Source organism: Camarhynchus parvulus, chromosome 13, assembly GCF_901933205.1.
Source record: "Camarhynchus parvulus chromosome 13, STF_HiC, whole genome shotgun sequence".
Classification (NCBI taxonomy): domain Eukaryota; kingdom Metazoa; phylum Chordata; class Aves; order Passeriformes; family Thraupidae; genus Camarhynchus; species Camarhynchus parvulus.
This window is the reverse complement of record NC_044583.1, coordinates 15,895,515-16,154,922: the sequence shown is the minus strand read 5'-3', so window position 1 is coordinate 16,154,922 and position 259,408 is coordinate 15,895,515. Positions and strand designations below refer to the sequence as shown.

General features: G+C 47.1%; 7 protein-coding genes across 8 annotated transcripts; 5 read left to right on the top strand and 2 right to left on the bottom strand.

Annotated features, from left to right (window-relative positions):
- The first annotated feature begins 16,282 nt into the window (after positions 1 to 16,282).
- Positions 16,283 to 68,188, top strand: ERGIC1 (endoplasmic reticulum-golgi intermediate compartment 1). The gene is made up of 10 exons (XM_030957309.1): positions 16,283 to 16,399; positions 36,833 to 36,894; positions 43,301 to 43,373; positions 52,645 to 52,739; positions 53,379 to 53,503; positions 55,814 to 55,918; positions 58,999 to 59,059; positions 60,100 to 60,200; positions 62,795 to 62,917; positions 67,164 to 68,188. Exons 1-10 carry the CDS (start codon positions 16,380 to 16,382, stop codon positions 67,269 to 67,271), a joined length of 873 nt encoding a protein of 290 aa, XP_030813169.1. The 5' UTR covers positions 16,283 to 16,379; the 3' UTR covers positions 67,272 to 68,188.
- A 4,016-nt stretch (positions 68,189 to 72,204) lies between these two features.
- RPL26L1 (ribosomal protein L26 like 1) lies at positions 72,205 to 76,949 on the top strand. 2 transcript variants are annotated; one of them, XM_030957387.1, is made up of 4 exons: positions 72,205 to 72,223; positions 72,850 to 73,022; positions 74,451 to 74,591; positions 76,666 to 76,949. In XM_030957387.1, exons 2-4 carry the CDS (start codon positions 72,855 to 72,857, stop codon positions 76,792 to 76,794), a joined length of 438 nt encoding a protein of 145 aa, XP_030813247.1. In that variant the 5' UTR covers positions 72,205 to 72,223; positions 72,850 to 72,854; the 3' UTR covers positions 76,795 to 76,949. The 2 variants fall into 2 exon arrangements, with proteins under 2 accessions (XP_030813247.1, XP_030813248.1); XM_030957388.1 differs by lacking the exon at positions 72,205 to 72,223 and adding an exon at positions 72,267 to 72,283.
- A 1,078-nt stretch (positions 76,950 to 78,027) lies between these two features.
- ATP6V0E1 (ATPase H+ transporting V0 subunit e1) lies at positions 78,028 to 88,040 on the top strand. The gene is made up of 4 exons (XM_030957301.1): positions 78,028 to 78,166; positions 79,830 to 79,877; positions 84,857 to 84,983; positions 87,538 to 88,040. The coding sequence occupies exons 1-3, from the start codon at positions 78,063 to 78,065 to the stop codon at positions 84,948 to 84,950; spliced, it is 246 nt and encodes an 81-aa protein (XP_030813161.1). The 5' UTR covers positions 78,028 to 78,062; the 3' UTR covers positions 84,951 to 84,983; positions 87,538 to 88,040.
- Positions 88,041 to 90,431: 2,391 nt separating this feature from the next.
- On the top strand, positions 90,432 to 117,211 carry CREBRF (CREB3 regulatory factor). Its single transcript, XM_030957623.1, is given in 10 exon segments — positions 90,432 to 90,652; positions 99,832 to 100,009; positions 100,898 to 101,023; positions 101,884 to 102,967; positions 107,034 to 107,228; positions 108,909 to 108,979; positions 108,981 to 109,099; positions 109,572 to 109,645; positions 110,026 to 110,148; positions 111,226 to 117,211. Coding segments are annotated over 9 exon segments (1,917 nt in total). The 5' UTR covers positions 90,432 to 90,652; positions 99,832 to 100,000; the 3' UTR covers positions 111,342 to 117,211.
- Positions 117,212 to 118,048: 837 nt separating this feature from the next.
- On the top strand, positions 118,049 to 122,720 carry BNIP1 (BCL2 interacting protein 1). Its single transcript, XM_030957369.1, has 6 exons — positions 118,049 to 118,157; positions 118,238 to 118,330; positions 118,618 to 118,709; positions 119,489 to 119,590; positions 120,272 to 120,390; positions 122,103 to 122,720. The coding sequence occupies exons 1-6, from the start codon at positions 118,068 to 118,070 to the stop codon at positions 122,297 to 122,299; spliced, it is 693 nt and encodes a 230-aa protein (XP_030813229.1). The 5' UTR covers positions 118,049 to 118,067; the 3' UTR covers positions 122,300 to 122,720.
- A 17,812-nt stretch (positions 122,721 to 140,532) lies between these two features.
- On the bottom strand, positions 140,533 to 142,437 carry NKX2-5 (NK2 homeobox 5). Its single transcript, XM_030957538.1, has 2 exons — positions 142,027 to 142,437; positions 140,533 to 141,432 (listed from the first exon to the last, which is right to left on the bottom strand). Exons 1-2 carry the CDS (start codon positions 142,322 to 142,324, stop codon positions 140,825 to 140,827), a joined length of 906 nt encoding a protein of 301 aa, XP_030813398.1. The 5' UTR covers positions 142,325 to 142,437; the 3' UTR covers positions 140,533 to 140,824.
- A 26,249-nt stretch (positions 142,438 to 168,686) lies between these two features.
- Positions 168,687 to 180,086, bottom strand: STC2 (stanniocalcin 2). Its single transcript, XM_030957754.1, has 4 exons — positions 179,910 to 180,086; positions 177,582 to 177,724; positions 174,931 to 175,142; positions 168,687 to 171,463 (listed from the first exon to the last, which is right to left on the bottom strand). Exons 1-4 carry the CDS (start codon positions 180,073 to 180,075, stop codon positions 171,076 to 171,078), a joined length of 909 nt encoding a protein of 302 aa, XP_030813614.1. The 5' UTR covers positions 180,076 to 180,086; the 3' UTR covers positions 168,687 to 171,075.
- Between the last annotated feature and the right edge of the window lie 79,322 nt (positions 180,087 to 259,408).

Here is a 259,408-nt window from a genome sequence, read left to right as displayed (position 1 = left end):
TTTTTCTTGAGCCCAGCACTGAGCATTTCTTGAAATAACATCAGCCCCCTGTCCAGGGCTGTGCTCTGCTCAGCAGGGCTGTCAGCTTGGCAAGTGGGCGACCTTCTGTGTAATGTATAATTCAAGTATCCAATACACAAATGATTGCAGCAGAGGCAGAGAACATGCAAATTATGTCCCACATCCTGCTGTTAGTCATCCTCAGGGGGGGAGCTCACCCCTCCAGAGCCAGGATCCCAGAACACACTGTATGTTTGTTAATCCTCACTTTTTAAAGTGTTTCGACAGCGGCAGCAACCTCCCAGCCCTCCTCTTGAAAATGACTGTAACCTAAAACTCCTGGAGTAAAAGACTCAGTCCTCTCCCCAAAAATAGCAAAGAAATTATCCATACTTCATTTCACTGCTGCAGAACAGTTAGAGGTATTAATTTAAAAAAATGATAGCAAATTACACGGAATTTTTCATCAGAGGGGATCAAAGCACTTTGCATATTAATTACATTTCAGAATAAGTCTCTGAGCTAAGCTTTATTACAGGAGATAGTGAGTTCTAGGGATTCATCTGGGTGAGAGGAAATCAGGACACCTGGGATTTACTGCCTGTGACGTGCTGCCTAACCTTCCTTCAGATGCTCTGTGCCTCAGTTTCTCTGTCTGGAGGAGAAGAACGGTTATATTTAACTTTGTTTTCAAAGGCTGAGGAAGAAAATCCTCTGGCACAAGTCTGAGAGTTTACGTGGCAATTACAGCAGCAGAGCTGTAGCAATGGAGGTGGAGTGACACATGTGGAGTCCTACAGCTGCTCTGTCTGCCAGGAAATTTCCCACTGGGGCTTCCTTGGAGGTGCCAGGATCTCTCCTTCCCCCTTGCTCTGTCAAATATCCCGAAGGCACCACAGGGACCACCCGAGCAACCTGAGCCCCTCCTGGGCTTGGGAAGCTGCCACTTTCACTGTCACTTTCTAGGAGATAACCTTCTGCTTCTATCTGACAGCTCAGTGCAGCCCAAGGATGAGATCATGCAGGTTTTCAGGGGCTACCAGCAGGAAACAGGGAGCAAAGCTCCTCTAAAATTTCAAATTTCAGTTGAGAGGGATCTCCAAGCTTCATTGTTGCCCTGCTTGTGCTCCATGTGCTTGAGAAACCTTTTAGAAGAGACCAAAGACACAAATCCTGCTCATTTCTTAGAGCATCTGGGACAAAAGAATTCATGAGAATGAATCTAGAGTCACGTTCTAGCAATAATGACATGAAAAATCATCTCATTTTACAACACTGATAATCAGCAGCTTGTGAAAGAAGAATCAAGTGCAAATACCTTGAACAAAGGTTATTTTCCTCTGTACATACTTTAAATAGGTCATATGGAATGGTAGATGTGACTAAAGCTGAGTGGCTGCATGTCACGGGACCAAAGATAAAATGATGAGAATCAGCAACAATAAAGCAGCCCAAGAGTCAGAGGATGGGCCAGGCAGCATTTGGTTCCTCCTTATCAAACATGTCAAGAATAACCAAAACAAACATTGAGCCCAACCTGGGGTGAGTGCAGGATTAGATAGGAGGGTTCAGAAGGTTATTGTGGTCCCACATCATGGCAAATACCAACTTCCCTTTGGACTTTAGCAGAAAAGATGTTTTTGAGTGCTGCCTGTGTGCCCTGAGAGGTGCTGGGCTCTGTTTGCTCTCACACAAAGTCCAAGTGTGGGGTGAGCCCTGTCCTGCCACTGCCAAAGCCTGTTTGTCTTGCTTAATCATCGACTGGAATTCCAGTTGGTGCTGCCTGCAGTGGCAAAGGAGGGGATCCTGTGGGCAAGCCAGGGCACTGGGATGGGGTTTGTTCCCTTAGAAAGGAACTGGGATGGGGTTTGTTCTCTTACAAAGGCACTGGGATGGGGTTTGTTGCTTAGAAAGGAACTGGGATGGGGTTTGTTCTCTTACAAAGGCACTAGGATGGGGTTTGTTCTCTAGAAAGGCACTGGGATGGGGTTTGTTCCCTTAGAAAGGAACTGGGATGGGGTTTGTTCTCTTAGAAAGGCACTGGGATGGGGTTTGTTCCCTTAGAAAGGCTTTTTTTTTGTTTGTTTTTGTTCTTTCAGAAAGGCACTGGGATGGGGTTTGTTCTTTTAGACAGGCACTGGGATGGGGTTTGTTGCTTAGAAAGGAACTGGGATGGGGTTTGTTCTTTCAGAAAGGCACTGGGATGGGATTTGCTCCCTTAGAAAGGAACTGGGATGGGGTTTGTTCTTTTAGAAAGGCACTGGGATGGGGTTTGCTCCCTTAGAAAAGGATTGGGATGGGGTTTGTTCTTTCAGAAAGGCACTGGGATGGGGTTTGCTCCCTTAGAAAGGCACTGGGATGGGGTTTGATCTCTTAGAAGGGCACTGGGATGGGGTTTGTTCTTTTAGAAAGGCACTGGGATGGGGTTTGTTCTCCTAGAAAGGCACTGGGATGGGGTTTGATCTTAGAAGGGCACTGGGATGGGGTTTGCTCCCTTAGAAAGGCGCTGGGATGGGGTTTGATCTCTTAGAATGGCCTGTACAGCACCCAGGAGGAAGGAGACCACAGCAGGTCCCATTTTCCTGGGAAGAACAGAGCCAATGGAAGCTGAGGGACTGGAAGGAGAGTGTTCTGGGCTGAGCCCAGAGCTTTTGCCACCAATGCAGTGCTCCCCACGGGGCTGCCCTTCCTCTTTTCGACGTGGCACTGCCACAACAGGAAAGGCACCAACGTCAGCATGGATGTGCTCCTGTCCCATTCAGCACCTGGCACAGAGCTGCACAGCTGGGGCAGGTGATTGCTGCAAACTCACAGAGAAACCCTTGGCAAAGTGCTCTGGCAGAGTCCCAGTGCCCACTGGATGCAAACAGATCCATTCACTGACCCCCATTTCTTCCCTGTGCCCCCCTTGGCTCATCCCCATGCAAACAAAGCACAGCTGGAGCAGAAAAGGAAAAACCTGGAGGTTCCTGGGCTGCCACTGTCACCAGTGCCAGCACTTGACAGAGCTGTTCTAAGATTTGGCTTGCTAATGTCTGAGGAGTTGAGATGAGAACGATTATGGAAATGAGAGACAGAAGTCTGGGACAAATGCTGCTGGATTGCTTCTTATGGGGCATGTTCTCATCTGCAGTCCTTTGTAATTGCAAAAAATGGTGCCTTGCAGATACCTGGAAGGGACTGGAAACAGACAGATGCATCTCCTCATCAGGAAGTCTGTCTTGATAGGCAGCCAAGATCCGAGGGGAGCGTGCATTATTTGCTATTATCATCAGCATCACCATCCCTAACCTCATTTCCCTGGGGATTTGACTCCAGTGGAAATGCATGAAGGGCTGTCCTGGGGTTTGTGCTGTTTTTGTCAACCATGCTGCCACACAAGTCCTTCCACGGAACTTTGTGCCTAAGGAATGGGTCCCACACTGCCCACAGCCCCCTGAATGCTGCTGGTTTTTATTGCAAGCTGCACTTGAGAGCAATGAGAGAGCAAAAAACTGGGAGTGCTGTGAGACACCTGCAGAGGCTGCCTGGCTCCCCTGAGGCACCAGCTCCAGTGGAGGAAAGCAGGACAGCACAAAACCAGTAGCAACGAGCAGAAGTTGTTGTGTTTGTGCCAAAACAGAACGCTGAACCCTGAGCTCTCTGCATATTGCATGTGCAGGAACATGATGTCAACAACTCCGTGCTGCAACAGGAAACAGAAGATAAGACTTGGTGAAGCTTCAGCTCTTCCTGAGAACTGACCTGCCACTGTTTTCGTTTATGCTGTGCTTTACAAAGCCAAGGTTACCAACACAAATAATCTTTTTTGGCAACTTCAGCCTTACTTTTATTTCCCGAACAGTTTTAGGTGATTGCCAGTATGTCTTTATTTCTGAATACTGGCCTAATTTTGAGAAAGATGTGTGTATAAAAATGCTGCTCCATCTGCAGTTTGGGCTGTACAGCCACAGCGTGGAATTTCTTGACTGGATGACAAAGAGGAATAAAAAACAAAATGAAAAATGATGTGCTAGTCATAATTACCAGGCATTCCAGAATATATTTCTGGAGAAGTTATTTGTCCTAAAGATTCATATGCCTGCTTTATAATTGCCAGATGACTATGCAAATATTAGCAGTGACATGACAACAAATGACATCCCCCCACGTATGGAAATGAAGCAAAATCTAAATTTACGAGCCACTCATTTTCATTATTCATCTAAGCCTAATCACAAGCACTGGGAAATGTCACTGTAAAATCCAGTGAGGGGTTGGGTTTTTTGGTTTTTTTCTGAACTGAAAACCAGAGGGCTGTTTCTTTACTCTGACAGCTCACTGAATTTAGCACCCGCTGCCCCTGGTGTGCTCTCAGCCACGGCAGCTGAAATTCGTCTGAGTTTGTGGGGCACTGAGAGCACAGAGAGTGATGGTCCACGAGGAAAACTGCTCCTGAAGGGAACAGAAGCCGGCACAATGGAGCCACTGATTAAGGAGAACAATCCTGGAGGATTTCCTATTATGCCAAGCTTCAGGAGGAAACAGCGAAGCGACGCAAAGGAAATGAGTGCATTTGCTCAAAATGAAAAGGTCAGCCAGCCCCAACTTTTCAGCTTTGATATACATGTACCAGCCCAGCTCCCATTTTTATCGCAGATTATAGCTTCCCAAGGCCCTCAGGAAGCTGACAGGGAGATTGTGAGGTTATTGGGTGGTGTGAGAACGGAACTACCTATGATTTACAAACTTGTCATTGCAGCCCAGCCACTTCTGTGCAACGAAGAACAAAGAACCACCCAACAGCATCCCTTTGCATCCTCATCACACAGCTTTAAATAACAGCTGCAGTCAGCAGCAGAGACATTCAGACTTCCCCCTTAAAACCCTCTGCAAAGGGAGTTTGACAGAATGCAACCTGGACAGGCAAAAGCTGGTGAGCTGCAAATGTACAGATTCTCCCAGATCTCCTTCACATGGACATGGTTCAGAGTTAAACAGCACCTACTGTAAATACAGAAAAATCTTTGATGAAAAATATTGTTTCATTTGGGAAAAAAGCCATACAGGACTCCTGGGTTCCATCCACAATAATCCCATTGCCTCCCTATCACAACTTAATCTCCTCTAAATTCAATTCCCTTATTTATAAAATAGAAACAATAATATTTAACTTTCTATTGTGGGCCATTGTGAAGTGGTGAATGGTGAATCTTCACTGCTTGTCTGCTGGAAAACCAAATTATTACTGCCTGAACAAATGGACTATTTCTATTAATTCAATAGAGGCAGTGGGATTCATATTATTTCAGTCATGCCTCAGCTTTCTCAGCTTTTGTACAGCTTTGAAAACCAACTCTCAGCTCTTTATGTGTGTTGAAAGCAGATGCTGAACTTGTTGGTGCAGGTGTAAAAGGGTTTTATGGGATTTTAACTAAGGGAGGACACAGCACACAGAGTGAAACCATGGCACTGCTGAGGTTAATGGGAATACTCACAGCATATAATACAAACCAGCTCCTTGCACAGCATCTTTTGTATCTCAAGAGCCTCGCTGAGACATAACTAAAATACCAAATCTAAAAGGCTTCCAAACACTACCTCAAGACGAGACTGGTAGAACAAAATTTCAGCCCATGGTACTTGAATGTATAATGAAAAATCCATTAGTGACTCACTTTTCCTAAGGATAGAAGGCAGCATCCTTATGAGTCAGCTTTCTGCTGAGAAAAAACTCCTGCCTTCAATGGAGCAGGAGCCACACCATTGAAAAGAGCTCAATTATCAGCCATTACACGGTGGGACAGAGTGGGGAACAGGTAATGAAAAGAGCAAAAACACACGAAGGGCTTAGCTCATGGAGGACCTCTCAGCATTATAAGACTGACCTTTAAATTCAGTGAGAAATAAGAGTTGCATCAATCCATCACCTGCCTGGGAAATTTACTGCAGACCTCTCTGGAAGCCAAAGCACACGTGGGTGCTGTGGCTGCACTGCCAACAAGGGTAGGGTTAAAATGGGTAGGTGGCTGAATCAATTAAGGGAAAAATATGAAAAAAAGGTCATTAAATGTACGGAGCATTATCAAATTTGGATGACTGTAAGGGATAAGAAAACTTTTGTAGAGTGTGAAAGATAATATCTACAGACAAAGAAACAATCATATGTAAGAGGAAATGTGCTGAATACTGACAAAAACAGTGATATGGGTTTTGAAATTATTTAAAGAAAGTTTCTTGCATCTCTTGTAGAGCAAATGAAGGGAGTCACTTCTGTTAGCACTGCACCAGCAAGGTACATTTTATTTTCCATCTCTCACTTCAGCTCCTAAGTCCTAACTCGAGCAAAACTCCCTCTGGAGTCAATTAAATCGTCCTTCTGATTTGAAACAACATATCTAATGCAAGAGAAAGCCTTTCAGGCCTGTCAGCTTGTTCACACCTCTTGGCTGCCCGCAGTCGTCTGCAGCAGTGCAGTGTCCACATGAATCACAGCACTGAGAACCACGCAGCCACGGAGGCCAGCCTTTGGGAGGCCGGCATCTCCCTCAGATTTGTTCTACACCAGATGAATTCTGCTGTCTTCAGTACACTTCAACGTGATTTTTGTGGGGGTGAGTCAGAGAGTTTGGTCCCCCACCTGAAATAACATTATCTGTGGCTTTGGACAGACACGATTCCACTGCGCTGCTTTTTCAGGCTCCCACTCCTCCTCCTCCTCAGTGCTCCTGCCTGGGATGTGCTGCCCACACAAGGCCACCAGGACAGGGACTGCAGCATCGTGCCACTCAGCAGCAGGACCTTTCTTTATTTATTCCCAAACAGGCTTCTCAGCTGTGTCACAGATGGCCCATCAATCTTACCAAAACTGATTTTGCAGCGAGAGAACTCTCTGCCAAAATTCTTTACTTCCCCTTCTCTTGCTCCCCTCCACCATTTACCATCAGTGGCTCAATCACTTTTGCAATTAACAGCAAAAGGCAACAGAAAATTTTCTCCAGGCTGATGGGAAGGAACCTCCCATTCCAGGGGTTCACTTTCAGCTTCTCACCAGTTTTGACCAATTTTTGCCCTCTCTGGGGCAACCCCAGCCACCTTACCCCATTTCAGCGGGGACATGGGAACACAGCGTCACTTACTGAAGTTTTCGTGGCCCCACAGGCACCAGGGGAACACCAGAGGTTCCTCATTTACATAAAGCAGCTCCAGCCATGACTCATCTCTGCCTTGTCACTGTGACGAGGCTCCTGGTGGCGAGGGGACAGCTGCATCCTCCGTCACTGCTGTGTCCCCAACGTCCAAGCTCTTGCACAGCCTGCAAGTGGGGAAATAGCAAAATGTAAAATGTGCCCAGGAAATTTCCCTGCAGTGTGGGAAAGCTGAGCTTCTCCTACTTCATCTCCTACATCCCATCTGCAAGGCTTTGCTGGCTGTAGCTTGGTGTCCACCAAGTGTCCATCAAATCTCTGTCCTTCTGGAGAAAGGTCTTGTGTGAATTGACATCGTGGTTTACATCATTCCCCATCCATCAACCAAGGCCAGGGGACTGCTTAGAAGATTGGAAGAGGGCTGAGGATGTTGTCCTGCACCATAAACCAGTGGTTACTCAGCTGAGAACATCCTTCTCCATGTCAGGAACAGGTGCTCAACATTGGGATTGGGTACTGGTCTGCTGTGACTCCCCTGAACAAGAATGGGTTTCAATCTCTTTAAACTTTTAGGTTTAAGGAGTTAATCTCTGCGGACAGTTTCTGTCCTCCATGGAATGAGGTTACTGTTCTGACTTCCCTCTGGAGGAGACCTTTTCCTGCACATGAGCTTGAGGGGGAATCCAGGAAAATCAGTTTCATTAGGCTCATGTTAGCCTCTGTAATGAAGTTTTCTTCTTCCTGACACTGTCCACGCCATTGTCACCAGCAAAAAACATCCACTGATATGGAAAAAGGACATCAGGGAAATTCCACTGAAAAAAGTAGAAATTGGAAAGTGTTTTTTTTTTTTTTATAGGGTTGTTCCCACGATGATTTCAGGGAAGAGAGTGAGTGAGTAAGAAGATGAGGAAGGGGCAGGGAAATACCAAACACTTTCAGTTTACGCCCTCAAACAGTGAATGAAATTTGAAATCAGTAGAATGGAAACATTTGGGATGAAGAATGGAAGAAAGTGAAACACAAAGGATGAGAGACTCATGTTTCAGTGCTGGAAAAGTCATGATGAGCAGGACAGTCATTTTTACGTGTTTGTTATACCCATACAACGAAGCCAACCAAAACAGAAGGGGCTAACCATTGTAACAAATATTCCAAGGTTTATTGCCTAGAGCTCAGAACTGGGATAACCAAAATCTGTGGACGGATTTCAGAGTCAGCACAGGCCAAAGAATTTCCCTGGGCATCATAACTTTGGCAACCCATATTGCAGAATGATAAAACAGGAACTTCAAGAGGACACGATGGGGATGTTTTCTAGACCTTCTTCCTCTCAGAACCTCATCCAATGCCTCCAGATTGCATGCCAGGCAATCACAAACTGCCCAAAAGTCTGCCATGTTCCCCTCAGTGGCCTCTGACACCAGAGATGAAAGGCACAGACGTATTTACAGCATAGGATGCACGGAGCCAAGGTGCATTAGCATACGGCAGCGAAGATGAATGTTTGGAAGTAGCCCAGTCTCTGAGTCAGACTGATCCTTTCCGTTCATAAACTTTAAAGTGCCAGGAAAAAAGCAAAAAGTCCAATTAAAATAAATCCTGGCTAACTCCACTGCAGGCTTATCATCACAGCGTGAGGAGGACAGGGTTTTGTTCTTTCTCCTGTGAGAAGCTTGAGCAAGAAGCCATGAAGTGGCCTCAGCAGGAACAGGGGGAAAGGAGTGTTCTTTGGTGAGGGAGAAGTCTGGAGACTGCTGGGCCTGCCTTCCTCTGAAGGCTGGAGGAGTTTTCTGGCAGGGTTTATTTGTTGCTTTGGTTTAATGATTTCTGATTTTGCACACCATCATTTGAAAGGAACCTTTCACTTCATTTTTGGCCATTCAGCTCCCACAAGCACATCTCCTCTTATCTTCTGCCTTAAGATGGATTTATCCTCCTCAGGTTCCTGCACAGGCCTGCCTACATGCGTGGTCTGTTTGTTCCCAGCTCCCTTCTGCTGGGCATTCCCTTCTCCAGCAGTTTCTCTCTCCATTTATTCATAGCTTTCCACACTCCCTTGCATGTTCTGTGTCCTACAGCAGTCTCCTCACCCCCATCTCAAGCCAGCACCTTGAGACAGTTCAGAGTTTGTTTGCCCAAGTGGTGATTGCTGGAGCTGGCACCAAGGATGGATTGGCTCACGAGGCATCTGGAACTGGCCACCAAAACCAGCCCCACTCCACATCTGATCCCAGATACTGTTTACAAGGGCCTGTAGTGACAGGACAAGGGGCAATGGCTTCAAACTGAAAGAGAGCAGGTTTAGATGGGATTTTGGGAAGAAACTCTTCCCTGTGAGGGTGGCAGGCCCTGGCACAGGGTGCCCAGAGAAGCTGTGGCGGCCCCTGGATCCCTGGCAGTGCCCAAGGCCAGGCTGGACAGGGCTGGGAGCCACCTGGGACAGTGGAAGGTGTCCCTGCAGACAAAACAAGGCCAGAGCTAATGATTTCTGCCTTAATTCATTAGAGGGTTAATAAAACATCTTTATAAAATAATTTTTCTTTGGCCACACCCTGATTTCTGCAACATTCTTTATGACTGACAAAACCTCCCCAATCCACTGACCACCACAGCAGTGCCAAGAGACCGAGTGAGAACAAGGAAAACACAAGTCTCATTTGCAGCAGAGGCAGCAATTAAAAATCCATATCCTTACTACGAAAAAGATGAAAAAAAAAAAAAAGTATGTATTTCTTGTCTGCAATGTCCCATTGGGCTTACTCAGCTAGACAATATCTAGAGGAAATCACTGAGAAGGCTGATAAGGCAGCACAGAGGACATGCCAAAAGCAAGGCAGGGAAGTGCAATTCAACATCTCACGCACAGGGCTGGCTCCAGAGGGTCAGAGGACGGGAGAGAACCCACTAAGCTGCAGCAGCAGGACTGGCTGCCCACAGCAGGAGCTGGCAAATCTTCCAAGGAAACTTCCAGAGCCTTGCTTGAGAAATTCCTCCTTGTCAAGCTGTTGTTTGGGTTCAGTCCTTTACTGCCTGAGGGCCTTTGTGATGGCCTAGTGCTGCTGAATGCCCCCATACTCCTTCTTGTGCTGGTGTTCACAGGGGTCCCAGGACAAGGGAAGAGAGGAGAATCTTGACTCCATGTTTCAGAAGGCTGATTTATTATTTTATGATATATATTATATTAAAAGAAAAAGATATACTAAAACTATACTAAAAGAATAGAAGAAAGGATTTCATCAGAAGGCTTGAAAGGAATAGAAAGGAATGATAATAAAATCTTGTGACTGACCAGAGAGTCTGAGACAGCTGGGCTGTGATTGGCCATTAATTAAAAACAACCACATGAGACCAATCAAAGATGCACTTGTTGCATTCCACAGCAGCAGATAATTATTGCTTACATTTTGTTTCTGAGGCCTCTCAGCTTCTCAGGAGAAAAGATCCTAACGAAAGGATTTTTCATAAAATATGTCTGTGACACCTGTTGTAAAAAGTTGGTTTCCGTGCATTGCTGACCACAGCAGAGCTCGACAGAGACCTGACCCTGCACTTGGGTGCCTGAGCTGGCATGCACAGCTCCCACCTGGGAAGCAGCCACCCATTCAGAGAGGTCACTGTGGCACAGCATCCGCAGCCCTGCTGAGCCTGAGTGCCCACTGCAGCGGCTCTGGGAGACATCCAACACAGCACTCAGGCACCCAAGTGCAACTTGTGCAGACTGCTGGCGCCTGTGCTGGTGAGAGCAGCCCAGGAAAGCTCTGCCTGCCCTGCTCAGCCACGTCAGATGCTGGAAGTGCCCACAGCTCCTGGGGAATGCTCCCCGAGGCGCCGCAGGGTCTGGCGCCTTGTCCTGCCCCACTGCTCTGGGTGGGCTGCCTTCCCTCAGCTGCTCCTTCTCTCCTGGTCCAGGAATCAGCTGGGGATTTTGTCAGGAAGACCTTCAGGACCCAATTTCCCAGGCACGATGGAGGCAGCAGAAGGGAGGTCTCAGGAGTGCTTATAGGTATTTAACATCAGTGAGTCAGGGACCCCTCCTCCAGAGTCCAAGCACAGTCACTGTTTCCAAGGTAAAATCCCTAATTCAACCCCAGGAATTCTGCACTTCTGGTTGCACAGTGGCTCAGCCTTCAGAGGCTGGGCAGAGCACATTTTTCTCCCTTCATGCCCTTAAGTTTCTCACACATTCTGTGTCAAAGGGGCAGACCTGTCCTCCAGGGAAGGGCTCTCCAGCCCTCTGTGAGTAGTTAAAGCAGAGGGTGGCTCATCTCCCAGGTTTATTTTCCCTGACAAGACTAATTTAGATGTGGGTGCCAAATGTGTTCTCTAAGCCCAGAAGCAAACACTTTGTGGCCCTGTATGAGTTTCACAGTGAGGTATTCAGAGGTCCCCTTCTCCTGAGTATTTCTCACTGGCTGATGCAGGAATCTCACCATCAGTGTACAGGCTAAGGGCACTCGAGTCCTTCCAGGCCTGGTTCTGAACTATTCCTCTCCAGTGTAAAGGGAATTTAAGGCATTTAACTCACTACAGAGCAGTGAGAATCAGGTGTAATCCTCAACTCTCCTCTGATGCTAATCCCAAATCTCCTTGAGATCCAGCCCTCTTAGTGTTCAAAGTCCTCCACCCAGGATTTCACCCTAGTTAACTGTTAACTTGCATCTCCCTTTGGCCCATGACCTTTGCTCGGCTGTTTGCATTCTCCTGAACCACAGAGAACACTCACCACCACAGGGGTGCTGTACAAAGCATGAAGTAAGCCTGGGACAGGGGCTGCAACTTCCTTGTGGCATTCATTTCCACAGTGGAAAAAGAAATAAAATACAAAAATACAAAAAAAAAAATGTTCTGCTTGCTGTAACTTTCCCATAGTAAATTCCTGGCACCCAAAACGTGCCAGGAAACAGGCTTGAAAACAGGCAGTTTGTATTAAAAGCAGGGTAAATTGTCTAGGGGCTTTAAGAGTGGCAGATTCCCCTGAGCATTTGCCCACTGTCACAGGACAAGGGAGAGGCCATGTGGCTGCACAGACCCCCTTCTCCACACTCACACACATCAGCTGTGCCCATCCCTGGGACTGAAAAATAATCAGATTATTTCTTCTGCCTATTGAGCAGGAAGAACAGAGGTTGTTATGTCTTCTTAAGGAAAGAGTGTAGCTATTCAATAAAGAAGGAACTTACACGGTAAATTCTGTAGATATTCCTTTATTCTATTGTGTATTTTAAGTCCAATCTCGCAAAAATAGATGGACAGCATTACATGTGGTAATGATAAACAAACTACACTGCAACAAGGCTTTAAGAAAACATTCAAAGCTTGCTTTTTGTTCCCTGGAATTTGGGAAGTACTGCCAACACGTAGCTTATCCAAATCCTAAGAGGAAGGGCTGAGCTTTCATTACTGATTATACTTAGCACAGCACTTGTATTTGAATTCTTCACCTCCACGCGCATCCTGTTCCTGCAGCAAGATTTCCTCAAACGCTGGTATTTATATTTTGAAAACGCTTTATAGCATTTTTTTCTCTTCATTCTCTGCAATGTTTTTTCCTTTTCCTGAACGGCAGTTGTGCTCAGGGCTCCAGGCCACACCCTGCAGAACACAACACATAATCGGGGGCACACGCCCTGCAGAGCAATGCGCTCACTCCATTCCCAGCCCACCCCTGCAAACTGAGGAAAATCAAATCACCCAGGGAAGTGGCCTGGGGTTGGCCCTGCCTCACAGCATCCCCGACAAAAGCCACGGGGCAGCTTTTGGTTGTGTTTTCACACACCTCTGTGGCAGAAGGGGAATAAGTGAATAAGCACTGCACCTTCCTAAGAGTCACAGCGCATTCCCCATCGATGAAGGAAGCCCAGGTGACCCGGAGGATGAGTGTGTGTGCCCAGCTTTACCTTTGGCAAACAGTGCTGCTCATGACCCACACACAGCACCTACACCAAGCTCCCAGTGCAAGAGCTGTGGCAGGAGCCAGGGGCTAAAGCAAAACTCAGCCCTGTGTGAGGAATCACAAACAGAACAAGAAAGGAAATTGTATATGTGAGTGGTACAGGATGTTCGATCAGCCCAATCCGTGGTGAGCAGGTGAGGATTGAGGTTGTGCTTTTCTGGGGAAGAGAAAATTTCAAGAGTACAAAACTGAAGATTAGTAAAATTGAGAGAATCGTGGAACATGCTGAGTTGGAAGGGATGATCCAAGTCCAGCTCCTGTCCCTGCACAGCCCCAAAATCCCACCCTGGGATCCCTGGAGTGCTGTCCAAGTTCTCTTGGAGTTTTGGTAGCCTTGGGGCCGTGCCCATTCCCTGGGGAGCCTGGGCAGTGCCCAGCACCCTCTGGGGGAAGAACCTTTCCCAAAATCCAACCTGAACTCCCCTGGCCCAGCCCCAGCCCTTCCTTGGGTGCTGCTCCTCTCCCTGTCCCAGACATTGGAGCTGCCCCTCGGGAGGAGGTTCCAGGAGACCTCCCCCCAGTCTCCTCAAGGCTGAGTTATCAAGGATTAATGTAAACTCTGTAAATTAACATTTTAATAATGTTAATAATGATTCCTTGTGAAGTCAAAACTTAAAAATAGCATATCAATTGGAGATGAAAAATATCCCAGAAACCTGGACATGAATCATTTTACCTGCAAAACCAAATTTGTTAAATAAAAAACCAAGAAGATGATTCAAATAAAGCACTTTTTGGCCACTGTTTTTTTTCATAGGAAGGAGGTACCGGTTTTGTTGTTGGGAGACATTAGTCAGGAACTCAGATAGACTCATCCATGATCTGATTTATCTGTAACAAAGTGATCTGGAATGAGGAAAATGCTCTTTTTTGCAAGAGGAATTATGAACACGATTTAGGACTGAAAGGATTTGTTTGCTAATTTGGAACTGAAGCTGATCTTACTCTGGAGTCTTAGGTGAGTCAATTAATCCTCCTGCTGTGGTTTCTTGGTTGTTAAAGAGGTCTGAAAATATTGGTGTACTGGTTTCAGAGTAGCAATTTGGCTCAATGAACATTCCCAATACAATTTGAAGAGAAATGATAGTTTTAAGTCTTCTGTTGTCAGAAAAAGGTTGGTTTATTGCTCCCAAAATGAAAGTTAACTTTTCCATCAGTTGTCAGTATCAGTTCGCTCCTTGCAGCTCTAATGGTGGGACAAGCACCTCAGATGAACCCCTTGCTTTTGGTTCCCATTCTATCACACACCATGAGCTCAGCTGCCCCACCCAGCTGGACTGGGGACAAATTCCTGTTCTTATCTCCAGCTCGATGGAGCCCTTATGTAATTAAACAATATTGTGACGAGGGTCTTATCTCAGGGCATTAACTGCTTCTTCCCTTGGCAAGGATGTGAGCGAGCTGGACCCAGCTGCAAAGCTGCTCTGAGCCCACTGCTCTCTCTAGTTTGACCTTTCAGTGGAAAATCAAATCAAATCCCCACAAGGCGAGCTCTCACTGTGCTGTGCTCTTGAGACTCGAGCCTGCAGGAGGAGAACTCTTCAAGGCCACCTCCAGATTTATGTAGTGAACAAGTGAAGAGCTTTTGTAAAGCCTTCAGCACTCTCTTGGCTCCTGAGAGAGCTGATGCCTCTGCACAAGACAGTTAATAACAGCTAATGATGTGGGGGCCTTGCCAGGAGCCCTTGGTTGTGTAACCACCTCGTCAGGCACTGTTTGTTTTGGTTTTTTTCCACAACGATCGGCCCCCCCGGCTACGCCTGGGCAATGGCTTGACCTCATGAGAGATGAGAATTGTCTCATTAATTTCACTGGGCTGCTCAGTTCTGGAGCACAGTGTGAAGGGCAGCAGCATTTCGTGGCTGATCTGTTAGCAATCTGCTGAATGCGCTCGCACAATGCAGTCGGATAATTTAGGTGTCTGAGATCAAAAAAAACCCCCAAAACCAATTAGGTGTTTTTATCTATTCCCTGGGGGCTTCTGGGGGATAATGCTGTGTTATCTCATACTTGGGATTCCTCCAGTTCAGTTCTTCATATTCCTAGCATGAATTATTATCTCTTTCTTTGAATGAAAATGGTATTGATTAACAGCTCTGACTCTTCAGTAATTTTCCCCTGCTTGTTTCAATTTCTTTTTTTTTTACCAGGTACGGGCCTAGTTTCTGTGTGAAGGGGAAAAAATGGAAAGATGTGCATCTCTAAGTAAAGAAATGATGACAGCAGGAGGAGGAGGAAGAAAGGCACAGAATCAATTAGAAATGCAGTATATTGCATACTCAGACTGCTGTCATTTCACTCTTTCTCTTGCCCTGCTTTTAGACTTAAAGGCAAGGATAGCTGTATTTTGTTCCTGCAGTGCAGTGTAACCTGCACTGCATGTGAGTGACAGCAATTCTGAACACGGCAGCAGTCACAATAGCTGCACAAAGCATCCCTGAGGGACGCTGTCAGCTGGTGACAGAATTATGGCAAGGAACAGGGATGGTGCATGGAGCAGGACAGGATTAACCTTGTGTACTGCACTGAACCTGCCAGGGATGCATGGCAAATGCAGGCAAAATGGAAAGACTGGGGAAATGCCTCATCTAATGAATGGGGAGCTTTTTCTAACTTTAATCCCTTGTCTTCAGTAAAAGTGTGAAGAAAAAAAAAAAAAGAAAGCTTTCCAAGAGCAGGTGAAAGAGCTGTGCTGGCCCTTAAAGGAGCTTATCATAGACTCATGGAATGGTTTGGGTGGAAGGGAGCTTGAAGCTCATCCAGAGCCACCCCTTGCCAGGTGCAGGGACACCTTCCACTGTCCCAGGCTGTTCCAAGATCTGGAGGTGTCCAGGGAAGGGCTGGAGGTGGCACTGGGTGCTCTGGGCTGGGGACAAAGTGGGGATGGGGCACAGCTTGGACGTGATGATCCTAGAGCTCTTTTCCAACCGAAATAACCCCGCGATTCCGCGCTGCCGGCGCTCTGAGAGCCGGGGGGCTGAGCGGAGCACAGCGAGCGCCGAGCGGACCCTGCAAAGTGCGGGAGCCCCGGGGCCGCCCGTATCCCGCACCCCGTCACCCCTCACCCCCCATCCCGCATCCCTCACCCCGGATCCCGGATCCCCGAGCGCGGCGGGGCCGCTCCGTAACCCGGCGGCGGAAGCCCCGGCCGGCCCGGCCGCCCAATGGGCTGGGGCTGCGCGGCGCCGGGGCCGGGGCCGGGGCCGTCACTTCCTGGCCCTGCAGGCGCCGGCAGCGAGGCCACAGCCGGGGCCGGGGGCGCCCGCAGCCCGCCCGCCGCCACCACCGCCACCACCATGCCCTTTGACTTCAGGAGGTGAGTGTCGCCGAGAGTCGCGACAGAGCCCGCCCGCCCCGCGGGCAGCGCCCGCCGCCGCCCCGCGCCGCTCCCCGCCCGCGGGTGCGCGTGGGATGGGCGGGCGGATGGATGGATGCATGGATGCATGGATGCATGGATGGATGGATGGATGGACGGACGGACGGACTGTGAGTAGGGAGGCTGTGCCCAGCTCCATCGTGCGGTTCCATCCAGCCGAAGGGGGTGTGTGCAGTTTGGGTTGCCTGGGCAGGACGGAGGGAGCAGCAGGACGTGCGGGGTGATGGATGCGGGTGTTGGGGTGGAGGTGCTCCCTCACTTTTTGTGAGAGGGGTCACTGTTTGTGGTGGAGCTCCTGCAGCACCTTTCGAAGGTCATGGTGCGGCTCCCATGGCAGCTTTAGGGCATCATTCCTTCCAGTGGGTTTCCCACCTTCTGCAGCTTCAGAGGGTCATTCCTTACAGTGGGGCTCCCACAGCAGCTTCAGAGGGTCATTTCTCATGGTGGGGCTCCCACAGTAGCTTTAGGAGATCACAGTGGGGCTCCCACAGTGGCTTTAGGGGGTCACTGCTTAGGCTGGAGCTCCCAGAGCATCTCTAAGGGGTCACTCTTTGCAGCTGGCTCCATGTGCCAAAGCTGTGCCACGTGTCTGATGGCTGGGGACCAACATCAACATCTCCACCTCTGGTTTTGCCATTTTGAGCAGGTGCAAGTTGAAGGATTTGACTTTTCTGTGTGGCTCCTTCGTCTCCTGGGCCATTGGAGGCAGTGTCAGGTACCAAAGCAGAAGTGAAAAAGACACCTCTGACTTCACTGGAGCCAAAATAGCAACTGCAGGTTCATTTTCTTTTTTGAGCTGTTCTTGAACCGATAATTTGCATCTTTCCAAGTTCAGAGATGCCAAGAGGAAGATGCACAGATGAGTTTTCGAGTACAGATTTTACTACGACATTAATAGTACAATAAAAAATAGATACATTTTTGGGAATTTGCAGGTAACGATAGTCCTTTCCATGTAGGATCATCATGACCCCAACATGTGCACCCCTTTGAGATGGGAAATGGTGATAGTGCAGTGTTTTATTATATTTTTACTGTAATTCTAAACCAGGCCTCTCATTTATACAGGCTAACAGGATCTTGTGTGATCCATGGGGCATTGTTGAACACGGAGGCAGTTGCTTCTGAATGAAAACTTGCTGAAGCTGGAAACAGCATCTGCTGGATCATGTGGGATCCGGGGCCCAGAGCCTCGTTTCTTTCTGCTTTTGTGTAAAATTTGATAGAAAAACTCTTCTTTGAGACATTCTGCCAGCTGCGAATCCTATTGCCATCCATTTCCAGACTTGTAAAATACATGAACAATAAGAGATCCTGGGCTGTGGCTGTCACTTTGTAATAGCAGATAAAGAAAATGTTATTTCTGATGTCTTTGAAAATGTAATTTCTGTTGGGTCTCAGAATGGAAACACTGGCTCACCAAGAGCACAATCATCTTAAGAGACAGCACTAGTGCTTCACTTTGGAATGGAAAAAAGATGTTCAGTAAAAGCTGAATTGCAGGGTTTGTGTTAATGAGTTACAAAAACAGAGACATCAGTTCAGATCTGCATTTTAAAGATTCACAATTGCAAATAACTTCTTTGTCATTCAGAGTGGAGGATTAGAAATAGACACTTCAAAGCTCTTCCTCAAATAACATAAGCTCACTGAACTTCAGCTTTTCTGCAAGGATGAATTTTTCAAAAGCTGCCATTGATAACAGGAATTTCCTATCCAAAGTACAGAGGAGCTATTGTCACGTGCAGCAAACCACTTTCCTGTTTTAGAAGCATGAACAGAGTTCAGGACCAAAAGGTTTGCAAAGGTTAGAGCCCTTTTTAGCTGTTGTGGGTTTTGTTCATAGTGCAGGCAGTGGAACAAAATCTGCTGAGGCTGGAAAATTTTACTGTTGTAGGTAAAATATGATGCAAACATTAAAAAAACCACACAGGTACTTCCTGACAACTCTAGAAGGTGCAATACGAGGCTCTTAGAGAAATAAGGTCACCACCTTGAGTAAGTTTCTGAATGAAAATGACATTTTCACTGTGTAAATTTCAAGGATTTTCTCTCAGCGATTTCAGCAGGATGTTTTGGCAGGTACGGTTTGGTATCCTGCCTTTTACATTCCTGCATGTGACTAGGGGTTTGGATTGGTAAGAAACTTCTAGAATTGCCTCTGCATATCTTCTAGAGTCCAAAATTCCATGTGGAAAGGTGTTGTGTTCTTCTGGAGGCCACACATTTCACGTTGCATCTGAAGGAATTCTGGCCTTAGCTTCTCTTCCAAGGACATTTGGGAAGGCGAGGTTCTGTTGGTTTTATTGGTTTTGTATCCTCCCCTTTCTTGGAGCTTTATTTTTGGTATTTTAGGATGGCAGGATGTTGATACCAGGTGTAGAGAGGGGCGTTGTAGAGCAGCTGCAAGTTTAGGCTTTGAGCTGTTTCCACACTAAGTAGCTCTAGGAGGAATAGGTTGCCCAAATCTCATCTGGAGGTGATGGAGACACAAATGACAAGTAATTAAAACAGCCCAGGACCAGAAATGTCCCTGTTCTTCACCAACTAAAAGCCAAAGAAATAATTTACTTCCATGGGACTAAATCTCTTTGCTCGGTCTTAAACTTAGCTAGCTTGAAGAACCAAAATTGCTTAAAAATCTTTCTTGGGAGTTTTCTCCATCACTCTGATATGGAAGTAGCTTGGTTTGTTACTTGTACTTTTTTGTACAATTTTTTTTTCTGTAGGATTTCTGTTTTCTTGGCTTATCAGTGGTTCCCTTTCCTAATACAAACTTCATTTAATTCATAAATAAACCAATATTTTCACAGTAATCTGGCATGAATAATAATTATTTTGTGTCAAGTATCTTCAGGGTTTTAATAATACTCAGTATTTACCTAATGCTTTTCATTTTTCAAAGCATTTAATTCAGACTAATCCCCCCAGTCCTGCTGTGCTGTTGGTACAGAACCAAATTTTCAGCTTCCAGATTGGAGCCTTCAGTACAGGTCTGTTCAGTGCATGTCACAAGAACCCAGCCCTCCTACAGAACTACTAAATCAGTTTGTATTTCCAGAAGGCCTGGTTCTTTCCTATTTTTTAACACCCATTTGGCTGAAAGACAGACACAGATTTTTCCCTTCTTGCCCATCTCCTGGTTTTTAGAACTTGTGTCGGCAAAGCAGCTTTGGATGTGTTTGATGGGGGATTTTGAGTTCTCTCACTGGAGCTGAAAGGGTATTTCCCCTTGGAGCCCTTAAGATCCGGTGTCACCTGCACACTTGCAGCCTCTGAGGATGGTTCAGATCATAATTAGATTAAACTCTAAGCCTGGGTCATCTTGAGTGGGGATTGTGAGCCAGGCAGGAGGGATCCCACATGTTGTGTGATCCTGTTAGCAGGAGGCTGAGCTGGTGCTGGGACTTCACACTGCTCAGGTGTTGAGAATGGCACAAATAAAAATGAGAATTACAGATATAAGAATGAAGTGACTCCCCTGCAGTGGAGGAGGACGTGGTGGGGAGGAGCATTGTTGCAAATTCTCTTTATGCTGGTGGCTTTTCCTTGCACCTGCCTGTCTGCATGGAAGAGTTACTGATGGGTTTGTAAAATACTGAAACTTCTGAACCATCTTGGTCACTTTTAGTTGGTTACGCTGAGAAAAACTAAAATAGACCACTCTGAAATCAAGGTTTTGTTCTAATCCTGGGTAATTCACAGTTGTGCCCTGGCCAGGTGTTTCACACAGAGTGGCAAATGTCTGTGAATCCTTATTTTTATTTTTAACTGAGAGTTTCAGAATTTATTTCCCACAGTTAATCATTGTGATGTTTTCATTAGGGTTTTTTTTTTATTGTTCCTTGTTTGGTTTTGGGGTTTGGTTGTTTTTTTTTTCACAATGTGATAACTGTATGAAGTAACAACGTGCTGTACCCGGATTTTGGAGGTCATGGGAAAGGAGCCAGGCTTAGAAAGTATTTAGATTTAAATGCTGATCTAGAGTAGAAGGCAAAAACTTTTATTCCATCTGCACAGTGTGACAGGCTCTTGCTGTCAGCTGTTCTTTGGCATGTCTGTGATAAATGGTATTTTAGTGTGGGTGTGCTGATTCAGACCTATGGATCATTTTTATTGTTTTGGGACACAGGCAGGTCTTCGCTTTAGTTCCTGAAGGTTTTCTTTTAAATCAAATTGTTCAGTCTTAACCAAAGCTGACACACTCCAACCTTCCTACTCTTAGCAAAGGGAGTTTGTTTGGTTTTAAATTAGACCTAAGGGTTGTGATGGTGAATAGCAAACTGATGCTCACGCTTGTGACCAGGCACAGCTGTGAAATCGATTCCTGACCAAAAGAAAAATGAGGGGACCTTAAAAGACTGTTTTGTTCCTTCTTTTCTGAAAGAAGACTAAAATCAAGTTATTTGCCTTAACAAGTGAACGAGGAGGTGTCTGAGGGGTGCTTAATTTGGAAAAGATTTTTCTCTGTAGACTCAAAATCACCTAAAATTCCCTGGTTTGTGCTCATTAATCTGGGCAGGAATCGATTTCACAACTGTGCCAGGTCACAAGTCTGAGCATCACTCTGTCCGTTCCCCACCACAACTCTTAGGTCTAATTTAAACCCATACATACTCCCTTCAATAAGAGCAATAAGGTTGCAATGATTTTGTCCAAAATATTAATTCCTGTATGTGATTGAGCTGGTAGCCATCAGTTCCTAAATCAATGTCTAGGGGCTGTAGCACAGCTCTGGTTTGGGTAGTTCCAGATTTATAGAATTACAGAATGAGAGAATATTCTCTGTTGGAAGGATCATCGAGTCCAGCCCTGTGACCTTGGCATTATTGGCAGCAGGCTCTGACAAACTGAGCTCATTTCAGCAGTAGCTGCGTTTCCATCCCCACCTGCAGCCACGTCTGGAGCCTGTTCCAGTTCACATTGTGCAATGCCACTGGTAAACAACCCTGCCAAGTGGTATTGCTGCCACCTTACGTAATGACCAACGTGGATTTGGGTGCCAAGCAGTGCCATGACTAACTTTGGCTCAACAATAGCCCTTTGAGGGCACCTGAGAAATTATTCTGCAGTCACAGCAGTCAGATGGGCAGGCAGAGCTGTACAGACAGAGTCTATTGATGTTTGTGCCACAAATAACTGATTATACATGGTGTGCATGTATGTAAATATTTCTTTCTAAGTGTCCCTAGTGCATCGTTTCTCTCAAAATATCATCAGAGTAGAGATTTCTTTTCCTGAGTAAGTGGGGAAATATTAAAGTCTGGCTCTGTAGGAAAGCTTTGCATTGTTCCTTCTGAACTTTAACTGTCCTCCTTTGTTCACTCCTTGGTGACACAGATGCTTCCTTCATGCCATCATAGTTCATTGCTGTGAAAATGACTGAATCACACTGTAAACAGAGCTGAAGCAATGCCACCAGCCTGGACTGGGAACTGGGGACCTTGTTCAGCTTGTATTTTGAAGTGTGCTGGTGTATTTTTTAGGCATGTAGTTCAAATGGTGGAGGTGGTGAGGAAAGAATAGTCTTGCAATGAAGGAAGGAGGGGGGAATCATCTGTTTTTCTTGTCTTCTGTCCAAGTACAAGCCCTGAAGTGATGTCTAGGTATTCCTGTACAGAGCCAGCTGCTCTCGAAATGGAAAACTTGGTCTGCCAAAAAATTAACCACAGCCTTGCCACAATCTACAAAATTTTCCTTATGCTGAAATGCCTGAGTATCTTAGTAGTAAATCCTCTTTTTACTGAAATGACTGAGTATTTCAGTAATAATCATAGCAGACACACACAAGATGTAGTTGGCCAGTGCAGCTCACTAAATTGTGTATGTTTGGGTGTTTGCTTTTCTGTTCTTTTTTTTTTCTTTTTTGAAGGATGTTTCCAAATAAGATGTATTTAGTTTAATTCAGAGAAGCCAGAAAGATTGGCATGTAATAGAAGAGCCTTCAAAATGCTGTGTTAAAACGTGCAGGCTTGTATTACTGCTGACAGGATTTCAGGTCATGATTCCTTAGTGTTTATTTAATTATATCCTACAGCAGATCACTTGGCTTCCAGACTGTCCCTCTCTGCAGACCACTGTGTGCCCCCTAAAACATCAGTAATGTAAATGTGACCTTGTTTTCTGATAAAGGTGAAGTCTTTGAGCCTTGCTTGGATTCTCTGGCATTCTAAATGAAACGTGAAATCTGCACTGAAATCTGAATGGGGCTGCTGCATTATAACAGGTTATATCTGGACCAAAAACCAGTGATAAACCTGCAGAGTTGCAGCTCTTGAGTCTGTATCAGTTATGTTTTTTTAGTGGGCATCCAGACAGATATTTCTTGGAAATTGGTTCAAACCAGGGACTTGACTTGGAAGCCAGGCAATGCAGCAGAGTTGTACTTGCTTGTAGGTAACAGACTTAGATGAAAATAAAAACCAGGACTGAGATGTAGAAGGAATGTTGTACAGAAATTCTTGTATTCTTGGATTGGAATTTAAATAGGAGAACCTGAGCTGGTCACTGCAGAGTTACTGATATTCTGGAAGAGTACAATATATTTTAATCCCTTGTATGGGACAGGAGTTTCTCTTACTGATATGGAGAAATCACTCTCTGCAGTAGGTATGGATTGGCCTGTGTGCTTTTGAGGGAAACCTTATGGAGTTGTTTTCTTCACCTAGCCCTCTCTCCCCTTTTTTTTCTTGATTCCCCAGCTATTATATTTGTTCATGCTCTTTTGTACCAATCTCTGATTTTTGTGTTGAGCAAGCACAGCTGGGACTTAAACCAGAAAGCAGCTTCTCCAAATAAAACCTGCACATTTCTGATGCTAAAATAGTTCTTCCCAGATCTTGTTTCAAGGTGTTCAGCAGTGCAAGGCAGCAGCAGAGCCTTAGTGTTTTGTGATTCCTGGAAGCTGTGGCAAAGACTATGGTACAGCTCTTTTTTTCCATAGCTCTCTGGTTGTGTGCAGGTAAATTCTTGGAAATCACAGCCCAGCTTTGAACTTTGTTCAGTGTCTGCTGCAGATCAGGACTTTTGTTTGTTTGTGGGAAGGGGATGTGGCAGGAGGCTGAGGACCCTGAGCTGGCAGGTGTCCCATTGGGAAAAGGAGAAATGTTCAGGACCAAGGGGATCACCAAGGGTGGAAGTGCTGGGGAGCTGCAGGAACCAGAATCTCTGAGTTGAGGGCGGCTCTGGGCCAGGAAGGTTCCAGCCAGCTTGTGGCATTCAAGTATCTGAACAATCTGCTTGGCTTGGGGAGCAGCCATATATGTTTAATGCTCTTCCCCATTCTCTCTGTTCTCCAGAAAATGCTGCTCCCACTCAGGAGTACAATGCCTCTTACAGTCCAGCAAAGGGCTGGATCCCTTTAAATACCAGTCCCCTTCCTTGAGCATTTTTTCTTCATGACACTTTTCTCCCGTTTTGATGAAGCAAAGGGTAATTTGCTCACTTTATTAAAAATACATTTCTCTTCCATCCTTCATTTTGACACCTGCTTCGCTGCCTAAAAGGAAATAAAATGCTTGCTGGCAAGACTCCACCTTTGAGTATTTGAGATTATACTTTCCTCCTCCTCCTGATTGCCTTTGGAATGTGTTTGAGCCTCACATTTTATTTTGCAGGAAAAAGAAAAGTGATGTACTGCTTCCTGTCTTCCATCCTTCAGTGTCACCTAAAATAGTTGCACTTTTGGCATATTGCAGCAATACAATTGCTGAGTATGCTCCTGAGAGAACTCCTTGATATGCACTGGAAGAATAAAACCACAAAACTCGGCACATGGTTGGCAAAAAGGTGTTCTGCAGGACAGCATAACAGAACCACAGAGCAGGCAGAAGGGAGGAAAAAGGAGACTTGGAATCAGTCTAAGTGAGAGCAGAATGTATGAATTTTTGTGCCTTTTTTCAGCAGCTGCTGTGAGGATTGCAAGTGTTTTGTCCTAGAAATAAATGGGTTTGTTTTTCTGTCCCTATGCAGATCCTGTACCTGCTAAGTAACCAGCAGGCCAGATGACATAATGTGCTCGGGCTGGTGCCTCCAAGGTTCTCTCAGCCCCTTTCCCTAAATGTCCAGTTACCCAAAGGCTGGATTATATAATTAATGACAGTCCTCCTGGCCTAACCTTGTTTTCTTGTTCTCAGTACTCCTCCTTGTTTCAGACACTTCCTCTGTTGGTTTCATTATGTTCTTGGAACTGGAATTAAGAGGGAGGAGCTGGCTGGCAAGGAAATGTATTCCTACATTTCACTCCTGGGTTTGTAAGTGTGGAGAGCCAGCAGGTCAGAAAAAATCCTGTTTGCTTTGAAAACGGCTGTGGTGTTGGGAGGGAGAAGTCAGTCATACAGCATTTGAAAAATTGCAGTCTTCACCTGCCTGCAGTCCAGATCAACTGGTTTAAAACTCCATCAGCCCCTCCACCTCCCTGTCTGGTCCTGCTCATATCAGAGCTTGCTCAAAGGAATGGAGGATTAACCAGTTCCATGTAATTCTGAAGCCCTGAGAGTTTGTCCAGTAAAGCCCAGGTTCTGCAGTGTGTGTGTTAATGTCCCATTGTGTGTAAATGAGGACTGGCCCATTGCTTAATGAGGTGTGTAATTTATCTGCTGTTACGGGGGTGTAATCTTATAAAATGTGTTAATAACTTCTTGGTATTTACAAGTATCGGCTTCTTGGTCGGGCTTTGAATCTGTATTTGCATCTCCAGCTCACACTCGGGGCCCAGCTTTGCTGTTTGTGTATTCAGTGTTTATTTTCTGTGTGAAACTGCGATTACCAGGATCGCTTATCTTACTTTGCACACGCTCCAAAGTTTGTGTCCCAATTCCCAAAACCACCAGCGCTGTTCACAAACTGCTCTCCAGGCACAGCCCTGGTACTGAACCAAGCTGGGCTCTTGCAGAGCACAGCCAGTGTGTGTTCCTAAAGCCACCTTCCTGCTGCTTTCCTGCAAAGAATCAGAGAGTCACAAAATATTCTGAGCTGGAAGGGACCCACAAGGCTCATTGACCCAGCTCCTGGCTCTGCACAGACTCCCCAACAATCCCATCCTGTGCATCACTGGGAGTGTTGTCCAGACTCTCCTGGAGCTCTGGCAGCCTTGGTCAGTGCCCCACGACCCTCTGGGCAAAGAACCTTTTCCTGATATCCAACCTGAAAATCCCCCCAGCCATTCCTTCAGGTGGAACTTGGAGCTTTGCTAGTTTACCTTCAGATATTTGCATTTTCCCACCTGTGGATTGCCACGTGCTGGAGGAGAGGTGGGCAGATGTTGCCAGGTGCTGCTGTGCAGAATGAACGAGCTGAAGAAGGAGGGTTTAATTGAGTGGAACAGGAATTACACAGTGAGCAGAACAAACTCAGGTCTCTTGGCTCCCAGAGCTCATCCTGGGATCACAGCCTGGCTCTGCCCGAGCTGTCCTGAGCTGCTCCCTGCACATCATGTTCTCATCTGCCGGCAGACAGGAAACATAGAAATGTCATCTAAACAAAGAATTAGCAGAATGAAGTGCTCAAAAGTCAGTAGTTCCTATTTTCTGCCCCTGCTGCTGACTTCCTGCCATTGTTTTCCCATTCATTTAAACACATTTCACCTACTCGGTTGGACTGGGAGTGATTGATTTTATTGTCTGTGCTGGGTTGTAGGAGCTAAGTGTTCTTGTAGAGCTGTCAGAACATGCACTTGCCTTTGGGTGGGAAGAAAAACAGCTAGAGAAAGGATTTCAGAATTCAATCATGAGCTAATATTTCTCAATGAAAATAGAAAAATTAATGCTTTCTATACAGGTGTAGAGTAAGGTGTAGGAATAAGGCAACTCTACTTATTCACGTGTTTTAGAATGAATTTACTATGTGTAGAAATTCTTCTTTCTTTGCTAGGTTTGTGAAGCAAAATTGGAGATTTTTGCCCAGCACATGTACAGCAAGGAGCACAGGAACTAAAAATGCAGGGGGGTGTTGAAACTCACCACTTTTTTAGTGTCAAGTAAGGGAGGCTTTGCTTTAAAAGGACAAGCTTTTCTTGATGCTTCCCCAGTTAAAGCCCATCCTTTCCTAGCTCACAGTCTTGCTCCAAAATTCTGGTCACATCTGACTTTTTTTTTTTTCCCTGTAGCAGCTCTCAAGCACCTGGGGAACATAATCCAGCCCAGGGCATTGCTGAGCAGTGTTTGTCCCTTGCCAGGCTTCTTTTTATTCCTCTCCTCTCCTGGTGATGCCCAGCCCCTGGCAGGGTCACTAAGCAGAGGGGAGTTGTGTCCTGCTCATGCTTTCTCTGTGTCCCAGACCCCAGCTGTTCTCCAGGGCCATCTTTGCTGTTTTATTTATTTCACATATTCTGTCCTTGGGAACGGGGTAAGTGATCTTTCAGGCCTTCTCTGCACACCCCAGCTGTTACACTGCTGAATAAAATCAATTTAACAAGTAAAGAGGTTAATCTTTTTATCTCTGGTCCTGGGCACGGGAGTTCCAGGGATGGTTTCAACAACTGTGAGCAGTAAAACTCCCCCCAGCTACTTCAGACAGGCGTCTGGGATTTTATTTTTTAAGTAAATGGTATTTTGCTAATCAAAAGAGTGCCTTGTGTGCAAACCTGACGCAGCTGTGCTGTTTGTTCTACCTCTGTATTTCCCCTCAGCTTGAGCTGTCATGTTGAAAGCTAAATTGGTGGCTTTAGATTTATCCATTTTACAGAAGTAACAGCTTTGCTTTTTCAGGATCTTACTACGAGTGTCTGATGTGCTTTGTAGGAGGGAATGGAGCCAGAAAAGCGTGTTCTGATAGAAGTACCTGCCTGCCTTTGGTGGAGTGAGACTGTGCCTAAGCCTGCTTGGTTTTATTTAGAGCTAGATGGCCTCTGAAGAGCTTAAAAGCCACCTGATGGCTTGGGCTCCTGGTGCCCAGCAGCTCTGTTGACGAAGCAGGGATGGATTGTCCCAAAGTCATTGTCTGGGAGCAGTGACCCAAGGAAACAGAGCAACACTTGCCTCCTGTCAAACAGCTTGGAAGCTCTTAGCTAAGAGATCGGATTTTTATTTAAAATCTAATTTTTTTAGTAACCCCAGAGTATTCTCTATGCCAATTGGTTTCTCTTATTTTTTTTCTAGCCCCATCTATTTTTTTTTTTTTTTTTTTTGTCTCAAGAGATCAGGTCTGAGGGCAGCAGTTCCACAGGATGGGTCAGGCTGGAGGGGCCCCCAGAGGGTCCCTGGTGCCACCTCCCTGCTCCAGCAGGGCCATCCCCGAGCTCAGGTTTTCCCTTGGGCACTTGTAATGCTCAGGCTTTGCTGAGATGAGCAGAGAAGCTGCCTGAGAAGCCAGCAGAGCACGCAGCTAGAAATGCTCCCTGTCACTCAGCAGCATGCCTCTGGTGGGAAGGTTTCTCTAGAAATACCGCTGGGGATTAAAGCCGGGGCGTTTCCACTGGTGTCTCCAGCCTGAGTGATCCTGCTCTGACAGCAGGCACAGCTTCCTTCTGGTACCATGAATTCACATGGAAAATAACCAACATGGCCTGGGTGTTTAACTCCCCGTCTGCTTCCAAGGTTCATTGATTTGGGAAGGGGAGAAGGGAAGGTGCTGGGACAGGGTGGTTGAACTCTGACCTCCCCTTCGCAGCACCAACCTCCTCTGAAGTGTTCCTGGAGAGAGAAAATGGAGCCTGTTTGTGCACAGTCATCTTTGAATGTCAGGTGGACTTAATCCAAGTTATATTTACCATGACTGAGTTTCTCTCTGCCTCCCATGCCCTCCTTCAAAATGATGAAGTGTTTTATGCAAAGTGGATTCTCAGCTGTAATTGCTGTCTCTGCTAAGAGCCTTAATAGTAACAGCTACTGAATGAATCATAGTCCATAAACTCTTGTGCTGTCTCTAGGAAAGGGTCTTCCAGAGGTGGGAGCAGCAGGAATATGAGGAAACAAAGCTATGTGGTGGGATGGGGGAGACTCTCCAGAACCATTGTTCCAGCTCATTTCATGTGCACTCAGATGTGTTTCCTCAAGTGGGGCTGAGGTTTCTCATTCTCTTCTTGCTTCACACCTGCCTTGGTTTCCTGAATTGCCCCTGCAGCTCTTCTGTCGTGAAATCAAACTTCAAACTAGACCCAGTTATACAAATCTTGTGGGAAGAGCTGGTTGTCTCTGCACCAGGTCTGTGGGGAACCCAAATAAAGGGGATGGAACCAGCCATCTCTGCTCTCTGCTCAGTAAAACAACAAAAAGGTTCAAGGAGGCAGATAGGCAATGGGAAGAGGAAGAACAGAAGTGTTTCAAGTGACAAATCCCAAGGTTATGTCCTTGTCTCCAGGGAAGATTAATCCTCAGAGCTGAGGATGATTTGTCTCTTTAAAGGCACTTAAATAGAAATTGGAGTTGGCTGGATTCACTGATATCTACATGAAGTAATTAGAGAGGCTTGTGTAATTCTGAGGGATGTGGCCTAAAAATGAATTTGTTTAGAATGTCTGGATGACAGATGCTCTCAAAGAAAAGGCAGTGGATGTTTTCTAGCCTGTTATCAGACAGACCTGCCTCAAAGTGACTCTTATCAAAAACCAAATGTAAGCTGGCATAGGCTTAACTGTCCAGGGCTGTGTTTGGCACCTGCCTTGCTCTCTCTGTATCTTCCACAGTGCTGTAATTTTTTTGGTTTTTTTTTCACCAAAAGCCATCTGGGATTGTTGTTTTGAATGAATGTTCCCAGAAATGCACAGTGCAGCAGTTTTTCTGTCCACCTGAAGAAGAAAACCAGTGTAACAAATAGAGTACTTTATCTTCTTTTGACAAAAAACACCTTTTTTTTTTTTTCAAGACTGAGTTTTTTAAAACTTAATGTCTGCATGGGCTGCTTGTGTGTCATTTCTTGAACATGACAAGTACAGCGTGTGACAGTAAAAATTCTCTCTTCCACGTTGTAACTGGGTTTACTGGTGAGCATGTAATGAGTGGACTTTGTAAAGAACAGGCAAGCTCTTTGTTTAGTCAGGACTTGGTGTGTGTGGAGAAGTAGTGACCTCATTGGCTTCTTGGCTTCTTGAGGTTTGAGGTTTGCAGCCGTGCTCTGGTCCCCTTTGCAGGGAGGACTTGACAAATGGGGGAAACCAGCAGCAATATCTCACTGGGGTTTATCTGCAGTTTGCAGCTCCTTGCCGATCAATGGGGAGGGGCAGCGGACCAGCAAAAGGGTAAACAAGGTTTGGTAACTGCTTTAACCCACTTGTATTCCCTGTGCAGTGGCAAGGAAACAGTTCTGGCGTGAAAAAGCTTCTCAAAGGCCAGCTTAGCCTTCTTTCACTTTAGAGAACAGAGAAAATTGCCTAAAGATGCAGTGTTAGCTGCTGTGCAAGGTTCAGAGCAAAAAGAGGAGAGTGGTTTTGGTGTGACAGCCATGGTTTCAAAGGGGCTGTGAAAAGACAAACTCATTCCTGCCTTGGGAGTGGATTAATTGTACTGCAGACACATAAATTCTGTGTGAGAAGAGGGATCTCCACAGAAATCTGAGTGGCACTGCCCAAATCAGCCTCCCACTGAAGGGCTGAAGAGAGGAGTTGTTATTTCTTTGTGCTCTTTTCAACTGGAGCCCTTGAGTGAGGGTTTTTGTTGAGCAGGAAGCCATCTCAGCCTGGAAAGGTGTATTATTCTTTATTTCCACCCCGTGTCTACGTGCTGTTGTTGTCTTGCCTTTCTCTTTTTCAGCCTCTGCAGCCCATCTCTTTCTCAGGGAAGTCATGTTTCTTACCAAGAAGGAAACAATCAGGGATGGCATTTCTCCTGACCCTAAACCCCTTGTTTCAGAGTCACCAGGATGGGTCAGGTTGGAAGAGACCACAGTGGGTCACTGATCCAACCTTTTACATCCAAACAGTTCTGAAATATCCCCAGTGAGGGAGCCTCCACACCCTCAAAGTTGATTTTTCTCTCTGTATTTGATAATTCCCCCTTTGTGTAGCTCAGTCACTTCTGCTGTAGAATTGCCAGGTGTTTGTTTAACTTCATAGTGAATTCTGTTTCTGCTGGAAAATGCGTTGTCCCTGCAAGTCACTTCAAGTTTTTTGTCGGTGAAACAAATTGGTTCAGCAGCACCAGGCTGCCTCATTTATTCAAAGAGATCTCAAAGCTGCTGATGTGTAATGAAATTAAGGTAGTTGTTCACTCCACACTGGACTCGTTACTGAGAGTGAGTAATGTCACCAGGAATTAGTGACCTCAGCTCCAAATGTGGTATCTGCTGAAAAATAGATGTCACCTCTCCATGCTGGTGAGCATGGGAGGTGGAGAACCAAGTGTTGTTTCAACACCCACATTCTTCTGGGTGAATCACAGCCGTGGACCCTTTCTGCTGAGCCAAGATGACAACGGTGCATTTACACCACCACTGACCTGCTAAAAGTGGAATGTCAGCCATGATACTGGTTGGGTTTTTAGTTTTTCTTAATCATCTTTGACATGATAAATGTAATTTGTTGTAGTGAATGCTCACAGCCTCTGACTTTCAGGATGTGCTGAAGTACCCACAGTAGAGGCAGTGCGCTTCAAAAAGAAGATTGATGTTTAAATATTTGGTTCTCATGGGGAAAAACATAATCTGCCTGAAGAACAAAACCATTTTTCCTCTGTGAGCATTAATTTCTGGAAAGGGACAAAAATTAATCTTTTTGCTGCGGATTTATAGTGTCCAAATTCTGTTCTGTGACCAAGTGCCACATGAGAATGTGTTCCAGTTCTGCTTGATTAACTGGAATCCAAAATCCAGCCCAAGAGCTCCAGAACAGCCTTTCCCCTCAGGTAAATCAGTGCAACCAGACCTTGCAGAATGGTACATGAGAACATTCCACTGCTGCTCACTCCAGAGCTTCTGCTGGGTCTTTGCAGGGATTCCACATCAGTGATTTTGGGAGAAATTCAGCCTGGGTGCCGTGGCCAGGGCATCCCTCCTGCCTTTGTGCCAGGGAGGGATGGGCAAATACTGGAAACTGAAGGAGGAATTAATATTTTTCCTTCTCTGATATGAGCTCCTATGGGTATCAGGGTTTCCCTTTGCTAGAGGCCGTTTGAATTTAGCCATTGTCTAGTTAGTTCTCCTTAAAAGTTGTTGGGGTTTTTGATTGTCTCACATTCTTTGCTTCTTGTTCATGAAAAACTTAACAGCATCTTACAGAGTTGTTGAAAAAGCTCTTCTCAGATTCCAGAGATGTCAGAGAGGATTCTTCTGTTTGGAGGTGTGGAAATCTTCGGTGAAATAATGTATTTATTACTTCATTTCCTGAAATATTTCGGGTCCAAACTTGAAACTGTTCAAGTGTACATAAAGCCCTGGCAGGCAGCTCCTGCTGAGGGAGTGAGCTCATCCTCTGCTCAGGGGAGGCAGCTGAAGCATCAACTCTAGAACAAAACTGCAGTGTTTGGGTGCTGTGCCCTCCCTGCCACTCACCCAGCGCTGGCAGGGACAGCTCAGGTGAGACCCCACCTGCAGAGCTGCCCCAGCCCAGCAGGGACCTGGAGCTGCTGGAGAGAGCCCAGAGGAGGCACCAGGATGGGAGGAAAGGCTGGGAGAGCTGGGGTTGTTCACCTGGACAGGAGAAGCTTTGGGGTGACACAGTTGTGGCCTCACAGTGCCCGAAGGAGCTGCAGGAAAGATGCAGAGAGACTTTACAAGAGCCTGGAGTGACAGGACAGGGGGGAATGGCTTCAAATTGACAGAGAGCAGGGTTAGATGGGATATTAGGAAAAAAAAATTACTGTGAGGGTGGGCAGGCCCTGGCACAGGTGCCCAGAGCAGCTGTGGCTGCCCCTGGGTCCCTGGCAATGCCCAAGGCCAGGCTGGACAGGGCTGGGAGCACCTGGGACAGTGGGAGGTGTCCCTGCCATGGCAGGGGTGGAATGAGATGCTCTTTAAGCTCCCTTCCAGCCCAAACCATTGTGTGATTCTATGATATTCTGTTAATATTAGTGTAGGTACAGCTTTTGAAATCCTTCTGGCGCTTGCTGGCACTTGAAATGTGCCACCCTTTTGTTTGGTTCCTTTGGGGTCACCACTTCAATCTCACCTCCTTCTTTCCGAGAGGAATGTGGCACTCCTGTCCATCAGAGAGCTGCAGTTAGTTCTGCCCCAGACCTGCCTTAATCACACCAAGATTTGTGAATTCTCTCTTTGAGCCTTCTTAGGAATGACCCTGCTCATCTCTGTGATGCTGCTTTACCAGTTTGTTGACATTCCCACCGAGAGAGTTTTTTTGCCATGTCCTTTCAACTCTTGGATTGATAAAAAACCATTGTAGCTGATATTAGTTATTAGTTCGTTATTTGATGTTAGTTATTAGTTCGTTATTTGATGTTAGTTATTAGTTATTAGTTAGTTATTTGATGTTAGTTATGGATGTTGGTTCCTGCAAACCTCTGACATTGCCAAATGGGCTTTTTTTATTTCTCTGTTTGCAACCCTGCTCTCTATTGACAGAAAAGACATTCTGGATGTGTCAGGAAATTCCTTTGTTGTACTGATGACAGCCTAATTCTAACTTTAGCCTCAAATTCTGGAATTGCAAGGCCCAGCCTTCCCTTTATGAGAACAGGGGTGACCTGGAGGAAGAACTTTCCTAGCAGCAAGTTTGTTGTTTCCACTCTGAAACGCTGTTAATCCATCAGCTCAAAGATACAACTTCTCCTTACAAGTCTCGCCTTTCTGAGGGGAGGAAGAAACTTGCCAAAAGCTAAATATAAACAAGGTGCAGTGGAAAACGCACATGTGCCTGCTGTGGGAGTGTGAAGTGATGCGTCCCTTCCTAAAGCAGCACGAGCTGCAGGTTAAGGGAGTTCAGTGAGCAGTTGTAAATCTACACCCTGGTTCCTCCTGCTCATGAAAGATGAGTCCCAGGCTCTGCCAGTGGGTGCTCAGGATGGCACAGGGTGTGTGTGTGCCCTGTGAGCTGGCAGGTGCAGCCCCTTGTCACAGACATCTTTTATGACAAATCCTTTCCTTAGGATTATTCCTCCTGAGAAGCTGAGAGGCCTCAGGAACAAAATGTAAACATTGATTATCTGCTGCTGTGGAATGCAACAGGTGCGTCTGTGATTGGCCCATGTTGGTTGTTTCTAATTAATGGCCAATCACAGCCCAGCTGGCTCGGACAGAGAGTCCGAGCCACAAACCTTTGTTATCATTCTTTCCTATTCTGTTCTTAGCCAGCCTTCTGAGGAAATCCTCTCTTCTATTCTTTTAGTATAGTTTTAATATAATATATATCATAAAATAATAAATCAAGCCTTCTGAACCATGGAGCCATGTTTCCTCTTCTCTTCCCTCATCCTGGGACCCCTGTGAACACCATCACAGCCCCTCTGCACATCCAGGCTCCCTGCAGCCTTGCTCACACCTTCCACTGCTCGGGCTGCAGCAGGGAGGCAGCTCTTGCAACAGAGCACAAGGTTCCTCTCTGTTCCCAGGCTACAAATACTCCTCCAAGTGACCAATGCCTCAGGAACCTGGAGGCTTGTTGGAATTTTTACTGCAGGTGCTTGCAGGAACGTCTGGCCTGAGGGCAGGTAAAACCTGTTCCCCTCTGCCATGCACACAGCTCCTCCCTGAGCATTACAAATCATCTCTGCTGTCTAATCCTCGTTCTTTTCTCTTCCCAGCACAGTGTAAGTGCTCTCCTGGGATTGCTTTCTGTTCTGGGAGGTAGGCAAGGAGCCAGTGGCAAAAGGAGAAAGGTTTTTCTAGTGCAGGCAGATTTTTAACCCTTAGGTCTGATAGGAGCTGCCACAAATCTCTCATTTCTTGGGGTTTCAGGTCTCCTGTTACAATAACTCTTGTCAACTTCACAGATTTGTTTGAGGCATTTGCTTGATTTACTTATTTTTATAATATGTGTCATTAATGAAGCCTCTTTGGGCTTCTGTCCTCATTGCATTTGATCTCTCTGGTGTCTCACAAACATACTTTTCAAGCTGTCATTGAATCCTCTACATTTCATATCTTCTAACTTGGGGTTTAAATAGTGAAGAAGATGGCTCTTTGTCCTGACCATGCCATCTCCATCATTCTTCTCAAACTTTGATGCCATTTGGGCTTTCCCTTGCCCTTGTCTGAGTGCATAACCCCACTGCTGTTTTCACTAACAGGGATCAGACTGAGGAAATTGTATAAATTGGGTCCAGTATCAGATGAGAAGTTGCCTGAAACCCTGAGGAGTGTTGTTCCTGTGACAGACTGTGAGCCCTCCTAGCTCAGAATGTGTCTTTTCCAAGCAATTGATTGTTCTGCCAGGGGACTTGCACATAGCCAGTCCTTTTTCCTTTGGGCTGGTGATCACTTGGATTGACTGGTGTCACACATCACTGAGCAAAATCTAACTGGCAGTGTTTGCCTCTTATCCCAAACTTGTCTTTTTTGATAGTTTTGATCATTTCAGCATCCTTGTGCAAGCTTTAATACACCTTCCCTTCCCTTCTGCTTGACTCAGGTTCTGGATGTCATCCTTCAAGCTTCTGCTTTCACCCATAAACCTTAATCAAGCACTTCTTGTAGTGTCTCTGCCTAATCCAAGCTTACTTAGGCCGTGGAAAAGTTAATTTCTGGTATTGGGTGTTACTTATGTGATGAAATGACAATCTCAGAGGAGAGAACTCTGCCTCATATGACATCAGCTTTCCAGTGAGCTGTTTAAAAAGCCGGATTATGTTTTTCTTTTAAAGCTGTGATGGGCCATCATTTCAATACTAGTAAATATTTCTGATGGTGAGAACAAACTTCCTTTTATAGTATCCACACGCTGCTGTTTTTACTGAATCCAGCCTGGAGCTGTTTCCTATTTCTGTGTGTTGGCTCACACTCAGCAGCTCCTGGTGCTCACGTGCTCTGTCTCCCTCTGTTTCTCTCTCAGCTTTTTTAGCCTTGTTGATCTATTATTGTGACTTTGGCCAGACGACGCCAGCTTTCAGCATTTAATGGGCTGGGAGAACAACAGCTTCCTCTGCCTGTGAGAGAGACCATGATGTCATCAGCTACTTTGGGTTCTTTCACCATCCTGATGCTTCTGGTGGATGTGGAAAGAATGCAAACAGCACTTTCCAGATGTTCTCAGGGCAGCTGGAAAACCATACATGGATTGTTTGCTTGGGGAATATTGCTGGTCTGTTTAGGTTCAGCAGCGAGAAGGGCGATGAAAACACAGCTCCTGTGCTGTCAGGTGTCTCACAGAGGGTTGTTGGGGTGTTAAGTGATGGCACAGCTTATTCAGGGCTCCAGCTGGGCACCCGAAATATCTTTCTACCTGCTCCCCTTTCCCTCTCTTCCCTTCCTTCCTCCAGCTTCAGCTCCTGAGTGAAGCCCAGGATCCTTCTGACCTCCTGCAAGGCAAATGCTGTTTTGTTCGTGCAGTTCCTCAGAGTTCCCTCAGCAGTTGAAGACTAAAGAAAAGAGCAGTTATCTAGTTTTTCAACTCCCAGTAAAACATTTGATGTAGTAGGAGCTCCTGAATAAACACAGGGGAGTTTCATCTTGGTGGCAGTGCAGGCTGGGAATTTGGAAGCCCTCTCCAGGGCTGGAAAAAGCATCAGCTCTCACCCACTTGTGGCATATCCAAAAAAGTCTATTTTTAGGGAGAAGTGGTCACTTCCTTCTTTAGGGTGGGTGGGTGGGTGTTTTTAATGCATTAATTAATTTTTATTGAGTGATGGAAAAGCTGATGTCAGAGCTGCATTGCGGTTGGGCGTGCAGGAGCACAGGGTGGTAGGAAATAATACAGCTAACACATGAGGGCAGGGAGAGTTTAACCATGGGCAGTTTAAAATAGCCCAGCTGAGCCCTATGGATATTAAAAACTATGACTGAATCAAAACAACCATCTAATATTAAACTGGACTTTGCTGAGGGAGGAACAAACCTGTTGGGTTAATTTCTGTTGTTGTATCCAACGTCCAAGAGACGTTTTTTGGTCTCAACACCTGGATTTCTGACTTGGGGGTTATCTGTTTTTGATTTTGCAGGATGTAAATGACAAGGGGCAACACAGGTTGTGTTTTACTGGGTTTTTTGTTCAGGTGTCTGTAGAGTATCCTTTTCTTTTTACAGTGGTCTGTAAGCTTGTCCAGCATGACTTCTTGCCTGGCTGCTCTCACAGTTCAGATTGCACAGATCCACAGCAGGGAGGGGGAGGGAAATGCTTTGGAAATGGGAGCCAAGACAGAGCACAGTTACATAATTGTACAAAAGAAAAGTTGTTTCTTTTTTGTTTTGTTTTTCCTTCCCATATCCTCCTGCCTACTGAAAAAATGTTGTTGGAAAACTGGATGGAAAAAACTTCAGCATCGTTCATCCCTGTGGGGGCATGAAATGTATTGAAATGTTCCACCTGTTTTATGGCTGGTGCTTTTCCTCTTTCAGGTTTGACATCTACAGGAAGGTGCCAAAAGACCTTACACAGCCAACCTACACAGGGGCCATTAGTAAGTAACTTCTTTTTGATGTCCTTGCACAGCCCTGGTCTAAAATTAAAGATTGTTTGGCCTCTCTGTCTGCAGGGAATTCTTTTAAAGGGATGTTAAGCATTGGAAAGGGTGCCCTTTGTTGCTGAGGCAGCTTGTTCTGCCCATCAAACCCTGGAATGGTTTGTGTGAATTCAGAATTGTAGCATGGTTTGGGTTGGAAGGGGCCCTAAAGAGCCTCCAGCTCCAACCACTGATAGGGATCCACTCTCACTCCCATGTATCAATCCACAGACTCTGGCTGATACTCATCTCTTGCCTTGGGCCCCTTTTCCTTCCTTCCTGCTCCTGAGGGAGGCTGGAGGCTGAGTAATGCCATTTCACACAATGATGTGCAGCGAGCTGGCTGGGCAGAGGGCTTGGTAAACATTGATCAGGCTGATCCTGCCAGGCCTGTCATTACCCTGCTCATGCAGCTTTCCTGTCCCTCTGAGCTGGGACTTCCTTTGATCAGGGAGCTGTGCCCCACTCAGCCATGCTGGGAGATGGGTCAGTAGTCTTGTGTGTCATTGCTGACGTGAGTGATGTCACATCCCTTGGTGACAGCACGCAGGACTGAGTCAGTGCCAGTGAATCAGGACACAAAGGAAAGCCCTCTGTGAGCTGGAGAAACTCCTGGCTGGGAGCATGGTTGAAGAACAGGTTGGTGTGGAGTCTCTGTCCTTGGGGATGCTCCAAACAACCAGAGCTGGCCCTGAGCAACCTGCTCAGAGCAGGGGAGTTGGATGGGATGGGCTCCAGAGAGGTCCCTGCCAGCTTCGACTGTCCCGTGCTTCTGTGAAGATAACACATTTCCCTAAATATTTACACTCAGAGTCCTTGTCCCCTGAGTTCTCCTGGCCACTGAATTACTTGTATCCCAACTCCCATGTGGGTTTGCTGAAGTTGGGAACAAAGAGCTTGACTCAAACTGTTTGGGAATTCAGGGGCGGATGAGATTTGGTGTTTTGAAAGAACACTTTGAACTTGTGAGTGATCCTGCCTTTTCTGCTGTTTTGGAAACTCACAGTTCCCACACTGCCACTGGGCTCCCTTTGAGAATTTGTTATGAATCACCTGCAAAAGAGTATTTTAGAAGCAAAAAAAACCATCAAAGGCCACCAGAGTTTAGGCTCTCAGATCTGCAGTAAACAGCTCAAGTGATAAGTCTGTTGTGGGAAAGCTTCAAGGTTGTGACTCTTACTTAAAATTATTAGCTGACTTATTTCTCTCTATTGTTATTTACAGCTTCTCAGGCTTTGATTTTCTTCTCTAACTGGTTCTCCTTCTCTTTCTCACAGTGTTTTTAGGCAGCCTGATAGGAGCTTCTGAACCACACAGGCCGCCAACAAACTGGTGCCTTTGCCTGTGAGGATCTTGTGAGCAGCTTTTCTAATGGGCTTTTTTCTGTCTGACCAAGCCTGTGGCTTGTAATTTGAAAGCCACTAATCTCAGGTGTTGTAGGAGGCCTTGGATGAGACCAGCCCATTGCCAGGCCAGTTGGAAGCCTGGGAAGGTTGCATGACCTGGTGAAAAATTGCTTTGGGGAAATCAGCCTGTGTTAACACTGGGAGCTTGAGTGCAGGGGAAGGTTCTGCCTCTCAAAAAAGCTTTTAGGCTTTAGTGATCATGTGGAATTACTATGACTGCAACTTTATTTTGGCTTTCTTTAAGTCCTCCAAGTTTTACAGAGCAGATACAAAATAGTCCATGATATTCCAGCTATTAATTTAGGCCTTTTCCATATGATTTCTGCTGAAACCTTAGTTCAGTATCACTTCTGGTGCTGAAGGCTTTCTGGAACAGGAATGGACCTACTGCAGGGTTTCAGCAGTGACTTTTGGATTGTATAAAGGCCTATTTTCAAAAACAAAGGTTGAGCTTTATTAGGGAAGAAGGCACAGATCAGATTACAGAAGAAAAGAGATGGAAAAGAAAAGCTCAGCTCCTCATCAGGGCTGAAGGGGCCAAGGCTTTCAGGGAAGAAGCAGCTAAGGGAGAGTAAATTTTGGGGGATTTTGAGGGAGAAGAGCAGGTGGTCTCAAACATGAGCAAGCTCAGAAGCCAACTGGAGTTACTGAGGCTTTCTTGGGTATGGATTTTTAATTCCCAAATTTGCAGTGAACCCTGCATACAAGACACTTCAGATCTGTGTGGCAGCCGCTCAGCTACAAACAAGTTTTTTAGGAACGAAGGAACCAAGAATTTTCCTGGAGTGAGGTTTGTCCAGAACAACACAGCCACTGCTGTGGGCTTCTCTGGGAAGTGTGTAGAAGTCACTCATTCCTTTCCCTCAATGAAAGTCCCTTCTTCAGGCAGCATCGTGCTGTTGTCCCTCTGCCACCAGTTTTTCCAGGCACTCCCACCGTGTGTAGCATGTCTGTGGTGCCAGTGTGACAGACGTGGTGACAACCTGGCCATGTTTGGGTACAGAGGCAGCAGCAGCAGCACTCCTGGCTGCCTGACAGTTGGCATCTGGCTGGACAGGAGCTCTGGGGCTCTGGAGAGGAGCCTGCTGCCCAAGCCATCGCTGGGGATGCATAGTTTGCATGCGCATGTTGTATGCACACATGGAAACGTTGTCCAGAAATACCCTGTGCTGTTTGGGGGCTGGAGTTTTAAATACACATCAGGAAATATCCAAGTTATGATTCACATGGCGCCTGTAACAGGACCCGTTCCTTGTGCTTCATAACAGTTTGCTCCACTGAATAATAAATACTATTAATTTTATGCCTTAATATAGACATGGCTCCATGTTCTCAGTCTGTGTGATGTGTTAAACACTTTGCCTTTCTCTCATTTCTCCTGGGGTGGGGAGGCAGAGCCAGGAATGTACACGGATGGGGTTTGGAGTGGAAGGGATAAGTACAAAAAGGTTAGTGCAGGAATAAAAACCTTGGCAGAGTTTCCCATCCTTTTGGGATTGCAGATTAGCACTGTGTCTACACCAGCAACCTTTGATATATTGATCATGTTATCATATTAGAGCTTTAAAAAAACCTGTCTCAGATGTTGTTGGAGCTCTGTGGGAACGTCGCCGTGCTCTTGCAGCTAACGAAGCTTTATGCATGAATTGTTTGATTCTGTCTGATCCCAGCCTTTAATCTACTTTTCCAAATATAATACGCTTGTCAAATGCGGGTGGTAGGACTGCACATTTGCATGGAAGCAGGTAAAAGCCTTCACTGTGAAAGAAGCAGCTGAAGCACCCCGTGCATAAATTCCTGTGCTGGGAGCATCGTCTGTGCCTGCAGCTCCACGCTGAGAGAGGAGCTCCTGTTCTGCAGCTGAGGAAATGCTGCCTCTGGAGAGAGTAACTGATAATGCTGGCACACGAGTCTCATGCCAAAAACTCCCCCTGCCCTGGAAATGTGTGTGTATAGGAAGAGTTTAGCAGTGCAGTGTTCTCTTTCCCAGAGTGTGCTGCACCAGGTGCCTGAGAAAGGACAGGAGGGGCAGGTTAAACATTTCACCAGGCTTTGCTCAGTTGGCTCCTGAGCTTCCTAAGCTGGAGTTGGTTCCTTTGTGTTCAGTATCCCTCAGTGGATTTCCTCCTCAGGGCATGTGTGATTCCTTTTTGTAATCTAACAGGTTTTATTTCTTAAGCAACCTCAGCATCTGTAGTCAAGAATCCTCAGAATTTAGTTGTGTAAAGGAAAACCTTCCCTTGTTTTTAACGTCCCCTTTCCATGTAGTTCCCATACTGGAAGAGACAGTGAGTGATTGTTCCCCACTCACCTCCTTCAGGCTCCTCATGATTTTATATCCCACTCTCATGTCCACCTTCAGTATTCTCTTTTACAGCTTCAAAACTGACTCTGTGGTTTGAGGACTGGGAAAAGCATTGAGGAGCTTTGAAAGTCAGTCCCTGCCAGGCACTTGAGGATATTCTTGCAGGGTTTTTTAGATACAGGTTAGTGGAATTTTACTGTGCTGTGTTTGGTAAGTATTGTCACGAACCTTCACTGCAAGAGCTGAACTGAGAATGGACTTGAGGGAGCAAGTACTGGAAAAGAAGGTATTTAGATTATGTAAGTGGCAGAGAAGGAAGTTTAAAAATTGGAAGAGAGAGGAAGCTGTGGGAGAGAATTTAGTTAAGAGAGTTAGTAGTAGCGGGCTTTCCTAGAAGTGCTTGAGAGCAGAGAGGTCTGGCTGATGCTGTGGAAAGCCTTTATGGGATTATAACAAGCAGCAAGGAATATGGGAAGCAATTAAAGAAAAAAGGGTTGTCTGCGTCAAACACTCTCCCTGCAACTGCCAGAGATCAGAGATCTCGTGTCTCTGTCAGTGATCAGCACTACAAACACTGGATCTGCTCATGTGCTGCCTTGGTTTCTTTTTTTGGGCTCTTATGTAGGTGTGCATGTTCTCACAAGAATTTGCTGCTCTGCTTTGAGCAGACTTTTCTCCTGGTGCCCCGTGCCAGGGGCTCAGCTGGGTCACAGCCCTGGTGACCTTCTGTGTCCTGGCAGCCAAGGCTTGGGAGCAGCTGTGTGCCCATCTGAGGTTTCTCTTCAGGATTAGTACCCCTTCTTGCTTCCTGTTTTCATACTGGTCTTTTTTTCCTCTCTTTCCTCACCCTAGCTAGTGAATAATGAAGCACTGGAATGCTCTTCCCAGGGAGGTGGTGCAATCACCATCTCTGGATGTGTTTAAGAAAAGACTGGATATGGCACTTGGTGCTGTAGTCTGGGCGAGGTGTGAGGGCATAGGTTGGACTTGATGATCTTGGAGGTCTCTTCCAACCTCATGATTCTGTGATTCTATGATTTTTTGGCATCTGTTAATCCCTTGCACTTTAGAGTGGGTCAATAAATGAATCCACAGTTGAAATTACTCTGATGAGGAAGGGGAAACAACGCATTTCTCGTTCCTCAGAGCTGGAAGAATGAGGCACAAGGCTGCAGGTCACTCAAGGCTCTGCCCCAGTACTTGCCCTCAGCACCTCCTTCCTTCCCTTGCCTCTCACATTCTTTACCAAGGGAGTGATAAAATTGTTCCCAGCCTGTTGTTACTTGAGCTTCCCAAAGGAATGGGCAGTCAGGCTGTGCAGGTCATGTGGAATAAAGTTGAGGAACGTGGCTTTTTTAAAAAAAAATGTATTTCTCAACCCTAATTACTGGTCATTTCACAGAGGGCTGTGCTGGGATGGAGGGGTTGTGCTGGGACTGTGCTCTGGCTGTCACTCAGTTCCTGCTTTGCCTTTCTGTGAGTGATTCATGGTGAATTTGGGTATTGTATTTAACACAGGGACACGCTGCAGCCCTGTCCCCTTGAGCTGGCACATCCTTGCCTGCTCCAGTCATCCCTGATCCATAGGATTTACGTCTGTGCTTCCTTCCAGCCCCTCCTGTGTGGGTGACTGTCACTGCTGCTTCAGTGTCCCCGCTCAGGGGTTGGAATAATTTCCTGGTGAAGAGCAAACAGCAAAATTCCAGCTACTTTGGGTTCCCTCCATGCAATTCCAGGTTGGAATTCATCAGAATTGTTGTCTGGCTACCTCACAATTCCTTCAGTGGGGATTTTCCCTCTCTGCAGAGTCAGCAAGTGCAGAAATGAGAGAAGTCAGGCACTGGCTGCACAATTCCAGTATGGCCACGTCTCTGCTGTCCAGCTCTGAGGTGCCTTACACAGAGCTTTGGAACCTGACAGAGAGCCAAAATGTCTCCTCATCCCCAAAACACAGCGTAAGAGGACTGTGTCCTTTCAAAGCAAGGAGGTGCTGGTTTCTTTTTGCCTTCTGGACGTTTTAATAGTGATAAAATTGGGAGCCAAGGCTCCAAAGAAGTGATGTTGTCAAGAAGAGGAAGTGCTGGCAGACCAGCATTGTGTGCTGAAAAAGGAGAATGTGGGGAGATGGAAATCATGGCAGAAAAGGTGGCCCAAAAGCGGAAGATATCCCCATTCTGGGTCATTAATTATTAAGCCAAGGGATGCTCATATTTTCACTGCAAGAGACAAAGAAATTAAGATGAGGCTTTTCTAGATAATCTTGCCTGTGAGCAGAATTAAGACATGCCTTTGGTAAGTCCCAAGGTTGGGGATGCAGTGGTCAGGATTTTATGTGAATTTGAGAGCTTTTATTTCTTTTTCTTGTGTGCAGAATCTTTTGGTGTTTGCTCAGTGGGCAAGAAGCAAGTGTGATATTTATGCATTCATAAAATAATTGAATTTTTAATGGTTCCTCAGGATGTTTGGATATTGGCACGGCATTGAAGTCACTGCTCTGGTGGGCTCCTCTTGGCCATGGACTCTAAAAATTGTTAATTCTCAATTGTGTAAGGGTGGTATATCCATAGGGGCAGTGATGTGGCTGTGTGAGAACAATTTTTCTCTTTGTTACACACACAAAACTAACTTTTTCCTCTCCTTACCTCTGTTCCAGTCTCTGTCTGCTGCTGTCTCTTCATATTGTTTCTCTTCCTGTCTGAGCTCACCGGATTCATAGCCACTGAAATGTAAGTAAAAGTCACATTTTCCCCTGTTTGTGTGCATGTGAATCTTTACAGCTTTACTGTTATCTGAGAGAAATATTCCTGTAATTTCACTAGGTCATTTAGTTGCCTAATGGGTTTGGGATTCCTTTAGGTTGAGTCCAAATTCTCAGACAATCATTCAGCTTTTTAATTTGCTAAAATTAATAGGCAAACTTGGTTCTGAACTATTTTTGATAGAGGAAGCTGTTCCAGACTTGCTTGATCCTTTATTAGCTGCATGCTGGATTGCATAATTAGCAGCATGGAGAAATGGATTGCATAAAATAAGAATTATTAATTTAATATCAATAATTGCTTTTTTTTATGATGCCAGAGCTGAATCTCTGATTCATGCAGGTAGTTTTATTAATGTGTGAACTTTTTCTTCTTTTGTTGAGCCTTACTAGGAAACCTTATTCACAGGTTTTGTGTCTGAGGACAAGATGCCCCAGGTGGTGTCAGCTGTGAGAAAATGGAAATAATTTCTACTTTTAAAAATTATTCATTGAACAAGCATGAAGTACTTATTAACACAGACTTAATCAGAATTTTATTTTTTCCCCCCCGTTCTCATGTTCTTCCTGCCTCAAAGTAAACTTTTAGTAACTCTTAACACATCTACCTTTGTTTTGGGCTCTAGGAAACCTTCTCCATCACCCTGCTGATGTGGCAGTGAGCTCACTGAGTGTGAGGCACAGTTCCTGGATAGTTGGGAAGGGTGAAACTTCTGTCAGGCTCACATGATGGTCCTGATAGCAACAGATGTCAGTGCTGAGCTAAAAGGCTCTGAAACTTTGCTCAGATTGACCATTTTGATAACCAAGAGGCTCTTGCATTGTTTTTGTGCAGCTCTGTCTTGGATCAAGAGTATAATTTCAGGAATAATGTTAAGGTTGACTAATGTTTAACTGAAGGCAGGAGTGTAATCAAGCTCGAGATCATTTTTTGTGCCTGTTGCACGTTTACTTCAGAGATGGTATCTCACATTTCTTGCTTGCTCACAGTTTCTTTGACTTCAGTTCCGTGTGTTTGCTTGTGAAATCCGGGGTCACCTTATCAGCCACTTCACAGAGCTGAGTTTCCTTGGGTTTCTTGTTTTAAAAAACAGAAAAGCTAGACAGGCTGCTTCAAGTAAAGCACTGCTTTTTCTTGCTCTCCTCATAGATCTCATTCTCTTGCCTGGTTTTCCTTTTTCTTCCAGTTAATGCTTTGCGGGAGGAATTAGTAATATTTACCTAGTTTTGACCCAGTTATTGGAGAGCACATCTTGATGTAGTGGCAGTTTCCTGACTAGAAATTCCTTTTTGAACAGCACAATTGCCTAACTCTGAGGAATCTCCTTGCTTTTTCCTTAAGAGGATGATGCATTTTCCACAGAAATATTGGGAAGTGCTGTAAGCACGCTCAGCTGACAAGTTCCTCATTGAAACCTCAGAGAGATGGTGAAGTGCCTTTCCCAGCAGGAGCTGTGTGGGCTGGAGGTGTTTGCAGGCAATAAAGCAGCAAAGTTGGGGAGAGGGGATGTCACACAAGGGTCTGGGACAAATGACTGCAGGAACCTGATTCGTCATGGGCTGTCCGACACAAAAACTCACACAAAAGAGTGGGAAAACCTCCTTCTGGTGAGTTACAGGTCACCAGATTCTTACTGGGAATATTCACCCCCAGCAGTTGTGAAAAGGCTCTCCCAGAGCAGCGGAAATAGTTCAGAAAGTCACTTCAAGTCCTTCCCAGTTCAGCCACTTCGAAAGCGGGAGTAAACTTTTATTTTCCATTTCTTACTCATTGGTTTCCCTTCTGAGAAACCCAGTACAAGTTGTTGTGAGCCTCTTGTGGTTCCCTTTCAGTCAGGTATTACTGGCAGTGAGTTGTGAGGCAGCAGAGCCTCATCACTGGGAATAAGAATTGGGAGCTCTGCGTGGTCTGGAACTTGTGAGAGCTCTGTGCTGCCATTAAACTGGGTAATAGCAAATAACAGGGGAAATACTGCCTCAAAAAGGTTTCTGAGCCTTTCTGAGCTTGTTTTCCCATGATCCAAATACTTGCAGATACATGGAAGATTCCTTATGTGCAAACTGTTGAGCTCTCATCAACTTTTATTGCGAGCTTCAAGGTGTTTTTTTAATATTAAGAGTCTCCTACAACAGATACCTCACCCAGACTGAAGTTTCCCAATGCCAGCCAGGATCTGGATGATTACAGGTGTGCAGTTACATGGGATGAACTTCCCTGCTGTGTCACTGCCAGCTGTGCTGTGAGACTGCATCACTCTTTCTCCTTTTGTGTCGTATTTCCCTTAAAGCACTCGAGAGAGCCAGGCTGGGTGGGGAGAGCTGCACCATTCTGATGGCAAGGTGAGCACTTGGCCTGGTGCTATACATCAGAGACGTGGCAGGCTCCCTGCTGAGCCCTCAGAGCCTGTTCCACGGAGTTATTGTGAGTGGGGTGTGTGCAGGGACAGCTCCTTCAGGGCAGGGGTGCCCACAGGATTCCCTGTCTCACCCTCAGCACCGAGAGCTTCCCTCGGTGGCTGCACTTGAGGCAAGAGGTTGGTGTGGTTTGTTCAGCTCGTGCTGCAACATGAGAAAAGAAGAATCTGCTCTGCACCACACTGACCCCAAGCACTCACAGGCTCCTGCCCACTGCTGCACTTTCCTCCACGTTCTCAGGAGTGCAGCAGCCTCAGTGCCTGGCGTTACTCGAAATCTCCGTCTTGCCCAACTTCAAAGCTGTTTTTCCTTGAGCAGCCCATTGTGGTAGCGTTTACAGTCTCAGCTGCTGAAGGCTTGTCTGGGTGGCAGGGAGCCAAGAAATGACACCCTCATCTCGAGGATCACAGTCATAGCCCTAAACCCAAACATTACCTGTGTGGGGAGGATGGAGGCTGTGTCATGCCTCGTGTGGGCATTTCTAATGAGCATTGGGGCTGGGGCTGTGCTCAGGAGCTGGCTCCGGTTAGGAAGTCAAAGCAAGACGCTGCAGGAAGCTCATGGAAGAGGTAACACACTCCAAAGGCACGTCCTATTCTGCTGCTGACGGGTTTCCTGGGGAGACCAACCCTGAGGAGGGTAGAAAACTCCCAAGTTGCTCATCTTCCAGATTTATCCTATGACCCTAACAGGCCTGTGAGCAGCCATGAAGGAAATCCCAGCTTGGCACTTAGGTGGGGCTGCATCCTTCCCAGGAAAAGCACAGTGAAGGGCTGGTGAGGGGAAAGAGCTTTTTTCTTTTCTCAGTCACAACCCATCATTGCCATTAAGGGGATGGTGAGTTTAACTCTGGAAGTCAAGGGTCCTCTTGATTTTTAGGGTTTTTTTAGTCCAGACTAAGAGTGACTGAAGACTTCGTCCAAACTTCAGGCATTGGAATGTCCCCATCCCTGGAGGTGTCCAGGGAACACCTGGATGTTGCACTCAGTGACAAGGTGGGGATGGGTCACATGTTGGACTCGATGATCTTGGAGGTCTTTTCCAACCTAAGTGGAAACCAAGAACCTTGATGAATCTCCTCAATTCTGTAGATAAAGAAAAGGAGGTCTGTGCTCCACGTTTGAACCTCTGAAAGATGAACAGCATCAAACGCTCTTGTCCCACTGAGCCAATGATTCAAGTGGCTGAAGAAATTAAGCTGAAGGGTTAAATGTGTCTGCTTTTTCCTGGGCAAAACCAACAGTTGGCTGAGTTGGGAGTAATCTGAGGGCTGGAATTGGCTTGTTCTGCCTTTAGCAGCCTCCTTATTCCTCTGCTGCTGTGTTGCAAATCAGAAGCGTAGAAATCACCCCTCTCTTTTCTAATTAACTCAGATCAGTGCTAGACGTTAATAGCTGGCAAGATGATAATCTCACTGTTTTATCACCCTAATTAGGTCATGAATTATGTCCTGTAAGATCAATAATAGTTTTCCAAGTATTCCATCATTAAGAATTAAAGATGTAATTAACTAATCTAGTCTGCCTTGCATTGGCAGCCAGGGGAAGGGGTAGGAGGGTATGAATGTGGTGCTTGTGGTATGAATGTTTCTGCTCAACACTAATTCATCTGCCACAGCACACTGTAGGAAGCAACAGACTGTTCCTGGCAGTGTTTGCTTTTTTTTTTTTAATGTAATAGCAGACAAAAACCTGTCTGAAGTGACAAGTTTGTTAATTGGAAAGCTGAGCCCCCCGCAAGGCAATTAATTACTTAAGCAGAATATCTGCAGTAAAATTACTGCCTTTTCATGAAAGCATAAACCATGAATCATGGAATATCCTGAGCTGGAAGGGACCCACTAGGCTGATCAAAGCCCAATTCCTGGCCTGAAACAGGATAGGCCCAAGAAGGCTGTCAGGAGTGTGGGAGGAAGCAAAACTCCAGGAGTTTCAGGGAGCAGTGTTCCTTGTCCACACTGGATTCATTTGCATGCCCAGGACTGATCCTGCAGAGCAGCAGGATTGTCACCAGACCTGTCTTCAGAGGTTTTTTATCCCACAGCTCTCCAGAGTGTGTGGGGTGTGTTTTGTGGCTCTCAGCCCATGGAAATGGTACCAAGCAGCAGAGTGTGGTCCAGCTGCAGCAGGGGCTCCTTCTGCTGCAGACCCTAATCTGGGAGCACAAGCCCAGGGATGCCACAGTTCCTGTGTCCTGCCACTGAGCTGCAGATGCACCTCCAACCCTGCTGGCTCATCCACTTGAGGCAGATGAAATGCTGGAGCCAAGCAGCCCAAGCACAGCTTTGTAGGCAAAGGAATTGGAGTTGTAATCCTGCTCCTGCCACGGACTGACCTTGAGACAGAGACTTTCCTGCAGAAGGATGTAATCCTCAGCAGCCCTGAGAGAGGTAGGCAGGTAAGAAGCTTAATTGATGTTTGTGAGGCAAGGTGGGGATTACCTAAGAGGAGGTGCTGGAGCTTTGTGCAGGGTTGCTGTGCCCTGTGTGGGCTTGCAGGAAGCGGAAGGTCGTGTCATGATGTCACCTGCGATTCCTGACTCAAGTCTACATTGACGTCTTTCGAGCCCTTCTCCTTCTTCCTGTCTCCTGGAGAGCTGTAATTCCTTCCTTTGTAGGGCAGCGTGTTTGCCGTGCTCCACAGCTGATCTGGGACAGGCACCTTCACACTGAGGAGCTGATTGGGATGCAGGAGATGGCAAATGGCAGAGCAGCAGACGCATGACGCAGGAGAGAGTTTGCTGACCTGCTTCTTGTTGTTTCTTCACACAAATGGAAAAGAAGATTTGTCTAATGCTCTCTGTTCCGGCACCACTGAAAACGTGGTGATGCAGGAATCTCAGCATTGGAGGGTTGTGTTTCTGGAAGGTGTTTGATTAGAGCTGAAAGGGCAGGTGGAGCCAAGAGGGCTCACCTGAGAAAGTCTTTTGAGAAGCTTTGGGCTTCCTCAGGAAAGAATAATTATTTTCACTCTTAGGCATGGGGTCCTGGAGACCAGAGGGTGCCTCCTGGCAGTTGGAGGACAAGGTAAAGTGCAGCTTTCTGGAGGAAGTGGCTGCATTTTCTCTGTGGCTGATGACTGAGGAGGAGGCTGGCTGATTGTTTGCTGTGAAAGGGGGAGAAAAAAGGCTCAAACCTGAAGCAGGGCCTTGGGACAAGGAGGACATAGGACAAGGCAGATGTGTTTAGAGAGCACCCACACAGTGTGTGAAGCTCTGGAGGGTGAATGCAATGCTCACCCTCAGATCCAAAGGCTCTTCAGCTGTTGAAGTGCTGCAGTTAGTGGCCAGAGCTGCCAGGTGGAAAGAAATGACTGTGGAGTTTTTGTTTCTGGGGAAACGAAGCTGTTGTGTCATAAATCTGAGACCTAAAGCACAGGGAACAGGTCTGACTTTCTTTGGGTAAAACCCTGGAGCCGTGGCCTGCCCTCTGGCTGCTGTGGCCCCCTTGCCTGGGCCCTCACGTGCCATTGGCATGATCTGGCCAAAGGGTCCCTGCAGCTTTTTGCGTGGAACGCTGGAAGTTTGTAAGCAGACAGGGTAAGCAGCCCAGCAGCATCACTCAGGAATGTGAAATATTTCCAAGTGGCTCTTTCTAGAAGTGAAGCAGATTCCTGATGTGTGGATCATGGAGAAACTTCCCTGCTGTTCCTCGGGTCAGTGGTGGGAGGCTCTTCGGGGGTGGGAGGTCCAGCTCTCACCTTGTTGTACTTCCAGAGCTCTGCACCCTCACCCTCCTTCATGTGCTGCTTTTATTCAGATATTCCTTAGTAGCCGCCAGGAAAACACCAACTCCTCGTGTTTGGAGCGGGTACACCCTGCCTTTGGAGTCACAATATGACCAATATCACTGCCTCTCTCTGCCTGGCCTTGGGTTTTATTTCCTTTGTGACCATCCCAGATTTACTGGGACACTTTGTATTCCAGGACAGACACCTGTAAGTTAGAGTCAACTTCTTTTCTTCCACCAGAGATGTTAGTCCTTCAGGGAGAGTGGCTAGAGGGGGTAAAGAGTGCTTTTCCTGACATCCCAGGAGAGTGATTAAACAGTAGGAAGGCTGTGTGCAATTTGGCTTGGTGGCCCTGGGCAGGAGGATGGCAAGGGACATGTGAGTGCCAGCCCTTTGTCCCCCAAACCTGGGTGCCAGTGGTTCACTGCCAGGAATAGCCTTGACCATGGAAATTTGCATTACCTGTGAGATTTCCAGAATTCAAATACTTCAAATATTAGAGGAGAGAAATGTCCAGTTTGTTGAAAACAACATTTCTTGTGAGGTTTGCCCCGCTGAGTGCAGCCTGTGGTGTGTTGTCATTGTACCCTTGGTTCCCCATGCTGAGAGGGAATATCAGTGACACACAAAGGATGCACTTTGGAGCTGGATTTGTCAGCTTGGGCCCTCAGCAGGAGCTGACCATGCCATGAGGAGGCAGTGGCTGGGCTGGGAGGGAGAACAGGATCCAGCTGGCTGGGTGCTCCATGAAAGGTGAGGCTGTGGTTGAAATGTGGGGAAGGAAAGGAAGGATCACTGTACGAGCTGCCTGATGTCTGTGCAGTGATAGATTGGGTTGTGAAATTTGGAACATGAGCTGGAGAGGGGCAGAGGGCTACTGGGTGAAGAGGAGGAGGAGGAGGAGGAAGTGGCAGTGAGCCTTGCCCAAGGGACAGGCTGGGAGCCACTGGTCCAGTGACTGGGCTGTGGGACAGGAAACCAGTTTGCTTCTCCTGCAGCTCATGGGCTGTGTGACCTGCACAAGCTGCCCTACTTCCCTGTGCCTCAGTGATCCAGCCAGCAGCCAGGTGAGCTCAGCACTTGTCAGAGCTCCCACGGGCTCCCCCTGAACAGTTCATGCTCTGATTTCTGCCAGAGAAATCAGAAATTTCTTTCTCACTCTCTCATCACCGACGCGGCTGGAGCTGCACGATTCCTGACAGGTTCAGGGTTAGAAATCAGCAAATACAAACTCTGGCAGTGCTAGGGCTTTTCTCCAGAGAGCTGGGATGTTGGGCTGAGCTGCTGGAGCTGGCTGTGCTCTGCCAGCCCTGCTGTGAACGCTCCTTTAGCCAGGAACACCGAGGTGGCACTGCTGGGCATCCCTGGGCATCTCGGCCAGCACAGCCCTGGGATGGAGCCCGGGTTTCTGACGTGGGCTGGGGCTGGGAAATGGATGGGGGCACACTGGGGCAGCACTGAGAGGTGCCTTGCTCTGGGGGATTAGTGCCCGTCCTGGCTGGGGCTGCTCCTCCCAGGCCTTATTTGGATATATGACTTAATCCAATCTGCCCAATCTGGCAGTAATGAACACGTAGAGGAGAGAATGCATTCCACCCAGGAGGAGAGGGCTCAGCCAAAAAGCTGCTAACTAGGTCACTGATGAGCAATCTTTCCCCTCCCTCTGTGTCATTTTTATTAATCACTTGAAAAATAGGTTGAGTAATGATTGCAAGCAACCTGTCAAGCCAATTAAAACCAGAGAAAGGTAGGGCTGTGAAGCCGAAGACAAGTGCTGTGCTGGTTTTAAATGAGTGTCTGTAAACCCCACTGACCTGTGAGTAATGGCCTCCAAAAAACCTGGCAGCATGTGTGTTTCTCAGTGTGAAGGTTTGTTTCTTCTGCATCCACAGGGCAAACAGTTCGTCGTGGCCCAGAGATGTATCACCAGGGCAAAATCTCTCTGAATCTGTCTTGTAGCTGCCTTACTCTGCTTTGACTCTTAGCATGTGGACTCTCCATTGGGGCTTGTCAAAGAGTTTAGTGCACTTTGAATGTAAAATAAAAATGCTGCAGAGCACTTAACTCGTTTTATTTTATGTAATTTGCCTGAATCTAAGCTCCCATAGCTTTATAATCTGCCCAGCTGGAAGATAAATTGTCAAATCTTATTTGTTGAACAGGGAAAAGAGCTTCTAGGTAATCTCAGCATCGTCTCAGTTCAATGGGGTGAGTCTCCCCAGAGTGGATTCTCCAGGACCATTCAGCAAATCCAGCACTGGGGTTGTTTTGGTTTATTTTTACGTGTCGGATGGATCGTGTGTGCCAACAATAAATATTTATACTCCTGCATTCCTCTGCCTCTCTATCTGTGTTTTGTCTCCTGTGAGATGCGTGCCAGCACTGTGGGTGCTATGAGACAACATTACTCTTTGGGAGGCTGGTGCAGTGTGTGAGATCCTGCTGCCCAGGATGTTTCTGCCCATCTGTTCCTGGCTCAAATCCCCTTCTCCTCAATTTTAGTCACCACTTTTGCTTACCATTCATAGCCTGAAATGTGATATTAAGGAGAGGAATACAAATATGTCCTGCTGCCTTCCTTCTCTTGCTGCTGCTCTGTCAGCTGGGTGGCAATAACAAAAGGCAATTAGTGACACAAATAAGCTTTCCTGGGGGTAGCTGAGAGCAGCCTTTCTCTAGAACTATTTGTGGCACAAGTGGAAAAACACATGCTTCCCTCCTGCCTAAAAGGAGCAGCAGCCCAGGGCAGGGAGGGGTGGATCAATAACCTGCCATCTCTTCAGCATTAGGCTCTTGTTTTGTAGCACCTCTGAAACCTCAGGGTGGAGAAGAGTACAGGAAGCACAGAACAGAAGTTTTGTTTTTTACTAGTGCAGAACTTACTTAGAGTCTCCTGCACTTGCCGAGCAAGGAATCAAATTAAGCCGTGATTTGCCCCCGTTCCATCCTGGAGAGCTTTCCCTTCTCTCTGTAACTCTGCTGTAGCCATCACACAATCAAACCTCCTCTTTCCAGTCTCCTTTTCCCCCTCCCCATGCAAGCTGTTGGGTTTTCCCTGTGGGAAGCAGCCCTGAGCCCTGTGTTTCTGCCCTCCAGAGTTAATGAGCTCTACGTGGATGACCCAGACAAAGACAGTGGAGGGAAAATAGAAGTGAACCTGAACATCAGTTTGCCAAACCTGCACTGTGAATGTGAGTACCCTTTCACTTAGCAGCTTTTCTTTGTGCTTTAAGTAATACTTGAAATGAGCCCAGGCTGGTGCAGTGGCCCTTCTTCTGTAACAGGATGGAAATAAGTAGCTGCAGCCTCTGCCAATATCCCATTGCTTTCTGTTCCAGGCCAGGGCACCTGTTTTCTTGGACCATGTGTTAGTGGCTGATCTCCTTCACTGGCTTCTTTCTGAATCTCATTTCCTTGCTTTTTTTATTTTATTTATTGTTTAATAGCAACCTTTTGGTGTCTGGGAGCAAGAAACCTCCCAAGTTCCGTTTGGAGCTGTGAATGCACCAGCTGGTTGTTGGCTCTTCCCAGGTCTCCTGCCTTGTCTGCCTGAAGTTGTTCTGTTTGTGTGATTGGGAGTGCAGGCAGCTGCCAGGACATGGGAGGTGTATTTGTGTCAGATAGGCAGTGTGAAAAGTTTGGTTACAAAGCTTTTCTGGTATAACAATTTTTGACAAAGGGCATTATCACCTTAGTTTAGTCAAATGTCAGGAAAAAAGGTGTGGATTTTTTTTCAAGTGAAAGCAATACATACTTTTCCTGTGCAACCTTCCTGTTAGTTATTTTGTTTGATTTTTTTTTTAATTATCTTTTCCCTCCCACCCCTGCAGTGGTTGGACTGGACATCCAGGATGAAATGGGAAGGCATGAAGTGGGTCACATTGACAACTCGATGAAGATCCCTCTCAATAATGGGGATGGCTGCAGGTTTGAGGGCCATTTCAGCATCAACAAGGTCAGTGGCACTGACAGTGGGTGAGGGTGTGCTGGCTGGGGAGATGCTGGCAGGATCCATTTGTAAAAATGAAAGTTTGGAAATCTGTGTCTGTCCTGCCGTGTTGTGTGTGTTTATGACCCTGGTCAGACAGAAATTCAAGTCAGTGTGGGGAGAGGAGGCTGCATGGCCAGACCCACAGGGAATGTGTTAGATCAGGGGTTTGCTTCACTCTCCAAAGCAGGTAATGGAGACAGAACTGCTGATCAGGGAGAGCAGCTCTCTGCAGCAGCCCCATGTCCAGGGGATGTGTGAAAACCCTGCAGATGCCAACGGGCTCCTGTGTTTACTCCTCACGACTTCTGCACCTCCAAACCCCGACTCAGTGTGGAGAGGACTCTGGCAGTGGCTGCATCCCAGCTCTCCTTTGTTCTGAGAGCTGCAGAATGACAGGAATGTTCCCTGCTGGAGGGTGCCAGGCTCCTGCTGGGATGTTTGGAATACAGCACGTGGCCCCACGCATGCTTGCTGGGGATGCTCTGCTTCTGTCTCAAGGAATGAAAATCCAGGCCTGGAGGAGGCTCCTCTTTGGTCTGGGTGTGTTCAAGATTGAATAATCTTGCTATGTAATGCTGGAGATGACTTGCTGGGGTGGGGGAGGCACTGGTGGGACCCAGTGATGTCCTAAGAAGGGCACACCCTTTATTCACTCCTCTTGGTCTACCACAGGCTACAAAATCCTCCTTCCTTCTTTTCCTCCCAGGTCGTGTTAAAGCACATCTAAAAATAACAGACAGGACTTCTTGCTGATTCTGTGGCATGGAAAGGATTAGAGATTTAAAAAGAGGATTTTTTTCCTCATCTCCAAGCCACCAGGATGGCTGGCAGCTGGTAGTCCACAAAACTGGGAAAGGGCTTCTGGAAAGTTCTTGCCCAGACAATTCCCAGAGCACAGAGCTGAGGTGCCTGGGGGTTTGTGTGCTGGATGTGGTGTGTCCTGCTCACAGAGCAGCCCCAGAAGGGGGTGCAGAATGTGGCAGTGAGGAGCTTCCTCCACTGCTCATTTGTGTCTCATTTGGTGGCTGGGACAGCTGTCACAGGCAGGGGAGCTGAGCCAGGGCTTGTGGCTCTGGAAGCCCAAACCTCTTGTGTGTGACCTGGCAGTCTGCAGTGCCTTGGCAGGAACTGGACAGGCTGGGAGCTGGAGTGGGACCTGGCCAGCCTTGGGAACCTGACCGGGGCTTGCACTGGGGTGTTGCTGTCCCAGCTGCTGAGGGAGGACAGGGTGACAGTGAGATGCTGGTGTGAGCTGCTTGCTGCAGGGCCTGACGCCCTGTTTGCTCAGCTTGTTTATGACACAGCTGGTGTCCACACCTGAAAGTGCTCCCAGGAGTGCGCTGCTGTTCCTCAGGTCATTAAATCAGCTTTCCTGAAAGCACATGGAAGGGCATGTGGCCTCCCATGGCCCTGCTGGTGAGGTGTCTCTGCAGAGAGCAGCTGGGCAGCAGTTGTATAACCACCCTCCCACTCCTGCCTTGGGCTGTGCCACATTGCTCCTCAGGGTTGCTTCATTTCACAACCTTTTCTCAATGGGAAAATATTCTTGCACCCTCCATGGCAGTGATTGAGCTGAATCTGCTGAAGGACTTTAGGGCTAGTGACCTGAAAAGTGCATGCATGCAGAGTGGTGCCATCAGAGAGACACCAGGGCTCATTTTCTGTCTTGGAACTGAGCCTTTAGGTGAAACTTTTGCTTTTCAGTTCTTTGTATTTCCATCCACTAAAAAAAAATAAAAGGAAGGGCTCTTGCTGGCTCCTGCCAAGGGGAAGATCTAGGTTAGTTTGTATGGGATGCCCACATGGGTTTGGTGGTGGATTTTCTCTTTATATAAAAGTTATTCTTGCACACAATCTCGGAGGTAAAGTTGCTCATGACTGGTACCAGAAGAGAAATACATCCCCAGCTTCCTGGGCTGCTCTGCAGCAGTGGGCCCCTTTGCAAACGCCAGATGTGGGAGTAAGACATTGAGCAAGAGAGACAGGAATTTTATTTTAATAGGGATGAAAGACATAGCCTTAAGTGCTGGGGAATCCCTGGAGCTGGGAGTGACCCACTCCTCATCCCCTGGTCAGGACCATCAGCAGTGTGGGGTGCCAGACTCCGGGCTGCAGGACCCAAGTGCGGTGGTGTTGGTCAGCTGCAGGAAGGTATCAGGGATTCTCCCATCTTCCTGGATGGATCCAGGCATTCCCGTGTCACAGCACAGAGCCTGGCAATGCCTTGAGGGATAAAATGTGAAATCCTGTCTTCCCTGTCGTGGCTAATTTTAGGTCCCTGGTAACTTCCACGTGTCGACGCACAGCGCGACGGCGCAGCCCCAGAACCCCGACATGACTCACGTCATCCACAAGCTCTCATTTGGGGACAAGCTACAGGTGAGTCCTGAGACTTCCCTGGCTCCAGGGGAATGCAGTGAGAGTGGTTTAATGTTAGACTCTTTGGTTTTATGGAAGGCCTGGGTGTCCCTGCAACGTAAGCTCGAGGCTGGAAGAGTTCCCAGCTGCCACCAGCTGGGGCAGGAGCAGTGTCCAGTCACAGGGCAACTGTGCTGTGTTCTTCTGAAACTCAGAGTGCTTTTGAAAAACTCTGTGGAGAGAGTTAGAAATGAGGGTTTGTGGCTCAGCAAAATCCTGGTTTTAGCATGAACACAGCAAACAAACCTTTCTGCTTTTGTGGAGGAGCAGTGATGCACTCAGGGAAGATGTGCTGGCTACTGTGTTCACCACAGCAGCAGTCAAGCTCTTTTTAATTAATTCACTTCACTCTACCTGTATAGCAGACACCTATTAGTCAAATTTGCTCTGTGAAACACAAGTTAGACTTAGCACTGCCAATTCCCTGCTGGGAAGAAGCTGAATGCATGCACTTGCCCAGTGGATAGAATTTCACCAGGTGCTGCAAGTTATGTAATATTACCTGATTTCTCAATAAGGACAGATTACAGCACTAGCCTACTTCCAAGGAGCTGCCCTCGCAGGTGGGAGTTCCACATGTGCACACCCAGCTTGAGACTCACCCTAAACATTGCTTACCCTTAGTCTCTCTGTAATCTTCTTCCCTCAGCACAGACGTCTCATTAGTCTGCTCCTTGTCCACCCACTTCCAAAGCCCTTTTTCATGCTAACAAGTCTCAGTGTTGCTTTGTAGTCTTCTGGTTCTGCTCCCGGCTCCTTTTAGGAATTATCTTGTGTGGGAACGAGGAAATATTAGCGTATAAATAAGCTTGGCTTAATGTCTGTAAAGCACACTGAGATTATGAAAAATAGGAGGTGAGTGGTAATGGGGAGTTGTGCAGCCTGCGTGGGAAATGGGTGCTCTGAGGGAGCATTCCCATTGTTTTATCGTGGAGCGCTGGGGAAAGGCAGCTGGAGTGTGAATCAGCATGGAGGAGGAGCCTGGAGAGACAAGCAGCAAAGTGTCTTCAGTTCTTGTGGTGAGAAGCCTGTCTGGCAAACGTGGAGTTGGCTCCTGACTGGGGCAGGTTGAGTATGTTCAGAGTTGAGGATGACTGCTCGTGGTCTGAGGTGCTGCAGGCAAGCAGCAGTTCAGCAGCACAAATTAAAGAAGGATATCTTCACCAAACAGGTGCTACCACGACTCAGCAAGTGTGGGGAGCTTTCAGTCTGCCTAGGTGCACCTTTGAATATTTCAGGCTGTCTCCACCTGCTTTGATGTAATAAAAGCTTATATTCCTTACAGAGGGTGAGGAGCTCCTCATTCACTTGTGTCATGTGCTGGGAGTTTGTTCTTTGTGGGCTGGGGCTGACTCTGCCACAGTGATCCACTGAGGGACAGGCTGTGTTCTCCAGAAAAACCAGTCTCTTTGAAGCAGAGATTTAAATATCATCTGGCACTGAATGAGCTTTGAGTCTTCATCAGTAGTACTTTGTGCACAATTGTGGCAGACTTCCTGCAGATTTTTCATCCTCATTTAGATGAGATCAGCATGAAAACCTGCAGAATTAAAACTCACTGCATGATTTCCTGCATGTCAGGTGAGCCAGTAAGGAGAGGGATGAGGAGAGCAGGAGATGATGCCTTTGTACTGTCAGGGGTGGACAACTCTCCTGACAAGGTTAAAGCCAGGATTATTTAACACCATAATGTAGAAGTCAGTAGAAATTATGACTAAAAATGCAACATCTCCTATTTCCACATCTCTCTCTTTACTGGGTTACCTGATGGCCGGAGGTAAGAACTCATTGGTTTGAATTTTGGTCTTGATGAGGGGAAAATCCACCAGAATTTTGAAGCGGACCTTAAAGTCTCTGGTGCAGATATTCTGTAAGAGACTTCTTAGCTGTATCAAGAATGGAACACAACACTGTAGCCCACTCCAGGGGCCTCCTTTTCTTCTTATGCCTTTTACAGCAAGTAAAGAATGAACACATCCTGCAGATGTAGTATGGGAGTGGTGGAGGTTGTGCGTGGTTCCAGCAGAGCAGAAGGCCTTGCAGCAGGATCAGCTGTTGCTTTTGCTCTGCTCCTGTTCCCAGCACCTTCCAGTTGAGCTTGCTGCTGATTTTGTCTGTCCAGAATTTCCTTTCTGCTGAGCAGAACTGGTTCACTTGCTGCTTCCTCCCTCATCCACTCTGTAGTGTTTGGAACAGGGAAATGCCCATGAGGATGAGACAGACACGTGTTGAGGGGGTCTGGGAAGGAGATGGCAGTGCCCTGTTGGTGAGGTGAAACTGTCACACCCCTGACCAAATCCTCCCTCCAAACTCTTCTTCCCTGTTGTCTGACTTAAGGTCAGGAATTTCTGGGTTGTGGAGTTCTTTGTACCTTGTGAGCAGCACAACCCCTGACCTACAGCTGCTGCCATGGGCTTTTCCCTGCCTGGAGAGTTCACACGTGGATCATTCTGTTGCTGGAGATCAGACTCCAGGTCACAGTGTGTGCAGGGCATGGAAATGCTGTTATTGTGGGCAAACAGATACTCACAGGTCTGAAACCAGCTGCAGGAAAAGCTGAAGGGGTGTCAGTGTTGGGATGTGTCCTTCCATCAGCCATCTCCAAGGCTGATGAGTTGTACAGACCCAGCTGCCCTGACACCAGCCACCTTTAGAGGAGAAAACTGCTGAGTTCTAGCCCCAGTGTGACTCCCATCTATTTCCCTTTCAGCCTGATAAAATTAATTTCACAGTTACCTCTGCAAAGCTCTTAGGAAATACCTCACGGTGAAAATTTCACAACTGGCCTCTTCCAACTGCAATTCCTTTAGCTTTGGAGTGGTTTTGGAGTTTCATCTCGTAAGATGTTGTGAAATCAGCTTTTTCACTTGGAGCCAACCACTGTGATGATGGTCACTGAAAGATATTTGGGGTCATCTTTCACTGGGTCGAGGCTTTGTTTTTTTGGAAGGGTTGAATCAGGCTGGTTACAGGGTAGGGAAGCAAAGGTCAAGAGTATCAAGTCAGAGCAGAGTTTCTTCATCCTCCTTTTTGCTTTCCAGGTCCATAACGTCCACGGAGCATTCAATGCCTTGGAGGGAGCAGACAAGCTCAGCTCAAACCGTGGGTATTCCTGGGCACTGCAGCTCTCAGCCACCCTCTGCAGGAGGGAAAGCAGGGCCATTCATGCAACACTGCTGTACGCTGGTCTTTCATTTGCTTCTTTAGCCAAAATCATCCAGACATTGCTGGCTGACATTTCCATTTCCTCCAGTGCTTAGCCCAAAAGGTCCTTTGCAGTCCTTGTGGAGTTTTTTATCCATATCCTGTTCCTGTAGTGTCCCTTTGCTGCTGTTACTTCCGCCAGAACTTTGCCTTGTACTTGTGTTGCAAATTGCCTTGAAATTTCTGCTCTGTGGATGGCAAGAGGGACATTTTCATGGCCCAGCACAAAAAGGAAAATTCAATGCATGCTACAGTTCAGTGTGGAGAGTTGTCTCTTAAATGTTCAGGCTCCTCCAGGACATCAGTCCTGTCCATTCCTTGGAACAAAATTTCTGTGGCTGTTCCTGAAGCTATACAGTTGTGGTTTGGGGTTTTTTTACCTCCAGGAGCCAAATGTCATCGTGTTACACTTGGCTAGAGGATCCTTTAGAGATGTCGTTTAGAATTCTGTTTTAGAACTGCTTTAGCAGACACAAAAACTGGAATGAGCCATTTAAATAATGAAAAAAAAAAAAGTTAAGGAGCTGTAGGAGAAGGGAGATGAGAAAGCAAGAAAGAAATAGAAGTACACAGGTTGTGATAGCTCAGGTTTTTTAGTCAAAATGATCTCAGTGGGCTGCAGCCCTAACCTCAGCCAGTTCCTGCTTTAACCAGGCTGTTGGTGAGGTGATGAAAGTGTTACCATTTATAGTTGCAGGCAGTTAGGAAGGTTGGAGTAACCCAAACCTTGGGTGGGTTGTGGTCCTGCAGAAGTGGTGGGCGGCTCCTGGTGTCACCCAAGCACCCGCCAGAGTTCTGAGCAAAGGGCACAAATGTGGCACGTGGAGCTTTGTCCCTGAGATAAGGAGGAGGGAGTCACCCTTTTTTGTGACTTGTTCTGTGGGCTGGCTCCTTTCTCTCAGTGCTAACATGTCCTTCCCTTCCTTCCCTGAGCGCAGCCCTTGCCTCTCACGACTACATCCTGAAGATTGTGCCCACGGTGTACGAGGACATGAGCGGCAAGCAGCGCTACTCCTACCAGTACACCGTGGCCAACAAGGTAAAGCAGCAGCTGCCTCTCCACCCACAGGCTCCTCTCTGCACCCCAGGGGATGCTCAGCCACCGTTGCTCCCCTCCTGCTGCTCTCTGTGCCCTGTGGGTTTGTAGGTGAGCAGTAGCCTCTGCTGGGAGAAGGAGGAACTGAAGCTCCTCAGAGTGGGGCTTTTCCTGCTGCTGGAGTTTGCCAGGCTTGGGAGGGTTTGTGGTGGTGGTGGTGCTTTCATTCCTCTTCTTCCTCCTGGTGTGCTCACCTGTCAGTTTAGCTGATGAGGATTTCTGTAAATTGTGTGGGAGGTGTTTACAGGCTGCAGGAACTCCCGTTGTGCCTGGCAAGGTGCATCTCAATGGAAACTGTAATCCAGCTGAGCACATGAAACATCACTGACACCTGGTTTTAGTAACTAAACAGTCTCGCTTGTGATGGATGGACGAGACAAATAAATCAGCAGAGTTTTTAGCTTTTTACAAATGTTTATTTCAGACATTAAGTCACTGAACTGAAGCAGCAAATATGTGGTGGTTCAGTATTTCACAGTCCCTGCATTATGATAGTGAATTATCACAGAATCCATTAGTTTAGAAAAGATCCAAGATCACCAATCCTGATCAATTCCCACCTTGTCACCCAGCCCGGAGCACTGAGTGCCACATCCAGCATTTTAATAATTCAATGTATTGATTTTTTTTACAGAAAAAAAGGACCCCTGTTTATTCTTTACAGTAGAAAGCATCTTCCAGTTGAAAATTATTTGCTATTTGGATGCTAAATGAAAGTCCAAAATCTGTTTGTAATATCTACTTCTAGTTTGCCCTAAGTGATAATTAAGCACACACTCTCCTGGACTACGTCTCAGGTTAATGTTCCTGACTGGTGACTTTTGGGCTTGCTTGTGTTGTGTGTCCCAGGGATTTGGACATCTCCCTCTGTTCAGATTACAGTGTATTTGTTCTGCTTAATGTCACAACTGCTGTTCTGATAAGACTCCTGTGACAGGAGTTCTGAAAGTAATTTGGAAAATAGCAGGAGCTTTTGACACTTCTGTGAGCTTGGCTGCAAATTGGGGCGTTCAGCCAAGTCTGACTCATTAGGGCAGGAGTGCTGGTGGGGAGAAGGGGAGAGGAAGGCAAAAATGAGGTCAGTTCTGTCAAAACTGAGGTGCTGAGAAGCACAGCTGTGCTTTCTGCTCCTGGTGCTTCCATCCTTCACACTGAGCAGTGGGAAAGGGAAGTGGGAAGCCCCTGGACCAGTCTGGCACAGAGTGGCTGCTCTGAGGAGAGTCTGGAGGGTACAAACTCCGTCTCCTCTCTTAGCTCCTCTGTCTCCTTCCTTCCCACAGAACCACTGTCCCAAAGTGAGCTGCAGAACTCCAATAAAAGCCTGAAAATGTCATGACTGGGGTCTTCTGCTTCTCTTGTCATCATGGGATGAACCACCTAAAAATAGGGAAATTTGGGATTTATATAAGATTATTGAAGATAAATACTGCCTCACCATCACACAGAGAGCAAAAATAATTTTTCTTTTGTGTCTTTTTTTTGTGTCATGCTCACAAGTGTCCTGCTGCTTGCTCTTTTTTTTATTTTTCTGAAGTATTTGAGGCTGTCTTTGCCTCTTTGTGAAGTAGAATTGCACAGGAGAGGAGATGTGAGCTGGCACCTTGTCACAGGGCTGAGTGTGGCACTGGGCTCTCCTTGGACTCTGGGTCCCAGCCTGCTTTCCTGGGATTTCTCTTCACCCTGTGAATGTCTGAAAACTGATACCTATCTCCACTGACAGCTCAGACAAAATATTATCTCAGGAAGATGTGGCTTTAGTTAGCAATTTAGTGCTAGTACTGGGCAGTGTGCCCTGCTGGGTGCTGTCCTATGGCTGTGACTGGACCTCCTAGGAAACAAATGGATTAAAGGAGAGTGGCACTGGAAATCTGGAAGGTGTCTCTTCCAAACCAGCCTGGGATATATTTTGAACTTTTGCCAATATTTTTCTGTATAAAGTTTCATCCTGGCTTTCAGCAGGAGTTTTAAACGTGCCTTGAACATGGTTCCACATGATTCATACTAAGAGGGCAAAGCATTCCCGTTGCCAGTGGGGAGAGGGCCTGACAAAGGAATGCAAGGACAAGGAGGGATTTTCAGCTTCTTACAAACTAAATTCCATCTGTTTGGTGAATTATTTATGTACAAAATATAGACATACATGTCTATATGTTGTACATTATGTCTAGATTTACAGAACTAAAACTTCACCTGCAGCCAGGCTGTTTGTATTTAAATAGAGCAGATCTAGGATGGAGAATCAATGACAGCCTTTCTGTTTAGTCCTGTAACTCTGAATGAAGGTGAGAGTAATCACCATCACTGTCCCCAGCTCCTTCATTATCAGGCTGGAAGGAGATTGTTTTCCTCTCTGATAAGGATGGGAGGGGAGCACTCACACAGGAATTCACTGTTTGCTTCTTTCCATCTGGTCACTGCTACAAAACAGGGGGGTGAAGGCCAAACCCACAGAGGCAGTTTTCTGGCAGACACTCTCTGGAATGAGCTTGCTCACATTTTGTGCCATTTTCCCCTGTTTTTGCCCTGTTTTTCCCCAGGAGTACGTGGCCTACAGCCACACGGGCCGCATCATCCCGGCCATCTGGTTCCGCTACGACCTGAGCCCCATCACAGTGAAGTACACAGAGAGGAGACAGCCTCTGTACAGGTTTATCACATCGGTGAGTCACCCTAACCTCTCCTTCTCCCTTCCTCTGCCTGCCTTTCATGGCCCTCCTGAGCCTTTCTTGCCCAGAGGAGTTGAGTTTCTGCCTCAGGGCGTTGTGATGTGGGGATGCAGCAGCACATCACTGGGGTGCTGCTGGACTGGGAGGTGAGTCCAGTGCTCTGACAACTTGATTTAATAGCTGGGCACAAAAAGAAGGGAAATTAACCCATTCCAGAAGGGCCAGGCTCTGTCTAGGCTCTCTTGCAGCATGCCAGAAGCTTGGAAGTAAAGCTGAAAACTGCAATAAACTGCTCAGTAATGATGAGATCAAATGTACGGAGAATCTAGTGTGGTTTGGATTGAAAGAGCCTTAAAGCTCATCCCATCCCACCCCCTGCCATGGGCAGGGACACCTTCCACTATCCCAGGCTGCTCCAAGCCCTGTCCAGCCTGGCCTGAGACACTTTGAGGGATCCAGGGACAGCCACAGCTGCTCTGGGCACCCCCCACCCTTTTCCACCCCAAAGTCACCCTGGTCTCACCTGAGAGTTTCCCTTTTTTCCAGTGAGGGAGGGAGAACTGTTAGATGACACAGAGCTGCCTTGTCCTTGCTATCTGCTGGTATTTGGGTGACTTTTACAGTAAATAGGAAGAAAACTGACACTGGAGATTTTATCAACAGCCACTTCTCTCCTCTCCTACAAGACACTGATTTTTTTTTTTACACTGAGTTTTACTTGGTGCTGCTGCTTGGCTTAATAAGGAGTGCCAGTTCCAGGTATTTACTCCTGAGTAGAAGTGGAAAAGAGCTGCATTATCAAATTCCAGAGGTGTTTTCCTGACAAATTGCATTTGGATGTGTCCAGAGAGCATCCTGCAGTCCTGATCTCAGCATCCAGAACAAAGCTGTGCTGGCCAAACTGCTCATTAGGCAAAGAGCTATTGAAAGATCCTCCAGAACTTTAAAAAAAATATAAAATGTGTCTTCAGGGAGTTGGCTTAAAATTGGAGCTGCAGTGAGCTGTGCCAGTGAGGCATAGTGGAATGTGAAGCACTTGATAAATTGGCTGCAGTGACGACGTCAAATTCTGATTTTTAAACTGTTTGACTGTTTTAACTGCAATTTACATAAACAGTGTGGTGCAGTTGCACTTCAAGATTTTGATTTTGCAACTTTTGATAAACAGCAAGTTCCCTTCACTGAACTTTAGACAGTGAATAGAATACGCAAATAACCAGATAAGGGGGCTTGAAGTAAAACCTAAATGTTGTGGTGAAAGACTTTCTCTTCTTAGCACATCCACTTGACTTCAAAAAATAATCCTAAAAAAGGTCAAGCATCAGCATTTCATCACTTGGCATCTCATTCTGCCTCTGCTTCTTTCCCTAAAATTGTTCTCCCAGAAGTTTCTTACACATCTTGTTGGGGGTGAGGGTGTGGAGGTGTTTTCATGGGAAATTATTTGATAGCTGGGATTATTCTTTAATTTTGTTGTCAGCATTGATTCACTGCTGATCTGCCATTATATGCCTATAAAAAGCATCCTTTTTGAATGGTATCCTGCTTCTGAGGAGCACAGTCGTGTGTGTGACATTGCCTTTCTGTCACCTTGCCAGCAGCCCTGCCTCCTCCTGTGTATCCACTGGTGTTTTCCTTCAGGCACCAGCCTGCATCCCACTCTGCTGTGATCTCCTTCTGTTCAGGGTGCATTCCTCATGTCACTGCTGGGATTATTCCCCTTCTGTGTCTCTCTTCCCTTCATCCTTTCATGGCTGGGCCTGATCCCACAGACCTCATGGAGCTGAAGGCAGATCACTGCCAATAACTCATCCCATTAAACGCAGAGAAGTGCCCGATGCCTTCCTCCCCTACGTATCAGAGCTGTGCTGATCAAGGAACATTGGGTGCAGCTCCTGTGCTGACCTGGAGCCCAGCACTGGTCACAAGCCCTCCAAGTCCTTTTTCGTCACCAGTTCTCAAAGCTGTGTGTGCAGGAGGCCCCAGTGCCAGGTGTGTGTGACTCATCCCCACTCAGCACTACAGAGCTCTGCAGATGATTTTATATTTTTTTTTTATTCCCCAGCCCCTTGTGCTGCTGCACTGAAGTCAGATTTTCCTGCCTGTGATGCAGAATCTGCGTGTTGGACGGGGTTTGTGTTTGTGGTGTGACATCTCCCGTCAGCTGAGCTGCTCTGAGCTGCAATAACCCAGCTCCATGGTGGGCACTGCCCTGGGGAGTCACCCTCTGTCACACCTGAGGGACAGCAGGGAGGGGCTACAGCAGCAGGAAAGATCCCCTGAAATTCCTGTCTTTGCCTCAGGCTGGTGCTCTGGTTTCAGCAGCCTGGATCTGCTGGAATGCTGAGTGTCCTGTGAAAGCCCCATTTCTGCAGCTCCTTGTTTCACTGGGCTCACTCAGTGTTCATATCTTGGTAATAAATGCACATGGCAAGGAGCTGTAGCTCTCGCTGCCTTTGCTCACCCTTGATGAGCTGTTTGTTCCTTCCCCTCAGCGCTGCTCCTGCTGCTCCTGCGTTGGTTTTTGTCTCTGACTCTGCCCATGGGGAGCTGTGTGGGAGCAGAGACGTGGCAGGGTGTGTGTAGTGTGGCACCAGTTCCCTTCTGTGTTGCACTTTTATAACGATTATCATGGAATTATTTAGGTTGGAAAAGACTTCCAAGACCACCGAGTCCCACCTGTGCCCTATCCCCACCTTGTCCCCAGCCCTGAGTGCCACCTCCAGGGATGGGGATCCAGACCTCTCTGGGCAGTTCCAGTGCCTGAGCTCCCTTTCCGTGGGGAAATTCCTGCTGTGCCCACCCTGAGCCTGCCCTGGCCCAGCCTGAGGCCGTTCCCTCTCATCCTGGATGCCCACCTGGCTGTCCCCTCCTGTCAGGAGTTGTGCAGAGCCACAAGGGCCCCCTGAGCCTCCTTTTCTCCAGGCTGAGCCCCTTCCCAGCTCCCTCAGGGATTCTCCAGCCCATTCCCAGCTCCGTTCCCTTCCCTGGACACGCTCCAGCCCCTCAGGGACTCTCACCATGAAAAGCCAGAGCTGGACCCCCATGGTGTGACCAGTGCCAGCACAGGGGACAGTCACACCCTGCTCCTGCTGCCACATTGTTTTTGATACAAAAACATCTCAGTTCTGCTCAAGACTGGCTTCATACAAACCACCTGGTGAGAAGGCAGAAGTTGAACTCCACAGGAGGGGAAGAAAGTCCCCGGGTGCCACCAGGCAGTGTGACACACCACAGTGCAACTAAAAATGTTACCAGCCATGTTCTAATTGCACAGTTCTAACTTCCCAGCTCCCACATTTTTTACTTCATAATGTGGTGCTCTTTTAATTTGGTCTTTTATGTTGTGTAGGATGAGGTGGTTCTGAGAATAACAACAGGGTTGTGGGAGGGGAACAGGATATGGAGCTTATCTCCTGACAAGGGCCTGCCTGGGAAAAAGGGGATTTGTTGTGAGCTAGGAGCTGAAGGAGAGAGCAATCCCAAACCAGTGAGCCATTGCAGCAGAGAAATATTTTTTATTGTTGGTCTTCTCCAGCCTAAATGACTCTGTGATTCTGTTTCCACAAAGGCTCTGGTTTGACAGAATACACAGAATATTTCTGTGTTTTTGTAGCACTTGAGAAGTGATGTAGGCTGTTAACACTAATCAGGAGATTAATTTTTTCCCTAACTCTGTTCTTGGAAGGAATTACATGTTTTAATTCGACCCAAGATCTACATCTTGTGTGGAAAACTCTGTCCCACAAAGAGTTAAGTTGGCTGCTGTGAGCAGCCCTTGTCATGGAAAGTGTTAGGCAGGGCTGTGGTGTCGCTGGCTGCTGGGTTTCTCTGTTACTCACTGCCCTTCACGTGCTATTTCAGAGCCTTCTGCCTGTTTGTGAATTATCTTGTGAAATGGGGAAAAGAGTACAAGACTGGTGTTTATAACAGAAAACAGTATAGGAAGATGTGAGCAACACAGAGCTCCTAGAAAGCTGAGTTAGGTGGAGTTCAGCCCAGAGGGAAGCAGTGTGGGATTTGTGATGGGCTCAGGCTGTGAGGAGTTCAGCACTCATTTATTCCACTGCAGGGAATGGATTTCGTGAATGATCCTCATGGAATTCCACCCCCAGAGCTGTTACCCACTCCTTACTGTGCTTCCAGAAAACAGCCCAGCAGCAGGACCCCTCCTGCAGCTCAAGCTGTGTAAAAGTTCCCCTCGTTGTTGACAAAGGTGTTTGTCTGTCTGTAATTGCAGATATGTGCCATCATTGGAGGAACATTTACTGTAGCTGGGATCCTGGACTCCTGCATTTTCACAGCATCAGAGGCCTGGAAGAAGATCCAGCTGGGCAAAATGCAGTAGCAGTGAAACTCTACCCTCGACTCCAAGGACAGGAGCAAAGATTGACAAATCTACCACTACCTGTTTTTGTCTTTATTTTCTATTTGATTGAATCAGTATGTTTTTCTCTAATCAGGCTGGTCAGTGAAGACATCTTCAACAAATCAAAGAAATCTCCATGCATTTCAGAGCTCTGAGAGGGAAAAATCAGTGGAATCAGGGTGTGGGTTCCCTCTCCCCAGAGAGAGAGGTTGAAATGCCATTTGAGATCTAAGTGAGGATGGCAGTCTGTCCTCTGGGAGGTTCCTATGGCAGTGTACAAACTAGGGAGTAGATGGCAAAGAGCTGAACTGTCTTGTGGCACTTTTTGGAGTTCTGTTGGATTTGCATGATCAGACAATCGATTTTTGTATAGGGCAAAATTACACACGAGGAAGAAATTCCACCCATGGTGCCAAAAAGGTGATGTATCTGTTGGTGAGGAGTGGAAAGTGTTAGTCCCCACAGCAAACCTAAGAGACAGAGGGCAGAAATAACACCAAGAAGTGTTTTGTGCTTCTGTTGAAAGCTCAGTTGTTCAGATACAACCTTTCTAACCAAGTGAAAAAAGAACAGGAAGCCTTCCCCAGCTACCTTTTCCTTGGTAATCTGTGATCCCAGCAGTGGAGGGCATTTCTTTTACTCTGGATGTAAAAGTGGTTTCATTCCTTCCCACTAACTGAATATCCAGTCTTGTGTTTACAGGTGGCATGAAGTAAAAACCAAACTGAGCAACACAGTTTTATGTGGCCTTTGCTTTGAAAGGGAATCGTTGTCTTTGCAGCATTAGCTTTTCTTTCTTCTGTTTCTAAACACAGACCACCCAAAAGTCTGGATTCTGCACTTCTGCTTTATTATTGTTGTTGTTGGGTTTATTTTGGTTGTTTTTTTGTTTTTTTGGGTTTTTTTTAAGAGGTTTTATATTCCCTGTGCTCAGAAAAATGGTGCAGCCCTCTGGGTGGATGAGCGCAGCTTCCTCTCTTGCTTTGTGTGAGTGTATTCAATACACCTGTCAAACACAGGAATTCTGACTTTTCAGGATTTATGGTGCCTCCCTTTTCCTTTTAAAACTCAGCCAGGCATCTTTTCTGAGCCCTGGCCTGACAGTGCTCTCCCACAGGTACCCAGGGCAGCATTCCCACAGGCTGACCCTTGCTGGGGGTTCTGTTTGATCCCTTCAAGAGATTCCTGAGCTTCCCTGTCCATTCCTTCAAGCCTTGTCTTCTGGAGCCTCCAAAACACAGAGGTGTGAGGGGAAAACTCCTGCCAGGGGTGTCTTGCATGTCATTTGGTCTCAAAAATGACAGCAGATGCCCACCAGTGCATTTTCCAGAGCCTCATCAGTGTTCCTTGAGTAGTGACAGTCTCTGCATGCCTTGTGAATGTCTGAGCTGAGGATACACAAATTTTAAGTCTTTCAGGATGGATTAAACAAAAATAATCATAAAATGAAGATCTTGAACTCAGTGCTGTAAATTGTAAGATGGGTGCAGGGTTTCTCTTGGATGATATCCATTGCCTTTCCCTGGAGGCAAAATGTCCAAACTTTATGCTGTGATGATATGAATTGTTGAATATTCAGTGTTATTGTTAGAGTCAGATGCATTTCAGAAGAATTCCTGATTTCCTGTTGAAATTGTCTCCTTGCTTTGGGAGCAGGGAAGGTGCAGCCAGTTTTATCCACCCACCAAAAAGCAGCAGCCAGCTCCTCTCCCCCTGCCGTGCTCTGCCCTGCAGTGACTTCAGACAGCATTGGAATTTTCCCCTGTTCTTCTCTGGACTGATTGCTCCTGCTTTAGGTGCAAACTGGATTGTGGAACTTCCTGTACCCATTCACGTATGGGTCGATTTTTTTTTTTTACTTTTTTTTCCCCCCCATTTACAAAAATGAACTTTTTCACCTGGGGTGTGTGTCCCTATTCCTGTGAATGAGACCCCATGGATGTGGCATTTTCCATGGCAATTGCTTCTCCTGCTGGCTGAGGGATTTCCTCTAATCCACTGTGACCAGCTGAAGCTCACAGCTGAAGTGTCCTGATTTTTCCTCTTGGATTTGGTCAGTCTTTGATGACAGCTTGGGAACAGTGGATTAAAACAATGAGATTTTTAATGTTTTAGCATCTTCCTTACACTGAGATTTATTTAGTGCATCCTTCTCCTGAGCTGGGCAAGGGGAGATCTTTGCAGTACAGTTCATTTTCTGAAATTTCTCCTCTGGTACAATTTCTTTGACACAAACAAAGGTGGTTGCAGATTCTTTATGTCCCCTGGTGTGTTATTCCCATCCTTCTCCCCATTCCCTGTCTGTATTAAACTGCCTCCTGTGCAGTCCAGGCCAGTTCTCTTAACCAGACCAGTGAAATTGGTTTATTTGGGGTTTGTTTTTTTTTTTTTGGAAGTAACACACTTCAGTGTACCTCTTCTCTCTGACAAAATGTCCCCTGCAATAAGGTATTAAATCACTTTTTTGGGGTTTTTTTTTGCAAAATGTGGAAACCAAATTGTACTGAAGTTCTGGCAGGAAGAACATCTGTACCTGGGTTCTCTAAACCAGGTCCAAGCCTTTGAGAGATGCCAAGCCAAGGCCACCTCCTGGGGCTGCTGGGGTTTGTGGTGAGCCTGTCCTGCAGGTCACACCGTGGTACTGCTTCGTGTGTTTACAGCACAATCTGCTCCTCATCTCCCCAGCTGTGAAAGCAAGGCAGTTACTGCCTCTGCACCCAGGAGATCTCACTTTTATTCTGAATTTTCTGAAGGGAAAATGAGCTTAGTTGTGCTTTTAAACGTCCTTACAAACAAAAGACTTTTGTGTCAGAGGAGAAGGAAACCCTCAGTTGTAGGGTTCTGATTTTGCCCTTTCCAGTCAGTGTTTTCCTAGAAGAATTTGGGTTTCCAAAAAAGACATCCCTGTAGGAAATATTTGAAACTCCCACTTTAAATTATTCCCTGTAACTGCAGACTCCACCCTACAGTGAGAACTTGAGGCATAGGATGCTTTGCAATGGTGGAGTTAAAACCTTCTAGCTCTAGGGAAAGTTATTAGATGTATTCTAGGCAGTATCTGGACTGCTGAAGAGTATTTTAAAACTAAAATGAAATGGAAATGGGGTACAGAAATCCAGGAGAGATGAGTCTGTGAATGTTTGATCTGACCTCTCAAATCCTTGCATTCATGTGCGCTGTGTAAAGTGAGATCTGCAGTGCAGGTGGCCCTGTGTGCCACCAGCTCCTGAGTATTTCTCATTTATTGTTCCTTCTCTGCTGGGGCTGGGAGTGGCTGTGATGAGTCTCTGCTTTACAGGAGGTGTTCGAATTTGCAGATTGGGGGTGTCAGTTTGGGGTCTGTCCCTGGAATGTGGGAGAGGGGCAGGGAGGAGGAGCAGCCCTGCCGTGTCTGGTACAGCAGTGTTTAAAGCACAAGGCTTTTACATTTCTACAGTGGAGACTGTTAAGGAGTTCTGGCATTTGTCTTTTTAATTTGCAACCTTATGTTAATAAATGATTAGCCTTTTTAGTTCCATAATTAAAAATAAAACTCTTACGTGTTTTGATTGGCTTCTTGTCGCACTCCTGTTGCAAAATCAATCCAAAGGAGCTTTTTTTTTTCTTTTTTTTTTTTTTTTATTATGATTTCAGTGAGCTGAGCGTTATCACACAATGAAATCACTGGGAGCCAGGTCACTGTGGTGAAAGTTAGCACGAGGCTCTTTTGTAATCAGCCCTGAGTCATGTCTGGACATTCAGTGCTTGGTTTTGTACAGTACCAAGTGTCCCAACTTCCCTGTTTTTAAGGAAAGGTGAATGGGCTGTACTTGGGACTTGCTGGGTTTGGCTTTACTCACTGTGCTCCTTGGTATGTGAAATAACCCAATTTTTATGTCCCCCCACTTCAATGTCCACTTAGTCTTGCTTCATAACTATTTAGAAATAAATGTCTGAGGCAATTTGTAAAGATGGAGCAGTAAAGGGTTACAGCACAGTGAGTTTGGGCTCAGGGTATCTGCACCATCTTAACAAACCAATTCCCTTCATGTTGGGAAGGTCTTTGTGGAGGAACAGATCCTGCCTGTTCCAGTGACTGGAACTCACATTTCCCCAAGTGATGGGTGCTGCTGGAAGCCCCTTACTCTGTAAATGACAAATAAAGGCTCTGGGGAAGGTGTTTGTCCAAATCCCAGCCTGCTGCAACCCAGTCCCAAACCTTTCTAGCCTATCCTTATAAAAAACCCAACCAAGCCAATTAATTGGTTAATTTCTACCAAATTTTTATTGAGAATAAATTAATCTGTGTCCTGAAAATATGTATTAGGGCCACATCTACCTGAAAGGGGAATGGTTTGTGCAGGTGAGCTGGGATGGAGGTGACAGTGATACAGGAGTGGGAGCTGGGCAGGGGAACTGGTGTCCCCTGGGGCTAAAGGACATGGGATCAGTGTCCCTTAGGGCTGAGGGACATGGGATCAGTGTCACTGCTGTCCCTGGGGCTGAGGGACATGGGATCAGTGTCACTGCTGTCCCTGGGGCTGAGGGACATGGGATTGGTGTCACTGCTGTCCCTGGGGCTGAGGGACATGTGTCACTGGGTCCCGGGGCTAGACTGGTCATGTACTGTTCTTCCGGCTTTGTCCTTGTCGGTTCTTCTTCCCCTCTATCCCCCCGGGCGGCTATCCCGGCTCTGCCCGCGCAGCGCGCCTCCGCCGCCAGGGGGCGCGGCTCTGTTCCCGCGGCGGCGCAGGCGGAAGCGCGCCTCTCCGGGCGGCCGGCGGGGCAGCGGGTAAACCGCGAGCTGCCATCTCCGGCCGTCGGGGCCTCCGCGGCATCTCGGCCGGCAGCGGCAGGGCGGGGAGCGGGAAGGGGCTCGGGTGGCCGGGGACCCGCCCGGGGCTGCGGGACGGGGAGAGCTCGGACTCCGGGGGGAGCTCGGCCTCCTTAGGGTGCGCTTCTCTGGTGCATTACTGAGTTAACACAGCCCAGCCCGCGCGGGAGGTGCCAGGGTGTGCACTCAGAAACTGGGGAGCTGAGCAAAATCAGCCTTTAATTTAATTAATCCTCGATTTAATGTATCCTTTGCTATCAGTATCAATGATGCCCTGACAGGCAATCCTGTAGCGCAGTTGTTAAAGTTTAGGAAAGGCCAGAATTATCTTGGATTTGCAGATGTGTTACCTGCACGCTGTGGTGAGGAGCGTTACTGGAGGTGCTGGAGCAGTGCGAGCCCAAAATACACATTTTTATAGATTGGTGTAAATCTATACCAGTCTATAAAAGATGAGCGGTGTGACTGCCGGGCAGCATTCAGGTGTCCTGAGTGCTGGGAACAGGGAGCTTTGGAAGAACGGTCTGATGTGCACGCGTGTCCATCAGCTATCAGCTAGGGCAGAGGCTTCAATTTACTTGAAATCCGGGATATCAGGGTTTGTTGATCCGTGGTGGGATTAAAAACAGTTGAAATTGCTTTTTTATGCCGTGGCAGACTCTGTGGGCGTGGGTGATGGAGTGTAGTGTTCATACTGTGAGCATCTCTCCAACTGCTGGGGTTTTTGGTTTTTTTTTTGTGCAGCCAAAATGAAGTTCAACCCTTTTGTGACCTCGGACCGCAGCAAGAACCGCAAACGGCACTTCAATGCCCCCTCCCACATCCGCAGGAAAATCATGTCCTCGCCCCTGTCCAAGGAGCTGCGGCAGAAGTACAACGTGCGCTCCATGCCCATCCGCAAGGACGACGAGGTCCAGGTACGGCCCTGCCACACCTGAGCTTCTTCCGGGGGGGGTTCAGAGCTGGGAAGGGCCTGGAACAGCTGAGGAAGCTGGAAAGGGGCTCAGCCTGGAGAAAAGGAGGCTCAGGGGGGGCCCTTGTGGCTCTGCACAACTCCTGCCAGGAGGGGACAGCCAGGTGGGCATCCATGACAAGGGGAAATGGCCTCAGGCTGGGCCAGGGCAGGCTCAGGTTGGACACCAGCAGGAATTTCCCCATGGAAAGGGAAACGGGAACTGCCCAGGAAGGGTTGGAGAGCCCATCCCTGGAGGCGGCACTCGGTGCTCTGGGCTGGGGACAAGGTGGGGAGGGATGGGGCTTAATTTGGATTTGATGATCTTGGAAGTGTTTTCCAAGCCAGCTGAGTCTGGGATTCTGTTTTCATGTGCAGCATGTGGAAAAGGCAAGAATGAGACAAACTGATGTTGGTGCTGGAGCTTTGCCTTCAGCATGGCAGAAATAATCTAAGTTAATCAAGTCATGACTTGGGCTGTCAAGTGTTTCTTAAATTCACTTCATTTAAATTCATTTTAAATTCACTTCAGTGATAAGGATGACACAGGTGTGCTGGCGGTTCTGCTGCACTTCAGCTGCATGCATTGATCATTGTGCTGAACTGAACACTTTCGGCAATAAAGCACAAAGCAAAGAATTGTTTATTTTTTATAGACTGTTTGCTACCTGTGATATTTGAAATACTGGATTAGAAATGAGTTCAAGCTAAGTGGCTTTTTAATATAAAGCACAATGATAGGTGAAAAATTAGGGTAAAAACTCTTAAAAATTGAAATCTGGCTGCATAGCTACAGAGTGTGGTGGTGTTTGCAGGGGTCCCAGGACAAGGGAAGAGATGAGAATCTTGACTCCATGTTTCAGAAGGCTGATTTATTATTTTATTGTATATATTATATTAAAAGAAAATTATATATTAAAACTACACTAAAGAATAGAAGAAAGGATTTCATCAGAAGGCTTGCAAGGAATAGAAAGGAATGATAGTAAAATCTTGTGACTGATCAGAGTCCAAGACAGCTGGATTGTGATTGGCCATCAATTAGAAACAACCACATGAGACCAATCACAGATGCACCTGTTGCATTCCACAGCAGCAGATAATCATTGTTTACATTTCATTTCTGAGGCCTCTCAGCTTGTCAGGAGAAAAAATCCTAACAAAAGGAGTTTTCATAAAATATGTCTGACAACAGAGCTCTCCCATTAGGGTTTACTGCAAAGACGATGGGGGAGAAGCACAATCCTGATCCATTATAAGTTCTGTGTTAGTAATGCTGAAATTGTCAGGTCACTCCTGTGTTTGTGGCTTGGGTCCTGTGCAGCTCAGCTGGTTTGTGGGATGGGCTGGCTGTCCAGGGCTGCTTCTGGAGCTGTGTATGTGCTGTGTGCAGGTGGTGAGGGGACACTACAAGGGCCAGCAGATCGGGAAGGTGGTGCAGGTGTACAGGAAGAAATACGTGATCTACATCGAGCGCGTGCAGCGTGAGAAGGCCAACGGCACCACCGTGCACGTGGGCATCCACCCCAGCAAGGTACGGGCCCTGGGGCTGCTCTGGGAGTGCTGGGACTCGGTACCAAGTGGGGGGAATGCACCTGGAAGCTGCTCCATCTGTGCATCCCAGCCTGTGTTTGGAAGCTGAATCGTTGTTTAGTTTTGCTTTTGTTTTTTGCCTTTGCTTTCACCCCACTCTGACTCAGGGGAAAGCTACAGCTAAAAAAAAATTAAATGTGAGTTTTACTACTAATTCTCATGTGCAAACAACTCTCTTTGCTCTGCAGTGTTATTTTAATAAGATTTATACTATGACTATTTTAAATTTAACCGTTTTTAAAAATTAACTCTGTTAACATAGTTCTAATAAGTTTAACATGCTGCACATCCCACTCTTAGCGCTAAAGTAATAAAATCTCAGTCTTTGTTCAAGAACATACAGAAAAGTGCTTCTAGTAGGAATATATTAATCTGGGCATAGTTGTTACAAAATATGTGGATGCAGAATGTTTGTTAGTATAAAAAGTAATCACTTTGTTTTGCTTCTGCCTCTTGCACTATGGTCAATATCAATGCAGGCTGGGATATAAACACAGGCTGGGCATGCACAGGTGGAGCAGCCCTGGAGAAGGATCTGGGGGTGCTGTGGCCAAGAGCTGGACCTGCCCTGGCCCCCAGGAGCCCCCCATGCCCTGGGCTGGTCCCCATGGGCAGCAGGAAAAAATCCTTCCCTATGAGGTTGGGGATGCCCCTGGATCCCTGGCAGTGCCCAAGGCCAGCCTGGACAGGGCTTGGAGCCACCTGGGACAGTGGGGGGTGTCCCTGCCCATGGCAGGGGTGGCACTGGATGGGCTTTAAGGTCCCTTCCCACCCAAACCATTGTGGGGTTCTGTGAATAACAGATGGAGATGCTGCCTCAAGGAAATGTTAGGGTGTCATGAGGAGAGATGTGAGTTGAAACCATGTTGGAGAGGCTTAAACAGATGCTCAGAATTGTGATTGTTCTTGCAGGCAATTGTGAACTGAATACTTCTGAACCTGGGTTTAGCCTGAGGTATTTAGAGCTGGTGAAAACCAGGCAAAGCCTGTTTAGATCATAACAGGAAACATTTCAAACTAAACAGAAGAACCTGCCAAAACCTGGTTTGAAGCAGATGAATTCAGTCTGCTTCAGCCTTGCCACGTGGGCACAAAGATGGAAAGTGTTTGTGGAAAAAATCCAGTTGTAACAGGTTTTCTGGTGTAAGTGGTTGGTGTGTTCAGCAGAGGGAGGGCAGAATTATTCCAAAACATCACGACTTGTGTGCAGCAACAACATCTGAGTGACAAGGTGACATTGTGGTGGAGCCAGTGCTGAATAGCAGTGAGAGAAACAGAATTTTCTGCTGCTGCTTCACTCTGGGAAAATTTCATTAATTGGGAATTAGACTTCAATAAAGCTTTGCATAAAGATTCTGGTTATTAATGCAGAGAGCAGAGGAATGTTTTGTTATAGACTTGCAGTGTGAACAGTTTGTACCTCTCCTGGGCAAAGAGATGGGAATTACAATTGAGACCTAAATGCACAAGGAATTAAGGAGGAAGTGTGCCTATATGGCATTTCTAGGATTTGATTGTTAGTTCTATTTTCCAGGTAGTGCTTGTAGTAATACCAACACATTAATTTCTTTGCCAGTTTGAGGAGGCAGGAACAAGAATTGTTGGATAAATTCTTCCCTGGGAGGGTGATGAGGCAGAGGACTGTCTTGTTACAGACTTGTAGTGTGAACAGAGGTGGGAATTACAATTGAGACCTAAATGCACAAGACATTAAGGAGAAAGTGTGCCTATATGGCATTTCTAGGATTTGATTGTTAGTTCTATTTTTCAGGTAGTGCTTTCAGTAACACCAACAATTTATTTGCCAGTTTGAGGAGGCAGGAGCAGGAATTGTTGGATAAATTCTTCTTCCCTGGGAGGATGATGAGGCAAAAGATGCCCGGAGAAGGAAGTGTCCAAGGGCAGCTTTGACTGCTGCCTTTGTGCGGGTGGGATCAGCTCTGTGCTCGGGTGGATTTGGGATGGGCTGCTGCCCTTCCCTCTGGCAGGGAGGCTGAAGTGCTGTGTCTGTGCAGGTGGTGATCACCAGGCTAAAGCTGGACAAGGACCGCAAGAAGATCCTGGAGCGCAAAGCCAAGTCCCGCCAGGTTGGCAAGGAGAAGGGCAAGTACAAGGAGGAGACAATCGAGAAGATGCAAGAATAGCTGCCTTCCTGATTGACACCATTAAAAAAGTGCTAAAATTCAACCTGTTGTGTGTCTTCTTTCAAAATATTCAAAAATATTGATGTGTCCTGCTCAGCATTTAAATATTCCTACTTGTCTTTTGACTTTGTAAAAAATACACTAAATTTAAAAGCTCTTTGTACCTTTTTTACTGTTAAGAAAGTTTAGAAAAGCTTCAACCAGCCTGAAAGAGCAGTGCAATCCTGAAACATCCATCTTAACAGTAATTGTAGTTCTGCCTCTTCATTAGTTGTGCCCATGTCTTTTTTTAATATTAACATGCTAATTCTGTGCACTGTGTATACAATTAATTCAGGTCTTATATTAATGAGGACAAAGGGGTTTATGAGCAGTGCTGATGAGGCAGAGCTGACTGGTTTGGAAGCAATGGGGTGAAGCAGTCTCAGCGCTGCTGGTGCTGCTGTTTTGGATGAATTTTCTGTGAGAGATCTTTCCTGGCACTTTGTGCCTCCATGATTGAGAGCTGCTTGTTGAAAACAGCCCTGCAGTTCAGTGAATGGACTAGCTCAGTGATGGCCCTCTAAGTGCTGCTGCAGAGGGACAGAAATTCATCTGCCTGAACAACAATGGGGTCTAAAAAAGGAGATGCTGGCAATCGAGAAAAATTGTTTTAGAAGCCATTCATAGGCCTGGCAGCAAGGCTGTGTTGGGTGGACTGTGAGTGGGTTTCTCTCATGAAGGCTCAGGGGTTTTGTCCCTCCAGCTCGTGCTGCTTAACACAGAATTCTTCCCCTTGAGTGGGTGTTTAAGGAATTCTGTAAGGTTTGCTCATTACCGAGACCTTTCCAGGTGCTCTGTGGGATCGTGTCCCAATTCCCTGAGGAGCTCAGAGCCGACAGGAGCTTTGTGTCCCCTTAGCCGGCAGCCTGTTTGGGATGGGGATCCCACGGCGGTCCCGATCCCATGGCGGATCCCACCGCAGTCCCGATCCCATGACAGTCCCGATCCCATGGCGGATCCCACCGCAGTCCCGATCCCATGACAGTCCCGATCCCATGGCGGATCCCACCGCAGTCCCGATCCCATGACAGTCCCGATCCCATGGCGGATCCCATCGCAGTCCCGATCCCATGACAGTCCCGATCGCACTGCACGTGCCCCGCGCTCTCGCGGCCCCATGGCTCCCTCACGGCGCGCTCCCGCCGGCGCCGCTGACGTGGCGGGCGCTTATTGGCGGGCGCCAGGCGGGGCGTGGCTGGAGGCCCCGCTCCCCTCAGAGCGCGGCCATGGCGTACGGCGGCCTGGCGGTGCCCATCATCGTCATGAGCGTGTTCTGGGGGGTGGTCGGCGGCGTCCTGCCCTGGCTCGTACCCAAGGGGCCGAACCGCGGGTGAGTGACCGGGGGGCGGCGGGCACCGGGCACCTTCCCTTCCGTGCCCCGCGGCTGTGGGGGGAGGCCCCGGCGGAGGCGGCCCCGGAGCCCTGACGCGCCCCGAGGTTGCCGGGCCCGGGGCCGCCGCAGCCCCGCGGGCGCAGCGCTGGCGCAGCACGGACGGGCCGGGCCCGGCCGAGGGACAGCGGAACAGCCGCTCCTGGGGCTGCCAGAGCCGGGAGGTGCCCTCGGGGCCCCTGGCGGGTTTGGGTTTCCCCTGAGGCCCTGGCACAGGGTGCCCAGAGCAGCTGGGGCTGCCCCTGGATCCCTGAAATCCCAGGTTGGACACTGGGGCTTGGAGCCACCTGGGGTATAGGAGAGTGTCCCTGCCCATGGCAGGGGGTGGAACGAGATGAGGTTTAAGGTCTTTTCCAACCCAAACCATTCTGTGAAACCTCTGCAGGCAGAACGTCCTGTGTCAAGGTGGCTCGTTGTCAGGCGGTATTTGAGCAACAACTTCCTCTTTCTTTCCTTACTTGACCTTTCCTAACTTACTCCACCGTCCTCTGGTTCCACACTGGGTGAGACTGGAAAGGCTGCAGAGGTGGATGTCTGGGTTAAATGTGTGCTGGTGCCCTTGTAGCCGAGGACAGCAGCTGGGCTTCCAGGCTCAGGTTTTTCCTGCAGTGGTTGTGGCTGTTCAGATTAAAAAGCAGACAAGTTTTTGTCTTTCTCTTTTCTCTAGGAGATAATGGCTTCTTAACCTCTCTTCCTCTCTCTGACACTCCCTCTACTCCACAGGTACCAACTGTCTTTTCTCTCAGTTCTCTATCTAAACCCTCAGTATTCCTCAAGCTCTGATATTTCCTGCCTCACTTCCAAACCTGCTGTGTGTTTCATGCCTGGAAACTTCCTGTCCTCAGAAATACCTTGGAGAAATGGCTTCCAGGCATGGAAGTGTGGGAATTCTGTGCCTCACCAACAGAAGTTACTGACCTCCCATGAGGTTTTGTTACTCAGTTGGCGGAGGAAATACATAGATGGAAATGCCTTTTTATAATTTAAAAAGAAAAAAAATCACTTCATTTTGCCACTGAGTTCCATGAGCTGCAGAAAATCTCATTTCCTCTCCTCCCATTTCAAACCCATCTGTGTGTGTGTAGCTGCAGTTTTACCCTTTGCAATTTCAAGAGCTTGGTTCTTCCTTCTTTTCAGCTTTCCAGTGGTTTCTGACACAGCTGTGTTTCACCAAGAAAGGAAAATTTTACACTACAGCTTTGAGGTTTTATTTTGTGTTCAGTTTATAAACCCCTCATTCATCATATAAAATTAAAAGTGACAATTTGACACTAAAACTTTCTTTAAGTAGAATTCTGCAAATGAAGAAAGTGTGCATCCAGCCTCAGTGGTTCACTAATGTGAAGGACACTGCATCAGATTCTGCTGCTGCTCACAGTGATTTTGTTCAATCCAGCTGTAAAGTGTTTGGCAGAGCTGTGTCAGTCCTGCAGATCTGAGCTCTGCAGTTTACTCAGCTGGAAGAAGCCAGAACATTCATGTTGAGTCATCTTTCATATGATCAAAGTTGAACTTGTCCTTGTTTGCTGTGGGGTTTTTCTCTGTGGATCCTGTGGTCAGTCACAACACCACAGCTGATCACGTTTCTCCTTCTTCTTGGCAGAGTTATCAACACCATGCTGGTGACCTGTGCTGTCTGCTGCTACCTGTTGTAAGTACAAACAATGTCCTGCCCACTCCTCTTGTAATCACAAGTTCCTTTTTTACAGCCTCAGAGCAGTTAGAAGCTTTTTGAATGTCTCACAGAGGTTTGGACCTGTTCTTTGACAGCTCTTGGAATTCTGAGTTCTAAAGACCTTCAGTGTGCTGAAGAAATTTTCCCATTGGAAAATGCTGAATTAAAAGGAACCTGAATTCCTCCTCTGACACATGACTGTGAGCTGTCCTCTGCATGGACTTGCTGTTCCTCCTCTCCAGTTCCCTGCCTCATTTGTTCACAAGTATAATGACAGTTCTAAGATTTCCCTGATTCCTAGGCTTTTTTTGCCTTTTCTCTTTCCACTTTATATTTAATTCTGAAGTAATACTAACTCAAACCCACTGAACAGTTTTTCTTTTAAATTCCTTGAATATATTCTCAAAATCTGGTAGAGTGGTGGGTGGAAAAGCTGCTGCTTGGTGGGTTTTTTAGTGAGACTTTGATATATTAAGACAATTTCTCTTTAGATGCACAGTGTATTTTGAGGCTGCCTCCTTTCTGTAGGAGATTCAGTAGCAATTACAAAGTGACTTGTTGAGAGCTCTTCATATAATGTTTTTTTTTATCAGGATTTAAGCCAGCTGGAGCTGGAGACTGCAAGACAAAGCTTGCATGTGTTTTTCTCTCCCTCTTTTAAAGACTGTGGAGACTGATCTTGTAAAAAGCTGCTGTGCAGAAATAACTCTGAAAGAATTTGTTATTGAGAGTAAAGTGGTAAAAATCTGGTTTTATCCTAAGGGTTAACCTGTTACAAAAATTATTATTTGGAGTTCCATTTGTTCCTGAGTGGTATTTGTACTTTCTTGAGCTATTTAGGCATTATTTATGCTATTCAAAGGAATTTAATATGAATATTTAGAGAAATGCATCTCAGTGTTGCATGTTCCTGGAGAGGCCTGTTGGGTTAGACAGTGGCACAACTTACACAGGTTTGGTTTAGGTTAATAGTGTGATACTCAGGGTTAGTATCAGTTTATACTCTAGAAAATTTATTTCTATTCAGAGTATTTGACATGTGAACTCCTAAGAATTCGCTCTTGCTCAACTGTAAAAGTCCAGCAAACTTGGCTTTGTTTTGTATCCATAGAAGATTTTAAATTTAAGTTTTGCTCAGTGGATATAGAAATTTGAGAATTTGTGCAAGCAGCTTGAATTTGGGGTTGAAATTTGGGAATCTCAGTGCTATGAAGGTCTTCTTGCCCTGCACATGAAGTCTGTAGCAGCCCAGTCTCATAACAGGTTCCAAATGTTTGGCTAAGAAAGGACAATTTTTTGGTGATTTTTACTGGGTTGCTGCATTTATGTTACAGTAAGTTGGGTGGTTTTTAATTAGGAGGAGGATTGAGTTCTCAGTTGGGTTTTTTTCTACAGAAACAACATCCCACTCTTCTAAAACCCTTGAGGTTTGGTGTCTGTATTGTTTGAAGGACAGTTTTCCTTGAAGTAGAGGCTGTGTGGCATTTGCAGCATCCTCTGGATTGTGATGGGAAATGTATTTGTTGTAGAATTTCTTAACTTTTGGCTAAATTCTGTGAACTCTTCAAATGTACAGTGAGTGGTATGTGACTTGTAGGTTTACTTGATTATTTTATCTAAACAGACCCATTATAAAGCCTACTGTTATTAACATGTTTTATAAACTGCTTTTGCATCTCCAGGGGTTCTTTGGTAATTTTGTGGGCTCTGACTTGTTTTCTGAAAGCCAAATTTCTCCAGTTATACTTTGGGAAAAGAAAAAAAAAGGCAGCAAAATCTTAGGATATTTTCAACCCTGTGTAGTTGTACCCAACCAGATAAATTGCATTTGTAGTGTCTGCTTGCCAGAATGCAACAAAAAGCAGATTTTTCTCATCGTGTTCCAAGACAGAACTTGCCTCATCACAGAATCTTTCATTTTTTATTTGCTCATTTATTCTGTATAAAATTGTAGAACCAGCTCTGTTTGGAAAGGCCCTCAAAAGATCTGGTCCAACCTTTTTCCCTCTGCTTTACTCAAACATATGGAACTTTATTGTTCTTGCATTCTTTTCCTTTTGGGGAGGAGGCACTGAAAACACTTGAGACCTTAATTTTGGGTGGTTAAAGAATGAGATTAGTTTTTCATTCAGCCTTGAAAGAAGCCCAAAGAATTGTTCCTGGGAGTTCTTCATTAGATCTGTTAGGATTAAAATAATTTCGGCTGCCCCAGGTATTTGTATGTCCTTAGCAAGTGCCTGGTGCTGTTCTCTATTCCTCTGTACAGCTGCTTAGTCTCTGTTAGACCTGCTTTTACTCTTTGAGTTACCTTTCCAGTTGAAAGTAGGGAAAAAAACAATTTCCTGTCTTCATTAAACACCACTTGATTGATAAATTGATTTTCACTGAAATTAATTTGAAGTCAATACATTTCAATTTAAAGCTGTTTCTTCTGTATTTAGATTTAGCAGTGATAATTTTGAATAACCGTATTGATTACATGGGATTCATTTGGTTGTTCTGTCGAAGATATTTGCATCTAATTTGTGTACAGATCCTGTACCCAGCAGCCTTTTGAAGAATAAACCATTCTCAGGAACCTCATAAAATCTAAAGCAAAGTCCAAGGAGTTACTGCTGCAGAAATTAGAGGTTGCACCATATTGTGAGGTACTGTCAGAGTCTAAATCTATTTTGCTGTGCACAAAGCAGTTCCTGAACAGTGTCATCATGTCCTAACAGAGGACAGGGTGCTTAGAAAATCGTATTATTTGCTACTGATTCTAACAGGATTAAAATATGGATGCCCAAATTGACATTTAAACAGAGATAGCAGGACCTTAATTTGTAACACGAGCACAGACAGATGGCAGTTGTGGTGGGAAGACCTTTTAAAAAAATCTCTGGTACAACAGAAGGGACTTTAATTTCCTTGTCTGAGCTGGATAATTAACAATAACTGTTCTAAGTGGGATCTGGTAGAATTTAAGGACCTGTGGGTGGCTCGAATGCCATACCTGCTTTTAGCAGCTCTGGAACATTGCACCTTGGATACAGAGGTTTGTTTTGCTCTGAATGCTGCACTTCGTTGTGTGTTGTCACGCTGGATTGTTGTATAAAGCAGCATCACTTAACCAAACCATGGGAAAAGCTTTTTCATGCCTTACCTTGAATGCCAGGCAGTTGCAGCCTAACGACTGCTTTAGATTCCTCAGCCCTCGCAGGGCAGGGGGAGGAGTGTGCTGCTGCCCTAATGGCACCCTGGCTCCCAGCTCGGGTATCCCGCACGGCCCCAACAAATAAATAAATGCCTTTTGAAACCTCCACACTACTTTTCCCAGAGCCTGGTCCCACAGGCTGAGCTTCTGAATGTGCTCCCAGCTCGTTTAATTCGCAGCCACGCTGGGCCCGAGCTCGGGAGGTGAGAGATTCGTGCAGGGAGTTCCTTCCTGCTCTGCGGTGACAAAAGGAATAATGTGCTTTAACAGGCTTTTAGTGTTCTACCCTCCTCCCACTTGTGTTACTTCAGGATGCTGGAGGCAGATGGCACAGTGCTCTTTGGATCTGTCTGTTGGATCTGAAAAATTAACCCTCACAAAAGAAATCCCCTGATCATTTTAAGAGCTAATTTGCTTTTCCCTTAAGTAGATTTTAACATCATGGTCTCAAAATACATTGTTGTCACTGCTTTGGACAGCAAAGTAGAAACGTGTCAGCCGAAAGGTTTTTGGCTGCTCTCAGTGGTGTCTTGCCGATGTTTTAATTCCTTTGTAGAGTCTGCTACGTGTTCAAGGCTGGTGTGACTGATGGACTGCTGCAGGCTCAGCTCCTTGTTTTAGCTGGAGTTCTACCCCCTGCAAAACTGAAAGGGGCATTGCAAAGAAATATTGGTAAATTGGAAGAGGATTGATGTGTTTTCTTGAAGTCTGACCCATATCTTTGTCTTTGTGGCTGTTGCAGGCAGCCGACCTGCACTTGGTTTGCTGGTCAGAGCATCAAGGTTTGTGTGGAATTTTCCATGACTGCCTAAGCACTCTGATACATTTGTGGCAGCTCCCATTACAAAGCTGCTCTGCTTTTTCTCCTCCTTACAAAGCATTCTAGAAATAGCAGACAGATGAGCCAGTGTGTTCACTAAATGTGTTTATATAGTTAGTATTTAACATAGATTTAAATCCGTGGAAGCATCCATTGCTTTTTCTGATTCTTGTAACATTTACAAAGCAAATACATCTTCTAAGAGTGGAATATTTATTTCTGTTTAGCTTTCCTGGATATTTTCCACAAACTACATTCCTCTTGTTCTCAGTTCTGGCCATGGCTTCTGCAGTGTTAGTTTGTGCTCTGCTCCAGTGACAAGGCGTGACAAGGCTGCTGTGCTGATGATCTGGGGTTTGTGTCATATTGGGGTTGTTCTTGTGGGGTTCTTTTTTTGTGTTCCTTTGTACCCTTTTGCTTCAGGTCCCCTTTTCTTGACCTCTGTGCCAGGTTTAAATTCACTTTTGTTAAGTCTCTGAAAAACATACCATGTCTACAAGGGCAGGTTGTGCACTGAGAAGCAAATGAAAAAGGATGTTTCTCAGAGGTTGTTGTTTAAAGGATGCTTCAAAGGCACTAAAAAAAGCTCTTGTCTCTTCTATGTTTTCATCTTCTGAGCCCCCAAATACCTGAGTTTCATGTGTCTCAAAACACTTTTCTGTCAAAAGAGAGATGTGAGGGCAATGCTAGCAGGTGGTTTTGTGTTGCTTTCAGTTGAACAGGACAATGTGTTTCAGTTGCAGAATGATTTGGTGCCGTAACTTCATTGCTGGTGGCTGGTCCTTGTGTTTGACCTTGAGTTAGAATTTTTATTTGAACCTAGACCTTCCTAAAATAGCCTTTTCTTCTCTGATAGTCCTCGTGTTTGGACAACCTTCCATTGTCACAAGCTGTCCTTTGGCTGATTTGTCTCTGTTGGGTTGGGGGGTTCTCTTGCAGTTGGCTGATTGCAATTCTGGCTCAACTCAACCCTCTCTTTGGGCCTCAGTTAAGCAATGAAACAATCTGGTACCTCAGATATCACTGGCCTTGAGGATGTGTGTGCTGTGCTGCAGCTCATTGACAGGTGAGTATGAGCAGATTTATTGATATATTTGGTGTGTTAAAGCTTCAGGAGAGATTGAATAGAAATGTGAGCAGTGTGCTCAAACCAGTGTAGCTCTTTGGTGGGAGAAATCTGTCTCTCTGTAGGCTGCAACAAAACATTTTGGATGTTAGTCTTGATTGGATACGTGAAAAGCTTGAACTGAATTTTTGACAGTCATTTTTCTTTCTATCGTGTCATATAGTGCTGTGTTCAGGGGTTTGTAAGGAGAACAAAACATTACTTCCAAAAAAAGATATAATTGAACTGGGTAACATAAGTGGATTTCCTAATCTTTACCAATTGTTAAACCTCTCCTCAAGCCTGCTACCATTTCATCTAAGACCTGTCCTGATTTCCAAGGCAACACAGTGTTGCTCTCATTCATCTGGGAAGTTGGAATGGGAGCTGCCATTAGAATGTTCTTTATCTCCTGAGCTCACAGCTTGATGGTTTATTTTGTTTTTAATGACAGCCTGTGTGCAGCTTTAATCCCAGCTGAGCCTGGTGGTTGCTATCAGGGCAGTGCTGCTGGAATGTGGTTCTTGCATTTCCTGGGCTTTTTGACGGGGCCAGCACAAATAAAATGTTGTACTAAAAGTACCTTGATGCTGTTGGGCTTGTTCAGGAGGGCAGCATTTGGAATTGAAGGTTCAAATGAAGGAAATGTGGAAATAAGCAGCCATGATTATCGTTTTTAAGCTGGTAACTGAATAATTAAACACATTTTTGTTTGTCCTTGTACAACACAGTCTCAGCTCAGTGCAGCAGGCAGTGACAGCTGCTGTTAGAGCTCTGTTAAATGCTTTCAGTGAAGTGTCCTGGACATTTGCTCCCCAGTTTCAGAGAAGGCTTCCTGTGAACTGGGATGTTGGCAGACTGGCCTGCGTGTGTGTCTGCAGCTCCTTTTAAGCACCAGGCAGAAGCTGAAGGTAGACTTGGCCCTGCTTCAACGCCAGGCCTGTAATTAGCTAAGTCAGTCAAGCAGAATTTCCTAGGAGCATTTTCACTGCTTGGGTGCTAACATATAATTAGTTAGCTAAAACAGAGAACAGTGTGTTTTGGTAATGGGCACAAAGATCCCTGAATCCCATAGGATGATTCAGTTGCCTGGGATCTGAAATTGGAGTTATCTGGACATAAAAATTGGGTTTCACCATCTGTGTGTTGAAACAAGCAAGGAAAGGCAGGAGGTGAGACACAACCTCTGAACTCCTGCTAACAGAACCAGGCCCTTCCCCTCCATTCCAGTGAAGGATTTTCCAGAGAATTGGAATTAAATTTGTACCAAGGAAGAGAGGGACCTTGTGTGTTTGAAGCTGACTGCAGAGTTTCTGAGGAGCTGTCGTTTTTAAACTTATTAATGGAGCATTTCAGCCCTGCACAGCACATGCTGTTTTGTTACATGAAGGAGTTTGTTGTAACCTTTCATCTGATTTTATTGGCTTGATTTTGGAATAAAATTAAGGTTGTTGTCTCTGAAAAGGAAAGGTTTAGAAAAGTAAAAGCATTTAAGAATCCTCAAATATCTGTTCTTTGTTGTTTGAAATGTGCTGTCCCAGGTCACACCACTGCAGTGTTGTTTGAGTGCTGTTGCAGGGCTGAGGTGCTCCATGTCCTGTCCTTGCTCCTGTGGAGTTTGTGCCTAGACAGGAGCTGTGAGTGAGATTCCATCTGATAAGAGCTGGGATATCTCTCTGACACTGCATGGATTCCCATCAGTGTAGCAACCAGTTATTTCAGGATTTTGAGCTGTGCTTTTCCAGCATTCAGGGGAGATGTACTATACTTGTTTCTGCCTCCTGTTCCTTTCAGTTGAGGTTTGGGTGGATTAGTACGGAAAATGCAAAGAAAATGAAGTGTTAACTCCCAAAGTGGAAAGATCCTTAAAAATAAAGATGATTAAAGCAAACCCATTTTACTTAACTGAGCAGCCTGAAAATGCTCCAGTGAGCTCCTCGTGTTCTGCTGAGGAAGTCTGCATATGCTGGCTTGATTGATCTGTGCCAAATCCCACAAGTTTGCTCTGTGTTTTCAGGCAGTGTCCCTCCCATCCAAGGGATGATTTCCTAGCAATTCACTTGATACATCACCAAGTTAATGGCTTGCATGGCAGTGTGCAAGAGCACACAGAGCTCTGTAGCCATGGTAAATCCAGGCTGTGCACTCTTCCAAAGTGTGATCCAACAGTGCCTTTTCTCCTTGGCTTGGTGAATTCACAGCCTGTGTTCTCAGAGCAGGAGCTGTCTTTGTGCAAGTGGAGAAGGGCTCTCATCCAGCTCGCTGGGTGCTGTTACAGCAATGAAAACATTGGAGGGAAATAGTTGTTCTACCAGCTTAGAATGTAACTAAAACTACTTGCAGTAACTTCAGAAATGAAACTGCCAAGAAAACATCCCCACAGATGAATTATCTCCAGTTCTTGACCATTACTCGGTGCATTTGTGGAATGGAATTAGCTGTGCTTAACAGCCAGGCCTGCAATTAGCAAACTGTCTCCATGGAAGGAATAATGAAGGTGCCTCTTGCTTTGCAGGTGCAGAAGAGATGAAAACTCCAGTGACCCAAAGGTGCCCTTTCTGTAGCTGGTTGGATACGAAGCCTGCAGTAATGCCTTAACCTTTCTAATGTTCTTCAAGTGGCTTCTTCAAAGTTCTGTGGTTTTTCCTACTATTCCATTTTAACAGAGTGCCTAATGCAATTTATACTCCTCTTTGGTACTGTCAGTTTTTGACTGTTAACTCCAAATGTGATGAAAATTTCTATTTTTTACGTGTCATGGAATCACATTTCCTGTTCACTTTATCTGTAATAACTCTTCATATTTGCAGGTCTTAGCTTGTCTGTCATTGAGCTGTTCACCCCTGTTCTGTTTGCACTGGACAAAAATGTGTGCAATAAACTGTGTGAGGAGAGGAGCAACAGTGGTAGCATGTGCTGATGGTGATGTTTTTTTTCCAAATTAATTGTATTCTTGAGAAATCTGGCCTTAAATTTCTCATGCCTGGAAATAAAACTAATCCTCTGCTTGATACAAAACGTTCTCGTGCCATGTTTAACTGTTATTTGTCTGTGGGTTTAATTGGATACTCGGAGTTGAGCTGAGGATATTTAGATGATGTGGATAAATTGTAATGAAGTTAAATAGCGGGAATAGATGGGGAATTGTTGCCTGTATCGAGACCTCTGAGGTAGAACTATAATAGGATTAAACTTGCAATTTAAAATTGCTAAAAGGTGCAGGAATAAGTGAATGCTTGGCTTGAGAGCCTCTTTTCCAGGAACTTCCCATTGTCTGAGGGTTACTCAGAGTATCAAAGGTAACGTGGTTAATTTGGATGAAACCTTCACACTGATTTTGACTGGAGGCTGATTTAATCCCTGGCACATTTGGAGGATATTATAGGAGCAAATGGATTGAATTGAACAGCAAACATTCCAGTTGTTTTGTACTGACCTGGCCCTTGCATGTGGATTGCAGACCTGGGAAGCCCATGGCAATGTGGGCAAGGGGTTCCTGAGGCTCCTCAGTGTCAGCTGAGTCCGTGGGACTGGCATGGATCTGCTCAGTTGTTTGCTGAGGAGCAGCTTCCAAGGGTATAAATGCTGCTCCCTGAATGCTTCCTTACCTCATGTCCAGATAAATTACAATTATTCCCTTTATTGTCATGCACAAGGACATAAGGGAATGGTTAATATTTTATTTGCTTTTCCCTCTTGGATAGCACCATTAACTGTTCAGTGGGACAGCACTCATTACTACACAGGAAATTCCAAGATCCTGACATGTAACTTCCAGTGATCCAAAACTGGACAGTGTGAATTGCAAAAGAAGGAAGAACGTGCCCATTATTACAAATAAACATAGCAGCTGTTGGGACTGGAATAGTGGATTTGTTTTTTGTCGTGTCACCTTCTAAGAGCTGTATTTTACCATGCAAGATGTTGTACACAGTCATCTTACACAGTCTGGACCAAATAATTCCTAGGAAAGTTGAAACCAAGTGATGATATAAAAACTTGAAGTTGTCTTTTGATTTTTGAAGTGTGTGGAGAATAAAATATGTTGACATTGTATGAGGAGAGGGAGAGAAATACTCCAAGATATCGTTGACAGATTTGAGATTTTTGAAATATATTGATCTGCTTGTCATATTTAGCCTGAAGTGAAATACCCCAAGAGAAAGCTCTCAGTGACAAACAGTGCTGTTTATTGTGTCACCCCTGTCTTTAACAAGCTTTCTATTTTAGGTTCTAAGCTATCACTTGCTCTAGAAGAGAGAAGTAAAAGAGTTCCCATGGGTGTCTCACTGGTGCTGAATTGAATGGAAAAAGCTATTCTAAGCCAGGACAAAGACTAGATGCCTCCCAGAAAGACATCCCCCTTTTCCAGAGTGGTTAACATTTCCTCTGAAGCAGGTGCCAGGTGGTAGCATGACTGAAGAAGTGAAAGAATAATATTTAGTATGTGTTCTGCTGGATGTTGCATGGTGGTTGGGGAATGGTCTGCTCCTTGTGTGCCAGGAATTAACACTGCTTGGGATAATTCCTTTTTTTTGCATGACTGCAGGAAATGAGAACAGAGGGACTCAGCCACTGGTGTTGAACAAGCAATGCAGGTACCAGAGCATTTATCACACATCCCTCTGCTGTCTGACAGCAGAAGAGAACACAGAATGTTCAAGTACAAAAGAAAGAAGTTTGTGCTTGAAATGGAAAACCTATGTTGAAAGATATTTGGGTAAAAAATTAGGAAGGTGAAGGAAGCTGCTCCACAGTCAAGTTGTGAAGGCTTTTAAGCCATAAACTCTGCAATGCACAGAGCAAGAATTCAGGCCAGGGTCATTCAAATGCTTGTAACTGCTTTTGTTCGTATTGTTTAGGAAATGCATCTCTGCCCCTCACAAGAAATTGTTCTGCAGACTTTATACAAGTTTACTTTTCCTCTAGTGGAAATCAGGGAAGCATTTTACTCCTGTGAAGGGCTGAGCTATCAGAGGTGGGTGGCTGTTCTCTTGTTTCCAGAATTAAATGTCATGGACTCTGGGGCAAAAATAGAATAAATGGGGAGAAATACAAAAACTTCTTTAAAGAATAGAAGACATTCTGTACAAACAGCAAGATAAGAACGGGTGACTCTATTTTTTATTATGTTTATTACTAATAATTTTGCCAGTTATGTATGAAGCAATCCAGGCCAGCCACCTGTCACTGTGAAAGGTTGTGCATGTAGCTGAAGAGAGTAGGACAAATTACAGAGCTGCAGGTAGGTAGACAGACGGATGAGGGGGGGTAAGTGCCTGAGCGGGGCCGCAGAGCAGCAGGACCGGGCCGTGGGACGGGAGCTCGGCACAGCCTCAGGAGCAGCGGCCGCGCCTCAGCAGCGCGCTCTGCCCGCGGGCACCCGCCTCCCCGCCTTAAATACCCCCCGCGCGCCGCTCCGCTGTCACGTGACAGCCACAGCCCCCTGGTATTGGACGGCGCAGACCCCTTCCCCCCCCCCCACGCGCGCGCCCGCCCCCTTGGGCCACGTGAGGGTCGAGTCACGCGATTTCCGGGAACCCGTCAGGAAGGGACATAAACAAACAAACCCGGGGCCGCATGGAGGGGCCGGGCCGGGCCGCGCGGGGCTGCGGCCCCCGCTGAGCGCCGTGAGTCAGGGGCTCGGGGGGCCCGCGGGGCTCCGGGGGGCTGCGCGGCACCGAGGGCGCCGGGGGTCGGGGGGCCCGGGTGGTCTGGCGGGAGGAGGCGGTGCCCCTGGGCAGGGGGCTGCAGGGAGGGAGGGAGAGAGAGCGGGACGGAGGTGTCTGCCCGGCTGTCGGGGGCAGCGGGACGGGGATGGTGCCAGCGGCCCCTCCGCTCCGCTTGCCCGCCGGGGGGGTGTGGCTGCCGGGGCCGCGGGAGAGCAGCAGCGGTGCGCGGGGGCTGTCCGGTCCCGGAGCGGGGCTTTGGGGCCCGGGGCCGGGCTGGGGGCGGTGAGAAGGGGCTGCAGGGACGGAGCGCGGGCTCTGCGGGGAGTTGTCGGCGTTGTCCCCTCCAGCCGCCGCCCGGCTGGAGCGGCCCGTGCCTTTACAAGGAAAGCGAGTCTCGCAGCGAGCGCCGGGGAGAGGAAAGCGCGGTCCTGCCGGGGGAGACCGGCCGCTCTGGGCGTGCGGGTGGAGGGGCTGTCCGGGAGGGGAGAGAAGGGTTCGGCAGATCCTGCACTCCTGCCTTTCGGGCTCGTAGTCGCCTCCTCCGTTTGCGACCTGTTTGAATGCCCGGGACGGCCGGGGGTGACCCGTGGCTGTGCGGGTTCTCTGTGCCCGGCTGTGTTGGAGCCCGACGGGCGGCTCCGCTGCGGGCTGCGGAGAAGAGGTGGCGGAGAGGGGTCACCGCTCTGCGAGTGCGGGGCAGGGCAGGACGGGACTGTCCCCGCTCCGGCGCGGCGTTTATGTAATGCCAGACCGGCGGGACGGCTGCTTGCTGCGAGCCGCGGCTCCGGGACGGGGCTTCTCCCCAGCAGCGCGGGTGCGCTCCGGCTGCCCGCAGCCCTGGCGGGGGTCGCCGGGCGGGGGCCGCCCCCCTCGGGACGCGGCTCCCTGGGCGGTGTGTCCGGCGCGGCGGGGCCGGGGGCGGCCGGGCGGGTGCCCGGAGCGGCGGGCGCGGCTCGGGGGTCGCAGGGCCGCGGCCGGGGCGGCGGGAGGGGGGTTTGTTTACATGTCGCCTCACCCTAGCTTGAAAGGGCCGCTGGGCGGGTGAGCGACGGGGTCGACGGCCAATGGGAGCGGGCGCGGCGGGGCAGGCAGCCAATGAGCGGGCGCGGAGGGCGGGGCGACGGCGGCCGGGGTAGGCTGCGCTGGGCGGCGGGGCGGCCATGTTGGCCGGAGGTGTGTTAGTGGGTCAGGGCCGGGCCGGGGACGCAGCGGGGCCGCGGGCACCGCGCGGGGCCGTGGCCGCGGGGCCGCCCGCCGTGCCCGTCCCTGCGCAGCGCTTTGCCTCAGGGGGTTGCCCCACCTGGGCGTCGGCTCCGGCCCGGGGCGGTGCCCGCGCACAGGGGGTCCCGTTCCCCGCGCTCAGGGGTCGATGAGGCGCGTTCCCCTCTCCCGCTCCCGGCCCGTCCCAGCAGATTTGGGTTATAAAACATCCGCGAGTTCCCCGCGCCGCCTCAGGAGCCGCCCGCGGGTCTCAGCGTGTCCCCACACGGGTGTCGGACACCCCTCCGTGTGTGCTCTAAGCTCACGCCGGTTCCTAGCCGGGAACACCTTGATTAAAACCCCTTGTGCCAGCGAGGACTCAAATCTTTATTATTTACCTTTATTATTTACCTTTGTCCCCAGCGTCCCCACCCTGGGCGTCGTTCCCCACCCGCGGCATCGCTGCCGTGCCCTCCCTCGCCCCGGCAGCCCCACAGCCCACGGCATTTCTCTGCCGGTGTCCGGGATAATTCCGCTGTCACACTCGGTATAAAACGCTCGGGGTTTGTTCAGGCTTCCCCGTGCAACAGGCTGCAGCTTGGAGCACTCAGCGCTGCCAGCCGAAATGTGCGATTCTCACTTAAAGTGATCGTGATCTTTCTGTCGCTGCCACTCCAGGGGTAACTTGTTGAAATCATGCTCCACGTAACACGGAGAGCAGAATCAGATTCTCCTATTATCTTTTAAACACTTCTAAATGTTTAAAGATTGTGTTTAAAAGGCCTCTAAGGTCGCTTCTGAGCATCCTTGTGGGGAAGGTTAGTTATTATTATTATTGTTAAATGTGTTTTCATAGTAAAAATTACAGAGAGGCAGATGCAGGTGCTTTAGAAATGTGGTCGATTTTTGTTGTTGGTTGCTGAAATGACAAGTCAGAATTTCTGTGGAAAATAAATCATAGAATCCCAGAATGGTTTATGTTGGAAGGGACCCTAAAGATTATTTAATTTCAGCCTCCTGCCATGGCAGGGACACCTTCCACTGTCCCAGGTGCTCCCAGTTCCATCCAGCCTGGCCTTGGGCCCTGCCAGGGATCCAGGGCAGCCACAGCTGCTCTGGGTCTGATCCTTCTGCAAGAAACCTTTCCTGCTAAAATAATCTCGGTGAGATTCCTTTTAAAATGCATAAATAACGGTAGCTCAGAGACCTCAGACATGTCCACAGCCAATAGTTCACCTGAGCCAAGAAGGAATTATTCTGAATTGATGGGAATATTCCCTGATAAGGGCAATCTGCAGCAGAGGCATCAGGCCCCCTGAGCATCCTCATCAGGTGGTTTTTAAATAGTGAGAGAGGCAAACAGCCTGTGAAGGACAGAGATTGAAGTCAGCATTAGCAGGAATTAATTGGAGAGAAACAGAAGCTTTTGTCCCACTAATAGATTGATGGGATAAATAAGAGAACCCACAGGTTTACATTTCCATGGCCTGCGTGTTGTGCTCTGTGATTTGCAAAGTTCAACTGAATATTTTAACATCAAACCTTGATCAGGAGATTTGACACTGCATAAGAAGTGCTTGAGGGTTGGCATTGGCATGAAAGCTAAACCAAAAGTTTTGTTAAAATTGTCAATTTAAAGTTTAGACCTTGCTATAAAAATCTCCCTGATTTTTTTTAATCCTTCTGGTTTTAAACTCTTAAGCCACGGGTTTTTTTACTTTTTGGACAATTTTGACTGATGCGCTTTTTGAATTTTCTGCTGGCTTTGAAGTATTTGGTACAGATGCCCCATTTCTAACAAGAGTATAGCAATCATAATTTCACAGTATGAAGAGTAGACCAGGCTGTACCGTTCCCTTCATCATAAGACTTGTGTTGTGTTTTATTTTTTCCTGGAAACTACAGAATTATTTTTTCTCTTAGTCTGAAAGACTCTGTCAAAAAAAAATATAGGAGCAGCCATCCTATCAGGCCTGGAGTAGAATATTGCTGGAGATTGGAAGCAGAATCATTTAATTTTGCTTTTGTTTTTTGCCTTTGCTTTCACCCCACTCTGATTCCGGGGAAAACTACAGCTAAAAAAAATTTAAATCTTAGTTTTACGACTAATTCTCATGTGCAAACAACTCTCCTTGCTCTGCAGTGTTATTTTAATAAGATTTATACTATGACTATTTTAAATTTAATATTTTTTTATTAAATCTGTTAAAATAGTTCTAATAAGTTTAACATGCTGCACATCCCACTCTTAGCACTAAAATAAGAATAAAATCTCAGTCTTTGTTCAAGAACATACAGAAAAGTGCTTCTAGTAGGAATATATTAATCTGGGCATAGTTGTTACAAAATATATGGATGCAGAATGTTTGTTAGTATAAAAAGTAATCACTTTGTTTTGCTTCTGCCTCTTGCACTATGGTCAATATCAATGCAAGGCTGGGATATAAACACAGGCTGGGCATGCACAGGTGGAGCAGCCCTGGAGAAGGATCTGGGGGTGCTGTGGCCAAGAGCTGGACCTGCCCTGGCCCCCAGGAGCCCCCCATGCCCTGGGCTGGTCCCCATGGGCAGCAGAGGGGCTGGGATTGGGCCCCCTCAGGTGAGACCCCACGTGCAGAGCTGCCCCAGCCCTGGCCCAGCACAGCCAGGAGCTGGAGCTGCTGAAGAGATCCAGAGGAGGCACCAGGGATCAGTGGGATGGAGCTGGGAGAGCTGGGGCTGTTCAGCTGGACAGGAGAAGCTTTGGGGTGACACAGTTGTGGCCTCACAGTGCCTGAAGGGAACCTACAGGACAGATGGAGAGAGATAATTTACGAGTGATGGGACAAGGGGGAATGGCTTCACACTGCCAGAGCAGGGTTAGATGGGATATTGGGAAGAAATCCTTCCCTGGGAGGGTGGGCACAGGGTACCCAGAGAAGCTGTGGCTGCCCCTGGAGCCCTGAAAGTGTTCCAGCCCCAGCTCCACTGGGGCTTGGAGCCATCTGGGACAGTGGGAGGGGTCCCTGCCCATGACAGGGGAGTGGAACCAGGTGATCTTTACTCTCCCTTCCAGCCCAAACCATTCTGTGACTCTGTGATTCCATCAGTTTCTGGGATCTGCTGTTTGCTGACACAGCTGGGGCACCCCCAGAGCTGGGAACTGACGTTGGCATGGGGGGTCCATGAGTTCTGTGCTGTTCTGGGGTGGGGTGTATGTGATTGCAGACCAGAGCTTCTCTTCAGAGCTGTCACTTCCAGGTCTTGAATTCTGTCTGCTGTGGGCGAGTAGGATTGGAAAAATACCATTGGAGGGGGAAGGGATGGTCAGTGCAGGAACGGGAACAGAGACAGTGAAGTAACAGTTTCTCTCTCCTGGAGGGAAGAGGCTTAGAAGAAGTGAAACTGTCTGAGTATCTTTAGTTCTGTTAAGTGGCAATGCTCCATCCGACTCAGGGTTTGGGGTTTTAAGCAGGTGTTGTTTTCTCTCCAGGACAAAAAATCATAGAGCATAATGCCTTAGATGCTTGTGCTGGCATTTTAGTAGAAATCCTTCATCAACGAGGGGGACTTGGCTGCTTTTGTGAGTCCAGGAATGAGACTGAGGTGGGTGGAAATACAGGAAGACATTTTAAAAGTGTCTTTGCTCACTGCTATGAAATAATAATAATAGTGCTAATAAACTTTGTGTCTTTGTGCTGGGGGAGAAAAGTAGAAAAAAATTTTTTAAGTCTGGATAATCATTGAAGAATCATGTAGAAAGAAAAAAAAAAGGAACATTATTCAGTAAACATTGATTGAGGTTGTAGAAGTCCTCCAAAGCCATTGAATCCAACCTGGGAGTGATTCCTACCTTTTCACGCACACCAAAGCCTGGAGTGCCATTTCCAGATGTTCCCTGGACACTCCAGGGATGGACCCCAGGCAGTCTGCATGTTCTCAGCTTGAAGACTGCCCCGAGCAGAGGGTGTTCTGTAACAGAAAACAAGTTGGCACAAACTGTGGAAGGAAAAAATTGTTTTTGAGAGACGTGCAGGAGAACTTTCATCTCCAAGTCCAGTATTTCATAAAATATCCAGATACCACAAGCAGTGCATGCTACTTAATGGTTCTCTCTAAGCACATGGTGTAGTTTTTGTGCTTTCTCTGAAATTCAGAGTTGACCATGAATGTTTCAGCCTGAGCATTTAGGTTTAGTACTGGCAGGCTCTCATGAGCTATTTTTTTATACCTGCATCAAAACTGTGCCTTTGACAAGCTGTGCTGTGTGATGCAGTCACCATCGTGAAAGTGTAATTGTTCCTGTAATGCACTTACAGCAGGCATTTAGCTGCTGGGATAATGAGCACTGTGCAGCCAAGAGAACAGCCCAGCCGTGCTCCATGTGCCTTTCCAGTGTTCAGAATACACAGCTGAACTGGGCCAGAAATAGCAACTTTCCTTACAGCCATGGTACAAATGATTCACACAGGTGACTGAGGAAGACTTTCAAAGGTGCTAAGCTAAAAGCTGAATTTTGGGGTTTTCTCTTAGAGGGGCTTCTCTGGAGGTGCTGTGCTGTGGCAGGAGGGTGTTTTAGTGGCCCAAGAGGCAGCCCATGCACAGGAGCTGCACTGTGTCCCCTAAATGCTGTATATTTGGAGTTTAGCTCCTGCTGCAGCCTGGGTTAGACCAGTAATCCCAGGTAATGCACCTGCTGCACCCCTGTGGGAAATTCAGTCTTCCTGGGCGTCCTGGAACCACTGTTCCTCTTCAGAAAGTAAATATTAAATACAGGGGATTGTTTTTAATTAGGATTTGTCATTAGATTAATTAGATGTTAACTCTACAAAACAGGCTTTGGATCCTTGTTGCTGGCTGATGGGATTTTAACCAATGTACATGTGCATGCCTCCATCAGCAGCCCAGATTTTAAATGTTAGAGAGACACAGCTGTTCCTGAGATCACAGATTCATGGAATGGTTTGGGCTGGATGGGACCTTAAAGATTATTTTATTTTAACCCCCTGCCATGGGCAGGGACACCTTCCACTGTCCCAGCTTGCTCCAAGCCCTATCCAGCCCAGCCTGGAACACTTTCATGGACGGGGCAGCCACAGCTTCTCTGGGCACCTGTGCCAGGGCTCCTCACCCTCACAGGAGGAATTCCTTCCCAATATCCCATCTGGCCCTGCTCTCTGTCAGTTTGAAGCCATTCTCCTTGTCCTGTCACCCCATCCCTTGTAGAGTCCCTCTCCATGTGTCACAGGCTCATCCAGGAGCAGAGCTGGGCACTGATGTGACTCCAGACCTGCAGGCACAGAACCAGCTCTGGGCCTGGCTCTTTAATCACCTTAATCAGATTTCCTTGCAGGCTGTTTGTTGCCAGAGGAGCAGGCACCCTGCCCGCTGTTCGGGCTCTGTATTCCACCTGTCTCTGCATTTGGGGAGGGCTGATGGAAGGCATTAATGGAAATTGTCCTCAAGTAGAAATTCCTGCTATATTTATCTTCAGTAATTCTTCGTGCTGCTGTACTTGAGCTCTGCCACAGCTCTTTTAGTTCATTCAGAGCTGCATTCATTATAGATAACACAACAGCTGGACTATTCTTTTCTAACTCAGTCTTGGGCTGAAAGTGCCAGTAATGATAAATTCTGTAAGAATGGGACTTTAACTGCAGTCTACAAATTGCTTTCCTTCACAGCAAGTTCTGATTTGACGCCTGTGCTCCCATATGTGTCATTGACTTATGCCATACATCTTTATTTACCAGTTTGTGAAGAAGCACTGGTAGGTAGGTGTAAACAGCAGGAGGCTTTTAATGGTGACCTTGATCTTTCTGGGAGATTTGAAAAGCAGTTGGAAGCAGGGCTGTTTTTTGGGAGCGTGAAGGATATCTGGATTGTGCAGCTCCCTGAGGCAATGCCTTTCTTTTCATGGCCTCACTGTGTTTTCCCCCTCCGCAGAGCTGCTGAGAAAAATCCTACATTGTGGAATAGTTGACTAGATCCTACTGGGATTCAAGTCACATTTAAATATTAATATTATAAAATATCAAAAATTAAATAGAAAGAGAATTACAGGATTAATTGGGTTAGCTGATACACTGCTTTGACCTGAGAGGACATGCGCTGGCATTCTTAAATAGTGCAAGAAGTTTATCACTCCAGTCTTGGAGATGGTAAAAGTATTCTGAGCCTTTAATGTTTGCTCTGAGGGTTTGGAAGTGATCCAAAGTCTGGCACCTGGAACTGTTGGTGTTTGGTACTGAAATCAGTGTCAGTAGAGATGAAGTTTCACCCCCTTTGCTGGCTGTGTGTGGAACAGCTGAGGCCCGTGTTCTGACAAAAAACACAACAAAGAATAGCCAGTGAAGAAGCAGCAGACGTTTCTTTTCTTTGCCCTTTGTATCATGGAGAACTCTGGCAGTGTCCTGTGAATGCAGGAGGTGGTTTGGTGGTGATGTCAAAGCATTCATCTGATGTGCTGATGAAAAAGGCACCAATCTGCATGGAAAGAAAGTGTTCAGGTATTTAGAATCATAAGCTTGCCTCTCTCTTTGTGCCTGAGAACATCCCTGTGTTTGTTTTGAAGAACAGACCCTTTCTCTAGCCCAGGTGAAGTGACTCAGTCATTCCTGCCACGTCCCCACCTGGGAAGGACCATCCTGCTGTGGAGTGGCCTTTGCTGGGTGAAGGGAGATGGGGCTTGCTGAGGCACAAACTTCACTTTAAATGCCACTTTTAAATAAGTAAAGGGTTCCCTGGGGGTTTTGGAGAAAGGAGCTTTTCTCCCAAGAACTGGCTCGTTCACCACGGGCCCCTGTGAGGAATGGCTGCTCTGGCAAGGGGCAGCAAGGGTTCAGCTGAGAACTCCTGTGGAACTGGACCTGGAACTGTTGTTCTTTATATTCCAGCTGCTCTTTGCAAAGCAGGCTGTTTGATAAGCAAAGACTTCTTTGCATAGTGTCTGTTTTTACCACAGTCTGATAGTCCATATGCTAAAGAGGCCAAAGTAGCTGAGATGCCATCTGAAAGTGGGAATAATCACGGGGAGGCTGTCATGTGCTGCTGGGGGAGGGTTCTGAGCTGTGGGAGAACACTTAGAGTTTACTATTTGTTTTTAAAACAGGAGAATAAACACAGCCTGAGCAGATTGCACCAAAGTCTGACTTAGGAGCAATGCTGAGTGAGGGTTTTCCTCACACTGTTCTAAATGCTGGGTTAAGCTCAGAAGAGTCATTAGACAAACATCTGAAGTAGAGCAGGTCTGTAGAAACTCCTAAACTGGTAAAACTACCAGTAAATAAATTGGTCCAATTTCAACATGTGCCTTACTTGAATTAATAGAGAAGGTATTTTATTAGACAGCTGTGAATTTGGCAGTTTTTAATTTGTTCTCTTGGGGAAATCTGTCTCTTCTGCTCTGCTGGATGATTCCTGTGATCCTCTACCACTAGATGTTGCTGTGTGAGTGATTGATGTAATCTTATCTGATGCTGGATGGATTCATCCCTGAAGAAAAGGAGGAGATACCACTGGAAACAGCATTTCTGCCTGTTTTGAAATTTGTATTTTGAGACTTTTGCCTGAGACATTTTTAGAGTTTATTGGCTCTGTTACATTAGTCATAGAGGTTGTCTATCTCCTGGATACCCAGCAGTGTGCTGATTATTGTTCCCAATTTGGCAGGGTTTTCTCCTCAGGTGTGTCTGTAGAGCTGCTGGTCTCAGCAGAGACGAAAAAAAGGCAACAAAATGTAACTTGGCCAAAAATGGTTTTGCAGCAACTCTGTTCTGTAGCATCTGTGGCTTTTCATTCAGTGAAAGATGGCAGGGGAAGAAAATTTCTACACATTCCAGCATGAGAAAAAATCAATTTTCAGGGGAAATTCTTGCCTTTGACTGTTTTTAAGCTTTCACCTTGGTGGTGAAGGATTACTCACCTCCTTGGGGGTTTGCTGTGTTTATTCTGCACAGAAGTCGACAAATAGGAAAGCTCCATCAGGGTGAACTGAACTTATCCTAAAGAAAAATTTCATTGCATGGATGGTGTAAACTCCCTGAGACTGAAGTAAAGCTGGAAAGGAATCTACAAGTGAATAAAACAAGAAGTTTGGAATTGGATTTGGGGAATCTGGGCTTGGAAATGCCTCAGGTAAGTCTGCTAGGATTTTATTCACTTCCGTAAATAATTTTGCCTCTGTTTAAGAACAAATCTGGCCAGCACTAGGAGGGAAGATGTGTAGGAGATTAAAGGATGTACATTTTGTAGGGTCTGTGGCAGAAGCAGTGGTGCTGCTCTTGGTGCTGTGTTTGTTCAAGCTTCAGCCACGTTGTCTGTGGGTGAGGGAGGATGCCTGGAGAGCAGAACAGCCTTTTATTACTGCAGTGATTCACCCTGAGCACACTCAATGACTTTCAGCAGCACAGTCTCTGCCTTCCCAGCCCTCAGGGGGAGAGCGTCTAGAAGAGAAATTGAGGGCTGGAATTAAATGTAGCAGAAGGCCTTGCTGCCCATTCCCTGCATGCCCAGTCATCCTGCATAATGCTTTTTTGGCCAAATTTCACTTCGTTCTTGAGAGAGAGGTAACAATCTAGATTTAGTTGTCATAAATCTTGCTTTCCTTACAATTTTATGTGGAAGTTTTATGAGTTCTAATGGCTCTAAACACAGTCAACACTGCTTTAGTACAAAATTATTTGTATTAGAGGGACTCCCAGATCTTGCCAGGACTGGCCCTCATCTTCCACAAATGCCAACATATCCCAAAACTTGGCTAACATAAGATTTTCAAAGCATCAGGAAAGAATGAAGGAGCAGTGAATGCTTTTGTAGCTCTGATGGATAGAAATGTGTCCTGTGATTGCTCCTGCATGTTGTCAGCTGCTCCTGAAGCATTCTCTGGCTCTGGGGAATGATGTGCTTATCTGTGGTGGCAAAAACCTTCTGAGACCAGGAGGAATGGTGATCCTCTTTCTGTTTGTTGAAGATGAAAATGTGCCTTTTCATATCATGTTTGAAAGTCTGTCCACTGTGTTGTAGCCCAGTGTGAGTGGAATGGACCCTCCTTTTGGGGATGCCTTTCGGAGCCACCTGTTTTCAGAGCAGACTCTGATGAGCACGGATCTCCTGGCGAGCAGCTCGGATCCAGACTTCATGTATGAGCTGGTAGGTCATCTCAGTGTGCCCACAATTTCATCTCCTCACCAGTTCCTGTAGGAATAAAGGGGTATTGGTTCAAGAATGGTGGAAAATTATTCATTATTGCTGGCTGCTGATTAGGGAAGAGCTGGAGTCTTGTCCAGCAAGTGTGGTGCTTCCTCAGCAGGCACTTCTACAAACAGGCTCAAATCCACCTTCACTAGTGTTCCAACCCTGTCCAGCCTGGCCTTGGACACTGCCAGGGATCCAGGGGCAGCCACAGCTGCTCTGGGCAGCCTTGCCAGGCCATCACCACCCCCACAAGGAAGAATTTCCCCTTGCTATGTTCTGCTTTACCCAAGGTGTGAATGCAGAGGGAAGGGAAATAAAAGTTGACTCACAAGCTACTTGTATAAGCATTTCCTTTTTCATTTTCTCCCTGCGTCAAAGGAGAAAGGTCACTCATGGTCATTAATTGGTCGTGTTAGATTGAGGTTTTCCAGGAACTGGTAAACTCAAGTGTATTCTGTTAAGCACACAGCAAAGATTGACCTAGATTATAGAGATGCTTGTGATGTCTTTCATATTTTAAATACATGGATATTGGTACTTGTTTAGTTCCTCGTGAGCAGATGGATTTGCAATAGCAGGAAAATAGAGTCTTACAGGAAGAGCAGTGTCTTTAGAAAGACCTGTTGCTGAAGCACAGGAGCTGAACTTCATTCTGACCTTCAAAAGAAGCTTTTAGTTGAAAGTTGAGGTCTCTTCCTGTGTCACCAGTCTCTCATACTTCACTGGAATTGAGGTTTCCTTACCAGATTAAGGAGAGGAAAGAGATGATGGATACTTTTTTTGGTATTAATTTTAACTTACCTTATTGTGCATAGGACAGAGAAATGGACTATCAGCAAAGCTCCAGGGACAACTTGCTTTTCATGGAGGACTGCAAAGACCTTGAGAACTTGGAGTCTTTTACGGACATCCTGGACAAAGAAGCTGCTTTCACCTCCAGGTGGGAGCAGTGGGATACCTACTGTGAAGACCTAACTAAGTACACTAAATTAACCAGCTGTGACATCTGGGGAACAAAAGAGGTGGATTACCTGGGCCTCGATGACTTCTCAAGCCCATACCAGGATGAAGAGGTGATAAGCAAAACACCCACACTGGCTCAGCTGAACAGCGAGGACTCCCAGCCTGTCTCAGATTCACTTTATTACCCTGATTTGCTCATTAGTGTAAAACAAAACCCTTTAAATCCTTTGTTACCTGGCAAAAAGATGGCGAGCAGAGCAGCGGCGCCGGTCTGCTCCTCCAAGAACGTTCAGGCCGAGGCCGCGCTGTCGGACTGTGCCCAGAAGGCCAGCAAGGCTGGCAGCCAGCCTGCTTCCAGCACACAGATCATGGCCAAGACCAACGTGTACAGCAGTGAAAAGGTGAACATTCACGTTGAATGTAAAGACTATGTTAAAAAAGCAAAAGTAAAGATCAACCCCTTGCCGCAGAGCAGGCCGGTGCTGAGCCAGGCGCACGCTGACGCGGCCAAGGAAAACACCTGCTACTGTGGGGCTGTGGCAAAGAGACAGGAGAGAAAAGGACTCGAGTCCCCCCATGCTCACAGCACAACTCCTGGTTTGCCTTTTAAAGAGACTCAAGAGCTGCTCCTCAGCCCTCCCCAGGAGAGCCCAGGGCTGGCTGTGGGGGAGAGCAGCCTTTCCGCCAGCGCCTCCGTGTCGGACTCCTCGCAGAAGAAAGAAGAGCACAATTACTCTCTTTTTGTGACAGACACTTTGGGTGAACAGTCAGCCAAAGCAGAGCCCGAGGAGGAGGAGGAGGATGAGGATGATATTGAAGATGAGGACCATGATGAAGGGTTTGGCAGTGAGCACGAGCTGTCTGAGAACGATGATGAGGAGGAGGATTACGAGGACGATAAGGACGATGACATCAGCGACACCTTCTCAGAACCAGGTACCAGCAGGGCTGGGCTTTGGTGACGTGGGGGTTGCTGGGTTTGTCCTCTGAGTGGGAAGGAAAGCTTTTGAATCCTGGTAGTTACACACGAGCAGCGCTGATCTTAAGTTGTGAACTTTCCTCCCACGTTTTCGAAGTGCTTTGCAAAATGCAATTTATTCAAAGTATGCAAAGTCTCTGTTGCCCTGTTTCATGAAAAACTGCACAAACTGTGGTTGTGCAACAAAAATAATGATAGAGAATACAGGAAGCCCAGCTGTAGCCTGAGGTTAGAGCAGCTGCCTGCAAGTGTGGCCTTCTTTTTTATTGTAGCTCTCTGGTAGGATGTGCAGAACTTTCTAGCACTTCTCATAGCAGTGAATTTATCCAGAGTTGGATCTGTCAGGATGAAATCACATCCTGAGCGAAATGATTTCATAATTATTTAAGTCCTACTTTCAGGTACAGTTTTTCCACAGAATCCATAGAGTGACTGAAATTAATAGAATTATTTCTAGGTGGTTTCAGCAATAACACTTAGTGGGGCTTCAGAGGATATGGAATTCCTCTCTCCTGCCTTTAAAAATGGAGTTCTAAGAGCAGGAATAAGACTTAACCTTCACCTAGAATGTAGCAAAACAGTAATATTGTATAAAAAGAAAATCTGCACAGGATTGTAACCAAGTATTAATTTAATTTCATAAAGTATTACAATATTCACATCTTATAAATGCCCTGTAGTAGAGAATAAGAATTAAAGTATTCAGACATTTGGCAATATGTAACTTCAGGGGGATAAAGCAGCTGAATTTTTTCCTTGTTGAGAGCAGCAGCTTCCCTAAAGCTTGTCAGTGTTTGTCATAATGAACTCTCAGATGAAATTATTTTCTAATTAGATTTCCTGCGTTGGCATTAAACTCGTTAAGCATTCTGCCCTTTATGCTACTTTCACATGCACACAACACATTTTTATTAACATTTTGAAGCCTCTTCCTCCCTGCTGGAGTGAACTCCCTCTGCTTTCTGGGGCCCTGAGCAGCTGTTCCAGCTCTGCAGCCCGTGGGGGATGTGTTGCACTGGGAGCCTGGGATCCCTGAAAAAGAGAGGTTGTGTTAAATGCTGTGGGTGGAATTAATTAATTAATGATTTTACTGACCAGCAGTCCACATTCTGCAGCAGTGGCTGAGGATCTGGGCTTATCCAAGCTTGCCAAACCTTTCCATGAATGAAGCCTAAAACCATTCACCTCAAATGTGGTGATATTAGAATTTTATAATCTATTCTGTCTATTTTAGAAAATAACATCTCCAGCTATTCTAATCATATCACTTTTGTATTTTGTGTTGCTTTTTTACCTCTAAAGGTAAATACTGTGTGTTAAGTATCTAAAAATAGGCACAGCACAGGAAAATTAAACCTTCCACAGGTCTGAAAGCAAAATCAGTTGGTATTTTGAGTGAGGATGTAATTTACTGAAAGGACAAAAATCTGCTATTTATTGCTGACCCTCTAATGTTTTTTTATACATAATTTGCTTTCGGTTATTCTTCATGTATGCTTTTAGAGTGAATGAAATGCTTTCTTCAAGTGTTATCTGAGGAAATATTTAGATATAGTGAAGGAAAAATAGCTAAAAATGTGATTGGCTCTCAGACAAGTTTGGGCAACAGTGTTTTTATTATCACCATGATACAGATTTAGCAAATTTGGTCTCCTGCAAAGGTAGTTTATTATGGGAATTACCAGCCCAGGCCTTTTCTAGCATTTAAATGTGGTGGGTTTGCTATTACTGAGTATATTTTTCTTATTTCATTTAGTAGAAAGATTTTTAAATTACTGTTAGTCAGGAGATTGCAGAAATGGGAAATGCAGCAATTTCTTCAGTTGTCAGTAGCACTGGAGAAGAAATGAGTGAAAAGTGCTCATGGAGACACAGAGGTTGTTTTCAGAAGCTGCATTAGGTCAGTGTGAGCCCCTGGACCTCAGCTGGGGGAAGCACTGGGAGTGATTTGCCAGAAGCCCCTGTGGTGCAGGGCTGGAGAGCAGCAGTTCCCTGGGTTTGTTCAGTGGGGCTATTTTCGGGTTTCACCTGGTGAGAGTCACGTGCACCCTGTTCTCTGTTCTGCTTCATTTAACCCTGGTGAATTTAAACCCAAAACCACAGGGAGGGATGTGAAGAAAGACTTTTAGGAAGGGTTTGTGAAGGGCTTCAGAGTTCAATACAAGAACCTTTTGAGATTTCTTAGAAGCCTGGCCTGCTGTGTGATCTTTGCACAGAGGAGGAATAAATACAGAGCAGAGCAGCTGAACAGTTTGTGTGTTAGCTTAGGACACTGCTCTGGGTTCTTTTATGTCACTTTATCATGGCAGCAGGTCAGTGTTGGCCTTGCAAGGCAGGATGTATTAAGTCAATGTAATTGAAGTTGCTAACTTAATTACAGTTTAAATAAGCAAACAGGAAGTCCTGATTTTAACCTTGTTGTACATTTGTACACTTCAGCTCTTACAGAGATTTGTTTTCATTGGTTGGATTAATTCTATGTTATCATGAAGATGGGCTCCATTTCTATATTTCTGTATAATGAGTTACATAGCTTTTTTTTTAGGTGGAAAGTCCGTGGGCTTTTTGAGTGTTTTGATACTTATGTCAAACAGCATTTGAGTAAAATGGAGCTACAGTTACAAATATTTATGGTATTTGAAACTGTATTTCATGTAAATTGGCACTAACTTTGGCTATACAGCACAAATGTTTTATAAAGCATGTTTCATTGTTTGATTTGCCTTTAAAATCCTGCCTTTCCAACAAACCAGAGAACCTGAGAAAATGAGTTGATGAAATTAAGAAAACAGAACTTCAGGATGGGTTTCATCCTTCTGCATACCTGACTTCTTTGGGTTACGATGTGAGAGACAGACCAAAGCAAGAAAGTTTGTTTTTCCTCTTTCAACTGGTTTTACAAGTGCAAACAGACTAATTGAATGGACTGTTTTAAAAGGAAGAAAGTGTTCTTTGTGCTGTTGGAAGATGAAGCAGAGCTGAACCATATGGGATCAAGGCTTGCTAAGCCTGCAGTCCATGCATGGGTGGCTTTTCCTTTAGCTCCATCACAGTATGTGATGTTTAGAAATTCTCCTTTTTGAGTAAATGTAAACTAATATTTCGCATTTTAGCACAAAAGGTCGTGCAGTGGTTTGAGATTTTTTTAAACCTTGGTATAGATTATTTTCTAAAGCATACTTGGGGTTTGAAAACCTGTGGTTTGGGTTTACATAGTTATGGTAAAATATTTCTGTGATGTGGGCAGTGGCATTACAGTTTCTATGTCCTTCGTGAGCAGTTCATGATATTAAGTGCATCATAATTCACCTCTAAAATATTATACAGCTTTGCTGAGGATCATTTCTTCTCATACCACTAAAGAGGAGGAAGAGATTGAACAGTGGGTCCAGATCCCTTCAACTTAGATGGTCCTTTGGTCACTGTCCTGATAACAGAGCCCCTTTCTCCAGCCTAGGAGGGATCAGTGCTTGGATTTATTCCCTGCAGGTCTTGGACTCGGGAGCAGCAGGAGTTGGACTCAATCCTCTGGCCCTCTTCCAACTCAGAGTGTTCTATAATTGAATAATTTTTTTCTTTATTGTCTTTTGCTAATCCATCTTTATTTAATCTGCTTCTCTTTCCATGCTTTTTGTCAAATGTGGAGGTGAGTTAGGATTGTGTTCCTGCCAATTCATGGGGAAAATTGTCAGGATGGGTGAACATGGTCCAACATTTGCTGTCTGTACTTTGCACTACTGGGATTGTGGGGAACTACAGCTTTGGGAGTCAGAGAACATAAAGGGACTTTAAATGCATAAATAATTCTGTTTTTTTCAACTAATGAAGGCCCATCAGTGGCTCAGTGTCTACCCTGGATTTAAGGCAAGTACCCAAGAGCAGTCGATGCTGGAAACCAAGTGTTAGATAATGCAAAACAGAGCTGGCTGTGGTTTTGCTCTCAACTTGAATCCTCAGTCTGCTGCTAAAGGGCTACAAACAATTCTGTCAGCAGTATGTAAACAACTCCCTGCATCCTTTTAGGGTATGAAAACGATTCTGTGGAGGATTTGAAAGAAATGACTGCGATCTCCTCTCGGAAAAGAGGCAAGCGAAGATACTTCTGGGAGTACAGCGAGCAGCTGACACCATCCCAGCAGGAGAGGATGCTGAGGCCCTCTGAGTGGGACAGGGACACCCTGCCCAGCAACATGTACCAGAAGAATGGGCTCCACCATGGTAAGAAATCCTCATTCTTGTCACAAATGACTGTATTCCCCTTGTGACACCGTCAGCAGCCAAGTTCCCCTCCCTGTGAGTGCTGGGAAGTTCTGGCCATGAAAGCTCAAGCACTGTAAATCTGTTACTCTGCAGTGCCCAGGGAAGGCACAGTGAGCACACAGTAGGGACTTTCAGTGTAGTTTCTTCCAGAGGAGTGTGGATGAATTGAGGATTGTGACTTCCAAGGGCTCTCAGTGGAAACCCCGAGAGTTCAAAGCTTTCTCAGTGTGATACTGTAAATATTGGATGGGGACTTGACTGATGTTTGCTGCTCGTGGCTGTTCCTGTCAGTGCTGCCTGTGTTAGCAGGAGGCTGGGAGGGCTCTGGGCTGCCAAGTTCAGGGGACTGGTATGAGCTGAGGACAAGCACTGAGGCACAACTGTCTCTCTCTGCTCCTCCCTCCTTGTTTTCCCCCTGTGAATGCAGCACAGTGAAGCAGTTACTCCTCTGGGAATAAACTATTTCCTTAAGATGCCCTCTTAGAAACTTAAACCAGTTGCTCTAATAACTGATTTATTCCCAGTGAGCAATTACTGCACCACAAACATGATTAACATCACCCAAAACAAACCACTCTTAGGGGTATTTTTGTTTTCTTCTCACAGGACCTCTTTTAGGCTGCTCCATTTGATTTTGGCTTTGAAGGAGCAATTTAAACCAACTTCCCTGGTTGTAAGGTTAATGTTCCCTTAGAGTTGAAAATTACTGCCTTTAACATGGCAATTGGCCTTCTCTTAAATCAGAAGGGTTTTTTTGTGGTTGTTGCTGTTACCTGTAGATTTATTCAGGGAAGAAAACATTTTTTCTTTGAATGTCCTTAGTTTTTAAAAGCTTCTTTATCCTGTAGTGAAATAGCAGTACGTAAAGTCCCTATCACTGCTCTTTCTCATGATGGAGCTCTGAGCAGCCTGGCCTAGTGGAAGGTGTCCTTGCCTGTGGCAAGGGGGAGGAAAAGATGAGTTTAAAGTCCCTTCCAGCCCAAACCATTCTGTGATTCCATTATTTTATATTTGTTATCCAACATCAAATAACCAAATGTGCTCTAAGGACTCAAACCCACAGACACTTGGCCACTTGACCTTTACGTCAAGTGCAAAACCAGGCCTTAAATACCCTCAAATACATATAATAGAAAGGGTTAATTGGCATTTATGTGGATTATTTCATTTCAGCATTGTTGAAGATTTTTTCAGCACCAGGCCTCAGCACTCTTTCTTCGTACAGGACTTTGGCAATAAGATTATTTAGGAGTTTAATCCACTGGAGTGTGCAGGAGGGTATTTTGACTGCATATGAGTTAACAAGTTTCCAGCTGCAGCAAAACAACAGGGTTTGAACTTGTGACATACATTTTTCAGCAGAGTTGTGTGTATGCTCTCTGTCACATCCAGTGGCCTTGCCAGCAGTATTTGCTCTTATCTGATCTGGATAGAATATGAATTGTACAAAGCTCTTTGTGTGGAAATGCTTTTTCTATTGTGAGAGGCCACGGGGATCACCTGATTCCGGCCCATTCTTCTGCATTGAACAAAGGAACTTAAACTGCACCCAAAAAATGCCTATTTGAGTGTTTTCTCACAGGTTTGTGTATGTATTATGTCACTTCCCTACCCCATTTTTTTTCATATTTAAAACAGGAAAATATGCAGCAAAGAAGTCACGGAGGACTGATGTAGAAGACCTGACTCCCAACCCCAGAAAACTCCTTCCAGATTGGTAATGAGCTGAGGAAGCTGAATAAGGTGATCAGTGACCTGACACCCGTCAGTGAACTTCCCTTAACTGCCAGACCCAGGTCAAGGAAAGAAAAGAACAAGTTGGCTTCCAGGTATGCATTGGGTAAAGCTGCAGGCATGAGAAAATTGGGATTGCTGCAAGTGAGTGATAAAGATCCAAATAATTTTTGCCTAAAGAAATTCTGCTTTGTGTGGCAGCTTCTGCAATGGGAGTTGCAGTTTATCAAATGGGAGTTTCCAGTTTATCAAATGGGAATTTCCAGTTTATCAAAAAGCAGGGCAGCTGACACCTTGGGAGCTGTGGTTTGTCTGTCCCCTAGATAAGGATGTGTTTCCACTGAAATTGGCTTCCTTAGCTGTGGGGCAAACAGCTGGGACAGTGGCAAATTCCACAAGTGTCAAATGTGAGCAAATGCAGGTAGCAGAGTGTTTTCAGTGCAGCTGAGTGAGGATGGATGAGTTTGTGCATCACGGCTCTGGGAGGGTTGCTTGATGAGTTCATGTGGCTCTTACTACTCTGGAATTTCTGGTAGTGCTCTAATTCTTCCCCTCTTCTTGCCATAGGGCTTGTAGACTAAAAAAGAAAGCCCAGTATGAAGCCAATAAAGTTAAACTCTGGGGTCTCAACACGGAATATGGTAAATACAACTCTTCACATCTTCATTTTTCTTTCGTTTGGGCAAGTCTGTGTTTTGCACTGTGATGTAACCTGGCTCATAAAGGAAAGAGTTGGTACCAACCCAGCAATTCTGGTGCTACAAAACCAGCTCATTGAATGAAATGAATGTAACTTGGGTTGCCTGCAATGTTGAACTACTTTGCAGGTGTAAATTATGTAGATGTATGCATGTTCTCTAAATATTTTTGAAAATATTTGTTATATTTGATGTAAACTATTACATTTAATTTTACAGTAAGTGTGATGTGACACCTTTGACACAGATAGCTGTGTGTGGGTAACTGTGAATCCCTTCCAGGGGAGTGTGATGTAAAGCTAATCCTTTTTTTTTCTTTGCAGATAATTTACTCTTTGTCATCAACTCCATTAAACAAGAAATAGTTAATCGGGTGCAGGTACCTAAAGATGACAGAGGAATCAACATGGAACAAAAGTTGAACATACTTATTAAAGACACTCTTGGTAAGCAGTGAACTTTGTGTATTTACCTGGGTATGAGGATATAGAATGGTAAATGTCCTGAGGAGCCCCAAAGCTCATCCTCTTCCACCAGAGACACCTTCCACTGTCCCAGGTGGCTCCAAGCTCCAGTGTCCAACCTGGCCTTGGACACTTCCAGGGATCCAGGAGTAGCCACAGCTTCTCTGGGCACCCTGTTCCAGGGCCTGCCTACCCTGCCAGGGAACAATTCCTTCCCAATATCCCATCTAACCCAGCTCTCTGGCAGTGTGAAGCCATTCCCTGTGTCCTGAACCTCCATCCCTTGTAAAATGTCTCTCTCCATCTTGTTGTCCTACTCTGGGACTGTGAGGCCACAATGAGGTCACTCCAAAGCTTCTCCTCTCCAGGCTGAACAACCCCAATTCTCCCAGCCTTTCCTCGCAGCTCTCTGATCATCCTGGTGCCTCCTCTGGGCTTGCTGTATTTGATTGCAGAGAATTTCTGATACAGAGGAACAAATGAACCCTTTCCTGATTCCTTTTGTCCCAACCAAAGTGTCCCCTGGCTTTGGTCACCTGTCTGTAGTGATGTCTTGTGAAGGCTGAGCTAGAGCAGAGGCTGGACAGAGCTAAGGAATAAAGCAGGGATTTATTAAAAGGATCTCCTCCATGGATCCACCTTGGGCAGCACATGGATCCACAGGGCTGCACCCAAGATGAACCAAAATGGCCCCAAAATGCACAACCGGGCACAGGGTCTTTCACTGTGATCAGTTCTGCTCCGTTTGCATCTTGCAGTTCATTGTCCCATTCCAGCTTTAGCCCCTGCAGTCCCATCCTTGTTTTTCTCTCTCCAGCCCACGGTGTTTGTGCTCCTGGGGCTGAGATTTGGATCATTTGTCCTTGGTGCCCAGCTGGAGCAGGAATTGTTTTGTCTCCCTGCTCTGTGCAGAGAGCTCAGCAGCCCTTACTTTGAAGTTCAGAACTGCACACTAAAGCAGCACAGAATCTGAAAAATAGAAAAGCTAAAACCTGAGGCATCAGTAGGAATGTGCCATGAGCAGTGACCTGAGAGCAGCTTCTCTTCCCTCCCTTTCAGGACTCCCTGTAGCTGGACAGACGTCGGAGTTTGTGAACCAGGTGCTGGAGAAGACGGCAGAGGGAGACCCCACGGGCGGCCTGGTGGGGCTGAGGATACCCATGGCCAAGGTGTAGGGCAGGACTGAGCTGCTCCTGGGGCAGGTTCTGCCTGTGCTGCTGAGTTCCTCGCTGTAAATGGCATTCTGGTCTGCATGTCAGCTTAGCATTCTGTAAACACTCACCTGTAGGTTCCATTGGTTTCAAGTAACAGTGTAGGAAAACAAATCACGGCGTGGTAGAAAATGCTGCAGAGCATTTTTGGACCATAAACTAGATAGTTTCGAAGCTGCTTCAAGCTCAAGGGCAGAAATGAGAGTTCTCTTTCAAATGATCTAGGACCAGAATATATCACTTTTGTTTTAGAAGCAAAAACATGGATTTGCTAGAGAAAGTGTTTTGGCATTTGCCAGACATTGTGACAGGTTTATGGTCCAAGTGAAGTAAGAGGAAGCATTTTTTTGGTGAAGCTGTCAATGTAGGGAGTTTTTTTGTTCTTTTGTTTTTTATTTTTTATTTTTCAATAATTGGATTTTCTTTCCTTATTCTTAAAAAAACCAGTAAGCTTTCTTTGCAACCATTAACTTGTACATAGCACACGCAGCATTAGAGCTAGTGTGCCATATAAGACTTTAGTTTTCTGAGCTTAATAGAGTATTTAAATGTCCGTGCAAGCAAGAGAAAAAAAAAGTATATTCTTTGTGCCTTGTATTTTGTGGGGAGAGCTATCAGTATAAGCTGGTAAAGTTTTGTATGAAGAAAACCCTGAGGGGCAAAACCGAGCTGTATAGATGGTGAGATTTTAGGTTTTAATGTATTTGTTCCAGCTCTTAAAAATTTTTGAATGTATATAGGAATATGTTGAAAATGTAGATATATGCCACAGAGTCTATGTATTGTATAAAAGATGGCTCTAGAAAACTCAATTTCGGTACTTTGGCCGGAAGAAAACAAATACTTGCACATTAATGCGATTGTTTATTTTTGTACCAAAGACAAATGCAACTGATATGGCAAACTGCCAGTCTAAGTAAAGTTTTGCACAGCTTATATGATACTGTACTGAATGTAAAAACAAAAGAAAAAAAGAAAAAAAATTAAAGGTCAGGGTTAGGGATCTTACTGAACTGTGAATTTTTTTGTTTGGGTCCAATTATCTACAGAAGGAGCATTCATACATAACAATATTATTTTGCTGTTCTTGTAGTTCGCTTCCATGGTAGATAAGTTGGTGGCCGTCTTGGAGTCTTTAAATCTTTTTTCTCTGCACTTACTATAGGAGATTTTAATATATTTGGATTTTAGTAAGCTATTGGTAAAATAGTTTTCGACTTTGAGAATTTAAAAAAAGAAGTATTTAGCTTGTTGTAGTATACTTCCACCAAACAACCAAAATAAAATTATTTTTATTGTAACGTGTATATATGTAAAGAGGAAAAAAAAAGAGCTACAAATATCTAATTCCTTAGTTGCCACTTTTCCAGTTGATGTATTATTATGCATGTGATGTTTCCAAGGATCAACACAGGCTTCAAACAAAACAAAAAAAAAAATTTATAGACTTTTATATTTTTGTACAGGTATTTCGAAACTAGCTTCTTCAGACTTATATGTGACTTATTCTTGTTAATTCAGTAGTTTCTATGATTGAAGAATATTAACACAAAGTTCTTATTTGCTCTTCTGCTAATAAGAGTTGGCTTTGTAGTCAGTGTTAACGTACAGATAAAAGCTTTAGCCTTTGATGAGAAAGTCCTTTATCTCAAGGCAAGATCATTCTCTGGTTTCATGGACCCCCCCCTCCTTTTCCTCCCTGTTCTTTCCCTATTTAAAGATGACAAAACACTGTTTACTGAAAATAGAAATACCAAATATTTTCAAATGTAGCTGCTGAAAAAAAAATGCAAAAGTCCATGAAGGCTTTCTCCCCACTCCCTTTGGGGAATTTCTCCACTTCGTTTCTAGTTTGTCTGAGTTTGTTTGTACTGTGATTACTTTTTGTTTATAAGTAGATTATTTTTATATCCAAGATTGTACTATAAGAGAAAAAAGCCTGAATCGGTAACAGTGCAGGAAAAGTGGCCGGTGAAAGTGGTGGCCCTGCCACACTCACAGCTTCCTTTGTACCTAAACACTTTGGAAGACTCAAAAGGGAGGAGGAGGCCAAAATACCACTACTGAGCTGTACAGAAAGTCTTTCCTACAAGAGACTGAACAAATACCCAGGGCAATTTAGGCAAAACTCTGTAAATCCACTTAAGGCTTGCAAAATCTGAGTGGAATGTGGGTGTTTTCCTTTGAGGCGTTTGTGGTGGTGGTGTTGTTGTTCAGGTGAGGTGAGAGTTGGCTGCTGCTTTCCACGGTGGGTCTGGTGTATTCCTCTTGTTCTTGTGGAGCTGCCCAGGGCCCCCAAAACCCCGATAGAGAATGTGTCCTGTGAGGTGCAGGCTGTGCCTGAGCAGGGCTGAACACAGAGCTTGTCCCTGTGCTCCAGCCAAGCCCTGCAGGCCAGGCAGCATCTGAACATGGAGAGAGAGAGCAGTTTGAAATCAGGTAAAAACTTCTGGGACAAATTCAACTGACAAGGTATTTAAAACCCCCCTTTCTCTTACTGCCTGGGAATCCTGGGCAACACACAACTTTATAGCTTTTTATTTTTGTCTGAAAACCAGACTATGATTTTGGTCTCGCATTTCAAAGTAGACTTTGAATCTTTAGTGAGTTCCATATCCTCGCATTTCAGTGTTTCCTATGTATTATTTTAAGTTAAAGCTTTGAAATAGTTGAGCTTTTTAATGTTGACACTTTATTTTGTAACTATTTATATGTATGTATATCTTAGAAAAGCACTTTGTTTAAAAAAAAAAAGAGGAAAAAGAAAAAAAAAAGAAACTGCATTTTATATGATTCCTGCCACTTGCTGCTAACTCTGGGCTGGTCAGAATGCTGCAGCGATACTTGAGATAAATAAAACCTGGCAGTAAAATGTAGAGTAAAGAGAAGACCTTTTGCTGGTTTAACTTTATCATAAAGGTGACATAGGCAAGCTGTGCAGCTTTACATTTTAACCAGGGGACTCTGTGGCATTTAAACCGTCTAGAAATGGTTGTACTTTAATGCCAGTAACAATCTGCTTCCTCTAGTGTCATTAAAATATATACATTTAGTGTATACTTATCACAAACAAAAATCTTATAGGGTATAAAAACCAACAAATGTACATGTTCTGTTTTTTGGCAATTGTGGCATGCGTTTTGGGGTGATCTTTAGAGAAGACCATTTTCTAAAGATTTTCAGTGTTCATAGTATGTGGATCTTAACGAAGTCCTGGGTTTTTTGGTTTTTTTTTTTTGTTTGTTTGTTTGTTTTTGAGTGTAGGCATTGTGAATATTCACTTTTAATCCTATATCCAAAAACAATGATCTATTTTTTGATTTAATACAACCAGAAAGCTCTTCCTTTTTCTGATACACTGGATTCTCTAGGATTTGTTTCCATATTAAAAGCATGCTGTCATAACTGCTCTTGTCGAGATCTCGTCAGTCTGAACGTAGGTGCCACACTTGGAATCGATGGGCTGCTTGTTCTGCTGTACCATGTATGACCCTCGTCCTTCCCCTCCCTTCATGACAGATGATGATGTGGCTTTATATTGTGCCTTACTTGTACATCTAGAACTAAGTGTTTTTCATTCCCTCTGAACTCGTCAAAGCTTCTGAGGTGGAATCAGAGCTGATTTAAGCGTGCTGGAGCGAGTGCGGACAGGGCTGATTTCAGTTTCTCTCAGTAGTCCTTTTGTATTTCTGTGGAAGACCAGTTTTTGAATGGCCTTGCAAAACGTGGGGGTGCTCTTGAAGGGTGTTTTTAAACCCAAAACCCCTTTTGCTAACGCTTCCTTTTATGGTTTATTGAACACATTTACTGATATTTGGTGAGTACTTTTGTTTTTTGGGATGAGAGAGACTTACTACTAAAGCTATGTTTACGTGTGGATGGGCTGGATTTTCTTATTATACCAGTTGAAATCATTGTGATTTAATAAAGTTGTATTGCTGTAAAGCTGATGTGAGAGTCAGGCTCAGCTGTGTTCAGTTCCTAATTTCTAGATTGACATTTTTCCATACTAAGAGGGCCAGGGAAAAGTTGGGGCTTTTAAAAAAAGCAAACAAACAAAAAACCAACCTGAAACGGATGAAAGGTCTTTTAACTAACCTGAAAGCAAACTGACACTTTGGAAATGTAAAGGTGTCAGCTTAAAGTTTATTTTTAAAAGACACCCCCCAATATTTATCTAATATTTGCCTGCATTAATGAAACAGCTTATTCACAGCTATAATGACTAGATGTGCTTTTCCATAAATCATTTAAACATAGCTTTTTTTTTTTAAAGAAGCCCTAAAAGGTTTTATCAGGAGAATTTCCAAGGGTTGTATCCAAGCTGCCTCCAGCAGAAATAGCAAATAGCAGTTCTGCTCCTCAAACGTGCTTGCTCGTCTTCCTGAAATTCTGCTGAGGCACAACCCAGTTCTGGACCGTGAATGTCAGGATCTGTATTTGGCCTTGAGACCCGAGTTTCAAGAGTGCATCTAAGCATGATTTGATTTTCTTTTGAAGTTGGAGGCTTCAGTTGGAATCACCTAGTGGAGTGTGCTGCTAGATGTGGTCTTGGCTTGTTGACACAGCCTTGCACACAGCTGAGGTTTATTTTGTTTACCCCAGGGATCGTGTGAAGTACATTTCAAACAGTTGCTGCCTCAGTGACTGATCCTTCTTGTAACTGTATTAAGGGCATTAGTCTGTTGAGAAAACACCACTCTTGAATATCTCCCAATGTAAATTGGGATTCTTCAATGTCATTAATCAAAGATGGCACTTTCAGGCTGTATCTTCTTTGCAGCAAACAAAAATCTCTGTCTTTCTACAACTTGCATTTCACAATATGCCATGTTTTCCCTCCAGTGCTTCGAGAAGGTGTCTTTGCACTCTGAATATAATCCTCAGCCTCTTAGACATCCATGAACTTCCATGGGAGCAAATACTGACTCAGAATTTATTGTGTTTATAACAAGCTGTGGAGCTAAAAGTGGAACCAGAGCTCTTTTAAGCCACACTTGCATTTTTTTGTTTCCCCCATTAAAAAAAAACCAAATTCCAAACTTTTTAGATCATTGTTAAGAGTTTTTTCTGGAGTTTAAAGTAGTTTTTAGTTGAGTATATTTAAAGTCAAATTTGCGTGACTTAACAAGCTCCTGTAAGGAGAACTACTGGATTGGCTTTTCTGGTGTTGGAAAAAGCACATCCCACCCTATAAACATCTTCTGATTAGGAAACAGAACCTAGTACAAAAAGTTAATTTTAATCTCTCTTATAATGATGGATATTCATACATTCTGATTGGAATCACCTATCTTCCCAGAGTATTACATAAGGAAAACTTCTTGCTCAGTATTTGTGGTTGGGTGAACTCTTAAGGCTGATGGCACATGCAGATTCAAAAAAAAAAAAAAAGGCATTTTAAACAAAACATAAAACATGGCATCCTGTTCTGCCTATGCTTGGGGTCATGATTGTAATGCTGTCCTTGGTATTCTATAATCAACTTCCAACTGGAGCTCAGAAAAACTTACTGAAAGTCTTGTCTCTGTTAGAAAATAAATTTACCTTGTTCAAAGCATGATCTGTTAAGAGTTGCAATGTTAAATGTTGGTTAATAGTTGTGCAGTTTTATTTTTTTTGAAAAGAGGCACAATTAAACTATTGACTTTGTTTACTCTGTCATCCCTTGATCCCTAGCACTTCTATTCAGATACAAGTTCATCAATGTATGCAACATCCTTTGTAATTTAAAATAAAAATTGTGGAGGAAATCTTGTCTTGAGTCATTGTATGTGTGGAATGATAGTGGATGGCTTCTGCTGCTTTGATCTAAGTCCCTGACATCTTGATATTTCCAGGAACTTTCCTTTGGAAGGGATGACAGCTAGGTAAGGAAATATCTGGGTTTTCCTTCCTCACGCTCAGCTGCCTCGCAGCACTGGTGGGTCGGTGTGGGAGCATCTGGAGAAGCTGGGTCAGCGCCTGGAGAAACTGCTCCCTGCAGCTCCTGTGGAAATGGTCTGAGGGCAGAGGGAAGGACACAGCACCAGGGGTGAGCGTGTGAGAAAAGCAAAGAACATTGCCTGCTTCTCATTTTCGGGGTGCAGAAGTGACCCCGTGTTCCCCCACCCTGCTCCTGACCAGTGTCAGCCTTGGCCAGGAGCCCAGGTAGGCTCTTGGATGTAAACCTGGAACTTCTCCAGGGGAATCTTCTGGCTCTGCACAACTCCCGACAGGAGGAGACGGTTGGAGGGAACAGGGTCAGGAGGAGAGGGAACGGCCTCAGGCTGGGCCAGGGCAGGCTCAGGGTGGGCACAGCAGGGATTTCCCCATGGAAAGGGGGCTCAGGACAGGCTCAGGGTGGGCACAGCAGGAATTTCTCCATGGAAAGGGGGCTCAGGCACTGGAACTGCCCAGGGAGGTTTGGAGTGCCCATCCCGGGAGGTGTCCAAGGAAGGGCTGGAGGTGGCACTCGGTGCTCTGGGCTTGTGACAAGGTGGGGATCGGGCACAGCTTGGGCTCGATGGGTTTCGGAGGTGTTTTTTAACCTCAGAGATGCTGGAATTGTGTTGTTTCTCCCTTTGGAGCAGCACATTCCCCGCCATGGGCCCCGGCCCCGCCACGTCCCCTCAGCCCCGCGCGTCCCCACCCGCCGCCCGCAGGGGGCGCCCGCGCGCGCCCGACCCGCCCCGGCCCTGCCCGGCCAAGATGGCGGCGGCGGCGGCCGCGGTGGTGCCGCTGCGGGTCTGCCACCAGGAGATCGTCAAGTTCGACCTGGAGATCAAGGCGGCCGTGCAGGTACCGCCGCCAGCCCCGGGACACCCCGGCACGGCCTCGGGGAGAGCCGGGCCCGCGCTGACCGCGCCGTTCTGTTCCAGGACATCCGGGACTGCCCGGGGCCGCTCAGCGCCCTCACGGAGCTCAATGCCGCCGTCAAGGAGAAGTTCCGACACCTCCGCGGCCGCATCCAGGTGAGGGGCCCGGCCGGGGCTGCTGAGGGCACCGAGCTGTGCTCCGGGCCCACCGGCTGTGGTTTAGGGCTGGAGGATCCCGGCTGTGGGTTCCGGCCGGGGTTTGAGGGGTGTTCTCCGCGTGTTTTGGGGGATCCCGGCCTCGGTTTTAGTGAGATTTGGGGAGTCGCAGCCCTGGATTGGGGTTTATCAGATAAATCTGCTCCGAATCCACTCCCCGGCCGGGGCTGGGCTGTGCGAGCTGCGGGTGGCTGGTGAGGTTCTGGTGTTTGTGCTCTCCGCCGAAGGAGCTGGAGCAGATGGCCAAGGAGCAGGACAAGGAGTCGGAGAAACAAGCCTTGCTGCGGGAGGTGGAGAACCACAAGAAGCAGATGCTCAGGTGGGTCTGGCAGCTGGGGCTGCTCCCCAGCCCGCTGCAAGCAGAGATTGGCTGGGTTTGGTGCAGCGTCTCTCAGTGTCTGGTTTGGAAGCACAGCCCCTGACACGTGTTTTGTGCCAGACCAAGAGGTCAGGGACAGAAAGGGTTCAACTCTCTTCTCCTGTCCTGACTTCCTAACTCTGGTCCGTCCCTGTGAGCTCAAAGAAGGTGGCCTAGGAGTCTGGCACAGTTTTCTTCTTCCCTTGGTTCTTAAATGCTACACTGGGGAGCGGGAATGTCAAGATAGAATGTTTTTGTTGTGTGTAGGACTACAGAGAAAGCGAGGGGCTGAGAGAGCTGGGGAAGGCGCTCAGCCTGGAGAAAAGGAGGCTCAGGGGGGAACTTCTGGCTCTGCACAATTCCTGACAGGAGGGGACAGCCAGGTGGGCATCCAGGAGGAGAGGGAATGGCCTCAAGTTGTGCCAGGGCAGGCTCAGGGTGGGCACAGCAGGAATTTCCCCATGGAAAGGGAGCTCAGGCACTGGAACTGCCCAGGGAGGTTTGCAGAGCCCATCCCTGGAGGTGGCACTCGGTGCTCTGGGCTGGGGACAAGGTGGGGATGGGGCACAGCTTGGACTTGATGATCTTGGAAGTATTTTCCAGTCCAAGTGTTTATTGGATTCTGAGGGTCCTTGCATGTATCAGGGATGCCCAGTTACAGTGGTGGTTGCGTTGTGAAAATTGTGTGTGCTTGCAAGGTGTTCCCGTCACATTACAACACTCTGCTCCTGTGATTTCAGCAACCAGGCAGCCTGGAGAAAGGCAAATCTGGCCTGCAAAATTGCTATTGACAACTCTGAGAAAGATCAGCTGCTGCAGGGAAGAGACGTCTTGAGGCAAAGGTATTGGACTGTCCCACTGTACTGCGGGATTTAAGCAGTGTCTCCTATATTCACTCATTTTAAATGGAAGCGACATCATATTTTTAATTTATTTAATTATATCGAGTGTAGCTTTTCTTTTATAAGTGCATTTCCTTTTTGTGGATGTTTGGGCTGTTAAGGATTGTGATGAATTCAGGTTTTCTTGGCATGTCTAAGCAGAAAAGGGGATAAATTAACCTTCATAGCTTTACATATTGTCTTTTTTGCATTAATTCCAGATAGGTTCTAAACAAGACCTGGGTCATTATCCAAGCTGTTTTCACATTCAGAACTGGATGTGTGTGCAGGCTGTGAATTGAAAGCAACAGCTGGGATACTCAGGATGATAAAATGGGTTTGTGTTGGTGCTCCCATAGCAGCTCATGGACTTACACAGTCCTGGGTGAACAAGTGGTGAAGTACAGGGCCCTGTGAGATTCTGGGCTGTTGTTTGGGTTCAGGATTTTTGTATTTTGGGATTATTTTTTATTGTTCAGTGAAAATAATCTGAATTTCTCATGCATTGAAAACCGGTTGTGTCTTTTGTGCTCTGCAGAGATGTTGCCAAGTATTGGTCTCATCTCCCTATCAGCAGCATTTTCCTTGTGTATCCAAAGAAAAATTTTATCTCTTCCTGCTTTGCTTTTTTTCTCTTTTCAGGAAGACCACAAAGGAAAGTCTGGCAGAGAGTGCAAGCAACATCACAGAGAGTCTGATGGGCATCAGCAGGATGATGTCCCAGCAGGTGCAGCAGAGCGAGGAGACTGTGCAGACCTTAGGTACAGCTGGAATTTGGGCTGGAATGGAGGGTGATGGAAGCACCTTTGGTCAGCTCTGTCAGCCTGGGGAGAGGAGCAGACTGGGAGAATGTGCTACCATGATGGTTAAAGACTGGCCAGCAGAGCTCCTCCAACAGCTGGACATAAACAGGAAATATCAGTGTACTTTGTGTGGAGTTTCTGTTTCATGATCATGAGAAGGAAAAAGGGTCAGGATGAGGTTGAGTTTCTTTAAAAGCAATGTGAGCTCACACAGTGCCCAGAGTGAGTTTGGTGTTACTCTGTGCCACTGTCCTGGCACAGATTTGGGGATTGCAGAGGGAACAAAAGGACACAAGTCCCTGCCCAGAGGAAGGAGTGTGTGCAGGGCTGTTCCAGCCAGGCTCCAGCTGGGATGGCTGAGACACCAAGATCAAGTGCCTTGAACCCGAGGTCACTTGCTCTGTCAGCAGTGCATCAGGGACTGTGAAACCAAGATTTCACCCAGTTCCTTGGCTTCAACTCCTAAACCATAAATCAAGTGACCTGTCAGAACTGATGATTCATGGAGCATTCAGAAGTTGCTGCCTGGGCCTCTTCCTAGCTGTGCCTTTGGGCAGGAGGGAACTTTAAAGGCAAGGATAAATAACTCAAGTTTGCCCTCCTTGCTTTCTGCCCCATGTGAGGGTGGCAGCTGGGCACAGTTTGTTCCTTCTCCCATTAAAAGGACAGTTTGGCAGGCACTTTTTCACCCTGTTTCTGAATGAACAGCACTTGGAATTCATCAAGGGAAAAGCTACCAAAGGTCGTTTACAAAACCCAGCTGCAAATTCTGAGTTAGCAGTGGGAATTCCTGTTTCCTGAGCGTTCCCTAGGATGCAGTGAGTGTTTGAGGCTGTGGAGCAGGGAAGCTCTGCTTTGTCATTAACTCTGGGAAACAAGTTTTCTGTTTTCACTTGGATCAAAATGCCTCTTGAAATGGGATGGGACAGAGTGTTTTGCAAAATATTGCAGACCTATTTCTGCTCTGTTTTTGTGAACCAGACAATGCTGGATTTGACCTTTCTGTGAGCAGCCAGTGTAGGGTAATGCACTGTCCTGCAGGCTGTGCTTTCTGTAAAGCAGAAAAAAGGGCATTCCAGGGCTTTTGCTTTTGTTTTGAAAGGAGCAAGGCTGAGAAGTTTGGGGCATGTGTTTGTTTTCTCACACACTTCTAGTTGACCCTTCTCATTTTTATTAGGCAAAAAAATTGCTGTGTGTGTCAAAAATCGCTATTAAAAACTGTTTGAGCTGAATAATTCAGTGAGCCCACGCTGATTTACTGCTGGGGTTTGGGGGAACACTTTCAGTGGTGTAATTAATATATCCAATTATTATAGTGACCACCCTGTCCTGCTGCTGCTGGTGATTTCTCTCTCTAGCACCGTTCCTATTTCACTCTGCTTCCAGCAGTGCTGACTGAAAAACCTGAACTAGATGTGACCTGCTAACCCAAAAATTCAAAATTCAGGAACTTCAGTAGTATCTTTAATCTTTTCAGTGCTCTTATTTCACTTTGCACCCCTGAGCTGTGAGAACTCCGTGTCAGTCTCACCCACAAGTCAGCCTGACCCAAAAGGATCCCTCAGGCACTGTTGGTGTTACCAAATACCTCATCCTTACACACTTTGCTGAGTATTTTTAAAGCACAGCCCACTGATGTAAATTTTTTTTCTGTTCCCCTTAAATTTCAGCCAATTCTTCCCGAACCATCCTGGAAGCAAATGAGGAATTCAAGTCCATGTCTGGCACCATCCAGCTGGGGAGGAAGCTGATCACCAAGTACAACCGCCGAGAGCTGACGGACAAGCTGCTCATCTTCCTGGCCCTCGCTCTCTTCCTGGCCACAGTGCTCTACATCCTCAAAAAGAGACTCTTCCCGTTTTTGTAAAATCCCAACAATCACAGAACTATTAAAAAAAATAATCAGAAGGAGATGGTTGATAACGGTGGGGCTTTTAAATGAAATAATAAAGGGATATTGCAATAGCTGGAGGAGCGTTAGAGTAGGCAGGAATTTGTGCTGTCCCCATGGAGCTTATGAGCTGCCTCAGAAGAGATTGATAGATCATGCTTGGAAAGAAGAAATGCCAGTTTGCCTGTGGGTTTGGGGAATTCAGCACTTGAGGGACTGGGCACTCAAAGGTGCCAGTCTGAACTTTCAGCCTCTCACTGATTTCTGCCTTGAAATGAAGTTTTTTCCTTGGCTTGGACTGGAAGCTGCTCTGACATCTATGTGTAAGGTGCTGAGAGTAAGAGGAAGGATGGAAGAAACTCAACATTCCATTAATAAAATATTTATTGTATTCATGTCAACAGAGTCTTGTTTAAAAGAGCCTTTCAGTGTAAAAGTTCTGCTTTTTCTTTAGCAGCAGTGGTTGCTTATGGATTTTCTGGGAGCATAACACAGCCTGGCTCTGTCCCTCTGCCCTTGGGAGGGCTCTGAGCAAAGCAAAAATGGGAACCCCATTTGTTACTATGAATTCACACAAAAGAGAATTACACTGGCAATCTGCTAAAATCAAAACCCCTTTTCCTACTTTCCTTTATATAACTTCAGTTCTTGCTTTATCTTTGCAATATTACTGCCAAGGTGTGCATTTGGAACTTGGAGGGTTTTACTCCTGTTTTGTGGCCCTGGAATATTCAGACTGGACAGAGTGGATGTGTTTTCCATGTTGTTCATTCCTTGCATTTCAGGGCAGTTCATCCTCCCAGCCTTTCCTGAGATACAGAATTGCACCAAGAACAAATTAAATTGGTGATGTGCACATTGTGGGTTTGAATAAGAGAAATGACTCAGCTTCAAAAATCGAATCTTTGTAAATAAGCCTGCGTGCATAAAGTGTCAATTTACAGAGAGACAATTAGAGACAAAGGAAATGGGGGAAAAATAGCAAGGACTACTGGATTTTTTGAGAGAGGGAAAGGGGAGAAATTCCAGGATGCAACAGGTTGCTCTGCAGCACTTGGTTCTTGAATCATTTCCTTCCACAGGCAGCCAGGATTCACCCAGGCTCCTGATGGGCCGCAGCCCTGGCAGGAAATAATCAGTGGAGACAGCAAGATAAATGTTCTTTGTCTTTGGGGTGAGAAGGGTGATTTGGTGCAGCAGCTCAGGAGATGCCTCAGCAGCCACCCTGGAGCAGAGCACAGCTCATGGTGATTGCCTGGGTCCCTCCTGGCACACCTGGTGCTGATTGCCCAGGTCCCACCTGGCACACTGGGGTGCCCCAATCAGCCCTAACAATGCCCAGCTGGGGCTGGGGGGTGGTGCTCAAATACCCTCCCTGCAGACTCACTCTGGTGGTTGCCTTGCTCCTGGTCACAGACTCAGCTCCTGCAGCAAAGGTAGGACTTGGTTTCTCATTTTTTTTTTGGCAAAGTGAGCAATTTTTTTGGGAAGAGGAAATGGTTGTGCCTGGCTTTTTGTTGTCTGATCCAGGAAATGTGGAAAATTGTGCCTGGGCAGTTTTTCTGTGTCTGCAGAGGTTTTATATTTGCACTCAGGGTGTTGTGCCTCAGGGTCTTGCTGCTGTGTGCCCAAGGTTGTGTTGTGAAGGGTAAAAGATGGATTTGTGTTGGTTTTCTGAAAAGGAGTAGCGTTTTCTTAGACGTCTGCATTACCAAGGGCAGCAGAGCCATCAGGGATGGTGAGAAGGGAATGGCCTCTGCATTTTTGGTCTTGGGCATGGCTTGGGGGCCAAGGGCTGGAACCCTTCTGAGACCAGGGACTCCAGGACTGCAGGAGTAGAAAGAGTTTGGGAAAGAAGGAAGAATCAGGCTTCTGGAGAATGTTCGGGGCTGTGCTGGAGGGCTCATACACAAGTGAAAGCAAACAGGAGTGCTCCTGTTTTTCCTGGGCCATTCCCCTCTAAAAGGTACCAGGTACCCTCCCTACAAGTGGAGAGTGGGATTTACTGTCACAAAACAGTTGTAATACAAGTATTTTTCCTTTGAAGAATAACACTTCTTTAAAACAAGGACTAAGGAACTACTAGGAGCTTAAAAAGGGCTGAAATCTTGCTGTGGAGTTGTGGGGCTGAGACACAGCTGGCAGCAATCAAGTGGCTGTGGGTTAATGAACTCCTGCTCATTGGCTGGGTGGTGGCTCCTTAAGTGTCCTGCAGCCCCTGAAGGGACCGGGGGTGTTTGGCTGAGCAGCTGGAGCCACTTAGGGATGAGGACGAGGCAGCTCTATTGCCTCAGCACTTTCAGAGGTTTGGAACTTGGAGGTTTGTGGTGGATTTAAGGTCCTGCTGTGGAGTCCAACCCACTGAGAGCAATTTGCTTTGTCTGAGCACCTGTGGAAAGAAGGGCAAGTGCCTGGAAGTTGTCCCTTGGAGTGTCAGGAGCCAGGCAGTGCTGTTGGATATTTGGCTGTGGGTGTAGATCCAATCCTGGTCTCCATTCCCACGTGGCTATGGTGGGAAGCCTGTGGGCAGGAGCAGGTGCCATTGCATCCCTGAAATCTGCAGCATGAAGGTCACTCCCAGAGCATTCAGTTAGGTTTGTATTTCCTTAGAAAGTTGCCTTTTAATGGTTGCAATAAACGTGGGCCTGAGGAGCATTAGAAATTTAACATGCACTGTAAATGTGCTGAGAGAGACTGACTCGATTTCACTCATAATTATTTTATTATTGATTGTGGTGTTATCCAATACAGAAATATTGCAGGATAACGCTGGGAAAACAAATGAAGAGGATAATAGTATTTATTCCCTCCTCCCCTCCAAGAATCAAGGGGAAGTGAAATTTGTATTTGAAGTTGTGCTTTTGAAATGCTTTCCGCATAACTGACTTTAACTGACCAAAATGGAAAGGTGAATTCATAGCTTGGAGGTTTCTAAAAATGTCTCTGCCAAATGTGCGTGGCTGCTATCACATGCCAAGTGGCCCAGAGCAAGCCAGGCTGGAATCTTTGGGGGCTGAGAATATCCAGGGGACATGTGCATGCTTGTCTGCAAATATGTGGGGCTCTCCCTCAGAAAAAGGGGAGGATGGAAATCAGCTTTAACAGTGCTTTGCCACCCTGTTTGTAATCGGCTTTAATATTGCTTTACCTCACTGTTTGTAATGGTTTGTAATCAGATTTAATATTGCTTTGCCACCCTGTTTGTAATGCTGTGATTCTCACAGAGAATCTGTAGCAAATCTTTTCCCCAGATGTGATGTCTTGGTGATTGCAAATTGCTGCAAAACCCTTTGAGTGAGTGCTTGTTGAGTTTCCTTCCCACAAAGGTGAGAATTGTTCTCCAAACAGGCTGCAGGTGCTTTGTACCACAACCAAATGCCACATCCAGGCTCTCAAATCATCCTACTGCTATTGAAAGCTGATTGTGGACTTGTTCAGGCTGTGGCTGTTGAATAAACACAATTTTATTATCTGCTACCCTATATAAAATGGTACAAACTCTGTGCCGCAAAGGGAATGACAGCTCCACTGAGTTGAGGTTTGGTTTTCTCACAGGAACCTGTGATGAAGACTCAGTGCCAGTTTTTTTGGTGATGGATTGAGAGAGGTGGTGGCTCACTGTACCTGTGCCTTGAAGTTTTAATCCTCTCCCACATAAAGAAAACTGCGGTCTGAGGAAGGGACTGGGATCTTTATTAACTTAATTTGGTTTAGGCCCTGGCCCTTCATGTGTTCAGAGATCTCCACTCAGTTTAGCACCTCCAAGTGCTGCCTTGGGCACTGAAATGCTGAGTGAATCATGAGGCTCCTGCAGCCTTGCAAAGCCACCAAAAATAATTGGGCTGGAGTTGGGGGACTCGGCTGGCCAGGAATTGGTGGTCAGAGAGTTGGGGGGCTCGGCTGGTGCTGGTGCCTGGACTGTTTACTCAAGAATTGGACTTGATGATCTGTGTGGGTCCCTTCCAACCCTGAATATTCTGTGACTCCGAGTTGAGAAGCAAATCTGGTGAAGGTGCCCAGACCCATCCAGCTCTGCCCTGGCTGCTCCTGCTCTGGTGCCAGGGGCTGGCAGCGACCCTGGCCAGCTGGGGGACAGTGACCCTGCTCCCTTGAGTGCCCAGCCTGCTGTGACACCTTACCGAGCCTCAGGCCGCTTCCACTTGTGCTTCCTTTTATTTTTAACCCGCACGGCAAGGCTGATCAGATGCTATCGCTGCCGCATCCGAGCCGGCTCCCGCATCCCGCTTATCGGGCGGGGCCGGGGCTGTGCCGGGCGGGCTCTGCCCCGCTCGGGGTGTCGGGGATGGCATGAAAGGAAAATGCCACTCGGCTGCTCCGAGCCTGGCCCGCCGATAACGCCGCGTGTGTCCCCGGGGGCCGCGATAAGCGCGCAAAGGGCAGGCGGGGAGAGCGGCTCCGCGGGCATCAGCGCACACCAGCGCCTGGAGATAGAGCCAGTATATATAGAACCACATGAAAGCTTCTCGCTTTCTTCTTTTCAACAGCGGCAGGGCTGAGTGTCACATCCAGGGACGCTTTGGGAGCTGACCCCGGCGGGCTCCGGGCTCGCTGTCCCGCGGGGATGGAGCTGCGAGCCCGAGCCCAGAGCGATGCTCTGCCCTCTGATAACGCCCCAAAGAGCGCCCAGCGCGGCTCGCTGGCCTTTATCTCCCAAATGGACAGCGGGACTCAACTTTCCTGCTCGGGTTATTGGCTTTTCGTAGGTGTCACCCCAGCTCTGAGCGGGTTTTGCCGTTGCTGATGGGAGATAACTCTGTCAGAGACATCTGGGTGCTGACATTATGGCCAGCCAGCCTGAAAGCGAGATAAGATTTTTCTATATTGAGTAAGTCTATTGATCCGGTCGGCCTCCTGTCCTGTGTCTGATGATAACTTGATGTTTCCAAGAGAAACAAGGCTCCCCTTGCTCAGTATATTCACAGAAATATAGTATATATATGTATATTAGAAAATAACTCACTGTTTCAAATCTAAGCAAGTTTTCCCTGTTCTGTATGTTGATATACCTATAACATCTAGAAATGCATCTAGAAATGCATCTAGAAATGCATCTAGAAATGCATCTAGAAATGCATCTAGAAATGCATCTAGAAATGCATCTAGAAATGCATCTAGAAATGCATCTAGAAATGCATCTAGAAATGCATCTATGTACCAGTGCAGTGTTTGGATTAAATAATGAAGGATTCCTTTCTCAGCTGTATTCTTAAAAGATGCTGCTTCTCATTTGGATATTCTTACCAGCAAAGAAATTTGCAATTTCTTCATGGTATTATTCCCATATATTTAAATATCAGAGATGATGTTTGAAAGTAGCTACAGCAAAAATGAAAATAGTTTAATGTCAGATGTTCCTGGCTTTCACTGACTGGCTTGTGCCAGTAACCTGCTTATTCGAAACAAACCAATAAAAATATTTTTTTAAAAAATTGAGGAGAAAGAAAACCCAAACAACCATTCTCTTTATCTGTAGATTTGTTTAAAATAGTTTTGCCTTTGGTAATTGTAGCCTTTGACCCAAACTTTGTTCCTGATCTTTCACAGATTTCGTGATAAATAACTTCGTAAGCAATAAATAAGGTAATGTTCATGCTGAGAGACAGCAAGTGGGAAATTACCTTCTCATTACTGAAAGTGAATTAATTTTTGTGAAGATGTGGGTTTATATTTAGGTTTTGCAGATCTCAACGAGAGCTTCCTGGTCTTATCACCTTGTCAAAAAAAAAGTGTCTGTCAGAGGATTCCAGAAGAGATAGTGAGGAAATGCCAGTGGAGAAAGCCTCGCTCCAGCAACAACAAACAGTAAATATAGAAGGAGAAAAACCTTTTATGTTCGGTACTTAGCTGCAGATGAAAACTCTGCTTCTGCCCCTGCGAGAGGGGAATGGCAGAGGAGTTATTTTGGTGGATTAAAGCCAAAAGATAGCAGCAGCTCTTTGTGCCCTCGCCGGGGCACTGGACCTGGTGAATTGTAGCAATGAGTGCTGTGTGCTAATTTGGGTATCTCAATTAATTGTAGCAATGATTGTAGTTAATTCAGGGTTCTCAATTAATTGTAGCAATGAGCACCCCGTGTTGTTAATTCGGGTATCTCCGTGGGTTGTATCAATGACTGTAGTTAATTCAGGGTTCTCAATTAATTGTAGCAATGAGCGCCGTGTGTTGTTAATTCACATATCTCACTGGATTGTAGCAATGATTGCAGTTAATTCGGGTATCTCAGTAAATTGTAGCAATGATTGCAGTTAATTCGGGTATCTCAGTGGATTGTAGCAATGACTGTTGTTAATTCGGGTATCTCAGTGAATTGTAGCAATGACTGTTGTTAATTCGGGTATCTCAGTGGATTGTAGCAATGATTGCAGTTAATTCGGGTATCTCAGTGGATTGTAGCAATGATTGCAGTTAATTCGGGTATCTCAGTGGATTGTAGCAATGATTGCAGTTAATTCGGGTATCTCAGTGGATTGTAGCAATGATTGCAGTTAATTCGGGTATCTCGGTGGATTGTAGCAATGATTGCAGTTAATTCGGGTATCTCGGTGGATTGTAGCAATGATTGCAGTTAATTATGTAGCAATGATTGCAGTTATTCGGGTATCTCAGTGGATTGTAGCAATGATTGCAGTTAATTCGGGTATCTCGGTGGATTGTAGCAATGATTGCAGTTAATTCGGGTATCTCGGTGGATTGTAGCAATGATTGCAGTTAATTCGGGTATCTCGGTGGATTGTAGCAATGACTGTTGTTAATTCGGGTATCTCAGCCTCCTTCCTGGCAGTTCCTCGTCCCTGACCCCACGGGAGGAGTTCCTGGGGGCCAGCACAGCCCGGGGTCCCTCAGAACGTGTCCATCAGCCCCGGGCTCTGCTGGTGACAAATGACATTTTCTGTGCCTTTGTACTGCGGGGCACAAGATGTGACGTTTACATCCCAAGATCAATTATTTTTAACTGAAGAATGATAGCCCTGCGTCGGAATTATCTCAGGGCTTAATTCACATCAGTTAAAGCTTTTCAAAGGCTTATTAAAATTCCTTAAGTGTGTCCAGCTTATCAGCAGTTGAGTGTCGATGGCATTATACAAATGCTGCTATTGGAAATAACTGTTAAGTATTGTTTGGCCATATTATTCTCATATATATATTTTGTGCCTGGGACTATTAATACTACTTAGTACTTACATGATTCCTTTCATCTGGTGATCCCAGGAAAACAAGGGCTGCTCTCCCCTTCTAAACAGAGGAAAACTGTCAGGTCCAGCAGCTGTGCCTCAGGCTTGGGTTTAACATCTTCCACTGGATCCTGTCAGATTTTAACAGGATTTTATTAATTTGTGCTGCTGCACCTTGTCTGGTGTGGGCAAACACAGGGCAGCAGAGCTGCCCCTCTGTGGTGCTGGAAAATGTGTGGATCAGTGTGAAAATCAATCTAAACAGGCAGCAGGAGGGTGATCCTGAGCAGAAATCGGTGCAGCAGCCCCTGCTATGGGGCAAGGGAAAGGTGGAGAGGGGCATGGAAGGGTTTTTGGAGGAGGATTTGTCACTCTGAGTGTCCCCGTGCTGGCAGAAATCCTGAGCACAGAGCTGGATCCCCACTGGCGCTGGGAGAGGGGGAAAAGGGCAGGGACAGGCTCTGAAGAGCTGAGGGTGCCCCTTGCTCTGCGTTCCTGTGCCCATCCCTGGCAGTGCTGAGGGAGGAAAAATCCTGGTGTAAATCTAATAAATGTAATCATTCCTTTCCTGGCATCTGATAGAGCTGTGGGAGGTTGGGATGGGGTTGTTGATGCATTAAATATCCACTCAGAAACCCTTGGGATTAGTTTGCAAATGTGTTTTCCTTTTATTTCCTTTTTTTAATTCTTTTTCTCCCCTGCAATTTGACTCATTTCAAGGCAGTGATGACAGTTTAGATTTTATTGTCATCTGTATTTACTCCACACCGAGGTTCTGCCTGGAGGAGCACTTTGAGGAGCTGACCATTTATTGCAGAAACCACTAGGTAGCACTGTGAAATAAAGTTCTGCACCACGTTCTGCTTCCCTGAACAAAGACCTGCCAATTCCATCGTGGCTGGGCTCAAAATGGAACAGAGGCAGCAAGGGAGGCTTTAGAACTTTCTCCAGTCCTGGGCTCACAGTCAGGTGTGGAAGAAATGAAGCTGTCAGGGGAGGTTTAGACAGGATTTTAGGATAAGGTTCTTTACTGACAGTGCCTGACCACCCTGTGGGGAAGAGCCTTTCCCTAAAACCCAGCCTAACCCTCCCCTGGCACAGCACCAGACATTCCCTTGGGTCCTGTCACTGCTCACCAGAGAGGAAATGCAAAGCTCTGATCTTATCTTGATTTAATATGTTAAAGGGTTATTTTTCCCAAAGGAACAGAGTCGGGTAAAAATTTGGTTTTGATCATTAATTGATTTTCACTGAACCTACTTCAGTCTTTGGTTTATTAATCCCCCAAAATTACTCAAATAAGGAAACTTGTCAGGTTTATTTTGTAACTTTTGGGCTCCACCAAGCTAGCAGGTTATCCTTCTGCATTTTACGTCCACAGGGTCAGGGTACAGCACCCAGGCTGCAGAGCAGAGCAGTTCATGCCCATTTCTGTTCCAATTCCCAGCAGCCAACTGCAACGTGTGTTCCTGCAGCAGCCCCATATCGCTGCTTTTTAAAATTAGCCCTGGCTTTGGCTGCTGCAGGCAGAGGAGACACGATAAAGGGATTGAGCATCACGCTCTGCCAGGGCTGCTGGGCTTAAATCCTCCAGTTACAGCAACCCTGAGCTGGATCTGCCTGGTCCTGGCCCCAGGGGTCACAGGGGGTGTCTTGGTCACTGCCAAAGGCTTTGGGGACCTTCAGTGCTGCCCAGGGAGCTGGAAATTCAGAGGAGGGGATTCTTTTTACGTGTCTGCTGTGGGTGTAGCTGGTGCAAGGGGTTTTCTATCTGCAAAGTCAAGGAATTGGATGAGATGGTCTTCGTAGGTCCCTTCCCACTGAGTTATCCCATTCTAAAATTATTCCAGAAGGACGTGGAATTGTTGGAGTGAGTCCAGAGGAGGCCACGAGGCTGATAAGGGGGCTGGAGCACCTTCCCTTTGGGGACAGGCTGGGAGAGCTGGGAATGCTCAGCCTGGAGCAGAGAAGGGTGTGTGGAGACCCCAGAGCACCTTGCAGGGTCTGAGGGGGAGAGGGGCCCTGCATCAGGAGCAGGAGTGTCAGGAAAAGGAGGAATCGGTTCAAATTGAAAGAGAGGAAATGTAGCTCAGGTACATGGAATGAATTGTTCCCTGTGAGGGTGGGGAGAGGGTGCCCAGAGCAGCTGGGGCTGCCCCTGCATCCCTGGCAGTGCCCAAGGCCAGGCTGGACAGGGCTGGGAGCACCTGGGACAGTGGGAGGTGTCCCTGCCATGGCAGGGTTGGAATGAGATGATCTTTCAGGTCCCTTCCAACCCAAGCCATTGTGTGGTTGTACAGAAAAGCACTTTTTGAGGTGGGTATTTCCCCACTGTCAGGGAAATGACTGCAGAGTGCTGACCAAAGAGGGCACAGTGTCAGTCCTGAGGCTGCCTCCAGTCCTGGGCAAACCAAAGCCATCCCAGCTCCAGCTAAAACAAAAGAGCTTATTTTGCCCTGTCAGGGGCCTGAATTGCTTGATGCTTTCACCTTTTTATAGGTTTGGCCACCCTGGCTTAGAGCAGAATCCCGTGGTGGCCTCACCTGCTGCTCTGGGGGTCTCTGCTAACACTTGCTGGGCAGCTGCTTTCCTTTATCTGCCTCCCCCTGCAGCATCTGCAAACGACTTCTGTGGGATTTTCATCCCCTGAGGATTTATGGTGACCTCTCAGGGACCTTCATCAGAGGATCAATACTCTCCTGACACCTGTAGATCAACATAAACTTGACCCTTGGTCCTGACAGATCCATCACCACAGTGCCCCTCCTGCGCAGCCTCCTGGGCTGGGGAGGAAGCAGCACTGGTGGCACAGCAGAGCCCCTCCAGCCCAAGGTCAAAAGTCAAAATGATAAAGGAAGGCCAAGCCTGTGGTACCCAGGCAGAAAATCAGGGTAATAACGAGGGAGAAGCTCAGGGAAGGATGATTCACCCTGTGGGTGATGCTGGAGTGGAGGAAAAGCTCTGTGGAGCTGCACATTCTGTGGAAATGCTGCTCCCTCCCAGCGTTTGTGATAAGGAGGGATCTGCTGCTTTAAAAAGCTGCTGCTTGTGCTCATCCTATCTTTAGCTCAGGGCAGCAAAAGCCTTCTCTCTTTTGAAAAGTCAGTTCTTCTCTGTGCAAGGGTTTTCCACCCATTTGCCCATCATTTCAGGGATTTCTGTCTGGCTTTTCAGCCTTCCAGGTGATGGAGGATCCTTGTTCTTCACTTGAGCTCTGCCTCTGTAAAGCCACGCATGAGGTGGAACAATAATCTCAAAATTCCATAAATGTCAGAGCTACAATTGAAATTGGCTTCTCGATTTCAAGACCTCAAAACCCTTGAGTTTATCCAAAAAAAGAAGGAAAGCAGCAAGCAGTGGATGCTGCAGCAATGACAAGCACTCTGCAGAGCTGGATTTTCCCAGACTGATTTTTAAGGGTTTTTTCTTTTCCCCCAAGAAAAGAATTCCACAAATTGTCAGTGACTCAAAGAAAAAAAGAAATCCAGTTATCAATACTGTATTTAAGGAAAAAATAAAAATATAGAATGAAGACCTGGAGCCCACACTTTTCTCTCAGCTGAGTTTTTTGAACCTCCTCTACTTTCATTCCCCTCAGAAGTGAATAGGATGTTATCTTGGGTGATAAAACAGGAATTAACTCAAAGAAGACTTTGGGCTAGGGAATTTTGAAAGCATGCATCAGAATCTGCAAAATTTGTGATCTTATCTTAATAACAAGATGATGTAAATGGGAATTAATTAATGGGTAAATGGGAATTAATTGCTTAAACAGCCTCTGCGTTCCCAGCCACCTGTGCCTCAGTCTGAACCTGACTCCTGCGTTTACCTGAGCTCAGCTCCTGTTTCTGGGTGTTTTGGGGGTGAAATGCTGGTCCCAGGGGCTTGCAGGGATGGTGGTGCTCACATCCATAACTCTGTGCGTGTGTGGCTTAGAAAATCCAATCGGAAGGAGCTGGGGAAGTGAGGTTGGGAAATCATCAGGACCCAGAGCAGATCTGTGGGATGCTGCCGGTGCCCTGCTGATCCCAGCCCAAGGACAGGGCTGTGCCCCACAGGAGGGTTTTTGGTGGCTGTCATCTGCACAGGCACTGCCCAGAGCCATCCATCATCTCCTGCTGTGACCTTGCACCACCTGTCTGTCCCCGGCAAGGCCAGCAATTAAAACCTGAGCTAATGAAGACAGCAGGACATGAAAGGGCTTTGCAGGAGCTGATCAAAGGGGCAGAGCACAGCGTTTTCACAGCCAGAATATTGAGGCAAACAGGACTGGGAACGTGCTCAGGGAAGGAAGAAAATGAAAGAGGATATTTAGAAATTAACCCACAGCTGTTCCTCTTGTTCCATGTGCTGCATGGGGGGGTGGTTCTCTCATGTGCTCTTAGTTTTGGGGTTTTTGGTAAATACTGAGTTGTTATGTTCACCTTGTTATGTGGGAAATAATCATTGTGCGTACAAAAATGAAATACTACAGGTAATGAGGACTTGAGTGGAAAAGTTTGAATGCCTCACTGTATAAGAAGTTATTTAGGTTTCTATTCTCAAGGTGAGATATTGGTGGCCTCTAAATTGGTGTCTAACCAGGCAAATGGTCACCTCTGGCCTGGCTCTGAGAGAAGGCAATAATCAGCAGCTCTCACTGTGTTTGGGGGGTTTTAAGTTAGTTTTTCTCTGTGTGCATCTAAAAGGGGAATTTTTGATCCCAGATGGACACACTGGATGACTGTGAGTGTTGGATGGCAGATAGGGTTGAGCATCTCTCTTTATGGCAGCAATTATGCTTTAATTTCTTCAGAATTATGCCTTAATAAAGTAATTGTTTTGGCATAGCTTGGAAAAGGCTGTTCCTACAGACAGCAGTGATGAACCTGCATTCTGAGCAGGGCTGGGTGTTTGTGGCTCCAGCATGGGGACTCCTGCAATCCCCACGGATGCACACGCCAGGGATCATTTCCTGGGCATGGAATGGGCTGGTGGAACCCAAATAAAACCCAGAACAAACAGGAAAACGCCTCTAGCCCTCAGAAGCAGCAATAAACAGCAGGAGGACACTGGAGCCTGGCATGGGAGCGTGCCAGACATGAGCAGAGTGTCCGAGTGGCTCCTGCTCCCCCAGCCCTGCCCCTGGGGAATCTCCAGTGGGATTAGCCAGTCTGTAAAGTGAAGTGTGTGATTGCAGCCTGGCTCTGGCTCCGAGGGCTGTACACAGAGGGGAGCAGCCGCTGATGCTGCACAAAGCAGCACATGAGACCTGGAGCCGAGTGAGATTTAAATTTCCCTCCTTTGAAACAGCATAAATCGTCTCCTTAGCACCATTAGGTTTGCTGGAGTCAAGGCAGAAGGTTTTCATCCCGATTTTTTTTTTTGGTGCTTAAAAAAGTGAGAAACTTGTTTATTTGACTGAAATGAGTATGAATTGTTTTTTGTGAGCTGTTTTTGAATGGCTCCTCTTGCTCCCAGCCAGCAGTGCCCCGTCTGAGTGCTGCTCCTCCCCTGCTCTGACAGCAGCTTTTCCTCTGCACTGGGCACAGGAACCTCCTGGGCCAGGAAAATGGGATCTGGGGACAATTTCTAGGAGTCAGTGCTGTGGTTATTTCCAAGCTTATGCTGGAGGACAATGCAATCTACTTGGGAAATATCTGCTGTGCTAAAATAAACTCTGGTGTGCTCTTGTGGCAGCAGAGAGCAGCAAACTCTGCTCCAAAAGCCCAGGACCCTGCAGAATGTGTGAGAGCAGGTGTTTTCAACTGTGGGAGTTAATAACTTGTTCAACAACCACTAGTTGTTGGTTCTAGTGCTAAAACTCTAAAATGCATTTCTAAATTGTTTGTTTCTTACTAACTAGTTTTGAGAGCAGTTCACAGAATTTGAAATACTCAACAAATCTGCTTTTCTTTCTCCCCCATTTGAGCCTGTTAACTTCTGACCTTGCCCACTCCACAGCAGTGTCCTTCATGCCTTCAGCTTACCCGTGTCCACATGGAATAATTTAGCTCCAGCACGTCTCCGCAAGACCAATTATTCTTGGGGTGGGCTAAGAAATAAAACAATTTTGACCACTAAAGGATTTATTCCCATTCACAAGGGTTGTGCTGTGGATTTTTTTTGTGTGTTTGTTTGTTTCTTTTTGTTTGGGGTTTTGGTTTTGTGGGGGTTTTTTGGGGGGTGGTTTTTTTGTTTGTTTGGGGTTGTTTTTTTTTTTTTTTTTTTGTGTGTTTTGGTCTGGTTTTTGTTTTGTTTTGTTGGTTTTTTGGTTTTTTTTAAGGACAACTTATCTTTCCAGCCCTCCAAACCGAGCAGGTATTGAGTGAACTCTCCAAGTTAGTGGGAGAACCCCTGGACTGTTCAGCCTGCTGCAAACACGATGCCTCTCTCTAATGGGCTGGGAAAAATGCCCAATCTCCTGGCTTAGACCTGTGATTTAGCCATTTGACCGTGATTCTTTGTTGACACCAAAAAATATGTTATTTTAAGCAGGGATGAGTTAAGGGATGTGTTACATCAGCGGGGTCAGTGCTCCAGCTGCTCACACACAGAGCTGGTTTCAAAATGCTCTTCTCATGTGAATTTCTCTTCCGGGGTACTTGGTTTCTTGAGAATAGTTTATTTTCTGTCTCAGCATATTCATCTAGCCTCCAGATGAAAAATTGCTATTTCATTGGAAGTTCCAGCAGCTCCTTCATGCAGAGGAACTCACCCATTTTCCCAGCCCGGTCTGTGCAGGACAAGGGGGGATGTGGCTGATGGGCTGCTCGGGATGATCCTGTCTCCAAATGGGTCTCTCTTGCTGCAATAAACGCTGGAGTGGCAGCGTTTAAAATGACTGCAGGAGACAGGTAGAGATCTCCAAGTAATGCGTTCTGTGTCACTTTGCTGAACCTTGATTGATGAACTTTCACAAATGCGTTGCTTGGTCTGCTGGGAGAAGTCTCTGCTTGCCTTCTCTGTGTCAAAATGCAGCGTTAATTTCGTGTTTTGGGCAATAACAAACCACCCAGGAATGAAAAATCGGACTCCAGCCTGAAAGCCCATCCCTTTCTGGCTTTGGAGTGGCATTTTAAAGGTGTTGATTCTTCTTAATAATCCCCATTAAGAAGAAATCGCTTGCTGCTGATACTGATCTAAACTGATGTCAGTGAGATGAATTAGGGCCGGGCACAGGGGGTTGTTGATCTGTTGTTTTCCTGCCGAGCTTCTCAGGAACACCGAAACACTTAATTCCTGCCGGGACCGTGTCTTGTTTTCAGACTCCAGAGAATAACTTCCGATGTGAAAACTCCTTGAATTTAAGGAATAAAATTCTGGCACTTTAGGAACCACACGGGTGTTTTTTTTTGGGAAAAAACAATTACTTCAGTTCCTACAAAACTGCCACAGGCAAGGGATTTGGTATCAGTCCCTTACAGCTGACAAGTTGTTCCTGTACAAATTCTGTGAATTCCAAAGGGTTTGGATAAACTTGCCATGTGCAGTTTGTCCCGGAGAAGATTGAGCTGCTCTCACCCTGTCACCTTCAGGTGGAGCTGGGGCACTGAATTACCCCCCCAAAAAAAGCTGGGTTTGGACAGAGCTGCAATGCCAGTGTCAGGCTGTGTAATCCCCCCAAAAAATCAAGGGAAGAGCGAGATCAAATCCAAGTGCAAATCTTATTAAAAGCTCTTTTCCTTCATCCCTTGGCCTGCCCCCGGCATCGGGAGGATCCCTGATTTCAGGTTCCCTGGGGAAATGCCAGGATCCTGCACTTCCCTCTGGATCACCCTTTCCTAAGCACGGGATTTTTGTGCTGCTCCACAGATGGGAAACGCTTCAGGCTCGGACAGGACCGGGTCAGATTTGCTATGTGGGATTTTTCTGAGTTCAGAGAGGCACAGCCCCGGTGCTTCTGTAGATCCTGGGGGGACCTTTTGTCCCCGCCTGACCCTGTGGGCTGAGCTGGTGTGGGGCTGCAGCTGGAAATGAGGCTGGGCTGGAATAGGAGAAATGGGATCTGTGAGCACAGGGAGCCCCCCGGGCCGGTATCTGTGTGCTGGGGGGTCCGGTGCCTTGGGAAGGCTGACCCAGAACGGGGACTAGATGGAGCTAAAGAATAAAGCAGGGATTTATTATAAAGATCTCCTCCATGGATACACCCTGGGCAGCACAAGAGCCCAGCCAGGGCTGCACCCAAGATGAACCAAAATGGTCCCAAAATGAACCCAAGATGAACCAAAATGGCCCCAAAATGCACGACCAGGCACGGGGTCTCTCCCTGGGATCAGTTCTGCTCCGTTTGCATCTTGCAGTTCATTGTCCCATTCCAGCTTTAGCCCCTGCAGTCCCACCCTGCTTGTTTTTCTCTCTCAGCCCACGGTGTTTGTGCTCCTGGGGCTGAGATTTGGATCATTTGTCCTTGGTGCCCAGCTGGAGCAGGAATTGTTTTGTCTCCCTGCTCTGTGCACAGAGCTCAGCATCCCCTGATGTGAACCCAGAGCCACACACTAAAGCAGCACAGAACCTGAAAAATAGAAAAGCCAAACCCTGAGGCATCAGGTCGTTCCTCCTGTATCTCCTTGCACTTCCCATTCATCCAGCTGATGGAAAGTCTTTAACCGTGGCTGCTGTACCCTGGCAGCGCTGGCCCCAGGCAGCTGTGCTTGTGTCTGCTCCTAAATCATTTTCTGAGCCGGCTCCAAGGCTCCGGCTGCTGCTCCAAACCCCGTCTCACCCTGCCCTGCATCTGCTCGTGATGCAATTCCCGCAGGAGGAGGGGAACGTGTGAGCAGGAGCTGTGGGACATTCATCCCTGCTGACAATGAGCACAGCCCTGGAAATCAGACCCAAAGCCGGTGCCCAGAGCAGCCACTGCAGGGAAAATCCCACTGGACGGGCAGATTTCTTGAGAGCTGTAGCTCTGAGTTATTATGGGAGGAAAATAAACTTGTTTGGAGAAAATAACAGCATCTGAAGAAAGGATGTGGGAAATGTGTGAGAAAGGTTCTGTGTTGATGTGGGGAGTTACTTTTTCCTGTGGCTTTTTCTGAAGTTTCACTGCTGTTTGCCAACTTAAAGAAGGGCCCTGCTTGGGGCTGGTTTCTGAAAGTTCAAGTTTTAGCTAACTCCCAATATCTGCCCCCATGTTAACTCAGGACTTGTCCTTCCTTTGGGGGCTCCCTGCGTGCTCTGACCCTGGCTGAGCTCTGTGCTGGTGACAGCAGGAGTGGCACGGTGGCACCACGGTGACCATTTGACAGCTCAGGCAGACTGTGGCCCCAAACTGTGACTGCTCCCACCCCTCACCAGTTCAAACCCGGCTTTCTCCTGCCCCACTCAGTCAGATCCTCCATTCAAGAGTTCTCTGGAAAAATGACAGAACTATTACTGATAACTAAACTCACTCCTAGGTATGAAAGGTTGGTCATATGCATGTTATTTAATTTAAAACTTTATTGTTATCTGTTAGATGTTAGAATAATAATCTTTTCCCGGAGTTCTTGGGACACCTTGGCTCTCCTCAGGCAGGGCATTTCCCGGCTGCTCTGCTGCCTCTCTCCCACCTGGATCCTGTGTCCCCCTAAGGCAAAGCCCTCATGGAGCCCTGGGGATGGCTCCAGCTGAGGGGAAGTGGCTTTGCTTCCTTCTGGCCTGCCCAGGTGCCCTGCCCCCCGCTTCAGGCGGGCAGACTCGTGTCTCCTTTGTCACAGACCCCGTGTGGCTCTGTGGGGTGAGCTCGCCGAGGCAGACTCCTCTCGGGATGAGGCTGAAGGTTCCTCTTTGCCCAGCCCGAGCCCCAGACAGGTGTTTGTACTCCAGTCTGCTTTGGGGGCTTGGTGGGCAGCACCCAGGGCTGCTCTGGCGTTCTGGAAGGAGCTGGGAGCTCCTTATCTGTGCAATCCTACCTCGGGAGGGGTCTGTGGGGCTGGGAGAGAGGCTGCAGGCAGCTTCCATTCCCCGGCAGCCTTTCATCCTCTGTCCCAGGGCCACAGCCACCCTGTCTCCATCCCTGTTTACTGATGGGGCCGATAGGGCCGAGGCAGGAGGGGTGGCAGGTCCCCCTAATCGCCCTGTCACCGGCCGGACAGCCTCAGACACTCTCAGAGGATGTTGTGACTGCGCTGAATTACAATGTTTGTTGTTTCTCACTCCCAATAATTGACATTTGATAGCGACTACCGTAAAAGCGGCCGCGGGGCTGGGGCTGCGGCAGAGGAGAGGCAGGAGCCGGGCGCTGGGGAGCCCCGCTCGCTGTCCCTGGGCACTTTGGGCACAGCCGCGGGGTCCTTTGTGCCTCCCCCCATGGGGACAGGATGGGCAGGGGCCGTGGAAACCTCCCGCGGGTGGGCTGGGGGCAGTTTGGGGGCTTTGGGTTATGGCTTGGGCTGTCGGTACCTCTCTGTGCAGGGAATTCTAAATCAGCCCCGCGCTCCCCGAGGCTGGGAAGGATGGGCTCGGTCCCGATCCCAGCCCGGGGACACGGGTCGGTGCTTAGCCAGGCTGGGAGCTCGAAAAGCGGCTTTAAAATAATTTTTAAAACTCCTTAAAATACAAACACCGTTTGGAGGGAGCAAAACGGGAATGCCGAGCGCACGGGAGGGCCGCACAAACCCGGGGAGGGGGAACCGGCAGGGAAAGGCTCCGGAGCGGGCAGGCGGCCCCGGAGAGCCCCGGGACGGGCGGCCCCGCTCCCCCCGGGCTGGCCGGGATGCGCAAGAACGCCAGGGACGCGAGGTTCAGCCACTCTCTTTAATGACAACTCGCTGATCTCTCAGCTCGTACAGCAAAGGGCAACGCGCACGAAGGGGCGGACAGTGCATTTCCATGCTAACTCACGTTTTAGTGCAGAACCCTACGGGACCTGGCGGGCCGGAGTGTCTGTGTCCCTTGGGAGTCTGTCTGTCTGTCCTCATCCCTGCCCAGGCCGGCAGTGGCAGCCTCGCAAGGGACACCTGGGGGTGCCGAACTGACCGAACAGCGGGGACCGTACGGGAAGTGCAAAAATTAAATGTGGAGGTCAATAATAATAATTAGTATAGAGTAAAATTAAAAAAAAAAAAAGAGAGTCGCAGGGCTTGGCTGGGTGTTGTTGGGAACAAATCACGCGAAATTACCGCTGGTTTGTAGGAAGGAAGGAGGGGAATTATCAGGGTGAAGACCCGGGTGGAAAGGAGCGAGAGGAGCCGGGAAATTCGGGCATCCCCCTCCGGTGCTTGCCTGTCCCCGCACGAAATACCGAAACGCGCCCCGTCCGTGGCCACCACACTCGTGAGATCCGCGGGGATGCTCCACTGAGCCTGCCCCGCAGCCTGGCAATGTCCCGAGCCCGGGGGCGGCTCTACCAGGCTCGGATGCCGTGCAAGGTGGAGATGCCCGCGTTGCCCTGCGGGATGGGCGCCTGCACCGAATTCAAGTCCCCCACGCCGAAGTTCATGAAGTTGTTGGCGGGCGCCGAGGGCTGCATGGGCTGCATGGAGGGGTAGTTGCAGTTGTAGTTGGCGTTGCAGGCGGGGCTGTTGTAGTTGGTGTACGCGGGGTAGGCGTTGTAGCTGTAGGGGTTAATGCTGACATTGTAGGGCGAGCTGTAGGGGGAAGATTCCCCCAGGCAGGGCTTCCCATCGCGCACCAGCACCGGCACGGCGATCCGCCGCGGGGGAGGGATCCCCACCATTTCCAGCGTCTGGTCCTGTCTCTGCCTTTTGCATTTGTACCTTCGGTTCTGGAACCAAATTTTCACCTGAGTGGAGGTGAGCTTTAGGACGTTCGCTAGATGGTCCCTCTCGGGGGCCGAGAGGTATTTCTGCTGCTTGAACCTTCTCTCCAGTTCGTACACTTGGGCTTGAGAAAAGAGGACGCGAGGTTTCCTCCTCTTCCTCTGTCTGGGGCGCTCGGGGTCTTCCAGGTCTCTTTTCTCCTGCTCCAGGCTCTTGTGTAAGGAACACAGTTCTGCAGCAAAATAAACGGGCGAAGGAAAAAAGGAGGAGGAAAAAATTGTGCAAAAAGTTATAAATTTGTGTTTAATGAAGAGCGAGCGAGTTCTGGCTCTTCCTCGGCCTCGCAGGCCGCTGTGGCCGCCCTGCCCTGCTCTTTAGGTACCTCTGCAGCAAAATTTCCATGTTTTTTGTTTGAAAACAACGGTGCCCCGTGCGCTGATGTGAGTCTCACCCTCCTGTGCCCCAGCCTGGATTTATTGCTCGTAGCTTTGTGCTGAAACCCATCCCGACCGCCGAGCGAGTCAGGAATCGCATTTGTCACCTGGTTTGTGTCCAAGCTCGAGGCCTCGCGTGTCACAGCTCTGCCCGTCCCGTCGGACGGGGCACATCCCGGGGGTCTCAGCGGGACCCTGCCCGGGGGGGCTCAGCCCCGCTCCCGCAGGGCCCGGCACGGGATAACGATGCTGCCGCTCCCCGAGCCCCGACACCGAGCGCGGCCCGCACTGTCCCCTGTCCCCCGCAGCCCTGGGCACCCCCGCCGGCCCTGCTGGGGGATCCCCATCCCCCTGCCCTCCCTTGCTCCCCGAGCAGCAGCACTTGGCTTTACCTTTCTTGTCTGCCTTGGCCTCCTTGGCCGAGTCCATCTCCACGAAGCTTTTCCCGTAGTAGGAGCCGGGGAAGGCGGCCGCGGTTTTGCCGGGGGGCGGCTCGGGCAGCTCGTCCCGCAGGTCGGGCAGGGCCGGGGGCTCGGTGCCGAACGCCTCCTGCTTGAAGGTGGCCAGCATGCAGGACGGCGAGGCCAGCGAGGCCAGCTCCATGGAGCCCAGGCTCTGCTGCTGCTGCTGCTCCAGGTTCAGAATATCCTTCACCGAGAAGGGGGTGCTTGTCACAGGGCTAGGGAACATTGCGGAGGACAGCGGGGCAGCGGCCGCAGCCCAGGGTCATGGAAAAGGAGGTGGGGAGCGGCCAAGGTGGAGCAGCGGTGGAGCGTGGGCTCCCGGAGGGGGCACATAGCATTCCCGAGAGTAGCCCTGACTTGTGCACTGCCGCCAGGTAGGAGCGGACCATAAGGCCAGGGAAGGAGGGACTAGGCAGTTTTTGGGTGACTTTAGCTTTCTATTGGCCAACATTGCGGTGATGGTATGAGAGATGCAAAGTTCCATGTCACCTAATATAGTAATACATCTCAAAAACAGCTCCGCTCTTTTAAAGGGGCGGCACTGCATTTATCCAGCTTTGCAGCGGAGGGTTTGTTCATCCATTTGAAACAAAAAAAAAAAAAAACCACCAAAAAAGAATGGCCTAATGCGTACAAAGTCACTATCTGATGCTATCTATCATACAGTCAGATTAAATAAACAGGCCGAGAGGAAACCATCAACCAAATATGTGCTGATTTAATTTTTTTTTTAAGTGAGAGAACGGAGGTTTCGTTTTTAGTATTCTGCAATATCCGATGGCAGGAACTAAAAAACGCGAGTTCGCTGCTGTATGAAGCGAGCTCAAGGAGAAGTCCGCGCTCAGGGTTTATACAGATTTTCTAAAGCAGCACAGTGATTGCAAAGTCCAGCTGACAGCAGAGAGAGCCTGAGCAGCCCCTGCCTGGCTTTGGAGAGGGAAATGCCGTCTGGGTTTTCCTCTCGTTTGTTTGTAAAGCTTTCAAACAAAAAAATGCGACACTGTCTGGGGGGAAAAGAAATTAAAAATCAATCAAAACAAGCGCGGGTGAAGATGTTGCAAAATACACAGGGGTATGGGAGGGGTAGGTCAAGCAAGGGGCCGCGGGGCTGCTGTCCCCGGCCGGGTCCCGCAGCTCGGCTGGGCGCATGGCCCCCGGTTCATGGAGCAGAGGTGGGGCTCGTTCATTTAACTCGTGTGGAGCCGCTCAAATAAACCTCAGCTGCAAAGTCGCAGGTTGCGGAGGGGCGGTTCAGGGCTTGGTGGGTTAGGGGGGCGAGAAAAAAAAAAATTAGCAATAAATAAAGAATCTCTTTTAGCGCTCCAGCGCCCGCCTGAGAGAGGCACGGGGATGGGCTCTGTGGGAGCAGAGCAGAGAAAGCCTGAAGGGCTGCGGTGAGTTTGGGGGGCCCTTGGCTGAGTGGTGGGGTCAGAGCTGTGCAAATCCTTTCTCCTCCCGCAGGACGGGACCCTCCAGGGCGGGTGGAAAGGTGAGCGCTGCCCACCCCCAGCAGGATGGACCCGCCGCTGCCCCCCGGGATTTTGTGTCTTGGCACCCCGGGAGTTGAATTTCGGATGTTTTTGCGGGCGGCGCTGCCGGAGCCGCTGCAGCCGCCGCAGGGAGCGGTTTGTTGGCGAGCCAGCCCCGGATCTGGCGATGACAGTCGGAGCGATCCCTGTGAACGGGGAGGCCTGAAATATTGCCATTTAATGAGGGGAGGGGTCGATCTTCGCGGCTGCCTTTCCTGCAGGCTTCCCTGGGAAATAACTCCAGGGGATGGATGCTCCTCCGCTGCAGGAGCAAGGGTGAAGTGTTCGGGGAATGGGGAGGCAGCCTGGGGAGAGGGGCCTGTGGAGGGGCTTTGCAGAGTGTTTGCGGCACCCCTGGCCCTCCGCGGGCGTTCTGAACCTCGTTGCCTCGTTTTTATTACAAGCTTAGAGGGGTAGGTTAGATACGGGCTAAAATAACGAAGCGATCCCGATCCTCCCCAAACCCAGAGCCGCCTCTCAAATTCGCCTTGGCGACATCTCCATCCTGCGGGATGGGAGCAGCGCCTTCCAGCGCTCCCTTCCTTTATCCCGGCTCCTTCCCGGGTCAGGCTTGGAGCTCGCACGGCCGTTCCTGCCGCGGGGCTTTCCCTGGGCCCGGGGAGCCCGGAGCGCGTCCCGGCGGGGCGGGATTCATTGAGGATTCCGGGCTCCCCGCAGCCCCCCGGTCACACGGCGGCTGCCGATCGATGTGGGCCCGGCTGCACAGGGTGGAAGTGATTAATTGAACGATAAGCCGGAGCTATCATTTGGAATGTCATTAATGCGTCGGGGAGACATTCATTGGAGACAGACAGCGTTATCTCCGCTTTATCTTCAACAATGCATCACTTTTAATACTGCAGTTTAGAAACAAATGGGGGCTTTAGCCTCAGCCCTTCTCTTCGTGTTTATATTTTTGGAAGAATCACAACTAGTGGGAGTCCCGGGCTCGGCCTCCTGATAAATGAACATTAGCACTTTTTAGAACTACTGTATCAACAAAAAGAGCTGCAGGGCCGCAATAATTGGTGAAAAAGCAAACACTCCGCAAAGAGAGGCCAGGTCTGCTCTGTGTCCGGCTGATTGATGAATAAGTTACTGACGTACAGCAGCTCACGGACTTTCCGGGTCGGGGCTCAGCACCCATTCCTCCCCCCTTTCCCAGCCCCTCTCTCCCATTCCCGGGCTCTCCAGCAGCCCGCTGAAGCCAGGCTCCGGCTGTCCAGCGGGAGGGACAAAGGGACAGCTTCCCCCAGCTCCGGACACTGCTCGCAGCCAGCAGGGTCCTGCCCAGCTCGGGGGGACCCCTGCGGGTGGGGACGCCGAACTCTCCCGCATCACTTTTAACTTTTGCGGACTCGTTTTTGACCGCGTTTAAATAACACTAAAAAAAAAAAAAAAAAAGGAAAAAGGGGTAAAGAGAGTCAGGACCCCGAGGAGCACCCTGAAACACTTTCTGTAGACCCAGGGGTGTAAGCGGGAGAGATAGGGAGAAAACCCGCTGCTGTTTTTTCTGGCTGTCAGGGGAAAGCGGGGGTGTCCTGTTCGGTCCCCCGCTGGCTTCACTCTGTTTGCAGGTTGTGCTCGCTGCACCCTCGGGACTGAGCCTGGCCTGGCCTCTCGCAGGCGAGGGTTGTCGTCCACACCCGCCCGTTGCTTCTCTCCGAGATTGCTGAATGTGATTAATGTTGGGTTTAGTGTGCTTTTGTATTTTTTTTTTCTTTCTCTTTTTTTCTTAAAAAAAAAAAAGGACACCAAAAACTTTTCTTGCTGAAACCACCCAAACAAAGAGAAAAAATTCCCAACCCCGCAATTAGCTCCAGAGGGCACATCCTCTCTCCCTCGGAGCTTTCGACACCTCGGACTGTTTAGAGAGAGAGAGATGGTACCTTTTAAAAAAGTTTTCCTCTTAATCCCAGCCGGTTAAGATGTCCAGGGCCCCCTCCCGTTCTAATTCCCAGCTATCTCCCGAGGACTCTGTTTATACCTCGCCAGTAAACGCTGGGGTTTGAAACCTTGTCACTAATTGAGTGCTAACACTTCAGGTGCTATAGATTTGTTAAGAGCCAGTAGTCCAGAAATAGCCTATTAGGGTTTCCTTGCGAGAACCGGTGCCAATCTCCCGCTTCCCTCCGTGGCGCCGGGAGCCGCCGGGACCCCGGGATCTCTGCTGGTCCCCGAGGGCTCCCCCCAGGGTCCTTTGGGCAGGAATTCTTTCCAAGCCATTGGGAAGGTGCTGCGAAGCGGCGAGCCCTGGCTGAATAAATGCTGCCGGCGGGATGGCCGGGCGTGTCGGGGTCCCAGCGGGGCCCCAGGAGGGCGTTTGGGGGCTACTGGGGATGGCTGGGGCCAGGGAAGGTTTTGCTTTCACTCCTCTGGAATTCTGCAGAGGGAAAAAAACGCCTCGGAGCTGTCCAGGCACTTTACTCCGACGCAGCTAAAACCTCCTTTTCTTCCTACTTTTTCCTCCCCATTTTTTAAAAATTGTATTTTTATTTTCTTATTTTCCCCCGGTCCTTCCAGCTCTAACGGCCGTCAAAAAAAAAGAGTTTGGACCTTGATGCGAATCCGGCCTTGGCGAGGGGCCTCTGCTCTGCCCGGTGCCCCGGAGCGCTGCGCTGCCAGCCCGGGGCTTCCATCGGGACAAGCCCGGTACCGGCACCGGAGCCAGGGGATCCGGGCGGCCCTGCCACCTCCCCAGCTCACCCCGCCGGGTATTTAGGAAATAATCGCGTCCCTTCCCTCCGTGCAAACCGCAGGGAGAGCGCGGATGCTGTCAGGGCACAGCACGGAGCGCAGCAGCCGGACAGCACCACGGAGGCTCCCCTGTATTACAGGACAGTCGGTGCAGAGCCCCGGTAAATCCCGGTAAAAGCTCCCCGGTGCTGCTTCGCTTCGGGCACCGCAGGCCGGGGGCGCGCCCGGGGCTGGCCCGGCCGCCTCTTTCCGCCTCCCTCGGTGACTCGGGTGCGGTGACTTGGGCAGGAGCACTTGGAGAGCAAATCCCTCCGTGGAGTTTCCCCTGCTGCCCTGGGCTCCGTGCCTGGAATCTGACAATTCAGCTGCTTCTTGCACCTCGGGTGCTGGAAGTGTTTTTCCCCCGCGGCTGAAGCGAAAGCTGGGCAGATAAATGAAAAGCTTTAATTTTACCCTGCCTGTAACTTTTTTTTTTTCCCCTAATTGTAACTGTGCTGGGTTCGCTGGTGAACAGAGAGCGATGGGGGAATTCTCCGACCTTCCCGCCGCCCCCTCCCCGTCCCCGGGCAGCGGTCGCGTTGTTTGCTCTCGTTTCGGACCCGCCGGTTTTCTGCGCTCCTGAAAAACTTTTTTTTACGCGTCCAGGTAATCCTCAAAGCGCTAGTTCGTTATGTTTCCATGGGAAGCATTCAGGGCAGGAGAGCCATACTGTGATTTTTAGGGATGGGGAATGAAATGACCGATGAGATTTTGAGGCGGCAGTGCTTTGTCACACGCGTCCCGCGGCCGGGACGCACCGGTGTCCGGTGATGGACAGGACAAGAGTTTCAAGAACGAAATACCTTCCAGGTACTGGGAAGTCTGGGCTGCTTCGAAGGACAAAGCTCTAAACACAGCGGGGTTTTGTCCCCGTCCGCCCGCCCCGAGCAGAGGGGTCCCCGCGGCTCCGCTGGGAACGGGGAGCGGCGCTTGGCCGGGAAGCCCGAAACTGCCGCAAGATTTCAGGGTGTTTGCGGCTTGTCCGTCCGCACGATGTTTTCCAGAGGAGATAAAGCTCTGACTTCTCGGGTACTTCCTGCCGGCCGTGTAAAATCCGATCCGTCTTGCGATGTCACCGTGCGCACTTGGCGCTCCTGGGGAGCCCGGGGGGGCCGGGCCGCTCAGGGGGAGTCACGTTTAACATGAGAGGGTGTTCAGGCTTTAATTTGTCTTAAAAGTGTTCTGTCCTCGCCCGCACACGCCCGCAGGGGTGAGGGACCGGCCGCATTCCGGCATCGCCCGGCCCGGGGGTGCTCAGGCCCGCCGGGCACCGCGTGTTCCCCAGGGGCTCCCGCAGGAGGATCCATCCCCACCCTCTGGAAAAGGCCCTTCCCGAGGGATCAGCCCCTTCTCCAGGCATCAGCCCCTTCTTCAGGGATGAGCTCCCGCAGCAGGATCCATCCCCACCCTCTGGAAAAGGCCCTTCCCGAGGGATCAGCCCCTTCTCCAGGGAGCAGCTCCCGCAGCAGGATCCATCCCCACCCTCTGGCCCTTCCCGAGGGATCAGCTCCGCCGGGACGGATGGCAGGATGAACCCGTGTGACTTGAGTTACAAGCCCTGACCCCCGGCTCCCCTCCGGCGTCTCCCGGCCGTGTCCCCTTTGCTCCCAGCCCGTGACCCATGAAATCGGCTGTGCTGGGGCAAGCCAGGGCTGTGTGACCCTGTCCCCTTCCCTGTCCTTGTCCCCGCCGCTCCCGCGGGGCCTGCCCGGGATGGCCGCTCTGCCCTTCCTGCCCGTCCCTTTGCTCCAGAAAAGCGAATTCTCGCTTCGGCCCCGACGCTTTTGCCGCGCTTGGCTCTGGGCTGCCCCGAGGGAGCCTCCCCGCTGTCCTGGGAAATGTTCCGGGGGTGAGCTCCTGCTGGGAGCGCCGCGCCTCTTTCAGGTAATAATAAATAATTTCAAAAAAACCACAACTACCCGTCCTCAAAAACCAACATCCCCTCCGAATTCAATAAACCAACAACTACAAAAAAAAAAAAAAAAAAAAAAAAGAAGACAGGAATATCCCCCGATACCGCGGCGCTCTCGGACCCGCGATTATTTGATCATTTTTGCCCTGAGATGCGTTTGGCAGAGCCAGGTCCTCCTTCCCCACTCCTGAATCCCGCAAAGGGAGGCACCGCGAAAAACTCAACCCTGCCAGAGCAGGACACAGACTTTGAGCTGGTTTTATTTTTTTTCGGAAGCGGGGAAATTATCCGTTGTTGGGTTTTGTAAAGGTCTGACGGGGAATGGATCGGTTTGTCCCAATTGTTTCATTTTTGCATCCTCTCCGGAAAGCAAAAGCTCCGGGTGCTCCCGCGGCTTCTTTTGTAGAAAGCAAATGTTTGGGAAGAAATCCCTGCAAAATTAAAATATATAAGAAAGAGAAACCGGTAAATACACGCAGGAGAAAGTGTTTTCATCAGCGTGATGAATCTATAAGTTACCGTGCATGAAACACAGATATCTCAAGTGCATGGCAAGAAGAAAAAGGTAGAAAGAAACGAAAATCTTGTAAAAGTTATTCTAAGTTTTTACCTTGATACATTTTTTCCTGTTCTGAGTAAAATTTTCAAATTTTGGATATTTTCGCGAGTATATTATTATCATTATCATTTCTTCAAAGAAATGTCGCATAAATAAAACCAGATCTGATTTTTCCCCCTAAATTTTGCCTTAGTTATCAGCCCGTTTTTGAGCGGTAGAGGGGAAAATACCTTTTAAACGGCACCTTTTATTTATTTTTTTTCCTTGGAGTTCTGGCAATCCAACAAAAAACTGGCGGAACGGAGGGAGAAGCGCCCGGGTGCCTCGGTGCTTTCCTCCCGACCAGTTCTGTGCGATCCCTGCCCGGATCAAGCCCAGCCGCCGCCGTCTTTTTTATTTGTCAATTAAATAACAAAAACAATAACAAAAAAATCGAAGTGAAACGCACAAAACGTCAATCGCCCTTTAATTTCACTGGCAGGGTTTATTTGTTGTAGAATCGAAAGGATTTAGGGTTGGCTGCTGCCACTTTCTCGCACTTCTGTCCGCTCTCCTCCCGGGCGGTGCTTTGGAGTTACTTTTGGTTTTTAATGACATCGTATCTGCCGTGCCTGAAAGCTAAAATTAGTGCGGGGAGCCGGCGGGGGCCGCGCTGCTTTTGGGAAATGAGGAATCCGAGCCAAGGGATCAACCCCGAGGAGCTGCCCGGGAGAAGGGGCTCGGGTGGATCTCGGCTTTGGGTGGGGCGTTTGTGTCCCCCAGGGGCAGGGGGACAGCGGGGTTCCCTCAGAGCTGTTTTTTAGAGCCAGCGCAGGGATCTCTTGCCGTGCTCTGTGTCCTTGAGCATCCCCAGGGTTTGTCTGTGTGTCCGCAGGAATGCACATCCCTGGGGCAGCACCTGCTGCAGGGGGAGGGAGGAGAGCACGGGGATGATGCTGCTGGAGAATCACCCCTCGGACCCCATGGGCAGGCCCTGTTCTCCAGCTTTCTCATTTGGGAAAAGGTCCCTGGGGAGGCACTGCAGCTTTTTGGGGCACCTTCACATTTTAAGTTAGAGCTGGAGTCGCAAAAGATCCTTTCCTCTGATTTCTGTTGTTTTCCTGACCCCGGCCCAGCGCAGTTTTAATGTTCAGCCTTGATCAGAGCTCAAGAGGACATTTCCTCCTCCAGTGTTTCTCTGGGCAAAGAGGCACCACCAGATTTTTTCCATAATGATGAAAACATCTGGCCCTCTCTGAGCTGTCAGGCTCTGCTGTGCTTCTTCCCAGATGCCTTCCCCACCCCAGCCCTGCAGCTGCCCCAGCACAGCCCCCGTGCCCAAGGAATTCCCGACCTCCAGCTCAGGGATACTCGACACTGTCCCCACAGGGAGACGGACTCCTCCTGGATCTCCATTCCCCTGGGCTTGGATTTTAGGCACAGCCAGCCCAGGGAGGTGGAAATCTCCACCCTGAATTATTTTCTGAGTTTTTTTTTCCCTTCGCTGTGTCCAACAGAAGTTGTTTCCGTCACTGTCTCTGTGTGTGTAGTTCAGGATTAGCTGCTCCATGGCTTCCATCCTGGAATGAGGGGGTACATCCATGCTTTTTCATTATTTTCACTGTCAAAACATGCTTTAGTAATAATGTGCCCTTAGTTCTGTGTGTCAGATCAGGAATCCACTTTCAAAAAAAGTAAAAAGATCATAAACTCCCCAAAGAGAAATAAGGAAATATTGAAGCGCTGATTCAATAAGATCCTGAAGTGCTGATCAAATTTTAAATATCTGAATTACAAGGATCTCTCATGTGCTTGAACTTTCATAACAGAACTGAGGTGAAAAATTAGAAATTTCATTGACATGCTGTGATTTAAAAGAAAGAAAGTCATGAAACTGATCTGCCTCTGGAAAGTGAACAAAGGTGCATCAAAGTGGAATGACTGAAAAAATAAATATGTTCTTAGGCCACAAGAAAACACTCTGAAAGATGCATTTGGCTCCAAGTAGCCAGAGCAGCCTGAGCCCTGTCTAGAGCAACTCTCAGGATTTCAGCATATAAAAGGAAAGGGGGCGATGTCCTATGTTTAAAAATATGGCTTTACTTAGTCCCAAGGAAGAATAAACAAAGCAAAGCCAAAATCCTCAATGTCTCTAGAGGAAAAAAAAAGTGTTTAACCACAATTCTAAACTATCCTTTTCCTTGTCCCTCCCCAGTTTTTAAAAAATGGACAAATAACAGCGCCAAGCCCCAAAGCTTTGTGTCATATTCCAGCCTCTCCAGCTTTACTCTCATTGATGCCAAAGTTCATGGAAGAACAATAATATTTACAAAATATGAACCTGATCCAGTAGTTCACATTCAGGCAGCGCTCTGCGCTGAAGGTGATGGAAGCTGTGGCAAAACAGAGCAGAAAATCCCAACGTGAATTGAATTTCATCAGGGATGGGAAAGCTCTGCAGGCTGATCCTTCCTGGTGCTCAGGATTTTGGTGTTGTGCAGGAGGAGGCAATGGACAGGGATAACTCCATGGTGGAGATCTAATGGAAAGAGATTCCTGTTCCCATTCCTGTCCTCATTCCCACCACATCTATTCTGAACCCCTTGTTAGCATTAGCCTGGATTAAAGTTCCAGTGGGAATAAAATGTCCTGCAATAGGGATTTCTGCTCTACATTTTGAGGGCAGTAAATGCTGCTGTCTCTGTGTACATTTTTATTGTAAGCTCCACTGGCCCTGGAGTAAATCCTCATTTTGAAAAAGCCCCTTGTATGATTGGAGTCACTCTGAGCTACTTTTTATACGCATCACACATGAGGGGAAAGGGACGTGGTGTGAGCTGCAAAGCCAGGCCCTCAGCACTCAGGATGTGACTCTGTTGTGTACATTCCCTGTCAGGCTTTTGGGTTTATTTCAGCTCTGCCTTTCCCCGCTAAAGCCTGAGTGTCCCAAAGTGCACAGGATGCACGGTGCTTGTGCAGCAAAGTAACAATGCAATATTTAGTTTTACCCCTGTTGCTGAGCTCCCAGCTTTGTCCCTCAGCAAGATCCTGAACCTCAGAGTTTTTCAGTCCCTCCTTCATTTCAGGGGTGTCCAAGTGCTCTGAAGGTGTGAGAGGTTTTCCTTTGCCTATCCCACATGTGGAGAGGAAATAACCAGGAATTTTAGCCCTGGATTTAAGGTGCAGAGTGTGAGGTTAAAAGCATCCATGAATTTGGGGTACTCCATGTGAGATTGTTGCAGTGTGAATGAATTTTGGAGGTTAAAAGATGCTGCAGCATTCCAGGCATGGAGAAAACCTGGAGAAATTGCTATTAAATGGAGGGTAACTTGGTTATGTTTAGGTGATTCTCATGTAGATAAGAAAAATTCCTGGTCCTGGTGCAAAGGTGAAATATTTTCCTAAATGCACAGATGTGTTACAGTCACTCAAAGCAAAAATCCTTGGGATTTTTCTGATGCATTGTTTTCCAGCCTTGCTCTCCCCAAGGTTTTCCAAATAAAGCAGGTAGATACAGGTTCCAAAAAGAGCCAGGTGCCTTTTGGCTCAGCTGCTAAAAAGTGTTTAGCAAGTGAAAATAATGGAAATATCAGTCAAGTCTCCATTAGGTGGAGAGGCTTCTCCAGCTGGCCAGTTTGGAAAGCTTTTGTGCATGAACAAGAAACAGGAGGGGAAAAAGGAGATTTTTCTTGGGTAAATGCCCTGAACTGATGGTTTACAAATTGTCCTCCCACTCAGGCAGCCCCCTTCTTTGGGATGAGAAAATCTGCTGCAGACAGGTGCCACCAACACGTGCATCTGCTCCACCTGCACACACTTGGACCACTCTAAAGCCAGAAAAAGTGGAGCTCCTGCTTGCTTTTTGTTTATTTTCCATTTTGTAAATTTAAACCCATCTAATTACGGTTCTCCAAGTGAACAGTCCATTTGGACAACCTTGCAGCATCCTGCCCTCCTGCTTTTTACAGGCAATGCTATCTCAGCCTGTCCGTATCAGCTCTGTCTGCTTTGGGACACCCCATCCTGGAGTGGCTTCACTTTTATCAGTGCTGGTGGGACATTTTTCTGCTGGGAAAGGCCATCCTGAGGAACAGAAGCTGTTACCTCATCAGCAAGGTGTGAGGTGGGCCTGCCTTTTGATCACTTGTTTGACTCAGACTCGATGTGAGCTCTGCGGCAACTCCATGGCTGGGGCACCAAGGCATCCTGTCAAACCCATCCCCTTCTCCTCCTCCCTGCCATCCAAGGCTGCAGATAAGCAATAGTGAGATGTCTGTCTGTCTGTCTGATGGAACCAGCAATTTCTGGTCTAATCCATGCTGGGCTGCAGCACACGTGTCTACCAAGGATGACAGAGTATTATGTTTTATACAATACATACTGGAGGGTAAATTTAGAGTTGACAAGTCCCTTCCACAATTGGAGGACTCAAGGACAGTCCTATCAGGTGGCAACTGGCTGAGGGAGTATTTATAATCCATTTGCTGACTGGAATTAATATGAATCTGTCATCCCTTGTGCCACTTGGGAAGCCACGTAACCAGGGCCTGACGGTGCCAATGGCCGGGGGAGATCTTTGTTGGCAATAGCTGGACGTGTTTTTCCCAACTGATTTCAGAAAAAGTTGTCACTGAGATAAAGCACTGTCTGGATCCTCTGTTTTCTGAGCCCTGCAGACTTGGGGAAATGGGACATTTGACACGGGCAGCAGATTGTGGTGTGGGGGCAGCCGAGGCACAGCTGGCGTGTCCCAGGAGCTGACAGCTGTCTGGGGAGCAAACTCAGAGCTCCTGGCAGGCCAGAGCAGCTTCTCCTGCTGCTGTCTGAATTTAGCAGGTAATGCTCCCTGTTATCTGTGTGCACACACAGGGAACTGAGCCTTCCTCTGCTCTAATCGGGTGAAATACAGCCAGGCCAAGCAAGGGAGGTGCTTGGTCCTTTCTTGTCAGCTGGAGCCACAGATTCACTCAGTTTCCCCAACCTGCTTGATGTGAATGGCTTGATGGAGTTTCTTACCTGACCACTTGATTTTTGTGTGTGTTAAAAGCAGCTGTGAGTGCTGCCTGCAATGTTGAGCTCCTGCAAACACCCAGGGGCTCCTCGCTGGGCTGGAGCTGGGGCTCCCCTGGGAGCAATGGGAGCTGAGTGTGGAGGTTTCCTGACAAATGACATCCCTTGGCTGTGCAGCTGGGTGATGTAGGTGTGATAAATGACAACAAAAGTGGGGACTGTTGCAGCTGAAAGGAATTGTACAAAGTAATTAATTTTTTCCCAGGTTTTGATGTCCATTTTTGCATTTCATTGTGTTCACAAAGGCACAATTTCCCTCCTTCTTTTCCTCTACTCAGACACAAACCTCTTTCCTTGGAGATATTTTTTAGCCACATTTTATCACCAAGCAATAAAAGCCAAGTTATTTTTAATCCATTAAAATAACACCCTCCAAGACCAGCCACCCAAATTTTAGACAAAAAACAGAAAGACAAAACCTTTAAGAAAAAAACACAAAGCTTTATTCAGTGAGGGTTTCCTGGAGACTTTTCTGAGGAATAAGGGGAGGCTGGTGGCATTCCCTAGGGATCCATGGCTGTCCTCTGCCTGATCCCCTGGTGACCCAGCTCCCCCTCCTGCTGATGCTCTCCCAGGCCCTGGGGTGCAGCTCCTTGCCCATCCCAGATGGACACAGCCAGGTTTCAGAGCTCTGGCGTTTGGAAAAAAAGATCAGAAATCTGGCCTGAAGTTTCCAAGCAGGGAATTAGGTTTCATTTCCTCTCCTCTGCCCCCACACTGGGTGGAACTGGCGCTGGGTGGTTTCAGAGGCAGTGCAGGTCATTAGAGGAGCCTTTTTCCCTGGTTGTGTCTCCAAGGCCCTCTGTGTGCACTGGTGGCTGAGCTCAGGCAAGACAGATCAGCTCTTAAAAGTTTCAGATGTCTCTTCTAAAATGAGCACAGGGAGAATTGTTCTTCCTTTAGGACAGTCCTTCCAGACTCCCACACCCTCCTGAAATGGGAAGTTTTGCCCCTGAGACCTCTTGGCTTCTTGCAGAGATATTTTATTCTATTTTTAAAGAAAATTTAATTGACTGTAATTGTGCCTGCTAAATCTGTGGAGGATCTTGCACCTTTCAGTTCCAAATAAAAGTTCCTTGGAGTTTTAAATGAGACTTCAGGCAGGTTTGATGTGCTTAGGACAGGTAAAACAACTGGGGATAATATCCAGAATTTACCATTTGGCCTGAGACTGCAGGGAAAGGATACAAACCTCCCCAGTTTGGCACATTGCATGCACAGAGAGAAAACTGCACTGCAACCCACAGCTTGCTTCACACCAGATCTTTTCACTGTCTGAATTTGACTCCAAGCCCACGCACGTTTCAGAGCAGAACTATATTCTGCATCCCTAAATCACATGAACTGCTGGAAGTTGGCACAGGTTTGTCCCCAAACAGAAACCAGAGAAAAGGCTTCCTTCCAGAAAATCTGTTGCCAGATGGTCATTTTGAGCAGAAGGAAAAGAAGAAAATGTTAAATTCTGCTCTGCTTTGAAGAGTGGTTTCATAAATGCAGCTTCATGCACACTAATGTTATTGGCTGCTCCTTCCAAAGCAGTGTCAAGAAGTGGATGTGTGTAATTTATCAATGTGTCTGTTCCCTGAAATTAATGGAAAAGCCAAACTGAAAACTTTGGACTCTTAAATTCTTCTGTATTTCATCTCCTTTTGCTCTTTTCCTCTGCACAAACCCCATCACCACTTGCTGCTGACCATTTCACAGGCCCTGCTGTTCATTTTGGTTTTCTCAGTTTTTTTTTTTTTCCTGGTGCTTTTTCCTGGCACCACAGACAGGTCTGTGATTGCCTGGCTGCTCTCAGCCCCTGCTTTTGAGGACAGGCAGTGCCTCTGCCCTCTGCCTGCCTGCTGTATCTCACCTGTCCCTCACAAGTTCACTAATGGCCCAGATAAGCAGCTCCAGGAGGATCCAAGGATAAAATTCCTTGGGGACAGCTGATTAGGAAATATCCCACTCTGCAGCTGGTGCTGGCCCCACTCAGAACTGAGCTGTCCCTGCTGTTGTGGTCGCTGCTGATGCTTTAGGTGAGGAGAGGAGCCAAGGCTGGGGTTGCTTGTTCCCTGCAGCTGCTGCTCCTCTTCCTTGCTCCTTGCAAGGCTGTGGGCAGAGAGGGGTTAAACTCCTTCAGAGGAGTTGCATGGAAAACCAGCACTGTTCAAATAGTGATTAATCAGGTTTTATATAATGAATTAAGCTGGTTTTCCCTGTGTCTGAGCGCCGTTACACCTGGCAGGGAGGGAGGGCTTCCGTGGGGCCAGCAATGGGACAAGAGGAATGGGCAGGAACTGATCCCAGCAAGTTCCACCTGGATTTGAGGAAAACCCTTTTTCCTGGGCAGAGCCCAGAGGGGCTCTGGGGTCTCATGGCAGAGCAGGCTGGACCCTGCTGTGCCCTGGGCTCAGGGATGGCCCTGCTGGAGCAGGGAGGTGGCACCAGGGACCCTCGGGGGGCTCCTCCAGCCTGACCCACCCTGGGATTTTGGCATCCCTGCTGTTTGTTATTATTGGCATCCCTGCTGTTGGATTATGCTTTTTTCTGACTTAGAGATGGAGCAACTGAGAGGTGTTTTAAAAAACTTTTATTCTATTTTTAGTCTCATGTGAAGGGTGAGATAATACAGATATAATTTACACTGTCACAATCAGAAAGTAATTATTTTTTAATTACATTATAAACGTTTCTTGGCTTATTAGCTTTAGTCACGCTATGCTGTAAATAAAAAGCTGAATCATTTTAAACCTGATAATTTAAAATTACCCCTTGTAGGTCTTACTACAATGCATCTCCCACAGTTCTATTTCTCTAAAGCATCCAATCTTTTTTTGCAAGGCCATTCTTTGAAACTTGTTTCTAGTTCAGTTTCTCAACAATGTCTGTCCATTCCACGGCATTTCTAAGGCAGCATTTCTAATCTCAGGGTTTGCACACAGATGTGCACGATGTGAGCCTTCTGCCAGGCTTTGGGAATTTTCTGTAAATGCATTTCCTCCACCCTGCAGTGCTTCCCAACCCCTTTCTGTGCCCATGAGCAGTGCAAGGTTGCCTTCAAGTGAAAGCAGAAAGGAACTGCAGGGAGGGAGGGATGAGGGCTGGGGGAGCTGCACTCGCAGCTGCAGCTCTGCACTTCACAGGACAACAGAATTCATGAATGAAAAAGACGCAGGAGCAAACTGCCGCCCCGATAATTTGACAAAATGTTCACAATTTTGGTCATCCCGACCAGAATCTGTGGCCTGCACAACTCTGAATTCCCAGAATTTGTGCTCCTCTCCCAGTGCTGCGCACAGATGGGGCTGTGGCTGGGTGGGAAGGGTTGGTGCTGCCAAAGGAGTCAAAGCTTCACCTGTGACGCTCCACACCTGACACGGGGCTGTTCTCACCCTCCTCTGCTTTTCCTGCTGTACAAATGAGTTTTTATGTCCACCCACCCTGCCTGACACCAAGGGCCAGATTCTCCTGAGTGTGTAAAAGGATGAGCTTTGCTCTCCCTCCCAGCAGCCCATTGCTCTGCTTTTCTTTTAATGGAGAATTTAAAATATCTCACAATTAATGACAGGTAATTTTGGTCCATTTAGATTATCTTTCTCCTAAAAAAAAAAAAAGCAACTAACTTCAGAACTAGTGACAGAAGTGGTCTGAGTGTAACTTTCCTGAAAACAGCCTACTCTAAATTTTATTTTATTTTACTAAAATAGCTCTTGAAATAATATCTCAGAGTTTACTTATATTATTGTCAACTTTCCAGTGTTTCAGAGCCCAGCATCCATTTTTGGAGGTTCTAAATTAATATTATTTTTAATTTAAATCCTTGCACCTCCTCTGCTGTTACCCTCTGAGTTAAATGAGAAACTGGATACTGACAGGACAAAACTGAACTCCTCTCCAGAAATGAGGAGAGTCATAATTAGGAGTGTCAATTTAAACAAATTAAAAACCTCCAGCTGCTCCGTGTCCTGTCCCCATCAGCAGTTGGAAGGCAGAAGAGTGTGAAAGGGTTTCTTTGTCTTTCCTGGTGCTCTAAATCCACATGGGAGAGAATTTTGGGGTTGGGGAAAACGTGTCAGGGGTTGTGGGGCCGTATTTGATGTTTTAGGCTCTGGGCAAATCACATTTGTTTCACATTTCCTTCCTGTCGTGGATGTGGCTGTGCAGGGCAGGCTGCTGGGAGCAAACCCAGGAAGAGAATTTGGCAGATAATTTGGTTTTAGCTGGGTGCCCAGCAGCCCAATGCTGCATTTCTGTAGTTAGAAAAAGGGGCTGTGAGTGCAGTGTAACAATAAAAACACCAAATCCCACAAACTATTCCCAAGTTTGGTTGTGCTGGGGTTTTTCTGGGATGGCAGAAATCCCACCCCTGACCCACAGCTCCCATCTGTGGGGGTTTTTGCTGCTGGCTGGAACCGCAGCTCCTCCGGGCCCTGCTGCTGCCTGCAGAAGGGGTTTTCCTCCCTCTTGCTGAAGATGGTGCTGCAGAATCGGGAATTGTGGCTCTGGGAGAGGAGTGTGGGTGGGCACTGCTGCTGGGGGCCAGGGCCTCCTCCTCTTCCTCCTCTTCCTCCCCTCCCAGGGCTGCAGGAGCTGCTGGCAGCACTGCGGGACCCCTGGGGGACCCCGGCAGAGCTGGGGATGCTCCTGCCCTCCCTTCCCAGGGAAAACTGGGATCCCTGGGGATGCCCCCGCCTCCTGCTGCCCCACAGATGTGGGGGTGTCGGGGCAGGCTGGGGGGAAATCCTCACCCCCCTTTGCCATTGGTGCTGTGCCTTTTCCTCCCCGTGCACAGGAGGGGAGGTTTGGGCGCGGGGCTGCTCCAGAGCCAGGGGATGCGCTGATGTTATCATGCTTTAAATCAAGGTATTTTTTGAGTTTTGAATGCCAGTCCTGTCCCAGGCTGCTGTGGGACGCAGTTATTCCCTTGCAGGGATCCTGGTTCACGCTTTGCAGTCAGATTTCCTGCCTGATGAGGTATGGGGGATCTCACGGCAGCAATTTAGGATATTGCTGCCCCAGTTTCCTCACCGTGGGGGCAGGACAAGCTGCACTTGCAGTTCTCCAGTCTGAAGGCTTGGTTCTTGGTTTATTTATTAATTTTTCTATTTATTTTGTTTTTGGTTTTTTTTGGGGGTTTGGTGTTTTTTGGTGTTTTTCTTTTTTTTCTCTTTTTTGGCGGTTTTTGTTTTGTTTGTTTGTTTTTTTTTTGTTTTGTTTTGTTTTGTTTTTTTGGGTTTTTTGTAAGGGACAAACTGACCTTTGCCAATGGTTTCAGCTGATGTACCAAACTCCTCCTGAGATGGAGGTGTGGGTCCCATGGGGCAGGTTTTGCTCCAGGAATGGTGACCCTCAGCAAGATCCTGTAGGGATCCTGAACTGGGCTCCTGTGGTCACTCAGAGCCTTCAACACTTGCACAAAATTTGTTCTGGATTCGCCATACCTGTATGATTTACTTTGATCCGCTTATCAGACATTTATTCAGATTTTCAGAAGGATGATTTATTCCATATGAAACTTATGGCATATTTTTTTAAAATTTTGTTTTCCTTTTTTGGTGTTTTTTGGCAAGAATTTGTTTTCTTTTGTGATTTATGAAATTTATCAGGATTGAAATGGAAAATCAGAAAAGAAATGAGAAGGAATTGTTACCTAAATTAAACTGTCTAATGTGTCAACAAGAGATGAAAAATAAAGAGTGTAAAGGCCTGTTCTGTGTATAAAGCTGATTTGTTGAGGGAATTTTTAAGTAGGGAGTGAAATGAAGTATTTTTGCTGGTCAAGGTTTTAGTAATAGAATATTTTTTGGACTTTTTGATGGCTAGAAATGGAAAATAAACTTTCCTGCTTTTCAATTCATTAATTAACACCTGAATGATAAAGTGCCCTGCTCAAACCGATTGAATAAATCAGAATGAACAATTCTGATAATTTTTTCTGTATTTTCAGTAAAAGTTATTTTCCTCAAAATTTGTTTTTTGCCACGTTCAGGTAGTGGTGTGTGGCTTCCACCACTTCAGCAGTTTGACTTTCCTTTAAAATGTTCTCATCATGTATAATTTGTGTAATCTTCCTCTGTAGTGCAAAGGATTTTCAGACATAATGGTATAATTTTGATTCTATTTCTGATGTCATTTTAAATTCAAGTAGGCAAAATGAAAAAAACCCCAAAATTTAATAATTCAATGTTCATCTCCACCAGGAGCCCCCACTGGCTGCCCGTGGATGACCCAGCAGGTATTTTCAGGCTGGCACTGGTTTTGTTGGCATTGATCTTGACTGGGGAGGATTTCTTATTTTCTTCTCTCGCCCTCCTGACATTTATTCCTGGAGCTCTAAGAGTTGTTGTGAGGAGTTTGGACTTTTTTGAGCTTAAGGATTCTGCTGGAGATGTTTTCCCAGTGCCCAGAGCTGCAGCCTGGCATGGGCAGAGCCAGGACACCCAGCACTGCTCTGGGTTAATTTTGTCAGTTCAGGAATCCTGCTTGGCCTGCAGGAAGCCACCAGCACCCTGAGCCATACCTGCAGCCCCAGGTGGATGTCTTGGAAAACAAAACCCATATCAGCTGGCTCCTGACACCTGTATTTTGGCAACAAACCCTTTCTGTGCTCTGCCAGGCGCTGCTGTTGTGCTACGTGGTTTTGGGCCAGTCACTTCTCACCTTTGCTGCTTTCATCCTTTGCTGTGGCTCTTCCCAGCGTCACCTCCTCGGCCCAGGGACTCTTGTACCATGTATTTACCTGGTTTGAGGAGGGTAATAATGGGTAATAATCATCAGGGCCACCTGCAGCAGGTCTGACAGGTCCAGCTGGCCGAGCACGGGCACAGCACGTTCCCGGCTGGGCTGTGCTGGGCACCGTGCAGGGCAGTGCCCACAGCTCCTTCCTGCTCGGACCTGGGGCTGCCCAAAATCTGGGAGCTGGGCAGGATGGGGGAACAGAGAATGGGTGCAGGAATAGCAGGATGTGGTGGCAGTGGACACAAAGTTATGTGTGCTGGCTTTGCCTTCCTGCTGGACAGGCACATGCTTGGCTTTGCCTTCCTGCTGGACAGGCACATGCTTGGCTCTTGGGTGGGGATTTCGGGGACCAGAGCAGCCTCCCCTGTGTGCACAGGCTGAGCCTCTTTAGCAGCTCATTAGTAATGTCTCCGGAGTAATTTCTTCACTCCCTGTGCCTTCCTCACAGTCCCAGCCCCTCCTTGCAGAGGATGGGTGTCCTCAGGGAAGGGTCGAGCTGAGTTTGCCTCTTGAAATACACCCACAGCCAGCAATTTGTCAGCTCCACTCCCTTGAAACCCCTGTGAGAGGGAATTGTGGAGCAGCTCAGAGTCCCCATTTGCCTTCTCATCTTTCCACATCTTCTCTGTTCCTCCCCTTTCTGTCTTGTCTGTTCTTACACTTTCCTTTCCTCTTGTTCCTTGCCTCTCCCTTTCTCCTCATTTTTTCCTCTCTCCTTTCTACCCCCTTCTCTTCCTCTCTCTGTCTCTATGCTGCTGGATATTCTGAGCAGTGACAGCAGCTGCTGGGAGCTGGAATCCAGGGAGATAACAGCACTGCCATGAGAACCAGCCTGCCCAGCCACAATTAGCCCTGCTGATATCTTTCACCTGGGCAGAGCTGCCTTATCATTGCTACTTCTTGGAAAACGAAGGGTCACAGATACTGATCACAGACTCCAGCATTTCCCTCTGGTTTTTGTGTTGCTGGAATCCCTTTCTGGCTCCCCCTCTGCCCAGGATTAGTTCTGCATCCCTCTGGTTCAGCTGTGCTGCTGTCAGATGGAAAGCAGGCACCGGAGCTCCCCAGCGCTGCTGGCTGGAGCAGAGACCCCAGGAAAATCCACCTGGTGTGAGTGACACCACATCCAGGAACCCTGGCAGGTCCTGGGCTTCAAAGCCAGAAATAAAATAACACAGCAGTGCTCCAGGGCCTCTCTCTGCTGAATCCTTGCCCTGTCTTTGGGAGCTGTTGAAGGGCACGAGGCAGAGGCAGCTGGGATTGTTCCTGTGGGGCTGATCCAGTCCCACTCTGCTCCTGCCTGATCCTGCAGGGAATGGATCCCTGTTCTCTAGGGACATGGAGATACTGGCAAATACTCCCACAGTTTTTTCCCCACCCTGGATGGTCTTTAGCGTCTGTTTGTAAAGCCTGTAGACAGCAGGGTTGTCCTTCCTGTGTTTTGGTGGCAATTGCACCTGTGTGATAAAGAGAAACCAGAGCCAACTTTGTGCTTTTGTGCTGTTGTTTTGTAGGCTGTAAGACTGCAATCAGAATAATTTTTGGTTTATCCCAGTGGCAGACTGGAGGCACCAGCCCTCCTGTGACACCCGAGTGGCCTTGCCAGTGCCACAGGAGGGTCCCTGGGTCTGGCCCTGCTGTTTTTCAGCCGGAGGAGAGAACTGTGAGTGCGGGGGTGTGTGCCCTGGAGCGTATTGGAGCAGGGGTTGTGCAAGCCTTCCTACGGCTGCAGCTGCACCTGCAGGCAGCCAGGGCCTCGTGTGGGGCTGGGGCACCTCCTGGACTGGGCTGACCCTGCCTTTCATGTGTGTCCCTGCAGCGAGCCGTGCGTCAGCGCCGTGCTGCTGCTGCGCTGCCGGGCACACGCCGTGCCTGCCCCAGAGCCCTGCAAGAGCCCTCCTTGCCCTGCTGATGGGGCTCCAAAGTGAGCCCTCAGTGGCAGCACCTGCTTTTGTGACCCCTGAAAGGGTTTTAAATTCACTCATTTTCTCGTCCTGTAGAGGATTGCTAAGATAGAACAATACTTGCGTTTTTAATTCAAAGATAAGGATGGGTGTTGCACTGGGGATTTTGTTTTTCCTATAAAATCTGGGCTTCCCATTTCATCCTCTGCCCTCTCTGCCCTGCCTGTGCCTCGTGCTGGTAGAGAACATGATCCTCCTGTGAGCTGCCCACAACCCTTTGTCCCGACAGAAGAAAACATAGGTGAATCGCCAGAGGAATGTGAATCCAATAAATTGCAACATTTGGATGTTTATCTGACCTTCAGTGTTTACAAGGCTGGCTGGCAGTGGCACGAGAGAGGGTTTGACCAACTTGTTGGTCAATTGGGCTGAAATCTGTTCTTGTCTGGTCAGTCTGGCAGTGCCCTAAGAACAGCTTGTTCCAAGCAAGCTCCTAAATGAGTTTATGTGCTGAACTGGCATCATCCCATGCTCTCACTACTGTCTCTGCTCCTTTCTCACTCCACCCCTTCAGGTTTTTGATTTCTATGCTATTGCTCAGAATAATTACTATATTTCCCCCCCAGAATGGTCTCTTTTCCTTGGGGAGGTACAGCTGTCTTTTCTCCTTTAAAGAGAGGGCCTGACCTTTTTTCTGGGCTACGCTAAAGCTGTGACCAGCAAAAGGGAAGTGTAGGATGGCCAGAATTCAAACAATAGGGTATATAATGTCATAAACCGTAGTAAACTTTATTGCAGATTTTTAAAAGCAGTATTCAAGACTTATCTTTGTCCTACTTAAAGAGTTGTACAATTCTGGATTATGTGGAGAGGCAGGATGGATTTCCTGCTTTTCCATGGTTTGCAAATGGTCTGTGCTAAGGGAGTGCTGCATGAAAACCCCGTGCCTCAGATCAGGCATTTCTGAACGTGGCAAGTTTGAGGACAGATTATTTTCAGCCTCATCTCTTTTCTGGCTTTGACAGAAGACTGTCCCTGATAAGCCTGTGGAGTCAGGAAAGCTTCAGTGATTAGGAAAAAGCCTAATCCTAATGTCCTTCTGTTATTATCAGTGGGTTGTTTTAGAGGTTTTGATGAACCCAAGATCCTTTAATTACTACCCCAGACTCCTTGCCCAGCCCTGGGCTGCTGGCTGGGGCCAGCTTTCCCCAGCCCATGTCCCACACACAGCCACATCTCCTTTCCCAGGAATCTGCAGAGTCAGCTCTGCTGCCATGGGTTGCTGGGACTCTCAGGAGCCCTTTCTTGCTGCAGAGCATTTCCAGCCTCCCTGGGCATCCTCTGCCCCCTCCGAGCCATCCTGGCTGCTTGAAATCCCTTTTTCTGCACAGGCTGAAACGCTTTTAATGAGCTTCTGCAGACTCATCACCAGTTAGTGGCAGCTTTTGGGTCAGCAAGTGTAGGTGGGAGAAAACCACGTAATTCCTGTCATTGCTGTTGCAAAGCATCTTGTGCAGGCAGTTAATGCTCAGTGCCCAGGCAGGCACTATTTCATTTTCTGCATGGAGAGGCAAAGGGCAATGTTTCCTTCTCCTTGTTTTGGCCAGGGCTCTCTCCTGTGATACACGGATCAGTAGCCCCAAGGTTGGGGCTTGCTGACAGCCAGGAGCTACTGCAATCATAAATAATAATAATATTTTACAGAAGGCTTCAAGCATGTGCACTGCATCCCTCTGCAAACTGATTTTGTAGTGACTTGGTTTCATGTCAGTTTAGCAAAATGCTGAATGTGCATAGTTCCTCTTCATTTTATCTTAAAATAGGACATCTAAATAAGGAGCTCTGTAGGCCTTTCCCAGTCTCTCCTGGCTGTCAGCTTTCACTGAGCTTCCCCACACCTCCCACTGCATTTTTCTCCAGGGTAGGAAGAGACTCTGCAATGTAAGTGGGATTATTCATGGGTGACAAATGTAGCCCGGTGTGACTGTGGGATATAGAAAAGCAGCTACAAACTGCAGAAAATTTGAGAAATGGAACTGGGGCTTCTAGCAGGGATTTCGTGCCATAATGGCTCAGCTAGCAGAGGGCTGATCCTGTGCTGGGTTACAATGCAGCCTGGTTTTAGCTTTTCCATGAGCTGCTGTTTCCAATGGCACTGGGGAAGCTGGTGCTGCCTGTGCCACGGGAACACTCTGCTCCTGCACTGTGTCAGCCAAGGCAGCCCTGGTTTCAGCCCTGCTGAGGTTCCTCTTGCAGAACAACATCAGATCTGGTGGCTGTGGTGTCACCAGAGCCACTGAGATGCATGGCAGCATACCCAGCACTGCCCCTGGCGCACTTCCTTCCAGCAGAATTCCTTAAAACAGCCTCCATCTACACGGAGAACCTCGCAGCAGACTCTCCAAAGAAAGCTTCTTACTTGAAAAGAATTTCTAAATCAACTCCAAGCCACGTTTTTATAGGGGAGGATGGTATTTGCAGAAAAGGTTAAGGCTGTAACAGGCAGTATTCTTGGAGATAGGAATTCTCAGCCCCTGCAGCTTCCCATAATTTGACATGTCTCTAACCCTTGAGTCCCCATTTCACATTCCCAATCAGGAAAGACACCGGGTTATCATTCCAAACCGGCTGGGAGGTTCTTCCCTTACAGAAAACTTACAGCAACAAAAAAGGTGAGGATTTCATTAATTACAAGGTTCTGCTTAGCCCCAGCCCCGTGCCAGGACCTCTTGGTGCTGGTGCTGCAGGAAGGACCTGGGAAAGGCTTCGAGAGGCACCGGAGGAACTCCGGCACCCCCTGGCATCCCCTCTCCAAAATCCCCTTCTGGCTGCTCACAGGGCAGCTGCCCACCCTGGCCCAGGCTTCGCTCAAGGCTGGAGATGTGCTGAACTCGTCCCTGGGGGAACAGGCAGGCAAATTTGTGCCTGGAGCAGGTGTGAGAGAAGCCTTTCCTGCGAGAGTCTCCGAGGGGAGCATGGAAACACGAACAGAACTAGCAGTGAAAACTGAGTGGGATTTGTGTTTCTGGTGAGATGTCAGGAAATAGCTTTAAAAATGCTCTGCTGAGAGGCTTCCCAGCAAGCTTTTAACCATTCCCTCACCTGGGAAGATGGCTGGGATGGATTCCTCAGGCGTGACGCAGCACGGAGCTGCTCTGGAGCTGCCTGGGCTCTCCTGGCATCTCCAGGCAGAGCAGGAGAGGGAAGGGCAGCACCTGGGAACCTGGGAAGAGCAGGCAGGAGCGCTGGCAGCAGCTCTGACTCAGCTCACCGTGTGGGCTGACATATGTAAATTGCCATATACATTTGTAAATGTTTTGGTATGCCTGAGCAAGCCAATATCTGGAATTAATTTTGTTCTTTTGGGAGGCAAGACAGGGGAGCCCGTAAAGAGGAGAAGTCCAAATGGATCACAAGTTTGAGTACTGGGGGGGGTTTGTTCAGCTGGCTGTGGATGTGCATTTGCAGTTTGAATTTTCTGGACTTGGTTTTCCTCACCTCACTTGTAAAGGGACTCGGAACAAATTGAACTAAGATCACTCCAGCCTCGAAGCAGACTTGTAGCTGGTATTAAACATATTTTAGTGGGTTGTGCAATGCAGAATCCTTGCTCTGCAGTCTGTTTTAGTGTTTCTTTTTCTCCCTGCGCTTCTGCACTTTTTAATGTCAGCACTCTGATACTGACTGTGCTATTTTGTGAGACGTGATGCCCTGAGGGGAGTTGGGGGTCGTTTCTCCATCACTGATGTTTGCCACTTTGGGGAGCAGGATGCAGGCTCACCATTTTTCATGCTAGGAGATGAAAAATAACTTTTTTTTGGTCGAAATTGTGGGGAGGAGGCAGAATGCAGCTACCTCAGCTGCATCACAGCCATAGTAAGGAGCAGCTCCTGCAGACAAAAAATGCACTGGGATGGTGAATGCCAGTGAAGGGTCCAGCACAAGCTATTCCTTGGCTGCAGGCTGGTCTGAGCTCACGTCCCACCAAACTCTGTGACAGCTCTGCTGGCAGGGTGCACTCTCCCGTTGGTGTTTGACAGTCCATGACAGGATTATAAAGAGCTGCTGCACCTACAGGCAAAGAAATGCTACAGGTCCTACATTGCTGCAAATCACATTTAGGCTTGCGAAGCCCATCTCATCCAAAGGCTTCAACTGGATTAGTTATTTTTAAACCCCACAGAAGGAGTGTTAAAAATGTGCTTTTTCATGCAAGCAGCCTTAAAAAAAAAAAAAAAAAAAAAAACGTGCTTTATGTTCTGAGGTGCTTTCTCATAATTTCCCCATCCCTTTGCTGCCTACACCCCGACACGGTATGAAAATTACTTTGGAGACAACACAAAGGGCTGTTTCTGCAGCTTGCTTTTTGTAAACCTTAGGATTTTGCTTTTCTCCTTTGCTGAAACTCCAGTAAGCATCTAAGATTTCAATATCTGATTTAAGAGAGAATTACAGCTCCTGTGATATCCCTGTACAGAGCCACTGGCTGGTGCTTACTGATAGGCTATTAATAGCTGTCAGTGGGGAGTGAAAATAGATGTCCTCTGGTTTTAGGGTAAAATCTTGAAGGGGTAACTGGCTGTGTGACATGAACTGAGTCTCTCATAGGTGCAGGACAAATCTTATCAGCTCTTGCAGCTTGCAGAAAGGTTTGCTGCTGTATTTGTTAATGGGTCTGGCTGGAATCCAGCACTTGGGGCTTTGGGGGCTGCCAACACCTTGGCCACAGGCAGGTGCTGTGGTCAGCCACAGATCCCCTCCCTGGCTCCTCTGGGATGCACCCAGGGATGCTGGGCTGTGCCTGAAGCCAGCCTGGCTGAGCACAGTGTGCCAGCTCCCGAGGGCTTTGGGAGCCTGGGATCACCAGGGCAGTGAGGAGAAACCCCAGGAGCTGCACCCCTGCTCCTGCCCCAACCTCAGCCTGCTGATCCAGAGCCATGGGGTGGCTGCAGTGACCCCAGTCCATGGGGAAACCTCCTCAGGGTCTGAGCTGAAGAACTGCACGAGCTTCTGCTCCCTGTTTTTCACCCTGGAGTTGATTCTGCATCTCCCTGCCTCAAACCAAGGTCCCAGATCAGCAGAGAGGTCTCCCTCTCCTGGGGAATGGCAGGAGCCTGTGCCCTGCTCTAGGGGGGGGTTGGCTCTGTCCCCATGTCCCCCTGGCACTGCCTGGCTGGGGGCACAAGCAGCCAGGTCACCTCAGCCCTCCTTGGCTGCAGCTGCTGGCTCGGCTTCAGAGGGCTTCTCCCACCCCTTATCTCACAGCAGCCGAAATCCCAGCTACACAAAACCCAGCCGCAGACTTATTCAAAACATTTATTAGTGTTTAAGGAAAATAATAGTGTGTGAAAGGTACAGAGCTTTGTCTAAAGCCATATGCATTTTCTTTATTTACAAGCTTATTTGGCTGCAAACTCTACACGAGATAAAACTAGTATGTTTTTCTCCCAGAGATTTGGAATTAAGGACAGTTTGTATTTTATTTATTTATTTCATTTTATTTTTCTCCTTTTAGTTCAGCACTGTAAGTTAAGACAGCATTTTCCAGGGTTTACTGCTATCTTTTTTCCTGTAGGCGTTTTGCTTCTCTCGCAGTATTTTCATTCCAGAACAAGGCTCATTCCAGATGCAAAGCATAAAGGAAACATTCATACCTTGGCTTTTAAGCTAAACCTCCTTCATGAACAGCAAGTTCATAAGGAATGTTAATTAAAGCATCATACAGTATCTAAATGGACTTTTTTTTTTCTCCTTTTTTTTTATATAAAGAATTAAGGCTATGTAGATGTCACAATAAAATAATCTCAGGTAAAACACACCCTATCTGTTAGATATGAAAGAAAGGTTTAACAATAAATAAATGATTTATGCTGTCAATAACATTATGGAACTGTATAAAACTATATTTACGCAGCTTTAAACATAAAAAAACCATACTAGTGGCATGAATATATACAACACAGGTCATGACATACGTTTAAATTATCATAGCCAGCAGTGTTCTTTTTTTTTAAATGGGGACACTATAATAAATAGAAATGTTAAATATTTACAATAATAGCATATGTGGAATCAGTAGATGAACACATAAAATCTTCACACACAGAGGAAAAAAAAAATGATGCCTTATACAAAAATCCCTCCCACCCACAGCTTGTCCCCCCCCTCCCCAATTTTCATTGACTAAACAAGGGGAATACACAATTTTCCCCACAGAACCAATGAATACAAATAAAACTGTATGCATGCTGAGGTGATATGTTGACTGAGACATTCAAAGATGTAGATCTCTGTTTGGTTCCCATTGATGAATCAAGACCTCTAATGACAGAGGGATCTTATTTTAGTTCAATGCAAGAACATTGGTAGCAAGTTGTTGTTTCTGGTTTGTGTTAGCTTTTTTTTTTTTTTTTTTTTTTAATTTATTTTTTGTGCTAAAATGCTTGGATTGTCTTTTTGGTTTGAGCTTGTTCTTCGTGGTGGTTCTGTGCCACCAAGGGGGAGAGGACACTTGCAGGAAACCCACGGAGGCACGTGCCAGAAACCTTCTTAGGGCACCACCAGCAGGATTTTGGAGCAGAGGAGGTGGCCAAGAGGGTCAGGCCCAATCCAGGGTGCTCTGTGGGGCAGCCTGGGTGCCCCAGGGGTGGCTGAGCTGTCACCAGCCCCACGGAGCAGATGCCACACTCACTGCACCATCACCGTGGTCTTTGCTGCTACAGCACCTGGCCTGATCCCAGCTCTTCCCACCGAAACCAAATGAAAATTTCATCACAGAACTTTGCTAAAATCGGGCAGGATCGAGGCCAGGTCTCTAAGCAAAGACCTGGTGATCACAGAGACACCTTTTCAACTCAACTGTCCCCTCTTGCCTCCTACGTGGTCGCTATTTAAAGCGGTGCCTCCAAGTTCTGCGGGTGGATCCCTGCATTAAACCCTGAATGTAGCTATTAGGAGCCGTGCTCACTTAGCAGGAACTGAAATCCGAGTTGGAAATTGTAGCCAAATTCCAACACCCTCCTCTCCTGTTTATGCAGCTCCTTCCCACCATGCAGCAAGACGTACGTTAGTTCATGGGTACGTTCTGTCTCTGCTGAACTGCCTTCCTGCCCCCACAGCTTTCCTCCCCAACTTTCCAAACGAGAAGGCTCCAATCCCCAGTGTGATTCCCACTTTCTAAGAAAACCTCCCTTTTTCCTCTAGAGGAAGCTGAGAGCTCACCCTCCTGTCCCTGTGGGTGCTGCAGCCTCCACTTCCAGTACAATATCTGGGAATATAGGATTGCAGAGCTGCAACCTGAGAATAACAATTGCATAGGGGGTAGGAGAGATATGGCCAAACACCTCATTCACACTTGAAACTGCTTAAAGACAATAAGCTCTTGACACTCTTCACCTTTACTAACTCGCTCTGTGGAGATTGGCTGTCGTTACCTGCACAAGAATTACAAAACCCAAGTCAATCCCCTCTCCTTGTCTTTGGCATTTGGATAAACCAAGCTATAGGCAGGTCAGAGTGGGGCTCCACATCCCAGCCAACCACACCACACTGCTAAGGAGAGGCAGGCTTCTGATGGGCCTTCAATGCAGCCCTGATAAGAACTAAATATATGGGGATTTATAGGGTCCTTTGCTGTCTGAGCCCACACCTGCCCCTTTAGGCTTGGGCTGTAAGGGTGGAAGACCTGTATCACTGAGGGGGCAGATGGAAGCAGAGAATACGCACAGGGCTTTCAGAGGTCCATGAGAATGCTTTTGGGGGTCCTCCACACCCTGTGCAAGTCTTAACAGTCACGTTGCCTTGTCTGGAAGCTGATTACTTGCCTTTGAAGTGACTGGGTATGGTTCTGTGATCAGCAAGTGTCAAGTTATGCAGTTGTTAAAAACTAACAGGGGGCACTTAAAACCAGGCAGCGTCGCCCAGGTGGGAACAATGGCTCAGAAGTTACTTCAGAGAAAGTGGTGGAGCTCCAGACCACACGGTTCCTGTGCCAGACACGGGGCAGCTCCTTCATTAGAGAGCTTCACACAGAGAGCTCTGAGCTCTGGCATTCCCAGCCACAGGCAGAAACCAAATCCCCCTGGAATTCAGCCATCTGCTGTGAGGCTGTGCCCTGAACCTTTGGAGGTGCTAAGCCACAAGCAGCCACATGCAGCCTGGCAGAGCCTGCTTGGAACCTTCTCCCCTGCCAAGGAGACCAAAGGGGAAAAAAAACCCAAAAGAAAAAAAAAAAAAAACAACCAAAAACCCCAAAACCAAACCCAACCCAACAAGATCCTAAATTTCAGATGATGTCCATTTCATAGAAAAAAAAAAAAAAAGGGGGAAAGAATTTAGCTGGAGACATTTTGCCACCCGAGCGCCGAGTTTGCTGGATCAATAACCCATTGCCACTGCTCTCCCTTTGCTACTATATACACACTGATGCCGAGGTCCATAGATATCTTGCAATGCCCTGTGCTTGACCTCTGAATGGGAAATGCTTTGGAATGTCCATAGACAGGAGGATGGAACTCAAGGGAGGAGGTTTCGGGGAGGGGAAGGGGGAGCTGGTGCCTCTTTTCACCTCCGGATGTCGGAGAAGTCGGACAGTTCGTCTGCCCGGTCCAGGATGCCGTGGGCCCCTTTGGGAGCGTGGCCCCCAGCTTTGACCCGGGCGTTGGAGTGGCCCTTGGTACCTCTCTCTGCCTTGGCTGCTCGTGGGCTCTCCCTGTGCTCGGGGTCAGCGTGGGCCACCATGTCCCCACGGCCAGCAGCGGCCCTGCTGCCTTCCCCCACCTTCCTGTCGGCTCCCAGGACGGCGTCCCCGTGCGCGGCCGAGGTGCAGAAGCTCAGGATGGAGCAGAGGCTTCCCCAGTTCTGTTCACACTGGGCCTGGACGCTCCTCGTTATTGCCTTTTTCACCTCCTCGCCGCAGGTGAGCAGGATGTTCACTAGGTCAACGTAAGGCCTGGAGGGAAAGGGGAGCAGCGAGAGAAAAGTTACAAATCCACCCCAGGGAATCAGTGAAGAATCTGCCTCACCCTCCCTGGGCACAGCAAATCCGGTGGTGTGAGTCCCTGGCACCCCCTGACTCAGCAGCAATTCTGCTCACGTTAATTATGGAAAATCCCATATTCTAATCAGGCATTTTGCTGCAGGAAATGCACGGTGGCATCCTGTCAAAGCCTCTCCGGATTGATCTTGCTTGCTCTCCCCCTGGAGATACTCTGGGAGAACTGGAATGTTCAGCAGAGAACAGATGAGCTCTTGCTTGGCAAGTGGAAGAACTGTCTCACACTTTCTGCCTCCATCTCTTTCCATACCCTCCCATCTTTGTCACTCAGGACACCAGGCAAAGGACACTTGCTCCTGCCCAGAGCCTTCAGCTTCACCAAGCAGGCTCTGCCTCTGGGTGAATGGCAGCTACAGAGCATTCACCAGCCCCCAGTCTGCAAGAGGGAGGCATTTTCTCACTCAGCTAGAGAGTCTCTGGCTTTCCTCATCATCTCTGGAGCACTGGGTGCTGATCTCCATCACAGACAAGATCCTATCTGGACCCAGGATCTGCCTGAACAGAGCTCAGACAAATGGAATCCACTTTGGTGGCACTTTTTCCTTCCCACACCAAGTTTTATTTCTTCATTTCCTTACAGAGCTTTCAGTATCCACCTTCTCCCAGCCAAACAAGGCCTTAAAACATGCCCTGGCTGAATCCCCCCCGTGCTTCTCACCCACCCCAGAGTGTCCCCAAGGCACCAGGAGCTCGAGAACGGCACTTGGGCTTCTCAGCCACAGGTCACCGAGTGCAGCAATTTTAAAATACTTGTGGTCACAAGTTTTGTGGGTCAATATTGATGTTGTCTATTGACACAACTGCTCAGCTCCTTGCAGGCCCAGAAGGACGTGCTTAAAAATCTTCCATGGCAGGAACCAGCCACAGCACAAGGGGAAAGCTGCCCGGGGTCAGCAGTCGTGGCTGTGTGGGGTGGGTGGTGGGGCTGCCCCTCCTGGGCACCCCTTCCACCAGCTCTGCTGCCTGTGGACAAATCTGAATCTCTTCTCATTTATTTAAGACAGGAGAGATGAGGAAAACCAACAGATTATGCTCAATGTCTAACTTTACCAACCGCTTAAACTCATTTTGAATCGCTAATCTCGGAGAGCCACCTATTCCCCCTATCTCAAAATATTTCCCATGGTTGGATTGTTCCTACTGCTCAAAAAAAAAAAAAAAAGTTACTTGGAATGCAGCAGGGACCAATCTGCCAAGGCCTGTCACCACTTCCACCATAGCAAATCAGCCTGACCCCCACAGCTGACTCAGGAGGAGGCTTCGCTGCCCGACCGCGTTCCGAACACTCATCGGGAGAGAACAGCCAGAGCAAAACACAGAGCAAGCCTGAGAGCTGCCACTTGCTTCTCTGCTCTCAGGTTTTTGTTTTAAATGTAAAGCAGGAGATAAGAGAGAGCTGAGCACGTTGCATACAAAGTGATCCAGCAAAAGGACATAAACCTCCGTCCCTCCCAAGAAACGAGTTCTTGAAATTGGGCATAACCTTTGCAGAAATCTTTGTAAGAAAAAAGGTCGCTGGTATGACTAAAAAGTGGCTCAGCTGCCAAATATTTCAGGTATTCAGAGCCTGCCAGAGCCCTGTGGATTAGTACTGGCCCATTTCTCCTTGCCTGTTTTACTTTCTGCATTTCAGCCGGCCTGACCAGAGTACCTGAACTGAGCACAAGACTGCAAGTCAGCAGACGTGATTTTATTTCCAGCTCCGCCACACTTGCCTATTGATCTCGAACAAGTTCCTTAGTTCAAGAGCTTCAGAGATGGCCTCTAAATTTAGGGGAGGGGAGGAGGCTGGCTGGTTCTATTTGGGGAGTCCCGCATAGGAGAGCCGAGCTCCCACTCCGGGAGATGCTGGAGTGTAGGAAGCGCTAAATGAGATCATGCAAATTATAGGTGTTCAGCTGAATGACCCTCTCTTCTCAAACCAACAACCCCCCAGCTCAGCTCCCCAGAAATAAGCAGCTGCCTCTGAGCATTCCTGCTTGAGCCTGTTCATAAAATAAGGATAACTCACTCCTCCTCGGACAGGCTCTTGGCTCGCACGGTTCTTTTCATCCCCAAATGATGGGGGGGTTAATTGGTGCCAAGTACCCAATTTATAGCTGCTGACACAGCCCAGGCAGTGCCCAGAGAGGTGCTGCTGGGCAGGATGGAGCCCTGCTGCCCTTCTCCCTCAGCCAGCAGGATGCTGCTCATGGCCCGGGGCACAGCAGCTCTGCCCCCAGCCATGCCTTTGATCCCAGCCCCAGGAATGTCCAGGGAAAGGGCTTTGCTTTCAGGCCACCATGTCCAGCTGGAACAAACCACAGCACAGGATTTATGGGAGTAAATTGGCACTGAAGCATTTCTCTGCAACTGCAGCTGAAGTATTAGTGGGGGGTGGTTTGCAGCACTAAGGGAATCAGAGCTCCTTTGGGCCATGAGGAACATAAAATGCAAGGCTAAAATTCCCCCAAAGAAGTGATTCTGCAAAAAAAAAAAAAAAATTGTCTCCTGTGACTGCTGGGATTTGAGTTTCTGTGCTAATATCAAGGCACAGAGGTGTGGTAGGAAGATGCTCTAAGGTTAAGCCTGATGCCAGGCTGTGGCTCAGCCTTCTTGTTGCAGGAGTGAGATGTTCACCTGCAAGAAAAACAGGCTCAGATTTTTGCATTTGTGCACAAAGAGTCAGTACAAACAGCTTGTGCTTGGTTTGTTGCTGTCATGTAGCAGCTTTGATCAATTCCAAGTAGGATTTGTGCCTGCCATTCCTCGGAGGACAGCTGTGCTCCCAGTCAGAGGAATGAAGTCCTCAAAAATCTGACTTGTGCCTTCATTTTTGTACAACCCCATGTTTTATTAAAAAGCATCTGAGATTAATAAAGAATAAGATGAATGGGAGATTACCTGGGGGACTGCAGCTCTTTCAGGGACAATTAACTACAAGACATTTCAAAGTATGTATTTAAAGAAGAAATTATCATCTTGCTGACAACTTTGCATAAACCTTCCTTCCCCTTCTCTAGTTGTCACCTCTAACAGGATACTGAGGTCAAAACGATGCCTTTGAGCTCAGAAAACAAAAAAAGCATTGTGAGATGCCTCTGGAAATGGCAGACACCCATGGTGTACTTGCCAGAGCACCAAGGGGACTGGCACATCCAACTCCCAACTCATTTCACCTCCTTGCACAGCCACATCTCACCCCTGGTACACAAACCTCAAGGGGCCCTGCAAAGAGAGCTCTACCTTGGTGCTGTACATGGGAAAACGAGAGGTGCTTAAGGCCAGAAGGAGGTGAACCAGCTCTTGGGCAGATGCACAGCCCACTGGCACTCCTGGAAGGAGCTCCCACGCTCTGACTGCACCAGCACAGAGGCACTTACTCATGCTGCAGCAGGTCTTTGAAGTGAATCATCTCCACAATGACCTGGACGTTCTCCTTGGCAGCAGAGCAGAGGTCATGCTTCAGGTAGCACTCCCGCTGTAACTGGAACACCATCTCTTTAATGGCAGGGCACTTACGGCTGATGCAGCTGAATTTATGCCTCAAGGCATGAGCCTTACACTTCAGAGCGTCTTTAATGAAGGATTTTCCCTGAGAAGGAAAGAAATGGAGTAGGTCTGTATTTTTGTCCATTAAGCACAGCAGCTGATTTATGCCCAGCCAGCTGCTTCTCTGCAGGACAATGTCAAGGGTTATTACAGAGCTAAGGATATCACTTCATGGCTTTCCCCTTCTTCTCTGTTTCTCTGCCCTTAAAGACCCTGCCAAGTTCCCCAGCTTTGCTATCCCAGTGGATCTGAAACACCCAGGGCTTCCTCACTGCTACTCTGAGCTTTCCTCTGCCCCAACAGCTGAATGCCCAATGAGGGAAAGAGCAAAAGCAAGCACCTTGAAGTAATTCAGTGCTGGAGTTACTGGATTAGTTTGCTTCCAGGGTGGCATAACAACAGGTTCCCACAAAGGAGAGGGCATCCTGCCATGGCTGAGCTCCTCAGGACCACAAGCAGATACCATTCAGTAACTGCAGGGCTTTTTTATAATTTTAAAATTATTTTACAAACTCAGAAACACTTATGGATGATCTATATGCACCTGCCCTATTCCCCAGCTATCAGTATTTTCTACCTCAGAGAGGGACTCAAATCAGCACTAATAACAATAATCATCATAATCCTACAGTGTCTTCATGCCTGTTGCAAGAAATTCTAAGTGAGATTGAGAAAATCACACCAAGAAGCTAAAAAATAAGGTGGAGGAAAGCTGCTTTAGCAGCATCTCTTTAACCACTGTGACTCCTTCACTCAGTTGCTCGGTGGGCATCAGACCTACCCCTTCCTTTCCTCTTTTATTGGACCCTGCAGCTACAGCTCTGCTCAGACTCCCTGTGCTTTGCTGAGAACAGGCCCATGGAAGGCAATGCCTCCACTTCTTCATCAGCCTCAGATTCTTTATGCAGGTGCTCCATGAAGACCAAAGCCTTGCTCCCCTTTATCCCAAGAGTGCCACTGCCCCAACTCCACTGACACTAAGTAAGATTCACCCAGAACTGCAAGCAGATGTTGTCCCCAAATTGTTTCAAGGCAGAAATGTTTCTTGCTCATCAAAGAGCTGCTTCACCCCTTTCTGTTTCCCAAACCAAAGGCACTCCCTTGCCCTTCCCTCTAGGAACAAACACACACAGCACAGTAGGCAAATAGGGGTGAAAAAGAGAATTCTTATATAAACCCAAACTGACATCAGTTCTCAGGTTTCAGAGCAGAGAAGAAAATGGCCAGTGTTAGTCTTGTCATTTAATGCAGCTTGAAATAACTGGGGATGGTACAGACAGGAGCTGTGAAAAGCCATGTCATAGAAGAGGCTAAGGTCACCTTCATGTTAAATAAAGCTCCAGGGGTTTAACGCTCCTGCTCTGCACTGGGGACAGGCTGGATGTGAGACAGTGTGTGTTTGATGAGCAGTACCTGGGGATCTGGCATCAATGGCTGCTCTCAGCCTCCACAGGCACCATTCCCTGCCTTCCCAACTTTCCTTCCCTACTCCTTTGGTCAGCTCTGTCCACTGACAGAAACATTGTGCAAAAATAAATGAGTGTTTTCTGGAAGCCACTTGGAAATTAAGTTGAAGGTTTCCAGATACCCACAAAAGCAGCAATTCCCATTTTAATGAGTAGCCATGCCCTTCGTACATCCTTGAGCATTTGAACCTAAAACTCCAGCACTCCAAAAAAGTGCTCCCTGCTGGGTGGTCCCAGCACCCCTCATGGGACAGGCTGGATCCTGAGGAGAGCTCTACTTTGTGCCACACTTTTAGCAGTGCCATGGAGCTGGTGCTTTTAGTCAAGTTATTCTGGAAGCTGCCTGGTCAGGCCAAATGCCGCTGGCCTGTCGGAATGTTCCCTTCCCTCCACTCTGAAATGGGAGAGGAGGTTTACAAGACATAATAACAGGATGGCTCCAATGATGCATAAATGGTCTGGGGAGAAAATGAAGGAGACCAACTTAATGCCACATACCATGGAAGTAACGTATTTTAACGTCAGTGCTCGAACCCAAGGCTTGCTTGGGTACAGCAGCTTCGGGAGGTCGCCTGGGCTGGCTGTGTGCAAGTCTTGAGGGCCAACTGCCCATTGGGAAATACTGAGATAATTCTAAATTAATTGGGAGTCCAGGTTAGACCTCATAGTCAGCTTTAAACAAACATGGTGTACAGGCTTAAGCCGGCAAGGTTTCTTAAACCCATGTTTGGCTCCATGAAGGGTTCTGCTGGAGTTATCCTGGGTACAGGAGGTGGAAGGGATCCAGGCAGCTGCAGCTACAGCCACCCTGCCTCCTAGGACAGGTTGCTGCTTTATTACTGTCCTGAGGTCCTGATTCTGGACCTTTCAGCCAAAATATTCCTAGTGAATTAGTGAATCACGGCAAGTAGACCGGCTCTGGGAATTTTTTGGTGCAAAGATGAGTTAAGGAGCTGCAGTGCATGCCAAGTGTGTGTTAGAAGCAAGCAGACAGGTAGGACATCTCCCCGTGTTACCTGGGCATCGAATTTTCCAGCGTTGTGCAGGAATGTCATGCAGATCTCGTGTAAGCCTCGGATCTCGCAAGAATTGTTCTCAAAGCATTCAAACACGCCACATCCCACATCGCCAGCATTGACCAGGCAGTGCTGGATTTCAGCTAAAACGAGTATTGGTTAGAGTTAATTTGGAGAACTCTTCACAGGAACTGGTGGTGGGTAGAGAGACAAGAGTTGTTTTGCTACCAACATCAGTTCTGAGAGAAAAATGCGTGACAATGGTTAATCGTGCCCGTTTTTCGCAGGAATTAGGCCAAAACTTGGGTGTATTACGTTATGAAAGTGATATCCAAGAAGCAAATGCCAAATCCACTATGCTTACGTCAAACTATTTCACTTGAGAACTGTCTCATGCTCTTGAATTCCTCAGGAGCAAAGGACAGGCGTGTTTTTTGCTCTCTGGCTTGTGCAAAGCCCCCCCAGCAAATTTAAGTGCCAAAATGAGAAGCCCAGGACCCAGCCAGCCAAAATTTTTCATTTTTGGTACTTTGAGCAAGTTTCTGGTCATTTAGCACAAGGTTTTTTACAGACCACTGGGTTTTGCCTGTCAGGATGTCTCTCAAGTTAATGGCAAAACTCCCACTGATAGGTAAAGTCCTTTACACCAGGAGTTGTATAAAAATGCAACTGTGTGCTCAGCTGTGCAGAAATCAATAGAAAATACTTATATTTCTATATGTAGTACATAAAATAGATGTACTGGAGCTAGAGTTACATATTTAAAAGTGCAGAGTTTATTCTGCACTTTCAGGTGTTATGTAATACTGCAAAAAATGCTGTCTAATACTCACTTTCAAAAAAAAAAAAAACAAAAAAAAAAACCAAAAAACCCAAAAAAAACCCAAAACCAAACCAACCCCACCAACCCAAAAATCTAATTCTTAACATGACAGCTTCTGGTCCTTTAAAAAAATGGATGTAGTAGTACTGCCAGAGGGGAAGGTGGTTGCTCAAAAAGCCTGGGGATAAAGTTAAACAGGAGCAGCTTTTAGACCAGAACTGAGGATGCTAAGAATTCCCGTACTCTGTGCCCTGTGGTACCTTTAATTAAAGTTCGCCCTTGGGAGCCAGCCTAATCCCCCTGGAACCGCAGCGTGTTTCAGCCATCCCCAGCCTCCCCCTCTGCCATGCGGTCCATTTGCAAGTCTTTACAGCAACTTTCGGTCTAATTTCCACCCGCTGCAAGGCAGAGCGAGGAGCCGCGGATGGAAACGCGGAGCCTGCCGGAGTTCTCACGGCCCCCCCGCCACCCGCTCAAACCCAAATCACAGCCGCCGCACTTCGTTTTGCTTTTCCCCCCCTACCTTTCATTTTTTCCCCTCTTCTACCTGCCCTGAAGTGCATCTGGGGGTGGCACAGGGGTGGGATGCAGGGTTGTCTGAGGCACCGAGGGAAAGCTGGGGGGGAAGGGGCACTGGAGCCCTTTGTGGAGCGCTGCGGAGCGCGGAGCCGGGCGCGCTCGGGGCCGGGAGCGCGGCTCCGGTGCTTGTGTTGGCATCCGGATGCAAACCCTTCGCCGGATCACATGTCCTGGCTCCAGCGTGCTGAGAACTGCACAGTGCCGTGATTCACATGTGGCAGTCCCTAATGGGCATTCGTGCATTCCTGCTCGTGTGTGTTTAAACACGTCTCGCAGCACGGAGAGTGTTAAAAAAAAAAAAAAAGAAAAAAAAAAAAAAAAAGGGGGGGGAAAGGGGGGGGGGGGAAAAGGGAGGGGGGGCGGGATGAAGGAGGGGGGGAAGGGAAGCGTCTGGATCCCGCGCTCTCTCTTTGCACGGCTGGGAAGCGATCCAGCCAAGTGCACGCCCCAACTCTCTCTTCCTAGGCAGATAATGCCCGGGGGAGGGAGCGCGGGGGGCGGGAGAGGAGGAGAGAAACCCCCGGCCCGTTGCAACGTTGCCCGGCTCCCTCCGGAGGAGGCAGAGCCCCGCTCATCCCCGGACCCGCCCGGCTGCCCCCGGCCCTCCACCCGCTTCCCAACGCTGCGCCGAGAAACTTTCTCCTCGCCGGGCTCGCAGCATCTCCGCGGGGCTCCGGCCGCGCTGCGAGCCGGGCGCGGGGCCGCGGCTGGGCACGGGCAACACGTGCTTGGCAGAGCCGGGCTTTAAAGGTAATTAGGAGCGAGCTCCGATTTCCTGCGATGATTTACGCCTGACAGTCGGACAGCGAAATAAAACGCCTGTCATAACTCGACGCGGCTGCAGCGGCAGCAGCCGAAGCAGCAGCAGCAGCAGCAGCGAGGGGAGGGGGACACACAGAGGCCAGCCCGGTGCCCCCCCGCCGTACCTGTGTTCTGCAGGGACAGGCGCCCCTTCTGCTGCGGGGTCCTGTCCTGCGGCCCCTCCGGCGGGTGCGTGGCCTCAGTGCCCGCGGCCGCCCGGGCGCTGGCCAGCAGCAGGGCCAGCAGCAGCGCCGGGGCCAGCAGCAGCTTTCCGCCGAGCTCCGCGCACATGGTCGCGCCTTCCCCCCCGCCGCCGCCGCCGCCGCCGCCGCCGCCGCCGCGTCCTCCCCGCGGGGTGCCGCACCCGGGCCCAGCGCGCTGCTCGCCGCGGCCCCGCGAACCGCATGTGCCCGGCGCGGCGGCGAGCGCGGAGTGGCGGCGGCGGCGCCGGAGGGAGCCTCAAATATCCCCGCCGAGCCCCGGTGTCACTCGCATGAGGGAGCCGAGCAGGTGTCGCTCCGCGCCGCGGCCAATGGCAGCCGCCGCCCCGCTCCGCCCGCCCGCCGGGGGCCGGCCCTGCCCCGCCGGCAGGTTGCAGCCGCCCGCCCCCCGCCCCACCCGCGCCGCGCCGGGGGATGGGGGTGCCGGGGGATGGGGGGGGGGGGGAGGGAGAGCAGGGAAAAAAAAATAATATTAAAAAAAAAAAGGTGAAAAAGCGGGATTTTGACACGCTTGGCAGGGAGGCAGCAGCCAGCGGACGGTCCCCCCACCCCCTCCGCGGGCAACTTCGGGGCGCTCCAGCCGCGCTGGCCTTGCGAGAGGAGCAGCGGAGTGCCCGTGCCCGGAGCCGGCTGCCAGCGCCGGCCGTCCTGCGGCACTGCCGCCTCATGGCAGGACTTGATTTCAAAGAAAAAAAAAATTCCCTTTCCGAAGCAGCTATTGCAATGACTTTCTTGGAAACCTTCCACTCCCTCGGTTTTTCCCCCCTCACCACCCTGAGATTTTGTACTCTGCTTGTTGCGAGGGGATTTGGGCCAAATACATCACTTGAGGGGGGAGAGTGGTACCCTGGGTGCACACCCGGATGGGCGAACAGGGACGGGCGCTGCTTTCCCGGGGGGAGAACCCCCCTCAGACCTCGGGGAGAGCATCACCCTTGCGACCCCCCAGCATCTCTGGCTGCTCCCTTTTGTCTGGTAGCTGAATTGAGGTGGGGGACACACACACCACAGCACGACGTAGGAAAATCCGTAGCAGGTGATGAGAAGTGCCGCGCTGGCTGGGGAGGGCGAGCGTGTCTCCCCTTGCCCTGCCGTAATGCACATCAGATGTTTCATCAGACCCCGCCGGCCACATGCGGTCCTGCCGCCCCCGAGCCCTCGGCAGCGCCGGGGCGCGCTGTGCCGTGCCGGGGGCGGGGGTCCCGCCGGGGGGGGGGCGCAGCTAGGAATGTCTCCAGCTGCTGCTGCTGCCGCCCGCTTCCTCACAGCTGTCAAAATGCACTTGAGGAAATCCACTCACACCTCCCCGAGCAAGGGTCTCCTCGGCGGGACGTGACACCGCGCCGCAGGACCATGGCTCCACGGCTACGCACCAGCAGGCACGTCCTGACACCCCCTCGCAGCCCCCAGGCAGCCCCGGCCTCCCCCGGTTTTGTCTCAGGCCCACGGGGTTTGTGTGCCGGGGCTGAGCCCTGCGAAGTTTTATTTTAAATTTTCTTTTTTTTTTTTTTTTTAATCCTTGCGGAGGGTTTGACATCGCAACGTCTTTTTTAAGGTTGAAATTCTTAACGGCGGTGCCAAGCTCGTGTGGAAATTCCCTTTTATCAACATGCTGCTGCCTTCGGAACTGCAACTTGCAGCTTTCTCCTAAGGAGCTGGCTGTGCCAGTGAGGATGGCTGCAAAGCCCCCGCGCCCCTGGGATGGGCTCTGCCCTTTCTGACAGCAGGGCTATCAAAGGAATAGGTTTTTCTTCTTCATTTGTACCTCACCCGGAGTGCCTGGCCCTTCTTTTGTCCTTGTTCTCTTACTATTTATACTGCTGAAGAGTTTTGCTATTTAATTGCCTTTGCTAGGTCTAACTTAGCTCGAGTGTTGAAAGACCGGGGGCTGAATGAGTTGAACTCAGGCAGGAGAATTTAAGGGATGGCAGTTTTTCTCTGTTGTAGGAGATAACAGCCAATGCACTGCTTCTAACCAGTGAGTTTGTATTATATTTATATAAAATATATTTTTTCCTGGTGCCTGGCAAATGATGCTTTCTCATAATGCTCTTTCCCTGCTGTTTTCAGTCTGACGTCCTCCTGCAGCCACTCCTCATCAATCTTTCTGCCTCTTTTTAAAGTTACAATTTTTGGACATGTTTTACCCTTTTGGCTTTTGCATTTTGTGCAGTGTCCATCCTCCAGACCCCATGTTCCTCCCTCTGCTTGATTCCTCTAGTCAGGTCTCCTAATTTCTCAGGGCATGTCCTTCGAGCCCCACAGCCCTGGCTGCTGTAGTGAGCTGCTCCTCCTTTTCAGCCCATATTGTATTAATTGCTGAAATCAAGGTTATTTTAACATCTTTTCCTTACCAAAACCGTGCCTAAAATAGCCCCTCCTCGTGTCACTTTGGGGGAGAAATCTGCTGGCTGCCAGCACGTTGAGCATTTCCCATCTCCTGCTCAGCAGAGCTGGGCAGCGGGTGGCACTCAGAGCTGCGGGATTTCCCGGCTTTTCTCTCTCTCCAGGTCACTCCTCAGGGTGCTCCTGGGTTTAGAGAAGCTGGTGCCATCCAGCCCTTCCTTAGGGAGTCAGGGAGCTGTGGCTGCACTCTGGAGCTGAGTGCTGTGAGGGATCCACAGGTCCTGCTCCAGCAAATCTGGTGTAACTCACTCCCTGGCAGCATGATGGACTGCCAGGTGATTTTATAGAATAGTTATCAATTCCAGTGATTTAGGGGCTGGTTTCCAGGGATGCCTGAACCCCAAAGGCACTGCAGCTTTGCTCCAGCACTGGGAGCTTGTGTGGACACAGGAGCCTGACTGCAGGGTGGTGCCCTGCTGCGAGGCGTTTGAGGACGCATGTGAGCAGTAACACTTGGAGAGGATCACAGCTCCTTCCAGAAGTTCTGAACACCTGTTGGCTTTCAGGAATACACTCTGAGCTGCCTTTGGTTAACATACACAGGCTTTTCTTTAAGAGTGTTTCATAACTTGATTGAGGCTTCATATGATCAAGCAGTGGCACGAGCGTTTTGCAACTGCCTTGAAATGGGAAGCATTTAATTGTTTGGCGTCTTTGGGGAGATGAGCTGCCCTCATGACTATTAAGAGGGCTGTGTCCCTGCAAGGCCGTTGCAGGCAGGTGAAGGCTGAGGAATGCTGTGCAAGAGGCTCCAGCACACAGGGAGAGAGCAAGCACACCCACTTCTGAAGCACAGAGAGGCCGATGACTTCAAAAGGGAAGAGGATGCAGTGGGGAAGGTGTGCCAAGGTCTGCATTCTGGGCTTTCTATCTGTGACTAAACACATTTCACACTAGAGTTAGAGTGAGCTGTGCTGTGCAGCCCCAGCAGCGCAGTGGGATTTCATCAGACTCGAGGAAAATAAGCAAGGCAGGGGAATTTAGTGTTGCCTCTTCTCCTGGGTAATTTTCCCACCTCGAGGCTTAGTGCAAGGTGCTGACTTGCAAATGACACATCATTACGAGGCCAGCCCAGAGCTGCAAAGCCCTGCTGGGAACGTGGTCAGGAGATCGGGGGAAGCTGCCTCTTGGACTTGGTTCCTCCTGGTGTGGGACCTGCTCTGGGAACATGTTGATTTAATTCCCACAAGCTGGTTCTCGGATGGTGCGAATAAAGCTGCTGACAGTGACTGAAATGGGATTCGACACTGGAGAACCTGTTAGGCTCAGTAAATGTAGGTCTGTTAGGAGGCTTCAAAGGGTTGTATTTTAAGCCACTTTTCCCCTCTCATCATCAATTTTGAATTTCTGGTAACTAGTTTTTATGAGGAACGAGCAGAAGTTGACAATGAAGTCACAGAAAATGAAATGCATGAAAAGCCAAAGCTAATTATATTAAAAGTGATAAATATTCTCTTCCTGATTACTTCTGTAAAAATCATGTCTTTGAGAAATGTTCTCAATGAGTTGTGCACAGGTTTAAAGCTTATGTGGCTCCTTTGATAAAATATGAGCTATTGGAAAGATTTATGAGAGTCAGAAATGCTGCAGAATATTTCAGTATTTAGAGCGACAGGAAACCACTCTGAGATATTTTTAAAACAGGTATTTACTCAAGTAATTGGTTACTTTTAATGTGGAATAATAAAACCTGGTGCAGCTCTATTGGACTTGACATAAAAGACAGGTATGTAATTTGTGAGCAAAACAGGGTGGAATGTACACATTGTACCTGGGGAGGTATTTCAAGAAAGACAACTCCTTGAGACAAAAAGCCAAAACAACTGACACGCCGGGTTACATGCCAGAATTGCTTATTCCTCAGTTAATCAGCTGTGTAATGAGTGTCCAGAAACAATCCCTTCTGCCCAGGTAGTTTAAGTTTCAAACTTCAACAGCTTTGTGGCCGTCATAAAATGGATTACATGGAAGTTGGACCAAAACCACATGTTTCTGAGAACATTTTGGTTCAAATAATAATAATAATAATAATAATAATAAAAAAAATGTGGCAATGCCTGTGCCAACAATTTACTACAGAATATCTGAACCAGATGCTGTTAAACTATAATTCCAAACAATTTGCCAGAATTACATATTTACTTTATTCCTAAAGTCAAACTGAAGATATGCATGTTTTCTATTACTGGTGGATATAAACAAAAATGTGATGAGATTACAACTCCTATAAGGCAGATAATGCCCAACAGTCAGGATTTCTGGGACTACTGCACGAGCTAAAGAAAAACTGGAAGTTCTGTTGGTAATTATGTGTGACAGGCTCATCAAAATGGGGCTGTTCAGACTGAGACATATCAGACTGCAGTCTGCTTAGTCACCACAGAAGAGCTTTGGCCAAAAATCATCCATTTCTCCCTTTTTCTCACAGTAGTACATTTTTTTTTCTGCCCTAAGAGAACAGGGAAGAGATCTGCAGGACGTGGAGAGTTACATTCTTAGCTAAAATAATCCGTGGAAGGGTCTCCTGCTAGGAGATACTTGTAGGCCATCTCCAATTTGCCAGTTCTCATGCAGATGAGCTGCTCAGTGATGGCTGAAATGACAGACCCTGACGTCAGAATCAGCATCTTGCACGGACAGAGTGAGTTTTAGCAGGAGTTTTTATGACATTGCATGTCATTCAGGTTATGGAGGCTTCTAGCTGGCACTCCCACGAGCTGAAACAATCTTTACCTGCTGTCAAGAGGCTCTCAGAAAACCTCAAATAATTTCCTCGAGTGAAGTGGCTACCTCAGGCAGCTGCAGCCTGACACAGAGGAGTGCTGAACGTCCTGTGCTGAACACCCCTATTCCCAGGCTGGCTCCAAATCAGCCGGGAGAAAAATCCATCAGAAAAAAAAAAAAAAAAAAAAAAAGGAGAGTTTCAAGAAGCAGCTTTGATTTAGAGAATTGTTCAGCAAAGTCACCAAAACCAAATCCCCCTGAGTGCTGTAAAGGAAAGAAGGATCTGCAAAAGATTTGCGGTGGAGTCTCTGGTTTCATCCAGACCACGGCCTGCTGGGACACAGCTCTGGCTCCCAACCCAGGGCTGCAGTGTGGGATCCAGCTTGGAGGAGCATGGAAACTCCTCACAGCTCTTCTGCAGAAACCCTGCTTGATTATGGGAAAGGAGAGAGCAAAAAAGCATTTTCTGGGTCCCCCACCTGAAGACCGCATGGCACATAAAGCATTTTCTTTGTTTGATGTGATTCAAGGTTAGCATGGGCTCAGTTATGGGCAGCATCAAATCCAGAGATGAGCTGAATTCCACGTGCAACACAGGATGGTTTTGAGTTTTTGAACCCACCAAATCCTGAAGCAGTATCTACAGGAGAGGAGAGAATCACTGCTGTGACATTAATGCCAAAGCCCAGTGTAAATAATTTGATCCAGTGTCCCAGGTGACATATTTATCAGACACACCCAGTTTTTGTGTGTTTGTGATGCAGTTACACAAGGCAGAAATTACAGATAGGCAAGATTTGCTAGTCCCTTCTCCTCTGAAGTACCAGATCCTTCCAGTGTTCTTCTTCCTCCATTCCTCCTCCTCCTCCTCACCTCGTGAAGGAGCCACAAGTAAAACTTGCAGTCAAAGCGGACGTTGACCTTTTTTTTTTTTTTGCTCCAGGAAAAAAAAAAAACAACCTACCTTGGCATTCCTGGCCTTCCAACTCTCATTAAGCCTACCAGCTTGTGGCCAGACCAAAAGCAAAATGCTCCAGCCCACTGTGGTAGGACTATCAGAAAGCCAGGTCAGGTAACGGGACTGTAATTCCATGGGGCTCGCCAAGAAGGAAACGTGCCAATGTAATTAGAGTGGTAATTATAGCACCCGAGTCACCACCCACAGACTGCACAGAGAGTGATTCCACAATCAGAGTCCAAACAATACAATGCTCTGGAGCTGCTCTGGCTGCTCTCAGCTGGGCTGACCTGGGATCCACAGTGCATCTGCTGCTCCTGGGAATGGCCGTGCACAGGCCAGCAGCTGGTGAAGAAATTAAGGCTCAGTTTTTGGTTTTATGTTGAACCCAAGAAATTCAGTGCAATCCTGCTGGGCTGGGAAGAGCAGTGAGAGCGAAGATAATCTCTGCAGTCTGATCTTGGGTTCTCACTGGCCTTCCATAGCCACAATTCACTTTTTGTGTATAGATGGTCTTCCCACTGATTTGGGACTTCTCAGTTGGATCAGACAATAATTAACCCATAGGTCCAGGAGTTCCTATGGCTTGGTAGGACCTCTCTTTTCACTCCTGTGGGATCTGGGCAGATGCTCTGACACACAGCACAGCCTGTTGACCATGTTGGCTTAGAGATATTGCATCCGTGACCTACATGACACAATTTATAGGTTTTTATTCTTCCTGTGGGATAATGAGTACTGCGAGTTGAAATTCACATTAAAAAACCCCCACGCTTTAAAGTAAATAGTTAATTGTAAGTTGAGGCTAAAAAGTTTCTCCAAATCTCAGCAATTATGAGCCAGGCTTAGAAAAACCAGGGATCAGTGCAGGGGGCAGAGTTGCAGAGCTGTGGTCCTGCTCCAGCTACCAACACTGGAACAGACAACGTTTAAAATAAAAATGAAAGTCCTGATGCTGTCATGGAACTTAGTGGGGCCACTTGGATGCAGGAACTGCCTGAACCCCTCTTTCTGCAGGGCTAATGCTGGCATCTGTTTTCAAATTAACTCAGTGTTCATCCACCACAACATAACTTGCAGTAACTTTGCCACTAGGATGTGCCTCTCGCCTGCATCACCCTTATCTGTGTTTATTTAACGTGTTTTTATGATGAATAAGATCTGCTTGTGGTGGAAGCCTTTTATTTTGTGGGGCTGTGGGGACGGGAGCCCTGTCCTGGTGTTTGTACCTTGCCCTGTGCTGGCTCTGGGGAAGTTGTGTCCACAAATGTTCCCTCCTGCTTCCAGCAGGATCCCACGCCAAGGAAAACACATTCCTTGAAGAGATAGGTAATTGCTTGAGACTTTGTCTAATGTTAGAGCAAGACCAAAAGAGCACTTGAGCTAGTTTAGTATTCATAATAATACGTGGTTCAGAGCTGACTAAAAGGCTATAATTCTTTTGAGGGGTTCCTCTGACATCATAAACCACCAGAGCTCAGCCAGTCAGCAGAAAGCAAAGACTGGATTATAGCTGGGCTCATCAGCATGGCACCGTACATGGCAGTTTCTCATGTCTGCAAAGGGATTATTTCCAAAGGTTTTTTCCTCCTCATTCCAATTTACTTTATAACCCAAAATGGAAGAATTGCTGGATGCTGTTTTCTGTGCGAAAAACCCTCAGAGATAACACTTGCTGTCTTCTCTGTCCTGGTGTAATCAGATTTAATCTGGAAATGTGTCCAGGAGTGCAATTCAATCCTTTCACCCCCTTAATAAGCTGTGGTGCTGCACTACAGCTCTAACAGCACATCTGGCTGGTGCACAAATGGCCCCTTATGGAATTGTTCTCTCCCATCTCCTCAAGAGTTTTGCCCATCCATGTACCAATCCTGGGCCCCAGATTTACTGAAATAGAATGTAAACATAATAATATAATGTAAATACATACATAATATAGCACAATATAATGTAAACATAATGTATATTAAATATATTCTGGGTATGAGCTTGGTGGGTCCTTTCCTGGGGCTATTGCAGCTACACCCATTTTCACAGTCAGTAGTGGGTTCTGTGTGCCAGGCATGCCTTGATTTTTGGTTGATGTCATATTGCATTCAGAAGTAGCTGGGGACCATTTCAAAACAGAGATCTGTTTATATAAATATTTATATGTAATTTTCTGATAGCCTCAGGAAACCAAGTCAGTGACTGAGGAAATAAATAGGCATGGAAAAAATCATAAGGGTATTGTTTATGAATATAGACAGATGATAATAACAAGCAGAACTAATTCATTGGAGAGGGAGAGCTGGCATGATGGATGCTAGCTTTAACACCATGTACTAAACTTTCTGTACATCTTGTCTCAGAATTCCTATTTCATGAAAACCCACAGGAATAAATTAGTGTGTGGGTGAGAGGTTCAGACAGAGCCGACTTGAGGGCGGAATGTGCAGAACAAGACCACAGACAGGGTGTCCATGGCCTTCTGCGGCCTCCTGCGACTCCTCTCTGTCATTTCCAGTCTCTGTGTTCAGCCAAGGGTCTCTGCTGATAACTGCTGGCACTTTGGCTCAAAGCTGCCTGTGCTTTTGTGTCTTCTGTCCCCTGCAGCTTTGCTGGGTGCCCTGAGAGCTCTGAGGTTCCTCTGTGTCTGTGGTGTCCCCAGCAGGAAGGTTGGGGTGGCTGTCCCCAGTGGCCTGCGTCACACCAGGAGTTTCATCCAGGCTGGGATGTGGGGCAGCCCCTGCTCCAAGGGGTCACAGCAGCCTGGAGCCATAAAGACCTAAAAGAAGAGAGTAGGATATGGGCTGGTGATCTAAGATCAGCTTGGTTTTAAGTGCTTTGAATTCAGAGCTCCCCGTGGTGAGTGGCTGGTGACAGGGCTCTGTGTCGACATGTGTCACCCCTGGGTGATGGAGAATGGGTACAGCAGCCTCAACTCTGCCCAAATCTTCTGGGGAAACTTTGCAGGGCACAGACTTGAGCCCAGCACAAGCTGCAGCCAGGCCAGCATCAGCTTGAATGGCACCGGGCTTGGGTTGCCAGGAGGGTTTTCAATAATAACAGCAGCTGTCCCAGCCAGTGGCACAGTAACACCCATTTATATGATTTATGGGAACACTGTATGTAATGATTCCAGCATATACAAGCAGGACTGAACTCCTTTTTAGCCTCCTGAATAGAGGCAGTTGTGTAATACCCACAGGAGCTTAGTACTTGTAGGAGTATCCGGCACTGCCTGTGGCTGGAGGAGCTGTTTACATCCATCATTTCAGCTGACCCCATTAGGAGCTTTTGCAAGAAGCAGAAGAAATTTCCCTGCTGTTGAACCTAGGAGAGCAGGTAGCCTGCTGCCTTCCTGAGGTTTCCACGTCCTCCTGCCTGCTTCTGTGGCATGGTCAGTCAGGGGGATGCAGTTTGTGTTTGGGGCTGGATTATCAGTGAGCATAGAGCTGGCATTGTCTTGGCTGGCCCATCGTTGTGGGCAGACTGGCTGACTACAGTGGCTTGAGTCCTGAGATCATACCAGCAATTCTTCTTCCACAGCCAGTCTCCCGTTATAGGCTGCTGGAACACACTGGGGTATTTCCAAATTCCTTTTTATTTTTGCATCTGTCTAGGAGGGTTATGGAGTTCCCTCGGCGTTTGCCTCTCCTTCAATGAACATCTCTGTTGGGCTCAATGCACTAAGCAGGACCAAATCTTTGGGTTTGTATTTGCTAAAATATGGGTTGCTTGATTTCCTCATTGCTGGGTAGGATTTATTAGGTATGGAAACCTTGGGGTCCCCCTTTCAGAGCCCTCCTGACACAGGGAACCCTCGGGGATGTGTGGATGCACATCTGTGTCCATACACATTCCTCTCCATGTGCCTGGAAAGCAGAGCTCAGCACAGATGTCCTCAGCTGGCTAAAGAGCACTGAGGAGAGGTTCAAAGTGGCCTTGTGACAGTGATTCACAAGAACAAGTCAGGGTAATATTCTGCAGTCTTCTATGAATTCTAGCTAAAAAAAAAAAAATAAAGTCGATTGTGTTCTTTGCAGTGAAAAAAAATAGTTTCTCCCAACCCATTTCCGCCTTATTTAAAGAGAGTATTTTGTAGTGATTTACATTTTGGGGTTAAGTGTATTATGTTGGGCAAAGTTTGATAAAAGGTGCTGGTGTTATTCAGCAGATCTTGATGGATCATCACCCCAGAGTAGCCATAAAGACCTAAAAGAAGAGAGGAGGATATGGGCTGGTGATCTAAGATCAGCTTGGTTTTGAAGTCAGATACATGAGAAAGGATTGTTTTAGGCAATTTTGATTGAATGTTATTTTTTTTCAGTCAAAAGTCTCTATTAATTGGCTGACATAATAGCTCTGTGCCTCTTCTGTGAAGTTTTGAACGAACCTGTACGATTTTTTGGCGCCTACAAACAGCTCCTATGCCAAAATGTGTCTCCTGAAATAATCAGATGATTAAATCTCCTGCCAGGAGGATATGATTTCTCTCAAATTGATGCCTAGCCCCTGCAAATTTCATCTCTTGTCTCATTAAAATGATTTGGAGCCTATTATTCTCCTACCAAAAGTTCAGACTGTGTTTTGAGGACAGAAACAACATAACTTAAATGAGGATGTTTTCATTTCTCAAATCTCGGGTTAGACTGTGTGTCATTCTCTGACGTATCTCTCGAGCATTTATGGCTTTGAATGACGTTCAGCAGAGCAGATTATCATTGTTTTACTTTGATATTTGGGTGCTGGTTTAGTTTCATGGCACCATGTCTAAACTATGAACCCATTTCCCTTGGTGTCCTATCCTGGGTGTCTGCTCTGGGATAAAAGTGGATTTATTTGTGGATGAAGGCTCCAACAGACAATCCTTGTGCCCAAGTGTCTCTTGGCATCTGGTTCTGCTGCAGTTGGGTGTGCTGAGGGCAGTTCAGGCAGTTCAGAGTTGCCTCTGGCTGTGCTCCAGGGTGAGATTTTCCCTTTCCTTGCTGCCTGAGCAGTGTGATGATGACAGAGCTTCTGAAGGGCTCACTCTGCTTTTAGTGCAGCCTCATTTTGGATGAGGCTCCCAAGTTCTTCAGGACTGGCCTTTCATGAGAGCCACATTACACCTTCCTCTCCTTTCTGCTGCTGCATCTGCCAGCCTTTACCTCACTGAGCTGTTCCAGAGCCAGCCTCTTCCCTGTGACACCACGTATGCCGACCTCTGTCCTCTGTGACGTGACTTTCCACCAGACTCTACCAGATTATGTCATATTTTTTTTCTGCAGAATATGGTCTTTGATCCAGCCTGAACTGGTCCAGCAGGAGCAGCTGATTCCCACCAGTCTGTATAAATGGCACAAAGGCCTGGAGGATCATGAATGGGTTTTGTGAACAGGATTCACCACAATTTTACTCCGAGTCCTCTTGAGGAGCAATTCATCTCTGTCACAATTCACCACAACTTTACTCAAAGTCCACATGAGGAGCAATTCATATCTGTCACCCTGGAGGGACAGTGAGGAAACCATGAGTAGCCCCCAGAGTCAGCAATTGTTCTTATTCCCACCCACTGGAAATGTCCAGGAGAAAACTTAGCCCAGTTAACAGAGAGATGAATCCCCTCCAAACCAGCACCTTTCTCAGTTAATTTAACTTACCATGGTAGAACAGCAGGTAGCTGAAGTGACAGGTCACTCAGAGCCCCACAGCCCTACAGACAGTGATCATCTTATTGACATATCTGTATAATTTATTATTCTACAGACATGAACTCAGCTAAGAGCTGGATTTCTCCTGGTGAGGCTGATAATGACAGTTTATTTAGTTCTTGCAGTTCCATGTACTTGAGGCATCCCATTTCTGTGGGACAGAGTTATTTCTGACCAGCACTGTGGTTTCCAGGCTGTCACTGTCCCACCTTTGATGGCAGCTGAGTGGCTGAGGTTTTGCTTGGGCCTTGGGGACACTTGGGGATGGGGACTCTGCTGCTGCAGCAACTTCTGCTTTCCCCCATGTGGTTTCCCTACACTTGGGCAATCCTGTCACAGGTGACCTTTGCCTCTGCACTGCCTGGAGATGGCATCTGGCCTCAAACCCCTGTGGGAAACACAAGGTCTCCTCCGAGCTGTGGGACACCCACCACAAGCTTGCACTTGGGCCTGCTCCAGTTTTCAGCTCACTCACAATCCTTTTTGGAAGGGCTTTATCCTACACACAGGGAAGGAGTGGAAATTGCACACAGATGGGAGATAACAGCTGGTGCTTTAACAAGACCCCTCTTTCTGCTTCCCTGGGGGAATCTGGCTCATTTACATTCATTCCCTACCTTCCTTTTCTTCACCAGGGTAGATTTTGGATTTCCTTTGGTCGGTCTTTTGTGACCTGACTTTTCACAGCGGCTTTTTTTAGTGGAGCCCTGGTATGAGCAGGCATCTTTTCCTATTATGAGTTTTGCATTCTGCTCAGTGCAAACTGCTTCCCAAATCCATTGCTGGGCTGAAGTGCTCCACCAGGACATCCCAAAGCAGTCTCCTCACTGCACGTTTTGTGCCAGGTCCATCTCCTCCCTCTGTCTGGCAGTTCCAGCAGTTTTCGTTGTAGCTGTCTGCAAAACTCCAGTCTGTGCAGGCAAGAGGGAAAAAAATAGAGAAAAAAGAATTTTACTAATAGCTATTGCTAAAGCATTTTGGTCTAAAGACCTAAAGTCCTTCATGAATATTGCAGTGGCTTCTCGACTGGCCTCCAGTCCACACAGCCCCCATCTGCTGTGCTTTTTCAGACTTCAGTTCATCTGCTCCCTCCTGCACGTCTTCACCAGTGGAATAACTTTTTCCTAGCTGAAAGCCTTTGCCAGCTGTGCTAATACTTGCTTATAAACTTGCTTACAGAGATTTCACAATTCCAGCAGGCAGGACTTTACTCTTAGCCCCTGCTTAAAGTGCAGGCTGAAATCCTGAACTTGTCCCTTTCTGAGAAGTCATTTCTTTCCCTCTGCAGACTCATTGCAGGGAATGCTCATTCCCCAGTTTCCCATGTAAACCTGGCAGTTTTCTATGAACTGCAGCTAAAAAAAATAGATTGTATTCTTTGCAGTGAAATAAAAAGAAGTTGCTTGCAACACATTTCCACTTTATTTAAAGAGAGGATTTTTGTAGTGACTTAAAATTTGGGGTTAAGTGTATTATGTTGGGCAAAGTTTGATAATGAATGCTGCTGTTATTCAGCTGATTTTGATGGATCATCACCCTGGGGTAGCCATTTACCTGCTTATCATGTTTTTCAACCATTTTCCTTTGAAGGCTCTGAGACAGGAGACTGACAGCCTCCTTTGGGCGGTGCTTGCACAGGCTGTGTTTGTAATCCCAGGGCAACGCCCATCACAGAATGGGTTGGGTTGAAATGAACCTTAAAGCCCATCCAGTGCCACCCCTGCCATGGCAGGGACACCTCCCACTGTCCCAGGTGCTCCCAGCCCTGTCCAGCCTGGCCTTGGGCACTGCCAGGGATCCAGGGGCAGCCACAGCTGCTCTGGGCACCCTGTGCCAGGGCCTCACCACCCTCACAGGGAAGGATTTCTTCCTAATATCCAATCTAACCCTACTTGTTATCAGTTTGGAGCCATTCCCTCTTGTCCTGTCCCTCCATCCCTTTTAAAGAGTCTCTCCATCTTTCCTGTGGGCTCCCTTCAGGTGACCCCAAAGCTTTTCTTTCCCAGTCTGAACAACCCCAAACCTCTCAGCCTTTCCTCACAGGAGATCACTGAGGTGCTGTTAAGAGCTGCATCAGTCCCAGATGCAGAACTGTGTCAGGAGCAGATGCAGCAGAGCCACCATCTGCTGAGGAGATGGAGCTGGAGGGAGGGAGCAGGTCCAGCCCAGGGCAGGATGTGCCACAGCCTCCCCAGGAGCTGGGCTGGCTCTGGAGCAGCACCTGTGAGGGTCTCCTGCAAACCCTTTCAGGAGTGTTTCCCCTAAAGACTGCTCATTTCTTATATTTTGTACTAATATTTGAGACCTGCTTACAGCTCTACTGCACAGGTTGTGCCACAACTGCAGCACTCGTTGAACAAAAATGTTCCACTTTTTAATTACTTTTCAGTTCTATTGGTCTATATGATGTATTTTTATATTAGATGGATTAGGGCTGGATTTTTATTTCCCTAAGCAATTTTTGTTTGATTGTGTGTTTGGTCTTTTCCTTATAACAAAAGAAAGGTAGAATCATAGAATCATTTTGGTTGGAAAAGAACTCTGGTATCATCAAGTGCAGCCTGTGCTCCATCCCTCTCCAGCCTTAGGCTGATATTTTTCCAGATTAATAAGAAAATGTATGAGTTTCCTTCTGCTCTTATAGCCCTGATTGTACAAAAATGGAAAATCATCTTGGATTCAGACTCCTGCTTTTGTTTCTGGGAGCTTATTTCCAGGAATCAGCTTCTCTTGCCCACTCATTCATTTGGATCTTCAGCCCTGCAGAAATCAGTGTCCTATGGATTAATATCAAATATTTCCCCCTCTTGTGCTACTTTTTAGCTTTTTATTTTAAGCTGGGAGTTCTGGTGTCTCTGTGCACTGTTTGCACAAGGATTTTGCTGCTTTGAGCTTCATTTTCCAGGCGAGGAAGTGTTTATTGCTGTGTTGGTATTGTGACTGTGAGGGAACAGTATGTTTTCATCCATGATGTTCCTTCCCCGAGCAGATCAATCCCAGTGAACTCTTACTCAGCAAAATTATGGGAGTTTTACTCAACATTTGCTCAGAAAATACATTCTGTTAGATACACTGCCTGATATGACCACACTTCAACAGCACTGTCAGAGCTGACCTGGCATTTAGGATTGATGCAGAGCAAAGGCTTCTTGCTGCTTTATTTTAAAAAGTTGGGTAAAGCACGGGGGTAAAAATAAAATCATGCTTAAAAATACATGAAATTAAGAAAGAAAAGACAAAAGTTATTCAGATTTCAGTTCTGTGAAGCTCGACAGTGTCCTTTTGAGGGCCCTATGCCAAAACAACAAACCCCTGTGATTCTCAGGCTGTTTGAAAGAGCAGGAGACAGAGAACCAGCCCTTCCTGAGGCTCTGCCAAAGCCTCAAGTGAAGGCAGACGCTGATGTCAGAAAGCTGCTGGGATTGTCTTGTTTGCTACGTGATTGACAATCCCTGTGACACCATCCCTGTGCCCAGCAAGGCTCTGTTGGAGTTTTCCACTGGCTTTGGTGAGAACTGGCTCAAGTCCTGCATTTGTCTGATGTGTTAATGTGTTAACTGTGTCAAAAACTTTGTGACACCCTTGCCCATTGTGCAGCTGATGATCTATGGGATGATAACTCTATCTGAGGAGGACAGACGACCACAGGAATTTCTCTCAGTGTCTGTTGCATTGTTATTAAAGACAGAACTATCTGTGGCCCTGACAGCACAATGGCATTATAACAACAGTAGGTTTTCCAGGGAGTTAAATTTTGGATTGCCACTTAATCACCAAACCAGTGAAGTCTTGTTTGACTGAATGGAGAACATTTTGCCTTTGACTGGATGGTTATTATTTTTAAGTGCCACGTAATTTGCTGTTATTATTTTCGGTCAAGAATTAAAAACAAGTCCCTGGTTTGGGTCCAAGCTTTAGATAAAGAACATTGCAGCAGAAACTAAGGGAGGAAAGCCCAACATATCCTCTCTGATATTCCTGTCATCTAGGGCTTTCTTGTTAAGGGTTGTGTGTATAACAGGATGGCTTAAACATTTAATTTGCATTATAATATTTAATGAATACTACATAAAAGTAGATCTCTGTGTTTTCAACAGCTACACTCCCTAAAAACCCTTGTAGCAGCCATGGCTGAACCCCAAGGTCCTTTCTTGACTCTGCCTCCTTATCACACTGAGCTCCAGAGGATTTAAGTGGGAGTTATTGCTTGAGGAGAAGGGTGATACTTGGGATTCAGAGCAGGATGTGTCCTCTATGAAAGGACACTCACCCATAACCTATATTACCTTGACTTGGCAGTATTGTTTTATCTGGTATATCTGACACTCTCCCTTTCACCGCTTACGTAAGAAAATAGTTTGTACTGTCAACAGCTCTGTTTAACCTTTAATAACAAAATTAGTAACTAAAACCAAGGGGCCCAAGTCCTGAGGCCCATGTTTGGGTACTTTCCATTGAAGCCAATGGTAATTTTGCCAGGGACAGGTCTGGAAAAGCCCTGAATTTTGAACTTCCAATTTACCCCAACAAGCTTTTTCAGTAGCCTCTATTTCTGCTCTCCAAAGAGCAACTGGGACTACAGTGGCAGGGAGAGGAAACGTTAGAGGAACCTTCCTGTACTTTCCATGTAATGACTTTATTGGACCAGACATCTGATGATACCAGGTTTTTCTAATTCCCATTTTTATAAGCGATCTAATGCGCGGAAACGTCAGTTCTGGGCATATGTTCCCGTCCCTGGAGTCTTGTTCAGACATTAGAGGAACATTTTCTGACTCAAAAGATAAACACTTCTGCTCGAGTTCAGGGACGGAAATTGTTTTCATCGCAGCAGGTGTTGCCCATTAGTTCTACTAGAACTGAAACCCTAAGCTGGGCTTTAAGGGAGATGCATAATCGAGCTCTTACATCATTGTGAGATGTACCGTACTTGAACCTTTTGCTTGCTGAGACTGTATTTCCTCCAAGAAACATCCTGTTTTGCAATCCCCCAAATTCCCCATGTGCCATACAGCATTAGAGATTTCATCACCTCCCGGGCACACAGGCTGTGCTTTCTGCACAAGACCCGTAGGGAGGGAGAGACAGAGAGCCAGACAAGTCAGAGGTTTCCATATTTCCTGATGGGACCATGTGATCCATGAAAGATGGCTTTATTTTCATTGCCCCCCTCCTTCACTTCACGCTGTTTCCATTCTGGACCTGCTGAAGGCTGCTGATTGCATCATGTCGAGGACAGGATCATGCTCTCCTCAGCCCTGTTCAATTGTTCCAGGTCTCATCTTGCTTTTAATGGCCTTGGCTGCTTTATTTCTGCCCTTCACTGTGGCATGTTTGAGAACAGAATATATTTCTTAGCGGTTTTTCATTTTGCACTGTCACTGTAAATCTTCATTTATAACTTTAGGACCTAGTTTGATTCATCTAAAGCCACTGGGGATTGTTACTCTGGGTTTAAATAGAGGTTTGCCAGACCTCAGCAGGCTCTGACTTCCCTGAGTGGCTCCATCTGGGCACCCACCTGTGCTGGCAGGTCCTGAGCTGCCCTTGAGCTCAGCCCCTGGGGATGTGGGGCTGCTGTGCTGAGCTGTGGCTGCACCTTTGGCCTTGGATTGGGTTTCTCTGGGTCTCTGGAGCGTGGCTGACCCCAGCTATGGCCACTGGACCTGCTGACCTCTTGCCCAAAGACTGCTCACATCTTATGTTCTGTACTAATATTTGAGACCTGCTTACAGCTCTGCTGCGCATTCACAGGTTGTGCCACAACTGCAGTGCTCATTGTTGAACAAAAATGTTCCGCTTTTTAATTACTTTTCAATTTTATTGGTCTATCTAGCATATTTTTAAATTAGATGGATTAGGGCTGTATTTTCATTTCCCTAAGCAATTTTGTTTGATCTTGTGTTTGGTCTTTTCCTTATAACAAAAGAAAGGTAGAATCATAGAATCATTTTGGTTGGAAAAGAACTGTGGTATCATCAAGTGCAGCCTGTGCTCCATCCCCACCTTGTCCCCAGCCCAGAGCACCGAGTGCCACCTGCAGGGATGGGCACTCCAACCCTCCCTGGGCAGTTCCAGTGCCTGAACTCCCTTCCCATGGAGAAATTCCTGCTGTGCCCACCCTGAGCCTGCCCTGACCCAGCCTGAGGTCGTTCCCTCTCATCCTGGCTGTTCCCTCCTGTCAGGAGTTGTGCAGAGCCAGAAGGTCCCCCCTGAGCTCCTTTTCTCCAGGCTGAGCCCCTTTCCAGCTCCCTCAGCTGCTCCAGCCCCTTCCCCAGCTCCGTTCCCTTCCCTGGACACACTCCAGCCCCTCCAGGTCCTTCCTGAATTGAGGGTCCCAGAACTGGACCCATAATTATGGTGTGACCTCAGTCAGTGCCCTGCTCCTGCTGCCACACTGGTTTTGGCACACAATGACACCTACAGCCACGGATTCCCTGAGTTATCACTGCTTGGTCCCCTATAAAAATGCAGTTAAAACAGCCCTGACCCTGCAGTGCAGAGCTAGTAAGAACAGATGATCCCAGGATTTCTTGCAGAAGCTCATCCTGGCTGGAATCCCCTCTCAGAGCTAAAACTCCTTTTGACCCAGCAGAGGTGGGGAGGGCAGAGGGTGTCAGAACCCAGGAAACTCCTCTGGCTGCCCTGGAGGACTCCAGACCCTGCCCAGGGGGCTCAGAGACCCTGGCACAGAGCCCATGACCCCTGTGCCTTTGATTTAGCCCTTGGAAAAAACAATTACCAACCTTTATATGAAGGATTACAAGCCATGAAAGTTTAAGTGCAATGATAGTGAATTTATCACAGGGTGAAAGATAGATTTTTTTGGGGTTTTTAGAACAGGGGTTCAGGGGGCAAGATGGAGGAATCTGGGTGTGTCCAGCCTTTCTCCTTCTTCTTCTTGGCCTCCATCTCCTGCTGTGATGTTGGCACTTTTAGAGTGGTTTAGAGTAGAAGCTCACTGTCTAACATAGGTGATAGGTGTTGGAGAGTAATTGTAACTATTGTACACGTAGTTTTTAGTATAAAAGATAACACAGCCCCAGGGGCAGGCAGAGTGCCTCTGTCTGACCTGCTGAACGGACTTCAGCTGGACAGGAGAAAGAATTTTATAGATAAGAAACAATAAACAACCTTGAGATTGAGAAATGAAGAGCTCTGACTCCTTCTTCGAGTGCCAGGCTGGAAAAAGAGACTTTCTAATGCATCTTGGGGTCACTGTGAGCAGCAGAGACCCTGAGAAGAGGGGAGCAGAGGAGGGACGATCCCACCGTGCCCATCCCCAGGAGCATCCTGCCGGTGTCCAGCAGCTGCCCGTGCCGCAGGGTGGATCCGGAGCAGCTGGAGCAGCACTTTTCCCTCATCCCACTAGAGGGTGGGTGCCGGTTGGACAAGCCAGGCTCGGGCTGGAGCTCTGCCCGCTTGGCAAGGGCACAGCGGGAGCCAAGCATTAATTTATCACCTAACGAGGGTGGCGGGGCTGCCAGGACTGGCAGTTGGTACCTCACCAAATATTCAGCTTGGGGATGGATGTAGGAGTTTTCCTTCTCTGCTTCAGTCTCAGGAATCGGGAGATGTTCTGAGTATTAATAATATATAAATAGAGAGAGCCAACTTTTTGTAAATTTTTTTAAAATTTTATTTTTAGTAGCTTAAACCAAAAATATCTATACTTTGTTTCTAGATTAATTTGAGAGTTTTTTGCGTTAACATGTTCTACCAGGCACAGCATTTAAAAAGTGCTTCTTTCAGAGATGGAAAAAAAAAAGAAATAGTTCAGATCATATTTTCTTTGGGTTTAATATCTGCAAAATCAGCTGGTTTGTGACAAAAAAATGGACAAATAAAACAGTCATCTGATCACCAGCTTCACTTTTGAATTGAAGAATGGTTTGTACTTTATAATAAATCTCAGTTTAGAAAGGATCTGATTCATTGTATAGCCATCAGCATCATCTCATCAACTTCCCTGAACTCTACTTCAAGTACAAGATATTATTTCAGGTTTTTTAAATTTTTTTTTCACCTAATCTATTTGTTTGCCTTGTGGGAACTGAGAATGCAATCTCTGTTCAGGACTGAGCCAAATAATGTTGTAGCTGAACTATATAAATCATGTCCAAGACAAGATGGAATAAAGGTAGAAAAGAATAAAAGTTTATAAAGTTTATAAACTTTTATAAAAGTTTATAAAAGGGAGAGAATTGATCTACAAAGAAATAGAATGGACCAATGTTAATTTGGTGTTGAATAGGCAAGGAAAGGGATTAAAGCCCTGAGAAACTGGATAAGGTGAAAAAAATAATCCTATGCATCTACTTCTGTGAGAAAAGATATTAATTTAGGTAAGAACAGTATTTTTGACACAAAACTCAATTTGTGAAGTCAAAAACTTGATCTTAAGAGGAAGGTGTTCAGTTATATCAATCAAGCTAAAATAAAGACAGAAACAGCAAGGACAGTGGTCTGACTTGGACATATGTTGCTTGATGACAGCCCCTGAGAGCCTTTCCTCTCTGGCATGACATATTGCACACTTGCATGGAGCAGGGGAGTTTTTCCCTGGGTCAAGGGCAGAGTATTGCACAAGCAGCCCAGGTGCCTCGCAGGCGTCGTGGATCCATTTTAATCTCCCCTTCCAACATCAACGTTGGCCTCTGCTGGAGACAGGAGCAGGGGAAGATGGATCACTGAGTCTGCTCTGGCGTGGTAGCTCCTATGTTTTGTTCCATAGGAAGGGTTGTGATCAACAAAAGCTCTGCCAGCGGAGGTCACTTGCCAGTTTCTGAGCAATGGGATTGTTCCGCTGGTTTGTGCAGCCCCGGCTGTTTTTGCTGTTATTGAAATGTGACGTTGGCTGACAGCTCTGTGGGATCTCACATATGGAGGCTCTGCTCCGCGGGGATGGGAGAAACTGGACAAATTGTGGAGGGTTTTCACATATGGGGCCAATTCATGCCTGATGAACCCCTGTGGAAGCTGCTGGCGCTGCACCAGCCGAGAGGCTGACCCGTCACATCCACTGATTCATTGTGGTGCCGTTGTCAGGATTAAAACATGAAATTTTCCCCCTAATGGGGGACCATGCTGAGTTTCAGCATGTCCTGCTCTGCTGCCCGCCTGTTTCTGTTGTTGTTACATCTTCTGGGGTTGTTTGTGTTTGTTTAAAAGGAGCACAGTGAACTAAGCTGGCGGTTGAAGCGGCAAATGTGGCTTAGTGGGATTATAAAGACATTTGACATTCTTTGCCACCTTCTTAAATGTGTGACGTGAATGGGTATGAGAACAGGCAATGTGGATAAAGAGGAATCAGATGACAGAAATGAGACCAGAGTGGTGGAAAGCAGGGGAGATGGGAAAACCACTGGGATTTATTTGTTCAAGGATGGTCCCAATCTGTCCTATGTCTAAGTGGCTGAGGAGAAGGGACATGAGTCTGGAGAAGGTGGAACCCCAAGAAGATGATCAGGAATGGAAGGGATTTGTGGAACTGGGAAAAGAATTCCCAGATGTTTCAGCTGGGTATGTGAGCAAGGGTGAGGGAAACTTCACCAGTGTGTTGTGCACCATTATATGTGGCTTGGTGGATGTGGTGGTCCAGATTTGCAGGGTGTTAGAAGAGCTGATGAGGGTGTGGATGCAAAGATATGACTGTCCTGCTGTTTTCCCAACCATTTATGGCCATGGTTTAGAAAGCAAGGGAGAGAAGATGTTGGGATGAGTGATTTACTAAAACCAAGCTTGAGTCTATTGTTGCACACAGACTCTCGGGGCATAATGTGGGGCTCACTTCCACTGCTTGCAGTGTGTTGTGGAGGAGGGGACTGGAAGAGGAAAAGTAAAACTCCACGAAAATAGAATTGTGAAGCTTGAAGAGTAGCAGGGCCATAGGCCCTCAATGAGGAAAGCAGGGGCATTGCATCTGAATAATGTAAGATGCTTCAGAATGGGCTGAAGGGGTGAATAATAATCTGGTAACTAAAATAATAACTGTATGTGTTATATTTATTTGTAAGAGAGCTGATAGTAATCCTAATTCCAACCAGGAATACCAGAGGAGGCAGGCTGGGAAGTGATGTGGGCAGTGAAATGGGAGGGTGGCTCAGGTGGTGGAGAGAACTTCCTTTGCAAGCAGTGAGAGTCTGCAAAATAATGAGTCCCACCCCTCATTTCATTGTGTTTGTGCACTTGTTGTGGCTGTTTCTTGTGCTGCAAACTTTGGGTGGTGGGAGCCATGGATTTCAAAAGGGAATGAGCGGATAAATGTGGGCCCTGGGCTGTGACTGTCCCTGAGGTGCCACCATCTAGTGCTTGCCTTGTCTTCTCCCAATCTTTTGTCACTGGACAGGGAGAAACATGAAGATTTGCAAGCAGATCCCATCATCTACCCAGGAAAACACCAGGTTGTAGAGCATTTAAAGAGAATTTATTCTTTTGTGCTTAAATTTTAGTACACTGGAGCCAATAGCAGCTGCTCTCTCCACAGGCTTAAGCTCACAGGTAAATTTTGAATCAGAGAATCCCAGAATGGTTTGGGCAGGAAGGGACATTTAAGAAAACTTAGTTCCACTTCCCTGCCATGGGCAGGGGTACCCTCCACTATCCCAGGCTGCTCCAAGCCCTGTCCAGCTGTGTTTGAGGTAGAAGCTGGTGAGGTTTTAGCTCGGAATACAAAGAAAGGACAGGAGGATGAGGCAGGGATGATGTTCCAGTAGTGTTGGTCTGGTTTTAGATGCACCATGAGAGAAGGGAAGAGCCATGAAGGCAGCTGGGTGGGTACAGTGCTGAGATGGAGGTACAAGGAAGATGCAGAGATGAAAAGAGGATAAAATTGAGGGTAAGGTTTAAAGTCAAAGGTTGTTAGAGACAGGAGGTTGAAGGTGGTGGATATTGAGCTGTTTAGTATTAACACCTTCCTCTCTTGAGCTCTCCTCACTCTTTTATGTTTTGTTTTTTTCGTGGTTCAGACTCTCAGACCCTGTTTCACCCTCCTTTCACTGAGCACAGCCTGTCCCAGGCAAGCAGGGATGGGAATTGCTTGCACTGCAGCACTCCAGCCCCAGAACAAGTAGAAAATGCAGCTCCACACCAGTTCCACCAGTGCTGTTCCAAAGGCCAAAGTTACTCCTACACAACTACTGATGTTACACTTAGGGATGGATTTTGCCTCTGTATTTGAGACTATGTGCAAGCTGGGCATCTTAAAAACTAGTAATAAAATAAAAAGAATGGTGTTATTGCCTTCCACATCTTGCTTGTGTAATCTGCCTGCAGAATGTCTGAGCCATCTTCTCCCAATCTGGAGGTAGTTTTGGTTTCACATAGATGGTTTTTGACGGGCCACCTCCGTCAGCCACTATGTTTTGGAGCTGTAAAAATAAGAAAAATAATAATTTTGCTCCCCGAAAGCCAAATCAAACCACAGTACAGATCTGACAGCTGTCCAGGCAACTGAAAACAATCCGTCATAAAATGCCTTTAAATCAACAAATAGAGAACCAAAGAAATATCAAGTGAGATTAATCACTGTCAATTGTTCCAAGATTTTATAACAAAGGGGCAGGAGGAGGAATTAGTCTTGCAGACTTTACACCCTCCTTTTTTTTTCTTTGTTTTTTCTTTTTTTCTCAAAGGGCGACAGTTATCCAAGTCAGTAAAAATGAGGTAATTATATTGCAAAATTCTTTGGATGAGAATGAGACTTAGTTCTAAAATCTGAAGCTACGTTTACCCACAGCAGAAAATTGATGGAAATCGGGTGAATAGCAGCTTGCATGTTTATTTTTCCTAGAAGAAAACAATTGACTCTTCAGAACGCGTTTGGAAGTGACTGAAAACAGATGGCAGTGGAGATGATTTGCTACCCAGAAGCATCAGGGTGGTTATGGATTCCTGGGGGCTCCTCTCGTGTTTGTCTGCCTCGGACTTAAACAAACACAAACTGGGCTAGGAAGCAAGAGGGGCTTTTCAGGAGTTCTCAATCACTGGTCCCTCATACTGAGAGAATGGGAATGCAGCTTTGTTATTCCTCGGCTGGGATCATTAGTTGGTGTGGTGTGTGCTAGGGGCTAGGCAGAGCTGGCACTACCTTCCCCAAATCCTGAAAAATTGGTATTTTTATTTTTGTACCAGGGAGATGAAGGTGTGCAGAATTTCCAGGCAGAAGCTTGATAAAGAGAAGTCCCCTCAGTGTTGTTTGTGGGGTTCGTCTTCCTGGTGACCCTCTAGCAGAGTTAATTTGTCCTGCAGTAACTCCAGGTGTTTGTGATTGTCATTCAGGACTCCAGCAATAAGAAAAAAAAAATAAATCTCCATTTTGTGTGCAGAAGGTGTGAGTGGATCCTCCAGTGGTTTTGGGGATGCCCTGTGCTAATGGGGGGAAATAAGGAAGATGCTGTGGAGGTTGTGTTGTGTTTGAGTAAAGCACCTTTTCCTCTGATGCTTTTTCAGTGTTAATTCACCAAGAATTTGAACTGTCTTTCCAAGCCAACAAGTAAAGGCATTGAATGGCAATTATGCTGTGTTTCCTCTAGCCAGAACACCCAAACCAGGCTTACCATTTCCCTTAGATTAGCCACTGAGAACAGAGGTATAATTACCCTTTTTTCTATATCCTATTTATATATCCTGTACAAGACATGGATTTTCAATGTACTTGATGCATCAGTCTTCATAATTTCTATATCTCTGTGAGTTGCTGCATGATTTTTACTGCTGTGTCCACAGCATTGACAGAACCAGGTGTTGCTTTAATTAACTGTGCAGCCTGAGGACACCCATGGCAATATTTTGACTGATCCAGAAAATAAAATGATTTCAGATTGTCTGGGTTAGCACTGTCCTGTGTTTAAAGGTGAGCACACACATCCCTGCTTTGGCGGATCAGGGAGCAGTTGCACATTTTCACAATGTTTTTAATTTTTTTAAAAAATAAATTTAAAGGATGCTGGGGGGGATTCCAGAGCAAACTCCCATTTTCAGTTGGCACCTGTAGGGCTGTGAACTGCCTGGGGTCTGAAGGTGGAGCTGTCCCTTTTTTGTCACTCTTTTCACCCTTGGTTTCAAAGATGAGGATGGCCCAGGCTGACCTCCCGTGCTGCAGCCCCTGGGGCGGTTCAGCCTTTCAAGGTTAGCTGATACAAGGTTAATTAGTGTAAAGTTTGACCCCTTTGCCCCCACTTTCTCTCTCTGAAGTCACAGCGAAGCTCTTGTGCCTTTTTATTTACCTGACAGGTTATCTCCCTTTGTTCTCCCCTCCCCTAGCACAGTTCTCTCTCCATGGCTCCAGGCTCTCTCCTTTTCCCTCTCTTGTTGTCACCCTGAGCCTCTGGTGTTCTTTTTGCTGAAGAAAAACAGAGTGAAAAGTCCCCACAGCCCAGCTCTCACGTAATCTGATCTGAGTTTAATCCAATTTTTCCTTGGCAGGGAGTTTTAGGGCTGGGATGGGCAGCCCCAGAGAGCACACCTGGGCTGGCTGCATGGTGACATTGTCCTGCCTTGCTGTGTCACAGCTGGCTTGGGCCTGGCCAGGAAGGTGCTGTGGGTTAAGGTTTAAAAATGAACTAAAAATGGATGGATGGCCTGTGGAGAAAGGACCTTGCATCAGTCTCCAGCAGAGGAAGAAGCTGGGACTGGGCAATTAAAAGCAGTTCAATGTGCGACTTCAGGGCACTGGGGGAGTGACTGACTTCTGTGCCTTGGCCTTGGAGGTGTCCCTCCAGCTGCCCTCCTGCTAGAACCATCTCTAGGAGTTATCTTGTGGTCCCTGAATGATCTGGCTGCTTCTCCCTGCCCTCTTCTGAGCGGGGGAGGGATGTGACTGTTGGTGGCATCAGCTGGAAGCACTGATGGATTGCTTAGATGGATTGATAGAAGAACCTTTCTACATTTTAATAAATCAGCTCTTGGTTACTGCCATCCATGTTTTCCCCCTCACACTCAGTGACAAGGATGAGCAGAGCAAACCAAAGTTTTTGTGGTTCTTGGGATGGGTCTGTCCCCACAGCCATTAGCAAAGCTCCTTCCATGGGCACCAGCATTCCTTTTCCTCCCCAGGAGGACTCTGAAGGATTCTCTGCCTCACTGTGCTCATTTCAGGCTTTTGGGGATTTTGGTGGGAGCAGAGACTGAAGAGGTAGAGGAGGTATAAAACTGCTCTTACCTGATAGTGTCAGAAACCAGAGGTTTTCCCCAAGACTTTGAACCTTCTAGAGAGCCTAAACTTGTGCTGGTGGTAGGAATGTGTGTCCATAATGCACTTGGGGCCCATCTCTGAACAAAGTGTTCGTTAGGTGCTTGCTAATTTAGCACATGGCCAGGGTGCCTTGGATGTGAGGAACATTTTACTCATGTTTACAAAGGCATGAAATAGTGTTCCTTGTGTTAATGATCCATTTAATAAAGGCCTTCCAGCTAGGCCATTCCAAGGCATTAATTGAACTTCTTGGGTGCTCAAGGCCATTAACCTTTGATTGTAGCCCACACCAGAGGCAAACTAATCACTCCAAGTTCTCCCCAGCATTATTGCTTCAGCACAGGGCAGGAATGTGGCGCAGGGTGGATAAATCATTCACCACGATATCATCAGGGCTGCTGGGCTGCCACCTAATCCTAGTACAGGGGTACACAATGTTACAAACCATGGCAATTAGCATTTGCAGGCACTGGGAAAGCTGCTTGAGTGATATACATGAGTTAAAAAAAAAAAAAAGATAAAGGGAGGAGGGAGAACAAGAGAAGCGGGGAGCTGAATGTTGGCAGGGAACTGCAGCCTTCCCCCGGGCAGGTGCCTCACCTGTGTGGTAGTTTGCCCTTATCTCTGCTGATCTGGACCATCTGCCAGGTCTTTTCCATCCCTGTGCTGGAGGCAGGGTTTGTTTGTGCCATAATGATGCCTTATAACGGAGAGTGCTGTGCACATATCCAGAAAATCCAAAAGCATCCAGAAAAAACACTGGAGACAGTTTAGAGCTCTGTATTAGAAAGTTTATTTTCTCTTTTGCTTTCCTTGCTGTCTGGGGTAGTTCTCTGGGGGATTTGTGTAATTTTAGCAGTGACTCCAAGCTGCAAATCGAAGTTGGTTTGCTGGCTCAGACCAAAGCTGACAGTCCTTCCCCAGGTAAAACTCACCCTGGCTCTTATAGGACTTCTCTGAGGTGACAGTGCTCAGGATTCCCTTGCTGGTTCTTTCTGGACTGCGGTAATGAGCTCTGCTCTGTGAGAACACCAAGAAAACAAATAAAAAATTGCATTGACAACTAATTCTTTCAACAGAGTTAAACCAACCAAATAAAAAGATGCTCCCACATCTCATTTTCCTACTCGTGTTGGTCTCCTAATTGGTTTTCAAAGAGGGAGGCTTCCTCTCCTCCCCATCTGACTCCTCTGGGCACTCCCTTTTCCTTGGCTCTCCTGCTGGCTGAGTGCTGAGCTATCTGCTCATCTGAACAAGCAGGAGCTGTTTGGAGCTTCTCAGACCTTCAGTGGTGCTTGCATCCCAACACAACTTTGGTCTTCCAGTGCTGAAACACAAGCAGAGACTATTCTGGGAAGGACAGGGCTCTGCCTGCCCAAAGCCAGGGGCTGGGACAAGCCCTCAGCATCCATCCCTGCAGATTCCAAGAAGGAGCTTTGGACTGTTCTGGTGTGAAAAGCTGTCTCTGCTGCCCTGGGGCTGGCAGGGATCTGGAGTCCTAGTCCCCAGTTGCCAGTCTGAGTTCCCAAAGAGAGGGACTTTGGTGCCATGGACAATAAGAGCAGGATATTCTGTGTGTCCCTGTCAATGTGACCTTGGAGCAATGGGACAGGAGGGTGGAGTTCCCAAACTGTGCGGCAAGTGGCTCCAGTCCTGAAGGGATCCAAAACCCTCCAGTGTGCTCATGAGCGAAATGAGGAGGAATGTGTAGCTACTGGCTTGCTTCTAGGACACTGCAGTCCCTAAGTCTAGCCTAAACTCATTGCCAGAGCAATGAAAGAGCAGGGATGAGTTTGAGGGAGTGCAAAAGAACATGAGCTCACCCTGGAGGTCTTAAGCTGCCAAGGTTTTCCTGAAAAGGGAGCTGACTCCATGCAGACAGAATACAAGGACTCAAATGTCCCCAATAGGAAAGTTTCTATTAAAAAACCCAAATCCAGACATGTGCTTTTTTATTAATGAGAAAATTCTTCTGTTGTTTATGAGATCAACCCTTTAAGGGGGGCAATGGGAGGAGAAGAAGAAAAGAAGCTGTTTGTTAGCAAAATGAAATCCAGACAAATATTTATAGCTACTTTCAAGTGGCTTGTTCTGACATGAGTCGACTATCCTTAATACCTTCCCTTTAGCACCATTAAGCATCTCACTGGCAGTCAGAACAAATTTATGAATGTCTTATAAAAGTCAACAAGCCGCAGGAAAAAAATAAATAAAAAAGAGCCTTATGCAAACAGTGCTTCATTGCAAGAACTCAAACAAAGAAGGTCACATTCATCATTTGCTCCCAGAGAGGGAAAGCCAAGGAGACGGATGGATGATGACACAAGACCTGGCTGAGTTTAAATCCCCACCTCACAGGAGTTTCTGGAGGTGCTGCCAGGGTGGCCACACGCTCTCTGCAGGCTGCTCTCCTCTCCTGCCACATCTCACACGTTCCAGCAATTGCTGCTCTCCATCTGAGCTTTGGTGTGGCTGCTGGAGTCTGACCTGCAAAGCCACTCCAGGAGCTGAATTCCTGTCCAGTGCAGTGTGCTGGGCAATGGGCTCAATAAAATTAAGTGGGGGAAACTTCTATTGTTGGAGCCCGTCCATCACATGGAAGGAAGGAGATGAGCATGGGGGCAGTTGAGGGGAAATCAGGTGCTCAAATGTGATTTCAGTGTGACCTAAAGGAACACTCCTGCTGGATTAGCATATAATGGTAATTTTCTCAGCGACTTTTAAGAGTTGATATAAAAGTTTTGGTAGTTGCAGGTGCTGGTTCCCCGTTGTATTCAAGCACTGTGATATACAAAATGGCAATTCATTTTTTGAGCTTGATGCAGGCAATGAGTCTTTCTATCAGTTCTAGACAGCTCTGAAGGCAGAAGGATGATTTCACCATGAAAATGCCATTCTTTCAGTGACAAAGGCACTTTTCATGCTTTCAGTGATGACAAAGGGAGGACACCTGCATGGTGGTCCCTAGAGGTTAAAGCTGGGCTGAGCAGGGGCTGGGGGAGGATTAAAGTTCAGTCCAGAGCACTCCCAGTCACCCACTGTACTAGGGAGACATTTGGGACTGGGCTCAGGAATGGGGCTTGGGAATAAGCCTGGCTTTAGGGAAATGTTAAACCAGGGAAGAGATGGGGATTGTGGAAGGAATATGGCTTGGAGGATGAGAGATGGGGAAAGATTTTAGCCTGCACAGAGGATTGATAATCCTGGGCTAAATCTGGCACTGGAAGGTTTTGCTGTACATAGCTGGGGTTTTGGCTAAACAGTCATTCCAACAAGAAAACTCCTTTCTTGTGGCACCTGTGTCATTTCTGATGAATCCCTGAATTGTTTCTCAGCTCTCAAACCTGCACTCTATTTTCCCTAGCTTTGGGAAATCTGATCAGATTTGGAACAGAGGGGGTTTGTATTTTTTTCTTGCCACAATGGGGAAGCACATGTGTGCACACAGGTCCCACCCTGGCACAAAACCAACAAACACAGAGCTGCATTCCTCTGAAATCAGAGCCAGGTCCCACCAGGTGATCAGTGCACTAAAGGGACCTCATCCCTTTAGCCCCCAGAGCTGTGAAATTCTTTGAATTTTGGATAAATGCAGATCACAGAGTGCACTAAATTACTGCTGTTCTTGCTCTCCTGAACCTTGTTCTCTCTCTCTGCTGTCATGCAAGGGATGCTGAGAAGCTCTGCTCCTAAATATAGGTTGGAAAGTCACTGTTCCTTGATAGGATTAATGCTGCCTCCAAGTCAAAAAACCTCAGAGGGAGTGGGGCACAATTTGCTTGTGTCTATTCTGGTTTATGCAGGGTGATAACACAGTAGAAAGGAAGCTGTTGCAGGACATTTGTCATTTTTACCTGTTAGCTCATTTTCCAGCCAAACTGGGAGGTCTGTGCCCATGAGAGAGCCTCCAAGATCATGGGAAGGGGAGTGGGAAAAGCAACCCACAAACTTTTCATCACTCGCACAGAAAAGAACTAAAGGAACAAAAAAATCAAGTGAGGGAGGATGACAGAGCCTCATGGTTTTGAACAGTTTTTTTTAGGGTTAAAACCTGCCTGCTGCAGTGTTAGACTTTCTCCTGCTCTGAAATCATGCAGAAGTTAAACAGTTCAAGAGTATTTGCTGTTGTAAATTGTTATCCAGAACCCCAGTGCTTTTGGCTGGGCTTTATCTCTCATGCATGTCTTTTCCTTCAATATTTAAGGTAATTTTCCACTTTATGGCATGACCCAAACAAATAACAAACCCCTCAATAATTTCTTTAACCACTTGTTTTCTTTCAAACATTTTATCTTGCTGAATTATTGAGTGAGCTGGAATGACCTTGATGTAAACAAATATTTTTGAACTCGTGTGAGGATCAAAGAGAAAAGAATGTGAAACAGACGCTGGAATCTGGAAATGATCCATGTGAGGTTGGCATCAGTCTTCCATCCTTTTTTCATTCATTATTTTTTTGGGATATGGAGCCCAGAGCAAATTTGCCCTGTTCAAAAGTGAGGAAAAGTGACATTCAGGCAGCAGCACAATGGTTGCAGCACTGGCATTTGTACAAATTAATCTGCTTTGTTTCGTGCTTTAGCATGATCATCATCAATATAAATCATAGATGGTGTGGAGCAAAGCCTCTGTTGTTTTCTGGTGGCTCTTTTGCTTGGATTCTATGACTGGACTGGAATTTTAGCTGGAAAAAGTTAAGCTAGCACTTAACTGCAGGCTAAGGTCTTTAAGGAAGTGTGGCTTTTCTGTAGAAACTCTCTCAGATTTCTTTAAGAAATGAAGAAAGTGGGAGTTCAACATTACTAGGCTGTGCTATGACTTTTAAATTTTTTTTTACTATGGCCAACTTTGAAACAAATGGATCAGCTGTTTGCCATTTCTAAAGGAAGCAGCCCAAACTGCATTTAAGAGCAAAGTTAGAACTTTGCTGCACTGCTCAGAAGAAATGAGGGGTGAGCTGTGCTGGCAGGAGCAGTTCTGCTTCACAGTTCTGACTGCTGGCCCTGGAATTGAGAGGAGGTTTTGTCATCTATTAAAAATGACATTTAGCTTTGCTTAAGGTGACTTAAAAATCTAAAAAAAAAAAGCTCTGGAAATTTCATGTGCTGTTGTGTGAACTGCAGAGAAATAGAAGCCCTTTTCAGAAGCAGCCTGTGATTTTTGTGAACCTCCCCTGTGAAATGCCTGATCTCAAGTCCTTGAGCTGAGCTTGGGAGCATCTGCAGCTTTCCTTGGCTTTAGCTGGATAAGAAAGGTGATTATCTGTGAAAACCTGCTTTGTCCCTTAGGTTGGACACTCAGGATGAGAAGAAATATTTCAGCACCTGCCTGACACACTTGCTCGTGTTATGGGGGCACTCAGAGCTGAAATAATCCAATTTCCCAAGTCTCCTATATTTTATTTTGTAGCTTGCTCTTCCCTGTTGTGGGTGGGAGGAACAGAAAGTTCTCTGGGGTCAAGGACAAGAGTGGTTTTCTCTTCAAAAAGTTCCCCATATCCCCCTTGATGTTGAAATTAATAAAATCCCCACTGTAGCTGTCACATCTCCTTTAGAGGTTTGTTAGGTTTCCACTGAGTAAAAGGTTAAATATCTAAGAAGTTGATTTTCCAGGCTTTTAGTGGAATTAAACAGTAGATAGGTTTTTATGGAAACCTGATTCTCCAGAAGCTGTAAGTTCCTAACAGCAACAAACAAATAAAATTTGACTTTTTTTTCCCCAGCCACACAATCTTTAAAATATTAACAGGGTTTTAGTTTTTTTATTTGTACTAGTAATCATTTTTCCAGCTGTTGAGCTGATCAATACTTTCATTTTTCTTCGCTCCCAGCCCATCAGACATTTTATTTTAGTTTTTAACAAGAAGGAATCTTCGTTGACTTCTTGGTCTTATTCCTAAAAATATATTCCTGAGTGCAATTAAAGGAGTCTTGTCACCAGTTCCTGGATTGCACAGAAGTCCTCTCTGATACTGCAGGGCAACATTTTGCAGGCATAAATATGGGAAAGAGACTGCTGCCATTGTGACAGAGCACAGAAATACTTCGTATTTATTTGTACATGCCAGCCCAGTTCTGACATCAGTGGCACCAGTGTAGATCTAAATCTTCTTGGGACATTGCAGTCCTGCTCTGTGGCGTAACACTGGGACAGAAAAGCTCCCAGTAACTTTCCACTTGCCTCATGGAGACCCTCTGCTCACAAAAAAACCCTCTTCCTTGGAAAAATGGGTTTTTTTATTGTTTCTTTTGCTTTTGTTGGGACAGGTGATGCCAGTGGGTTGGGTGGAGCTCTGAGTATGGGAAAATGACATTTCCAGGACTTCTAACTTGTGTTAGACTCACTGCAAAAGAAACTTTGCTCTTTTTGAGGGATACAGGGAAGATCCCTGAGCATCCCTTCCTGGGGTTGAAGTGTGGGGACAAACCTGGAGCCTGGCCAGGATCGTGGTGCAGGGGAACTGAGCACTGCCTGTGCTTCCAGAGCACAAATCCTCGGGAACTGAGCTGGATGTGCCCCTTGGAGTGGTCACTGAGGCCTCCTTGGAGTGGTCACTGAGGCCTCCTTGGGGTGGCCACTGAGACCTCCTTGGGGTGGCCACTGAGACCTTGGTGTTGCCAGAGGGTTTGAGGGGAGGAGGAGAAGGAAGACTGGAGTTTGTGGCTGAGCACAGACATTGCCTCGTGGTCTCCAGAGCTTTCCCTGCAGCTCTGACACTTTTCCTGACACTCCTGTCATCTGCCTGGGGACATCTGACAGACCTGCCCTGATTTGTGGGACCAAACACTCAGCCAAGAGCATCAGCTCAATCACTCCAGAGAGCATCAGCCACAACTTCAAAGGGGCAGATGAGGAAACCAGTGTCTGCACTGCTGCTGGTAATTTTGGTCCTCTCTGGTTTTTAAAAGGAGGTGCAGAGGGGAAGTTGCACAATCTGGGAACTTGAATGGAAAATGAAGAGGATTCACAGAATCAGATAATTCTCCTGAGGGAAAAATAAACTCCCAAGGAAGAGAGTGGCTGGGTATTTTGAGCACAGAGGTTCCCAGCAAATGGGCATCTCCCAGACCTGGCTGTGTGTGGCCTCTGCTGTGCTGTGCAGCTCAGGGTTTAGAGCATCCATCACTCATGGCCAGGGGGGCTGTGCAGTGGAACAATGTGCCTTTATCCCTTCCCTGGGTGAAGCTGGGCTGGGTGGGTTGTACTGATGATTCCTGTCTTGATCTCAGCGCTTTTGCTCATAAAGTGCCTTTCAGCTGCTGTGAGGGGATGAGGCAAAGCACAGCCAAGTGACACAAGCCCCAGAGCCACCCAGCCTGCCTGCTGCCCTTCAGCTCCTGCTTATTGCACAGCAGGTTTAAAAATAAGCTGGTTTTCACTGATCAGTGTCTGGGTTCCCTCTCTCCCTCCATCTCCATTAAGCTGGCAGTGGGTTCCTGGGCAGCATTCCCACATTCCTGGGAGGAGGCTGTTCTTCACACCTGCTGGTGTTAAACACTTTGGGACCAGAGCCCTGCAGATTCTCACTGTCCCCTAAAGGCTGGTGTGGGATGAGATCCTGCTCTCCTGTTTAGTTGTTCTACAGACTGGGCCTTTTGCTTGGACTGGTGCCCAAGCATTTTCACAAGTCCAGACTTTCACTCTGCCCCTGAGAGCTGCTAGGGTTTTTTTCTGAGGATTTTGTTTATGTATGTCTCTCCCTGGCCTCGTTTTTACGGGAGAGAAATGCACAGAAAAAGTGATAAATGATCTGGATATATATGATAATTAGTTATTATTTGTGAATGGAAAATCAGGGTCTCACTTTGGCCTAATGTCCATCAACTTCCAAATGTAATTTCAGGAGGGAATGTGTTATTATTTATTTCTAATCAGATTTTTGTTGTCTTCCCCTTTTACCTTAAATGTCAGAATTAGAATATTTCATAATATGCAGTTGGAAAGAGAATTTGTTGTGTCCAGAATCTCTTGAGGAGTGACATAACCAGATAATAGACACAGTTATCTGTAGAATTGCACTGTACACAGAGCAAAGTTTCAAAATCTGACATAATTATTGCTACTACATCATATTTGTATTCTATGTATTACTTGCAAAATGCAGCTTATTCCTATTTGAGATGGAGTTCAGCTGATTTGTTTTCTATGTTGGTGTCAGAAAATGGAGTGTCCTTTGAACTTGAGGCTTGCAAGTGAAGGAGGATAAGCACAGGAATCATTTCTATCCTGGTTTTGTAGACTCATTCCAGCATCTTTGTACCTCTGGTTCTGTGACAAGTTTTGGGGTTGCGCAATGTAAACTGCAAATCTGTGATGAACCCAAATGGAAGCTATATAGGAAGATAGTAAGCAACAAAAGCTTTTTTCTGATTTTTTTTTATGTTTAGGGCTCACTCAAGGCACAAATAGTGGATGAATTATGCCCATGACAAGTCTCCAAAATGTAGCAAAGCCAATTTATATGGAAGCTAAGGTAACTTAGATTTCCATAACTAAAACCATTTAATGTGAATTTCCCAATGTCAGAAATGAAAGGATGAGTGAGAACATGGACAAAGGATCCACATTACTTCTGCTTTAAAAATCAGGACAAATTAAAGCAGATTGAGCCATGTCTCTTCCCTTACCTCTGCCTACTTTCCTGCTGTGCTGGTTCTTGTGGCAGTGGAGCAATTCCTGCCATGTGCCCATCACTCTCCTGCTAACTCTGCCTATTTAAGGTCCTGGTGCTGAGGATTTGGCTGCTGGGGAACATCACTTTAATGGGTTCCTATTGCTTTGTTAAAATGAGAATATTGTCCACAACACCAGTGGAACTGGGCAGAACTGGTCCCAGTGGTTTTTGGAGGAAGGAATTTCCTCCATTTCTCCAACAGTTTGCTGGGTTTGCCTGTGTGAAGTTTCCTAAACCTTCACAGCGACTATGACCACAGATTGGAGAATTCAAGCAGAGTTTTTGCAGGGAATTGCAATCTTTAGTGCTCAAGTCTGTGGGAAGGAACACAGACAGAGCTGTGCTGTGTCATCCCAGCAGAATTCCTGCAGCTCGGGTCTGATTTGGGTCACAGCATCCGTGCAAGGAGAAATCCACATCACAGCAAGAATACAGGGATATTTCCCTTATTGTGCCTTCACAGGCTGCAGCTGAGAAACTTTTTGGACTAGAGATTTGTTCTTCTTTTTCCCTCTGAGACCAGTGGCAGCTGTGGGCGCTCAGTAATCTCTGAGGCCCAGGCTACTATATTTAAATGCTTAAATTTAGACACAGAGGCCTAGGAGCCCATGGGTACCATTGAAGTGGACTGGAAACTTCCCTTTTGCCTTTCTGGGGATTGGATCAGGCCCTATTTCAGGTAACTTTGAAAAAAAAGAAAGTAAAATTGGATTAAGTGGCTTGTGCAAGATGGGTGAACAAATGGGACAAATGGCTGGCAAGGCTCAGGAGCTCTGGATGCCATTCCTGTGCTCCCACTGCCAAATTAAATTCATTCTTGTAGAGAAAGAGCTCGTGCTGGTGAGCCTGTTGTAGAGGTGGAAAGGCATCTTAATTGCATCTTCTCAGAGAACAGAGCTGCAGGGGTATTTAGTGCTGCTCTTTGCAGCAGGGTCTGGAGAGCAGGAGCTCACAGGATGCTGCAGCCTTATTTCTGCCTGGTTAACAAAGAGATTGAGACACAACCTCCATCTGTTGGTCCAGGAAGGAGTCACTGTTTGCAGTCCTTCTGCTCATCCTGGAGTGCACACACGTATCTGGTTGCAGAATTTAGGATCTCCGAAACAATATTTAGAGAGGAGGAAGGCAGGGAATCAGGATTTGCTGTAATGGTAAATGGTATAATTTGGGGATTTCTCCTTTTCAGGCTACAGCTCCTAAGCTGGTGGCAGGGAGATGAGCCAGCCTGGCAGGGAGCTGTGCCTCAAGCCTGTGCCAGGGCCAGATCCCTCTCCCTTTCAAGGCAGGGAGAGTTAAACCATTGACTTCACTGCAGTTGGGTTAAGCCTGTAAATAGTTCCTGACACTTGCATATTATTAGCTGCTCTCATGGCCAGATCTAAGCATACTTGATGTCTGGAGGAATTTGACTTTGTATACAGCCAGACATTCCTCATTTCTCATTAGCTGGGTAAACATATGTGCAGAGAAGTTGGGTTTGTCCTCTCAACACAGTTGCTTCTTCCTGAGAGGGTGATGGATGGCCTTGTGGAAAATGTGTGAAATACAACATTTCTGGAAAGAAATCCATAGTTTGTCTCACAATGAGCTGTGGCTGTGACAGCTGAGCAGGGGAGGCTCAGGCCAGGCATAGGTTGAAGTCTTTTGTGATGTGGGGCCTTTGGCATGTGCTCTGTGTGTCACAGAAGATAAGGACAGCAAGTGGGGGTTCAACAGCTGGGAGGGGAATGGCAGGGAGCTGTCATCCATGGCTGTGGCAAAGGGCATGGGAGAGACTTTGGAATACTGTCTGTAATTCTGATTATATAAACTGATTATGCTACTATATTAAACTTGCACAGGGCTATAGAGTGGTTTGTGTTGGAAGGAACCTTGAATTTCACCCAGTTCCACCCCTACCATGGACAGGGGACACCTTCCACTAGAGCAGGGTGCTCCAAGCCCTGTCCAACCTGGCCTTGAACATTTTCAGGCAACGTGTGCCATGTGCCACCACCCTCACAGGGAACAATTTCTTCCTAATTTAACCTGTTGTCCCCCTCTGTCAGTGTGAACCCATTCCCCTTGTCCTGTCACTCCAGTTCCTGCTGAAGTTCCCTCTCCCACTTCTTGTAGCACTTCAGGCACTGGAAGGGGCTCAAATTAACCTTCTCTTCTCCAGCCTGACCAGCCCCAACTTTCTCATCCTGTCTCCATAAACTCCATCTCTTGCTTTTTTTCATCTTCTGCTATCCAGCCCAATTTTATTCCCATCCTTTCCCAATCATGCACCAAGAGAGTTCCCTATGGATTTCTCAGGAGGAAAAGCAGCCAGCAGGTGCATTGGCACCTCACTTGAGTGAGTGCTGGAGGAGCACCAAAAACTGGGGCTGGATCCACCCCAAAGGAGACTCTCAGGGTCTGAGGTGCCTGGGCTCTCTCTTCCTCAGTCACCACATTCCATAACACACACAGTTACGGAATGACCACAAGCCTTTGGGACTGGGTGATCCAGCTGCTCCTGAGGTGGGAGAGGGCTCAGTGCAGCTGGGACAGGACAGGGACATGGCTGAGATAAGGCTGGACACCTTCTTAGTTCTGCTGTGAGAGCTTCAAGTTGGGTTTATTACTTATTAAGGGCCTGTTCTGATCCTCATTTCAACAAGGCCAAGCTGCTGTGCCTCAGCCCCTGCAGTGCACTTGTGGTTGTGTTCCTCTCCTGAGAGCTGAATGAGTCGCATCCTGCCTGATATCTCTGGGCAAATTCCATGCAGAAGGCATTGGGCAGCCACACCCAGGGCCAGAATTTGCTCCAAAACACAAGGGGTTGGTTTTTCCCCCAATGCTCTGCATGCAAATGCAAACACAAAGCAATCCATTTTAATCTGCAGTTTCCCAGAACAAGGGTTTGGACCTGGATGTGTGGGCACAAAAATGAGTCTAAAATTAGACTTACCTAACCTTCAATTAAGCTTGATATCTAAGCATCCGTGGGAATGATCCCCAGGCCTGGAGTTATTGCCTGCTGAGAGCTGGGCTCTTTCCCTGACTGAGGGTAGTGCTGTATTGTTCTCTTAAGGGCTCTGTGAGTCACATCTTCTATGAGTTGTTTTATCACTGTAATTAGTCTACGTATTGAGGGGAAAAAAATAAAATAAAAGAAGGGTATACAAAAGGATAAAGGCAAAACATATTAGGAGCCCCTGTAAAATTGTGGAGCTCTCCATATGATTTTTTTTTTAGTTCAGAAATAAAGCGTTTCTAACTTCTTTCATTTAGGCTTCCACAGAAATGTCTCTCCCATATGTCAGTGGTGTAATCTACATAATGAACAAAACTTCACAGATGGACTGGCTGATGCAAGGGACATTCTTTGATATTGACAATTACTGAGCTTTTGCTTTCTGTGTTGCATAACTTTAGAAAAGTGCTATAGTTCAGGGAGGTGAGAATTTCTTCCAGAATAATCAGTGGCACAAAGTAGCTGGAGGAAAAGGCAGACATTAAAAAGGGAGGCCCCCAACCAAAACCCTTTTTAGAATGTGTGGGCCCTTTTATAAACAAATAAACAAACCAACCCCACTCTGATTTCATGCTTTACTTTTTGACCAATGTCCTCAAGTTAATGGGTTTTTTCCCCCACAGTTTATGCAATGATACGGCTCTTCTCACTGTCTTGGAACTTGTTTGTGCCCTTGGTTTCTGAAGTTTTTAAAACTTGTTTTAGGTTTTATTACAAATGCTTTTTTTAAACTACAGGCCTTTTAGGAATGCAGGAAAATATTTGTTTTGAAGTCCAGCTTTCACCTTCGTTGCTTTCCTTGGCCAAAACTTGCCGCTTATTCAAATTCACAAAGTTCTAGGACTTCAGATTTTATTTCTGTAACCCTACTTGGTAGGTTAGAGATCAAATCCCTTCTGGATCCTCTCTCTGCCTTTCTCCAAAGATGCTTGGTGGTGACGTGGTTTTAAACCCTGCTCCAATCTCCTCTCCCAGTTATTGCTGGAGCAGAGAGGTGAAGTCAGAAAGGTTGAATTTACTATGACCGTGTGTCCAGGACTTGGAAAAGCTTTGTGGAAAACAACAGTCTAGTTTGTATGAAAGAGGACATTTTCTTTTTGCTGTTTTATTGAGATGTGTCATCCCTGCCAAGAACCTGGAAGACATTAAGGTCGATGTGATTGTCACAAACATTGAGGGTTTCATTTTTTATTTTTTTTTAATGAACCAGCTACACTTTCAGAGAGCCTGAGGTGGAGCAGCAGCCCACAAGGAGCTATGGAGGTGACATTTTGGTTATCCAGGAACAACAGTAACATGCAAGAGCTCTCAGTTCTACGTGTGTGGGGAGAATATAAAATTTTATGAAGTGATGGTTTCCAATATAGCGAAAGATATCTCACTCTTGGCATGAAACTCAGACATCCACCCATCCAAAGCCTCTGCCTGAGGCCTCCCCAAGCTCACACTCTCCTCCTTTGTTCCCCAGAGCTGCCTGATTCCAGCAGCAGTCATTCTGTCCCCAGGGAGTGTCCAGCTGAAGGTGTGGTCGTGTCCCTGGACCAGCAGAGCTGGGACACCACTGGCAGCTGCTTGGTGGCCAGATAGATTTGCAATATTTGCATGGAGAAGGTGTGTTCCCTTCCCTAAGGATCGTACCTGTCCTCAGGGAGAGGTGTTTGTTCTTGATTCAGATCAGCACCAGGCTGAAGACTTTGATGAGGGTTCTCTTCCATCTTCCCTCAGGCTGATTTCAGGTGCTGCTCATGATCATCTCTCCCCTGCTGCCCTGCTTGCTGGGACTGTGACCTCTGAGTGCCTCTCTCTCTATTTCAGGCACATTGTCCTGGTATTTTTTGGCCCAGAGCCTGCTTTGCTGGCTGGAGCAGCTTCCCAGGGACTCTCAGGCAGCTGGGGGTTGAGCTGGAAATGGAGTCTGTGCTCCTTGAATCCCTGAAATGTTCAGCCTGCTGTTGCTGCCTTTGCTCTTGCAGAGGATCTCCAGAACACCAACACTCTGCTGAAGCTGTAGCTGGAACCCTTGGTGCCACAAGGGAGATGCATCCATTTATTTTTGGTCCAATTAAGGAGGGCCACCTCTGGAAGTGATGCCTGTCCTCAGCTTCCAGGGTTGCACCTGCCTGTTCCCCTCTATTTTGAAGTAAATTTGAAGCCAAATATGGCTCAAAATAACTGTATCTATTCATTCTTGAACTTGGATAAATATCTCATCGCTGTCAAATCCTGTCAGGTGCTTCAAGCAGCATTTGTGCTTTGATCAACATGAGATTTCCTTGGGGAAGGGGAGAGACTGGTCCCACCTCAGATAATCCATGGCAGAAGGAGGGAAGTGAGCTCCTGATTTATTGTTATTGGCTGGGTGTGACATGATGCAACTGCTGCACAATAGAAAATGTGGTTACATTTGTAGACTGAATGATTCCTAGCTGAATTTCCATTCAGTTTTGCCCTTTCCTGCTCATTCATCACTGCTACACAGGCCATAATTTCCTTCAGCATATTTTAATTCCAGGGTGGCAACTGGTTTGCTAAGAGAGGTTGATCTTTGGGATTTTACTGACCTTTCTAGGCTCACTAATACATAATAAAAAACTCAATATGCAGATTATATAAATTAACTGAAATTTGTTAAAGAGTACCCGTAATGCTGTTATTTTCTCCATGACTGGATGAGTGTGTAGCATTCCCAAAGTTAACAGGGATCCTCCATCTAAGGATTGAGACTCCACTTGCTCTTTTTCAAACTTTCCTCAGTGTAAAGCAACTTTTTTCTTGTGTTTAAATGAAGATTTCTGTATTTCACCGTGCCCACTGCCCCTTGTGAATTCTCTGGATAACACTGGGAAGATCTCACTTTGTCTTCTTTTCTCTCCCTGTCAGGTATTTATCCACTATTATCTGTATTCCTGCAGTTATGCAATTTCCTGAAGCCTTCACTGTTCATTTAAAAATAGGATTTTTGCTTTCTCAGTCAGAGAAATGCTGTTTAGCATTTCTGCTCTGGGCACAGGCAGCAGGAGGAATGTGGCATTTGGATTAGAGATGATCTCCAGCCCTGTGCTCTGCCCTGCAGGAGGCTGCCTGCCTCCCTCCTCTACAAGGAGATAAGCACACCGATGGCACCCTGGTGTTATCACACCAGAATATTTAGCAAATGGCTTTTGTCCTCCTTGGACACGTGTCCCCAGTCCTTGGCATGAGGGGATGTCACCTGGGAGCTCCTGCTGAGACATTGTCTCACCTACCCCTCCTTTTTGTCTTACCCACCTTTCCTGCCTTATTATAACTCAGCGAGGGACGCAGCAAATGTTGGCTTCCCTGGCTGCTTAGCACAGTGGCAACTCTTAAAAAAAATTAAAAAAAAAAATTAGTCCTAATTAAGGAGTTGTCCTCATGATTTGTGGTTTTGTATACTGGCAAGCAGGCCAAGGCTGTCTGATTTCATTTCTGTAAAAGAATGTAACTCCAGCTCCTTGCCAGTTTATACCATTCCCCATGCAGGGCAGTAGATAATTTCTCATGGTCCCAAAGCTTTCAACAATACTCTATTATGTTTCATGACTCATAAATGGGCTGGTGCCCATGGAAAGCCATGTGGCTCTGTGCAGGCAGCACAGCTCCCCGCAGTAGGTTTGAACTGATTTCATAGCCTCCAGACCTAGCATGGTTTATTATTTTTATGACTTGCTCACTGTTCTCATTGTTGCTAAGACCATATTGCATCAGGGATAAAATTCAAGGCCCTGGTACAGAATGAAAAGCACAATTTGTGGAGCTGCCATTGGAGGCGGGAGAAAACAAGACCAAACAACAGGCTGAACTCAAGTCAGATCTAACAGCTCCCAGAGATAAGCAGCTCCTGTGAAGTGCAGGCAGCTGATAGATTTGATATTATCTTCACTGACAGAGCTGTGGGGATTATTCTTGGCTCACCTGTGTGCTCAGGGCTCTGCTGATGGACGTTGCCCACCTTCACTCTTTTAAATCAGAATAAACCCGAGGGTTGGGAAAACAGGATAAATAATCCTGAGGCTGCTCCTGCCACAGAGCTGAATCAAAGCAGCCAACTGTGACTTGCAGAATTCCTGCTCTCAGCCTGCTGAGTGTGTGCAAACACCAGTGAAGCCACAGCCCAGCCCTCCACACCTGAGTAAAGGCTGGGAGATTTTAGTGCTGTGTTTATCCTGCTTTTATTAATGCTCATGGAAAAAAAAAAAAAACCTGCTGGCTGGCTTCTGTCCTCAGGATTTTTTAATCCTATTGTGATTTCCTGGGGTTTTGATTCGGCTGGCATGATCTCAGCAGCCTTGTGATATGGGGAGGGCTGGGGTGGAAGGGGAGCCAAGAGGGGATCAGGCAGGAGCGTTGAATGGAGTGGTTTTGTCTGCTGTTGTAAAGCTGTTTTGTAATACTCAGATAACTTCTTGAAACTGCTGCCAGGTACTCTTGCAAGCATATGACTGTGGAAATAGCTGCTTGAGTAATAAGAACAATAGAATTAGAAAAAAAATTATAATATTATTTTTTAAAAATTAGCTTGGGTAATAAAAACAAACAAGTCAGTATTGCTTTATTTGCCAGTTAGATCTGTTTTCAGATTCTTATATTCCAGGCTAAGACAACATTTAGATTATAATAATACAGGCTGAGAGCTTATTTATTTTTTTTAATATAATAATCCCTTTCCTTCACATATTTGTCCAGTTCTTGTGGAACCATTTATTCAGTCTCTGATATCTGAATTTTTAAAAAATTGCTTTCAGATTTAGCCTCAAAAGAACACGTAATAAAGCATTTTCAAGTGCACCTTCTTATCGTAGTTGCTCCTTGTTATATAATTTCCCATTTGCTATTTCTTTCTTCTCATTTAGCCAGTTAGGGAGTTTTTAATGTACATATTTACTTGAGGGGGCTGAGTAGATTTGGTCTGGTGACAGAAAAGTATGTTCCATAAACAGATCTGTTCCTTCAGCAGAGCTTCATCTGTTTAGCAGGTTTTTTTTCTTTTTTGGAAGGAGTCACAGCATTAACATTGGGAATGAAACAATCACTGGGCATTTGTACAAAGAGCAGGGACTGGAGTCAGGGAGCTTTGAGAAGCAAAGCATGTGTGGATCTGCTGGGATGCCTAATGATTCATTTAGTGCTGCCGTGCTTAATGATTCTAACGAGCAGATGTGGTAATGCTGCTGCCATCCTCACCACCTCCCTCGCCCCCTTTTCCCCTTTGCTATTTCCAAGCAAATGAAAAGCCAGGATCCAAGCCGGGCTTAGGCAGGCCTGGCTGGCAGCAGGGCTGTGTGTTCAGCACCCTGGGGAAGATGCAGAGCCCAGGTGGGATCCAGGTTTCCCACAGCCTGGCCCATGCTTGTGGCTCCCATGGATTTCCCACGAGCTTCAAGAGGGAAAATTCCCTGAGCTGGGTCCACAGCAGGGACTGCAAAGGGAGGATGCAGTGCCCAGCTGTAATTAAAAATGCCTTCCTATTAGTCCATGTGGCTGGAGCCAAAGGATCCATGCTCTGATGCTGAGGAAGGCAGGGGCAGTAATTAATGAGCTTGATGAGCTTTTCCATTGCACAGAGCCTGGTCCCATGACCCAAGACAGCTTTCCTTGCAAGGCAAAGGGAAGATTTATTTATTAAAGCTCAAGGCAAAGGTAAGGATAGATAGGTAAAAGTTTTGGAAACAACCTAAAATCCTTGTAGTGCAGAGCAGCCCGGGGAACTGTTTACCCAATTTTCATGCAGAATGCCCTCCTTCCATCCCACCTCTGACCAACTCCAGACAGCCACCTGCCTAGACATGCTCCTTGGGGATTTTTCCCTCAATTCAAATGCAAATGCTATGCTGATCACTTGCTCCGGAGGTTGGAAGCTGCTCTGGAGCAGTTACATGAATGTTTTCCCCAGCAGCAGAGGCAATTTAGTTTTGCCCCCATGTTTGGCCACTTGCTCTTGGCACTGTCCCACGCAGTTCATTGCCCCCCAGTTGTGCTGAGGCAGCTCTTTGTGGAGACGTGAAATCATCCAAAATTAAAAAAAAAACAACCAACCTGACTGCTGCTCAAAAGAATTTTCCCTGACCCAGTTTATCACAGAGCCCCACAACCAGTTGCATCAGCACCTGGAAACAGGAGGTAAACTCAGGTGTAGGGATGATGGGAACAGGAGACCTGGGTCAGGCAGGATGGTAGGAACGTCTCAGATTTGATTTTTTGCTGGAAAAGAGGTTGTATAAATACATCTCCAGGTTGTGGTTGTACAGTAGCAGACCTGTGCACTCAGAGGCAGTAAATTGGTGTAGGTCAGGGTTGGGAATGCAGCTGTTCTGTTGAACACAAGATGCAGAATCTATGCAGGATTAAGAAACAACCGGAGGTGGCACTCAGTGCTCTGGTCTGGTGACAAGGTGGGGACTGGTCACAGGTTGGACTTGATAATCTTGGAGGTCTTTTCCAACCTCAGTGAACCTGTGACTGTTTTGCCACCTTATTTCAGATTTATGCTGTAGCAGGAGGATGGAGAACACTTGACCTGGCAGAAGATAGAAGGGTGCAGGCAGGTGGTGTTTGCCCTGGCATGAAGCCTGCTGGGACAAAGTTGATGTGTTGAAATGTTTTGAACAAATTGGAGCTGTCTTACCCCTTTGTGTCTTATCCATTGGCATTTTCAGGCAGGATCCTGGTGGTTCTCCTAACCCATGGCATGGATGTGTGGCTGCTTTTCCCTCATCACAGCTCTTTGCAGGAAGCTGTTGAGTTCCTGAGATGTTTCCTTCCTGGTTTGCAGCTGGGGCTGCCCTATGCCTCCTGTGTCACCAAAATTGTGGCTCAGAGCACAAACACTTCTCCACACCCTTCCCTGGTTCCTCACAGAGGCTGCACAAGACCTTTAGATTTACCCTTAAAACAGCAGTGAGGCTGCAAACAAGGTGCTTTCCTGGACACACAGTCTTTTGGGATAAATCTGCCATTCCCTGCTGTCAGGATTTGGGATTCCTGAGGAAAAGGGAAGAGCAAGCATCTCCCCAAAGGCTGAAGGAGGTGAAAGATGTGGCTGTTTTTGCATCACTGAGGTGAAGCTCAGAGGCAGATGGAAAATGGGAGTAATGTGGAGTTAATGCTCTTGACCAGTAACTCGTGTATTCATTTATCCAAAACACAGGGCTTTGCAACCCCTTCTTTGAGAATTGCTCCAGAAAGTCTGGTGCTTCTGACGTTTCACTCTGTGCTGTAGTTCCTGGCCTGGCTTCTGGCTGGCAGATATGGACAGAAGGGCAGACAGGCTGGGGTTTGATGCCCACCAGGAGCAGAGCCTCTCCCAAGGGCTGCTGCTGAGGAGATGCAGAGCTGAGGGGCCAGACAGTGGCTGTCAGAGAGCAATTACTGTCAGAGAGCAGATCTGCAGATGTAATGAGTTAATGCCTACACAAAATTAGTTAGAGCCTAGTTAAAGCAGCGTGCTGTGTCTGAGGAGTGGTAGAGGGCAATGCCTTTGGACATGCATTGAAAATGGATTTTTTTCCCCTGGAAAAGTGAGCTGCTGGCTCGGTACGAAGTATGGTGTTATTGAATAAATGTCAAAATCTGTGAAAACACAGGCCCAGAGGCTGAAGCAGCGTCCAGTGCACAGATGAGGATTGTTTCCAAGCACAAGGGCTCCAAGGCTGAGCACATGAGGAGATCTGTGCAAAAAGCTGATTAGGTGCATTTTCTGGAGAGGTACCTGGAGTATATCCACAGTCCCAGTGCTTGAAGAGGCAAGTCTGAGTGTGAGTGTGAGCCTGGCAAAGTGTCTTTAATGATGAGATTTGGACACACAAGTCAACACACAATTACTTTTGTTTCCCTTTTCCTCTACTTTTTATTTTTTTCATGATTAGCTGAAGGTACCTAGAGGATGCTTTGTTCTGCTATAACTCCCTTTCCCTCATTCAAACCAATATAGTGTGCTTTCCTGGACAGCAACCAGGTCTATATTTATGCCAGCACCCCAAGCTTGTGCTGACTTGTTCCATTGTGGCAAAAACTGCTAATGAGTGCAAATGTGTTCCTGGAAAACCCTTGGTGCTGGAGAGGCATCTCTGACTGGAATGATGCTCCTGGCTATGAAATAGCTGAACACCTGTTCCTTGCTCAGTGCAAAACCCCCCCAAAACCAACAAAGAACCATAAGAACCTCAGGAGCTCTGCTCCCTTTTTAATTTCTGGGTGCTCCCTGTCTACAAGGCCTGCTGGTCAAACTCAGGTTCTTGGGTTTTTTGTGCCAATTTTGCCACATTCCATCATTCTCTCAGGAACAAACCCTGCTCTTCTGTTCTCACCTGTAAAGGGCTGTCATGATACAAAAGATTGAGGGTTGGCCATTAAGAAACATTTCCTGCAAGACCCAGAAGGAGGCAAACTGATATTTGGAAAGCTGTTTGGCTTGGGGACATCAGGGGTTTTGTTTTAAGGCTGACCTTTAATCACCTGAGTCCTGCCTAATCAAAACTGAGAACTGTGCTGTATTTATGGCTTAGATACATTTGTTATTTGCTTGGAGTGGGATTGTTCTGCAGTTTTATGTCACAGCTGCCACCAGTGGTGGATGTATTCATACAGAGAAGCTGCTTGGCTTTTTCCAGCCCTGGAAGTGTCTCAGGCCAGGCTGGACAGGGCTTGGAGCCACCTGGGACAGTGGAAGCTGTCCCTGCCCATGGCAGGGGCTGGAATTTGGTGATCTTTAGGGTTCCTTCCAACCCAAACCATTCTCTGATTTGATAGGAATTTGTTCATCTTTATGGGAGCAGATCTGGGGTGGAAGAGAACAGGAGTAGGAAAAAGTATCCCTGAAAAGCTTTATATTCATCTTTAAAACAAAAAACAACAACAACAAAAGAAAACATTCCACACCACCACCCCCCAAAAAACCAAACAAAAACCTTCCTGACCAACAATTGCAAAACTTCCAACCAAATAAAAAGCCCAGCCTGCTCACAGAGTCAGGTTTTCAGTTTGTGTTAACTGCTCTCAGTGAGCAGTGGAGGAGCTGGCCTGTCCACACACAAACTCACAGTTGGTTCTCCCTTTCTGCAGTTATTTTGCCGTCTCTGTGGTGTTTTTAAAATCATTATTATTTTTTAAACAGCACATGAGTTGCATCACCTCCAGCTTTGAAGGTTTTGCTGATAATCAGAATGGACTTTCATCTCTGTCTGAGTCCTGAAGGAGATGAAGATTAAAGGCTCTCCTGAGCACCAGAATCATTTGGCAGCCATGGTTCATCTCAGGGATCCCTAACTCCTCCAGGGCTGGGAACAAACACTTCTTGACTGTTTTCAAAACAGGCACTTCATCATTTTGACTTTCTAATACATGTGTTCACAGAAATATATAGAACCATTTTAATAGCTTCAAGCTGTTCTAGGCTGATCTACCCTGGTAGGTATTGGCAAAATCTGAGTCTATTACTTCATGAGCTGTTGTTCAAGAGACCTGGATGGGTCAGAGGAGTGGAAATGGAAAATAGTTTGGTTGTTTTTCTTTTTCTTGGGTTCTGGTGTGAATTTGAATACCAGACAGCCTGAATATTGCAAATTATGAGATGATTTAAGGTGTTTCAGATCAATTTCTAGGGAGCTGAAGAATCATATGGATTAGCTGTGTGGAGCAGGATGGAGGATTTTCCTTCTCTTATTCTGTCTTTGCCAGAAACAGTTGATCAGAATGATATTAGAGAGTAATGAAAAAAACAAGAGAAAAAGGAAAAGAGAGAACAGCTGTTTACAGTGATTAGTAATGGGGTGGAAGGCAGGCAGTGGTTCAGGATGTTTTCCCAGCCTGGAAAAGGTGCACAGTCTGGATTTTTGCAGCTCATTATCAGAAAAATGTGCCCCAAATGTGTCAGGGAGGGCAGAGGCTGACACTGGGGTGCGGCTGCCCCTCTGAGGGTGTTTGGGGACAGTGGAGGGGGTGACAGTGACCCTGGTGCCAGCTCTGGGAAGGGATTTCAGTGCTGGCACCCCAAAGCAAAGCTCTGCTCCCCTCCAGGCTCTGAGCTGACGCTTCCAGCCTGGACTGCCACAGCCTGCAGCCAAAATCAGACTGTGCAGAGAGAGCACAATTCCTGGGTGAACCCAGCCTGTTGTAGCTGTGACAGTCGCAATCCAAAGCAACACTCTCCATTTTCAGGAGGCTTCAAACTGGTTTTATTCTAGCATGCATGCTCTTAATGCATTCTTACAAAGCTCATAAGTTTACACTTCACTTATTGGTCACAAGAGACAAAGTGCCCATTGGAACAGGCAGTTGCAGGTTTCTCTTATTTATCCTTTTTCTTTCTTGGTTTCTATGTCAATGACCTTGGTAGAGAATTCTTTCAGGGGTGAGCATGGGTACTCTTACCAGACTTCTCTCTGGCTCACAGCAGTGGCTGTAAAACCTCTCCCACACCAGCCTGATGCAGCCACCTCTGAGGCAGAGCTTTGAGGGTGGCACTCAGGCACAAATAATCAATATTTGTACCTTACAGCTTTAAACTGCTCCCAGTAGAAGAATAATTATCTAATAGTTAACACACTCCAGCTTGGAAGTGGGAAGTCAAATCCTTTTTGCCTGCTGTTACCTTAGTTACCCTGTCTGTACATTTGGGATAAAATGAGAATTCCCTACAACAGACCTGGGGAGCTGTTGCAAGTGTTAATAAACGCTTGCACAGCTCTCCAAAGTTCTCTGATTAAAGTAAGTCTGAACTTGTGAAGTGTTAAAGTCTTTTTGTAGGCTTGGCTGCAGTGAAAAGTGACTGGAATAGAAGAAGCTGAGTCCTGATTTTCAGAAACTATTGCAAGCAGAATTTGAAAGAGGATGGTTATATGTTAAGCTGTAAAAAACCAGAGATTTTATATATATAGAGAAAGGCAGGTCTTGTGATATTGACATAATATTCAATTTTTTCCCCGTTTTGCCAAGCCAAACCACCCTATTTTCTAGAAATTCTGAGAAATAGTCTTTAATCTTCTATTTAAAACGTGCTTTAATTATTATTACCCTTTTCAGACCATCAGAAGTACAGACAGAGATGTCTCCCATAGCAGCTGTTCAAGAGACTTACAGGGAGAAGAATTCACAATTAGTTCACATAATCTCAGAATCAGACCCAGAACACCCTTTGCCTGCCCTGTTTGTCTCTTTCTAAAAGATTTTATTTGAAAAATTCCAAGCTAGGCAGTGACTCTTACCTCCCTGTGGATGCCTCCCTTAGTGTCCAGAGAGCCTCACTCTTGGCTTTTTGATGGCACTGTGTTAAAACATAATAATAATAATAATAATAATAATAATAATAATAATAATAATAATAATAATAATAATAATAGTAGGTCCCAGTGTTAATGGTAAGGCAAGAAGATTTGAAGTTTCTGGTCTATAAATGGCTTTTGTCCTGCTCTGCAGTAGCCAGGGGCAGCAGAGCCTCCAGGCCAAGCTGCAGCATCAGTTACACCCAGACAGCTTCAGACAGTCAGGGACTGGGTGATGTAGGTCTAATATCACCAAAACTGGAAAAAACCAAAGCCAGGCAGCTGATTTTTATAATCCTATATCTATATATCTATGTATGTATGTATATATATTTTTTATTATTTTTTATGGAGGGCCAAGATGTAATAAATCCTTAGCAGGCCGTTTAGAAAAGGCCAGGGCAAGTGCCAGGCTCGGGAGGATGGGTGTGGGCAGGGCTGTGGAGGGAACAGAGTGGCCTGTCTGAGCTGGCCAGGCAGACTCCTGCAATTACATCTGAGAGAGGAGCTGCCCACGTCAGTGAAAAATGAAGAGTATTTCTGTCACCCATGGCTTGGTGCACAAATCAAAGAGAGGAAGCTCACTTAGCACTACATGCAAGAAACCCCAAAGCCTGGTGTGTTCCAAGAAGCTCAAATATACCCTGTCCTGACTGCTGGGAAGGGAAGCAAACATCTTGGGTGGTTTGCACATCATGCCAGGGCTGCCAAGCAAAGCCAGGGCTACTCCCTGCCACGTGGAGAGGAGAATTATCAGGGGGGAAAAAGTCTGGGAGGGTTTTTTAGCTGGGTTGATGGTGATGGGAGTGCCAGTGTCAAACTGGAGGGGACCTTAAATCCCAAATTATGTGATGGGGCACATGTGGTTAAATACAGAGGAGCCTTGGGAAACTCAGCCCTAACTCCTGCTGGCAAAAAGACACCCTAAAAAAGATGGTGTTGCCCCTATAGGGTGTCCTTTCAAATCATAAGAGTGTTCTAGAAACACCCTAAGAGCTTTCTAGGGCTTCCCGAAAGAACCCCCGCCCCAGGAATTTCACATTTCTGCAGCAGCCTCCTGGGAATTGCCTTGAATTGGTTCATTTCTGAAGGGCAAAAGCAATTACTGATGCTTTTGTCCAAGTATCACACAGATCAGGTTAATGACATGCAAAAATCCTGTTGAGAGCTGTCTAAGGTTTGCTTGTAAATATAATTTCATTGATTTACAAAACAGCTTCATTTTTCTTAAGCAATTGTCAACATTCTTAAATAGATGGAGAGTACCTTATAAATTGTAGTTCTGTCAGCTCCTTACTGACATCAGCTAATCTTGAGGCTCACTTGAAAAATAGGGCACAAGAAGACTGAAGTGAGTAATGAGAATCCAGACTGATTTATTTTAAAAGTGTATTTATTTAATTAAAAAAGTTTATAAGGTACATAAGCATAAATGTTGATTGTACATCAAATATCTTTAAATGCAAACACATAGTCTCTAGGAAATACCCAAGATATTCCATGAGGGAAGATGAGAAAAAGAATAAATCCAAGATTTCCTGGTTTATGGAATTATCTTCTAAGGAAAGTAGAGAACTTCCCCATGATACTAAAATGGAGTGGGGAAAAAAAAGACGGCAAAAATGCTCTGACATACTTCAGTGGAATAATGCAGTGAGAGATAGAAGTCAGTGATTCCCAAGATATCCATGGATAGTTTCCATCATGAACAACTTTAGCCAGTAAAGCAACTTTTGAGCTTGGATGAAGGGTGAAATTTTGAAACCCTGAGTCTGTGGGGTGTGATTCACCTGCCCAAATGCAGAGATCTCCATCTGTGCTCGTCTAGACTGCCTTTACAGTCAGCACAGAGCAAACAGGCATTTCTAGGGCATGATTTGCCTTTTCCTAAAATAGTCATCTGGGATATGTCAGGCAACTGCTTGGAGACAGAAGTCCAAAGATGACTTAGCAGTATGGAAATCTGTGAGCCAGAAAATCGTGTTCTGCAATTCAGAGCTCGCTTCTGAATGCCGAGGGTTTTTCTTTTTTTTTTTTTTTTTTTTTCCAAGACATACGTGGAGAGCCATAAAACATGAGGTTTCAGAACCACAACCTGACCTGAACCACAATCCCTGGCTGAGGATCCATCCCAGGGAAGCTGTTCCCTGCAGGTCTGAGCTGGGAATGGGACTGGGATGGGACCTATGGTGTGCCCGGCCCGTCTCAAACCATTTGGAAAAATTTCTTCCTGGAGAATAATTGGGTTTTCAGCGATTGCTTTGCGGCTGGTTTTTAATCCTTCCTTCCCACAGAAAGTGTAATCCCAGCAATCTCGGAGGAGTCTGTCGGAATCAGCCAGAGGAGGGCACTTTTGAGCTTTGGGAGACCTCTGGGCCAGTGGGGCCGAAGGTGCTGCGTGTCCCATTCCTTTTATTTGCAGGTCACATCCCTAAAATGTGGGCAGCAGCAGGCTGGGCTGGGCTTGGTGTCTGTGCCCCACCACGGGCTGTGGTGGCTCCCATTCCTTCCAGGCTCCCTTCTCTTGGTCGCCAGTTGTGCTTGTGTCTGTCAGGAGGTGGCAAAGAGCCAAAGGTTCCTCTTTGAGGGGTGAGAGAATCCCAGGATCATTCTGGTTGGAAAAGACATCCAAGACCACTGAGTCCCACCTGTGCCCCATCCCCACCTTGTCCCCAGCTCAGAGCACTGAGTGCCACCTCCAGGGATGAGGATCCAAAACTCCCTGGGCAGTTCCAGTGCCTGAGCTCCCTTTCCATGGGGAAATTCCTGCTGTGTCCACCCTGAGCCTGCCCCGGCCCAGCCTGAGGCCATTCCCTCTCATCCTGGCTGTCCCCTCCTGTCAGGAGTTGTGCAGAGCCAAAAGGTCCCCCCTGAGCCTCCTTTTCTCCAGGCTGAGTCCCTTTCCCAGCTTCCTCAGCCTCTCCTGGTGCTCCATTCCCTTCCCCAGCTCCATTTCCATCCCTGCACACAATCCCCAATGTCCATCTTGCTGTGCCGAGCCCAGAACTGGACGCAGCCCTTGAAGAGCCTCACCTGCGACAAACAGAGAGGACAATCACTGCCCAGGTCCTGCTGGCCACACTATTTTTGATGCAGACCATTGTTCTCCTTGCCCAGCTGGGCACACTGAGGGATCTGTGCTGCAGAGTTTGGGTGTGGATGAAGGTACTGGTGCCTTACTCCCAGGCTCTGGGAGCTTTTCCTTCAGGAGATGGCTGAGCCAGCTGATCCCTGAGATTCTCCTGTGCTGGTGGAGCGAAAAGGGCACAGCCTGGAAGGTTGGGGCTGCCACACCTCTGACTTTTCAGTTGTAGCCGCCCTGGGGTCAAGCTGATGGCCTGTGCTGGGCGATGTCCAGCTGTGTCTGGAGGCCCAGGACAGGATTCTTCCCTGTCACTCAGCCCCAGGACCAGAGGTCATGTACACCTCACCAAGATGGTGATACCCATTGCCTTGTGGTGGTTGGAAGTGTGGGAGTGCTTGGCTTCCTTTGGGACACACCTCCCTTGGAAAGGCCAGGCCTGCGGGCTGTGTGAAGTCGGAGATGGGCTCAGCAGCCACTCCTGCAGAGAAGTATTTTCAGGGAAAGTATTTAAAACACGAGCAGCAGGGGAGTGGGGTGGAAATCTCAGGGAAAGTGAGATCCGTAGGTTTTGTGCATATGTTGGCTTTAAAGAGCGGGGCACCCCTGCTGAGCTGCTTGGCACGGGGAGCCAGGCCAAGGAGGACATCAGCAGATGGGTTCATTACCGAGGCATTCTCATTATCACCCTCGGGCCAGCCCCTGTGTCCTCCTGGTGGGAGCATGGGAAGGAACACCGTGTTCCCAGCCCGGGGGAAGTGCTTGCCTGTGGGACAAAAAAAGCCACAGTTGCCTGAGCACACCACACAAGTTCACGTGAGGAGCTGCTGGTCCTAAAGCCCCTCCCTTGCCTCAGCCTGAAGATGTAAAATTCAAATGCACCATTAAGGAGCACTAAGTGCCAGTGGGAATCTGGTTTATCTCAGAGGAGGCTCCCCTGGCGTGACCCTGTCAGGGCTTTAATTCCAGTGGGGCTCATTGGAACTTGTGCAGAGACAGCAGCAGCAGACAGAACTTGAGCACACTGAGTAAATCTTGGTGAATCCAACGTGAAGGTATTCCCTACAGAAAATGGACTCATGCCTCAAATTTGTTCTGACTTAGCTCGTAATGGTATTTCTCTGAAAGCAGGGAAATGGTAATTTTTCAGCACTCAGGCTCCTTTAAAACGTCATTTGTAGGAACAGAGGTATTCAGTTAAACTGATAGCACTGCAGCTATTTCCCAGATAATTGTTAGGTTTTGTGCAGGCTCTTATCTTCCCCAGAAGTTGTGATTTGCAAACAAATAAATCCATGTAAGACTTTGCATCCCTTGCTCAGGCTATAATGGCTGCATTGGTGCAAAAAACTGGTTTCTTCAGCCAGTGTTATTCTCATTTTTTCCATCCAAGTGAGTGTGTGACCATGGATTTGTGGAGAAAATTGCTCTCAAATCGGAATGGAGAAAGGTCCAAAAGTGGGTTCTAGACCTGGTAAGGATTTTGAGCTGGGATTTGGTGGAGACAACCCCTTTCTGCCCAACACAACCTTATAAGCTGTGGAGAACTTGTGTGCTGGACTTGGAAGTGTGCAGGCTGGAATTTCTATCACCTCCTTCCCAATTATTGTTTATGCATGAAGCCACCTGTTTTCTTGGGACCTTGCCACAGTGAAAAGAAGTTTGGTTTTTTTTCCATGTTCCCAAGAGAAGACAGATTAAAAAAAAAAAAAAAGAAAGCAGGCGTTTTAACATTTATGAAGAAAAAGCAAATATGTATTGCAACAGACCTGGAAGGGCCAGAATGGACTGAATGTTCCTAAACCTTTATGGTAATTTGCTCCAGTAATTTCCATCATAATTAAGAAGCTGATAGTGAAGCCATTATTGCAATGAGTCAGGCCTGCAGGATCTGCTTCCACAGCAGCCATAGCTGCAGGCTGCCCATAGCCTGCATTTAAATGTTATTAGTTTAGAAGTGGTTACTAGAAATATATCTGTTAAATGGAAAGTTTAGAGCAATCCAGATATAGGAAGCTGATAATGAACCCCAGCTGCAGGGAAATGAGGAGGTTTTATGCACACCTTGTCTCTGCATCCAGCTTTGCCTCCAGAAATACGACAGAGTAATCGGGAGGGATTTAATTTTTTTTTTTTTAGGATGCTGTGTCCTGGCTGTTTCCCTGCTGCTGGCTCTGCCCTTCCTCTGGTGTGGATATGAGAAAGAAAATCAATCCAGCTTGGTGAAGGCAGATGTAGCAAAGATCACTCTTGATTTTTCTTCTTATCTTTCCCAACTATGTTCTTTATCTCCTGCCCGTGCTGACTGCCATGAAAACTGTTGGATATTGAGTGGTTCTAAAAAGCAAATTGTGTTACCCAGGTGCCAAAATAGGAAGGTGGATTGTACATGTTTTCCCTCTGAGTGTTGTAGAGCTCTTATTAATGACAGATGGTTGATACAAACAGATTTCAGCCCTGGAATTGTTCTTGCAAATTTGCTGGTCATCGTTTGTGCTCCATGATAAAATGACTGAGAGGTTTTGGGGTGTTTTTTTTTTCTTTTTTTTTTTTTAAGTGAGAGAATAGGAAATACAGAATAATGGTGGATCTGGTTCAATTACCAGCTCCCTCTGTGCCCCACAGATTGAGTTCCTGGTAAGAAGGGTGGCAATTACCCTGTGAACCCCCACAGCAGAAATGCTCAGGACCAGCAGAATCACAGGGAGCAAGGATTTGGACAGTGCCCGAAATGTGCAACACTGGATCTTCCGACTTCCCTTCTCTGCAAGACACTGATTGATTCCTCCTCCCTGGGGCAGGTGTTTGCCAGATTTGTTGTGGGATGTGCCCCATCTGGAGAAGGAATCTTCCAAACCTTTTTCCACAGTGATCACCAGGGAAAAGCTGAAGGAGCAGCGTTGAGCTGATGCCTTCCAAAACCACAGGATATCTTCCACCAATCTTGCTACCACATGAGTGCCTGGCTTTCTGCTGGATCATTTTATATTATCTTTAAAAACATTTAATCTTTTCAATCCATACCAAAAAGGGACAAAAAAATGACCCAAGAAAAGGTCAGGCTCCTAATAAGATCTACACCCAGTTGCTTCTTTTACTACCAGCCAGATACTAAATCCTGGTTTATGGACTGAGTCCCATTTCCAAAAGGAACTTGAGCAGGACAGCTTGGCACACTCTGGGTGTTCCTGTGAGTGAGGTGGCTTTGAAGGCTCCTGTCCTTTGGGCAGGAGTGGCTCTGCTTGCCCCTGGAACCTCACAAGAGGTTCTGTGAGTGCTCTTTGAGCCCCATCCCTGATGCTGGTGGTGCATTTACCCTGCAAGGTAAGCAGAATTCCTGCCTGCACCCCAGTGCATGGAGCACATGGTGGCATTTCCTGCGCTGGCCTCGCTGCAGATTCTCCTCTGCACGTCAGGGTTTGCAGTCCTGGCACGTGCTGCCCGTGGGAGTGCTCCCTGCAGCACATCCATCCCTCCTGGCACGCTCAGCCTCAAATATCTCCTTTGCATGGCTGGGGAAGAGCACAGAAGTGTAATCACTTGCTGGGAGAGCGAATGCAAGATATTATAAAAAGCTTTAGCAGGATGACTCAGGAACAAGAATTACTGCGTGCTGTCTAGTAAGAATTCTAAAGCTCTTATAACTGAGGGGTTTTTTTCCATTTTATGACTTACCAAAAGCCAAGGTTGACCTATTAGCTCACATTATGACTAAGGTATCAGCCACAGGATTATGCAGCAGTAGAGTTTAATGTTGGTCTTGAAGCTGAGCCCAAGCAAAGTCAACGTTACGATCTGAGCTAATTGTGACTGTAGAATAGCAAGAAATCATTTAAGGACACTCACTTTCACAGCTTTAGGTTGGTTCCTGGGGACATGAATGAACTGGAAATCTCAGCTTTCCCTTCCTTTGGGAGCTGAAATTCTTGGTGAAAATAAAATGTCCAAATAATTGCAAAAGTCTTTCATGCAAGAATTATCAAATAATTCACAACCAGACTTGCGCTTCTGATAAATTTTTCAGCTTCATTTAGGTGATCTGAAAATTCAGAAGAAAGGCCTTGATTTTAAATTAAGCAGGCAGGATAAAAAATCCAAACTAACTCAGGACTGAAATCAAGTTTAAAAAAAAGATGTTTAACTCACATGTTTGGTTGTGGGGATTTTTTGGTTTTGTTTGGTTTGGATTTTTTTGTTTTGTTCTGCTTTTTATTTTGCCTCTTTTCCCCACTTTGGGATGTATCTTTTTCAATGGAAACAATTTGCTAGAATTAATATAGAATCATGGAACGGCCTGGGTTGGAAGGGACCTTAAAGATCGTCTTGTTCTACCCCATGGCAAGGACTCCTTCCACTGTCCCAGGCTGCTCCAGCCCCATCCAGCCTGGCCTTGGGCACTTGCAGGGATCCAGGGGCAGCCACAGCTGCTCTGGGCACCCTGTGCCAGGGCCTGCCCACCCTCACAGGGAGGAATTTTCTTCCTAATATCCAATCTAAACCTACTTATTTTCAGTTGGGAGCCTTGTCCTCTCACTCTAGGCTCTTACAAATAGTCTCTCTCCATTTTTCCTGTAGTTCCTTCAGGCACTGGAAGGAATTTACATCCAGCCAACCTGCTGTTGCTGGTTTTATTTTCCTTCCGCTCAAGGATTTTGCCCAGTTCTGTTCCCAATCAGTGGCAGAGACGCCCATCCTCATTCAGAGGAGCTGGGCTCTCTCAGGAGAGCAGTTTTCTGGATAATTGCCCTCAACCAAGACCCGAAATGAAGGGTGTGGGGAGATTTAGAGGATTGACCCAAGGAATGGCAGGTTGGAGCCGTGGCTGTGGGGAGCAATGGGAGGTCTGGTTCCCAGGAGCTGCTGGAGGAACAAAAAGTTCCTCCTGTCCCTGGCATGGGTTGAGCCACGGCCGGTGGTGAGCTCCTGACCCAGCACAGGATGTCTGTGGGATGGGAGGGAGGTTTTTGGAAAAGAACCTTGAGCACTTCTGCAGGAAAACGTTCTGCAAACAACTGTGTTTAATCTCGGTCTCTGCTCAGATGTGGGTGCTCGTGGTTTGCAAAGTTTGTTCAAGAAGGGGTCAGCAGGGTAACTCCAGCATGATGGACACTGGAGATGTCTTACTCCTTTACAGAAAAAAAGATTTGAACAGGGCAGGACATCTCTGAGCTGCCAGTGGAGTGAACTCTGAGCACTGCCTGGCCCCAGCCTGTGGTGGCTTTAGTTACAATAAATGTGTGTATTTTATGCTCCCAGTAATTACCTCATTAGGGGCACTTTGAAAGCAGATAGTGCTTGATCTTTTGGTTGAAAAGTTGTCCAAAATGTGGAAACTAAGAGGAGAGAGAACAGAAGGAATTCTTTAGAGCTCACATCTTGTATAATGTGGGGACTGAGAAAACAGACCTCGGCTCAATAGGTTCTGACTCTCCTTTGTATTTATGCCACTTCAAGCAGGATCAGAAAAGATCAACTAAGAAATTCTGTGCATAGAAACTTTTGGAGTTCCATTTTCCCCCTTTATCTTGCCATGCAATATATAAAACATTTGTTAAAAACCTGAGGAGCTCTTGGGACCCTTCCATTTAAAATTATTGCAAAAAGTCTTTCAGGATTTTGCCCCATCTGCAAGGTCCCAGCCTGGAGACACTATTTGTGAGAAATAATTACATGGGATAAAGGGAAGTGTTTGGATTAGGATTGGGTAAGAAATTGTAGCAATCACTGCGGAAAATCTTGGGGTGAGAAATGTTCTGAGAAGGAAAGGACTGAGGAACAGCAGAGAAAGTGGGACCTGGTGGGGAAAAATAGCATAGCAAGAAGAGGAATGAGGGAAGGGTTATTGAAGTGTTTTATTCATTTAAAAGAGACCCCACATCAACAAATACACAAAAAAGGCTTCTAGTTGGGCCAGCTCCAGGGATCTACAGTCTCATAGGTGACTCCAGGAGCAGACACACTCCTTGCTTTACTTGGAATGGAGGGGAGACAAATGATGAGAGAGAAAAATCCACACAGAGCGATAGGAAAAAGAAAGCAACCCTCAGCATGGAAGAGCTGTGCTGGGAAAAATGTGAACAACTCATGAGGATGTTGCTGTTATTTGTTCCAGTACTTAATATTCTAGACAAAGAGGGCTGTTCTCTGAATTTCTTCGTATGACCTTATTGTGTATTTGGATGTATTTGCTGCTGACCTGGACTTTTGGATAGGCATTGGCTGGAAAATTTTTCCTTACAGAGATTGTTTTCTTGTTTCATAATAGGAGAAGTTTAACCCTTCTAGGAAAGGACAGCTGGGGCCTTGTTTCTCTGACATTGCCAATAATAACAATCACTGGTTCCTTGTCCAAACATTCTTTCGACACGAACGACATTTTGTACAGAATGTATTTCTTCCAGAAATATTTAAATTGTTTTCTAAATGCAGTGGAAATTTTGATATTGATTTAATGGTTGTGGTATTAGGCCCTTGAGGGAAAAATGCAGTATGTTCTCCTTTGATTTTCTATTCATCTTCTTTCTCTTATTATCTGAATTTCAGTGGCTATTTCCTGTGCAAGGATGGAGTTGTTGCCCTGTCCTCAGAACCTCTTGTGGCCCTCCCTCATTTTGACACCTGAGTATAACTACATTTACTTTATTTGGCACGTTTATACAAATAAGTGAAGCAAATTCCTCTGTGTTGGTGGCAAATAAAGACAAAGAAACCTCTTGTGACAGAAATAGGTGATGGAGTGGCAGACACCAGGTCACTGTTCATATCATAAACAATTCTGGCTAATGTTGTTTGCATTTCTGCTTGTTTGTAAACCTAAATGTGTGAGATGAACCCACACCACACAGCCAAATCCTCATTTTTTGGTCACCTCATGATGTTGGCAGGTGTTGGATCTGGTGCTGTTGGAGTACCAAAGTCGGGAGATGCCAGGACATCTTAGATGTCACTTACCTCAAGAAATCTGCCAGCATTGCAGGACTTGGGGAAGACTGGGCTGTAAAGAGGATGTATTTAAACAGGGAATCAGTGGGCTGTTAAAATGTTTGCTGTTGAAATTCCATGATCAATAAGGCCTGGTGAGGCTGCAGCTCTATGCTGTGGTTAAAATATATCCACAAAAATCTATCTTCCCCTCGGGCCGGTCTGTGGGACATGCTCACATGGCACAAGGTCTGCTGCTGCTCAGCACAGAGCAGCTGAGGCATTAACAAGAGTTCCATAAATAAGGCCAAAAGAGATAACAATACATGAGTTATCCTACTCTGTCACTAGCAGAGATAAGTTTGCAGCCAGCCAGGTGCTGGCTGAACACACAAACCTTGGAATATTGCACTCACGAGCTGGTGTGTGCAGAGGGAGCATCTGGGACCATCCTTGGAGAGGCCCTGGCCTTTCCCAGGAATTCCTCCTCCCGCTCATCCCAGCAAATTCCAAGTGCAGCAGAAAGACAGAGTCATGCCTCAGACCTTTCCAGATCCTATAGGAAGCAGCCAGGACCGTGGACCACATCCATATGTTGTCAGAGCTGGCTAAACCCTCTCACAGTCAGAGCTGCAAGCTGAATAACTGGAGCCTTGCATCAGATTTGGAAAACAAACTCTTCTGTTTCATACCCCATCCTCAGCATGGGGAGCAGGGATAACACTTCAGCTGGCAGCACTGGCCATGAGGTTTTACAGAATGCAGCTCATTCTTCCATGACTCTCAGCCCTGGAGTGTTGACAGCAAGAGACTTGAAGTGGGCCAAGGAAATTGATGCTGGATGCGAGTCAGGTACAAGGCTGAATTCAGCTTGGATTTAATGTTATTGAAATACCACAGGTGGTTTCTGTTAGGGTTTGGCCTCATGTGGCAGGACTGAAGTCAGGTCAGCTGTTCAGTGAGATCCAGCCTTGAATTCTCATGAGCATGGGGAGTTGAGTGAGATTTCAGTGACGCCTGAAGCACAAGATTGTCCCTTTCCTGTTTGGGTGTGAACTTGGGACCAGAAATGGCAGAGCCCTGAAGTGTACACGGAAACCAGAGTGGGCTTGTGTGAACACAGGTTTTAGTTTTCTTTAGCTTAACTGGGATTTGCACCAGTGAGCTGTGACACAGGGCTGGGGTGCCTGGGAGTTGACCCTTTCCCTTGTTAATCCATGGTTGTTTTATCAACTTCCAGTTGGTCACAGGGGAACCTCAAGGTGTGATTGCAGAAAATCCGTGGGAGGTTTGAGCCTGGTGAGAAACCACAGCAGCTTCTCATGCCCTAAGCTGCGTCCATGAGTGTGTTGAGGCTGAGCCACTGAGAGGGAGATGCTTCCATCTCCAGGCTCTGATTTATCCTGTGGTTTTTTTGGACCTTGCAATGCTTGTGGAAGTTCTGACATTGAAAAATACCCACCAATGTAACAAGAGGACTTTCCAAGCTGTTTGAGGATCTGGTTTGCCATGTCTTGATCAGGATAGGCTTTTACTGATATTGGTTCAATTAGAAATGCTCTGAATAAGTGCCAGGGACAGGATCAAAATGGAATTATGACCATGGATAGGTATGAGCAGAATGCTCTATAAACAGAACACTTCCAATGTTACACCCCAAAGCAAGGATGATTTCCATGCTTCCTGAGGCAAGGTGCATAAAAGGAGAAAAACACCTCTCTGCTGGGTCAAATTCATCCAGAGAAACCTGTTGGGGTGAGATACAGACCAGAGGGGACACCCCCAGATGTTGATGCCATAAGGCTCCAGAGTGGGTCATGTCATGCTTGTCTCTTGTGACATTTCTCCTTTCCCCATTCTTTTATCAATACAGAAATACAGACAGTTTTTCTGGTATTTCTCACTTACACTTTTGAGGTGTTAAAGAAAGAGCTGGAATTGAAAGACTTTCATACAGTCAGACGTATTAGAGTGGCACCACTATTCATCCCCCAGCCCAGACTCTGAGTCCTCTCTGCAGTCACACAGAGACCACAAAACAACCAACAAAGCTCTCCTGTGGGAAGGCTGCAAGTACCTTATGTAGCAAAGGTGGTACTGTGGACTATAAATGGAGGAAATGAAACATTTCCTTGTCTCTTTGCCCCCCAGAGGAATCTCTACTGGCTGCAGGGGCCAAGGAGGATCACCAACCACATCCTTGATTTTCTAGGCTCAGAATTAGTGGGAGCTGAACCCAGTCTAAGCCTCATCTCTGCTGTTATTTGCCAGCTCAGTCAGTGGTGATATGATCCAGGGTGGTCATTCATTAGCTGGTTTGCTGCCTCATTTACATTTTTACCCATGATTTACTAATTGTATTCAATTATTCTCTATCAGTTTGATAGTGAAGGGTGGCAGTTATTTCAGGGTTGGCTGGTTTATTAATTCCAATCAATGAGCAGCAGAGAGGGCTGTATTTTTCTGCTGAGTTTCAGCAGTGCCAGTCACAAAGGTACAGAGATTTTGAGCTATTTGACTATTTCTAAAAGAAGACTTTTCTCCTTCACTGGTTTGATTTTAAATATTCAGCTTGCCCTCTTCCCCCTCCTCCCCATGCACAGAGGATTTGGATCCCAGACTCTGGCTTTGGGTATCCTTAGCCAGTAAAATGGTCAAATATGGCTTCCAAAATACACAAATTGCACAAGAGCTGGTTTTTACCAAAGGGCTGTTTTTTGCAGAGTCATTTTTTGCTTATAAGTACGTCCTAGCAAAGCCTGAGGGACCTGTAAGAAGGATTTGTGGAGCCAGAGAGGTGGTTTGGTTTTTTTTTTAATCCCTTCAAATTTCACCTCTATTTCTGAGGTCGAATCATAAATAAAAATGAGTTTCTATTTAAAAAAAAAAAAAAGAAAAAAAAAAGAGAGAAAAGTGCAAATCCTTCTCCTCCAGCTCCAGCTTTACCCAGGTATGCAGCAATTCTGTTTTATCACGGAAGCACCCATTGTGTGAGAAAGCCTATGAGAGAAACCCTCATTTGCACCAGCCTAAGCCTTGCAAGGCTGATAGATAAATCTGCTTCAATTCCCCTCAGCCATTCCCAGTCTGGAGTGTACATTTGGGGGGAAATCCCTCCCTGCCAGCCCGGGGCTGAGCGCGCTGATGAAGCCGCGCGGAGTCGCGAGCGGTGTTGCGGCACCGCGGAACAAAAGAGCCCAGTGCTGAGCCTCAATCAGGGTCCTAAATCATGGCCCTGCTGTGACAAACTGCACAGGGGCTTGCCAGTACTTTTAAAACGGGGCTTTCTTGCCAGGCTGAGAATCCATAGAGCCCGGCCAAAGAAAACAATGGGAGGGAGCCAGGGTTCTCCCAAGCCTTGGCATGAAATCCACAATAGTAGCTTTGGCTGGGCTCCATGGGCTCGAGCACATGCTCCAGAAGGTCACTTCAGAACACCATAATTGCTTGGTATTTACTTGCAGACAAAAATAATATAATAATAATAACAACAACACAAGTTCCACCAACACAACTGAGGGGCGCTGCTGCAGCCCCAGCCTTTGGTGCCCCATCCCTGGTGCTGTGAGATGGAGGGGGAAGCGTGGTCTGAACAGCTAAATAACAGCAGGGGTGATGAGCAGCATGGCAGGTTTGGGGAGGGAGAGTGGATTTTATGTCCCAGCTTGTCCTTGAAGCCCTCAGCAAGGTTTGTTATGGCCACTCAGGGGCTGTTTGCTGACCTTTGGGGTCACTTTGAGGGTCACTGCTGAGTTCACCTGAGGAGAGTGTTTGCTTTTCCAAATATCCTTCTCTCTGAACCTCTCCTTACTGGCAGTTCTGCTGGAGAGCTCAGGATCTGAGCAGACCATTAGGACTGGAAAACAGCCCTGAATCTAAAGTCTGGCTCTGAAAACTCTGAGCTGGGCAGAAGGACTGCAAAGCCAAGCTTACTCTGAATTTCAGGGCCTGGACTGGATGGTGCAAAACTCCCTCTGATACAGAATGTTTGGTCCTGATGCTCACAATTCAGGATGTTTGCTAGTCCCTTATTCCTAAAAGTGATTCCTCCAGCACAGAGGAACAAATGGGGCTGAGAATCCTTGAGCTGTCTCTGCTCTTAACATGCAGTATCCAGGAGTCAGCCTTTAGTATTTACATTTAAAAAAAGAAAGAAACCACATTTGATTATTCAGCATTCTTCTTTTACATTTTTATTGCCATTTTGCAGAGCTCTGAAGACCACAGAAAACCTTTCTGCTTGACATATTTAATATTTTAGCACTTCATAGTGTCTTTAGACAAAAGCATCCAACATGCATATGTGTTTTGGCAGCTCTGCTTGTGGCCTCTGTTCTGTCTCTGGCCTTGAGAAGCAAAAGAATGAAAGAAAAAAAAAACCCACACAACTTTAAACTGGGTCAGGATTGTTCCCTTTATTTTTGTTGATAGCTCCATTTGGGATTTGCATTGATAGAGGAGGGAGAGAAAAAAACCACATGCCCCGAGCATATGTCCTTGAAAAACCATGCCACATCTTAATTTTCCTGGGCTGGCAGTGCCTGAGTTCCACACTCTCTGTGATGTAGAACTAATGAGGATAGAAGTGCAAGAAAACCTGTAATCAATTCCAGCACCCACCAGTCACAGCAGAGCCAGGGCTCACCCCGTGTGTGAAATTCAGGGTGCTGCAGGAGAAATCCAAGCCATGCAGCCATGGCAGGCCAAGATTTCAAGCTGGAGATTATTTTAGACAGAATTCTGCATCCATGGAAAAACAAAAGCAAGCAGAAGTGCTGCCTGGCATCCCTTTGTGTCAAATACTTGTCCTGGCCACCTTCGGAGCGCAGCTCAAATCTGCAAAAGCGCAGTTGTTGGGAAAGACCCAAGGCGTGGATTAAGGGTTTTCTTCTGGGCACTCAGGAGCTGTTTGCCTGGGTTTTAATCCCCTGTGTGCAACTCAGGAGCTTTGTGCACATGAGCTGTGTGTTGCTGATACCATGGTGATGATTAGTAACCCCCCAAAAGATCAGTGCTTTCAGCCAGGGAACTGAGCCCAGGGTGAGGGGCTGCCCTGGCCCCCCAGACCAGCACCTCTGCCTGTTTCCACCTGTTTTCCTTTGGTTTAGAGAATAAATTTCTCCTGGGAGAAGAGTTTTTGGACAGAATTTGTGCACACAGTGATTTGCACAGTGAGATCCTGGTATCTGCAGGGGGTTCCTTGGTAGTGCCTATAGCAGCAGGGGTAGAAATAATAGAAATAATCATAACCTAACCCAGCAGCTGGTGGGAGAAGCAGCAGAAATGTGCTGTGACCTTCCAGGTGTCATATAACAGCTCAGTGTCAGGGCCCTGAAAATAAACCCCCTGTGTTTCCTGTCTGCCAGCCCAGTGCTCTGGGCTGGAGGGGACAGCACTGGCTGGTGACATCTCCTGATCTGGGTTGATTTACAGCCTGTGCAGAGGCAGGGAGAAAGAAATTAATGATACACAGAGTTCTTTGTGACTGTGGATTTTCATTTTTGCTGTATTATTTTAAGTCCTAACTTTAAAATCCTGTTAACCTTCAACCCTGTTAAACCTAACCCTGTAAATCCTGTTATCTTCTACCCCTCACTATAGCAAATTTAGCAGTATCTCAGCTGCCTTGTGTTTAAGAAAAGGAATAGTCATTGGGGCATTAGCCCAGGAACTGGGAATTTTTTAAATTTCCACATCCCCATTGTTTTCAGAGATCCCCTGAAAGTCCCTCTGCTTCTGTGTGTTTAGGTAAAAGACAAATCTCAACTGACAAGTGTCAGATAAATGTACAGAAATGTGGGGGTGCCCCAAGTGTCTTAGCATGTGGTTTTTATTACCAGGGTTTTTTAACCTTAGCGATTTGTAGAAGTATGACTGGTCCCTGCCAGGAGTCTGGGTTGCTTTGCCATCAGATGGTTCAGTCTTCAGTGGGAAGTTCCCTGTCCTTAGTGATCCCACGTGCTTTTCACAGAGAATGGGCTGATAGAGCCGTGCTGAAAGATTGTCAGTCTGTCCCCTAAAGCCTTTAATCCTTCAGAGTGAAAGTGAAACCCTCACTCACCTTACCTCAGCTCCTCTCACTGCAGTTTGGGATCTGCCGCTCCCCTGCTCCCTTTGTCCACTCTCCATCCTCTAGGGATGGACGCTTCATCTTCCCACTGCCTCAGCTCTGAAGGGAGTCACCCTGAGGAATGTCATAGCACTGTGTTGTTATAATTCTGCAGGAGTGTTGAAGTCAACATGTGTTTGATGTTAGTTTTGGCAGGGCCAGGGTGCTATCAACTGACTCTGTCCCAAGCTGTGGAGAACTTCCACAGCCTCCAGTTATTTACCTACCCCTGGCCCTGTGAGCAGGGTTTGCACAGGGAAAAGCATGGAAATGGTTAATCTGAGATGCCTGGGCAGTCATCTCTCTGCCTGTCAGCTTTCCATCCCTCCCAGATGTGACACCTGATAGGGAACCACTGGTGGGAACTGGCTGGAGGAGGCAGAGGAGGCAGATAAGGAGCAGCATGAAATTGTCTTTTGCTTCCCTGTGAGTGCAAGGGAAGAAACCAGCAGGTGTTTTCCAGGGGCAAATGGCATGAATTGAACAGCAGAAACCCAACTCTCATCTCTCAGGATAGTCTTCCTAAGCCTCTTGTGAACCTCCCTTGGCTCTGGTGGCAGCTCAGCCCGGTGGCTGGGCAGGTTCAGATATCTGCACATCTGTAAATAATGAACAACAGCAATTCCACGTTCTCTCTGGGAGACAAAGCAGCACATTGAGCACTGCTGGCAGGCAGCAGAGCCCAGCAGGACCAAGCTTAGGGCTGCTGATTTCAACTGTCCCCTGTGTTAAAGGGACATCTTGCCACGGTGGAATTGTCTGAAACTCAGCATTTCCAGCCTTCCTGGTTCCTTTTCCTTCCTCCTCTCTGTGCTGCTTACTCAGCCAAAGTAAGGGCTGACTAATATTGGAAGGATTTGCCTTTCATTCCCTCTATCCCTTTTTTTTGGCTCGCTCCTTTCTTTAAAAATGACACACAGCAGCTTTGATGTCCAGACCTGCAGATGGGGAAACTGAGGCATGGGAAAAGGCCCAGAGCTGAAAGGTGGCACAGTGTCAGTGCAGGGGAGAGCAGCAGAGCCAGGCACAGAGCCAGGCTCTCCTGATCCCTCATCCTGTGCCCAAGAGTTACAGATGGATGCCACCTCAATTCTGGCAAAATTAATAAATTCTTGCACAGATCAGCCCTGGCACATTCCAAATTCACTCCTAGCTGGTGAGGAGCCCCAGGTCACCTTGTGCAGTGGATCTCAGAGCCTGCCTTCGCTTTGGCCTAGCAGCAGGGGAGAAGGCAGTGCTGGTGCACACCTGGAGCTGTGCCAAGGCTTAATGAGCAATCAGAAAGGTGAAGGAATGTTCTTGGTGCTTATTTGTCCCTGCTGCTGCTCCCAGGGGTGTTCTTTAACCCTCTGAGTTCAGCACTGCATTGTGGAAGTTTGGTTTTTGTGCTCAGTTTGCACTGTGCTCAGTGTAATTGTCCCTTCAGTGATTTGAAGAACTCTGAGTGTTCAAGGACCATTTGGGGGGTAGAGGGGGACACCCAAGCACATAAGTGGCTTATTTAGGCAAGGTGCACATTGACTTCACTTTCTGTTTGGTTTGCAGCACTGCTGGTAGTGCCTCCTCTTCTTCCTGCACCAAACTCAGGAGGGGATCTTAGTTCTGGGTTGTCAGTGATCTCTGTGTTACCTGGTGGAACCTTTCCTGGAGTTAGCTAAAATAAGCTAAGAAGTGAAAAAAAAAATTGGATTTTTTTACCTCAAGTTGGAACCGAGTTCCTCATTCAGTATTCTGGAATATGAAGTGATATATTCAGAAGAGAGTTTGCTGGGGATTATCTAAAAGGATAAAATGAAAGAAGTGCTGCTATTAATATATATCTATAAAGAGAAATTGATATGAATGTCACCATGCACTGCTCTGCCCCTGCCCGGTCCTGCCAGGCAGCAGCAGAGAGCAGAGCCCTCTCCAAGGGGAATGCTGATGTGGGAAGTTAACTCTGCAGCTCCCAGGAAACCTTGGATGGTTCTGCAGGTGCTGGGGTGGCAGGGGTGTGAGCCACGGAGGGAAAAAGCACAGGGGAGAGCCAGGGCAGCTCAGTGTGCCTGGGAAATGTGGCCCTACAAAACGGGCAGGGCTGCAGAAGGAGCCAGAGGGATGTGCTGGCTGGGAGATGTGGCCCTGGAGCAGGAACATTGCTGAGCTCCCTGCTGGACACAAATGCAGCTGTGGTTGAGGTGCTTCTTGAGGGCAGTCTTTGTTCAGGCCGTTTAAAAAGGAGCATGTAAACCTACAGCTGCAAGGAGCACACGGCTGTGGGGCTGAGCCAAGCCCCGGGGAGGTCGGGAGGAATCTTTCCACTGACTTCAGTGGGCTCTGAGTCCAGGTCCCCAGTGATTGGCTTGAAGTGACACGCAGACTATTTCTGTCTGACAGTTTTTTCCTTCCTGCATTTTCCAAAAACACCAGCAAGAGGAGAACAAGTCAGGACTTCATCTGTTTTGCCAAAGCAGGACTGAGGGTTGCATTATTCACCACATCCCAGGGCTGGCTCTGGAAACGGAGGGATGCAACACTGCAAAATCCAGAAGGTTTTTTGTCTTTTTTTTTTTGTTTTTTTTTCTTTTTTTAAATGAGATAAGTAATCTGAGCCATTTGCTTTCTTGTTGTACAGGCTGAACCAATGGAATGGTTCAATGGGATGGAAAGATCTCTGGAAACATTCACAATGTGCTCTTTACTTGCCTTGGCGCGTTCCCGATCGCAGCGGGCGTGTGAGATATTTTCTCTCGAAATTTGTAGAAACAACTAAAAAATCCTGCAATGATCTGTGAAAAGGGACACTTGCCAGGAGGAGTCTGACACAATGCTTGGAATTGCAGGGCTCACTGTGCCTTCCAGTTCTTTTTCCTTGAAGTTCCCTTTATCTGAACTTTAATTCTTCACCCATTATGTGGCGTGAGCTCTCCTGCAGCCGTCAGCACCACGGAGCAGTGCAGGCCTCCAACTCTATGATTAAAGCATTAAACATCAAATTCCTCTCTCCTGCCTCACTGCAGAAGTTTCAAAGGAGTTTGGTTGCTCTTTTTGTGGATTGATGTAGCTCTAGGGGCTTTGACAGTTGAACAGCCGTGGTTGTGTTGGTACACAAACTTCCCTGCTCTGTAAAAGATGTGTGTGAGAAAGCACTGACTGATGGATCTCTAGAGACCTCATGCAAGAGCTTAATTTAGTCCTCTTTTTTTAATAGAAACTTGGATCTCAAGCACTACTCTTGTGTAATGACAGGCAAAAGGAAAAACTAACAGGCTTGCTTGCTTTTGAAACCTGTCAGGTGGTTTTAAAGAGGGGTCTGCAAACAGCACCATGTATAAAAGTGAAAAAATGACCAAAGTGCTGATGAAAAACATTTTAAAGGCAGTCAGAGCGATGTGATGAGTAATTTGGGACTGGCAGCCTTTCCAAGCAACACGTGAGGCTGTGTGTTCCTGGGGGAGTGTCTTCCCCAGGGCTGGGATCTGCAAAACCAGGCTGGGTTCCCCTGGAGCCTGAGGGGTGTTCCTGGAAGCTGGGACCCCTTTTTCTCCTTCCCCTCCTTTAAACCTGCTGCAGCTGCTGTGGATCCACCTGCAGACGTGGTGTTGAGGCCTCTGTGTGTGGATACTGGGAGCAGGACACTGCAGTGACAACGCTCCCATGAGATGGGAGGTCCCAAACCTTTCCTGCACATCCTAATTGCAGCAGAAGTCTGGCTTTTACAGCCTGTAGCTGCTCCTTTATAATTTTTTGCTAAATCATGGTCTCCCAGCAGTCAGTTGACATTTGCACAATGCTTTGCAGCTCCATCCCTAAGGATTTGTATCTATATTTAATGTATTTTGCTGTTTGATTAAAGCTCCTGCTGACAGCATGCTTGGCTAGGGACACAGCAGCTCAAAAAGCTGAGTATATGGTGGTAAAAGACATGTGCTGTGCTCTGGAAGAGCTGTTATTGCCTGCATTTGCAATCTCTGAGCTGGACCTCAGCTTGCAACCCCACAGATTCCAAACCTGCAATTACTGGCTGCTGCCTCTGCTGTGAAACACTTCATTAAGCCTTTAGAGTCATTAAAGATTTTCAGGAAATTTATGGGAGCTCAGGTCACGTTGCTTATTTGTTTGGATAGGCCAGGATCTGCCAAAAGCGTGGCCTGTAGGGTTTCTGTGCTCACCCATGTCTGCTCAGGGTTGATCTTCCATTGCCCTGTCCTGTGGTGGGATGCAGCAAAGAGCAGAGAGTGGTGGCAGAAAATGAAGGGAAATTCTGGTTTGGAGCTGGTTTCTTGCCTGGGGACAGTGGCCTCTGGGCCAGCAGAGTGTGGGCTGGGGCTGTGAGCTCAAATAAAGCTGCCCCTGCACAGTGTGGGAGTAAGGACTGAGCTCAGAGTGAGGAAGAAACCTGGGGATTGGTCTGGTCCCAGGGGTTTGAAGGGAATATTTGCTCCCTCCTGCCTTGGATGTAAAGGAGCTGAGGGAAGTCCAAGGATCTCATGGATTCCCAGGTCCCATTTTTAAGGGAATATCAGTTCCCTCCTGCCTTGGATCTAAAGGAGCTGAGGGCAGTCATGGCAGCTTGAGCCAGACAAGGTGTGGCTTTATCCAAAATCTGAGTTTAGTATTCACCAGGATGGCTCAGAGCAGCAATTCATATCCATGCCACTAAGTCCCTTAATTTAATTCATCTGCTGATTTATTTTATTTTATTTTTTTATTTTTAAAGGCTTTGCAAATGCCCTGTTGTGCAACAACGTGGCATCCAACGTGGCTTGCCCAGCTGTCACTGAGAGGTTCTGCCACCCTGAGCCAGCTCAGAAATCGGAGACAACTCCCCAGAAATGCTGTGCTGACGGTGCTGTGCAGGGTTTGGGGATGCATTTGCAAGGTGTCTGTTCTTACAGGCCTCAGAGGTGACTTTGTACTGCACTGTTACAGAGCTGCATCTTTAAAGCTGGGCTTGCAAGTCTAAACTGGCAACATCCAGCACAGAACAGTGCCTTGGTCTGTAGAGCACCTTCTTGCAGGGTTAAAAGCACTTTGTAATGAAGAAGGCCAGCTGTGATTTCAGTCTGACTGTGCAGCAGGATCTAAAGATAACTTTTCAGCCAGCAGCTCCCCTCTGACCCCAGCAAGGGCTGTGCTGGTGGCACAGCAGGGACTGATGGCTGTCCCTGCAGGAAAGGCTGACCCCAGTGCCAGGGAACAGAAGAACTCAATGTTCCTGCAAACCAGCCAGGCTGGGCAGCCTGCACCTCCCTCTGTGTGCTTTGTGGCCAGACTGGCACTGTTTGTCTGTGGTGCTCCCTGGGATTCACCCCTGGGATGGAGCTGTGGCTTTCTCTCTGTTTTCAGATGCCTGTGGCCATGTGGATCGCTGCTGCAGGAGCTGATAAGCTCTGTCTCTCCCATCTGGGCAGCACATGGGCAGGCACAGGGGCTGGGCTCCCTCCCTGAACCCCTTGGGATCTCTTCCAGAAGGTTGGCAGCTGGAAAGGGAAATGCCAGCGTGTACCTCTGGATTTTGGGGCTGCCTCAAGGTGCTCCAGAGGCTCCAAAGGCAAGGACAAGCCTGGCACTTGCCCAGTAACACACACATTTCCCAGGACTCTTGTGTTAATGAGAATTATAACCAGCCATGGCCCTGAGCCTACAAAACTTTCCACCCTCGTTTGTCTTTGCAGCCCAGCAGAGGTGTAATGGAGGCTGCTAATGACACTAATTATTCCCCACCAATTTCAAGGACACAAAGCCCGTGCCAGCCAGGGATTAGATGGCTCCTGACTCTCAGACCTTTAACAGGCCACTGGTTTCTCTTTCTCCCAGTGTTAATCAGCAGAGCTTTGCTGACACAGTGCCTTAGCAGCGCGCCCTGGAGAGCTGCAGGCCGGGGAGGATGAGACAGACCACACACCTCCATTTCCTGATTTGCTGTATATCAAGATATAGACAGACCTTCATTTTTTGATGTGAAAGCAGAATGAAAAACTAGGTTAAATCAGTCTGGAGGGATATTAAGCCAGTTCTCAGGAAGCCTATGCAATTATTATGCCTCATCCCAGCCTTCTTGATTGGGAACATGCCTTTAAGAACATGATCAGCCCCAGGAGATCTCCCCCTTAGCCTGGGAATTCCACCCTGTCTGCTGACGAGGAGGGAGGCTGGGCCATAGAAACTCTCCATTCAGAAGGAGAAAGCTTGGCTTCCCTTTTTTTTTTTTTCTTTTTTTTTCCTTTTTTTTTTTTCCCTGGCAAATTATAAATGTGCACGTTGGATTCTTTTGTCAAGCAAATCTAATGGGACTGGCCTGAGCTGAATGGCTGGTCTGTGTGATGCTGGGACTGGGTTTCTTTTCAGGTGCTCCCTGCCTGTTTCCAGGAGATGAGGATTAGCATCTGCCTTTGGCTGGGAGCAGCTGCAGGAGCTGTGGCCCTTGGCTGGAGGGTTTTTGGGAGCTGGAATGGATCTTGTCAGACTGGCTGGGCTTTGGGGCTGAACAGGTGCCTCCTCAGCCCTGGGTTATCACAGTCTAGGGCCAGCAGGGAGGATTTTTTTTTTCTCTCTTTTAAAAGGTGGGAAAGTCATCCAAGGTTTGGTTTTCATGCAGATTCCCTTCTGTTCCCTGCAGGGAATCAGGCTGCCAGCTGAGCTGGGATGAGCTGGTTGTGGGGATGAGGAGGGGAATAAAAAAGTTAATCAAACCTCAGGCAGGAGCACAGTTCTCAAGGCCAACATGCCTGGGATTTCCTTTGCTTTCTTGTGAAATTCCTGAGCTACTTGGTCCCAGGCTAGCTGGGTTTTTTCCATGGCATTTAGAAAACAGGTTCCCAGGCAGAGCATTTTATTGATTTGATATTCTGATAAAACCCACCTAGATCTGACTTTCCGAGTGGAGAAAAAATAAACTCCAGCCACTACAGCTGAAAGAATGTGACACCTTCAACCTGTCCACTGCCGGAGTGGGCTCCCCTCCTGTCTCCCTGTCCCTGCCACAGCCCCCAGCCCCAGAAAGGCACGTGGTGCACACACAGAGCCTGTTCTTTGGGAAATCTGCCTTTGGGAGTGCCCGTGCATTACAGGGCAGTGCAGCTGTTCATGTGAAGACAGCTCTAGACTCCCCCAGAGGCTGTAGCACACATCTGGGGATGTCTGTCCCTCCACCCTTTGCTCCATCCCTGGGGGCAAGAGGGAACTGCTGCCACCTCCTCCACCCTTGGGGGCCACCAGGGACAGGTTGGTGGCTCTGGTGGCTCTGCACACACCCCACACATCCCAGCTGCTGCTGTGGGCTCTTGGCCCTTGTGCCAGCCCCTTGGCAAAGCCTCCTTGCTGACCCAGGCAGGGCTCTGCCCCTCCTGAGGAAACTCCTGTGCATTTTATGAGGTTTGACTTTGAAAGAGCAGCTTCCTCCAGCTCTGACTGCATCCATTTCTGCACCAGCTCTTGTAAAAGGTTTGAGATGGAATTAGCTTTTACTTCCAGCTGGGGGGCTGTTTTCCTGTGTGTGTCCAGAGGAAAGCTCTCTGTGTTCATGGAGACCCCTGAGTGCCTCTGCCCCTTCCAGCATTGCTTATCCACCTCCCTTTTATCCCTGCCTTAAGTCCCAAACCTTCCTAAGCCTGTTCTGATGGGTCTGGGTGATAAGTCACCAGAAAGGGGAAACATTCCAACAGAATGTGAGGATCTGTGTTCCCCAGGAATAACCTTGGGTCCCTGTGGTCATTCCTCCCCCCACAACTGCAGGAGAAAGGGGGAGGCCTTTGAGCTCTTCTGGCTGAAAAATGTTCCCAGGAGCAAAGGACAGCAGTGACAAACCTCCCACAGCATCCAGGTCCCAAAATTTCCCAGTGCTGGGTGCTGAGGGGACATGGGTGTGCGAGGGTGCCAAGGGCAGAGCTCCTGCAGCCCACTGAGAGCTGTCAGCATCCCAGAGTGGGAAAGGAATGGACACCAAGCAGCCAGGAACTATCGTTTCAAATGTAAAGCAATCCAGGCATTTCCAGCCAGAGGCTTTCCCCCAGCTGTTGGTTTCCAATAGAGAATTATGATCAGTAATTGATACTCTCAGATGTCTCAGTGCAATCCCCAGAGAAGAATGGTCAGGGCAATATATTTTTTTTCTCTCCTCTCACTGGAAAATTGAGCCCCAGCTGGGGCTAATAAGTGCTTTCATTAAAATACTGATCTTAATCCAAAGCTGGGAATAATGTCTCCTCTGTGCTGCAGCTCTCCTCAGCTCTGACAGGGGCTCTGCTTTTGAACAAGAAATGAAAGAGGATAAACAGACACTTCTCACCCCAACAGCACAAAAGCACTGATGGAGGATCCCAGTGAGGGCAATTTCTATTTGATTGCACCAGTGGACTGTTCTGAGTGATGGAGATGGGTGTATGGCAGTGATCCTCCTGTATCCACCCTGCTGCTCTGCCCAGGATGGTCCCACCAGGCAGAAAATGGGGACCAGGGGTGTTTGTTGGGCTCCAGGCACAGCCAGAGCCTTTCCATGATCTCAACACAAGGATTGGTTTTGTCCTCCCACTTCTTCATTTCCTTCTGGACACACAGAGAGATTATTGTGATATTTTCTCATCCAGAGCTTGTCAGAGAGAGGGAATTTGCAAACTACATCTTGAAAGGTTGAAGGGATTTTCCCCCACTCTCACACAGAGAAAGAGAAAGGATCTCCCCTTTTATTTCTAGGAATGGGGCCTGTGCATTTCATTGAGAACATGCCAAGAGCTTTGTTTCATGTTTTTTTACACTGACCTCTTTCCAAGGCTGGACATGAGTTTTGTCCTGATCAAGAGCAGGATCATAAGGCATCGAGTATAACTCAGAATGCCACTGCTCTCCCTCACTCCATCCTGTTCCGTTTCTGTCACCCCTCTAATTTAAAGGTGATCCTGTCCCTGCTCACATCTTTTCTACTTGTTCTGCACAGAGGACTCAGACAGGGACACTCCAGGAGAAGCCTCAGATGCCATGGGGAGAGAAAACCTTGATTTTGTCTGCAAGTAAGGCAGACTGGGACTGCCAGCAGAGCCTCCTGCTCGTGTCTCAGGTGTGAAGCCTGTGAAGCTGGTGGCTTTTTGGGGGAAGAGCTGCTGTGAGTCCTGTGAGGAAAGCTCTGAGGCACAGATGATGTCCTGAGAGCTGAGGTGCTCTGTGAGGAGCAGCTGAACTGCAGGAAGCTCCCCTGAAATGAACCCTGTTTTTCCATCCTTTCCCTCTCAGTGTCCAGCTTTCTGCCTCCTGGTTTTCCTGGGGAGAGGAAAAAAAGGAATTCCAGGTAGCAGAGTTAGAAATGAAAGGGCCCAAAAATGGAGAATTCATCAGATATCTCTGAGAACATGTGATCAGAGGAGTCACACAGCTCTGGGGAAAACTTTAAACTGCTTTAATGAATGGCTGCTCTGGGATTTATTCTCTTTGCTGCTGGATCATCTAGGATGTCCTTTTGAACAGCAGCACCTTCTTGGCCTCACTGGCCAATAAAAGTGAGCAGCCAAGTTTTGAGAGTTCCCCTGGCAGCAAATGGCACATTATTTCTTAAGAACTGCTCTTCACTTCATTGACACCACTCCTAATTACTGCTTGATACTTTTAAAAAATCTCTTGCTTTGTGAAGCTTGCTTTGGTTGTAAGTGAAGGATAAGACATCTTGTGTGCAGGTTTTGGCTGTCCTTCTGTGGATTTATTGATATGGTTTATATAAATATATTTATATATTTATGTTTTAGTACTGAACCTTAACAAATTCATTGAATTGTGACCTACCCTGCTTATTCTCAGGTGGGATAAAAGTAATGCCTGTTTGACAGAGACAGGAGAAAAACTGCAGTTAAAACTAAAGCATGAGGGATGTTCCATGTGGATTTAGGAAACAAAGTGGAAAATACAGAGATTTCACAGCAAATCTAAAACGCTGCACGTAGTCAAAACTACAGTTTTGACATCACAGCTGGGAATTCGTTGCACTCAGAGGCAGACAGAGCACCACAGAGCCCTGGAGAGCTGCTGCTCCTGCTGCCAGGACTTCCCCATGCTCCCACCCTGCACCCAGGTCTGGCATCACAGTTCCCCTCTACCTCACAGATAAACAGATATTTATCCTTTAAATACTTCTCTTTGCCTGCAGCACCACCTTGCACTTATTCTGCAGGCACTCCAGGGCAGGAACTGCCTGGTTTGGCTTTTTGGGGAGCACCTGACACTTCCAAACCAGCCCCTCCCTGCCTTTCCCGGTCCCCTCTGGGAGGGCAGAGAATTCCTCCTGTTCCCAGGGCAGGATCCTGCAGGGAGTGTCCCAGGGCAGCTCTGCTCCAGCTGCAATCTGCACAGCTTCCCAAGCAGCCCGAGGAGGACAAGCCACCCTTTTAGATTGCACGTAACCCCTTCTGAGCCAGGAAGCCCAAAATAGCAGAGAGAGGGCTTGGCAGCCTCCCCTGTGGGTTAAGAAGGAGCTGTTTGTTCTCCTAATTACTTGTCTAGGAGAGGGGTCTGTCTGACAGTGCATCGTGTTTGCCCTGAAGCCAAATAAAACCTCGGTGTAAACTCCTGCCCAGAGAGAAGAAAAGGCAGCTCACAGGGAGTTTCTGTGAATTAAAAGGCTGTAACCATTTCGAGGCTGTAACCATTTCAAGGCTGTAACCATTTCAAAGCATCTCTTGTGCATCAAGTGAGGGTGATCCCTAATATCTCACATGCCTAAAAGGCTCTTTAATATCCAGGGATAGGCCCAGGTGTGGGCTGGTTCCCTTCCCTCTGCTGAGACTTTTTAGCTGTCTGTGTCAGACCCTCTCCCACCGTGCTCCACTGCCCACCCCATGGCATTCCCGACACTTTTCCCAAGCCATGCCAGCACTGAAAACCTGGATTCCTTTCCCAGACAGGAGCTGCCTCAGGGCAGGAGGGATCAGGCCCTCTCCTCTTGGCTTTTCCCACAAATGCAGAGCTGGGATGGCTGAGAGCAGCTTGGGCAGCGTGGCTGCTGCTGCTGGGCTGCTAATTGTGGCTTTGGGGTTTTGTGTTACCCACTGGCTAATCCCGTGCAATCTTCTCAGGTTTCCAAGGTTTCCTTCAAGCCAGACTGTCCCTTCTCCCACTCCCTGCAGGATCTGGTGATGACATTTGGCTTTTTCTCTGGGAAGGGGCATTTCACCACGGTCCTGACCTCTGCCAGACCGCAGGGCATCTGCACAAGTGAGGGTTGGGCAAGTGCCTCTTGATTCCAGAGGTTTTCTTTTGTTATTTCATCCACTTGAATCACTTTAACATCATTTCCAGTAACAAATGCACCTAATGAATGGGTAGAAGGATTATTGCCCTCTGTGGTACGTGGTCTGAATTGCTCAGCTGTGTCCCACTGTTGTGTGCTCGAGGTCAAGGGAAATCAATTGTGGGGCAGGTTTGTGTTTTTGGAACACACAGACCTGAGTTCTTGGAGAGCCACTGCTGTGAAATCCAGAGTAGCTGTGGCAGCCTGAACTTCCCTGAGTAGAGAACCTGCAGGAAATTTAGGAAGGAAAACAGCATCCTGACCTCCCTGAAATTACAGTTTGGAAAATTTTGTCTCTGTAACTTGAAAACACATGGGCAGCAGGTGCACTGCTTGGGCAAAACAGAGTTAGGGGCTAAGTAAAGCCCCCGAATACTGAGAGGTGACTTTTGCAAATTTTCAACCTCTTTTTTTGTTCCCCTGGTATTTCCTATGGCAGAAATTTTCCTCCCTTCCCTGGTGCAGCTCTCTGAAGTGAGGCCAGCAGAGCACATGCACAGGAGGTGCCTGAAGCTGCCCAGCATTTGAGGACCTGGGAGGGGAAGGTGCCTGGTGACCTGAGAGTGGTCTCAAGTTGATATAATTCTGCTTTCTTTGGCTTCCCTGAAATGCTTCGTGGAAAAATAACACCTGGGCCAAATCCCATTCTTTTCCATCAAGGTAATCAAAGCGGTCACTTCACTGGCTGCTGCAGCACGAGCTATTTCCTCTCTGAATTAGCCAGTTCAGCCTTCAGTTTCTCTCGTCTTTGAAGAGCCAGTGGGCTGGGGGTTGAATGTCCAGATAAAACACCTTCAAACTGAGCTGGGCACAGACTTCTGGAGACATTTGGCTGTGTGAGACTCCACTGTGTGCCAGAGGCAAAGCAACCCCAGCAATTCATTCAGCGAGGGGGTGTGAGGGAGGACAATGCAAAAGAGAGAAAATGATGGGCCTCAAACTGATAGACAGCAACATTTTGAGGAGCTCTGAAGAATGCTTCAAATCAACATTTAAAAATTTGGATTAACATTTTGGACATTGTGGCACAAAGCTGAAAAAATTCTCTTTATTTGTTGGTTCATTTCTACAATCTTTTGATCAGCTTTTCTGTTTAGATTTGTGAGGTTTTATCAATGGTAATTTAAACTGCTTATTTCTGTGTCCAGAAACCTTTGGTCCCCTTCAGAACGAGTTTCCCCCTTTTGTCCAGGAAAGGATATAATTTATCCTGCCAGTCACATGTGATCAGGTTGCCACACGGGTCTGGTTACAGGATTATGTTTCCAGACACCTATCACAGGATTTTTGTGCCTCATTTTCCTTTCCCTGCTGCAGCTGGACAGAGGTGGATGCTGCTGGTAGAGGGGTTTAGTTCTCATGAAGTGCTTTAAGATTCACTGATGGATCATCTCTTCTGAGATGGAAATAACCCTTGGCATATTTCATGTTTCATAAGAGGAGAACATGATTTTTCCTAGCTTATAGGTCTCTAGAAAGGTGCCTCTCATTATAATGGAACCCATTTACACTCCCAGGCTAAAAGAAAGACTGAAGATGTTCTGAAATATTATGTTAAAAGGTTTCCATTGCAGCCTCTGGTCTGTAAGCAAACTCTGCTTGCAGGGAATACCTATTTTTTTAGGGAGTTTTGTGCTTTAAAACCTACACTTGGTCAGAGTTTCAAGAGCTGTGTCTGGAGAGCATCCCAGCCCTTCAGGGCTAAGGTGTGCTCAGGTCAGTGGTGCAGCTTCAGGTCCTTACTCCACTGAAACCCTTCAAGGACAAACTTCCTCCACCCCAGGAGGTGCTGTGCTCTGAATGGGATCAGCCTCTTCTCATGGAATTTGGCCTTTGGTCAAGGTTAGTGTAATAGAGGAGGTTGGAAGATTTTGGGGGGGGATTTTCTGCCCTGCTGGGCACAGGTGGTGGCTGGTTCAGGATGAAGAAGAGGGTGGGTGGCTCTCAGCAAGTTGCTGCTTTTGTTTGTAGGAGAGTTAAAGAGATCCACCATCCCTTTTAGGATGAAAACCCCCCAGATCCTTGCCTTTCCAGCGGACTGGTCCTTAAAAGACCCTCTCCTGCTTTTTGTGGCCGTGGTTTCCAGCTGGCTGGCAGTGTTTGCTCCATTTGTCACGTTGGACTGGCAGTGCTGAGTGCTGTGACTGCAGAGCTGGCAGGGAAATGTCCAGACAGCCCCTGAGCAGCAGCTTAATGCCAGTGCAGGTACGGAATGTATTTATAGCTGAATGCACAGTCTGTGTGTGTGCACATGTGTGCCTGGGAAAGTTTCAGAGGCAGAGCAGAATGCATCTCAATTACAGCCCTGTCTGGAGCTGCAGCCCCGCTCAGGAATTGAAAAGCTGCAAAGAATCCACTGAGGTTAAAACCACCATTTGGTTTCCCTCGCCAGAGGGACACTCATCAATATCTCTCTCTGTTAACAGCAGAGGGTTAAAGCCTTGGCAGGGTTGTCAGCCACCAGATGCAGGCAGAGGTTTTTTTGTGAAAGGAGATTTCATTGCTGCAGGGTTAAAGCTCCAATTTTGCCCGACGCTGCAAAAGCAGGAAAAGAGTGCACAGGCTGCTGGCTTCTCCCCTTTGTACGTGTCCTGGGGATGAACTGGCCTCCTTTTTATCCCAGTCAGGACAGAGTTCTCCACAATTCACTCCCCACTTGGCATCACGTGCAATCTTGGATGCCCTGAGGTGAGGGGCTGGTGCACCTCTGGACAGTGCCCAGCTCTCCATGGTCACTGCTGGAGGAGCTGGCAGAGCAGTTCTGAGTGCAGCTTCATCATCTTCCTCATGCTCTGCCCAGCTGAGCTGGTCTCAGAGGAGGGTCCTTACTCAACCTTGAGCTTTCTCCTGTGTCAGGCTTAGAAGCAACCTTAGCACTGCTGCATCCCATTTCTTTTCCCTCTCTAATAAGAAATCACATTTTCTCTCTCTGCCTGACAAAGGACACTCCTTCCCGGAGCAAATTTCTTCAGCACAGACCCACTGTGCTGCTCAACTCTGCCTCTTAAAAACTTAACTTAAAAACACTTGCCCCACTTCCCCGAGGTTACACAGCAACTCCTTGGCTTCACCAAGTGACTGAGACAGCCCTGATGGAGTGGTGGTTGTATTCCCATCTCCTCAGTGAGGAAT

Excerpts from the sequence above, each read along its gene's own strand:
- ERGIC1 (XM_030957309.1), top strand. The coding sequence starts at position 16,380 with ATGCCCTTTGACTTCAGGAG. Across the intron at positions 52,740-53,378 it reads GCCAAACCTGCACTGTGAAT|TGGTTGGACTGGACATCCAG; the intron begins GTGAGTACCCTT and ends CCACCCCTGCAG. Across the intron at positions 62,918-67,163 it reads TGTACAGGTTTATCACATCG|ATATGTGCCATCATTGGAGG; the intron begins GTGAGTCACCCT and ends CTGTAATTGCAG.
- BNIP1 (XM_030957369.1), top strand. The coding sequence starts at position 118,068 with ATGGCGGCGGCGGCGGCCGCGGTGGTGCCGCTGCGGGTCTGCCACCAG. Across the intron at positions 118,158-118,237 it reads AGATCAAGGCGGCCGTGCAG|GACATCCGGGACTGCCCGGG; the intron begins GTACCGCCGCCA and ends GTTCTGTTCCAG. Across the intron at positions 118,710-119,488 it reads CACAAGAAGCAGATGCTCAG|CAACCAGGCAGCCTGGAGAA; the intron begins GTGGGTCTGGCA and ends CTGTGATTTCAG.
- ATP6V0E1 (XM_030957301.1), top strand. The coding sequence starts at position 78,063 with ATGGCGTACGGCGGCCTGGCGGTGCCCATCATCGTCATGAGCGTGTTC. Across the intron at positions 78,167-79,829 it reads CCCAAGGGGCCGAACCGCGG|AGTTATCAACACCATGCTGG; the intron begins GTGAGTGACCGG and ends TCTTCTTGGCAG. Across the intron at positions 79,878-84,856 it reads GCTGTCTGCTGCTACCTGTT|TTGGCTGATTGCAATTCTGG; the intron begins GTAAGTACAAAC and ends GTTCTCTTGCAG.
- STC2 (XM_030957754.1), bottom strand. The coding sequence starts at position 180,075 with ATGTGCGCGGAGCTCGGCGGAAAGCTGCTGCTGGCCCCGGCGCTGCTG. Across the intron at positions 177,725-179,909 it reads CCTGTCCCTGCAGAACACAG|CTGAAATCCAGCACTGCCTG; the intron begins GTACGGCGGGGG and ends TACTCGTTTTAG. Across the intron at positions 171,464-174,930 it reads AAAGACCTGCTGCAGCATGA|GCCTTACGTTGACCTAGTGA; the intron begins GTAAGTGCCTCT and ends CTTTCCCTCCAG.
- RPL26L1 (XM_030957387.1), top strand. The coding sequence starts at position 72,855 with ATGAAGTTCAACCCTTTTGTGACCTCGGACCGCAGCAAGAACCGCAAA. Across the intron at positions 73,023-74,450 it reads GCAAGGACGACGAGGTCCAG|GTGGTGAGGGGACACTACAA; the intron begins GTACGGCCCTGC and ends TGCTGTGTGCAG. Across the intron at positions 74,592-76,665 it reads TGGGCATCCACCCCAGCAAG|GTGGTGATCACCAGGCTAAA; the intron begins GTACGGGCCCTG and ends GTGTCTGTGCAG.
- NKX2-5 (XM_030957538.1), bottom strand. The coding sequence starts at position 142,324 with ATGTTCCCTAGCCCTGTGACAAGCACCCCCTTCTCGGTGAAGGATATT. Across the intron at positions 141,433-142,026 it reads GGCCAAGGCAGACAAGAAAG|AACTGTGTTCCTTACACAAG; the intron begins GTAAAGCCAAGT and ends ATTTTGCTGCAG.